At 44.6% G+C, this 234,027-nt stretch overlaps 8 protein-coding genes and 3 long non-coding RNA genes across 21 annotated transcripts; 6 read left to right on the forward strand and 5 right to left on the reverse strand.

Annotated features, from left to right (window-relative positions):
* Nucleotides 1–420: 420 nt before the first annotated feature.
* Nucleotides 421–24,894, forward strand: LOC106031003 (uncharacterized). Of its 3 annotated transcripts, none has more exons than XM_048079233.2 (19): nt 421–491; nt 2,286–2,389; nt 3,016–3,130; nt 4,350–4,524; nt 5,094–5,205; nt 6,212–6,318; nt 7,152–7,278; nt 7,570–7,690; nt 7,974–8,059; nt 9,120–9,244; nt 10,527–10,586; nt 14,700–14,766; nt 15,876–15,970; nt 17,613–17,741; nt 19,479–19,593; nt 20,380–20,517; nt 21,178–21,344; nt 21,836–21,924; nt 24,504–24,894. In XM_048079233.2, exons 2-19 carry the CDS (start codon nt 2,305–2,307, stop codon nt 24,697–24,699), a joined length of 2,109 nt encoding a protein of 702 aa, XP_047935190.2. In that variant the 5' UTR covers nt 421–491; nt 2,286–2,304; the 3' UTR covers nt 24,700–24,894. The 3 variants fall into 3 exon arrangements, with proteins under 3 accessions (XP_047935190.2, XP_066854177.1, XP_066854178.1); XM_066998076.1 differs by having other exon boundaries at nt 455–491; nt 2,286–2,370; nt 6,194–6,318; XM_066998077.1 differs by lacking the exons at nt 421–491; nt 2,286–2,389; nt 3,016–3,130; nt 4,350–4,524 and having other exon boundaries at nt 4,537–5,418; nt 5,516–6,318.
* An 894-nt stretch (nt 24,895–25,788) lies between these two features.
* On the forward strand, nt 25,789–27,702 carry LOC125184779 (uncharacterized). 2 transcript variants are annotated; one of them, XM_066998081.1, is made up of 3 exons: nt 25,789–26,850; nt 27,339–27,465; nt 27,559–27,702. In XM_066998081.1, exons 1-3 carry the CDS (start codon nt 26,476–26,478, stop codon nt 27,633–27,635), a joined length of 579 nt encoding a protein of 192 aa, XP_066854182.1. In that variant the 5' UTR covers nt 25,789–26,475; the 3' UTR covers nt 27,636–27,702. The 2 variants fall into 2 exon arrangements, with proteins under 2 accessions (XP_066854182.1, XP_066854181.1); XM_066998080.1 differs by having other exon boundaries at nt 27,339–27,702.
* A 1,551-nt stretch (nt 27,703–29,253) lies between these two features.
* On the reverse strand, nt 29,254–87,782 carry DENND2A (DENN domain containing 2A). Of its 3 annotated transcripts, none has more exons than XM_048078835.2 (20): nt 87,629–87,781; nt 65,381–65,479; nt 62,471–63,676; nt 61,299–61,426; nt 57,833–57,954; nt 54,777–54,974; nt 52,598–52,691; nt 51,290–51,340; nt 48,115–48,302; nt 47,294–47,403; nt 47,005–47,074; nt 46,378–46,455; nt 45,746–45,886; nt 42,187–42,335; nt 34,247–34,424; nt 33,551–33,592; nt 32,118–32,235; nt 31,231–31,470; nt 30,326–30,412; nt 29,254–29,969 (listed from the first exon to the last, which is right to left on the reverse strand). In XM_048078835.2, exons 2-20 carry the CDS (start codon nt 65,449–65,451, stop codon nt 29,938–29,940), a joined length of 3,303 nt encoding a protein of 1,100 aa, XP_047934792.2. In that variant the 5' UTR covers nt 65,452–65,479; nt 87,629–87,781; the 3' UTR covers nt 29,254–29,937. The 3 variants fall into 3 exon arrangements, 2 of the variants coding, with proteins under 2 accessions (XP_047934792.2, XP_047934848.2); XM_048078891.2 differs by lacking the exon at nt 87,629–87,781 and adding an exon at nt 83,326–83,800; XR_007169014.2 differs by lacking the exons at nt 29,254–29,969; nt 30,326–30,412; nt 42,187–42,335 and having other exon boundaries at nt 31,433–31,470; nt 87,629–87,782.
* Nucleotides 86,266–90,355, forward strand: LOC136790940 (uncharacterized). The gene is made up of 3 exons (XR_010831864.1): nt 86,266–86,687; nt 88,297–88,359; nt 89,514–90,355. It is a non-coding gene; the product is annotated as an uncharacterized lncRNA (long non-coding RNA).
* A 218-nt stretch (nt 90,356–90,573) lies between these two features.
* ADCK2 (aarF domain containing kinase 2) lies at nt 90,574–116,809 on the forward strand. 4 transcript variants are annotated; one of them, XR_010831868.1, is made up of 13 exons: nt 90,574–91,521; nt 92,251–92,397; nt 93,984–94,112; nt 94,772–94,867; nt 96,894–97,145; nt 98,586–98,714; nt 99,147–99,200; nt 100,458–100,675; nt 103,559–103,932; nt 104,688–104,834; nt 115,209–115,357; nt 116,213–116,357; nt 116,723–116,809. XR_010831868.1 is itself a non-coding variant. In XM_013173177.3 (8 exons), exons 1-8 carry the CDS (start codon nt 90,610–90,612, stop codon nt 100,599–100,601), a joined length of 1,863 nt encoding a protein of 620 aa, XP_013028631.3. In that variant the 5' UTR covers nt 90,574–90,609; the 3' UTR covers nt 100,602–101,200. The 4 variants fall into 4 exon arrangements, 1 of the variants encoding a protein (XP_013028631.3); XR_010831867.1 differs by having other exon boundaries at nt 103,559–104,834; XR_010831869.1 differs by lacking the exon at nt 104,688–104,834.
* LOC106030999 (trichohyalin-like) lies at nt 104,787–111,341 on the reverse strand. The gene is made up of 6 exons (XM_066998111.1): nt 111,224–111,341; nt 110,176–110,320; nt 108,699–108,943; nt 107,249–107,412; nt 106,306–106,555; nt 104,787–105,011 (listed from the first exon to the last, which is right to left on the reverse strand). Exons 2-6 carry the CDS (start codon nt 110,288–110,290, stop codon nt 104,787–104,789), a joined length of 999 nt encoding a protein of 332 aa, XP_066854212.1. The 5' UTR covers nt 110,291–110,320; nt 111,224–111,341.
* Nucleotides 112,597–115,236, reverse strand: LOC136790942 (uncharacterized). The gene is made up of 3 exons (XR_010831875.1): nt 114,600–115,236; nt 114,057–114,148; nt 112,597–113,874 (listed from the first exon to the last, which is right to left on the reverse strand). It is a non-coding gene; the product is annotated as an uncharacterized lncRNA (long non-coding RNA).
* Nucleotides 115,956–116,809, forward strand: NDUFB2 (NADH:ubiquinone oxidoreductase subunit B2). The gene is made up of 4 exons (XM_066998116.1): nt 115,956–116,116; nt 116,213–116,357; nt 116,456–116,547; nt 116,723–116,809. Exons 1-3 carry the CDS (start codon nt 116,022–116,024, stop codon nt 116,528–116,530), a joined length of 315 nt encoding a protein of 104 aa, XP_066854217.1. The 5' UTR covers nt 115,956–116,021; the 3' UTR covers nt 116,531–116,547; nt 116,723–116,809.
* Nucleotides 116,561–202,446, reverse strand: BRAF (B-Raf proto-oncogene, serine/threonine kinase). Of its 2 annotated transcripts, XM_066998095.1 has the most exons (20): nt 202,261–202,446; nt 187,162–187,263; nt 177,376–177,639; nt 160,625–160,728; nt 159,783–159,885; nt 158,394–158,542; nt 157,214–157,333; nt 149,076–149,235; nt 147,390–147,426; nt 145,863–145,982; nt 143,042–143,178; nt 142,211–142,328; nt 141,106–141,190; nt 138,649–138,825; nt 137,082–137,128; nt 136,379–136,497; nt 135,506–135,637; nt 132,627–132,761; nt 131,605–131,758; nt 116,561–125,393 (listed from the first exon to the last, which is right to left on the reverse strand). In XM_066998095.1, the coding sequence occupies exons 1-20, from the start codon at nt 202,417–202,419 to the stop codon at nt 125,371–125,373; spliced, it is 2,445 nt and encodes an 814-aa protein (XP_066854196.1). In that variant the 5' UTR covers nt 202,420–202,446; the 3' UTR covers nt 116,561–125,370. The 2 variants fall into 2 exon arrangements, with proteins under 2 accessions (XP_066854196.1, XP_066854189.1); XM_066998088.1 differs by lacking the exon at nt 145,863–145,982 and having other exon boundaries at nt 202,261–202,445.
* A 483-nt stretch (nt 202,447–202,929) lies between these two features.
* Nucleotides 202,930–218,913, forward strand: LOC106030998 (uncharacterized). Of its 2 annotated transcripts, XR_010831881.1 has the most exons (4): nt 202,930–203,753; nt 205,189–205,330; nt 218,522–218,678; nt 218,793–218,913. It is a non-coding gene; the product is annotated as an uncharacterized lncRNA (long non-coding RNA). The 2 variants fall into 2 exon arrangements; XR_001204055.3 differs by lacking the exons at nt 218,522–218,678; nt 218,793–218,913 and adding an exon at nt 208,235–209,017 and having other exon boundaries at nt 202,931–203,753.
* On the reverse strand, nt 216,305–219,101 carry MRPS33 (mitochondrial ribosomal protein S33). Its single transcript, XM_048057806.2, has 2 exons — nt 218,875–219,101; nt 216,305–217,166 (listed from the first exon to the last, which is right to left on the reverse strand). The coding sequence occupies exons 1-2, from the start codon at nt 219,087–219,089 to the stop codon at nt 217,061–217,063; spliced, it is 321 nt and encodes a 106-aa protein (XP_047913763.1). The 5' UTR covers nt 219,090–219,101; the 3' UTR covers nt 216,305–217,060.
* Between the last annotated feature and the right edge of the window lie 14,926 nt (nt 219,102–234,027).

A 234,027-nucleotide genomic window follows, 5' to 3' on the forward strand; every position in this document is an offset into this window, starting at 1 on the left:
ATGAGCTGGATAGGGCTCTCACCCTGAGAAGAAAGAGCTTAACAACTGCATTTGGCCAAGTTGCAGGGGGAGCATGAATGCAATGGCTGTGCTTTTTATGAATAGGTACAAAAGGAGCCCAATCTTCAGAGGCATTGTTTTAGTGAACCCTGAATTCACTGATTAAGAAAAAAAATAATAATAAAAACAGCAAAGGAATCTGAAAAAAAAAAAAAAAAAAGAAAGAAAAATCTTTTAAAGACTTGGGGGAAAATCTGGAACCCTGTGAACAAAAATAATCGCAGAAGCTTTCCTCGCCCTGCTGTGAAATCGCCCCGTTCGCCCTGGGCAGTGAGCAGTGGCAGAGCTCAGCTGTGCCTGTGGTTAATAATAAATGGACTCTCTCAGCCCCCCCATGCCACCGCCGGCCCCCTCGGCACGCCTTCTCCCGGGGCTGCCCCGGCACAGCTCCAGAACCCAGCCAGCCTCCCATGTGCCACGGCCGCCCGGAGGTAAGAGACGCGCCAGGCCACGGCTTCACCAAGCCAAACGTGCCCGACGGACGAGGAGGGGAGGCGAGCGGGGACGCTCGGAGGAGGGAGGCAAGCTCAATGCCAGAGCTGTGCGGAACTTGCACTGGGAACGTGCAAAGTTTTGTTACAAGGCGAAAGGTCGGGCAGGTCTCGCTGCTACGCTTGCCAAGCCCCAGAAACCTTTCAGGCTGCTCGGGCCGAGTGCTGGCTGACTTTCCGGAGAACATCAGCTAATTCGTGTCGGGTGTCAGGTGGTGACCAGCTGTGTTTTAGCCACAGGCCAGCTCGGCTTGGGCACTTCGGGCTGCTGTGCTTCAGATTACGGGGGGTTGTTAAAATTCAGAGCACAGCTCGAGCAGCCCAACTGATCCTAGCCGTAGTAACCTTGTTGGCTCAATGAATTTATTCCAAAGCTGACTTTGCCCCAGAGAGCAAGGGGTGTGTACGCACACACACAAGGAAACCAGAACATTTGCATGAACTTTTCAGGCTGTTGACTGCTGAATTTGGCACTGAACAAGAAGAGATTGTAAGCATGAATAGGAGCTTTTGCCACCTTTTTGTCATGATAGGATTTCATAAACTTTGTGGAGATTTTGGTCTTAAAAAGGATTTGGAAACTGGAAAAAAAGATCTCCTTGTTTCAGTCAGGTGTGTATTGCATTGCATAACAATCTCTCTCTTGGTGGCTTAAGAGATGTCTAGCAGAACCAGTCCATCTTTCCCTGTTACACAGACTAAGCTGTCCTATATAGGCAAAGTCTTCAGATTCCAGCAAAAAAACCCACAACTTTTCCTGGATATAATGTGTCTGTGTAGCTGTAGTGCCACAAATTGTACTGAGATCTGCTAAATGTAGCAGGAACACAGTACTGTTACTCTAATTTCCTATCTGAATTAACAATAAGCACAAAGGACTGAAGAGATAAATCTTTTCCTCCCAGTTAAGGGGTGAGGAATAGAAAGGCTTGAGGGATATGGCCAAATGCCCAGCAAAAATAAGTGAAGCAGCCAGGAACTGAGTGAAACTGCCCTGAGGCCCAGACCAGACCAGCCTCTTAACCTTTGCAACTCTCTCCCCCTCTTTCTCTGTTCTGCAATGAATTTAATTAAAGTGAATAGGAGTTGCTAAGAGACAAGAGGAGTTCTGGAGTTCTTGCCGGGGCTGAATTGTGCCTCTGCTTCCAACACTTTGTACTAAAAAAGACGATGTAACTTGAGCATGCATAAAGCACTCTCGGCTCTAGGAAGAGCTGCTCTTTCCTCTTGGTGGTTACAATCTGGCTTTCCACTCCTTAGCTTCTTTATTTTACTGAACTGCTTGTTTCCCTCAAAATACCTGCAGAGGCTCTTCTCTTTATAGTATTCCTCTGCCTGCATCTTCCTTGTAGTTTTCTCCTTGTAATCTTTCAGGTTGAAGGTGACAGCGGCTGAGCCTGAAATTTATCGTGAACAAGTAGCTTTGGAAATCAAAATGTTGTATACTTCTAAAGTCTCTCCAGTTTGTTACTCCTCATCCTTTCTTCTGCTCTGACATGATTTCAGCCCAGCATTGGCAATGGGCTAGGTGGACTCTTACAACTCTACTTCTACAGTTTAACATTTTGCTTTAACACCAGGGCTCATGCTTGAAACAACAGGACCCTCCACACAATCTCTTGGGCAAGCCCAGGATCGTTCACTTTCCAAAATCGGTGCAAGAGATGTTAGGTATACCGTCACATCATTGCTTAATTACTTCTTTAATTTTTTACCTGACTTTTGTAATCTCAGGACCATCCTTACGCACAAGATGATTACGAAGATAACCTGTAGATTGGGAAACTGTGTGTCCACTGTGGCATGTAGGACCACCCAGGTGAGAAGATTTCTGCATGGTGAGTAGTGTATTCTGAAATAGTCCCTGGGCAGAAAGCATCTTCCTCATCTGAATGCAGCATAAACCTTGCAGGCAGTGTTGTGGGAGAAAAGCAAAGAGCAGCATTTTCAGCTTTTGTAAGGATACTTCAAGTCTAAATGCGCAGGGAGTTTCTGTTTTTTGATAACGACATTAAAATTAGGAGAATTTTTGATGCACAATATTCTTATAATATACTGGGTTATTATGGTATCCTTGATGCTTCTGCTCTTTTAACACGTTATTCTTTGGGCATGATTGCAGGGCTCAGTTCATTCACAGTAACGTCCATTTAAGGTAATATTACTGGAGCCAGTAACAACACAGCTGCAACAGTGGTGGGAGAGGAACACTGAGTGATGGTGATGAGGATTATTATTTGTATTAATTGTAGCATTGTTTTTTGTTTGGTTGGGTTTTGCAAACATCTCAGTCACATAAAACACAGTTTTAGTCTCCATGGAGTCATTTCTGAATTCCCCCCAAAGATTAGCTGAAAAGGAGAATAAATTTATTGCGATGATGACAATTTGCCTTTTATAAAATAGATCAGTGTTTACTGCAAATATCCATGCAAATAACTGACTTTTCTATATTTATCCCCAGGTGCTTATTTCAGGATTCAGCCCTCCGTACAGGAAGCCCTGATGGAGGGGAGACCAGTTGTAGCCTTGGAAAGCACCATCATTACACATGGCATGGCCTACCCTCAGAGTCTAAGGTTGTGGATTTTGATGTTCCTCGTTCAACAAAGTTATAAGAACGAAGCAAAGGGAAATGTCAGGTTGCTAGGGATACAGAATATGAGCTCTGGTGTAAAACAGTTGCATTTGGACTTCTAAGGAGAGCAGAACCATATAACACATGTCCTTACTCAACACCTCACATTTCTGGCTTCCTTTAAAATCTGGCAGCAGATAATGTCATCATTTGCTCTAAGACTGATAAACCACACTTTGTGGCTGCATAATTCGTACAGACACTGAAAACACTTTGTGGTTTCTTTAGGTGTACCTTTTATAATACAAAAAGGATTGGAACACAATAGTGAAATCTACTCATTGGTGCCTCTCAGAGCAGCTGCTGTGAGAGCTGCTGGTCTCTCTGTGCCCTGCATAAGGGAAAAAAAAAGCCCACAAAAATCTCTACCTTTTATTTATTGACATCCTGTAGATTTGTGTTTCATTCTGTCTCCTCTCCATCCTAGCTTCCTGAAAGCACAGGAAGGTTTCAGTATTGACCTTGCCATTGTTTTGCCTGGCACTCCATCTTACAGTGAAGCTCAGTCAGGTTTTGGAGCAGGTAGTTTCAGAGTTAAAGATTGTCTAGTGTACGTACAGATAGCTCAGGAAGGGAGAAGAAGCTGCTCTTAAGACAGTAGCCTACAGATGATCAAATATAAAACCTGGAAAGCTTAGAAAAACCTAGTCTGAAACTCTAGAATATTCTCAGGCTGCAGCTTTTCTGCACTGTTGTTACCTTATATCTGACTGCTTAGATTGTGAAAAATATAGCCTGGTTGTTTGAATAGGACTTGAAGTATCTGGGATTTCTACGAAGGTTTATGTTCTCAGAAATAAAAGTAATAGATACTGAAAGGCTCTATTTTGAGAATATCTCTAATATTCAGTAGTGTATTGTACAAATAGGTTTGCTTGTAAAACAGGCTATTTTATAGATCCTGCCTCAGAAATGAAGTACAGAGCCTGTACATTGCTGTCCTGAAAATGGGAGCTCTCGATAGCTCTGCACTGCTGTAAAATCAAATGCAAAGCCTTCTGCCATTAGCAAGATACAGAAGAGGAACTGGACTTTGCTGAAATCCCAAAAACTGTACAGAACTGGAAATTGGGAATGTTGGCCATCAAACATGGCAGATTTCTTACCTGATTGTTCCCCTCACTAATTCTGTGATCGTTGTCTTGTCTATCTTATTCTAGCATGGCCAGAGAGGTAGAAAAAATTGTAACAACAAATGGAGCAGTTCCAGCCACTATAGGTATTTTAAGGGGTCAAATCCACGTGGGACTCACAGATGAGGAACTTCAGTTCTTGGCAAGCAGTAAAAACGTAGTTAAAGTGTCTCGGAGAGATCTTCCTTATGTCCTCAGCCAGGTATGGTAACGCAGGCTTCCTACTTTGATGTTTTCTATATAGCAATAGGGTGCTCTCCAGCTTCAAGCCAGGTAGCTCTAAACCTCTTTAAGACACCACATAACATGGTGTCTTATTGGTAAGTTGAAATATATTCCTATCCAGAGTCAAAATATATCAGTCAGGGAGTAGCAGACCTGGATTCAGACCATTCTGGATTGGCTGGCTAAGCTAAGAACATTCATATCGGCACGATAAGGCATCACCATGTTACATATTACCTATGTGACACACGAGCCACCCCAAGTTACGCACACAGTGCTTGAGGTGACATTGGTTGCCCATTAACCTTTCTGGTTGGAAAGCCCTGGAGAATAAAGGCTTTTGCTATTACAAGAACAATTTATGTAGCAGGGATGATGATTCCTCTGCATTTTTGCCTAGGAATATTTGTATCCGAATTTCACTTGCCAGCTGTGTCAGCAGGCTGTTGTGACATTGCTGTGTGTCGGACCACAACCATAGCTGCCTGCATGCAGTATTCTCTGGGTCTTGCTCCGTGCTGACTGTGACTGGTTGTCCCCTGACAGGGCTTGTCTGGTGGCACGACCGTGTCCGGAACAATGATTGCAGCACACAAGGCAGGAATTTGTGTGTTTGTGACAGGAGGCATCGGAGGCGTCCATCGGGGAGGAGAGAACAGTAAGAAAGTCAATACATTCTACTTTTCTTCTCGTTGCTGCAGTTTTATTTAATTCCATCTTTCTTCCTTTTTCTCAGTTTGCCCTACAGAAACTGTCTGCTCAGAAGAGTAAAGTTATCATTCTTCTCAACCATACTCTGGTTGTTTTCTCTCCAGTATCTCCTTTCCAGAAGCTTCAAAATATTCCTCTTGAGCACCGGCCAGATAAGAGTGTGGGAGTTTCTCTTTATCCTTTGTTTGCACAGGGTTATATGGATATTGTCTGATGGTGCAGCAGGAGCCGACTGTACTTTCCCCACTTTGTGCTAGCTGGATAACCTGATACTGGCTGTGAAGCACAGTGCTGTTATTGGCTCGCTGACAGCTAAGGAGGAGGAGGGTCTCGCCGCAAAAGAGATTTAGGCCCTGGTCCACGTTCCTCTCTGGAAACATGGGGACATGGCACAGCCTTGGCAGTGTAGTTTGTGACCTCTAAGTACATACTTTCTTTTTAGCCATGTATATTCCTAGCATAGCGTAAGCAAACCGCCCTGATGAATGCTGTCTCTTTCAGATGTGATGTAAATTCCAGACCAGGGGGTTTCCTGAGGTCATCAAAGCTCCTGTGGTGCTTTTCTGCCAGCTATGTCAACACCAAAATCAAAGTCTTCTTATATTCCATCTTCTTGAACTTTGTCCTTGTTTTATGACACCTTCTTTCTTTCCGACCAAATTTTTGCATGCTGTTTTCTGAGGTGAATAAACAGGTGAGACAGTCAGTGTAGGTCTGCATCTCTGCCCTAGGCCAAGTGACTTCGTAGTTTTCAGTCTCTCTTACCATCTCAGTCTCTCTTACAATCTCAACATCTAATAGCATGATCTAAACCTGTAATGTTTGTTTGTGGATCAAAATGGTTGCAAAAGCAGGCCCTGGCATCCCAGGCAGATATGGCTTTTTAAGAGGGCAGATAAGGTCAGCTTGGTGTACAACGCTATCACAAACAACAGCTGCTTGTCTCTTGACAGCTCTGGATGTGAGTGCTGACTTGACAGAGCTAGGACGAACTCCAGTTGCTGTTGTATCTGCAGGAGTCAAGTCTATCCTTGATATTGGCAGGACACTGGAATATCTGGTAGGTATAGTGGGCTGCTGAGCATGAAAGCAGGTGATGATATACTTTGTGTACCGAGTCCAGCAGTGACAAGAAGGCCCGGTGATGTTGGGGCAGTTATTAAGCCCAAGATTTTCACAAACAACTATTGAGAGAATGTGAGGCCCATATTTACCATTTTCTAGTTCTGGGGCTATTCAAGCACTGGGCTACCCCTAACACAAACCTATCCACATCCAGGAGGCTGTTCCAACAACCGTTCCAGCTGAGGCCAAAGGCACCCCAAGCCATGGCCTCTTTTATGGCTTTAGATTCACTTTACTATCTACTGAGAAAATGCTCCAGGACTGATGGATCACACAAGCTGGATCTGTCAGACATTAAACCAAAATCAGAATTACAAGGAGAAACGAGACGATTTTCAGTAGAGTCCATTTTTAAGGTTTGGTATGTTGGAAACCACCACAGCCAGTGCTTCAGGTGACAGCCAGTGTCAATACCTTTCAATCAGAAACATAACTCATTTAAATTCCTGTCAGCTCATGACATAACTTCAGATCCCAGCTTGTTACCTTGGACTCAGTATTGTGCTAGTGACAGCTGCCCTGCTTTTGATCAGCTCTGAGCAAAGCGCATGCGTCTCCTACGTTTCAATAATACGCTTTCTGTCTGACTAGTTACCGTGTCTGGCTGTTTGATTTGACAGAACAGAATAGAACAGGATGTATAAAAGTAACCAAATGCTGTGCTAAAGAAAGACATCTTCTAGCTGGTTAGAAGGGAAAAGTCAATCTCTTTCTGGGGGTCCCCTTTCCCTCCACTGATTACCGTCTTTTCTCACCTCCCTGCTGCAGGAAACCCAGGGAGTCTGTGTGGCTGCCTTTGGGGAGTCGAGGGAGTTCCCAGCCTTCTTCTCACGCCAGAGTGGCTTCAAGGCACCATATCACGTCCAGGATGAAGAGGAGGCAGCTAAACTCATCGGTGTGTTCCAGCAGGGAAAGGTTCACGTATGTCCCTGGAACAGAGGGTCACAAAAGTGGAATTTTTTTTGTTTTTAAAAGTCTTTGCCTCTTATCATACAAACAGACTGAAAAGAATCAGAAGGATATAAACCAATTATTAGCTGGAAAAGAAGCTGTCCTTGGGTCAGCCAAGGACAGGAGCTCCAGCCCTGTGCGTTCACACACCCTGCACCCACTCTCCTCTGCCCTTTTCCCTCAGCATTTCATGTGTCCGAGGAGAGCCGCTAACGATCTGCCTGTCCTCTCCCAGCCAGCGCTCTGGGGCTAGGCCTGAGCAGCGGGGTGCTGATAGCAGTGCCCTGTCCCCAGGAGCGAGCTGCCTCAGGCCAGGTTATCGAAGAAGCCATCCAGCAAGCTCTCGGCGAAGCCAGGTGAGAAGCAACCTAGGCCCTATCCTTTGCTCAGCCTGTGGGCTTGAGGAAATAAATGACTTCAGGGACACTGCCACAGGGATTGTAGCACAGCTTAACCTTGGGTGTGGATGAACCCACAACAAGGCTCTCGCTGTGGTTTTATGTAACCTGAAGCTTGTTTACAGGACTTTTTATGGCATGTGGTTATGGAGATAAATTGTCTGCTAGCAGCAGTGCTTCTCCTCTGATGCCGTTTCAGCTCAGTTTGTCTCATCTACAGTAATTTTCTTTATATTTGCAGGTCCAAAGGGATTACAGGCAAAGAACTGACCCCTTTTATGTTACAGAAGATCAATGAATTAACTGACGGGAAATCACTGGACTCAAGTATCCTTTTACTAAGTGGGGAGGTTGGGGGGGGAGGGGAGGAGGAGGAGTGTACTTCTCATTTCCTTCAATAATGTTTGCTGAAAAAAGCTGCCATTTTACTGACAGTCTAACGAGGGGCAAACACTTCATTATCTGCAAACAGCTGAAAGCTCAGCGATTGCATCCTGCTTCTTCAGCAGCACCCTTTCTGTCCTCACCCACTTTTGCGTTACAAATTGGAGGCCAGCACAGAGATCAGGTGGTCCAGAGTCCAAAGGGATCTACCCTCGCATCTGATCTTGCCTGCTCTATGATGGAGTCTGAGGACACCGTTGCACATGGTGGGGTTGTACGCTTGAAGATGCCTGGGCTGAACATGCTGCCTTATGCAATTCTTCATGCTAGTGCAGAGTAAGAGAAACTTGGAAGAAAAATACTCCTATGTAACGTGAATCCTCTTGCACAGGCAAGAGGAAGTCAGATCTACTGGCTGGGATGCTGATGGAGGATCTGGAAGAGCCAGGTTCACCTCCAGGCTCTGCTGCCAGCCCCCTGGGAAACCTCATGGTCAGTCAGGGCAGATAAGTAAAGGGGGTTTGGATATTAGATTTGTATGCTGCCACAAAATGGGGTTTTCAAAGCCTCTGATACTTTGCTCCCAGTGAAACTGATGAAAAAGGGGCATGTAGATGAGACTTGGCAAAAATCTCAGTAGGCGTCTAGTTCTGGAAAAGACGGCTGAGTTCCTTAATGGTTTTTAGACTCTTCAGTTTAGGCACTTCACCTCATCTTCTGGGAGGCCTTTGCTTCTATTCCCTATCTGTAAAATGGGGATGTTAGATTTACTCTCCACGGACACAGAGGGAGGAAGGTGAATACATTTAAAACTTCAGAGGGATCATGCAGTATTGTAACCCAGTAAATCTGCCCCCAATTAATTTTGGTGCAGAGCAATCAAATCTACCGAGTCTCACAGCATGCATTTCCTGTTGTCCCCCTCAAGGCAGATCCTACATAGAATTCAATAATGCCAATCTTGCTGGTATTTTTCCTTTTCCTCAAAAAAAATGCCATACAGACCTTGCTCTGATCAAGAACAATGCCAGAGTGGGCAGCTGCATTGCAGTGGCCCTGAGCAAGCTGCAGAAAGCCACAAGGAAGGGGAACCTGCCTCGGCAAGAGGACACAACCCCACCTCAGCCAGTGAGTCCCCTGCTGTCCTCCATTTAATGCCTATCTACTGACAGCACTGAAGATAAAAATTTATCTATTTCTAAAATAAGAGGTGACTCAGCCAGAGACCAATCTTTCTGCTTTATGCTGGCAGACATTCTTTCTTTAGTTTTCTTTATTGTTCTCTGATAAATATCGTCTCCCACTCTACTTACAGAGAATGAACACTGCTGATGGCCTAATCCCATTAAGTCTTAGACCATCAAATCCATTAAAACTTTAATCACCTTTTCGCCTTTTATTATGACCTTACATACAACTTCAATTGTATTCCTCTCAGTGCCAGGGAGCCCTTGTGACTACAGCAGTAGACCTGGAAGAGGGTGGCGGTAGGTGGATATTTTGAGCTGCTGAGTCACACACTTTTTATAAATATCTCCTTTTGTTGGCCTCCTGCTCATGACTGCCAAAATTACAAGAGGTGCAGCATATCCCAAACAAGATCCATTATAACTCATATTCCATTCACTATCTTGATTTTGTGTGTGCTACATGATTTACAGCAAATCTATTTTAGGTAGTCTTTAGAGAGCTGAAAAAGTTTCTAAAACCCATTTGCAGTAGGATTTTTTAACATAAAAGAACGCAGTGACTCCAGAGACAACAACCCAGCATTTGACAGAATGAGGAAAAAAAGAGCTCTACGTCTCCAAAGAATCTGGGAATTTCCCATTTGTGGCGCTACGCTGCTTTTTCTGGTTTTGTTGGACAATGAGACAATGATCGATAAAATTTCACTGGGCAGGGCAATGTCTTCTGGGAGCTTGCAAGAAATGACTGCATTTCTCTGCCCACTTTTTCCCCATTTTCTTTTCTCCATTCTTATCCCTTCTCCTCCCCTTTACACAGCAACGCCTGAATCCTTCTGAGGTTTGGTATGTCAAAAATTGTCCTAAGAGAGAAGGCCTCAAGGGCACTGACATAACCAGATCATGCAACTTCTTTCATTACTCTATGACCACTCAGTGAAACTGCCAGCACCCCTCTATGTACATAATAATGTCCTGCCATGCTGGAACTGGTTATCAGTAGGCACAAGTCAGAAAGAAACATTTAGAAGAGCTTTCCATTCTTTCTGATTAGAATTGTGCTGACCTGTGTATAGCCAGCCAAAACAAGCACAGGCCTTCACACTGTAAATGAGATAGCTTTCAAGAGGGTGGTAAAAGTGGGGAAAAAAAAGGCAATGGAAAATTGGAGCTTTTCTCTTGAGTCCTTCCAACCACTTTTTACCTCTTTCTTCCCTTTAAAGGTGGTGATTGGAGGTATCAACGTTGACTTTATAGCCAAGGCGCAGAACTCTGTCATTCTGGTATTGTATCTATAGTAGCTTTCTTAGCACCGCTGCCATTTCCAGCTACTTTTACAGGAATAACAAGCCAAATGAGGGGCTGGGGGTAGGAAGAGGTGGCATCAGTGCACATTATCTTTGCATCTGCATGAGCACACACGCACAAACACAGAAGGTGTAGTGCTGCACATTCGGTGTGTTGTCTGGGTCAGACCTGGGGTGATACACATTGACCTACTCCGTTCACATGCTGAAAGTCACTATCCCTACCACTCAAGACAAGATCAGAGCCATATGTCATCCTTACGAATTCCACATATCACTCTAGCCTTGACAATCAGTGTTAAGGTACCTCTGGGCTCTTCTCTGATGCTGCATGCCCAAAGAGCTGTTTCAGCAGAAGAGCTGCCCAGGTCACTCACAAAGCGCATAGAGCTAGAAGCCACGGGTGAAGACCCTCACTGTGCTAACCCATAATCAAGGGCAGACCCTATAGCGAGGAAATCCCCAGGTAAGAGGCAGTTCTGACTGCCTGGGGCTGTCTTAGCAATGGAAAGTGGCATGAACAGGAGCCAAAGACTCCACGCGGAGTACCCACGGTGGTAGTGGAAGCCTTTGAGAAAAGTAGTACTGACACAGTTACAGCTAAACAAGAGAGACAGCTTCTTCAGTCATACAGGGTTTGAGTCACACACACACAGATTGCTCTAAAAATATAGAACATTTTAAATGTCACCAGACCTTCTCTTTCTCACTGTGGTTTGACCACAAAACAACCAAGAGGCTAAAGCGGGACAGACTTGCAGGCATGGGACTTCCCCATCGCAAATGACAGCCATTACATGGCCTATACAATTTTTGTTGAGCTATAACATGAAATACCACAGGCTGAGGTGGTGGAGCTTGCTCACAATTTGTTTAGTGTCTCAAATTACTCTATGCTGATTGCTGAAGCAGAAACTTGTGGCCATCTTCTTCCTTCAAATGGGGCGGTCTGTGAAGACCTCTCAGTCAGATAGGGAGAGACCTGCTGAGGAAGCTGTCATTAAGGAAGCTGGCTGTTCAAGGATATGGAGGCAAAAGCCAAACAGTATTATAGGGGTCAAAGGTGACACATGCTAGAGCATTAACTATGCAGACTTGTAAAACCGAAAGCCCAACTGCTTCAGCTGTGATCTAACTGGTAGCATGCATGCCCCAAACTGTGACCAGGAGCAGGCAAGTCACCTCCTGGTGTGTCAGCGGTGACTGCAGACCCCTGGACCACCCATGGCATGGTGAGGGGCAAGGATGGCCACACATCCCAGTGGGAGCAGCTGGCAAGGGAAAAGGAAAAAAGGAGTTTTTTAATGTTGCATTCAAAGGTGAGGTATTACCTGCCTGTCTGCATAGCGGCGAGCCCTAGAGCTGAAGGCTCATCATGGCAGTGACCCAAATACCAAGCTGCAGGAGGATTTGGGAACTGACAGACAAAACGTTCCTGCTGACAGCCTCTGTGGTTATGCACAGAGGAAAAAGCAGTCTCAGCAGTATTGGTCTGCTTTGGCTCTTGAAGACGAATTTTTCCAAAGAGATCAGCACCCAGCAGGTCCCACCCTCATACATGCTGCATTCATTGCAGAGCATTAGGGTACCACTCGCACCTCGTGCTGTCCCAGTTAGCAAGAAAGCAGCTGTATTCTATACTGTTTTTAACTTCCACATAGCTTTCAAGGCTATCCAGAAGCAAAGTGCCCTATAAATAACTAGTTGGATGTAAGTAATCTGCAGGGAAAGACACATGGTCTCTTGCAGAGGGAAAGGTGTTGGATGAAGCATTATGGTTATAATGTTCTCAGGATATCCAGAAGTAGAGCAGAGTCTCACTTTTACATTAGGAATTCAAGTCTTTCAGGACACAGAAGAAGGTCCTAGACACTCTGTCAATTCCCTGAAACCTTGCCAGAAAGCATCAGCTCAGTCTTATCGCAAACCATCTCAGCAAGCCCATTTTCATCTAGTTTTTTCATCTCAGCCAAACCAACTTGAACACAGTGTAGAAGAGATACCCAAGACCTGCTCAGATTGAGTTACCAGCTGAGCTGGCAAGGTGTGACAAGAGCCAGTCATTTCTTTGTCTTTACAAGCAGGTTGCTAGTTCACCTCTCACTGCACCCACTTGCTACTTTAAGGAGATATAATCTTCATTTTTTTTGATGTCTTGTGGGGTTGTACATCAGAACGCACCCCTGGCTGGGTCCCTGAGTGGGAGGCTGGTACACCCACTGTTAGGGCAAAGCTTGGCTTAAAAAACCTGAAGCTCTGTCTTTGGAATGTGGGGGCGAACTGAAAGAGAAGATCAGCATGCCAGGCGAAGAAGGGAGCTCATAAGTATTTTCAACATTCCTGCTGGTATCAGCTTTGAAAACCAGATACTTGTACTGCACTGAGTGGAGTTTGTGCTCATTACCAATGGCAGTTAGCACCCTCTTTTAATAGGGGCCAGCGTTCAAAGCCATGTTGTTTGACTTGCCTAAACAAGCATCCTTGCTTTTTATTTGGGGTAGGTATTTCTCCCTTGGCTGCTTCTATTACGGGCAGTGAGTTCAGAGTTAAAATAGGCATCCTCACTGCTTTGGAAATCTGCAAAGCTCAGTAGGAGACAGTCACAGATGGAAATATCCTCAATTCTGGCAGTGCCAGTGGCAATTCGCAGAGAGCATAAGCAAATGATGGAGTGGCGTTTGGTTTAATGAGGAGTGGCGAGTAGTGGCAAGGTGGACAGAAGTGATAAGTTGTTTATATGCAGCTCTGCTCAGGTTGTCTGAGCAGTGCTGGGCCTGGAGAACTGCCAGGCAGAGGAACAAAGGGGTCAAGAATTAGCATCAAGTCTTACAGACTGCACAACTGGGGAGACTCACGGGAAACAAAAGCAGCCTGGGGGTAATAAAAGAGCATGTTTACATGGGAGAGCAGCTTCTCGCAGTCACAGGACTGGATGAAGAAGAAAGTATTGCCTACAAGGGACAGATGCACAGGTCCATGAGATCAAGGCTCAGAACAGTGTAAGAAGGGTCCCTAGAAAGCTTTGGTATGAGTTTTACTAACCCCCAAGAAACGTGAGGGGTTGGAGGAAGAGCATTTGTTACCCCAAGGTAAAATCCTTGTTTAGGATGGGTAGAAGTGTTTACAAGCAAGAAAAATGTGCATGTGCAGGGGTATTCTGGTGCACCTGAGCTGACTTGAGAGTCTGTGCCAGGAGCTGCTCTGCACAGGCATGCACACGCTTCAGCACTTGCCACCCAAACACTCAACATACTCTTGAAAGCTATGGATTATCCAGAGCTGTTAAGATTGTTACGAATGCCAGTGGCAAGCTCTCTTCAGAAATGGAAAATATGTTTCAGGGTTGTATGAAAAAGGAGCTTTAAAACCATTTGATAGTCAGTGATGACGCCCAAAGAGATTGGAGCATTTACTGAGGTAGTTCTTCTGGCAGGAAAATCAGGAGGAGATGGATGAGGGACTGCCTACCTTGTGACAGTTTGGTCGTCTGTGACACATTGACAGCTGGACAGAAAAACAGAAGGCAGAGGCAAGAGAAACTGGTAACCACACAGGTGGAAAAGGGGTGTTTCTAATGTTTCTAAGGAGGGAGATGTTTAGGAAGAGAAGGGAAAGTGAAAAAAAGTATTCAAACACTGAAATAGATCCTTCCATGAGTAAAGTATTGCCCACAGAGGACAGCACAGGCAAAGATGACAAAGCTTGTTTTATCTTTAAAATGTGAAAAAAAAAAATGGGACTCTGGAGTCCCAGTGCTGACATGAGCCAGTAAATTCAGAGGGCTGCTCATATTGACTGAAACACTCATTAGCATTATTCAAAAAGGTCTTAGCCAATAAGACCAATAAGCAATACATGGGGAGCCCAAACTGATCTCCCCTCCTAGAAGTGGGCCTTTGTCACCAGAGCTGAAGTCTGCAGATAAGCTGTGGGAGTTTGTGCTGCTCGCAAACCCATACCTAGATGGCTTCTGCCCCCTTAATTGCTGCCCTTTCAGCAGCATTAAGTTCACTTCAAGTATTAATGGAGACGTGGCATCTATGCCAAATGGCTCTCCCAGCTTTGCTGATTAATAATTTATTCCTCCAGGGTGGTGGGCAAACGAACGCTGGAAGAGTGAGAAGAACTTTCGGCGGCGTTGGAAGAAACTTGGCAGGTGCCTAGTGCTCGGGTTTGCCTGTGGGTGCGTGCCAGCTGTGATTTGTCCTTTCATGTTCCTTCAACAGCAGGAGCTCTTGAGAGCTGTTGAGATCTGGGATGCTTTAGGCAATATACCAGGGGACAGACTGCCTGGAAAAGGAAGCAGGCACTCCAAAAAATAAGAGGGGAGGGGGAGCTGGGCAGCGATCATGAAAAGGAAGGTCCTCAAATATGGAATTGACTAGTATATAGCACAGGGACCCCAAATCAAAGTTAAATCAACACCAGTGATCTCCAGTGACTGCTGAACAGCCTGGTCCTCGGTTTCTGAGTTAATGTCAGGTTGTAGTCACAATAAAGTATGTCCTGAGGAATGAATAGGCCTACACAAAGATAATCATCCATACACCATGGACAAGAGGAGCTGGGGCACAGGAATTACGGTAGGAGAGAAAGGGCTACAGTCACTGGCAACAGCAAAGGATCACAGTGTGCCTGGTGCTCCTCCACAAGCAGTAGCAGACCTGTGTTTGCGTACTGAAATTAGCAGCGGCACATTACAAAAAGATCTTAGGATTACTCTGGCTTGTTGGCCTTTCCCAACTCTTCTTAACATAAACCTACTGTCACTTCAGATCACAAATGGGGAAGCTCGAGGAGAGAAGATATGCCACCCATCTGCTGAGGTATAATCTGTGGTAACCTGAAGGGAGCAGAGGAAGGGTTTCCTGTGAGGCCATTCAGGTTCTAGTAAGGTAGCATGGTGAGAAAAGCAGGGTGGCAAGGCTGCGCACAGAAGTGATGCGGGCAAGCCCACATGCTTGTGATGGGTGAAGGAAATGATGCCAGGGAAATGCATAAGTTTCTTCCTCCTTCTTCTCTTTCCTCCACTCCCAGTGGTTCCAGAAGATTCAGAGCCGCAGTGTGGCAGGCAGCCATAGATCATCCCAGCCCAGCCGGTCTGGCAGCAGCTGCAGCCTTGAACATCCTGCTAGATGAGGATAGATGGGCATTAAGTTTTCCAGGAGAGGGCTTTCCTACAGACACTCAGCCTGCACAAGCTGTCATTGTTTTCACAGCACTCCGACAGATCTATTAACGTCTTTTGTTTCTGTTTGCTTTTAGACTGCTTAAGCCGCCTCGGGCTGACTCCTCTCTTTCTGTCTGCCATGGGGAAGGACGAACACTCAGAGTCCATCCTGCACTACTGTCACCACATGGTATGTTGCACTGTAGTGGCACTTGAGAAGCATGGAGGTGACGACATCACATAAAGGGAAAAATCCTTTTAACCCTGGCAGCCATAAGAGTCACCTTTCATCAGGCTAAGAGTGAGACCAGTTCAATGCTCCTTTAGTTACAGACAATTAAAAAGCGAGGAGCCACCCCCAGCACACAGGCTACACACATGCACGTATACACAGCTTGAAGTCTGAACTACGTGGTCTGAATTCAGCTCCAGGGACTGGTGTTTGAAGGACAAAGAGAGGTAAATCAGGAAAAACCACAAAAACGTCTAAGAAGGCCTAACTAAACACAGCCTAAAATATGTAAAGCCTGATCCTCAGGATAAACAAAGCAATGCCAAAACAGCCTGATTTAGGTAAAGCATAAGACAGAGAAAGCCCAGAACTGGGACACAAAGCCAGGCACCTCCCTGGTTCAGAGCAGGGTCCTCCACATCACAGCCCACAGCCCTCACCGTGCACCAGAGGAGTACCTGGCACTCAGCAGCCGCTTGTCCCCACAGGTCAGGGAGCCAGGAGCAGCTGGAGCTCCCCAGGGGTGTCAGGGCAGAGCCTGACCAGCCAGGGAGCAAAGTAGGCCCTGAGACCAACCCCAGCCCTCAGGCACCTCTGTGGAGAAAAGACAGAGCTGAGGGCAAGCCAGGGGTGTGGGTGGAGACCCCAGGTGAGGCTGGTCAGGGCCATTAAGGTCTGTTAGTGCTTTCGGGACCCTGGCGTCCAGACAGAAAGAGCACATAAGGCCTTACTTCTGGCTACCTGAGCAGCTCAATAAAAGCAGCAATAGGAACAAGAACTCCCATTTAGTATATAAAGGCTTCATAGCTGCAGACCTGTAATCTCTCCTCTACCCAAGCATGGCACAGTTTGAGCTATCAAAGTGAGCGCTCTCCCAAGGGAAGATGCAGCAGGACTAGCTGCCAAGCAATCCTGGCCTGCAAGAAACATTACCAGCAGTGCTGGAGATGACCTTGCCCTTGTGATGCCAACTTCCCTGTGAACTACTCAGCAGAAAGCACTTCTCCATCCACATGTGTATTCCAAGAAATGCCCCAAACTCTCTCAGCAGACTGCCCACAGAGGAAGGACACCTCACAGTTATGTCCATGACTGCTGCAAAAAGGGCTGCGAGGCTGCCATCAAAATCGGCCTCCCTGCCTGTGCAGTCAGTGAGGTCGCTAACGTCGTCGCTGGCTGGAGCGTGCCACCAAGGTGTGCCTGGCACGCCATCAGATGTGTCACATAAGCCACGGGAAAGGATGGCTGGGGCAGGCAGTGCTTCAGCCATTCTGCAGGACGCCCTTCCCTTACAGCAGGGACACCATCTATGGAACCGCGTGGCAGAGGCCTGTCGCGTTCATTTACTAAATCAGTTCTTTAATCTTTGCTGTGGCTTCTCTTGCATTACAAATATTAATAAGCAGCCATCTGCCAGCACTGCCTAGACCAAGATATCTCTGAAATGTCGCTTGTCGTAAGGGAGAAGGGAGGTTGAAGGGAGAACAACGAGCTGGGCTGCAGCTACAAATCAGGTGGGCACAGAGAAAGAATATTGACGTTGAGCCGAGTGAGAGGGAAGAGAAATGTGCTCCACTGGTAACTGTTCTCCTTGTTCCAGGACATGAGTGCCATCCTGCAGCTGGAGAGGAAGAGCACAGCCACTTACTGTGCTGTGATCACCAGTGCTGGGGAGCTGAGCGTTGGCTTGGGAGATATGGACATCCACCACCAGATAACAGAGCAATACGTATGCATGCCAGCTGATTTGTTACCTTCTGCTTAAGAGAAAGAGTGTGGAGGTGTGACAAAAAACAGCTAGAGAAGCTATACCAGGAGTGAGTGGGTGTGTGGAGCGAACATGGGAAATCCTAAAGTTAACCCCAGATATTGGCCACTGGAATTGCAGCATGGCAAGCTACCAGAGCTACCTGTTGCTTCTTACCCAGATGGAGCTTGACCTGTAAGCCAAAAGCCTCTTCAGCATCAAGTTCCAGTTAACCTGTCACTTGTGGTACCTTAAAGCCATCAGTAAATCCAGTCTACCTGCAGAAATGACATTTCCCCCTTTAGGGGAAAACCAAAAAACAAAAACCAGCCTTGGACAGAACACTGATTAAAGAAAGTTTTCCTACTCCACCCCCTCCCCGCCATCCCTTTTGTTTCTACATGCTGAGTTGTATAAACAGGTACTGCTTCTCAGCACATCCAAACCTTCAGAACATCAGGGCTAATGGAAGCATTAATTACAGACTGATTCAGTGAAACCCCCATCACTGCACCCTCCTTCCCTACTCATTCTGCTGTCAGCAGAACAAAAGCCCATACTTCATGACTGACAGCAACATGAAAGTTAAGTGCAATTTACTTACCGGTGGGCTCCCCGTGAGGTGGAGGCTTCGTAGGAAAAAATATGGTCATTGCTTCCACTTCCATCCCCACCCTGCCTCTCCCAAGCCTTGGCACACAAAACCATTACAAGACAGATTAATTCTGTGGAGCTTTATGAAACAGCTGTGGCCAGTGGAAACTCTGAACCAATCTTCTGCTGCGAAGTGCATTTTGGCAGTCCTTCTTTCAGCCAGGATTAGTGGAGACACAGGGGGGAGGCTGCACGAGCGCCTGCAGCACTGGCCTGGTGTTTGGGCAGTGGTCGTGCAGCCTCAGAGAGCCAAGGAGCAGCAGGTCCCCACTCTACCTGCTTCACAGACAGCAGCAACAGAGCGCTGTGCTGAGCAGTGCTGTAGCCACAGGGCTAAACCTAAGAGGTGGACAGTGCATGAACAGACAAAAGGAATTTTACTGTGATAAAACAGACAAACAAAAACCCCCACACAACAAAGAGCCAGTCTATGTGCCTCTTCAAAGGGTGATTTAAGTCATCTTCCTCCAGAAAGGGAGCTACAAGCCCAAAGCCTGCATCTCACTGGGCTGTTAGCACCAAGTTCAGAAAGAAAACCCACTTGCAGACATGGTGCTCTCTTTCACTTCTCCAAGACTGGTTTTGCTGCTGGCGTTATACTTCCCCTCTTCCCTCAGCCTGCCTGGTCATTGCAGGAGCTGTTGCAAAGCCCTCCTCAGGACATTTCAAGGACACAGGCAGCAAGCGAAGGAGTAGTCAAGCCAGGCAGAGCACAGGGAGTCCTACGGTGACCTGAAATAGCAGCATTCCCTCTCCCTGTAGGCCTCTGACTGAGCCAGGGGTATCAATGTGGTGTGGGGAGGACCAGCAACTATCTTTCTCTGCTGGAGGGGCCCTGCCCGTTGAGTCTGCTTCTTAATGATGGGGAGCAGGGAACAAGAAGGGGAAGAAGAGGGGTAAACAGAGAGATCCACTTTCCTTAGGGAATCACTCCTTTAGGTTCATGCCTGCACCTAAGAAGTGCACTACGAGTGAAAATCCTACATCCTCAGTGTGAATAGCAACCATTTTGTCCCTCTGCAATGACTCAGGCTGTCTCTGCTCTGTGTCCTGGATTCTCTCTAGGTGTCCCAGTTCAAGGAGAACCTGTGCCGGGCCCCGCTAGTCTGCGTTGATGGAAACGTGCCTCTGTCCACTATTCAGTACATCTGCCAACTAGCTAGGGAGCATCAGCTAGCAGGTGAGGAGAGCCTGCCCAGCCCTGGCCCCACAGCTCCTACCAGTGTGTGCGCCAGGACACTCCACACACCCCAAGCACCCTCCTCTGCTGCTTGATGGAGATACCCAGCTGTAGCCTGACATGCTGTGTTGCTCAGGGCTCCTTTCTATACGCTGCTGCTTTATTTCAAATGGTTGAAGCATTTCTACTTTCTCTGAGTTTGTCTCATCCTGCAGCTAAAGCGCATTTCCTGTAGCGTAGGAGCTACAGCCCTCCAGCACTGCCAGAAAAAGCTGCTCTCTTTGCCTTTAATCTCCAGGCTAGCACAGATGCGTGTGCTTCTGTAGTTTGCTTCTCAGAATAAGTGCTAAAGCATCATTTGAGAGGATTTCTCTCCCATTTCCAAAAAATATACATAGTCCCTCTCCTTGTATGCTGAGGACCCTTCACAAGGCTCCTGAACTTTTGGAGTTATGCCTTCATTTTAAAAAGCAAATCCTGAAGAAGGAGACAATGTTCTTAAAACCTGGCAGAGGCTCCAAAACCAGCTAAAAGGAGTAACAGACCTGAAGTCTGATTACATCATTCCAGAGCCAGAAGGAGCCATGTCATTGCTGAGCAACAGGAAGGAAAACTGGGGAGACCTGGTCTCCAGCATGGGGGAAATAATATTTAAGCTTCTGATACATTACACATATAACCCTGCTTGTGCAGACTTATTTAGCCTTCTGCACTGCATCCTGCTCTGATATAAAGATGAACCACTGGTTAAATAATTAACTAACCAATTGCAATGTTGTTTTTAAGTGTGCTATGAGCCAACAGATGAGAACAAGGCCTCTAAGCCATTCCTCTCAGACAGCTGGAAAGCACTCACGTACATTTCCCCCAACCTCCAAGAGCTAAGAGCAATAAATCGGACCCTTGGGAACCCTCTGCCAGCAGGTATTGAACACTCAGAAGAGTCAATCACATTTTCAGATAATCTAGACCCTGGAGAGAGTGTTTTCCTCCCCATCTCCCATTTCAATCAAATTGAGTTATAACACAGTGGGAATTCATAAGCAGTCTTGGCATCTTCCACCTTGCAGCTATCTCTGCAGGGGTTGTATGGCCCAGGCCAGACCGATGGTCTATTAAAGAGTGCAGTAGGCCCAGGGTGGCTCCTTGTCCATTTTCCTCGCTTCACCATCCAAAGAAGAATATAATTTTTAGTTTATAAATGTCTCAGTGAAGCATGATGCTCTGAGGGCCCCAAAGGTACCACCCCCTGGGGAAATGAAATACCCCACCACATGCAGGTGGAAGTCCAAAAGTATTAAAACAAGAAAGTCATGCTTTATTTTTGGACAGTTTTTTGGTCTCTACAGACACATCTGTAGTCCCGTGATGGTGGTTTCCTCAGCATAGGATAAATGGTATGGAAGTTTAATGTTGGAGAATTTCATGTTTCCTACAATTCAAAGAAAACAAACAAACCACATTTCATTACTGCTTATAACTAGTTGTGCTCATAAATAGGAGAAGTAGGGGTAGGAGCCCACAAAAGGGCCTGCTGAGAACCTTTAAAGTTATGCCACGCTTTTTCCTCCCTGCTGCCTACAGAGCTGCCGTCCAGGTTGGAGGACGTTATCAAGACGGCCATGGCCTTGGCCCGCCCTTTGCTGGCCCACCTGTGCTGCGTGGTGGTGACCCTGGGCGCTCACGGCGTCCTTCTCTGTGGCAAGAGCCTGGGAGGGAGCATCTCGCTTCATCCAGCAGCTCACGAGCAGGTAAGGGCACGGAAAACAAGCCCTGGGCTCTCGGCTGCTTCTGCCTGGGACCACGCAGCACCATTGCTATTTCTGGTGGCGAAGCAGCAGTGCTGGGAAACGTGGCATCACAGTTGGCAAGTGTTCATGTTTGGGGGTGGAATACACAGCTCTGAGGATTAGCGAAGAAAATCATGTTGTCTGTCCTTCTGGCTCCTAGCAGCAGTGCTTACAGCCAGCTCATTTTAAATAAGCTTGCCCTGAATATTCATGACTGCAAGCTTCATTTTCAGCAACTTGAATCACTGATCTCCTCCAAACCATGAAAAACAATTATTTAGATTATTGGCTTATGGCTTACGTTTATTCTTTTTTCCCCCCCTTTCTTTTTTTTATTTCTTTTTATTTTTATTTTTTATTTTTGGCTGCTGTGCAGGTCTGGATGACAGCAGCCACATCAGACCCTACCAGCTTGGGCAATTCCCACTAACGTCCCTTGTTTCCCCACACAGCCTGCTGCCGCCAGCCTCTGTGCCACCCACTACCCCGCCATCCACATCAGCAGGGAGGAGATAGTCAATGTCTCAGGAGCTGGTGACAGGTACGTTTCTAGCTACTCTATCTTCTCGAGCTAAATGTGGAACAGTCATAACGGGATTTCTTTCAAATTCTACTGCAAAGTCAAACTACATTCTGCTGCTTGAGGAACAGACACTAGAGACACAAGGCCAGGACAGGTTTCTGTGATTCCTTGCAACGCTTGCTAAAAATGTCCTGCTAAGCATCTTGAAGCCAGTCTTGCCATTATTAGCTTTGCTTTTCCTTAGGATCCAAGTCTTTCACGGCAATCCAGTAGTTCTGAATTACTCTAGGCTGAGCTGCTAAAAGCAAAGTAAACCACCTTACATTAAAGCTGACTTAACTAGCTAACTAATTTACTTTCACACTTCTCCAGTGGAAGAGGGACTGCCACTCAGTAGCTAGAATCGCCCTGTAAAAGCATCTCATCAGGTTCTGCATTAGCCTCTGGCAATAGCTTGTGCTTCAAAAGAGCCCGCTGTGTAATTCTAGCTGGTCACACAATGCTGTACATGGGAGTAGGAAGTGACACGTATTATTCCTACCCCCGGTGATCAATTCTCAGTCTGTCAGAGTAGTATTTTATTATGCTCCTCGTTAACTTGTCAAACTATATGTAGCAGTCATTTTATTTATTTTTTTTCCTGCGATAATCAATTCTCCCCTTTCATTGCCTTGGGCCAGACCAGAAGGCCATATGTGACAGATACTTCCTTTTATTTTTCTACTCTTACCTAGCAGTAACTCAACATAGCAACACTTCTCCTTTTGTCTTTGATGGGTAGGCAGAAAGAATAGTCATTTTTGTGATAACTTACAGAGTCCTCGATATTTTAGCTAGTATCAAGCAATAACTCTTGCCGAGCTAATTAATCCACTTAATGCCAGAGTCTCTGATTAATCCTAGTGTCCCAAGTCACCTCTCAGACGAGTTGGCTGCCACTGGCACCATGCCCTGAAGAAGACCACAGTGTTGTTGAGTGCAGTAGGTCTAACACAGCAACGGGGCCCAGGGGCAAGCTGCTGGGGTCACCCGTCCTAGGGCATCTCGGCTTTGCTCGCTGCCTCTAGCAGCTGTGCCAGCCTCTGGCAGCCCCGCCGGGGGTGCAGCCTCCTCCCTGCACCATCTGCTCGTACACGACCGCCCCGAACCAATTCGTTCTGGGGGCCAAAGGAAACCGAATGTCTTCTTTACAGTTTTCTCTCCCTTTCTGAAGGGTTAATGTAAGGGAAGAGCAAAGGCAAGGTAACGTGCGCCGCTGTCAAACACCTTCACCGAGTTACACGGGCGTACAACAGGCAGCCCAGCTGTTGGCTTCTCCAAGGGACCACGCAGTAGGGTACAGCTCAGGGCTACTGCACAGCTCGGCCCCACAAACCCTTCAGCTCCTAAAGCCCTGCTGGGCGATGCCGTGCACCCAGCAGCGCTCCCGAGGCTGCCCTACAACGCCGGGGCCGCTGCCCAAGGAGCTGCCGGGCCTGCGTGCGGGGAGCAGCGGCTGTTTGCTCCTCGCACCCAGCTGCTGTGGCAACAGCGTGCCCGCACTCGGCATCGCTAGGGGATGCTCCCCCAAATATTTACACTGAGCCTCGAGCTGTTGAGAGATTGAATGGTTTCCTGAAACCACAGTCTTCTGTGTCTTTGTTAAGAGAAAAAAAAACAGTTGAGGTAATTAGCCAGAGTGCAAAAAGGGAGTCATTTTCCCTTTCACACAGATTTGCTCATTAATCCTCCCTGTTGTCACATTTTCCTGCCCTTGCTTCTTCATCCTAAATGCCATTATCCTCTCCCTTCGCTTTCCCTTCTCCTTTGTCCTTCCCTAGCTTCCTAGCATCACTGTTGCATTTAGCTATGAATAAACACTGGCTGCTCCCAGCTGATCCCAAGCAGCACCCTGCACGTATCCATGCCTCGACGGAGCTGTCCCCTGCACAGCAGGCAGAAAAAGTCCCCCTCTTCTTCTGATGGCCTCCTTGTAAGGACCTGTGGGTCACAGCTGCTGCTCCAAGCGCTCCCATCATTTTTCCTGTGAAATCTCAAATGGAAAACCGCTGCTAAAATTTACAGAAATCTGAATCGGAAATCTCATTTCAGCTTTGGATTTTTTTTCTATTTGTGTCTGTTGTCCCTCTCACATTATACTTGGAAATTTACCTTTCTTCTCATCTGTATCATCCCAATGGGGGGAAGGAGGAAGTGTAACAAGGTACCAACAAGCAAAGAGAAGTGACAAAATAATTAAAGAGCAAGGGGAAAATAGCTTCTTCCCTTTCTAGACACACTTTCTTTTCTTCTGGCTCTCCTGCAAAACTGGGGAGAAAATAAAAATGTGGTGGAATGGGAAATGCCCTTGACTTCTCAGATGAGAAGCAAATAAAATGCAAATAAAATGCAACTAAATAGCACCACTTGTTCCTTCCAAATTTAAAAATAAAAACAAGAAGCACAAAATTCTCATTATCACCTCATCCCTCCTCTAAGACATACTCTGCTTCTGTAAGTGTTAATGTGGATCCAAATGAGTTCTCTTCCAAATGGCCATGTTCCCAGGGTCAGGGCTGTTCCCCAGCGCTCAAGGCTGCCTTTCTTTCTCTCCGCAGCTTAATGGCAGGAATCCTTGCAGGGATGCTCGCTAACCACGACACAGACACCTGTGTCCGGATGGGTCTGCTGGCTGCGAGCTTGTCCCTCCGCTCCTACGAGCCCATTTCTCCAGAAATCAGCACTGCCACAGTCAGCTGGCAACAAGTCCAGGGCAAGACCTGGCCAGCGGCGAAGGTATGGAAGATGGACTAGGTCACCACGGCCCTCTCATCCATCACCTCCTCACACGCCCAGCACTGCCATCTCCAGGAACTGGGCCGCGTTCTGAGCTTCAGGCTCAAAAGCTGGCTGCTGACAAGAGGACTTGAACTTCTGGGGCATGCTGCTTTTTGGGAGGTGTCAATGGAGTGCACCTGGTGACAACGTGTGACGCGCTGTTCACATTCATGTCTCTCTGCTGTTGTTTCCTCCCTCTCCCTCTCCTTGAGGTACAGCAACCACAGATCGGGTCTTCCGTGTACTGCCTGTCAGTAGTTTCTCACATTCCCCTCTAAAGGGAGCACTCACCTGTTTTGGTTCGGAGGTAACCCTCATGGAAGGAGGCCCCAGCTCAACAAACTTCTTTGTAAAGAGAAGCTGGTTTCTGATCTTTTAGACCTCCAGCTTCCCTGAGGCTCCAGTCCTCCTAGACTTTCTACTGAGGGAATTTCCCCTTCCTCTACCTCGTGCCACTGTTGTCCATTATCATGGTAGCTCCTCTGTCACTGACTCCCAGATTCCTGGGACCAGGTCTCCTCAGGCGGGCCCGGCAGCCACAGCCCCTCCTGCTGCTCACTCCTGGTTTCTGTGGCGGGCCGCAGCCTGCGTTGAGCCCCAGCTGGCAGGAGCGTAATTAAAGAGCAAGGGGAAAATAGCTTCTTCCCTTTCTAGACACACTTTCATTTCTCCTGGCTCTCCTGCAAAACTGGGGAGAAAATAACGTGCTGTAGGGCATCCTCATCGGCCTTCCCAAGCCAGCCAGCAAACGCCGCGCTTTCTTGCTCTTTATTAGCAAGGACATCTACATTTAGATCAGTTTTGTACAAATTTGGTCTGGACCACAGCCTTTAGACAAGCAGCTAGTGCAGCCTTACACCAGCTGCCACCAGCTGGTGTCCATGTTCATCATCCTAACAGCTGTGCGTGAAAATACCTGTGCTTTGTTCGTGTTTCTTCGTTGTCTGTAGGGAAATCAGCTCCCTGCCCTCCTGCTGGCTCCTGCCTCCCTTTTGTTCACACCTCGGGGTGGGCTGGCAGCTCCACAGAAGAGCCTGGTGCAGTAGATGGTTTTCTTTTTTAACTTACAAACCACGGTGGGCACACAGGGCTTTGGTGAATGCTGAAACTAATTACAGCTCATTTCCAGTGGAGCTGGGCCGCGGTGCTGGCTGGTTTTTGAAGCTGATGCGTAGCGAGCCTGCAGTGCAGACTCACCCCTCGCTCCATACCGAGGTCACCCCCCAGCGAGGACCAGGACGGAGGCGCAGGTCTCTGGTGGCCACCGGGGCACGAAAGCTGACGGACGCTTGTTCAGGGCAGCTCGAACACCGCTCTCCCGTGTGGGCTCTGCTGCTTATAAAGAAAGGAGCCCCACGGCAACGGGTGGAGGCACTCACTGGGTTTCTTTCCTCTCCCAGACCAGTTTCAGGAGGCTCGTAGCAGTTCATCCTCTGCGAGCCTGCCACCCTCCCGCGCAGGCACACGCGTGCCCACCACCGAGAGGCAACGGGTGGCCGTGGCAGGAGGGTGCCGGGGCGCTCGGGAGCACGGGGAGGGGGACAGCCCCCGCCAGCAGCCCGCTTCGCTCACGGGAGGGGAGGTGGGACACGGCAGGGGCGGGGGAACAGGGCCGTGCCCCGGGGCTGGGTCCCTGCTCTATAAAAGTGACTTCGGCAACCGGCCTGGGGAAGAGAAGCAGCCCCGACCTCTGCTCCTGCCTCCCGCAGCCTCACCCGGCTGGAGGACCCCGAGCCAAGCCAGGCCCCGAGGATGAAGGTCCAGGTGCTGACGGCCGCTGCCCTGCTGCTGGTGCAGCTCTCCTCGGCCCCAGCGCAGGCTGAGGCACAGGGGGGGAGCCTGGAGAGGCAGCCTGGAGCCGGGGGGCCCCCAGAAGCCCCTCGGCCAGCTGGGGATGGCAGGGACACCCTGCCTGGGCAGGGTGCAGAGGGCAGCCACCCCCTGGCTGGAGCATGGGAGGTGCTGGCTGAGCCCCCCCAGATCCCCGGGGCCCCCAGCAAGGCCACGGGCAGCGGGCAGCAGGACCCCCCCAGCGAGCTCCGCAGGCGCCCGCCGCAGCCCCCCCGCAGGAGGAGCCTGGGGCTGAGCCACCACCTGAAGGGCCACGGGAAGTTCAACGCCGACACGGTAAGTGCGGGTGGTCCTCGCCTCTCCGGCACGAGGAGCATCCTTTCCTCGCAGACAGAGCAGGGTGTCCCAGCATGGTGCTGGCTATAACCATTCCCAGCTCTTTTATCCCCCAAACGCCCGCAGAATGGGCGTACATCCATGCCCGACACCTCCTCCTGCAGAGGTCTGCAAGCCCAGAGACCAGTGCCCCCTTCCCCAGACAGCACAAGGCTCTGTGGAGTTTGTTGGAGCTCCCCACGTGCGGGGGGCTCGGGCGCAGCCACATCCCCTCAGCTGCCCCCGTGGCTGCAGGGAGCGGGTGGGCAGGAGATGGACTCCAAAGCGCCACTGAACCTCTCCTAGGCAGGCCAGGCCAAAGAGGCTCCTGTGGGACAGTAAAATGATGAAAAAAACAGCATTAATTGGGACAAGCCTTTCCCTGGGCTGTCGGCTTTAGTCTGAACACCACAGCGGGCACAGCCTCCACCTCCCTGCCTCCCCTGCAGCACTCGTGCCGCGGCATCCAGCGCCGGCCTTGCCAGAAGCCCTCGGACTGCGGCGGCTGCCTGGGGCTGTACACCTGCAAGCTGCCCGCGGGCACCTGCGGCCTGAAGGCCGTCTCCTGGCAGAGAGGTAGGCGGCAGCGCGCCCTGGCACCGCGTGCGGGCTCTGCGGGGCCCCGAGGCCGCAGCCGGCCCCGCCGCTCTCTGGGGTTTGTCTTCACAGGCGGGTTCCTGCGCAGCATCCAGAGCACCGGGCAGCACGCCGGCACGCTCCTCCCGGAGCCACACGGCTCGAAGTAAAGCTGGAGAGGCCGTCCTGCAGCTGAGACCGACATTTCCCACCCGAGTTTCATTTTAAATCCTTAATTATACAGCTGTAAATGTTTCTTTTGCTGTGCTTTTCATGCTGTTTGGTTTTTAACGCACCTGGATGCCGTACACTGGGTGGGTTTGAGCCCCACTCTCCTTAGCGCTGCCAACAAAATACCGAGTGGCTGCAGAGCGGCCCCCAAAAGGCACAAATGTGGCCATTTTATGGCTCGATTTATTCTGGGCTACTAGGATGTTGCAGGTAAAGCTGCTGGTGTTTGAGCCCAGTCACACAGATTTGAGTCCAAGGAGCCTGCTCGCATCGGGCACCCTGGGAAGCCTCCCAGCTCCCTGCCGCGGCACCCACGGAGCAGGGCAAACCCCACAGTAGTGGAAACGTCGCTTGGGCAGGGGCACATGGAGCTCCCAGGCCTGGTGACAGGGGACCACATCTGCTTTGAGAGGCCTGAATTAAGCCAAAAGCTCAGCTTTATCTACTGCTGCGCAAAGCTTTATGGGCACCCCGGCAGGCGTGGGTGCGTCTCAGCTTGGCTCTCATTAAAAGGAAACACATCTTTTAAAAAGAGAACGGGGACACAGAAGGTGACCAACCTCACACCACACCGCGGTTCCCTTGCCGGCACTGCACAGGGTGCTGATTTTCTGTGCTCGGTGCTGTGGCCTCCCGCACGGCCCATCAGGCTCACCTCCCGCTCGCCCTCCACCTCCGCAGGCCGGTGGCTGCTGCAGAGCCACCTCCAGGGCCTCCACAGCCCGGCCTTAAACCCTGCCGGCCTCTGCTCCTCGCACCGCCCCCACCCTCACACCGCACCCCTCCGCGTTTCTGCACGCTGCATGTGACGCAGCCGCTCCTGCCATCTCAGCACCCTCCCTGCCTCTCCTGCGCTTCACGGCCCGTCTGCGAGCAGCCAGCACCCGGCTCCTCTCAGTTCCTTTCTCCAAAGCTTTTTCGCTCTGTGAAGCCCTCAGAGACAGAGGTGCGGTATCGCGCGCGGCTCGGCGTGCCAAATTTGGCTGAGAGCAGCCACGACGTGGGATTGCCTGTGTCGGGGCACCAGCCCCGCGGCCCCTCCCCAGCAGCAGGGCCTGCTCCCCGCTCCAGCCGCCTGCGGGCTTTGCTCACCCTGCCCTGGCGCTGCTCGAGCTGCTCCCGTGCGGGCTGCCTGCAGCACGGGGCACCGGCACGCAGCCCTCCCCCTGCCACCCCCGGAGCTGAGGAGGAGCTCTCAGCCGCAGCAGGGCTGCCCTCCTTTCCTCTCTGGAGGAGACCCAAGGATGTTCCAGCTGCCCTTGACCGTGCCCCCACTTCCTAACGCTGCTGGAGATGTCACCAGCAGCAGGCAACGCCCGAGCCGATGCCAGCAAGACGCAGAGGTGGGAGAGGAGAACCTGTCTGACCCCTCCAGAGCGAGACCCCAAAGGTGAGCTCCCCTTTGAGCTCCCTCTGCAAGCAGCCTGGGCGAGGGGACAAGGCCACAGCTCCAGGGCGTGGGCTCAGCCGCTAGATGTCTCCTCCAGCCCACGCTCCACACCAGGCAGGCAGGTGGGCAGATGCAGCTCTCCCCCCAGAAACACCCCGGGGGCTGCATGCCTTTTACACCACTTGTTTTTAATTACATTGCATAAGGAAAGGCCTCTCCTCGCCAGGACCCCCTGGCACAGCCAGCCCGGTGGCTGGCTGGACGATCAAGTCCTCAGTAGGTTTAGTGGTTCCCCCTCACCCCTTCCGCTTGCTCAGAAGCTCCTCCTGGTCAGTCCACATCAGCCCTGCGGTCCTCAGTGTCCTCACTTTGCAGAGACCTACGTCCACGCTCCTCTGTTCCTCCCCTCCTCGGTGCTGGAGCTCTGCCAGCTCAGCCTCGCGGAGTCCCACTGCGGCCTCCTGCAGCACCACGCGGAGAGGAGGCAGGGCAAGAGGCATCGGTTAATATTCGTTCTAACCCCGATATAAATAGAAAAATACAACAAAACAAAAAATTGACTAGCTAAGAGATCCGATCCGCTGGGATGTCTGCAACGTGCTAGCGCAGAGTTCAGAGAGTGCTTGGTCCAGTGCACGGTACTGTGGATATCCAGAGACCTGTCCCGGCAGCCCCGCGGCCAGCGAATCCTCCCGTGGCACCGCACGTCTGCGCGCGCATCCCGGCCGTGGTCAGCTCGCCCGAGGCTGCTGGCCCCTGGGAACAGGCCGAACGGGAACGGTTGATACGTCTGATTGGTTGCTGGTGAATGGTAAAGCCACTCTTCTGCAGAACGAGGACGTGCTTCGCGCTTACTTTTTGTGGAGGAATTTCATTTTGCTACCTGAAGAGAAGGAGAAAGGAAAATGGGCTTCCCACAGCGACAGGCCAAACAGGCATCCCTCCATCATCTCCTCAGAGCCACCTGTATCCTTTGGGAGACACGGCTGGTGGCCCAGACTTTGGTTCCCCAAGAGCCTCCAGAAAAGAGGCAGACGGGGAGGCAGAGCCAACACGGTGCCAGAACAGGGTTACATGGCCAGGCACCAATCACTCCAGGCTAGCACAGCACTCTGCAGGAAGCCACACTCAGTCACTAGCAGAGTCCTGCCACCCTTCAGCAGCTTCCCTGCTGCCAAATCTCAAGGCAACAAGAATCCCAAGCTTTCTGAGCGGCCGGTGGTTTTGCCGGTCCCTTACCTAGTCCTTTCAGGAACCTATTGACTCCACTCTGCTCCCCGCTGGGAAGTGTTTCCAGGTACTCCTGAGCCCGTACCTCAAACAGACCTGCAGGAAGAAAGAGTCAACAACCCTTAATTTTGCCTTCCTATAAATAAAAGTTAGAACATGCATCTGACAACATGCTGTCACAGCTTACCAATAAACTTGCACGTGAGAGGGAAATCACCCAACCTCCTCCACCTGCTGAGTCCACATCTGGGACAGGAGCTTTGGTCCGTGTCCACAGGGTTCCCAGCAAATGAGCCCTGCTACCACCTCCTCCCCACCACTGCAAGGCTGACTGATCTTTTGTGCCTCACGCAAGGATGGACAAAACCTCTGCTCACTCTGCTACAAACATGGCCAAGTGCAGAAGGCGAGATCATCTGTGGAACTGGCATGCAGAAGCCACATTTTACCACACTGCGAGAACTCTTTTATTCAGGCACCTATTTAAGTGCCCGTTGCTCATTAGTGCTTTGGAGGAAACTGCTACTCTAGCACTGAGCAGCAGCACGGATGAGAAACTTTAGCTGTCAGTAGTCCTAGGGACAGTGGGGTAAGACACACAAAAAGCCCCTGTTCTCCAGCAGCTGGTTCCTCTGCACCACACAAACACTACATCTCACCACCCTTCTGTAAGGGGAAGACAAGGAAACAGAGACAAAAAATCCCCGAGCAATTTCCTGAAGGCTGCACAAGGCTGTCAGAAGATTCAAACCATCAGCCTGCACTGGCGCTTCCCTGCCACCTCCCTTGCAATGTCGCTGCACAGGCACTGAGCCTCCAGCCATGCTGCTGGAGAAGGAGCTGGTGGCATCTCCCGTCTCCTGGGAGCAACAGCAGGGCTTCCAGGACTGCAGAGCCCAGGCAGAGCCCCTCACCTCTGACCCCCTGCTTCCGCAGCTCCCGCTCCTGGATGAAGCCCCCGAACATCTGCGTCTCCATGAAGACCTCCAGGAAGCGGCGGAGGCTCTTGGAGGAGACGGCCTTGCGGAAGGCCTCGCGCTGCAGCGTCCGCTCCTCTCGCTCACTGGGGGTCAGGAAGAGGGAGTAGTGGCCCACGATCTCCACGAAGAAACGGACAAAGGCCTCGGACACCACCTCGTTCAGCGGGCTGGTCTCTGAGGAGAAGAGAAAGAGGCAGCAGTGAGGACAGCGCTGTAAGGGCGTGCTAGGAAAAAACACGTTCTCCTTTACTCATCTGTCCACGCAGGGCTATACCAGTCCTGGGTACAAACTATGCGGCTTTTTTTTCTTTCCAAGGCAAAGGACTGGGCTGCTGCTACTTTGAAAGTCACCCGGCTTTGTCTTGGCTCCTTTGCAACCAGGCTATGCCCACGCTGCCCCAAAAAGAGCTGTCTCAGCTCAGCCACTCGCAAGCTGCACCGCTGCCCCTGGGGCTAGCTGCGTGTGTGGACTGTCCACTGGAGAAGTCTGCATCCTTCACGCCACCAAGAGCAGAGAGCCTGTGTAAATCCACCAGAAAGGATTACAGTTGTTCCCTGGAGCCGTAAGGGAAGGAAGGACAAAGCCAGGAAGGGGATAAATGCTGCTTCTCTTCTCACAAAGAGAAATGGTTGTCAGTGCAATGGAATATTTAATAAAGCTTCAAGGAAAATACCTTTTTTAGACCTACTTCTAATTTAGACCTACCTCTAATTTCTGTGGTGCTTAATTCACTATGAACTTAGTTCTCCTCTAAGGAGGGACAGGAGGAAAAAGGGGCAGGAAGAGACACAGTTTTAAGCTGAACAGCACTGCGCTTTACCCTGCTTGCCATTCACGGCGCCCTCCTCCTTGTCACTCGCCAGCTCATTCCTCTGCTCCAAGATGTGCTCTAGGGCGGCCTGCAGCTTCCGGGGCAGGATGGAGTCCTCATCTTCCATCTGCAAAACAGAGACGGCCACCTCCTCAGGGCCTGTGGCCGGGGCACGGCCGGCTCCTGGTTCAGATCCTATCCAGCCCCTGACACGGCAGGGGGAGCACCAGAAACGAGCGGTGTGGAGAGGGAGAGGGAAAAGAAAACTCCTGATACACTTGGCACTTCACCAGCACCTCCCAGTCAGGGCTGTCAAGAGGCATGAGAGGAAAGAGAAAGGGGGGGGGGGGTCTCTCTTCCCAAACGCTGTCCTGTTCTGGGAGAATTTCAGGTGTCCGAGCCCAGCGGCTACCTGACAGGGCTCGCATCTGGCCACCCGGTCTGTGCGTGAGCACTCCCACCGCCACAACAACGGCTGATGTGAACAATGCTGGCACGCAGCCAGGCAGGCTCGCTCAGCTGCGCTCAGGCACCGCTCACGTTCTGGAGGCTCAACCACAGCCAGGAACTGCCCGCGACCGCGCGGGAGCCCTCACCGGCCCCCGGCTGAGGCGACACGGTGCAGCTCGAGCCTCCAGAAGAGAGGCGTGAGGCACAGCGTGAGGCCCCACGCCCGCTGCCCGCTCACAGGGTGCAAACGCTGGCGAGCCAGAAATGCGTTAAAGGAGTGGTCCTTGCCCACAGCACCCGAGGCACGGGACAGACCCACGCCGCCAGCACTGCTCAGCCGTCTGCAAAGAGCCCTGGGGCAGAAGTAGCTTCTAGGCCAGGAGCACGCTCTTTCATCTGGCCTCTCCCCTTAAACACCCGGCTCCTCCCCTCCATGACAGAGGGAAGCAAAAAATCAGCAGGCAGCCTTGTCTGCACAGCTAGATTCCCATTTACCGGCTTTCTGTTTGTGATCCCCCCAGTGCAGGGAACTGGAGCAAGAAATCACAAACTCTAGGCCAGGGAGCAATGCAAAGAAATCATCAAGGCCCCTGCTCAGGGCAGGGTGTGTGAGAGGAGAGGGGCTGACAGGCAGGGACTGGCAGAGCCACAGCTCTCTGGGAGTCACAGCTGCTCCCCATGACACTGCTCGGCTGAGGGTTTTCAGCTCTGCCCTCGGTCTTACAGGGTACCTCTGAAGGACCCGCAGTAGTCAGTGCTGTGTCTCCCCCTCATTAAAAAAAAAAAAAGAGAGAAATGATGCACGGTGATTCAGTCCTCAGCATCTCTGGTTTGGGTCTGCAGTATTATGCAAGGACACAGCAACCGCTCTAACGCTGCTAACCACAACTCCTGCCTCGGTTCGTGTGGGCAGTAAGCAATCCAGATGGAGGTAAGGTGCAGTGGGGGAGGAAGGGGACAGAAGATGCAGGATAGGGAATAGTTCTGCTCACCTGCCTCAGAAACCGGTTATTCACCAGGTCAACGACGAGGACCTGAGAATGAGAGAGCAAGAATGAAAATCGTTGTTTCCATCATCAGAGTTTATCTTGATCCACAGCCACTCTGGAGGAAACTCTGGAGCCCTGGCCCTGCTCCTCCTAACCACCGCGGCAGCTGGAGGAGGCCCCCGAGCGAGCCAAGAGCGGAGCCTTGTTGCGGCTTTCTCACGACGTCGCCACAAACCACAGAGCAGCCTGGACAAGCAGAGGCTGTTTTCCTGGCCCAGCCTGCCATTCCTTGCTGCCTCGGCTCTGCCAGTTCTGGCATCCCCAAGTCACTCCTGCAGACTCTGCGCTCAGCCCCGAGGCAATATCATCCGGAGACCAACAAACTTTAGGAAAATCACCTCCTACCAGCAGCAGCCCTGCTGCGGGAGATCCCAGCTCGCTGTTTGCAGGCTCTGGGGAAGGCAGAGCCCAGAACTCTGCCTCACGATGGGCCCTGAGGGTCTTTCTTCTGGCTGCAGGAGCCAGAGGCCGAGATCTCAGTTTTTCACACCATCAGCCACCATGCGGCAGCTGGCAGCTTTCTGTGGTGATACCACAACCTTGCCTTACAACAGCAGGGGCAAACGTGGCTCTCAATAGCAGCCTTTCTAGGCCAGAAGACAGCCTGCTGGAAGAAACGCCGTGAAGAGCATGGCTCACCTCCTCCACCGGGAGCTCCTTCAGGCGGGGCAGGGAGCTGGAGAGCAGGCCGATGAGGAAGGGGGTGGGCGAGCACACGATGTCGATCATGGAAGGCGGCAGCACGGGGATGTAGGTGTGCTGCCAGGTGAAGGGGTACAGGAGGGCCACCGTGGCGTGGCAACACTTGGAGAGCGTGCTGGAAGAAAAACCAAGGGAAATCTCTTCCAATTGTTCCGTGACTGAGCTCTGTTCCTAAATTTTTGCCCCTATTTTTCCCACGGGGAAGCCACAGGTTTGCACACACAGGCCCTACGCTGTCCAGCAGAGCATGCAGCCATGGGGCACCGCGCAAAGCCCTGGCCACAACCTGCAGCCACAAGGCCCCCAGGTGCTCGGGGCAGGCAGCATCCATCCCTGCCCCTCGGCTTGGGCAGCGCACCTGCTTTGTCTTTGGGCAACCCTCAGGTTTTCTACAGGTCCCAGGCACGCTGATGGCTCTTGGTGGCCAAGCTGGAGCACAAGGGACGAATGTGGGAGGCAGCAGTCGCCAGCCCGCAGCTGGCAGGGCATCCTGCGGGTGCTGGAGCCTGCTGAGATTACTCCGAGCCACAGGAAAGTGGGAAAGTGAAATGTGAGGACGGGAGCACACGGCCGGCCTCTGCATGGTGCTGCCCGCAGCTCACGGGACCACAGCCTTCCTTCTCCCCCCTTCAAACCCTGCCGGCAGCTCTGCTGTAAGCCCCTTTGCTGACAGCTTCCAAGAGGGTCCGTCCAGAAGCCCCCCGGGCTCCCTGCAGGGAGGCGGGCAGGGCCTGCAGCCCAACACGGGCCACGCGGAGCTCGCCGCAGGGCACCGGTGACTCATCTGGGTCTGGAAGCGCTTGTACGAGGCGAGGGAGGGGAAGGGCTTGCCACTATGAACTGCGTGTGTAACGTCATTTTGTTTCACCAGCATCCAGGTCCCGAAAGGCTGGAGGAGGGGAGGGAGGCCGGCGCGGCCTGGAGGGCCCGCGTGGCTGGGCAGCACGTGCAGCTGGCGTGCGTTCAGCTCCACGGGGGAATTTACGCCCAGCAACCCGGATCTCGCAGCTTACTGCTCAGGGGGAACGGGGGTGGTGGGTGTGGGCTTGAGCTCGCTCCAGCCAAACAAGCCTGCTCTCCCCCTTCCTCCTGCAAAGCCTGGTGAACGCAAAGCCCCTCACCACAGCGCTAACAGGAGCTGAGTGCTGAAGCACCGTGGCTGGCCGACAGCTGGCTGCCTCTCCTCAGGTAAATTCAGCCCAGCAGGACACGAGCACGGCTGCTGGGACAGCGGTGTGACCACACGCACAACGCAGGCAGTCACCATCGTTAACCACACGACGCTTTCCGGAGATAAGTAAATCCCCGGGGAGAGGCTGGAATCTGCTTGACGTGGGAATTTTATCTGGGACTGCGACAGGTTGGGGTCGGGTGCCTGGGAGGGACCCCAGGGACGTGTGTGCTGAGGGTGTCTCTTCATGAGATGGGCACAGTGTCCTCTGTGCGCAGAGGGGTTTACCTTTACGGGGATACTCTGCAAAAACAGAGGAGGACCCTTCAAAGGCTGTGTCACAGGACAGTACCTCTATGTCTTTAGAGAGGAGAAAGCCAGTTCCCCATCCTCATTCAGGAAGCTCTTACAGCATCCTCCTCCCCTCTCTGCATTCAGTCCTACTGCCACCCTGCTGCTGCTGCTCCCCAGCTGCGCCTGCCCTCATCACCCAGCCCTTGCTGAAAGCTGACCAGCACAGCTGACTACACCCCACATGTGCAAGGTAGATGAAGAATCAGAGGGAAACAATACAAATATAATGAGATAAGAAAACACAGAGCTAGTAATAAATGCTAACATTTCCAAAAACAAACAAACAAACAAAAAAAAAACCCCACACATAAAACCCAACCCAACTCCCACAGAAGAAATGTAGGACCAACATCAGAGCAAATTTCTTTTCACGTAACTTTCGTACATGCTTTATTTGAAAGGAAATGCAAGAAAAGTAGATGTATCTTCCTAGAAGTGCGCCCAAGCTAATGACATCCTTTAAAAACTGCCATCTACCAGGCGGCGTTACTTGCACACCCATAAATTTCAGGCCATGCTAGCAGGTGCAAAAGCAGGGCTTTTTTTCCCCTCCATTACTGCAGAGCGTATTTTCCACTCCCCAGTTTCTGACTCATAGCAGCCACAGCACAACAACGGCAGCGTTCCTGTGAAAGCTGCAGGAACTTCCCCTGCTTTCCCCACCTAGCGCGGTGGCACTGCTGTCACACTGCCCCCACTGGACACCCTCTCCTAAAGGTGAGGAACCGACTTCATAGATGGCACACGAAAGCCAACAGGAGGGGCCTTTGTGGCTCCAGACAGCTCCGTGGAAGAGCAGCGAGCTGCTGAAGGAGGTGGTTATTTATGGCACGGTGAGATGTTACGGCATGCTGTCTCCCAGTGTATTTATGGTGGCTTGCTCTTCCCCCAGCCCTGCTCTCAAGTCGCAGTGAGTACACATGGTACGTGAGAGCTTAAGTGGGAGGAAAGATGGCTGAGGTCCAGTTAGTGGAAGTCACAGAGCTGTTTAAGTCTCAAATTATACGCTCCATGCCGTGGGAAGCAAAACAGATAGCTTCCCCTTCTACCTTTCCATCTGCGAATGCCTCCTCACCTCCAGGAAAAATCCTACTGATCTCTGCTCTGAAACACTTCTCACCATGGAAGGAATTTCTGGAGAGTAAGGCTGTTGGGGCTGAGGTCTGTGAGCCTCCCTTGAAGGCAGAGCAGTTTTCAGAGAGGGACACAGATGAGGTACCACTGAAGCATCTCTTCTGTGTGTGATTCTGTCTGATGTCCCCTGCAGACAGCCTCAGGAGTTGCAGCTTGCAATGGTGTAAGAGCCCTGTCCTGAATCAGACAAGGTTACCGAGCCATGCAACGGAATCCAGCCTGAAAAATTCCCTTTGTGCAATCTGTGTAACTGTGTGCTCTTCAGCCATCAGCAGCAGTGGAGACTGAACTACACCACAGTGGCAACACAGCTCGTACCTGTCTGCGTAGCAGGTGAATGCAGCCACCAGGGTTGTGGACACTGCTCAGGAGGCTGGACGCCCGTTCCCGTGAGATGGGCTTGTCTCTCAGCACAGCTGGAGCAGTTCAAAGCACTCTCAAAGCACTGGTTGCTTCAGTGTCCACCAGGGATCTTACACCAAAAGGGCAAGTGATGCCTTTGGACAGCTACAGCCAATGTCCCTATTGAAATCCCTACTGAAAATCCTGAAAGCCCAGGATGTGCGCACCACAGCCACCACACTGACTGCTGCCATTTGAATAATACTGACCCAGGGTGCTGCGTATGGCTTGCTGTGCTCCAGGTGCCACCAGAAATTAAGGGGTCTGTCCCATGGGATCGCAGGGTGCTCTGGGGAGTGCCATGCACTAATATCAGGCCGAAGAAGTTCACTGTGGGAGGCAGATACTGTTTTTAAGGCTTTTGGTTCCAACAGCAAATCCTAAAATACTTTTAAGTCTCTAAAGCACACTTTCAAGATCCTGAGCACATCCCCATGGGTTCATTCAGCCTCCTGAAGAGAGATCACAGCTGAGCTGTACACCTGATGCTCCTTGCACAGGAGCTTGCAGGAGACAATGATTCCTATAGTATAGGGGCTAAAAAGTACCAAAGTACACAAAAAACCACGTCATATTCTTTCCCTAAAGGGCTGATTTGGATATTGGCTGATGTACAGATCTCCCTGGCTGGGCACTCCCTTGATCAGACCGAAGATAGCGTACCTATTTGTTTGCTTAAACAATAGCCTTTCCCCCACACAGCATCCTACACAAAGCATGTTTGCAAAAGCACAACATGCAGCAAAAGCTGCATGTTTGCAGCCGCAGCTTCTTGGTAGCACCTTACACAGAGGTGGTCAATGCAGAATCTGAACAAACCAGCTCCAGCTAAGTAGAAACTCTTCTTCCTCTCCAGGGAAAGCTTGCTCTGAGACGAGCTTGACTTGCTCTAAAAGACACTGACGATTTGCAACAGCTTCAGGGGAAGGATGCTGGAGGCTCAGTTTGGTTATTTTCTTCCCAAACTTCAGACTGACTACAGGTTTTCCCCCCTTCTGCTTCTAAGGAGAGCACATGTGCTAAAAAACCCACTAAACTGAATCTTTAGGTTTGGGAGACTTAAAAGATTTCTGAAAAATATTATTGATTCGATCAGCCTTCTGGAGCTTAATGCCAGTAAGCCCTTTGCTCCCTGCACCAACCAAAATGCTGAAAATATGTTAAATTGCAAAATGCCAGCATGGCTTGATTTTACTTCCTTTTTTTTTTTTTTTTTATATAAGCTCTGCTACAGTAGGATTTATTTTACAAACACCTTTGGGTTTCTGACACTGCTTAACATCTGGATTTACTTATGATGCATCACGGATTTGGTTTAGAGCATTTAATAGGCGCGGGGAGCTTCCAGACTCTGCACTGTGACTTGGCACACCCTGCCAGGATGCTGCCAGGCTCCACCAGCGGTGGGGACAGCCGCTGCCTCCCAGAGAGGCAAGCTGCTGCACGTGAAGAAGCAAGCATTAAGGGAATCTGAAGAAATGGTGCTATTATTTGACGTACATACCTCCTCCTTGGGTTTCTTCTCCCCAGCCACAACACAAAACCAAGAAATCTGTGAGGCTGAATTCACAGGCACAGACCAAGCTGCTTTTGTGGCGCACAGAAAGGGCTGCTTTTAATGATTAATTATCTTTTCCTGGGATGACCACATTTAAAGTGTCTACTCTTCTTCAGATCTGCCTTTGATAACAATGACCACTCTGTGCTGTTGACACAGCTGTGGTTTCTGGCGGGGCAGATGCAATTGCTTGAGTTGGTCAGACCCACAACAGGCTTTTGAGGAGAGCTGGAAAAACGGTGCCTTGATTTTAAGCCTGTGTAAATCTTCCAGTTTAAAAAGCCCTCTGAATCGAACACGTCTCACTCAGGCCAGCAAAAGCTGCCCGGCACTAGGCAGCTTGGGAAATCGGGCTGCTTTTATTTGGAAGATGCCTACTGAAACGTTGGCCTTGGATGCCTCGAGCTGCGTGCCAGGCGGTTTCAACTGGAAACGAACAGAGCTGCAGTGCCTAACCTGTGCCACTGCCTCCACTGCCCCAGGACTAAACTTTACAGTACAGGAGTGAATTAAGGTGGGGAAGACTGTAGAGACCTACACAGTTTTCACAAAGTCATCCTCCTGGCTTGCGAGGGGATGTATACTCCAGTTCCCATAGCGACAGAGAAAAACCAACAACTCATAAACCCAATTCTTTCCTTTTCCGCTGCCAAGCTTTGGATTGACGGGTCTTTAAAAAACACTCAATGTTCATTCTAAAGATGGAAAAGACAGTATTTCACTTGCTGTACACTTGTTAGATGCATTTTTTTTTGGCTCAGCTTGAAAACATTTCACAGTTCACACAGCACTTGGCAAAAGACCTTTCATCTTCCTTTCCCAGGGCCTGACTTTATAGCAATTAAGAGACAAAAATAAACTGCATACATCATTGTCTCCATCACTTACACCCATACGTACCTTACACACGTGTACAGATAGTTATTGATAGTGCCTGCATGAAGAACTGCAAATTACATTTATCACGCATCTTTCATCGTGTCACCTGCACTCTCCCCACTAATCCATCTCAGCTGGATTATTTCTAGCATTCCAAACCTCTGAGTAGTTTAGAACAGCTGCTTTTATCGTTTTTTCCTTCTCTTAAGCTACTGCCAAAAAAGGTTTCTTTTCTTTCCCCTGAAACTAGCATTTTCACCCTTGAAGTAAATACTATTTAGTATTCATTGAGTTCAGTGTGTTCCTGTCCCAGGAAAAGCACCATTTGGACAGAAGGCCTTGTACCTACAATACCATCAACATCCAGAACATGGAATCTCTACCAACAAATACAGTAGATTGCAGACCTCTCATTTATGAAAGCCTCACCAATCCAGTGCACTCAAGTCACTGGACTGGATTAAAAATAAAAGTTTACTTCATTTTGAGGGTTATTTCCTTTGTTTTCTCTTTTTCAAGCCTTTGCAGTCCTTTGGGGTCATTTTCAAGTTTTTTCTCTACAACAAGGAGAACCAGAGAAACTTCCTATCTTGTTCCAGGAAAATAAAATTAAGACTCTCCTGAAACTGCCTGACACTAGGAGCAAGGTCTTCTCACATACATCAAATGGTGAAAGCCTTGTAGATGGCTGGCAAGCGTACAATAAATATTTGAATCTGAGTCCTGTGGTCTAACAGACCTGGATCTTTAAAACATGACTCCCCCCCCCACCAAAGAAAGCAGTTTATGTTATATTTAGAAATTTCTAGAAAGTATGATCCTATAGCTCTCTTTTGTCTTTTACAGGCCTGGGCAGTTTGATTCATTCCTAAAGATTCTGGATATATTGACAGAAGATACAGGGGGAAAAAACACAAGTATCAACCCATGGAAGTGCTCTGAATTAGAGATATTCTGTAACACAGCATGCTCAGAATACACAGTGGTGTGCAGCCATAAAGATATTTGATAGGAAAAGATCTGGTAAGTAAAGGTTCATTCTGAAGAGATGCCTTAAAAATACAAAAAAGCCCCAAACCCTACCTCCCATTCTTACCACCCAGCCTCATGTAGAAATTAAGATATCAACTGTGTCCTTAACAGATTTTCCCAAAATGTAAAATTTATTCTATAGCAGGGAAGAAAAGCCTTCGAAAACAAAGCTTGTCATCATAAATTATCACATAAATCATATATGTAGAAATACAGAGTTTTGGATGAATTCTCTGCAAGTCTGAATGCTTTGCATTTCAAGTGTGGCTTAAATATCCAGAACACCAAACATCTATGCGTATAATGTATCACTGACTATAAAGAAGCGAACCTCCCCTCCCTGACCCAAGGCAGATGCCAAAAATTGCAAGCAGCCAGCGCTGCCAGGATACTACAGCTTCCCTCTCCCCAGCTTTCCTATTCTATGATAAGACCGCCTGAGCTCTGCCCTCAAGAGCCCTGGAGCCCTGCAGGATGAGTTTTTTCCCTTAGCTTTCCCGTAGAAGGGGCCTCCCCATCTTTTGCCCCTGCACTCAGTCCCAGGACTGCAGCCTGCTGGCTGGAAGTTGTGAGAACAGACAGCTTAGGGGCACTGTATGCTCCTGAAACCTGAGCACGCTCCTCGGTGTCATTACTCATCCAGGCAGCTTTTCCTTCCCCAGCCCTGGCGAACTCTCCTCCTTAAATCCTCAAGTGCTTCAAGGGCTGGAGAGCAGCCAGCCACCAGCTGCAGGAGATCTTAAAGAAACCTGGGCCCATTTTTCTAACTTTGGAGAGCAAATTAAAAAAAAAAAAAAAAAAAAAGGCAAATTGAGCATATTTAAAAATAGAAGAGGGAAGTCCTCTGTCCCCATCCCCCTCGCCGCATCCTTTACTTTCCTCCTCCACAAATCTTTAGGAAAGAACCAATATTAAAATTCAAGCTGAAGTTTTAAAGCTTTAAGAAACAAATTTTGTGACATCAGGGAACAATCCAGAAGGGACAGCTACCTCTGCCTGAGGTCTCACCTTCAGAACTTCAGCACGGCTCTGTGCAGCACCATGGACCAAGAGGTCCAAGAGTTGGCTCCTCAGTACCAGGGCTCTACTCTGAAACCTTTTAGAGGAAAGGGAATCTGGTTCTCTATGGGGATGGAAGCAGCTCGCTCTTTGCAAGCTGCCAAGTTAAAATATGGTGCATGGCTTGAGTTCCCCGCTCCTGGGAATTATGACAGCCCTACTTACATCAGATATGAGTTGGAAAAAAGCAGAAAAGAAAAAAAGAACAGGGCAAAGAGATCAGTCACTGCAGTCTCCTCAGCTTCCCCTCCAGAGCAGCGTTTTGTTTAAGGAAATGCAAGAGGGTACCTGAGCTTGTCTGCGATAAAGATCACCCTCCTTTCAAGAAGCAGGGAGGCGAAGACCCTGCTCAGGTGCCGCACGCTGAGGGATGTGAACAAGGACTCAAAATCAACATGCTCAAGCCTGGAGTCAAGAGGCCGCCGCAGCTCAATTACCTGTTGGAGAGGAAAAGACCACAGGTCAGCTCTCACCATCCGCTGACACCGAGGAAGCAAGGACCCGACGGATATTTTACAAGCTAACAAGCAGTACTGACTCCGCTGCCAGACACCACACGGCGTTCAGCCCTCCGACACAATCTTCCAAAGACCTCCCACAAGCCCTTCTTCCAGAGGAAGCTGAGGACCATCCAGAGTCCACCCCAATGGGCACAGCATGAGACCATTCACATGTTCACCCCACTGGACTGAGGACAGGGAGCTCTTCATAAGGAGGAAAACTAGTTTGTGTCCAGCTAAGAGTGGGTTCCAGGCTTTCTGACATTCAAGCAACAGAGTGGCACAGAACTGTTCTGATTTTCATTCTTATTTTCACAGATACGATTTACTTATTTTTTTTACTGCAAGAATCTCCATGTCTGATCTACTGACCATAAATTTTTATACCAGTTACAGAAAAGAGTTCCTTGTAGCCTGTGGGCATTTTCCCTTGCTCATATCTATTTAAATAATTTCTGTCACATCATCTTGGCACTTCATACTCCTTATCTTAGACAGATCTTACTAAATTGTTCTTGAAAACTTCCAAAGCCAGACTTTTCATAAACCCCACAATAAAATCTACTCTAGCTCTGAACTACCCTTAACAACACCAAGCCTACAGCTTAACTCTCTCAGTGGCAAATTGCCTCTCCGACTTGTTGTCTTACTCTCAGTATACAATCAGAACAACTGGACACTTTCTGCTCTGTAGGAAACTTCTTGTCTATTGGAAGGTCATTATCACCTGTCCCTCTTTGCCCTTTGTTTTCCGTATTAAGCAAACCATTCTCTCAAGCCTTGCCTGTGTTTTCTAAACCACTTAGTAAGTGGAACTACTTCTGTGGGGCTTTCTCCTGGTGTTTATTTACGTTTGTTTTGAAAGCGATACTCCGAATGAATCTCCACCAATGCTGGAGAGCAGGAAAATTGCCTTCCTTCATTATTCATCCTTTCACTTTCCTTCACAATGCCAGAGATCATCTTGATAACATCATATTGTTATTTCCACTCATTTTATGAGCCACTACACCACCAGATCATTTTCTGAAGTACCGCTGCTCATTCAGTTACTTCCATGTCGTATTAGACTGCTGATTTCTCCTTCACGGCATTTTGCTCTTATCCATGCTGAATTTCAGACCAAATCTTGAATTTAGTAAGGTCATTTTGAATTTTAATCCCTATCTCTCCGAAGTGCCTGCATCCCATCTCAGTGCTGTCATCTACCAATTGTACAAATGTGGATTTATGCCACCAACGAGATCACTACCGAGCACCACGGATCCTAGAAACAGACAGCCGAACCATTCTCACAGCCTGCCAAGCACACCACTGGGAATCTACTCCTCGAGTGCGGATTTTTAACCAGCTATGCATGTGCTTTGCAGAAATTTAATTTAGCCTGGCCTGTTGAGTTTGGTTAACGAGAATGTCAGCACGTAGTGCTATGCTGAAAGCCTTCCCACATTTCCCTAAAAAGCCTTCCACGTTTTCCTCTCTAGAGTTGGTACTTCAGAGAAGAAAACTACATGAGTTTAACACGACTCTTCACAAATCCAAGCTATTTCTCACTACTTTATGATCCTCTCGATTCATATAAGCTGATTATGTAGTTTGTTCCTACATACTTTGAGCAATCAGAGTTAGGCCGGTCCTGTTACATTCCCTTGTATCCTCCTCACTCTTCCTCTCCTTGAATGCAGACACTAGGCCTTCTCTTTTCTACTCCACTGGGACTTGATGTTCTCAAAGCTGCTTGCAAAACAGCTGCTTTTGCGAAACAGCAAAAAAGACAACACTGCAGTTGTTTTTCACAGAACTATATCCCAAATCTCCTCAGCTCCTGATTACCCCAATACTGCCTTCAGCAAACTCTTCCTACTCTGCCCTGTACCCTCACCCTCTCGTTGTTGCTGTTAATAGCATTAAGAGTCTGATTGTAAATAATCTTCCTTCTGAAGGCTAAAACCACATAGAATATGACAGCCTGTCTTCACTCTCTGTACATTAAAGGTTTCCTAATGCTAGAAGAAGAAATCAATCCAGTGTCGGCACTCAGTGTTTCTCTCTGTTTCATCCTTCTAACGTATTCACAGATCCTCCCTTACTAGTCCGGGTTTCCAAGGAAATTGGATTCGCAGTAGTCATGCTCCCACTTGGTGTCCTCCTCCTGCCTTAACTTTTGATTCCCCAGCTGGCCAGGTTCCCATTTCAATGAGCAGGGGTCCCAAGGACGATTAAATTCTGCAGGAAGCAGCCACCCATGGAGGAGAGGTGCGCTGCAACAGCGCAGTGTCCCTGCTGAGAGAGACGGGCAGTGCGGTGCACAGCCAGCACACATCCTGCTTTGCAACAGCTCCCCCGTGCACTGGCACAAAGGCACTGGCAGGGGCACGGAAACTGCTCCGTGCTCAGAGAAGAGGGAGAGCGAGGAAGCAGGTTTCACTAATTCCACTGTTTACAGACACACGTACTTTGTCCTCTACTGGCTGTAACTCATTTTAGCCTTCATTTTTTCTGTTTTGGTCCTTGTGTGACTTACACAGTTTTGACTTCAGCAATATGTATACTGATATTGCTAGATAAAATAGGGCCGGTTGGTTTTGTCTGCTCAAGCAGACTGCTGACCGTCTACACTTGGCATGCTCCCTATTAGAGAAAACCTCCATCAGCTCTGTCTCTTTCCCCTTGCTCACATTCAGGGTACGTCATGCCCAACAGGAAGCATGGCCAAGACCACATTCAATTTGGCTCCCTACTTCTGCCAACAGCCCTTCAACGCAATCCCCCAAAGCTCTGCTCTCTTAAACCCTCCCTCTGTCCTCACATCACGGTGGGGGAGATGCAAAACATACCCTCACCTCCTTGCTGTGAAAACAACGTTTTGAAAGGCTTTGCCCTTATGTGATTTCAGATATTTTTTAACCAGAACTCCCTCTTTTGTCCCACACAAACGGTGATTCTGCATTACAGATGCCAGAGCACATGCAATTAATCCTGAGTTCAGGGAATTAAGCGGGGAGGTCCTTGAGCAGATCCAAGGTCACGTGCTGGGTAGCATGGAGCCTGCCAGTCTGTGGCACCTGGCCACAGCACCAACGTCCTGCTTCATTCTGCCACGTGGCTAATGTGCCTCCACCTTTACTTTTACCGTGACTTCCTTTTTGATTCTGAGGTCACTGGAGAACTCTCCATGCCATCCCCTCTGCTCCCCTATCTTACTCCTTAGCTTCCTCCCTCGAAACTGCCAGACAATCCGTCCTTCTTGAACACCTCCAGTGCTACGCCACAGTCCCACCTTCCAGTTGTCAGTACTGCACCAGCTGCTGCCCTAACTCTCCCCCTCTCCAGGCTAGTGTTTTTACCTCTGTTCCTGAGCCCGGCAAGAAGTTCTTGACTGTAATTGTCCGGCCCAAGGCTGGGAAAGGTGCCTCCATGACACTCCTCATGAGAGGCTGCACCAAGGCTGGGGAAATGCCCCGTCTCTTCTCAACCTCATCCAAGATCTGAAATGAAACCATGAAACCGCAAAAACGTGTAAAGCAGGAGGAGGGAGGCAACACCAGTAAAAAAGTGCACCAGCATTCTCTCCTTAGCACAACACTGATGTGGAGCCCTGAATCACAAGGAAGAAAGTAACGTGGAACTGAAAGGCTTGCATTTTCTTCAGCACGAGAAACCCAGCTCCAGGGGGGTCAATGGAAGGCTTACACTTTGCAAGCTCCCCATGTTTCTCAGAATCAGGACTCCACCTTTTAATCTCTGAGCGCTTGTGTGCTGGTAGTTCTGCTGAAGGAGCAAGGCAACAGCTGACAATCTATTTTTTCCTTTTAACTGCACTTTTGCTAGGTTCTGGAATTAGCATGCAGTTGCCTTGCCAACACCATTTCAGGCCCTTTCTTCTGCCATCACCTTCCCTTATTTCCATTCTTCCGTTGACTTTATTTTTGGGTCCCTTTTGGCCTACTGCACAAATTCCCTCTCTCTCCCCTCTCACCTTAGAGAAGAGATTGAAGCATCCGAGGCGACTCACAATGCAGTAAACTTCTGGGAGACGCTTCCCTTTCCCACTGGGCTTTCAAGACAAACACAAATACACACACACACACAAAACAGCAAGAAAATATCAGAGTTGTAACTACTGCAGAGATAGAGTGACTGGTCTCTTAGTTCTACAGCTCACTAAAACAGGGCAGAAGTAGGTACACCCATGATATGACCCAAACCTTCCTAAGTCAAATGGCCAAGACATGGTAAACTGCTCTACAGAGACAACTCTGAGCCTACAGGACCAGGTTTAGTCAACTGTTTATTAGCAATGTAAACCTAAGGGAGAGAAACCCTATGTCCAGCTTAGTGGTGAAGCAACAGTCTGTGATCATAACGTTAAGCATTGGTGTAAGGAAAAGGCAAAAGAACCATGTCTGCGCTGGAGGGTGGCATTCAGAGAGGGACCTTAGCACTCACTGAGCAGAGTAGAAGAGAACAAAGCTGTTCTGCTACCATCCTTTCCACACCTGAAGAGAAGAGCAGCAGCTTTCTACTTTCCACAACAGGTAGCACTAACAACAACCCCACAGAAGGTTGCACCTCTTCTGCTAGAAGAAAAAGAAGGGGTAATTACCAGCAGCCTCCTACAGTATCCAAAACGCCTGCTTCCATCTTCCCCCGTCAGGACAAATGAGAACGTCTCACTGCAGAAAGAAAAACCAGAATGAAAAGAAACCAGAACGTCACCCACGTACAAAGCCTCTGACATACAGATGAACCCATTAAGCCCCCGATCTTTTTGCATTTCCAATACACCCCTCCCAGGGCTCTGCCCAACCTTCTACCATAACAGCCCTCATATTTAATTAGCTCGATACATAAATCCATCTCTCATGAGCCACAATACAAAGTACAGTACTTACCTGGCAAACTGATGGATGGGGGCCCAGTCCTTTGCATCAGGAAAGCAAAACTGGGGAATAGCTTTCAACTGATCTTCTGCCTCACGCATGAATTTGAACGAGCGTTCAAGCTAGCGGAGAACAGAGAGAAGGAATGTTTCCAATTAGTCATGTGGGGATGGAATGACTTCAAATATTTTTCCTGTGACAAATGAAGAGGTGATGACAGAGGCTAAGCTTCTGCCTGGAAGATATTAAAATTTCTGTGATTCTGGCTCACCTAATCTTTAGATATCTTAAAGCAACTTTGTACCCCCGATTCCACCAAGCCCTGTGTCTGCAACACCTGCCCCTGTGCTCAATTGTGCCTCCAGGCTGGGACACACCTTCCAGCAAGGGACAAGAGTACTGAAGTCTGGGGGAACTCTGGTTACACTGCATTTACAGACGTGCTGTCACATTGGCTCTCTGTTTCTCTCATTCCCTGTTTTCAGCTAAACTGTTGGTGAAAGCTGTGCCTTCCCTTTAAGAACACATCTTCTCCCAAGTGTCGGTTTTCCTTAAAGAAAAAATAAATGGGGGAGAAAGGAATAGCTACATAAAAGTCATAGCCAAGAGCAGCAAAAGATCTGAATCAGCTGCTCTTTCAACAGTGAGGAATGTCATAACAATTCTCCGGGGGTTGCTGCAGCCCCTCTGTCTTCGGTCTCACTGAACAATGCCACAGCAGAGGGGGTTCTGATACACGCAACTGGCGGAGAAGCTGTGGCTTCTCCTCCAGCAGCGCAATGCACCACGCGCTCTGAGACACAGCAGCCAGAGCTTCCCGACAGGCACCACACCTTCAGTGGGAACTGCTGGGTAACTTCAGGGACGTAGGTGGCTCCAGCCTGCTTCTTGTGCAACGACACCACAACAAAGTACTCGAACAGCTGCCTCTCTTGATACTCGATCAGGTCCCGTTCCAAGGTTTGGTACCGCGGGGTTTGTTTCAGGCGAGATTTCACATGGACCAGGCGCTGGCTGTGAGCTACAAAGAAAAAGATTAGAGTTTGTCACTTTGTCTAGCTCTTTGTAAAGAGCACCGACAGGGCTCTGCAGAGACTTACAGATAAACTCAAACCACCTCACTGTGTTTGTTTTGTCAGTGGCTGAGCAAGAGGCAAGCACCATTTGTAAGCTGCACTATAAATATTGACAGAGATGGGACATAATCTTGTTAGTATCACCACCCTGAAGAGCTCTGGCAGCACAAGTATTTCATAGATGGCTTTTGCAGCTGAAGACAAGCCAAACTGAGATCCATGCGGGACACAGCAGAACAGATAATATCTGGGCATTCATCCTAGCACTCATTTATGTGCCTTTTGAAGCCAGCACAGTTAGGTGATCGATCACCTTTGCTCAGAGGAGGCTGGGGGTAGCAATCTCCACAGTTTTACAAGACCAGCACGTGGGTCAGCCTAGGGCTCCGCCGGCTGAGTAATGCTGGGGACCCCCAGCTTTGGTAACATGTGCCGGGCTACAGGCCAGCAACAAAAAGCAAGAGAAGAGGTGCAAATGAAAAAGGCTGGCTCATGACAGACCTTCCTCTGCCTAAAGCGAATCTCTCAGGACTGTGTTTCTACAAGTTCTCCCAAGACAATAGGAAAACAAGAAAAACTGCCAAGCAAGCCGTAACTGCAACACATATGAGCTGTGGGACAATAAACATTCCAGCATGGAAAGTAATGAAAAGCTGCCTGCTGGGAAGAGACCAGATGAGATTCCCTAAGACCTCCCCCCTGCTTTGTTTTACAGCTGCATCTCAAATTAAATCTCCATGAGTCTCCCTTAGCCCTACTACAAAAGAAAGAGAGAATTAACTACAAGCAGAGGCTACAGCACATTCTCACAAAGTGCTTTTCGCTAATGCGGGTGGTAATGCAACATTTTTGACAGAAACAACAACCGCAGGGATACTGCAGAAACTCCAACTACACAACACATCTGCTTGGAGACAGAGCTTTCTGGGGGATGGTACATACTTCTTGACCTTTTGTCTGGTCAAGTAGTCACGGACTGTTCCAGACAATATAACTTAAAGCAATCCTAAGGTGCTTCTTAAATCAGAGTGACACAATTCCAGGACAGTTAAAGCCTTAGAAAAATGACTTAGACTCCTTTCTCTCATCAGCTATTACACCATTTGCTTTAAGGCTGTAATTCTTCAAAAGCTTCCAGAAGTGGCCTCTGTTTTACCAGGGACTTCAAAAGGAGCTGTGTCACAGTAATGCTGAGTGCTTCTGAAAATCTCACTCAAGCTCTGCATTGTTTATATTCCGTGCAACCTACACAAGATACCAGGATTGTACTGCTGTCATCATGGCAGAGTTTGTCTCTAAACACTTTTCCTTCCCAAGGGTCAGTACTTCTGGCTCTGACATGCAGTCTGATGACTGGTGCCTGATGATTTACTGTGTCTCAGCTCATGTACAGTGACTTGCTAAGCAGCGGTAACTGGCTGGTGTGTTTGGTCTGTTAAGTACAACATACAAAACTGAAAAGTCCCAAATAAAAGATACTTGCTAAATCATCTCCTTTTTCTATTCAAAAATAGGGAAGTCCACAGTTCAACAGGCAGAAAGAAAAATACAGGTTTAGCTAGAGCAAACAGCAAGTGCCAGAGCTCCTGTTCACACTTATCTAGACATGCAGGCCTTTTGCACCCTCAGATCCAGGTATGGATCTGGATATTGTCCAGAGTCCAGTGCTGTTTGATCTGAGGTGACCTCTGACCATCTGAATCATCCCCTCCACTGTAAGTTCCCAGCTGCAGTTAGACATCCTACACAGAAACAAGGTGATGGTGTTGCACATGATTCACTGTGGCAAGTGGGAACAGACAAGAGCTTGAGTCTTCTTGGCCACATCTACACTGTCTTTCTCAGCTACAACTGAACGTGCACTGTATTTCATAACATCATGTTTCAAAGCAATTGTGGATGCAATTCCTGTGCAATCTGGGCGCAAACCCTTTCTCTCTATCTCTAGGATAGCCTGAGAACCTGTCAAAAGGCAGGCAGGGGAAGCGATTTTCAGCTTGATCTTGCTAACACAGCAGTACAGACCAAAGATTTCCAGATTTTCCAGTAGTTCTTATGTGGGAAGTACAACCAAACATGAGAGGGAACTCAGGCTGAGGTGTCTGTTCTAAAAAACTGGAAGAGGGTAAGCATGAGCACTCCTAAGCACAATATGCTGTGGTGAACACAGAGTGGAAACTGCTGCTTTTAACTCTTTTCAGCTTGAGAACTGACCTGCTACCCCGATCAGGTGTGAATGTCAACCAGGAAACTGGATTGTGAAGGAGTTTCAGTTTTGTATTCCAACTTCATCAGGATTTTTAATTCACCATATAAATTCTCAAGAGATTGTAACGCCACCAGCATGTCACAAGGGTGACATCCAATTACCCATACAAGAAGTTTTGAGAAGAGAATTAAGGAGACCAGTATACCCTATATCAGTTCTACTGGAGCAAAACAAAGAATGCAGCACTTTATCTCAACTCAGCCAACGCAGAAGAGTTTAGTTAGCAATAAATCATACAGTGCAATTCCATTTCCCTAGCTAGCCAGTATGGCTGGTGGGTTTTCTCCCTTAATAAATGAGTAGTGGGGTTAGTGAACACCCTGTCCCACTGCAACACTGCCTCTGTCAGCCTGTTCACACATTTATGACTGTGCACTCAGAAAAACCTCGTTTTATTTCCACACCATACACGCCGTGGAAAGCTCCTATGAAAGGTAGTGCAAAGAGCTTTGATGGGAATTGGAGCAGATGTTTGTTTTGGATTCCTAAAGTCCTCTGCTCCTGGATTTTCTTCTGCAGTTTCCAGATCTTTGTCTTCTCACTGTGTTTTGAGTGGAAACAAGCTCTTACTCCAAAGGCAAAACACAGAGGAGAGAACTTGACCCAGGAACTCAAAGAAGAGTTTATCAGGAGCTATTTGCTCTCTTCACACATTTGCCTTACCTTTCAGTTTCTCTTCAGTATCACTGTCTGATTCACTGTTTTCATCTGTAACTAGAAAATAAGAAAGGGGAAAATGAAGTAAGTAAAGCCTATTTATAACTGCATTTCTTGTCGCTGACATGAGAAAGCCAGGCCTAACAATTTCAGGGAGAAGACAATACAGATCTCAAGAGCCTCATATGTTTCAAGGATGCATACACCCACAGACATTTAACTTACCAACCTCAGTATTTTCCCACTCATTCAGGGAACCCAAAAAAATGCAACAAAATCAATTTTGCACAGCCCTAAGTTGCATAAAGAATAAAATGACAGAGCAGTATTTCATCCACATCTGTAAAAGCACAACATGAAAGCAAAATACTGATTCATATGCAGTAGTCGAGGGGTAAAAACAAACAAACAAAAAGTAGGACAAGGGGCAAAAGCAAACAAACAAAAATCCCTACAACTGCTGGAATGAATCAGACTCAGGACCTATATCGTCCGATAGCCTGTTTTTGTCGATGCCTCAGATGCTTCAGAGAGGAGTATAAAAAATGGAGATGGTTCATATAAACACACCCACCCACCTGTTTTATGTATAAAACAGGACAAGCAGTAACAAGTAGTTGTGGGAAACAGAGCTGGAGGCCACCTTTCACTGGAAATTGGGGTGTTTTAGAAAAAAAACTACTATGTTGGAAAGACGTAATTTAAAGTTTTGCATAGATTAGATATTTATAAACAATTGCTTTGAAGTACCTGAACACTTTTGGTAAGCTGTTGATTGGCAGTGAGAAGCTGAAAGTCTTAATCTTGAGATGATGGAGATGGTCCTACAGTCAATAGTCTACAAACCCTGATTCCCAACTGAGGCTATTTATTTATTGGGATGTTGAAGAAAACAGGACTGTTTCAAAACTCTGCTATCTTCTGTTGGACAGTTCATTACAGTAACACATTCCCACAGAATATTTAGATCTCAACAAATCAGATTCTTTGGACAGAACATTCTTCTCAAAAGCTTCTAGCCAGTTCCAGAAATAAACATCAAAAAGTGGAGGCATTTTTGGTGCGACATATGAGGTTATCATATAAAGTCATGAAATGAAAATGAAGAGAGAAAAACGAAAAAAGTGCCTTGTCATGAAAGGCCCTTGGGCAGTGGAACAACCTTTATCTTTCCAAAAGAAGAGGTGGAAGCCCCAACTCAGTCTCACACTGGACTGGAAGAAGCACTGAAAAACATCACATGAACGACCAAGTCAGCCTAAAATCTAGGTCTTCAAAAAGTCTTAGACGTACGATGATTCAAAGTTCCTTTACCTTTCCCTGAATTGCTCTCTGTAGACTGCGATAGTCTCTTGACACGTTTCTTTCCCCTCCGTGCCTCATAAATGGCATTGATTTTCAACACAAGCTGCTCAGCAAACACACAAACAAAAAAAAAAAAAATGGTTATTTTCCTCGCCAGGCAAGAAAGAAGGTTAGAATTTCATGAAAAGAGCTCTGTTTCCCAATCCTGGCTATACTGAAACACTTCACCTGATGGTCTAGATACCTGTGTTACCAGTGGCCATGCTCACTCTGGCACAGATGCAGCACAGTCGTGCTGGCATGGCAGGAGCCCAAGGTAACAAGCCCCGATGAAAGGCCAGGCCTTAATGTGCTTCCACACTCTGTGGCTGTACGAGCTTGCTGGCACCCACCTGGGCCTCTCCTTACCATGGTCAACTCTCCAGGGAGCACCAGAGGGTAACCCTTGGGAACCTGCCTTGTTCTGCAGGCTTGAAAGCAGAAAACTGGCTGGAGGATGAGAGAAACCTTTAACATCTTTATGCCCTTAACATATGCACTGGGATGTGCCTGGGAAACCTCCACACCAGGCATGGGGAAACACAGGACACAGGGAAGGCTAAAGAATTTGAGATGGGTGGGGGGCAAAAACACTTTAGTATTTTATATTAGTGGTTTGGCTTTGCAAATCCTTTAATACCTGGTCTCCCAGCTGACCAGGAGAAAGGACATTTCAGTGTCAGGCACAGCTGAACTTAGCAGCTCACCCAGTGCCTCTGGGCTCCCTATTCCTTCCCGAAGGGTGAGGAGTTGTGAAGGACCATGCCAGGCTTCCCCAAGCCTCCTCAAGCTGAGCTGCCTCCTTGTCAAGGTCCCAGGCAGAGACAGCAGGATACAGCCACAGCATTCAGATTTATTCCAGAAAGCTTGGGACCCCTGCACACACGTTCTGAGAGATCATGGTAAGACCGGCAGTGTGGACAAGGTGTCAGGTGATCTACCACTTGGTCACGGGATCAATCAATTTTTTTTAAATAAGAGGGGGATGCTCTGATGTGGAAGTGTAGCTTCCATCCAGCTCCCCAGCTCAAGTCTCAGGTCAACCTTGCCACTGATACAGTGAATTTCTGTTCTGAGCTTGCTCTGCAATACTGCTCAGGGGCACTGCCCAGTAAATACGTACTCATAACCTTCCCTTGAGCTGACACAAATGTTTGTGTGAAAACACTGACAGAGCTCAAGCACATGCACAGAGGTGTAGAAATAATGAGAAAGAAAACCCGAAACATTTGTAGTCTTTGGCTCCTTCCTGGAGAGCTGAGGTATACAGAGAGGGCATTCAAAAACCATATATGCAAATATGAACACAGATCTGGCAACCAAGAAATAAAGAGGATAAACAAACACATCCCTTTTTCCCCAAATGAAAACTGTGGGTTCAGAAAAAAATCACCACAGACGGGCCCTGGTAGTCTCTGCTTGTCCTGCAAAGACTGGGACAAGCAACTTTGTTTTTATAACTGTGTTTTTGAAATGTTCAATAGATAGCCTGCTGCCAAACCTCCTTTGGACTGAATACACTTCCTGCTAGATCTGAAAGAAAACAGGATTAAAACAGAGTCATGCTGTATCAAAATACAAGGTAGAAGATGTCGCTCTAGAAAATGCCCTTCACTAATGACAACACTTCTTGTCACTCAAATGTCATTTTTTTCCATTATTCACTCACAACCACACCTTACATTGGATTAGAAACAGCCAATGCATGCATGAGAGCTAATGAAGAACAACAGGTTGCCAGGAGGGAGCAGCAAGATGACACATTTCTGACTGTCCCACCTTTCAAGCAAAGGAGGAACTAAGATGCGCTCTTTTTTTTTTTTTTCCAGAGACATTCCTTGCTTTTTCCCCCCCCAACAAGCATCAGCTTTTATCCAAAAATGAAACTGCATTTTTTCTTTCTTTTTTTTTTTTTTAATCTCTCCTGACAATCATGATATCTCAGATGGAAAAACTTGCAGAGATGTTTGTACACCTTCCCCTCCAGGCACAAAGGGAGTTAAACATAAGTCAGGTCAAGTGCCAGAACAAGGGTTATACTGCAGAGATGCTGCATTGGAAACCGTAGAAAATATTCTCTCATACTGAAAACATACTTCCATTCCTGCCTGGAAGAAGCTAAGCAAAAAAGAGAAAAGCCAAGATTTACCTTGGGAATCTTCCTTCTCCTCTTGCCATTCTGAGGGTCTCCCAAGGAGAAGAAGGTGTCGTCTGGACTGCTGGGGGTTGAGGGAGGGCTGATTTTGGATGGCGACCCAGTTCCATCGCGGCTCAGTTTCCGTATGTCTGGCAGTTTGAAACTCCGCCGCTCTGAGTTTTGTCGGAAAAAAATGGGCTTGGAAAGCAACTGGAAATGGAGGAGAAGGAACAAGTGAAGACAGCACCTCAAATGTACCTTTGCTTCATTGCTAACACTGTCATGGCAGTACAGCCAGTGGGGAAACCACACCACTCAGCTGGCAAAGCAGGCTAACTTCTGAGAAGGCTCACATATTCCTGCACACACAAGGAACGTGTCCAGCCGCCAGGATAGGCCAGAACTATTTTGACCAGCAATTTAACCAGCCCACACTCATTTCGGAACATAACACAAACCCAGGGTTTGGTCAAGAAGCCTTACTCCAGTGTGAAAATACTCCCAGGACTTGTGCAATCCAGAGGCTGGGCCTGTAAACAGGACAAGACTAACCAACCAGCCAGCCACAAACATTTGGGATAAGGAGCAGATGGCCAGGAGGAACAGAGAAGCAGTGAGGCCAGATGAAAAGCATGGTCAGTATTCTGTCTCTGACAGAGGCAAGAATTAAATATTTCAGAGGAGGGTACAAGAAAATTGTCACGATAGACAATTATGGAGACTGGTTTCCTCCTAAGCAAGTTCAGTGGGAGCACACCAGGAGATATTTAAGTACCAAAAAAAAAAAAGTTCTTAAAATCTCTGACCAAGGACAGCAGCAGAGAAGCAGAGAGCTCAGCTCTACGTAAAGGAGGGCAAACCACTTCTCACCACAAAGGTGCTCAGTAAGAACTTTTTTTTGTTTTCTCTGACAATTTCCCAGCAGTTACGATACGGTTAAGCTGCCCCTTTTCTGGGCACTGAGTATGCGCTCTCAAATGCTATCTCTACAGGGCACTAGGAACTGCAGGTGGGAGGTATCCAAGCTAATTCTGAACAAGTCACGCCAGTGCTGTAGCTGAGGTAGCACAATGGTCTGCCTACATCAGACATACCCAAAGAGGCATTAACCAGACTGATGCATCCATTCAGGCTAGCTCAGGTGCTGCTGGATGGCTTGGCAGAAGATGCACAACTCACAAAAATGCTTACCACCTACAGAGAAGTTGCACATTGAAACGAATCTTGGAAGAGTCTTCACGTTGAAGAATCTCATCCTGCACTAGTGATATAAGCCACTGCTGGAAGTCCGTCCCGACCCCAGCCTGGGCAGGCTCTCCAGTGTGATTCACACTGCCGTTGCAGACCAGTCAGCTGCCAAGAGAGCTGCAGAACTGCTCTGACTGAAGCAGATCACAGCTTTGGGATGTCAAAGCACCATAGCGTAACATAATGGCTCCCCTTCAACTCTCCACTAACTGTCCTGCTGGGAACTGTATCTAGGGTGAAAAATGTTTCTGTGTAACGCTGCAGTGCCACTTACACAGTATGATGCCAAGCGACTGAAAAGCTGTCTGAGCAAAATCAGCTTAATCCCAACACTCCCATACCGACTTACACTGCTCTAGAGCTCACTAGTAACAAGAATGGATTCAGAACTGCAGGACAATTTTCTCTTTGAAGCGCTGAATTATTTGGAAAAACCTCAGTTGCTGATTTAAGCTGGTTGGAAAAGAGCAACACATCAAGAAATGCATGTCAGACTTCTGAAAATGTTGGCTAACAACTCTAATAATAGCTGCAGCTTGGAGAGCATGGGAAAACCCTTCGGTCAGGAAAACCATGTTTAGATCCCTACTACCTGCTCTGCCAAGATGATTTGTGCTCTAACATTGCCCCTGCGGCTCCAGGCTTGGACTATCTAAAATAGAGAACAGGAACCGGCTGAAACGGCTCAGGAAACTGAGAGCAGGGCTGGCCTCAGTGAGCTCGGAGCAAGATGTGCTTCACCTCTTCTCTTGGTTTCACTGCCAAGGAGGAAAATGGAACAAATCTGTAAGCTGTCCTGCTGGTGGGGACATCCTTTTTGGACAGGCTCCCTGAACAGGGGAGTGGCATTACATTAGTTAGCAAAAGAGGCATCCTAAGGCAGTGGTCTGCAAATGCATCTTGGCATCAGCACAGACAGACTGCCTACAGCCCACAGACACTAAGCCAAGACAACTGCAGGGCTTGATTACCCAAGCACTTAAATGCCCTCTTTGAAGAAGGGGAGGAGGAGCTTTCCTGCCCTCATTGTTCAGTATCTGGAAGAAATTTAGCACTCTGCTTTTGTCCCAGTACAGGTATGGGGCCAAGACACAGCAGCTAGTTTTCACTCTCAGCTCTGCCAGTGCAGCCCCTCTGCCAGTGCTCTAGGCCGTTCACAAGAAGTGTACTGGGATTTTTCTGTGCATTCAGAGCTAATTCCTAAATCCAAACCACCTCATGTCACGAGCACACCCATTTCTGGATTCCCATTTTGTATCTGTTGCTGTCACTAACGTACTCCTCACATACATGAACATGCTAAAATTCAAAAGCTGCTCTTTTCTTGCTACACATCTGTTGCAGAAATTGCTCAGAGGACAGGGCCACGGTACAGTTTTGCTGAGGATACATCTGCATAAAAATGGATTGAGAAGAGGATTGCTTCCCATTTGTTTGTCACACCAGTCTTGTATTGCAGCTGCATAAAATCCCAGTGTAACGTCACATAATTTAGCCCCTTCCAATCCAATTGCTCCTTGCTGCACAGCAGATGCAAAGTACCAGGGGAAGGCAGCTCTGGTGTGAAAAAGAATGCAAGCCAAGAAACCATTTGTAGAAGGGAATACTGTTTTTACCTTGCTAAAGGGCAATACATCCTCTTCTATCACACCACACTCTGACCAGTGGTAAAGACAGAAAGGAAAAAAATCCTAATGGTATCCAAGTCAGTGGCGAAAAAAAACACCTAACAATATCAAAGTCAGTTGCAAAACTCCACTGCTCCACACAGGACCCAAAGACCTCTGGAGCAGGAGAGGTGGCCACTTGAATCGAAGTACCTTAGTGGGAGTCCCAGGTACTGAAGAGGTGGGGGATGCTGGGAAGGTCAGGACGCATTTCTTCCCCAAACAGCGGCTGTTGGTCTCAATGTCTTCATAAGGGTTTTCCTTTGATGGTGGATCTGCAGCAAAAAGCCACAAACAAGAGACTGTAAGTGCAGAAAATCCTTGAGGTTTGCCATAAAAATCTGTTTGGGGATCTGCTGGCCTTCTCCCACCTCCCACATCAGACATAAAGACCTGTTCTCAAGCATTCCTGCAATTGCTTCATTCTCTCCATAGCCCTTGAAGTCCAGCTGCTCACTGGCCAGTGTCCAAACCTTGACACTGATGTATGCAGCCATAGAAACATATCACAGAAACTACAGATGGAAAAGACACAGCAAGTCCTCGAGCTCACTTCCTTGTCTTCAGAGGAGCCGTGAGGTTCTCATGCACAGTGGTCCGTAATTGTATTTCCTTCTTTGCAGACTTCTGCTTAGAGTTATTTCTGAACGAAACTGTGAGCTAAAGGCTAGCATAGGGGTTCTCTATCCTCTATTTAACCCCATGTTTAGGGCAACGTCTGGTCATCGTTTAAGTGGAGTCAACACTGCTCTTGGGCTGACCCTGCAGAGGAATTTAATTCATTCTCTGAGCACGGATCTCTGTGACACAGAACAGGCTTTCAAACACACCTACCACTCATGAATGCCTCAGTTCCCCCATGTCCCACTTTAGAAAGAGGGAATGATTCGCTTTACTTAACCTAGACCATGCAAACTCAGGGTGCTTCCTGCCTGAAGAGAAAGAGTGAGGGAAGAAAAGAAGGAACATCTCTGAAAAAAGATTCAGCCCATTCTTACATGAGATCCCCTCAAAAAAATAAGGCTTCAATGACTACCCAGGGGTGTCCCTTTCATCCCACTGACTCTGGAGATGAGGTCCATGAGTAGTCTGAGTTTTAAACACCCAAAATTATGTATAATGAACTTCTTACATCCCATTCTTCAGCAGTGCTGGAAAATGCTAACGTAAGTGTCTTCAGAGAAAAGTACCCAACTCTGGAAAGGCAGGTTGCAGTAACTTCAACCAAGCATCTTAAAAATCAGTGACAAAGTCTCAGCCCAAGCACCTTCATGGGCATGCAACTTGTTATGAGACTTCTCTCTTTATCGCCACCCTTTCATGCCATCCCAACGGACAGCTGCGACTCAAAACAACTGCCTTTCTCCTATGTTCATGTAACGCCTGGCTGGGAGCTAAGACTGAAGGCCAGTGATGCTGCAGGCCTCTAGAAGCAAGGAGTGTGGATGGCTTTAGGATCCATCCACCCTGACCTGCTCTGACCTGACCGCCCTGCTGGGGCGGGGAACGCAGACCAAGTCTTCAAAGACAGAATCCCAATTCTCTTCCAACACTGACTTCTATCCATTGCTTAGAGATATTCACCACTGCAGTGGTGGACCTGAATTCACCAGGAAGGAAAAGGTATGCCTGTGTGACACTGGCAAAGCAAGTCTGCACAAACATTTTGTCAGGAACCATGCTCCAGTCCCTGAAAGTGGCTCCACCTTCTAATGCCAATTACATATTTCAGAATTAAATTTCAGCTGTCATATACTGGGTAGACTGAAGAAGGAAGTTAGGTTCTGTTGCACACCCCATACTCAAACTGCTCGGCAGCATGTCCAAATAGTGTAAAAGAAAGAAAAAAACATATTTTCCCTCTTTTTGACACACAAACCTTGACATCCATCTGCCCATTACAATTTCCAATATTCCAGGTAAGCAATGGCAAACAGGTAAAATGATGGTGGTACATGAAGGGAATCTGTGTGACTTGCTGGGAAAGGCAACAGTTCTCTCACCAGCAGTTGAACCCTCTCCAAGCCATGCAATGCACGTGGGGTGTACGTGTGTGCTTGCATGCCCTGATGGACACACGACCATCTGTGGGTCAGCTCTAGTGTCCTACGACTGAGGTCCCTGTTACCCCTCCATTGCTGTAGTTTACACATGTTTCTTTTTATTTTGTGGACTATAATTGCCTGCGGTCTTGTGAAAAATAAAACTGTGGCTTTTTTGAAGTTATCCCTGTCTACCCCTTTTCCCAAGCTCCCACGGAAACACCACCAGGACTGCAGGAACCAATTAAAGATCACTGACTCCAGGCAAAGCCTAAACATACAGCAAGAAAAACAAACAAACAAGCATGCTCCATTAGCTGACGATTAGCCACTACTTTGTTTTCTTCTAATCTTTGAAACAAAAGCTGGAGGGGAGAGAAATTTCAGGCTGGTCTTTGAGTTCTGTGCAAGCGTGGGACACACGGGTGTGCTTGTGTTTGGACGGATGGATTTGCTTATAAAGCCAACCTGTAACACTATCACTGTTATTCCAGTTGACAAGGTGACATTTACTCAGAGATTCCTGAGACCTCCCACCACGCCCCAAAACACACAAACACAAAAACCCCACCAGCTGTTCAGGCATTTCCCATCTCTTTCACCACCCCAAGTAAAGAAGGAAAAGGCAGACACGGGCCCGCAGCTCCACATGAGAATTCGACAGCTTCAAAAATGTCAAAAAAGGACAGGATGGCATCACCTTTTCTGTAACCAGTCCCAAAAGAATACCATTCTTTTCAGAGAAAAAAAAAAGATTTGATTTCTTTCTAATCAAATATGATGAGATTTTATTCATATCAAAACAATAATGCCCTCACTGCTCCTAAAAAGTGCAGCTGCCTCCCACACTGAATAACGCAGACCACCGTTGTAGGTAGCAACTGTGTGTAAGAGCTGCTGCAGCCCCTCTTTTCCTATTCCACTAAACTCAGCCTTACCCAACACCAGCCTACAGCTACTAAAACTTATTAAAGCTTGTTCAAGAGGGATGCTTCTATTCTACGTTCCACAAAAGCCCATCTAACTGACTGTATTAAAAAACACCACATAAATTGAGAATGTTGCAGGAAATAATCTTAAAAATGGCTCTGATCTGCCATCAAAGTTATAGAATGAAATACAACCCAGTTTCAAGGACTGTGGGACCTCTGGGTTTTTTTATTTAATTGATTAGCACCTGGAGCCATACTGTGAGCTTATTTCTGAACCGTGGAATTCCCTTCAAGGCTGGTTTCAGTACGTTCGCTTTATCTCAGCGGTGACAAGCTCACAACAATGGAGGTAGCAGAGCTGTGAGAGTTAGTCCACAGGACAAAAGGAAGACAGAGGACAGATGCCAGCAAAAAATAAAAGCTCATTCCCACATGCTTCAGGTTCATCTTTGAAGCCAGATGAATTTTGAAATATATTGTCCATTTTTTTACTACTTGCCAATAATCTGTGTAAACTACGTCCTGGCTTGCATTTGGATAATAAACATCCTTCACTCAGCACCTCTGCTGAGTGCTTGTTGACCTCAAGTCTTCTGAGTTATTCAGTGCTTGCAGTCAAACCCCTCCCTCGCCCAGAGCTCCTACCCAGTATGTCTTCATAGACGTTCTCCTCAGATAAAGTGCGTGTGAGGGCCAGCTTGGTCTGCGCGTACCAGTCCACCCTGCCGTTCTCAGATGATGACTGCAGCAAGTCTTCAAACTCATAGGACTTCCTGCACCGTTGATGGGAGGGGAAAGGAACAAAAGAGGAGAGTGATACAGCTAAACAGCTTTTACAACCACGTCGCAGCACTTCGTAATTCGCTTCACCACCGCACAACATACCCGCCAAAATGAGTTACCGAGAAGAGAACACTGCACAGTCCCATTCCACGTAGAGAATGAAACACAGATCTGTTATGTTTACCAGCCACACGACTGAAGGCATTTCAGGGATGCCACAGATTATCTGGGTTGTCATGGCAATAGCACGCTGCGAAGATGTGAGCGTGAGGTGGCGCATCCTGCAAGACTGCGTGGAACCTGAGGCCACGACAGGCTCCACTGACAACACAGACCCCACCCTCGGCAGGAGCAAGGGGACCCCAAAATCAACTTTCTGAGCAGTACAGGAGAGCAAAACTCATGTTCTGGATGGTAAAAAGAGATAAAACTCTATTAAGTGTCCTCCACCGACAAACCTGGTGAGTTTCTGTTTCCCTCCTGCAACCAAACCAGGAATTTTTAGGTGACTGTTTACGCAGCTGTGTATTCTATGCTTACCACCTCAAAAATGTGCTACAATCATGGGGGTAGGGGAAAAAAAAAACATAAGAAAGCACTCCAGGAAAATATATACACATCAGATTGTTAGGAGAACAGGTTTGCTATGAGCAGCGAAAATGCTGTGGCAGAGCCTAGAGATTATCATTCCAGACTTGGCTCCAGATCAGCAATATTCATTTTGTAAATTACATTTTCTGCTAAAAACAAAGCAAACAAAAATCCCCAACCCCTCTATCTTGGTCTTGAAGGCTGAGCAACGTAACACAGTGGCCTTTAAGCCCAGATCTGCCATGAGGTATCTCTTCACAGTTACTCTGCTGTTGTGCTGACTGCTCGGGAGTTCTCAGGGATATGACTTGGTTGTGGCCAGCAAGGCTCCCATTTACTGGGGATTACGTGTGACCCGGGAAGACCCAGCTCTCCCAGTGAGGTATGGGAAGGAGGAACTCCACCACCAAGACCACCACCTGTGTGATACACCACCCGAATACCTGTGGTCAGCGTTGTTCTTGTGCTTCCCACTCCAGAGCCTCCTGCTGACAGCTGACGGGGGAGGTGAGGAGGGGAGAGGAGGAGGAGGAATAGATGGCAGAGGGGGTAAGTTCCTTTTATTCCTAGCTGCTGGCACCCAGTCCTCTTCCCCCTCATGTTTGAAAGTCCGACGGGGCTTTGGCAGCGGGTTGATAAAGGGTTTCTTCTCTGGCACCCCTGGCTCTGTGTAGACATTTTCCACATTGCAGTCCTTGGATTTCGCATGAGAAGTTCTTACCTCTTCTAGAGTCCCAAAAATTGGCTCATTGATTTCAGAGTCCAAGCCAAGAAGTCTTTTGTTGAGCTCAGCCCCACATACGCTCTCATGGCCCTCTGGAGCAGCGTGTCCTTGCGCTGCCTTCTCCTGCAAGCACTGTGGGGAGTAGTAAGTACCAGGCAACTGCGGCTGCAGCTCTGCTGAGCCATCTTTCAAAGCCTGCTCTAGCTTCTTGACCTGACTAAGCACTGAAACGTTCTCCTTCTGGACCTCCCGCTTCCCACCTTTCACTTCCCTGCATTTTCCAATGCCGGATTCCACTTCCCCATCCTTCTCTGTTTCCCCCTTTCGCTCTGCTCCCTGCCCTTTTGGAGTTCCTGCTTTCCGCTCATTCTCTTTGCCTGCCCCTTTGCACTCCAGTTCCCAGCTCATAAGCCTCTTGGCCTCCACTTTCCGAGTCACCAGTGCTTCTCCACTCGTCTTCTCAACTACACAGGGTATTTTGTGCTCCTCTTTAGCTCCTTGCTCCTCCTCTCGGCGAGGAGCAGGCTGCGTTTCCTTTTTCCCTTCCCACTCTGAAATTTTGTCCTTAATGCTAAAGGACTTATTCCTCAAGCCAATTTTTCCAGGTGACCGTATATTCTGAGTACCTCCTATCTGCCTCCTGATGATTTTACTGTTTTCTTTAACGTTCAGATCCACAGACGGGTCGCTGATGATCATTTTGGGACTAAGCATGTTCTGCTGAAAGCAGTCTAGTTTTGGATCCAGCATCAAGTTCTCCAAGGCTCCAAGCGGGTTCTTCACCACACAAGAAACTGGTTCAGCTTCAGGCGTTAAACTCAGGGTGACAGAGGCACCTTCAGAACATCTCTCACTTGAAAACCCACATAAAAGTCTTTCTAATTTCTTCACAGCTGCTGTATTGTTTTTATCCGCAAGCTTGATCCTACGCACCAAAGAGAAAAAAATAAACATTCACTGCCATTGCTCACCCTTGCTTCAGTCCATCAGCTCCACAAGCTCTACCTCATAAATCTGGTAACAGCAGAGGATGCTCAAACCAAGCGCTTGAGAGACAGGCTTACGGGGGAGAATGCTAAGGGAATGGTCTTTGTAACGGGAACAGAATGTTCTCCTCTTGTTATGACTAACCGTATGAAATGAAATCTTTGTCTGTGGCAGAAGTAGGTGGCAGGTAATAATTTCTATACATCAGATGTGCTGATGCTAATGAGAGGTTCAACAGCATTTTCGTATGTGTGTTTAGATGTGCAGCCGTTTTGTACATCTTTGGGGCATTAAGCAGATCCATTGCAAACAAACACAAAACTGACCCTTTGCAAACAACAGCAAAATTGTTGCTGTTAAGAGGAGAAACCATGTGATACAGCTGGCATTCCTTTAGAGCCTGCTCAGAGGATCTGCCTGGATTCATCCAAATGTTCCCACATGCACATTAATGCATAAACCTTGCACTTTTATTACTACATTTCTGTGTCCTCACCATCCCAGGCTGCACGTGGGCTTGGGCTCCCATACATCCAGGCACACTCCCTTGACCCAGAGCATGTGACGTAGCACCCAGGCACTAGACTCAATGTTTTCATAGCAAGGGAGTAAACATTGTCATTGTTTGAGTCCTAACTGCATCAGAAATCCCTAATATCGTTAACCTGGGGATCTGCAAGTGCTTTTTTCAATACTGTGCTATTATATCAACACTGTGAAGTTCCAGCTGGACAAACAGTTTACTCCAACACAAAATGTTTTTGAACCAAAGTAATTTTCAGTGCTTAGCAATGCCTGGGCTTGGAAAGGAGCACCAGCACAACACAAGGTAGTTACTGAGATGCCAGCCCTTGTCATCGGTCCCATTTAACCACAGTTCCAACACTGGGGTTCAACCCAGTAAATTGCTGTTAATCTAAACGTATCAAGTGTGCCTCTTCCAGAACTTAGCACTTTTGTAAGAGCATTCACTTGGATACCCTGCATGCTGGCAGGCCTCAAGCTTTGTCCTGGAGTCAAGCAATGCTGGCAGCCATTGCAGACTGTTGTAGTACAAACTGAGTCTGGGATGGGTTTCTGAGCAGAAAGAGGACCTGAGCCAGATACTGTTCCTCCTTAGCCTCACAGAAATTTAACTCCTGGCTGTCTCAGTGACAACATTATGATTTGGTCAAGAACTGGCACTGTGAACACCATGGATCTTTAAGCCTAGAGAACTGGGCTTGGCAATGCAAATGGTGGCTGGACTGTGCAGTGGAAACCAAGGCTGGACACTGGGAGAAGCCTGTGGTGACAGACTTGTGTGAGGAAGTCATGGAATCTCCATTGCTGAAGATTTCAAGTGCAGGTAGGGCAAGCATTAACAGGGGTGTCATCAGTACAAATAGTCTTGTCTTGGGGCAGATCTCTTCTAGGACTGTGAGTCGAGGACTTTATTGCTCTGACAGGATGCTAAAAACACAGCGTGACAGCCCTGAAATGGCAATGAAGCCAGCTGAGACATACAGCGGCATGATTTAACATGTGAGGAGAGAGGGACAAGGCAGAGCAGAAAGAATGTTTTCTTCTTTTGGTTTTCTTTCTCTTCGGGATAACAAATGAAAGCAAAGTACCTTGGCACTGAGACATGGAAAGCTCTCACCTCTCAATGGACTTGCAGACACTGCTTTCAGTCTTGCTGCTCACATCGGCCGCCTTGCTAGCTGTCATCATGTCAGCACACAGCCGGGCAGCAGTTCACCTGCAGACAGACACAAGGAAGAGGCATTGCTCTGTGCTCAGCATCCTTCTCGCTTCTGCAAACACACACATGCATGTTTCTTCCTGAAATCCAGGAGAATGAGAGAAGCAAAATAAGGCAGCTCCCAGAGGACAGCCTCAGTCTCATCACCTGTAAAATGGGAAGAGGGGTGATAGTACCACCCTTTAGAAACCCAAGAAAGTGTTTACAGGTTTTGATGACAAAAACGATCTTTGCCTCAGTATCAACTGCTCTACCATGATCTGAACATGCAACACATTTTATGAATGCTTATTATCGTCAAATTCTCAAAAGATTTAGATTTTTTTCCTCACAGAAGACTAAAACAAAAATGATTTTAATAAGCATGGTGTTAAGGCCACACGACCTAAGCAGTTAGTGCTCCTGCAGTTGTCACAACGTCCAGGCAACAAGGCAACAGATTGGCAGAGAAAACGTTTTATGCTGACCAGACATTGCACTGAAGCAACTGGTTACCTGACACTATTCTCTTTGTGGGTCACATCAGGCTGCTAATGACCTGCTTTCAGAGGACAGCAGCTTGTGGGGCAAGATAAATCGGTCACAAAAACGAGTCATTCTGTTTGCCTCATGATTTCTAGTATTCATGGAGCAAGTCCATCCCTCTTTTTCCTCTGCATACTGCTGCTACATGGTCAATACAACAAGCTCCTTCCTCTTTTTATTGCCCCACAATACTCTTACTCCGTAGAAAAGAGGGCTGGTACTCTGCAGCACCATCTTCTTACTTCTCTAGGTAGTCTGCCTGCTCTGCAGCGTTTCCATGACAAGGAGGGGCTCACCATATAACACGCGCCACTTGGAAAATCTGAAGCCTCTCAAATCTATCCACTCAGCTGCTCTGCCAGATGCTACTCCGCCATGCCCAGTGTTTGGCAACAAGATTGAGTGCCCTGGGAAGTTTAGTAGGTTCTTGTAGTTAAAAAAAAAAAAAAAAAAAGAAAAAAGAAATCATACCAAAACACTGAAGAACAAAAGAATCTCTCATTTCCACTGTTCAAGTACTTTGGGCAGAGAGAAAGAATAAAAAAAATCTGTCTCGTTTGTTTCCAGTTTTCTCTCCCTCCTTTCATCCCCCACTGGCAACGCTCCTAAGACGAGGAGTGAACTCTGGGTCAACTCAGTGTGTACACATGCAGGGCAGTCCATGGCTAACCATTCAGCAGGCTCGCTCTCCCCAGACAATAAGCCCCCTTGGCTTCTCTTCCTCATTAGTAAGTGGAACAAATGCCCGTTTCACTTCTAGACACAGAGCAGCCTTGCAAAATTGTCAAGAAAATTTACCAGCCCGAGGAACAAAATCTATTCATCCATCCATTAACTGTTATGGACTGAGGATAATGAAAAACTAATGACCGCTCGTGTCCCCGTCCAAAGGATGACTCACCCAGGCAACCAGAGCACATTCCCGCAAAGCGGCAACAGAGGTTGTTTTGCACTTGGCTTACACCTTCCTCGGAGCAGGGATGGTCTTTACTTGAATAAGTAAAGACTAAACTGTGCTGCACAGCAGGGGCAGTGAGTTGTGCACCTCGGCACTGCCCTCAGTGGTAAGAAATCTGACAGCAGCAGGAGTCGACATACACACGGCCACTCTCATGTCGTCACCACACCGAGCTTTTGCTTGTGCTGAGCTCCTCTCCCTTGGTAAGACCACGTAACTTCTGATCCAGAAACTCCACCTCTCAGCCTTCACCTACAGCCCCCAAACAGAGCCTGGCCTGAAAACCCCCACGTGGCTATGAGCAAACGCGTGCTGCTGTACTTGCGGGCCGGGCCCGCAGCCGTTCCCAGAGCCTGACAGGAGGAAGCTGGGACAGCAGGGATGGCAAACCACCTCCAGCAGGGAAACAAAGGGTACAACTTCTCTGCCCAGGTCTGGCTCCACAAGGCACCCTGAGCTAACACGACTGCACGCTGCTAAGGGCAAGGGGAGCTCCTGTTCCTCCAGTCTGCCCACAGCTCTGCTCTGATCCATCACACCACCCTGACTGCGTGCTGCCTCTTTGGAGCCCCTTGGTGACCTGCTTTAACTAAACGATCAGTTTAGTCGAAGCAGCTCACGGACAGGATCCAACACACCTGACCTGGTACAAGGGAGGAGATGGGGGTGTGTGGACAGGAGAGAAAGAGGGAGGACAGTGGGGAAGAGAGAGCAGCTAGAAGCTCAGAAGTGTCACCTGCTTTCCTGCCCCATGGGCAGTGTGACCAGGGGACTGAAACTGCCTAGAGGAACGCAGGCAGGGCTGAGTCCAGCCTGCAGACGACCTGAGAAGGACAGATGTACACCAAGCAGGTCCTTTTTGACCTACTGCAGCTTTCTGCATGAGCCACACACGAACTCTCTGCTACGCAACATGAAGCAGAGCCGAGCCCAGAGCCACCGCTCCTGGCACGTACACCCGGAGCAGCAGGGCCGTAAAAGGGGAGAGAAGATGCCAAGCCCCATTTGAGGAGCCCCACCACTGCAATTTACTCTGTAATCCCTGCCATTGTCTGGGGGAACAAAGCAGTCATCTGATACCGTTTCAAAATTAAACTGGGAAAGGAAGGACAGGGGAGGAGGCGGGAGGGAAGAGGGAGGGGAGGGAGCTCTCGAACCTGCTGGCGGGGCTCTGGGAAGGATGTGAAGTCTCCCAGCAGAAGCCTCTCCTCGCACCCGGCCTCACGATTCCCAGGGCCATGTGATAGGGGCTTCCTGCCACCGAGCAGAGCGAGACCTACCCCGACCTCTCTCTTCCAAACAGAGTTCCTGCCTGCTTTGTGTTTGCAGAGAGGCGTTTGTTTACTGATCTATCATTGGCATGCAGGAAGCAGCCTTGAAATGAGCTGTAATCATCTGTCTCCAGCAATAGCTGTTTGACTTTCTGCTAATTTAAGTTTTCCTCCCACCCCCCCAGATGCCCTCTTCCCCACTTCCGATCGAAAGGCCGCCGGGAGTACGCACATCTGGTTCAGGGCACCGGACACTGCGCGATGTTTCCAAAGCTACTGGTGGATAAAACAGAGGCGCCGACAGTAGGCACGCTCCTAGATCCAGAGGACCAAGGGGTCTGCTAGAGGGCTATGAGAGAAACTTCTTCAGGGTGATAGAGAAACCAGCTTTGCCCGCTACCCAAATGAACTTGGTACAGCCACCAGCGATGACAAAAGCCAGGGGATCACCAAATATCCTGCAGCTTATACCACCAAAAATGTATACGGCCAGGTCACCCAGGCAGACTTGTCTCCAATAAGGTCAGGAGATGATCATGATGAGCCTTCCAGGCCACCCTTCTTTGCTATTTCATTTGTGGGGAATGAAACAAGTGTACCTCAATGGGATTGTGGTTTGGGGGTGGGTATTACCCTTGCTGTGCACTGGAGGCCACGTCTCAAGATCTTCTTTGCTTCGGTTACACTGCACCTCGCACAGAAATGGGATCCAAGTCTCTAACTGGGATCCCAGCCACCACGGTGGTGCATACAAACAATGAGGCTTCACATCACCAGAAGCGACCCGCAGCTGGTCAGACTCTCGTCCAAGAAGAATAAAGCCATGCTGCGCTTAAAGCCCACGCACACTTTCTTCTCCTTGGTGCTCACAGAAATATTCTCTCCAGTTACTTTCACAAATTTTGCATTCGAGCCAGTAAATCAGGGCTGCCAGACAAAGCCTGCAAGCAACACTTCTCAACTCCGGTGCTTTACAGAACAAAGGACGCAACATACATGGAGAAACAATGCAACAACAATATATAACGTATATACATAAAGAACAGGAAGGATGCCAAGAAGACAAAACACTAACAGGAAAATCGTGAGTAAGGCTACGCCAAGAGTTAAAGCCTTACACGCCCCCTCCCCCAGCCCTTACTTTGTTTGGAGCCTATTTCCCTTTGGGGGAAGGAGAAAGCATGGAGTCGCGCGCTGGTGCACGAACACAGGCACGCAGGGCCGCGGCGTGGGCCCCGCACACGGTCCCAGCACCAGGCAGCATGTCTGGGCTGCGCACAGGCCCATGCGAAGCCCCTGGAAGCAGCTCAGCCTCTGGGGGGAGAAGGGAGGGCATCGCCCCAGCAGACACAGGACCCAGAAGCAGCCTCCGTTCTTGAGCTGAGATGTTTGCAGTGGGGGAGTCGCTGCCTCAAGGTGCCCACCACACACCCTGCAGCAAGGCAAGGCCAGCCAGCACTAACCTGGCTGTCTCACGCCCCTGCGTGGTCCTCATGCTCCCCTGCCACAGCTCCTAACTGATCCGCTGAGATCAGTTGTGACAACGTCCTGAGAGAAGTGCTCTAGGTGACCCTGCTCGAGCAAGGGATTGGACTTGGCTATCTCCAGAGGTGTTTTCCCACCTCAGCTACACAGCCATCCTGTGCTGGGCACGGTTAGTTTGAGGCAAGGTGAGCTGTCACCTCTTCGCAGGCACTGCTGTCCTGGCCATGCAAGTCTCTCGTGTGGGCCATGGAGACTGAAGACACCAGCAGCAGGATCGTTCAGTTCATCACACACATGATGGGATCCTAACTGCGGGCTGCTAAGCCCAAGCCATTTATTGAAGGGGAAAAAAAAAAAAAAGAAAAGGAAAAGTTGGATAAACTTACATAAATATAAACATGAAGGGCCAATGACTGAAAAGTGATATGTTCCTATGGTACATTTTGGAGTACATTTTAGCGCTGGATCCCACACAGTCTCCTTCCCCTCTTGCCCCACTCTGCTCCCTTTGATCTGTGATATCTTACCACAGTGCTTACAAGGGGCTCAGGAGAATCCCATGTGTCAAAACAAACTGTATTTTCGAAAAACCCAAATGGAATCAAAGTACCACAACCTCTCTCTTGTGCCTGCACCCCCATGTCATAGGAACAATGCTGCAATTCAAGGAATGCAGAAGCTGACAGTGTCAGCATTCGGGCTGCCTGCAGGAAAGCTGTTGTGTTATGGTATTTCCTTAATTTTATCATACAATTCATTCCACTGATCTTCTTGCTCTCTAAGCCCACAGAGCAAATTGCCTGCTTGTATGTCACTAACCTGATTCAGTGGATTGCTACAGTTAAAGGGACCGTCCTGCTCCTCCCTTGGCGGCCAGAAATGTCATCTCCTCCCTGTCCTTGGCAAAGGACATGCCTGATCAGATCAATAGTTGCTACTGACTAAGGATGCATTGAGGAAAGGAGGCAGAGAAGAGATCCCACCACTCCCTAGGGCTACCTGAAAGGAGGCTGCAACAGGGAGGTGTCAGCCTCTTTTCTCAGGTGATCAGTGACAGGACGCGAAGAAATGGCCTCAAAATGCACCAAGGGAGGTTTAGACTGGATATCAGGAAGAATTTCTTCGCGGAAAGGGTGATTAGACATTGGAACAGGCTGCTCAGGGAAGTGGTGGAGTATCCATTCCTGGAGATATTTAAGAGACATGGATGTGGAGCTTAGGGACATGGCTTAGTGTTGTTACTGGTAGCATTAGGCTGATGATTGGACCTGATGGCCTTTCCAACCCAAACGATTCTATGATTCCATATTCCTTCCCTCTCACTCCTCACAATTAATCACAATGCTTGTAAAGCCCTTGCTGAGCTAGTTCAACTCAGTAATGCAAAGAAATTCAAGTGGGAAGAAAATGAAGTCTTCTGCTCAGGTAGTGACATCAGTCGCCTGTCATGGAAAACCTGATGAGCACTGAAGCACTTGGAAAGGAAGGGATGAAACCACCTTGCTGGGACAGATACACCAAATATTATGCTTTCTCCTCACTTCAAGGATACTTATTGTTTAATATATAAGGGTATAAATGGCAAACTGTTGCACAGATCATAGTCAAAACTATAATTTGTAGTTAGCTCAGAGAGAAGTAAGACCTGGTATTTCAGACTGCTACAATTACAACCCCCAGGACAGGGAACACACAGCTGCCTGGCAAAAACTCCTCGGTAAGGGTTTGTCTGACACTGTGTTGAGCCTGGGAAGGTCAGGTGAGGAGGTTTCTCAGCCACTTCTCCTCACTGCATGCTGAATTTAGCAAGGAGTCCCTGCAGGCACCAGTTTCACTCATTACATTACCCTGGTTCACCTTCAGAGCCAGCCCCTCCTGCTGCGCTGAACGAGGCTGCAGATGTGTCCAAGGACTGCTGTGAACGCCAACAAGTGCTGCGAAAGCCGGAGCGCTGAAGCCTCTGAGGGCCCAACTACAACTGCTCAGACAACTGCAAATGTGGCACTTCTTACTCCCTGAGTGCTCAGCTTCACACGGACAGAAACTGCTTTCAGAGACCACAAATGAGCTTTCAACTTCGGGTTTCTCTGTTTTAAAGGATGAGGAAAAAACAAACAAACAAACAAAAAAAAAACAACAAGAAAAACACTGAAGGCCCATGGTATGGCATCAGAACAGCACTGACATTACCTGTTACTGAGCTACCAAAACAGGTGGATGCTCTGGCCCACACAGCCCTCTGCCACTTGAGGCAGTAGAAGAGCTGGTGACAACAGCAGCTCCAGGAAGATGGTGGGACGGACACTGCCAGGGGGTTCATATGTACATACAGGGAGCTTCGGGAATCCCAGGCTTTGTTCCAGGCTTTGGTTGGAAGCAGCTATGGAGGACACTCCATTATCATGGGCACCCTGAGCTAGTGGGAAGCATCCCTGCCCATGGCAGGGAGGCTGGAACTAGGTGATCTTTAAGGTCCCTTCCAAGCCAAACCATTCTGTGATTCCATGATTCTTTCATTAAGCATCACTCCATCTTCCAAAAATCTTCTCTGGTCTGCCCCCACCTCAGTCTTCTCACCTCCTCCTGCTAGGCCCTTGTTCCACACCATCTTCCTCACCTACTCAACACCAGTCTCTGCTCCCCGGCTGTGCTCTTGCTCGCACAGCCCTGGTTTAACTCTCTGAGGTCGCTACCCAAGCCTCAGGTTCTGCTAATCTCATGTTCACCCCACTTGCTATCAGTTGTCTCAGCCAGGCCCTATCTGCTCCTCCCCATTCCCATTTCCCCATGACTAGTTCCCTATATTCCTCTCTTTCCAGGCTTGTCTGCTTAAATGCCTAGCCAGCCCTTCTGTATTCGTTCATCCAAATACCTTCCCTCCATCTCGAGGACTTTCTGCAATGGATCCCAGCTGCAGCCCTGCCCCAGTTTCCCTCGCCCACCCCCAGTCCCAGGAGGCCTCTACCACTCATTGGACCTAAAAAGCTGCTTCCCTTATAGCCTCCAGATTTATTTTTACCCGCCCCCAGGCCTCAGCTCACCAAAACAAAGGTACCTGACATCAGATTTGCTTCAACACCTCCTTTTTGCTCACCTAAATTTACAGGGCAAAATTTGAGGAGCCTGCATGTTTTTCCCAGGCTTTAGATCCTCTACAGCTCTCTCCTGGCTACCAAACATCCCAAACTCCTGGACGCAGCTTCTGCACGTGCACAGTGCTTGTCTGAGGCAATGCCTGCCCTACACAGACCATCTGCACCTACGCCTTCAAGACACTGCACTCGCTTGATACATGCATTTCCACTGGCAATACCCTGAGCAGGTCCTGTACTCTTCCCTCACTGCATACCCACACATGCACAGTGCAGCATGTACTTCTTCAGAAGTAGAACGATGACACTTTTTTGCCCAAATCATTGGCCTTGACTGGTATCAAGGCTCTTTTCTTTCCTTCCTAGCCCAGTCTTCACCTCTTCTAGATACAAGTAAAATAAGTAGTTTCCAACTCTTTTCTGCTATAGTCCCAGAGGGACCATTGGTGGCGCAGGAGAAACAAGCTCCTGCTACTCTAGTCCACCATTCTAGGGCTAGAATTTACAGGAAAGTCCTACTAAACCCCAGAAACGTATTTTGTACCTTTGTTTAGGAGGCCAACCTTTGCCTCTGTACTGCAGACACCATGTATGCATTCCCATACAACTCCCAGGCTGGGGCTTTATTACAGGACCAGTCCATCAACCTGACCTGCAGAGTCCTATCACTAAACCATGTCCCTCAGTGCCACGAGTGCAAGCTGAAATCTTCCCACAGAGCCTTGGAAAAGTTAAGTTGGAGATGACACAGGAATGGCAAAGGATGCACTCTTGATCCAAACGGTATCCCCCACCAACAGATAACATTTCTGTTCCAAAGCATAAGATTAGTCATAGCAAAAGAAAAGCCCGGTGTACTTTTTAAAGTAGGGGAAACAGCACATTTTTCTTCCTAGCTTCACTCCCTGCAACAGCTGAAACATTTTGGCTGAAGGCTTTCAAAAGTAATTCAGCCAGAGGCAAAGACTCAGCAGGGAAAACTGCAGACTGAAACAAAAAAAAATTGATCTGAAGACAGAAATTGAAAACAGTCTTACAATACAAATTGTGTTGTGTTAAAGGTGGGGCTAGTTGCACCCACTATTATTAAGCTCGTTCCACATTTCCCATTGTCTTATTTTCCCTTTGTTCCTCCCCCTAAACACATAACAAACAGAAGAAAAGCTCAACAGCTCAAAGGGATTCAACATCCCTCCAGCTTCCTTCAGACAACCACACCCTCAGCTCAAAACACAGCATTTCCAGGGTTAGTGGTAGGATGCAACATGACCGTGTCAAGCAAAACAGCAACACTCTTTCTAATTCATTGTTCACAAGCTCACATTTAATCAAGCCTTTCATGTATTGAAGGTAAACACTGTTATTCCTCCTGGTGGCAAGTATGGTTTGTGTTACTGCTTGGAGACACGATGCATTTCCACTCTTACAGGTAGCTTTCCTTCACATGGGAAGGAAGGGAAAGATTCAGTATTTCCCAATCTGGCTGCTAAAATGAATTCTAATTACAATGTTTAGTGGAATTACACTAAACAGCTCTCCTGTGCCAGTTCTTGGCAATACCAGGTCATCTCTGCGTGTTTCAGATCTTGCATGAGCGCATGTGCGCGCATGGTGGGACTGCTCAGCACCTCTCCAGGTGGGATAATACTTACTTTTGGTTTACAGCCTAATACATGAAAATTCAGGTACTCTAAATCAAGGCTGAATAAGACATTAGTGGTGAATCTGGTGTTCCTGAAGCAAACACGAGCTTGCTGGTGACATCAGTGGAGCCAGCATTTCATACCTGTTTTCTTTGGCTTTGGAATTCCCCACATACAAGACAACTGCAGTCAATATGGAATAAAACAACAGAAATATGGACCAGATTTACACAAGCAGACATGTGCCAGCAGAACGGTCCATCAGCCACACGGAGAGGCAGGATTCCTAACAGATGCAGCGGAACTGACTTAAATTTCCAACAGAGATGAAACTATACTGGCAAATAAGCATTTCTATCAGTGTAGCCAATTGGTGTAGCTACTTTAATTCCTTTGATAGGAATGCTACAAATGGTACAAATACACCAGTCCTACTACGACAGTAAATCACTTCTAGTGTAAAAAGAATTGGAAAGAATTCAGAGTTACTACTACGCTTATAAGAAACTCAAACATCTGACAGCATAGGAAACAACCTGCCACTAAAATACGGTGTTCAGACCATGAACCACAGTGGAATTAATTTTCGATGTGGTGAGATAACCTGTGCTATTCTACCACAAAGGAGACCCAAAGAGGTCCTTTCGAGGAGCAACTCTGCAAAGAGTTTCCTGGCAGGAAGACAAATCCTCTCGCATCGAGAAAGGAAATGAGAGCATTACAATGAAGAGCCTAAACTTCTTCCAAAATAAGTTATCACTGGGGAAGATAAACTGAGCCTCAGCAAATCTCTCCTGCGGTGGCCTTCACCCTGCAGGATGCTGACTCCTTCCCCCCAAGGACTTAGCACATGGCTTCCTGAGGTGTCCCTCGCCTCATCCTTGGGGCACCATTTCTAGTGCCCCGGTAGCTGCCTGCCCTGAGACCTTCCCGCAGCAGCGCCAAGCCCACGGCCTGCCGACGCTGAGCGCAGGCAAAGAGCTGCCTGCGGACTGCTTCTCGCTTCTCACTGTCCCACCTACCTCAGGCACTGCAAGTACAGGCCCTGCTCAGTGCAGATCCCATGTCCTACACTGCATTGTCCCAAGCGCGGGGCAGCACACGCCGCCCCCTCACTCGGCCTACCTCAGCGGGGACCAGGGCCAGGCAGCACGCAACCCGCCAAAGACTGACCCGTCACGAGGAGGAAACCTGCACAGCCCCGAAAAACCCCACCAAACCGTCCCACCTCTGCAGAGAGGGCCTGCATTTATTTATTTTTTCCAGGAGAAAAGCTGCCCTGTGTGTGCGTGTGTTTGTCAGGACAATAGGAAAAACGACCCTGTGGCGGAGCTGCCAGGAAACAGTCGGCCATCTGCCCGTGCGGAGAGCAGTTTTTCCTCTTCTTTTGTACTGAAAGGAATGTAGCCGAGAGCCGCCATCCCCATCCGCCCCGCGCTAGGGAGGAAATCTGAGCGCCTGGGCTCTGCCAGGGAGAGGAAGCGGGGGGAGGGAGCCGGCCCGGTCCGTGCGGTTGCGTGGGTCACTGCGCTCCCGGCCAACAGAGCGGGGAAAAGCCTAACACAAAACCCCAAACCCTGAGGAAAGCAGATCTCCCTCCTTGGCCCTTTCACTCTCACATGTGGTTCGCTACTCCCTCCCTCACTGGCCGCAGAGGCGATGCCGAGTGAAAGAGCCGCTGAAGGGCTTCGGCAGAGGAGTGCGCCATGAGGGCAGCAGCCCAGGAAGCATGAGGGTTTCCCCCTGCACTGATGGTGGCACCCCCGGACGAGAAAGCAAAACAGAGAGAGAATGAACTCGCCTCGCCGTGTTGCTCAGACACCATGCTGATCCTGGAACAGAGCCCTTCAGGAGCTGGGCGTTTAGCAAGTTGAGCACAGAATGGCTTAGGGACGGACCTGAGCTCTTTGGTACCTCGACGCCCAGGGCGAGGGCAGAGCCTAAGCGGCAAGTCTGCTGCTTCTGATTACCCATACATTTTCCCCCCACAGGCTTTGAGCTTCAGACTATAAAACCAGACTATGCAAGAGGAGGGAAAAAAGATACAATCTTCTCCTGGTACTGCCAGACTGAAATGCTGGCAAGGCACCACAACAGCTCGGTGGCACAATCTTCTGTCACCTTGGTGGCAGAAAAAACATAAGAAACAGGACAAGCAAAATTTTCAGAAGTGACTAAGTAAGGTTAAGACTCTTCTTCGAAGCCAATTGCTTGCACTTACATACCTGGAAAGCTCTGGCACTGAGCAGGCACACCTACGCAGCCAGGTGCCAGATGCAGCAGGCAGAACTTGCCGACATGGGAGATGTCTGAGATAACAGGTCCCAGTCCTGAAAAAGGCTCTCCCAGAAGAACCACTAGGTCAGACGTGGTCCGAAGAGCTTCCTCAGGCCCTGGCAGCTCAGCAGATGGACAGATCGACCCAGTGACTCTCTGCATTTGAGCGTGTCCAAGGGAGATTTGGACTGCCACCTGTGTGTCCCCGTCCCTTTCAAAAATGAGGTTCAGGTTCCCCCACTAATGACTTTGTGAACACGTTACTTGCTGTAAAACAAAACCATTGGTGTAGCACAGGGCACGATCTGAGGCCACTTTGGATGCTTCTCTCTCAGGCTGAACGAGAGACGAAGTGCCCAAGTGGAAACAAGGAAGAGATCTGATCTAATGAAAAGCTTTTTTCACCGAGAGCACAAGAAGGCACTAGAACAGCACTGCAGTCTGCATCTCTGGAGTTTTCTAAGGCCCAGACTGAGAAACATGGTCTGAGCTCAGACATAAGCCTGCCCCAAACACGAGGCTGGCATACAGATCTCCTGCAATCCCTTCCAACCTGGACTACCCTACAATAATCTGTCATGAATTACAGAAAAGTAGAGAATTCACTCTCGTGTTCTCTGTGAAAAATAAAACAACAAAAATAACTGCAAACCCCACTCCCTTTGAATACCCCTTTACTAGGTGCCTCTCCTTCCCCAAGAGGTTATTTTTTGCCTTTCATCTCTTAAAAGCTCTACAACCAACCAGCAAGTAAGCAGTAAAAAACGGCTGCTAAAACAAGATACAAAATGATGTTGTTCCTAGCATATTTGTACAGTCTTTAATCCCCAGTGATTCAGTAGTGCCTAATAAACTTCAACAGCGCAGTGAAAGGTATTAGGGAGGCCATGTAACCACCAGTAAAACTGCCTTGGCAAATACTGATGAGTGGTGTAAATTTTCACTACTTTATTAGAAAAAGAAAATATTTTCTTCCCAAATTCATTCCAATTTCAGACACATGAGGGTTCAGTGTTTTTTTTTTTTTTAAAGCTTTAAGTTATCTCATGACTACATTAAATCAATCAAGTAAACAAACAACAACAACAAAAAACACTGAAAAATACTGAAAGCATCTACTTGGGAAATCTCTTTTCTTTTTTTTTTCTTTTTCTTTTTTTTTTTTTTCCTGAAGCATTTCTTTGGGTTTCTCATGGCAGGAAACCTAGAAACTGGAGATTTACCAGAGGCACATATTGTTACTGCTCTCCTCGAAGGGATGTGCTAAAGGCAATACACGCTCCAGAGGACTTTGATTTCCATTGTTTACTTTCTTTCACATACATCGCACTGTTTGATAAGGGAGCAGAAGCAGGGAATCCATGTATAATTTCCTCCACTGAGCCCTTATCTCACAACCAAAGCAGAGCTATTCTTACAGAAGCTTCCAACGCAGAGAAAGTGCATCCAAGTTTTGTATTCCAGGGTAACCACAAGGGCATACTCCACCCAAGACGTTTGAATGTTGTCCTGGCCGGGGCCCCAATACTGTTTATTGTGCACAGGAAAGGCTCATTACTACAAAGCAGCCAGCACTGAATGCATTGCACAAGGGCGCATTTTACAGGACCCAAAACAAAATCTCAAAGTAGGAGTCTTCCGGAGTCAAACCCTTTGCGGAAGCCCCTATCCCCTGCACAATTCAACAAACATCATTGTCTTTCATCTTCAGACTCATAAACATCTGCTGCTCCAGTCCAACGTGAGGTGAAATCCTAGCCCTGCTGAAGGTATCGATGCGAAACCAGCGTGGCACAGCTTCGACTTCACCCAACCCTCTTCACCAGAGCCACCTTCTTTGTACAAAGGTAGAAGATGGACTGTGTTGCTTGAATTTTCTGTGGCTTAACATAACTGATCTCTTGATAGCAACCAGATTTTCCTTATTGAAAATAGCATGGCTACAGGCATTACTGGCAAACTAAACCTAAACTGGATCTTTTAGGGGAAATTCCCCAAACGTTTTCTTCAACTAGAAGAGGTGCAGTAAGAACTTATGTAATGCTATACTTGATTTACTTCTTGGCTGGTAAGAAAAATGTTCAGCATTCGAGTAGGGATTCTTCTTCCCATCCCTTCCACATGTAATAATTCAAACATTCACACTGGATAACATTTACTTAACAAAAATCTGCCATCTGCTTCTCCTAGTGGGTTCACTCCATTTGTATTAAAAAGAAAAATACGACAGAAGAGAAATTTCAGTGCTAAAAATAGACTAGCAAGGAGATAATTTTGTTTATACGCCTTCCCAAGCAAAATGTGTATGAGAGATGCACGTTACCGGTAAATACAATTATCGCATAAAACTAAGAATTCACACAAATCTGACCTTTGATGACAGGTAAAAATGATGACGGATAAGAAATTAGTGCTACCTCTGGTCTTAAGTTTGTCAGGAATGACTTTTGAAAATAATGTAAACTGAAATACAAGTAAGCAATTTATATGGCAAATATATTCCTGGATATCTCACAGTAACATAACATTCCGTGCAGGAATTATGGGCAGATCTGTCTCAACTAAATCTTGATGTCCATGTGTGAACTAATCCTTTAGGCTCTTTAATACTCCTGAGAGGTAATTCATGCTCCAGAAGTACTCCCTTTTCCCAAGGTAGGCACCTCACAGTCTGAATAGCACTGTAAAACTGCCTGTTCCTCTCACCTGAGCAGAAAGGGTCCAAAAACTAACTCATCTGGCCCACTCACGTATCTGAAATACAGCTGTGCAGCCTCAGCAATTCCTTGTGCATAAATCACAAACAGGTTTGAGTGTTGCTGGATGAAATAATTATTTATGGTTTCTGATCAACTGAAACCATTTCTGCCACGTTCAATATAATTACATACAGTGTGCCCAGACAAAGAAAGATTCAAGAAATGTTTTGATGTAATCTGGAGGAATCATACAAAAGCTAGATTCTTTATTTTGAAATGACATCTCCTAGCAAAATTTAGCTAAACTTTGAAGGACTTAAGCCTTCCCTTCAAAAGCACCTGAAACATTTTGTTTAGGCTTCCCTTCCTTCCATCTGTTTTTTTTTTTTTTGGAAGGGAAAGAGGAGGGAAGGGAAGAGATGGGGCTACCCTGCCACACGCCTCCAATTTTAGATATTTTTTATTCAACCACAAAACTGAAAAAAACACCACAAAAAGGAACAAAAGCGCCTGAACCTCACAGCCAGATCATTGCTCAGCTGAAGTTAATGGAGCACTGCCTGTTGACACCAGCGGAAGAACTGGCCTTGTTTGCCTGGTGACCTCATCCAGATCCATCTTGCTGTGCTTCATCAGCGTATCGCCAAGTTTTGCTGACACACTGAAGCAACTGCTAAAGAAAAGTTGCATTATACAATCTTCTGCTTAATTCCGCATTCAAGTATTTCATGGTAAAGCACACCAAAATCTCCTCTATTGCAAAATACTGTTCACAAGTTACAAAAGAATAAGTTATGTGTGCAACAGAAACAGCAAGACAGCCGAAATACTTAAATTCTCTGGGAAAAAAGAACGTGTTGGTGATGATCTGTTTTCAAGCTTTTCTGAAAAATTCTTTTAACTTAAAATTAATAAGAAAAAAGTCAATGTAGTCCAAGATCAGGCTTGATTAAAAAAAAAAATCTTTACACATTGTTAGGAGCCTAAAGTTTTTTTTTCCTTTAAATAAGCGGAAGGCTGCCTTGAGCGCAAATTAGCGGAGGGACTGGGATTATCAACATATGTGAATAGTTTGGTCTGAAGACCAGAAAAGCTGGAATTTGTATTCCTGCAGTGAATGTCAGCTGGAGTTGAAGTACTTCACCACTCCTGTAGGGCGAGTCCTGTTTCTGATAATGCTTCCAGATTCCTTTGGATGAGAAAAATAATTTTGCCCTGTGCAAGCAAATATGAAGCAAGTAGGACATTAAACAGTATATTACATGTCAATTATTAAGTTATAAGTTATTTAAAAGTAACCTCCCTCATCAAATCCTGACAATGTTTTATGAAATTTGTGGCTATTAGAGGCAATCCTGTTTTTCCTTGAAACACACCCAAAAGTGTCTTTCTCCGACTAATGGAGAAATGTAGGAATTTAACAGGTGAAACCTTTGTTTCCCACTGAATTTGTGTACACTAAAGCATCCTACAAGGAAAGTTTCCTACTGTGTGAACAAAGGGATACCGATGGGGCAAATCTTAGCGCAGACTAAGTGGCGGTATCTTTCACCAACACAAGTGCAGGACTGTTTCACGTGAGAGGTGACACCATGGCAAAACTTCAGCTTGGAGTCACTCAGAGTAATCTTGGGGGAAAGAGAAATCTGATGCAAAAAACAGTCAGTGCGTGTTGATTTCCCAGTAGGAAACCTTTCCCCGAGTTTGACATAGCTGAAAAATGGCAGCCAGCGAGATCAGGGTTTCTTACATCGTCTGGAAAAAGCTCAACGCCTTACACATCTCTTTTCAGTACGCTTGCAGAATTCGGCCACAAATTGCTACACCCACGGGCTAACAAGTCAAGGCAGGGAAAAACAGATTCCCAGTTACGGCCTGATCCCAAGCTCACTGAAATCATGGAAAAGATCCCATTGACTTCATAGACTGTGGGTGATGCCTCAGGCCTGGTTTTGACCAGATGCTGATTTCTGAAATGCTGCACGTGCTGGAGAAGACACCCTACTCGATTTTAGTAAGAGGTATTTATTTCCCATCGCCACTATGAGCTCTGGATAATGCCACATACCACTACGAGCTCAGGATAATCCAAGACTCAACTCTCACCTAGAAGGAAACATAAAGCCTATATTCACAGCATGCTTTGCAGCTGAAACATGTATTTTTGTTTTTATCTTCAGGGGCTTAACATTCTTAAAGAAAAAGCTCCAATAGTCGGAAAAGTCTTTGGGAATTCCTTTCTTTTTAATTTAGTAAGGTGTTGCTTGGCTGACACTGGCAAGTGAACTCATATTTATGAGGTGCCCCTACGGTGCCCTGTGAAATTCGCCATTCCCCTCCATGAAAATTGGCACTATCTATCATGAGAACATAATCCCCCAGGACAGGAGAACTAAGCCTCTTCCCCGCTCTCCTCTGCGAGCAGATGTGTGCATGTTCCCCAGCTCTGTAAGTCACGGCTGCCTTTTGGCAAGGAACCTCCGCAGCTGCACATCTGCAGAGGGGAAAAGCTTTCAGCAGAAAATACAGAGGGGGATCTTATCCTCCCCCCTGCCTGCAAAGCAAGCTCAGCATTTGTTCCTCTCCAGATGACACCCTGATGGGTTGATTTAATCACTCACAGATGCGTGCCTATTCACAGCACTAGCAAAATACCAGGGCTGTGACTGCATCTCACCTGAGCCGCTCGCAGTAACATGGCTTGTCAGCAAGACCTTGGTAAGAAGTCTCACGGGATATTATGAGGAAAGCACTGCTCCAGGACATCACTAATATAAAATGATCCCACAGAACTCATCTGAGTGTGCAAGACCACTTGCGACTAGGAAAACACCTAAGCAGGTGTTTAATTTTAAGCATACGCTCAAAGCCCACTGTCATCAATTAGGTTTAAGCTTGTGTCACACAAGTCCAGTCCAAACTTCCCCGAGTGGAAATGATGTACTGCACTGGGAGCTGGAGCGCTCTGCTGGGCGGATTTAAGCATGCGCTGAGACCTACACGTCTGCTTAAATGATCTGCCAAGCTGGGGGCACCGCACAGAATACTTAAACACAGAAGGATCACAGAAACACTTCACCACATTTATTCCCAAAGGGAAATTTAATTAAAACACGGAGTATCTAGCCACTTACAGTGATTCCGGCTACAAACAGCGGTAAGCCCTCGCCCCCTGAAACGCAGTCTCTCTAGTGGCTTGCCAGAGTTCCCAGAAAGTTTTTGGAAACATAACTTATGCGTTTGAATTTGGTCAGGAGCCATCTGCTTTCAGGGATCGGCAGGATCAGGAGTCTCGGTGCCTGGCAGGGTCCCCACACACAACTCTTTCGTCCACTTCCAAGCGAGGCGGCACCTTTCCCCGCTCGAGCTGCCCCCAACCATCGCTGCCTCTCGACACGCTCAAATGTCTGGGCCAGATTTTCAAGTGAGCTCAGAGCCAAGCTTTGCTGACTGCTTCTCCAAGAGCAGATTTTCTACCAGGCATAGTCTTCTGCACGGACATCGAACCAAGACAAGGCCCTTCCAAGCAAGGTCGGCACCTTGAACCGATCTGATTAGTTACTGCGATGCCTAACGAGGACCTGGGCACAGGAAAACACGGCTGCCAGTGTCTACAGACAGAGCCTAGCCCGCCACCAGAGATATACCGCCCAAACCAGATGTGCCGTGCGTGCTGGAAGGAACAAGACCTCCAAACAAACCTCCATCAGCACCAGCGAGACTGGTTTGCAGAGCCCAGACCTGCCATAGTTAGAGGACGACAAGTTAAAAACACATCAATGCCCCTCCAGCTGCCCACGCAGCAGCACCTGCCTTACCGCTGCCGGCGCACAGCCCCAGCAGCAACACACAGATCCCGCCTCAGGAACGGCAGAGCCCAACAGCTAACTTACTGGTCTAGCGTCCTTCCTCCTGCCTTTCACTCTGCTCCCCCATCGCGCATCTTGAAACGAGCTGTGCCCCCTGCCCACGCTCCTACACGAGACCCCGCCAGCGGTGCACGCGAAGCCGGCTGCCTGGAGAACCCGGAGGGACGTGCGGGCCCATCTGCTGCAGGCTTTTCTCCGCGCGGGTCGGTGTTTTTATTTTAACTCCCTCTGCCTCGGGGCCCCTCTGTCTCTCGCCCCTCCCCGCTCCCTCTCTGCTCATGAGGACAGAGTTTCCATCCTGGCTCCGAGCCAGCACATGCACGGGCAAAGGCAGCGCTCGGGAAAAGCCATCTTCTGCTCCCCTTCACCGCACAAACACCGCCGGTTCCCAGCCCGGGAGGACCGACAAGGGCTTTTCCTGCAGCACAGAGGGCCGGGGGCCCGGCCGGGCTCAGCCTGGGCAGGCAGTCGCCTCCGCTCCCGGTCCCAGCCCTGGTTGTGCCCGGTGAGCGACCCGTGGCTCCGTCCGTCCATCCATCCATCCATCTGCCCACGAGTTACTCATCGGACGGCTGACACGGATGTGTCTCACGTTCAGCATCCAGCCAGGACAGTGAATAACAGGACACAAAGAAGACAGGTAACGCTCGAGCCAAATTCTCACTGACGCACATGACTTCGAAGAGCCCCCAGGCAAACCTGGCAGCATCCCAGCAGCGGGACAGTGACCTCACGCTACGTGTAAAAGAAGGCCTCGGCGACGTACTAGCTCTTAACAAGTTTAATTAGGGAAAACCTTTAATCATCACTGTTACTATTGCCATCTGCCCTGCCAAATCCCAGGAATTAACATCACGCCAGCTTCAGCTGGTTTCCCTGATCTGGGGAGGTGAAGCAATACTGACACAGAAGGTGATTATATTAAAACTCACAGCGTTCATTCCAGCAGGACATAATTCTTTCAAACTTCTGTCTTCCCTACTACGCTTGACTTCCCCTCAGCTTTACTGTGGGATAGCAACATTTGCAGAAAACGCAGAAATAAGGTTATCGATACACATTATCTACACCGACAACCGCAGCGGTGATGGGTGGACTCACGCTGCACGGCTCAGAGCTGCTCAGAGCAGCCTCAGCACGGCAGGGACACGACCATCGGGAGAGCAGAGCCCCGAAGGTGTTGCACGGCAGACTCTGTGCCGTGGGTTCGCACCGAGCTCCTGGCTTGGCGGGCAAGTAACTATCTGTTGCTCTGCTCAGGAACCTGACTGGGGACTTTTGACATTCACCTCATCAGTCCTACACCTACAGACGCGGAATATATTGACCCATGAATATAGCCAGTGAAACGTGAAGGTTGGGAAAGACCTTGAATTGGACCAGCCTACGGGATCTCAAGTATTTACTTATTTAACATAGTGATGGCGCCTTTCAGTGCCATCCCACCAACAAAAACCTTCAACTGGCCCAAATTCAGGATCACACACAGCCCCTGCTGAAGCCAACTCTTCAAAAGCACGTCCTGAAGCCAGGAGCCTGGACTTCGGTCCCCTGGTAGGCTAGGCTGACCAAGGACTCTGGGAATAAAAGCAGTCCCATTTGCTCTTCGCTAAAGCCCAGGCTGAAACCACAGAGAAATGACATGCATGTTCACACATTTTAACCTTTGCTTTTATTTGCAGTAGTTTGTAAAGCTGTTTCGAGGTGAAAAACAGAAAAATCCCATAAGCAAGGTAAGCATGCTATTGTTTTCTTTTCCATTGTACCTCACAGATACAACCAAAAAAACACTGCCCCTTCTACAGCCTCATGTGGGTAAAGCAATGCCTACAGCTTGGTACCCTCGGATGCAATGTTATTTGAGCCATATTGAGATAAGACCACTCACTCATCTACTTTTAGAGCTCAAGTGCAACAAGGAATTTCCTCCTAGCTACATCCCACTCCCTTCTTCCCTGTGGAGTCTTCTCAGCCCTTAAGGAACTGCTATGCAAGTTAATTAAAAGTCTTATTTCAGCATTTCCTTCACAGTAGAGGCCTCTTCCAGCCAGCTCTTGGGATCCTGCCAACAGACATATCAGCCACTAGTACTTAAATCCTTCCGCTAAAAAATGCTTCCCTGAAGAGCTTATACCCCAGTTCTGGACGCCTAAGAGAGCCGATCATCAAACCAAACAGCTCCAACAAGAGCTTAAGAGCAGTTCTTCTCCGTTCTCACAAACTTAAGTGCCCTAAAGAGCCTTTGCTCCCCTTGGTCTGGCCCCCACTTAGAAAGGAGCGGCTTCTGCACAGGAAATAACGTCAGGTGCTACAAAGGGAAGAGAGCATGAACTGCTTTGGTTGATACATTCAGAGTAGTCCAGAAGAACATGGCCCTCACCTGGCACTTCTGAAATGCCCAGCATCAACCCGTGTTTAATAGTCTGGCTCTGTTGCGTGAAAATCTGATTGGAGAATTTGTTAAACTTGGGGCAAGGATCACATTTGCCTCTGCGTTCCCAGAGCACCCAGCACAACTGATGTTTATTTACAGTCTGTATAAATTGGTTATTATGTCTGATATTCAAAATAATTCAGTCGCAAAGCTTCTACTGAATTTAGAGCACCTCTAAAAACCACAGCCTTGCAGTTGACATGGTCTTCTTTATCGTCTCCTTGTCAAAATGAAAATTTCTAACACATCAATATGACAGACACGGGAGAAAGACAACCACACCATAAGCACTTGACAAAGGATCTAAATGCCCTTCCTGGTTTTGGAGAACAGTGAGTATCACGTGGTTCCCTCTATAGACAAAATGTCCTAAAAGATTTCCCAAGGCAGCGAGCTAGAGACACTACCAAAAGCAGCACTTTAGGACACGCAACTTGCGCTCGTCTACAAGGGGGATTGTGCACAGGGGACGTGCCAAAGGGCTACCCAAGCTCCAGCACGCAACCTTCTAACCCAGAGGCAAAGCGTGGTCCCAGCTGAGCTATAAATCTTCAGCCTGCTTTTTACATCCCGAATCTCTCCAGCACCCTTTGTTTTCAGTGCATTCTCTTCAGTTCCTCAATGAGGCACTGTATTATCCTGGGAAATCTTGTGGCTTTCCTCTCATTTCCATCCGTACAGTCATCAGTTTTGTCCAAGTCTATCCCAAGGTGGTAAATATCCGGTCTCACACGCTGAAGCACTGTTTGGATTACTTAAAAACAACAACAACCCAAATCCACAAACACTACCACGGTGACAACAATCCAGAACACAGCGTAAGGGGCGAGGAAACGCATTCCTTCTCTCTGGCAGGATGCAGTAACGACTCCCTTTCTGGTGGTTCAGAAACGGGGCCAGCACGCTTTATAGGACTTCACTACCACACATCAAGAAATAACCGTTCAATAAGGTAACAGCCAATGCAGAAAACAGCTTTTTAATCCACCAGCAGCTCCCCTCCCAGCAATATCTGTACAGCTCTAGATAAAGCTCCAAGGCAATCCCTCTGCTCCTCTCTACCCTCCCAGCTGAGCTCCGAACAAGAGACACCTCTCTCTGACCACACAACTTGCTGCCCCATCCCGGAAATAAACTGTGCCCTACTAAAACACCAGCGCAGGATTAAGCGCCCCATGCTTGGGAGTTACCTGCTCCTGGGGGGATCACGTGCAACCCCGAGGCCTCACTCCCCAGGACAGCCTCTTCTCCAGCACCAAGCGCCAGGCTCCTCGGAGACTCGTGGGACCTCTCAAAGCATCCCCAACGCACCTCGCACACCTTGCCCCCAGCTCGCACGCACGCCCTGAGACCAGGGCAGCGCACAGCTCCAAGTGCTGTGCCCTGCCCTTCCCAGCCGCTGTCCCCCCCAGACCCCGTGCCCAGCCCGTTAGCGCCCACCGCCCCGCTATCCCAGCGGGAACACGAGCAGACTGCGGGACAGGCGATAGTGCCACGGATGCCAAGCGGGACAACAGCAAATACCACCCCGTTAGGCTACGGGCTGCGCCCCAGTGCAGCCGCTCCCCTCCAAGGGGGGCACAGCGAGAGGAAAGCAGGCTGTCCTGGGCGGAGAGAGAGCCCAGAGGACGGAGGGGATCGGGACTCTGCTCAGGTACGGGGCGTGCTGCCCTCGCTCAGCCGAGCGGGAGCCGGGTCTCCCCCACCACAGGCTCCGCCGACGCCTGCCCCTCGCCTCCCCAGCCCCAGCCGCGGCCGGGCAGAGCCCCCCGGGAGCCCCGCACCGCTGCCCAGCCGGGGCAGCCGCTAAGATGGAGGAGGGCTCCGGCCTGCCGGGGGGCGAGGCAGAACCCCCCGAAGCCCACCGCCGCCCGGCCGCCCCCAGCCCCCTACCTTCCTCGGCGGCGGCGGGGGGCCGCGCCCCGGCATGGCGGCGGCGCCCGGCGCCCTGCTGGCGGCCTGCGGACGCGCGGCTGGGGGCTCCCCGCCATGCAGCGCCGAGCCGCTGCCGCTGCCCCCCCCCCGGCGGCACCAGCCCCGGCCCCGGCCCCGGCCCCGGCCCCGCGGCCGCCCGCCCTCCGCCGGCAGCACCGCCCCGGCCCGCCCCCGGCCCCGGGCCCGGCCCTCCCGGCCCGCGCCGCCGCTCTGAGGGGAGGCGGCCGGGAGAGCCCCGCAGCCCAGTGACGGCCCCAGCGCTCCAGCAACTTTTAAACGCTGCAGGAGGGTTCCTTCAGCTCACGGGTGCTTCACCGGGAAGCAGGCAGTCAGCGAAGCCTCAGCCCTGCCCAGCAGTTCCCACAAGTAGATCTGTTCACCTGCACGGGGCTGTGATGCAGCTGCCTGGCGGCACGCAGTTGTGCTTGCTCTGCTCGGAGCCACACGCTACAGCGAGGGAGGGATGTGGGCTGGGAAGTGAATTGAGTTTTCCTACAGGTTCTCAGGTCCCACAGTACATTAAAACTGATGGACAGAGGATTTTTTTCCTCTAAGTGGTAGCGAGCAGTTACTAACATACATCCAAAACTGGGAACCAACTGAACTCCATCTTCAAAATGCCACAGCTTCCAGTCCAAAGCCTCCCTGCGTAAGACAGCAGCTCGTTGGTGAACAGCCGTGATCCCAAGGCAAGTTTCAGCATCACGTGTGTGACAGCTCTCCCCTAAAACACTCATTGACGGGTTACTGTCACTTACACGAGAGTTCCCCAAACAGAAAAAGACGATTTCATCATCAGCTGTATCCTTGGCAGCAGGTTCATTAGTTTTGGTTTATAAAAGGCACATGTCCTTTGCTAGGGAAATGAGCAATCCTGTGTAACCATGTCATTATGCACAAGGTTAACGCATTGCCAGCTGACTCGGGAATAAGTAAGGCCCAACAGAGCCATCAGCAGCCCCCTGCAGAGCAGAAAAGCCCAGCATTCAGAGCCAACATGGAAGATAAAACAATTCACCATCTCTACCAAACAATCACTGTCACCTCAGCAGACTTGTTCTTTTTGTTTTGGGTTCCCGTTTTTTGTTGTTGTCATTTTTTCTTTAACTAGCAGTTGTGTGCTGTCATGTGCCCACATCTACTTTCATTAGGAAGCTCATCGAAGCATTGATTGTTTCATTACTGTCTTATTAAGGGAATCACTAATAATCATAACACTTCAACTACGTGGGTCAGGCTATCATTAGAATCACAGAATCATTAAAGCTGGAAAAGACCTCCAAGATCATCCGGTCCAACCATCCCGCTACCACCAACATCACCCACTAAACCATGTCCCAAATTACCACATCCAACCTTTTCTTAAACACCTCCACCACCTCTCTGGGCAACCCGTTTCAATGATTAGAAAGTCTCAGCTTTTAGTTAAAAATAAAAAAGGGCATTAGCAGTGTTACTTGTCCTGAAAAAAAGCTTTAAAATGCCCTTATGCAGAAGGCAATAAAAACAGCCCGACCATTAGCATTTTTAAATCTCTGGTTACTTTAACATAAAATCTCAAGGTTTTTAAAAGTAAGCTCAAATTTTTTCCATATGTGAAGGTAGAAATGCTGAAAAAGGGAAAAGTGTGACAGGACAAATTGTTTATAAGATACTTCATAAAGCCATATATGAAATCACGTGAAGGACTCGAACTGTACCCAGGTACTCAGTGCAAGCCAGCACAGACTGCCATGCACATGCCCCTTGCTCCAGAAAAGCCAGGTACCATTTGCAGCAGCTGAAGCACCCCTGCGTGTCTGAGCCATGTAATGTAACCTATCACCCACCACCTCATCCACAGCTGCCCAGGACTCGGACATCCACAGCAACACGCCAGTCCGAAGGCTGCTTTTGCCTTGGGTGAAAGATTTTCATCTCCTGACCATCAAAACCAAGCCAACAGGAGCCTACGCAGGCCGCGCATCTGACTGCCGACGGGCACTCGAGCGCTCCAAGCAGACCCACTGCTCAGCTAACCCTTGTTGTCACCCTGACATATGCCATCCCCGTGAGACAAGGATACTGGGGCATCCAGGGACCACCACGGTTTCCAACATGGCCAGACCTCTGCCAGACTAGCAGGGAATGTTTGAGGAAGAAGGTCTGTGCCCAACCAAGGCCCAGGACTTATTTCCACTTAAGATACCACTAGAATAAATTTGGGACAGTTTTAAAGCTTCTGTGGCTCGGCTTTCATCCATGAGCCATGAACAGCCATCCGGCTTTCTTTCAGTCCTCCTCAGACCACGCTTACCAGGGATGACAGCAGCAGCATTACCAGTTGCCTTACATCCCCATTGCACACAGCAAGAGCGTGGCTTTGTTGCTTTAGCCAGGCCACGGCTCCTTTGCGTGCTTCCATTTCCCATAGCCGCATGCCTGGTATTTTAAAAATACACCTCAGAAACAAGTGGCACAACAAACACACATCTGGAAGGATACAACGGCCCAAGACCTCATGGGGATTGTAAAGGAAGCAGCTTCACCCCATGGCCTTGGCTGCGGAGGTCCCACGAAGCGTTTTGGTGGCCAAACCCCCCAGTAGGTGCAGCTACCCCAAGGCAAGCACACTGGGGCAGACCCAAACCACCAACGCCCACGCGTGCTTGTGCTACTGGGGTCGGGCGCCATTTGGGGGGGAGGCACCGCCATTTGGGGGGGGACACCGCCATTTGGGGGGGGCGCCGCCATTTGGGGGGGGCGCCGCCATTTGGGGGGGACGCCGCCATTTGGGGGGGGAGCCGCCATTTGGGGGCGCCGCCTGGCGGGCGGGCGCGGAGCCGCAGCCGTGCGGCCCCGCCGTGTCCCTTTAACGGGCGGTCCGTCCCCGCCCGCCGCCCGCGGCCCGCCCGCTCCCCCCGCCGCCCCGCGCCGCGGCCGGTAGCGGCGGGCGGGCGATGGCGGCGGGCGGCGCCGCGCGGCTGCTGCCGCTGCCCCGCCTGGGCCGCGCCGCCGGGGCGCGGGGGGCGCTGCCCGGCTGGACGGCGTTGGGGCGCGGCGGGCTGCGGGGCGGCCGCTGGGCCGCCGTGGCCTTGGCGGTGCCGGCCGCGTCCGCGTCGGTGCCCGGGCAGCGCCGCCCGGCCGGCCGGCCGCTGTGGGCGGCGGAGCGGGAGCGGGCGCCCCGGGGGCTGGTGCTGCGGCTGGGGCTGGTGCTGCGGCTGGGGCTGCGGGCCTGCGGGCTGCTGCTGCGCTTCGGGCCGCTGCTGCTGCTGTACCCGCTGAGCCGCCTGCGGCCCGGCCTGGGCGCCCTGTGGCTGCGGCTGCTGCGGAGGGCGGCCGAGGCCGCGGGCCCGACGTGCGTCAAGCTGGGCCAGTGGGCCAGCACCCGCAGGGACCTCTTCTCCGAGGCCTTCTGCGACGAGTTCTCCAAGCTGCACGTCGAGGTGAGCCCGCACCCCTGGGCCCACACCGACGAGCTGCTGAGGAAGGCCTTCGGCGAGGACTGGAGGCGCGTCCTCAAGTTCCAAAGCCAGGAGCCGGTGGGCTCGGGCTGCGTGGCGCAGGTGTATAAAGCCTACGCCGACCTCGCGGCTGTCGCTGGCGGCCAGGCCAAGGAGCCGGCGCAGTGCTCAGAGTTACGGTCCGCTTCTGAAGCGTGGGAGGCATCAGGCTTCAGAGGCCTCTTCAGGTGGCTGAGGAAGAGGAAGAGTGAGGGGAGGTGGGAAGAGAGGAGCAAGGAGGAGCTGAGCCCGGTGGGCTGCTCCCCCGAAAGTCCCGTGAGCGGAACACGGCGTGTGGAGCAGATGGCCAAACCGCCCCTGAATGCAAACCCTTCACCAGCCAGACATCTCACGCCTGTAGCCATTAAAGTAAGTCATACATCGTACTGGCAGACGTCTCAAAGTGGAGTGCACTGAACAGTGCTAAGGAGACTTTGGTTCCCATGGAGATGAGTAGGCTGGCTAGGGCTAGGTGGAGCAGCAGAAGTGACACTCGTCTCCCTGCCTAACTTTCCTCAGTGCTTGGGTTCTGGCCAGCTGTAATCTAGACAGCAGTGGCCCCAACTCTTGCCAACCTGGAGAACCCAAGTACACATCCTGCCTGTGGCACCATTTGGCATGGCGCCTGGGTACCAGAAATGCCTGCAAAGGCCCAATTCATATAAAAAGAATGAATATTAATCTTGTTGTCACCTTTCAGAAAATGAGTCTTCTTTTCACATGAAGAAATCTGGAACAGATCGGTTCTTTCCAGCAAAGTTTATTTGAAGAAATTTTACATTTGAGCTGTTACAAATGCTAGCCTGTAATACATAGCAGGAAGAGGGCAGGCGAATGAAAGCAATGGAAAATGGTATGGGATGAAATTGTAGGCTTCAGCTGAGAAGTGTTCCATCTGAAAAATCATAAAGTGTTTCTTTATGACCTAAGCCATGGCAAAGTAAGAATTCTGAGAACTAGCTGGTGAAGCCTTGTTAGCACCTAGTTTTAAAGACCAGATCCTGTCTTTCTGGAATATATCGTTTTAGCTGATCGAAATAGACTATCGTTTTTACAGTGTTCTGAGAGTTGATCTCGCCACCATTTTTTCTTGTGCAGGTCCTGCATCCTGGGCTAGTTCACCAAGTCCAGATGGATCTGTTTATCATGAAGATGGGTAGCCACATCCTTGGACTTCTCCCTGGATTCAAGTGGCTCAGTTTGACAGAGATTGTGGAGGAATTTGAGAAGCTTATGATTCAGCAGGTATGTACAGTGCCGTGGTCTTTGCATACTGAAGTAAAACTGACCATTTCCTTCCTTCTGACTGGCTCTAACTCCATCTGTACAGCTTCTTTTTAAAGGGCTAGATGAAGGCTTGCTTATTTTTTAATTAATCACTCACATAAAGTTACTGTAGGAAACCTGACATGCTCACAGTATAAAAAAGCAAAGCAACAGATAAGTTTAACAATCTTTATTAGATTTAAAAATCTGTTTCAAGACTGAGTATATTTCCTAGGAAGCAACCTGAACAGCTGATGAACATAGCTGCAGTCCTTTTTGCAGGACTGTGAAGGACAAGTGAACAGTGGTGAAAGGCCTCTCTGTAGGAAAAGAATCTCTCTGAACAAGTGCTCAGACGTTTTTTTTCTCTTTAGTCCTATGTACATATTTATAATCTGTACTCACTGGTTGTGTTTCTTAGCCTTGAGGTATATACATATTAGCATAATTAATATAGTTTTAAATGAGTTAATAACAGTCTATATTGTATCATCATCAGACTCATAGTGTTGGTAAAGTTAAACTTTACAATAGCTTTGAAAACGTGTCCTGATTCACTAATGTCTTATAAAGACGCAGTGCTGAAACGTCCTTACTACCATATTGACAAAGGTTTTCCTACAGAGTTCATTACTGTTATATTTCTGTTAAAATGAACCGTTACCTGCTAATTTCATTTTTTGTGTCTAGATTGCAGAGTCTGAAGTTTCTTTTAAACCTTTGAAAACCTTAACTCTTTTTTTTTTCTATTGCAAGAAATATACTCAAGCAAACCCATGCTGTAAGCTTTTGACTGTATTCAGATATGACTTAAGGTCATTAGGACCAGTCAAGCGGTGCAGAGCTTTTTCTGGATGCTCTGAAGACTCAGGAGTAGGAGGTGCTCAGGAGAGCATCTCATAGGCCTGTTGTCATTTTTCACTTCTCTTTGAAAGAACAAGAAATATTCCTATGATGCTTCCCATTGCCGGGTGAGGGAGGTGAGGCAAGGTTATCTTCCCTCCCACGTCCTTGTGCAGCAGCAGTGGATGGCAGAAGGTACAAGAATGTTGTTGGAGGGAGAGGTGGCCTTGGGTTGAGGCACTGGATCACTGAAAAGCTGGGGCTATGGCTTCTCATAGCGGATTATTTTGTGTGTCTTAGAGTAAATTTCTTCCTGCTATGTCTGCCTGTCTGTCTGTAAAGTGAGGCTAGGGCTGCAGTTCTCCCACCCTGTCTGCCTGCCTTGCTATTTGGACAGTTAGCTTTGGTTCAGGATCCATCTCAACCTGGAAAATAGTGCAGTCCTGGTCTTTTTTTGGGGACACCCTGCCTGTATAGTAAGAGTAACTTGTATTTCTGAGGTGCTGGGTTCTGGGCCATTCATTACCGAGCCTTACTCTGCTCTTCCATCAGGAAAGTTATAAGCATGTGAGAAGCACCACTCCTTGTTCTGTTTCGATTCTGGCTTTTTTAACAGGTTTGCTGGTACTGTGCATTGCACTGCACAGTAACATCCTCATTGAGGATCCTGAAGATCTACTTGCATCTCTTTCCCAACCTGCTTTTTCTTTTTCTCCCTTGAGATCGACTTACGCTACGAAGCCAGAAATCTGGAGCGCTTCCGGCAAAATTTCCTGCATGTTGATTTCGTGAAGTTCCCAACTCCCATCCGCCCTTTGGTAACAACCGATGTTCTAGTGGAAACATTTGAGGTGAGAATTGCACAGCCTGGGAACAGTGATAGCAGAGAGAAGGCCCTTAGGAGAACACTAAAGAGGCGTCTTTTGAGAACGAGCACTCACGGGCGGAAGGATGCTTTTCTCATACTTGCTTGAAGAGATCGGTGTCCTTCCTTCAGTGTCTCTTCCACTAGGGTTTGTTTGTAAACAGTGCGTCCCAGAAGACAGGTGGCAGACAGCTCCGTGTAGAAGTGAACACTTGGCTCAAAACCAAGCAGACTAGCCGCGTGTGCAGCCACCGTGTGCTTGCCTGTGCTTTGCAAACCAACACCACGCTCCAGCTGCCCTCTGTGGTGGGTCAAAGCAAGGAGCTCAGCAATCTGACACATTTTTTGATGCTTGTCCCACTTCCTTTGTGTATGTTTGAATCACAGACCAAAGCTACTCTCAGCCGTAGGTTTTGTGCATGCAATCCTGGCAAGGGTATTTCTGCCCCAGGCTGCATCACATTCTTCTTCTAAAGCACAAACCGTTGCTTCTCTCATGTTCTCCATCACAGTAGGTACTGTCTCCACTGAGCTGGTCCCTTCTAAAGTATTCTTACTGCATTTCCTCAACTCAGCACCTATGTAAACATATGGGTCAAAGTGGGACACGGGGTGTATTTGACTCCAGCTCTGTCCTTATTTCAGGAGAGTGAGCCCATTTCGCGCTACCTGCATGCAGAGGTTGCCACAGAACTGAGGCAGAGACTTGCAAAGATGGGCATGGACATGCTGCTAAAGATGGTACGCACTTGGCTGAGGCTGGAAGTGAAGGTGCTTTTCCCACAGAAGCTATTCAGTTGGGGTAATAAGGCACTGTGGCTAAAGAGAGAACAGAACCTATTTGCTTCCCACGTCTTCTACCCTTCTCCCCATGGACTCAAAGACACAGCTGTGCCTTTTGGAGCCAGCCCATGGACGCCAGGTATTGTGGTAACCCAGGACGTGGGCTGCTAGGGCGCTGCAGCTCCTGAAATGACAGAGGGAGTGTCTACTTCATGTGCAGTGTAACAAGGGCTGAGTAAAGCCCGGACTAGACACGTCACCACTGTAGGCTTTGATGCAGAGCTTCTTTAGCTGCAGAAGGGAGATCTGCTTGCACACGGTAGGGTCCTGCTGTGCAATTTGATCAGAGCATTGCTTACAAAACCCACTGACCGATTTAATGAATATTCATGTACTGCCTAAGTGCTGTAAAGTGTAATATAGTTAGCAAATATCAGGCTCTGTGCAGATACTGTGGATGTGACTCACAGGGAAAACAGCTAGCTATTATTTATTTACTGACCCCTCCAAAACTACCTTCTTTAAGGCAGAACTAAATGTGGAGTACAGAAAAACCCAGCCAGGCTTAGCTTACAATTTAACTTCTGGCTGTCTAGTTCTTGTATTGCCAAAATAATCAAAAGTGATTTGGAAAGGAGTGCTGAGAGGTGACACAACTGGCTTCTGAGAAGCCATGAGAACTAGCAGGGAAGAGCTGCAAAAGAACCTCCCAGTGCTGAGCAAGCGGGCAGCGAGGGTCAGGTGGGATTCAGCTGATAACTGCAACCTTGTGCGAAGGCAGTGGGGAGGCTGCAGCTACAACTTCATATGCGATGGCAGACACTGAAATGGCTTTTACCACTCAGAAGAACAATGGTGGAACCACAATAGATAGTTTTATGCTGACATTAGATGTAATGGTTAGGAGCAAAACAAATCCTCCAGATTCTAGGAATAGAAAAGACTTAAAGAGCAGAGAAGAAACATTAAGGCCATATATAAACCAAATACCTGTCTAGAATATTCTACATTTCTAGTCCCTCGCCGTCCATGATCTTCCATTTCAAGGGCTGTAATGGAACTAAGAAGGGTGCAGAGGAAGGCAGCCAGGACAATTACCAGTGTGGAATGGCTTCTCTGCAGGAATGATGAAATAACTGGGACTCTCAACTCTGAAAAGTAGAGAAATTGGAGTAGTTTATAATGCAGATATATGGAGTCATGGGTGTGAGAGAATAAATATGGATCTACTCTTTATGGTTTCTTAGAATAGTAAGGAGGACATAAAAAATAACAGAGGTCACTTTTTCAGGCAGTGCCCAAAACCCCTTCTATTTTCACATTGCCATAATTATTTACATGACAACTAGACAAATTCATAGGTGGAGAAATCCATCAGATACAGAGAGAATCTCCTTTGGGTAGGAAGTCCTGCAGCCTCAGTTTGCCAAGAATGTTGGTGGAGAAGTATTACCTTGTGCTTGCCCTCTTGTTAGTCCTTTCTGCTGCTAGCTGCTAGCAGAGATGGAGAAGCACTACATGCATTTGTTTCCTCTTCTAAGTTTTCATTACTTTTCAATACAGCTGTATTGATGTGCTGGACTAGACAAACCTATGCATGCACTAAACCCCATACCAGTGAGTGGCAAATGGTCTGTTCTTACTGGTTCTCTTTGGCAAGGCCCTCCAGGCTGTGTTGGGCATAGGGTTAATGGTCAGGGAGAGGTACCGTTCCCTGCTGGGACTCCTTGCTGTTTTACCTGACCTCTAGCAGATGGCAGGGTTGCTTCACGCGGCTCTGCTGACTCACTCGGAGCGAGCAGTACCCGCCCTGTTTCAGCAGGGTTGATCTGCAGCAGAAGCCATTTACTGTGTTGCCGCCTGAGGTGATGTGTGTCAATAAGGGCAGGGAACAGTCCGGGAACAAACCCACGCTGTTTGCCTGGGGTTTGGCGTGGGCAGGCTTGGTTGGAATCGGCTGCTCTGAGGCCTGCCTGTCTTCCAGGTCTTTGTTGACAACTTTGTGCACGCTGACCTGCACCCCGGGAACATCCTGGTGCAAGGCACGGCCCAGGCCAGCACCGGCGGCGGGGAGCGGACGGCCATCGTGGACCTGTGCGACACGCTGGTGGTGGAGGTGCAGCCGCCCCTCCGGCGGCTCTGCCTGGTGCTGCTGGACGCGGGGATCGTGGCGGAGCTGCAGAGCGCTGACATGCAGAACTTCCGCGCGGTTTTCACGGCTGTGGTCCAGGGCCAGGTGAGGCTGGGGAAGGGAGAGCGCCGCGGAGCCTGGTGGGTAAAGCATAGTGCTCTTTGTGTCCCCTTACAATCCTCCTCAGGAGGGGAGAGGAGACTTGCCAGCTGGGAAGCTATACCAGACACGGGGATGAGATGCTCAGCTAAAGCAAGGAGGCTGTGGGAGTGGAGCGATTTCAGTGGCCGAGGAGACTGAAGGTGTCTAACAGGAAGTGGTGGCTGCGCCTCCCTGCTTTGGAGTGCTTCTGCTGCAAGTTGGGACTGCCTGGGGGCTGCTCCTTTCAGAGGCTGTTGCAGGATTGGCCAGGTTTTGCTACAGAAGAGGAGGGAGTGGATTAAGATCTCAATCTTCCACACGTTTCCTTCTGCACCTTCATCCTCCATATTGTTGTTATGTCAGTGTATAGAGAGGAGAGACAGCTAAACAGGCGGGGGTGTGTGTGGGGGGGGTCTGACATCTGCCAGGCTCCTCTTTCTCCTCCTTCCCACTTTAAAATATATTCTCAGATGGGCTAGAGAATCCAGTGCTGATGTGTCCTGTTCATTTTGAGAACAGCATCTGTAATCACACTGGCGTGTTGCTGTTTCTCAGCTGTGGGTTGGATGGCTCATCAGCATATAGGAGGGACACATTTTACTTTGGTCCAATCTGATGAAGCATACCCAGAAGTCAGTGCTAAAATCAATGTATTCAGGCCCATTCTGTACTGCCAGACTTACTTCTAAGTTGATAAGCAAAAACTCTGAATGTTTTCTTGCAAGGCCTTCATGGTTGAGTTAATTTGTGATCTACAGGTGAAAAACTTTACCCCAAATGTCTTTGCCATACCCGGGGCCTCTGGCTCTGTGCATCACTGTCAGACACATCATCCAAGAGGAGCTGTAATGTCACTCATTACACTCAAACTTGTAATACACTCAAAGTGTAGCGTGGATACGGTTCTTCCCTGCTGCCTCCTCCTTTTCTTGCCAAATGTCCTGGTATAGAATCATCTCGCTCTTCCCTCCATGGTTTGCAAACGGAAGGTTGGACTTAGCCTGTAGGGAAGGGTTATTAGATGCCCTTCTTTGCACCATCTCCTCCTCTATTGAGAAGAAAATGTTAATCCTGTGGATTTATTCCCCCGTGCCCCAAAACTTTTATCTGAGAGACGATCTTTGTTACATCCTCCCCTAGAAGACCTGCAAGAACAGAGCAGGTCTTTGCCAGATACTGGCTAGGAGTTTTAGATCAGTTCTGCTTTTCCTGCACCCGCTTCTGTTGATTGCTTGTGTCTCTGTTGCTGGAAATGGGAAGTGTGGCCCTGGGAGTTCTCCCTGCAGTATGCTTCCTCCAGGAATCTGCAGCAGAGGCCTTGCAGGGTTAACAGCGTGCAGCTCCCCGCAGGCCTGGTACCAGTGATCTAGTTCTGCTGATTTTTCTTTTCCGCTTGTTTCCCAGGGGGAGAGGGTGGCAGAACTGATCCTTCATCATGCCCGTGCTAACCAGTGCCAGGATATTGAGCGATTCAAAGCCGAAATGGCAGAACTAGTGACCAAAGTCCGGGGGAACACCATCGCCCTGGGAAAGGCAAGTCCACATACAGTGTCCCACCCTCACGTACCCATAATTCAGCGCAGCTTCACTTTCAAAATGGTCTGGGTGGAAAGGCCAGCTGTGATCCCCTCAGCACCACCAACCAGTACTTGGAGCTTTTAGTTCCTCAGATGGTGCAAAAGTCCCTGAAATCCTTTCTTACTTCCTTCTAACTACAACAAAAAACATGTGTTTAGTTTTGTTTTTTTAAATTTCTAACAAGAAACGTGGGTCACAGCTGAACTCTTAGTCTTGGGCAGGGTGGAGAGGATCATACTTTGATGCTGGCTGTTGTCAACCCAGTGATCTTGTCCCACTGCCAGGACTAAATGCTAACAAACATTTAGAATCCTACCTGTCACGCATGTGACTGTCTTGACCACAGGTTTTTTTGATCAGCTGCTAATGTCTCCTTTTCTATTCCAGCTTCAGGTGGCAGATCTCCTCTCGAATGTCTTTAAATTATTGATGACCCATAAGGTGAGGTCCTCTCACTGTCTGCCTTCACTAGCTGGGAGTTCATTTGGGGAGGTAGAAGTACTGGGATCATGAAGGGCTGTCAAAGTGGGGGCCCGTGACTCCTGAAATGAACGTCAAGGAGGGGGACTGACAGAAGGCATGGAAGGGTTGTAGGCATGCTATTTCCCAGGCCCTGATACACATCCTACCAAGACCATTTCTATTTTGTTGGATTTTGTCTTAATACTACGTTTAATGGTTGATATTATTTACTAAAAGGAATTTTATATTATACATTAGGAAAATATTTAGTAAAGTGTTGCTGTAGGATGTAGTTTTTCTTATCTTTTTTATATTCCCTTAGAAGCAGAAAAGGAACTCTAACATAGGCGCCATTTGTATATCACTGCACGCTTTCTTCCCTGAACTTTTCTTGACGTATTTTTATGTAACAGCACTAGGCCATTTTACTGGTACGTTAGAGCCCTCAAAGTGAGGATTTGCTCCCAGAAAGGAGATTCTTTCTTGTAACTTTCTGGAAAAAAGCTCCTATGGCCGGAAACAACCTTGGAAATCAATAGCTATGGTGAGCTGAACTGGAGAGGAGAAGGTTGTCAGCCATAAGCGTACCCAGCCTGCAAAGGGTCCCTCTAAACGTTCCTTCCTTAGAGCTCTCAGTCAGTAAGACTCATTAAGCTGGTCTCCAGTAACATGAAATGTAGTTTAGGCCCTTACAAAGGGCCTACTCACAACTCCGTGAATTCTTGGTGCCCTGGTATGCCTTGAAACAATCATAGGACTGGGAACTGGGGGCTAGTTTGTTTCCATGTGTAACAGAGGGCTTTTTGTCTGTGATATGGGGAGCTCTTTTGTGGCCCTTCACAAAGTGAGCTGCCCCTTACACAACCACACGCCTCCAGGTAGGTTGGATCCTACTGCAGGTTATAGCCATGTTAGCAGTGGTCAGGAATCCTAAACTTCTGCTACTCCAGTGTGGGAAAAAAACACCAAAAACTATCACCCTACTTGGAACTGAAAAGTCAACTCTTGGGTTCCCTTAGGACACTTCCCCTGAAACTGTTATTTTTTGGACCTGCTGCTGGATCTCAGAGTGTTCTGAAACTCCAAATGATGAAGTTGCAGCATGGTTTCAGATGTACTTACAAGCTCTCTCCTGCTTTTCCCCTTCCCTCTCTGCTTAGCCAGAAGTGGCACCTCTGTGAAATGGGCTCGGAAGAAAAAGGTCCACTGAGTTCATTCAGTCTCTTGTGGTTCTAGGTGAAGCTTGAGAGCAATTTTGCTTCCATCATCTTTGCCATTATGGTTCTGGAAGGTCTTGGTCGTTCACTGGACCCTGAACTGGACATCCTAGAGGCAGCTAAACCACTGCTCATCAAAACTGCAGCTTCTGTCCTTGAATAGACTCCAGCGGCTGCTGCCCTCTCACCGTGCAGGGTTACCTGTGGTGCCTGCGAGCTGACAGAAAGAAGCTGAAGGTGAGGACACTCACATGTCTCGGGGAAATGCCATGTGGTGATTACTCTCCAGTCATGTCAGCCAAGCACCAGACATGGGATGGTTGTAAGGCCTTCATTTTCCAGGAAGATTTTTCACAGATGGAGAGTTCTGACTCTTACGATTACCTGGTTCTATGCTCTGGTAGTTTTTAGCTGACATATCATGTAGTTCAGGTGTACAAGACCACTGCAGCCTGACGAGGAAAGCAGTCTTACTGGTCTAAAAGTCTTTAAAAAGATGTTCAGTGATCAAGCTTGTTTTGAAATAAATCAGGTTAAGTATTTTAAGTTAATTTACTGACTCATCTGTCACTGTGGTATGAGAAATGATGTTCCGACACCTAAGCAAGCAATTCGGGATGAAAAAGCCAGTAAGTCTCTTTGTCTTTTGTACTTTAACTTCTACTTTTATTGTAGAAGTGTCCTGAGATCCTGCATGGAGTGGTCTGTTCTTGGTCACTTTGGATGATAAAAACAGACCAGTCGATTATTTTTTTTTTCAAACTCCCATACTCTAGCACAATACTGTAGGAGTTTGGATTATGAACAGCAAAAGAAAGTATTTGACTTAACAGAAAAACTAATTCCATAATAAAAATATTTTTTTGGAATATTTGTACTGGTCTTGGTTTTTGTTGAAGCCTAAAAAAAGTCTGTCCTCTCCCTGTGCTGCTGGCCCTTCCCTACCCCTGACACCGTCCTCCCCCCCCAACTCTCACCATAGGCAACTCAAAACCTGAACTAATATGCAGATGCTTTTTTTTTCTTTGTTCCCCCAGCGTAGTTTGCAAAACAAAGAGTCCAAGGGTTTTCCTGATGGACTGAAAACATGAATGTTTAAATTGGATAATTACAGTCATCAACAAATGAGCTAAGTCATACGTGGCTTTTAAAGTCAATTATTTTAATAGTACTCTTAAAATTATTTTATGGCCTTATTCTTATGGTAAGAAACACAAGTCTATGAATGATTAGAAATACCATAATACTAAATATTTTCCCAGATACGCTTTACATGAAATTGCAGGCATGCAGGGTAGCTGCAGTAGTCTGTTTTCAGAGGGCTAGGCAAAGAAGAGAAAGTACGTACGCAGATGATTGGTTGTTTAATGGTGATTATAAAATAATGATTAATGATACATAATTGAAGTCTGAAAAATAAGTTTAGAGTTCTGTTCAGTGTATTTCATTTACTTTAATTAGGAACTGCTCCATTTCCAAATGATTGAGTATAAAAAGCAGCAGCGGAGTTTAATAGTAACGTTTAAGATCTAGGCTTGTGTTTGTAAGTCCAGGCAGACTTAAACTCATAACTGGGTACGTTATTGTCCTAACCACTACATGATTTTGAGTAAGACAACTGTCTTAATTTAAAAAAAAGGGGGAGGGGGGGGGAGGCAAGCAACCCCTGAACGTCACATTAAAGAAAACCTCCTTGTGCTGCCACCGGGACCCCCTCTCACCCAGCAGTGTGCATACCTCCCATACCCCCCTACCTGTTCCCACCCAGCCGGCACCAGCGCTAGGCACAGCGCCCTGCAGTGCTGTGCTCTCAGCGGTTATGCAGGTCTTAGGCACAGCCACCAACACTTTCACCAACAGCATGTTTCATCCAACTTCATCTAGAGGCTAAACGGAGCTTAAACCAACTGGTAGGCTTCGGTGTCTAAAAGGCAGAGCTGTGCTTCACATGGAGCTTGCAAATATGCAGCAAGATGTAATTTTTTTCAGACCTTAATGAAAAAAAACACAATAAGAAACAACCCTCAAAGCCTGTACTTTATACTCAGGTTCCTCTTTGTTTCCTTTCCCTTCCTTTTTTTTTTTTTGTAATAAAAACCTCAGAATGGTTCATGCATATTATGGATCCTAAAGTTAAAGATAGCCCTTTTAGCCATTAAGACCTTAGAACAGTTTGTAAACATTGGGATGACAGACCTAGCTTTAACCTTAATTTTTCGGGGGAAATCTAAAGGCATAACCTCTCCGTTATTGCTGGAGGAACACAGTCTGAGACTTACTGCTAAGAAACTGTTGGCCATTCAAAAGATTAAGCAGAATTTCAGAGAAATTCCCTTTTGCATTTTTTTTCTTTTAATTTTTAGAATCTTTTATCACTGGTGATGTGTTCCTGTAAAAAGCACGAGCTTTCATAATACCTGCACTCTTTGCTGAGTGATAGTCCAGAAGATGCGTTACATGTTTCTATGTGTACGCAGAACGTCAGGCAACAGCATTTAAATTTTGTATCCAGTTTGGTTCTGGGTATTACTTAAAATTTAATTTGTATTATTTTATATCCTAGCACACTTCCTTGAAAAACAAAAAAACTCCCTTCAATATAGCTTTGAGTGCTCCAGCAAACTGTGTCATGTCCATTCTCATTTCCTAAATACCCATGTGCATTACATTTTTTGCTACCCAAAGCTGATAAAGGCATTCTCTGTGACACTGCCGCTGTATTTTGTATCTGTGATGATATGAGGAAGAGGGAAAGCATTTCAGGATGTGACAATAACCTCCTCCTCCCCTCTGTGAACAAAGGCACTGCCACTAATCTGCGTACAGTGTATTAGAAACGCATCTCTTCTCCCCTTTCCTGTTGTGTAAAAGCATCTCTTGGTGCGTCTTAATGTTTCTTTTCTGTGGAGGGGAAAAAGTGGTAGCATGTCCCTGGGAGTGGCTGATGCCACACTTCACTAAGGAAAGCGAGTCATGCACTTCAAATAGGGGAGTGAGGAGCCAGCTGCATCCTGAACTCTGGTTGGTAACTAGGTTTTCACCTAGTTCCCCCCCCCCCCCCCCAAAAAAAGGAAGTTTCTTTTATGCATTTTGGTTTTCTATAAGTCATTCTTCCTCTAGGGAAATGGCCTGCGTTTTATGAAGAATACTGACAGTGGAGGGATCTACACTCACCTGCAGCCCAAGCTGGATGGTTCCAAGCCGTCCTACCAGGTTTTCTGAAGGACCTCTCCTCTTACTGGATTCCTGCCCTGCCACCTACAGCAGCTCTGGACCCACAGCGCTTCTGGCAGGAGGTAGCACAACTTTTTCATACGTACGGACTTCTTTCCTACGGATCTCTGCAACTCAAGTGCGATGGGACACTTGCAAGAGTCAGTTGTTAATGATGGACATTGCAGTGGATAATTTCTACTGTATGCATGTACATTTTTTTCATCCAGCTGGTCTCCAGCTCTCCTTCCCCGTATTTCATGTGATGTTAACGTAGCAAGGTAAGTCATAGGCCAGCATCACATAGCTTTACTTTCTATTTTATGTTGTCCTTGACCTTTAAGAAATGTGCTCTTCTGGCCCTGTTCTGGAAGAAACACAGCAGGGCAGAAAGCTCCCAGGATTCAGCAGCAGAAGTCTTTTCAGGCCTGTATTTAATTCCCCTGCCATCTTGTACAGTGGGACGTAATCTGTGCCGATGGCCATGCTACTTTACAGTAGCTGTGAGAGAGCTTGAGAGACTCGTTCCCGGGGAGTTTCTTTTGACCTTCATTCTTGTTCTTCACTTAGTACTGTAAATTGTGTGGCCTACGCCACTTAACTCATTCCTTTCTCTGTCACTTGTTATCTTGAAAGTAATTAAAACGTGTCACCCGCTGCTGCGTTCAGGATTGCCCCACGACTCTTTCACCAGTCCCAGACTACAACACTGAACTCTACAGGTGCTGACTGCTGTGGAAACGGCTGGCCCCCTTCAGCTGCCTGTGGGGCAGGACGGCAGCACTACGCTTGTGTTTCATGTTAAGTACCAGCGTAGCTCTGGGTTGCAGACTTGGGCCTGTCAGCGGGGTTGCTGCGTAAGCCTAAGACCGAAGAACAGTTTGACAGGGGTGGGGGTCCACTCAGTGGCCAGGTGGGACAGAACAGTAACCCCAGGAAAAAAAAAAAAAAGGGACAGAGCAGTGAAAATGCATGCTGGCTGCAATGAAAGGGAGATAAAAGATTTCTCCACGAGTCCTAATTCCATTTGTCACAGCTGCGCTCAGGCACCCAGACTGCAGCACAGTGCCGTACATTGAGGTGCAGAATGGGTTTGTGGACTGATCGGCACCTGCTTACCCACGCTGCCGTTTCCTTACGCGAGCAGCGATGCCCGGAGCATCAAAAGATTCTGTTCCCTGAGGTACTGCTGAAGGTCACAGTGTTTCTGGTCTTCTTTTTGCGCCTTCTCCTGTGAATGGTTTCTGTTCTGGAACACTTTCCTTTTGGCAGCCTGGTGCTGCTTTTGTTGCCTGTCCTGCTCCTGGGAGTCTTGCTTCAGCATTTGCTGCTGTGACTGCATTCTGCTCTTCAGAAAATCCTATGTAAAAATAATGACGTGCAATTGCAAAGCTTTTAGACAGAATATCATCTACAGTTATCACTGGCATAGCTCAGAAATAGGTGTATTTCATTAATTTGTTAATATTTATCTATTTATTAATGACATATATGGTGGGATTGAGTGCACCCTTAGCAAGCTTGCAGATGACACCTAGGTGTGGTGCAGTTGATATGCTAGTGGGAAAGGACGCCATCCAGAGAGACCTGGACAGGCTGGAGAAGTGGGCCCACATGAAACTCCTGCAGTTCAACAAGGCCAAGTGCGAGGTGCTGCCTCTGGGTCTTGGCATTCCCAAACATCAGTACAGACTGGGGGTTAAACGGATTGAGAGCAGCTCTGCAGAGGAGCCAGTTCACATCCAATTTTTCATCCACCAATGTGCACTTGCAGCCCAGAAAACTACCTGTACCCCGGGCCAGCAGGGCGAGGGAGGTGATTCTGCCCCTCTGCTCCATTGAGACCCCTCCTGGAGCCCTGCGCTCAGCTCTGGGGCCCCAGTAGGAGGACATGGAGCTGTCGGAGTGAGTCCAGAGGAGGACCACAACGCTGATCAGAGGGCTGGAGCACCTCTCCTCTGAAAAGAGGCTGAGAAAAGTTGTTCAGCCTGGGGAGGAAAAAGCTCCGCGGGGACCTTATTGCAACCTTTCAGTACTTAAAGGGGACTTACCAGAAAGACAGAGAGAGACTTTGTTTTCATAAGGGCATGTAGTGACAGGGCAGGGGGTAATGGTTTTAAACTGAAAGAGGGTAGGTTTCGATTACATGTAAGGAAGAAATTCTCTGCTATGAGGTTGCTGAGGCACTGGAACAGGTGGCCCAGAGAACCTGTGGATGCCCCATCTCTGGAGAGGTTCAGCGTCAGGTTGGATGGGGCACTGGGCAACGTGATCTAGTGAGATGTCCCTGCCCATGGCAGGGGATTTGATCTGGATGATCTTTAAGATCCCTTCCAACCCAAACCATTCTATGACTCTATAATAATCTGTGGAAATTCATTCCTTGCAGAAGACTATTTATAGAAGACTGTTCCTTGCAGAAGACTATTCCGTGCAGAAAGACTATTTCTATGACAGATAGAGCAAAATTCACTTCCCATCTTTGATCTGTATGCGTGTTAAAGAAAAGTTAACATTTGAAAGTTGCATTTATGTATCTCCAAATGATGTAATTATATTGGATATAAAACAGGTGAACGACAAATACTCTAGATGGCGCTACAGTTGGAAACACAGTAGTAGTACAGGCAAAACTTTTCTGAAATGTCCCTTACCAGCCTTTCTTTTTCCTGTTCAAAGCTCCTTTCACTGCGTTCTGCAAGCAAATTGTCTCTCTGCAATCGCCGTGTCTGTAAGAACTGCAGCCTCTGACTTGCCTTTCTGTTCTCCTCCTCTGACAAGAAGGATTCCTTCCTGCTCCTCTCTGACCACGCTGCTTGAAGCAATGCCATGTGCTGCAAAGCTCTGTCTTTGTGCTCCAGCTGTTTCTCCAACCCTTGCAACATTCTCTGATGCAATCGCTGCCTGTTTCCAAAACAAATTTTCTCAAATTTCTCAGAAAATAAAAGCAATTAAAAAAAAAGTGTGTAAGATGAAAAGCAGATATTATGGCAATCTGGGCTCAGTTAATATTACAGGACTCTGTTACATTATGAAGATTAAGCCTGTATCCTAAACAGAGGTGGCAAACCCCCCAAATGGGCTGGTGCCTGGTGTGAGCTAAGTGCAGCCATATGCTCACCTGACTACAGAACCTGGCGTGGCTCTGTGTTCTTGGGCCTGAAGACCAGGAGCCAAGGAAATGGATTGTAGGACAAATCCAGGCAACTTGGGGGCTCTGTGTATTCATGGTGGTGGTGCCACAGGGGCAAGAGAAGAGATGGAAAGAGGAAGGTTGTGGGGGAAAGGACCTGCAAAGTGTAAGTGGACTGTGGGGCAGGTGAGGGAGGCAAAAGGACTCTGGCTCTGGGGATGAGATTGAAGGGAATTTGCCCTCGAGCTAATGCTGAAGGCTATGGGTCCATTGGCACCTCCTTACTCATACCTCAAGCACCAATTTTATTCCCATTACTGAGCCATCGTGACTCTGCAGACACTAGTATAATGTGCAACGTGTGATGTTCGGAGACTGAATGACAGCACCGATGAGTGGAGATTTCTAATAAATGTCGGATGGTTGGAAAAAGCAAACAAAATAAAACAGCTCCTAGGTATTACCTCTGGTTGTTCCGGCGTAGCTGGCGTCGGAGAGCTTCTGCCTCTTGCTGCTGTTGCCTCTTCCGCTGCCTCTCTTCCTCTTGTCCCCTTCTGTGCTCAATCTTGGCTCTGCTGAGGTCCATCTCTTTCCATCTCTCCTGAGATGCACTGTTAAGGACTGATTTCTAAGCAAAAAACAAATCCTGTAGGTACTACGGATTCCTTATCAGACATTAGAAAAAGAAATATCTGCCTCCCTCTGGAGAAACAGAACATCTTCCTGGATTTCTATGCAGTTATGCTAACTCACTTCCTGTTGTCCAAGACTTCTACCCATAGTCAAGAAGTCTTCATGTTTTCTTCAGTAGTAACTGCATTTCAGTGCTGGGCAGTGTTTCTAACATGCATTTTTAAACACACTGTGCTGTGAGAGGAAGCACCTACAAGGCTTCTCTTCACAGCCGTAGTGCGATAGTTCAGCTGGTTCCTCTGTACTCCTCACAGTGCCCTACATGAGGGAAGGAGCATGGAAACATCACCAGTACTTAGACATGCATTCTAGTTATGTTGCTAGAGATGTTTAAAGGTAAAACAGAGTTTCCACACAATATTTTGCTCTCTCAGATGCATTCTCCTTTCTGCTCCCAGCAACAACTAGCACGTTCTTGCCATTAGCCACTCTTCTGAAAACATAACATCTCCTTCCAGGTCTTTCTGGAGGACATCTCCAATATCATGAGCTGGGAAACCCTACAGGGCCTTCAAACAATGCCCACTGCCTCCTTATTATCACAGTTCCTGACAGACTCGCGTAGTATTTTGACAGAGATCAGCTTGTTAAGAGAAATCAGCGACTTCCTAGGCATAATAAGAACCTTTGTTCTTCAGTGTATTACCGTCCTTTGCAAAATTGCACCCTGTGAGTGGTTTGTGATTAATGACTTGTGGAGGGAAAGATCAAAGAAAAAAATCCAAGGTGTTTCATAGGTGGGAGATGAACAAATAGCGTTATCTAGCAGGTAAGGACTGGCCTAAGGATCAGGAGACTCGAGGTTCCACCCCAGCCCTGATGTGCATTCCCTGCCACGAAATTCAGCTGGCTAGCTAGACTTTCTCTTTTTGCTCTCAGGATCTGTAAGAGATGAATAATTCTCTCCTATCCAGCAGAGTTGGTTGGAAGGATAATTTAGGAAAGATTACATCTAAAATAAAATAATAATAATAAAAAAGAACTATCAGAAGTGCAGAGCACAAATACCAGAAGTGCCCTGTTCCTGTACATCACTGACTCCCAAGTGGAAACTTTATGTTTCTATTTATGCATTATAGCCATTATTTTACATGTGCATATATATATATATTTTTTTTATGTAAAAGCCTTTAAGAAACATCAAACGAGAGTATATTCTCACTTGACATAAACAAATCACTCAATCCTAATAGCTAAAAACTAGTCTGGCCAAGTACTTACTGCAATGCTTTTGTCTTTTAGAAGATGCAGGAGGTTTGTGGATCTCCCAGCCTGCGCACTGGAGGTGCTGTGTGGCCTCTGTACACGCAGAGCTGACTCAATGGCCAGCCTGTCTTTCTCCAGTGATTGATTCACTCGGTCAAAGAAGCTTTGTCGCCTGAAGGGATCCAAAGCACTGGTTCCCAGGGAAGGGCTCCTTTGGGAAGGCCGGATTGGAGCTTCTGCCACTCTGGACTCAAAAAGGCCTTTTAGATAAATTAGAGCAGGGACATATGAAGTTATAGGTAACTTATAAAAAGAAAGCAGATTATAAAAAAAAAAAAAAGTCTTTTCACATAAAATATGTTCAAGCAAGACTTTTATAACTAAGTATCAACATTTTCCTCTGATGGAGTGAGGCGTTTCTTAGTCTCCCCAGATCAGGTCTCAGTGTTCAAAAAAGAAGTTTACCTTTGCCATCAACCAAGAATTTTTTTTACAATACTACTTTAACACAAGACCATTGACTACACTTACAGCTACTCAGTTTAAGGGTTTGTTTATGTCGTATTTTGCAAACAGGCATGAGCATCTTCTGCCGGTGCTCTGAGACAACCAACACTGATACGTTTCTGCAAAGCCTGACCTATAAATCCTGCTGCAAGACAGGAGAAATTAGCTTGGGTACAACACTGAGCTAACAGTTACCTAGCTTTTGGGTGACTGAGAACACGGGCAGAGTTTGCTTGCACCTTTCTGCTAAGGACAGCATGGACTTGAGCAGCAGTTACTGCACAGAATGATGGCGGAACGCCCCCGGGAGGAAACATGCCTTTCTGTGACTCACTCCCTCTAACAGCACTGTCACAGAGCACTACAGAAGCTATAATACTTGGAGAAAACTCTGGGCTTCCAGAATCCTTACTGCAATGCTTACATTTGTCACAAAGCTAGCTTAAATGGGAACGGCACCAACTTGATTAAAAGCATGATCCAAACCCTTTGGAGTGACAGGGGAACAGAAGTTTAATCAACGACATTATAAAGCAATCACTTAATAAGAGCAGGAGTGTTTCCTGCTGAACTGTCCTGGTGAAATCATTTTGTTATCTGTAATCATAGCTAACATTACAGATGAATTTTTAAAGTAAGGTATTTATAAAAAAAATAATAACAGAGTGAGCATTATGATAAAAATTAAGAGAACTCAGCTCAAAAGCTGCTGCTGTAGTAGCTGTAAATGCCAGAAAAAGAAACACCCCAACTTCCATCTGAAAAAGAGTTCCATCCTGAGAAAAAGACGAACAGCTTCCCAACCCAAGCTGCCATTAATACCTGCGTACTGCATGATGCTGGCTGTACGCAGCATGGCATTATGACGTTCTCTTTCGATGCATCAAGAACTATGGCTATAGAACATGCTGGCCCACTGCAATGATTTTTTTTTTTTATTTTTAGCAATTTTTATATTTGGATAAAATAGCTACGATTTCAGTACCGTGTTTGTGTTTAAAATGAGCGTCAGTTTCAGCACCCTGCTGCCTGCTGCCTGCTTCCTCCTTGCGGACTGCCTCCATTAGCCAGCTGTCCGTGCTGACTGCAGCATCGACCATGGTAGCATGAGCCGGCTCCCTCTGGGGACTCTAGAAACAAGGAGAAATGCAATCATGATCCAGACCTGATACGGAAAAAGTTGGCTTCATGAACTTGCAGTGTGAGATGTTATGCTGCAACTCGAGTTTGAGGAAGAAAAAAAAGCGCATGGGAGTTCTTTACCGAAGAAATAAAAAACTCTTAAGTAGAGTACTTTCTGATAACTTTTTGGTTTCCTCCTCATCTTAAAATGACCTAAAAAAAATGACAGTACTACTGCCTGGAAGGGTCTAAAGTGGCACAGAGAGATCAGGCCAGAGGAGCTCTGGCAGGAAGACAGCGTTCCTGGCACATGCCAAAAATCCACATTCTAACCCTTGCAGAGCAATGGAAAAAAGCTTGGCAGTAGTTGGTGCACGTGAACCTCCTCCTTGCTGACCCTCGCCCAGTACCCTGCTCACAAGCACCAGAACAACTACGAAGGATCACAAAAGGCCTTTGATTCACAGGAGTGATGCCTCTGCCATGGTTGAGAAATATTTTAACAGAGTTATGCCAGGGACTGCCCTGGTGTTGAGGGATCCTTATTGTAATCCTTATTCAGCGTGAAGTGTTTTGTCTGACACTTTTTCTGCCTTTACACAGAGGCAGGATGTAGAGGATCTGGGCTAAGCAACGCTTCTCAGATGCTGCAAATGTGGAAGAGGTTTTAGGAGTCCGCTCCAGCCAGTGACAAAGAATGACAGCTTCTAGCTCTTCCCCACATCAAAGGATTAGGAAGACAAGGGGGAGTGAAGTCAGACAGTCCCCATTCTTTAGCAGGCATACACGAGGGTCACACCCAAAACCTTCTGTAATTTTTCGGTACCAAGAGCAGAAAAGGTAAGGTAACACACCAGAAATTACACAAATAGCAGACTACGTGTTAAGAGACAGTATGAAGCACTTCTTACCTTCTTAGGATCTAAAACCTCCTTGTCCTCTTCCAAACAAGACTCAGCATCTTTTGGAGCATTTCCTGCCTTCAATCTCTTCTCTTCCTTCTCTTTCCTCTCTGGAAACACTTTCTGAAGAGGAAATCCTCACTTCAGACAGTTGCTCTTCTATTTTCTTGCTGAGCTCTTCTGTAGCGACGCTTGCTCCTGGCACGAAGGCATCTTCTTGCTGCACTTTGTGCCCTGTGGGCTGAGGGTGTTCGCAGGCTGCCCGGCAGCAGCGGGGAAGCAAGGTGCACCTGCAGCTGCACGTAGCACAGGGCTGAACTGAACGCAGGCCCCTTGGCCAGCACTCCAGAGCTGAGCGCCCCTGTCTGCGATGCCCTGAAGGTCTGTAACCCGGTGTCACCACGTACGGGTAATCTGAGCTGGACTCCACCACCATCTGCCTGGCCGCCAGAGGCATCTGCAGTTCCAGGATGATGCGCTCGCTGAGGGGCAGGGGGATGCGCAGGGCTCGGTCAGCAGGTACCTCCTTGGTCTGCCCGTTCCAGAAACTGACAAGCACTCCCTTTCGGTTTTGTGCTGAGCATATTAGTAAAAAGAAAAAGGTATTAGAAAGAGGGTAACCTGTGTGATGTATCTCCTATAAACTAGCAATTAAAGTAATAGCATGAGTTACAGATGATTTTGTAGCACCTTACGTGATTTTTTCTTTAAAGGTTTAGAATTTGTCCTTTTGAGTTTCCTATGAAGAGGCAAAAGACAACAAAGCTCTTGCTAGCCAGAGCGAGCCAGGATTTTATCCTGCCAAAGCTGGAAACTAGACTAAGAGATTATTAGGTGAAACTCATGAGGGCCAGGAGCATTTATCTCCTTGTGTTGGTGGGATAGCCCCACCCCTCCCAACAAGCCCACCTTGGTTTTTTAGGACATTTCCACGCACAGAAAAAAACAAAGGCTAATTCTGGGGGCGGTGTTAATTCTAACACTGAAAAGGAACAGGATGCACAGGGCCAACAACAACAACAAAAAGACAAGGAAGAGAAAACAAGCGGCAAGTGGTGAATTCTCCATGGCTGAGACTGTTCTCTGTGTCGTGGCCAGCAGCTGTGGCGAGTTTAGCGCTGATTAGGAAGCCAATACCTCGTACCTAAGTGTGCCTCCTCGTTCTCCACAACCTTTAGCACAGTGCCTGGGCCAAAGCGCTCAGCTTTAGCCTCCCACGGTGCCAGGACCCTGTCTCCTGGAGCGAGTGGCTGTCGCCTGGCATCTTCGTAGTGGAGGATGTCGTAGAGAGGCGTTTCCTGCATGCGAAGTCCAACCTTGCCTTTCAGAGCGCGACTTTTGTCAAACTCGATTACAAAGCGTTCCCTTGAGCCCTACAGGAGTAAAGCACGCAGTTTGCAAGACAGACATCTGGGTCCAACTAACACCCAAACACAAGTGCTAAGAAGGAAATGGCAGAAATCCCAGTTCCCAGGAACGTGATCTGTGAACGCAGTTGTCCTCCTCCACCAAGTTTTTCACTGTACTGTGTCCGTGTCGGACTTTAAAGTAATTAAAAAGCTGGGGCTTAAGGGGCTTGATAGCCATGCTCTTCCTTGCCTTTTGGACTTGGAATTTAGTAGGCTTACCTGGCTCAGACGAGCACAGTCAGCATCCTAAGAAAGAGCCTTGCCGGGAAAACCATCCACCCAAGTAGCCAAAGAAACTGCTGCATATGATGCAGCTAGCTACATCGTAACCAAAAGGACAGGAAACCTTTAAAAAGTCAGTAAAAAGCCATAGCCGCCACAAATTTGAGTACTTTAATTTAAGCCTCCAGCAATGGGTGTGGGGCAGATTCTACTGTGAAAATCTCAGCCTTCTCTGCAGGTCCGTGAGAGCCCTTACACAAATAACGCTGTTGGCCAACACCTGTTCACCCCATACTGGCTCCCACAGCTTTACTGCCATCACCATTTATTTAACTAGCCCCTGAGCTGGAAAATGGACTGGATTTTTAAAGAAAGACCGCAGGGGAGTATTTCTGTCTGGCATCCTAAGTTACACCACAGATTCCAGAAACACAGAAGGAAGAGAACAAGGAAAGCTCTCGGCTCAGTGAGGAGGAAGTGGCTCCTGCAGGGGGACATTCGGGATCGCTATTACTATGACTGTTTACTCAATTGACTGTGCTGCTAGGCTGCACAGTGAAAGTAGACAAGAGGGATATAAAGGACCTGCTTAGTTTGTCTGGTAACCCCTGAGCCTGATTGATTTCCAGGCTGCTTCTGCATGCAGAACTCTTCACAGCAAACAGCCAGTGATGATCACAAAGACAAGATGAAGGTAGGGTGTGGGGAGAGAACTGTGGTCACAAAGTGTGCAGGCTCACAGGAGAGCCACCCTACAGCAGTGCCATGGTGAGGCACGGGAAGGACAGGAAAAAAGAGACACGGAGCCCAGGGAGAGCGCTTTACAAGCACGGTTCCGAGCGAATAGCTACCTTCACCTCTTGTGCAACGTGGCCCAGGTAATAATAGCCATCAGCCTCTCTCCTTGCCAGCACACGAGCTCCCCTCAGGAAACTGGATGCCTCTGAGGATGAATGAATGAAATTCCTTTTTTCTGAGGATACCATGGGCATGCAGAGGGAATCTGGGTTCCATGCGCAAACAGGAAAGCTGTAGGAAACAAATCCAAGAAGTAAAGACCGTGGTCACAGAACTTCTGTAGCTTGCTGCAATGGAAACAAACTAAACCCACATGGGATCCCGCCAGCCCTACCCTGCCCTGCACAACTGTCTTTGTTTCCTAGCTTTTCTTCTTCTCTTATCAGTGACCCATCTATAGCTTTTGAACTTACTGTGTCAGTGAACATCCTGGCAGCACAGAGCCAAAGGGATCTTTATTAGCCGTGTGACAACACCGGACGTGTGAGATGGGCATGGAGCTTGTCTGAAGGGGGAAGGAGATGGAAGCAGAATATGAGCAGGACTTTTGAACACTCAAATCCCTAAACAGGAGTATTACTTTTAAAATGGAAGTTTACTTTCCAGTATGATACTTCTCTCTGATTTAATTTTTACATCATATATTTCACTGTACTGTGCTCTTCATCTGTAAGCTTATCACAAATCATCTTAATTCCTTAAAATCGAGAGAAAAAACTATCTAAAAAAAAATGCTACAGCATATAACCATTAGAGCCTATCAGCATTCTATTCTACCGTGAAGGAAGCACTAAGGATGTGGTTTTTAAATCAGAATAGTTTTACTTTCTCATTATTATGACATTTGGTTAATCAATCTTAGCCCCCACAGCTTCCTCCCTGTCGGTCTGTCCCTGCCTCTCAAACAGCAGCTTGCAGACAAGCAGTGGTCGCTCCTCTTGCAATCTGCTTCTTACCCAGAGAGCAGAACTCTTCCAGCAAGCGTGAGCTGCAAGGTCAATGAAGGGAGCAGAAGCCAGGTAAGAATGGAGTCAGGGACTGAGTCTCGGAAGACAACGTTGCCCTTGCAGGTCAGAGCCAGCACCGGAGCCAGGTGGCCTGGGCAGGAGAACGGCAAGGGGACCTGACAGATGAGCAGCATGCGAAACGTTTGAGAGAGATGAGAAAGGCAACGGTGTGCCAGGGTCTGAGAGAAGAGAGAAAGACAAAATGCAAGGGGGTAGGGAGGCTGAGGTGACAACCAGACTACGAATCCTATATTAAAGCACTCAGATTTTAATGAAAAAAAAAAAAAGGAAAAGATATACTAACGTTGCATTAATCAATTAATCAGGTATTAAATAAAAACAATGGTTGAATAGTTTGCCACTATTCTCTGTAATGCTGTTTCAGCAACAGTTTATGTCTATTGCAAGACAGAAGAGCGGGGAACTTAAAATTTGTTAACTACAAAGAGGACCAAAGGGCGGGCATAAAAAACCCGTGCTATGTCAGCTGAGCACTGTTAGGGGTAGGAGTTTGGGACGTTAACTGGTTTAGATGAAACTGGTTTTTATTTATTTCAGAGACCCAGCAAAGAAAACGTAAACCCAGGGCAAGACAAGGCGAGGGTTCCTTCCCTCGGGACCTCCACCTGTCAGCGACGCCTCTTTCCGAGTGCTGCCCTGCACGGTTCCGTGGAATCGCTTTACGGACCAAATCTCGCCCTGTAAAAGTAAGCTTTGCCTGACCGAGCTGTACCCGCACTTGTCCGCAGGCGCTGCCGGTGACGCCGTTGCTCAGGGCCACGCAGGGCGCTGCCTTTCCTCACACGGCGATTCACGGACGGGCCGGGCGCAGGGCTCGGTCCGGCACCCACCCGCTCCCAACCCGCGCAGCGGAGCCTGGCCCCGCTGGGCGAGACGCCGCCCGGGGGGGGACCAGCCCGGGGGGGACCCGTTACCGAGCGCCGGTCCCTGCCAGGGCCGCGCCTCCTCAGCGGCACCCGGCGGCCCCGGAGCGCTGCCCCGGCTCCCCCCGGCTCCCCTCAGCGCCTCGGCTCCCCCGGCTCCCCTCGGCTCCCCTCCGCGCCCTCACCGTTGCTACGCGACCGGGCACCTCGGGCTGAACCAACTGCGGCGCCCCGGGGGGGAGGAGCGGCTGTTCCCTCAGCCCGTTCCCTAACGGCGAGCAGCTGCGCCCCTCTCTGCCGCTATCCACAGACAGTATTTGGCCTGCGGAGGTGGCTTCGCTCCTTTCTCTGCGCCCTCCGTGCGCCAAGTCAGCCCCGAGGAGCAGGAGCCTCCTCCCCCCCCCCCCCCGGCGGCGCGTTGGTGCCGGCCGCCGCCGAGGCGCCTTGCGATGACCTTGCGGGCGCGGGGCTGCGCTGCGCCGCCGCCATGTTGGCGTCGCTGGGGCGCTGCGCGGGGCGGCTGCTGCGGGCCGGCGGCACCGGGATCGGCACCGGGATCGGCACCGGCACCGGGCGGCGGCAGTGAGTGGGCAGCGGGGCCGCGGTGGGACGGGCCGGGAGGGTCGGTCCGGGTCCGGGGGTCCGGGTCCGGGTCCGTCAGCGAGGCGCTCGTTGCAGTGCGGGCGGCGGGGCGCACATCGAGCCGCGGTACCGGCAGTTCCCGGAGCTGACGCGGACGCAGGCGGTGCGGAGCGAGATCCTCAGCGGCTTCATGTGGTTCTGGATCCTGTGGCACCTGTGGCACAGCTCCGACATGGTGCTGGTGGGTGAGCCGCGGCCGCGCTGCGACGGAGGGACGGGGGGGGGGGGGGGGGATCGGGCCCGGCCGTGTGGTGACAGCGCCTCACGACATGGCTGCAGGGCCACTTCGCCTACCCCGACCCCGCGGCGTGGACGGACGAGGAGCTCGGCATCCCCCCGGACGACGCGGAGTAGGCGCCGGCAGCAGCGCGGTGCGGCCCCCCCCCCCGTACCCCCCGCCCGCCCCCGGAGGGTGGCGTTTGGCTTCGTGGCCCCCTGCAGCTAACGGCTGAAGGCAGCGGGGGCTCCAGCCAGGGGGTCTCCCCCTGCCTCTGCCGTGGGAAGACGGGGAAAAAGGTTCTCAGGAGCCTCTTCTCTTGCTCGCAGGTCTGCGGAACCGAAGCGGTCCCTGGAGTGAAGTCTTTGGCTCTTCTGTCCCGATTTCAATAAAAGAAACCCTTAAGTTAAAGCGTACTTTGTTTGTGAGTGCTGTGGAACTTCTGGAGAGCTTCCCTACAGCTCTAGAGGTGGGGTACTTGGACCTGAATGAGCCTATGTGATCTTCGCGTAATAAATAACACGCTCCCCTGGGGGCTGAGGTGATAAATCTCCACAGCTGGAGAGCGAGGTAGAACTTGCACAAATGCGCAGTCGGTACAAATCCTGCCACTAAATGTCTGCCAGCCACTAAAAGGTGTGTGCAGGTAAAAATCCTGTTAGAACAGCAGAGGAACGAATTTAAATGACCTTTTGCTGAAATTTCATCAACAAAAGCTGCCTTGAGGCTCTTCCCAGCTTGGAGTAACAGTTCCTATAGGAGCAGAAGCAGCTACCTTAAAGGGAGGCCAACTTGTGCCAAGCTTCCCTCGGGGTGAGAGGGAATCTCCCCTCAGAGTTCAGAATAAGCGTTGTGAAGAGAAACCCTCTCTGAAGGTAAAAGCGTTGAGCACACCTTTCAAGGAAGAAACAGTCCAGTGTAAGAAAGGCAAAGGCAGGCGAGTTATTCTCTGTGCACAGAGTTCTAAACTAACTGTTAGTTTGTCTAAAAGTTAATTCTGAAGTTAACTTTTCACTCCCACTGAGTGACCCTGGCTGCACCTCTGGAACTTCACTGAGAGGACAAGTTGTGAATTACATGACAAACGATCTCCTTCAGACTTCTCCATGCAGTCAATCTTTATTATAGCAGTATTCTCATATTCACATCAAGTACATAGAACTTTTTGCCTTTTATATAATACAGAGTTCTTTAAATAACTTTACACAGAAATAGTTTTCTTCAATCTGAATTCAGCTATCAAATTTTATTATGTTTTAAGTCTCCATGCTCTCTAACCAAACTGGACAATATTTCCCATTGTACAAATTTACATGAGAAAAACTCCAAAATACAAATGAAGGGACAACAAAAGTAAAGGGGGGAAGGAACAAACAAGAAAAGTAAGTTGTATTGGCAATTACAGGGGAAACATGAGAGGGAAAGAAGGGGAGTTGCCATGACCTATACGTAACAGAAAACTGAAAATAAACATTTTGTTATGAATTAAAAAATAAATACAAGTTTCAAAACAATTACTCCATTGTAAGATTTTAAAAAGCAGCTATGGAAATCTACTAACACAATTTTTATTTTTATTTTTTAAGTAATCAGACTGGACCTTCTACTTTGCAGTCGTAAGCCCCTTGCAAACCTCTGGTGGTCAAAAAGAATACAGCTGAAAGGAATGTTGTGTTAGCACAGAGTTTAAATTGTTGGGACATATACATCATTGCACTAAGAAACAAAAAAAAAAGAAATCAAATCTGTATATAAATTTCCCTTTCCTCTCCTTACTACTTTGCCTCTCATAAACGAGCCTCTGTATTATGAGGTAATGCCATTGTCTTGACTATATATAAAAATAATCAAGTTTAAAGGATATAGATCAGTTTATCTATAAACTTTAAACGAGCCAGTCCTTTCTTACGCCCCCATGGGGTCCGACGACCGAGTGCTACACCTTCCATCGCTTGTCAATGAAACGTATGCGTTAAGCCTCCCGTGGAAACCCCTCCGAGACTGGTGCACCTTTCCTAACCTAGGAAAAGCTGCGTGCGCTCAAGTAAGAGAGAGAGAGAGTGCAACTTCTGCACGGCTGATTACAAACAGGTACACCTGCTCCTTCAAAACAAGGCAGTCACAGAAGGCAACAGTGGCCAGTCTGCATGTGTGTTTTGACAGGGAGGAAAAAAAAAAGGGACCCAGCGGGGCAGCTGATGGCTGATTACTTTTTGCAATTGCTTAAGAAAAACGTGTCATCCGCCCAGCCCCGGGAGACCCTCGGGAGGTCGGACACGGGGTGGGGAGTTGCGGCTGGGGGGTGAAGAGCTCGCAGTGGGGATGGCATGGAGCCGATGGGCTGGCTCCCGCAGCCCGTGTCCGACAGAGCCTGCTCCAGCAGCACAGGTCAGCGCCGGCTCCCAGGGGAGTTTCGAGGGCAGCGAGAAGCAGGGGCAGGACTTTTCCCCGGTCCCAACAGGTGAGAGCGGAAGAAAAGCCGTGGTGTGATTTGGGTCGCCAACACATGCAAGTCGGCCACTGGCAGGTTTCTGTCAGTTGAGGAGTGCGGAGAGCGGGGAGGAAGGGGAGGCAGGTAGGACACAAGGCTCATGAAGGAATGATGTGCATTTTTTTCTTTCCTTTTTTCCCCCCCCCCAAAGGTTCACAGCTTTGAATAAAAAAGCACATTTATTGCACTTACGTTTTATTTTAGACAGAGTTAATTTAAATTATGCCCTCACAATCTCCCACCGTCCCAAAATAACCCGACACCCAAGTTTGGTCCATTTCGCCCCCCAGACCCAACATTTGTGCCCTGGTGGTGGGCTTCATTTCTCCTAAAACGTTCCATGAAACTCCCAAACACACAGATTTTCTTTTCAACTAAGGTGATTACACAAATGCAACACAGAATGACATTTAGCAAACCAAAAACGAACCATTTTTCAAACCCAAACAAAAAAGAACACATAATCCTTTGCTTTTCTGTTTTACTCAAAAGTCAATGTCACACAGGGCTTGCTCTCAAGTACAGCTGCTGCCAATGCGGTACGCGGGACAAAATGTCTGGGTGCGCCACGGCTCCTCTTAAGGAGACGGGATGAGCTGAACACGCTGCTGCTGCGATGCTCTAAAGCAAACGCCTAGGTAGTTTAGCAGTTCCAAAACGCTCCCATCAGCTCCCTTCTCTTGGCAAAACAGGGAAATGACTTTTGTGATTTTGTATGCAAAAAAAGACAATCCCCCAATTCTTTATGTATACTTTTAGTGCAGAATTTGCGGTCGGTAAAAGGATTCCAGATAGTTCCTGCAATGCTAGTAAAACCTTTTTTTTTTTTTTTAATTATACTTTGATTTCTAAAAGGGTCAAAACCAAATTAAAATCAGCCTAATATTTGCATGAACTGTCCATTTAGACATAACTCTGTGATTTACAATTATGTCCAAAGTCTCGCACCAAAAAAGAAAAGGGAAAGATCTGCGAAAGAAAAAGCACTAACACCGAAAGCCATTCTTTCGTCCTTCTGGACAAATAGGTTAAAACTGACACTAGTGTGTAGGTACTGCCAGAAGCCTGTCTAACCAGACTGAAACTTGAGCAACTCAAACTGGAACACGCTGGCTGTCCCTGCGCTGACATGATACCTATCGTCTCCCAGGGTTAACGTGCAGTAACAGTGTGCATTCCTGGGGAACTGCAAGAGGCCCGAGGAAGAGCTAAGGAAGCCTGCTGATATTCCATAAAACAAAATTAACTGCACTTTCCGGGCCAGGGAATTCATTGTATAATCTGATATATGTGGACTTTGATTACAGGAGTACTAGCCATCAATTTCTCCCAATCTAGTTCTCATTTTTCATCTACCATCTCGTTCCAAGACGTCATGACAGTGTAACTCAAAGCTTTACATTATCTTTTTTTGACACCATCTTGGTGTCTTTGGAGGGGGAGGAGGGTTTATTTATTTAGATTAAGTGAACCTCATTCAATTTTCAGTAGAGCAGATTTCAAGTAGCAGGTTTACTGTAACTGAATCAGTATCCTTCAATTCCTAGCTCTGAAATGATTGCAGGTGTTTTGGGGAATGCTCTCTGCTCTCCTTGCTCCTTTACAGAAGTTTACCAACTCCAAAATGCCTACCTATATTAACAGCTATATACAAAACTACTGCATCAGAAGTAAACCAAAGCCACTGCTCTAGTTAGAAAGCACCTGGTTTACATTCTGTTGTACTTTGTAGGTTGTGAAGGCACATGATCATTTGGCAAACTGCAAGACTCTTTTGGGGGGATTCCTATGTAAACCATTTCACAGAGGGTCTCGGTAGCTCTCTGAAGAAAAGATGCATGCGAGTTTTCACTTGAATTCATTCTTGGTATCCTCTATATTCTGCAATTTTTAAACAGTTTCCTCCCTCCACAATTTTGTCATTATTTACTGCTGACTTAGTAGCTTCTACATTAGCATCCTCGAAACTTAAATTCTCTGCTCTTTTGATGATTTTCACTTGGTAAGAAGTAATGAAGCAATGACGAAAGATACTTAAAAATGCATGCCAGAACAGACACGAAGTGCAAATGCATATTAACAGGGCTGCAGTAAACAGTTTGTTTCATAAACTCCTATGTAAAATGAGTAAGAGAAAAACAGAACACCCAGCACCTTCGAAGCGATGCCATAACAGTCCGTTCATGCAACTGGTTTTTAACTGAGCTTGACTGTACCTAGAAGCTTTGCCTGTCATATTGTGCTACTGGTGAAAGGTTTTTTCAACAGACAGAAGACATTGCCTACAGTACTATGAATAATTTGTGCTACACATGCTGTACTCACAGTTAAGAAGGGAATTCAATTTATAGTCTGTAAAGGTGTGAAATGTCTACATGCTTCTTCCCTAAATTTAGCCCCTTCAGTTATCAAATCCTCCACTTAACTTACACGTGATTGTAAGGTTTCTGAGGACCTGGCTTCCCCAGATATTCTGCAAAATTCTGGATGCGTTCACATCACCAGGCAAACACAGAAGCAAACTTATTTATACACGACCTTCAGTGTCTTTTCCCCCCCGTTGGGGCATTTGTGGAAGGACATGGTATTTATCAACAGCCAGCATTTCATTCATTTTAGATCATAACGGCCAAATCCTGCCTCTGATGAGTACGTACTAGTCCAGTTGATGCTGAGAGGCCACAGTAAGATGGCAGTACATGGCCTCAATCATTCTGCATCATCATCAGCTGCTAAAGCATTCCAGTACAAGAAAAGATGATTTTAGGTAAGCATAAACGGCAGAAGTGGATTCATTTAATGACTTGCATGAGTTCAGGGAAAACAACAACAACAACAAAACCCTACTGAGCTAATTGTATCTGGGGCCATATAGGATTTAATTCATGCAGAAATTACTTTCAAAATAAGCAGGCCTCTGTGCCCACACCATTTGGTTTAAGCTCCCCTACAACGTTCCAGTTCCAGCAAATATGCCATAGGGAACAATCACATACTGAACAGGGAAGATGTAACGGGTAACAGCTCTCTTCCAACTGTACGGAAAAGGCAAGGCAGAGGGGAAGATACGTGCGTGGTAGTAAGGACATCATGAAGAGCTGGGCCTGGATACAGGTTGTTTTGAAAGCAGTTATTAGATACTAGACAAGCGACGTGACTGCCTAGATGTTTGTCCCAACACACACACACGCACAAAACATGTACTAGCATTTCCATCCTATGGCACGTGCTTGTGGTTGGGACATCATAGAGAAGCTTAAGAAGTTTGGTGCAATGAACATGAATGTATTTGTTATTTCATTTTACTTCTTTCATTGCAATGCTATAACAGGGTATTTAATTCTTGTCTACTCATCTCCCCATTCCCTAAACATCAACAGGGCACCTTTAAGACTAATTCTGATGGCATGCAAGACATCCAGAAACATTCTTGAAGGAAAAGATATATAAAAAAAAATAATCCCAGTTATTTACAAACCAAATTTCTTCCAAAGTTTTCCATGAGTATTACGTGGGACCTCTTATAGACAAACATGTTACTACAGCTATCCAAAGGGAAAAGAACAAACATGGAAACCAGTAGAAATGCATCCTGAAAGGATTTCTCTAAACAGCAGCCAAACAACTTGCACATTCCTCAGGGAAAAAAAAAAAGACACAAAACAGAAAAATGAAACAAAACAAACAAACCCCAATTAAAAAAAAAAAAAAGAAAACACAACATAAAGATCATGTGTTACTTATAAAGTGCTTTGCATGGACAAGGATAGCAATTTTCCTTGTGCTTTTCCTATGGGCTCAAGAAGCATATCGTAGACTAATGGGTAATGAATCTTCACAAAAATAAGTTCGTTTTAAGCAAAGGAATTCCTAACAGTTATATTTTAGCAGACAGTTTTCTGCTAGCATGACCTTGTGGAAGGAAACTAGGGCTTTTATCAAGCTCTGTGAAACCAACGACTCTTGAACCACCTGTACGTACTCGCTCCGGTAACAGTTTCTTTCAAGAGCATATTAATTTCCAGTATGCCCTACATTTACAAATTAGGCCACAGCCCATCCAAGGGCTGAAACGACGCGTGGGGTGGAAGGAGAATGAGCAGCGAGGGGGCCCTCTTGGAGCTGATCTCTGTGAATATCTCACCGGCCTGCCGACCGCACCGGCCCCGCCGCCTGCCACCCGGGTCACGTCCGCGCCTCCGACCACCGCTCGCTTCAGCAGCTTCTCCACACTGGGAAGTGGCTATTGCTACTAGTGAAATTCCTGCCAATCTCAGTGAGGAGAAAAAGCCTTACAGCATCTGAAGACCCACAGCAGACGAGAAAAAATTGTGCTTTTTTTTTTTTTTAAATGCATCCTGTACACAAAGTCAATTCTATTCATGTACCAACATGAATCACTTCATTCTTGTAGTGACTATTAAGTCATTCACTATTGCTGTCTTGCTAATGTTTGTGGAATTAATATGAATACACAGTATTTCAGTTATAATTCCCACTTCAGATTAGTCCGGTTCCTATAAGCCCAGTAAATATTTACTGACGACCATCACAGACTACCAGCAACGCCGCACAACTCCGGGGTTTTAACACCGCGTCCCGCTACTGACGTGTGTTTCTCCCTTAGCCCGAGAGCAGCCTTCTGCAGACAGAAACACGGACGGTCCCCTCGCCCAATACACACGTTTAGTAGGGACACCGCATGTACACACACTTAACTCCTTCATTTATTTGTCACGGTTTTGTCTAACACCTCCCTCCCCCCCAGACCTCCCAGCCAGAGGTGGGTCAGCTCTCCTGCCTCACGTGGAGTGGTACAGGGCAGATACGGATCAAATTCTGAAAACTTCTGTCTGAGCTTGAATTTCTTTCTAATGTGGTCTGACTTGCCTCTGTACAAATAATTTACATTTAATACCACATGCCAGAGAACTCTGCAAACAGATCACATCACAAGATATTCTACTAGAGGTAAACAATGTGCAGAACTTGATGAGCTTTTTTTTTTTTCCTTTTTTTTTTTTTTTTTTTTTTCCCTGACTGGGTAACTTGTCAAAAAGCTACCAACCATTTGAAAACCAGGACTGGAGGACAGGAAAACAAAGCACTCTGAAGTAGATACCGCCACCTTCATCCCAGGTTGCAAAGTGTACAAAAGGGAAAGACAAACGGAAGGGAAGGAGATCACAGGGAAGAAAGCGATGAGAGAAGTAGTCAGCGTGGATCCAGCAAGTACCGTTTTGTTTTGATCTAACAACTTGCCATTAGGACAAGATGCTCCACATTTACACACACACGTATCAGAGGACATTTAGTTAACAGGATAAAAATCATTAAAAAAAAAAAAAAAAGCTGTTGAAAGTACCAAAACAATTTTCGGAATGTCTAATTCTAGGGGGTTTTGTATTTGTATTCAATTCAACCTGAGAACTTTTTTTCCCATTTATGACAACATTACATATTGGTAAGGTACCTGGCATTAACCTGCACCCTCGTTTAAAATAAAACTTTTAAAGTAGGTACATACACCGTTCACAGTCTGTATCAGGAATTCTACAGACTTCAGATGCTGCGGTAGCATCTTTGATAAATACACTGTATCATATGATACCAAAAAAAAAAAAGAAAAAAAAAAGGACAATCTCGCTACATTTTTTTTTAAAACTTGTTTGTTGCTGGACCAACAAAAGAAGGATCTACTTAACCCTTCTAAAAGATGTTGTATATGCACACACCAAGAAAATACTGGAAAAGGAAAAGGTTAAGGTTGGTGGTTGTCATTTGTTTTTTGAGGAAGTGATAAAGTAAATCTGAAAAAAAGTGCAGCAGCATCCCCTTTTCCTTCAGATTAACATCTTCACCTTTAGAGTAACATCTTCTCCAGCTTCCACCACCCCACGCTTTTTAATTTTACTGGAATAAAACCCCCCAATTTAGACAGAATTAAGTGTTTGACATTGTAACACAGTGAAAAGGGGATACTGCGTTGTCCACAAACCAGTGAGTACACCAGGAAGAGAGATCAGAACGGAGGATGATTCTTTTAATTAGCACTCATCAGATATTCAGCCTCTGATGATACGTTGTTAGAGGGAGAAAGCCGGCCGGCAGACCATCCAAAGCAAGTCTCCTAAGTTGCAGCAGCAGTTCCATCCCCTCATGCCTGAGCACCAAAGTCAAACCACGAGCGCCCTCTCCTCTCTCCTGGGAATGATGCCAACGGCACAGGCAGCCACTGCGGGTCTCCGAATGCACATGGTGTTTTGTGTTGAAGGAGAAACACTGGCAGCAGAGTATTCTGGTTCCTAAAAAGGTACTTTTTCCCATTGTGTTGGACTGGCAGTTCCATTCTGCTCCACTTTTAAGCTTATGGATATCTTTTCTAAATTACTTTAGGCTTGGCGGAGCAGAATAGAGTTTTGATGTTAAGAAACTGTAGGAACACAAGACTTAAATAACAGAGTGGGTGCTGCCATGGTGCTGTGGCTACTTGAACGCTGCAAATTCTCCTGTAGAGGGAGGACAAGAGCTTGGTTTAAAAAGGTGATTTCAGTTACGAGGCGGTCAGAGATTTTCTCCAGACTAGCTGAACATTAGGTTGGATATCAAAGATGTTAAAAAATGCAAACTGTTAAAATTAAAGCATAAAAGAAACACAGCAAACGAACACTGAATACAGACCCAGCATATTTTACTGAAAAAGAATTTCTTGAAAGCAAGTTATACCCACTCTTCCCAGGACAGAGGTCTGCAGGTTCAAGCAAAGTCTAATCATCATGCATTTAAAATAAAATCTGTCAGGTAAATTTCACTTTAAACTCCCTATTTATTGCATGTACATCCTCCTCAAAAACAGTAATTGCAGTAAGTGTGTCAGACTGCAAACTAATTTCTATCCTGGTATAAAACTGGTTTAATAGCAAATGTGACACACCCGTTAACCTTTAAATACTATATACAGTAAAGTGCCTGAGTATTAAACTAGTACTAAAGAATGCCATAATCTGGTTTAGAGACAAACATAGAAACCTACCGTGAGAAAACAAAGACTGATGAGATTGTCTGCTTAGGCCCAGACCAGAAATTAGGCCTCAGTAACAGGGAGCACAAGAAATAAAGCAACCCTATGTTCCCTAAGAATTATTGAACAAACAGACGTTCTACACAGTGCTTTCACGTGCAACCATCTCATGAAACTCTACATAGTTTATTTAGTCTCAGCACACCGTAGGACAGCCTGATAGCAGTTCAGAGATGAAGAAACCATGGCACCTTGGAGTAAAATTGATGCCCAAGGTCTTAAGTTTGCCAGCACCTTGAAGCTGAAACTAAGATATTCATCCTCATCCTCTTAATCCTATGCTTTAGCTAAAAAAAAAAAATCCCTGCCACCCACAGAAATTGTATTCTTTAGGATTTTGATGGAGGGGTGTGCAAATATGCTTAACCCAAAGGACTCTGGAGTGGAAGAAAAAGAAATGTACATATAACTTCCCATTGTTGGGTTCCACGTTTATTTTGGGTTCGTTTATGCCATTTTGTGACAGGACTTCTCAGAGCTTTCCTAGTAATGAAGGAATGAAATACACAGAAGAGACCCTCTGCCCCAACAGTAGGGTGTGAATGCTGTCACATCTGAACAACTATTCCCTATCGTAGTGTCCTTCCATCTTTTCAGGAGCAAGTGTTTTGTTGGTTTCCACTTTTCTTAAGATTTTTATTCTGAATATTGGAAACAAACTGGAAATATCCCTAAGAACAGAATTTTAGACTGACAGCATTAATTCAATTGAATGTCTTGCTTTATAAAGAAGGGAACCAAGAAAATGACCAGCAGCCTGCATGGGGGAGGCGGAAGAAAGGGCATCCATAGGCCTGGAAGAAACAGCTGATATAGCTGATTTATAACAGAAAGAAAGCAGGGAAAGAGAAGAGGACCCTATACCTCATGGGAGATGAGAAGGGAGGGCACCCAAGGTCTAAAGTAAGAGTGGTAGGTATGGGGGGCTGCGAAACACCCCGAGCTCTATGTGTCCTGATAGTCTATGGCGGTAGCTATAACATTAAAAACAAAATAAACCAAACACCTTCATGATGAGACTAATTGCCTTTTTTACTAGTTCTACTAACAGATAAAGCCCTTGCTCTAAAATACCCTATTTGATAATTTTTCTTGCTTCTCTCTAGCACATTTCACCAATCTCCCAACTCTCTTCATAACATCTTCTAGTAGCACCTCAATTTTTGTACTTTTCTCCCCCTCCTTTTTTTCCTTTTACGAGAAGGACAAGAAAAGTGATCAAGTATTGCCTGTGAAGCTAATTTTTAAGAATGACATTCATGCTTAGCTACACTTTCAAAACATGCTATACTTATTTTTTTCCGTCTGCTTTCCTAAATTGCTGATTAAAGATCAATTTATAAACAAGAGATTGCTCTCTCATTACTCATCTTGTCCTTCTGCCCATTTCTGCTAATAATTCAGCTTCCAGTAGTCATACAGGGATTTCAGATGATAAAAGACGAACCATTAATTAGGAAAGGGCAATGGAAAAACAGGAGCAGAAGTCAGGAAGTATTTCAGATAGGATAGTAGCTTTAAGCATTGATTTTCAGACTTTTCCTCCACTTAAATAAAACCTTAGCAAAGATGTTTATTTGTTTATTTATTTATTTATTTATTTATTTGGTGACAAGCTAATGGTAAATCTCCCCTTTCAAAACTGAGGTGCTAATCTGCTCTCAAATCAATAAGTGACCAAATAGGTAACATGTTCATCTAATAGTGGGATTATGTTGATTGAACACGTATAACATGTGGTTACCAGTGCAAGCTTTCCCTAGATGAAGAATGTAGATGGCATTATCTATCTACATTGCAGGAATTCTCTGTCATGTTAGGTGAAAACAGAACTTTCTGAGGAGTAGCTAAAATGCTTTATGTCACCCTTTCTACTCTGACAATCTAAAATATCTGTAGCTGGTTCTTTTATCTTCCCAAATAAATCCCACCCGTAGAAGGGGGAGAGAGCACAGGCAACCCCTTCCTGAGACTCAGGATGCGTGCAGGTAAATGAAATAACCTGGACTATGAATTCACTCTCCTGTTCAAAGGACAGGAACGTCTGGCTTGAGAGCAATGAATGGGTGAAGTGAAGACAGCTTTAGGAACGTGTTCTGATATGCTCTGTCCTGCAGGAACAGGATCCCCCTTGTGGAACACACAGAGTATTTGCCAGTGAAAGGGTAAGAAGCTGGGCCATGGCTGCTCCAAGTGAGGTCAGTTTACTCTGAAGCTATGAAACCACATAATTTGTGATTTGGGATGTGATAAAAACAACATTTTTATATTTTTATTTGTTGTGAGACAGACATCTGATGTGTGCTTTTTACCAAGAAGAGCTTTGGATACTTGCTTTGACTGGTAACAGAGAAAGGCCTTTCTTTCTAAAGGGTGCATAGCATTTGAAAAGCTGCACTACCTACAGAGCCCTTTTGAGTTAGTTGCTACTGGTCTTTTCACACTTGTCACGTTTTATATGCACTATTTTAAATGCACCTCCAAAATATCTGTGCGAAAAAGATGACCACGTTATTTCTTATTGTGTCCAAAGAACATATTATAAGGGCATTTTCTAAGCAAACCAACTGCCCCTTATTTCTGGAAGGATTTAGCATGTAGTTGCCAAAATGTATGCTCACAAATTTAAAAGTAAGCTGGATTTCTGAGGTCACTAAGGTATGTACCTGGCATCCTAACTATTCTACTTATCCCAGGGTAGATGCCACTTTTCTTAGAAGAATCGGAAAGAGAAGCATGGTTCCCTTCCAGGCCCATGCCAGCTGAAGATGAGAATAACTGGCTTATCAAAGGGAAAGTATTTCTACACCAAATACACCTACTTGCCTGGATTACATTTACAGACACAGGAAAAAAAAAAGTGAGAAAGAGGCAGTTTTCTGTCACATCTTGCACTGATCTTCTAATATGGATACCATCCGCTGGCTAAATAAGATATTTGGAACAGGGCCTGATGTTGATAATTAATATCCTCAGAAGAATATGCAGCAGTATTTAAGAGGATCTGGTCCTTCTAGAAGGTACCAAGAGAGATTTTGTTTCTATACTCAGACGTAGAGAGGTAAAGAAAAAAGGAATCACACAGTATAAATTACCTACCCAAGAAAGCCTGGGTTGTTACAGACCTGTTTTCAGTACCTATAGATATCTGTTGCTAAAAAATATAACTGAGTCGCATCTGTGAAAACACTGATCAAAATCCATGGGTAAATTTAGGCCTTTCCATCCTACATATGTTTCAGAATTCCATTGAAGATGCAATTATAAGCTACAGAAGTTAAACCCCTAAATGCCTTTTATGCCAGATCAAGGCAATGATCAACAAAAAACTGTTCTTTTTGGCTTCATAAAATGCTTAGTAAGAAGCTAAGATCATGTTATGGTCGTGGATCCCAAATCATGCCTGATGTGTAGGAACAGTAAATGACACAGGAAGAATTCTAGTGCACTGACCATACAGCAGGCAATGGGGCCAAACACATCTAAGGATAGCAGCATTTTTTCCCCCACAAATTGTAGTTCCTACAGCAATGAAGGACAATCTTAACAACCACAACCAAGACTACTACAACGAACAACTTGCTTGAACTGATCTGGCAGACCCAAGAAAGAGTAAGACTAGGTAAGGCAGTGATGGAGGCTCTGCACTCTCCATTACTCTCAGTGTGGTGAAGCCTTTTCTGTGTGGGATGATGCACTTCTAGACTCTGCAGAATGCCCAGCAGCCCTCCTCTTGCTATTTACTGACACAGGCATTGCAGCCTGCACTGAATAACATATCCCAAAGGTTAAGAGGCATTCCTCCTGACTTTCTAAAATAAAAAAAAAATGAGTAAGAAGAAAAAAAATTTTAATCCTGTTTTCATTTTAAGATAGGCCTGCCAAAATGAGGCAAAACTACCAGAAAGACAGGAAACAGATTTTCTGAAAAAATAACTTTCATCAATAACTATTTCCATAAGAGCTAGGTTTCAACAGCTGAGTTTTCTTAACTAACAGAAAGAGAAAAGTTAGTTCCAAAACTGTTCCAACAGTAGAAGCCAAAAAGACCATTAGAATCTGGCCAGTAAATGTAGAAATTGCTTACATCTCTTCAAACTCTCTAACTTCCCTGTTTTAAAAGGCTCAGTTGCCAGCAAGACAGCAGAAAGGAAAACCTTTGTGGAATTTCTTCATCTATTTCAAAAACATATTGCTAACAATATGCACACCTCTCTATAAGTACCTTTCTGGCCCTTTAAGTCTTAACAAGAGTAGAAATAGCTTGTTTCCATTGCAGAAATATCTGTGAAAATGAACAGCTTAACAGCCTAAAACAAACAAAACTATATAATTAATTTCAAAATATGCAAGAACACAGTTGTTAATAATATTACTGTTTGTTTTCATATCTGACATCAAAGACTGATGTAACCTGAACCAGTACTCTGATTCATCTGTTCCACAGGAATGGTCCAGAGAAAAATAAAATCTTTCAAGTGAGCTGACAGGATCGTGATAAGGTTTCTCACTTTGTCAGTGAGATATCTAGCCTGATTCTATTCTAGTCAAACTAGCAGCTTCATATGGAAGTGAAAAAAACAATCCCTCACTGAGCAGAAGCGTGTTCTGTAGTATTATTAACAATATTAAAGTAATTAAAGTATTTTACCTTAACAAAATTCATGGTATAATACTGATTTCCACGCAAACAACTGCTTTTTCAAATCCTCTTTTCCTATTACGGATGTTAGCAGCTTTTTTCTCTTATTTAGTTATGTTCCAAGCTTTTTATTTATTTATTTATTATAAAGTTCTTGCTAACTGAAGGCTACAGAAACCAATACCAGTCAGCAAAAGCAGAGATAGAGAATTTCTTTTGTTGCATTGTAATAGAACATTTTGAGATGGTCTAAACTATAGCACATCAGAGCATTTAGGCAAAAATGAAAACTAACAGAAACGAAACAAAACAAAATGAACAAACAAAAATAAGCCACCGCTCCTCTGCAGGACGAGATGTTCTCTAAACAGCACTATTTTAAAACCTTAACTTTTTTTAAAAGTGTCAGACATCACTAAGGTCTTTCTTTGGATTACGTGTTGCTTCTGCTTACTTCTGCTGACCACAAGCAGTTCTGACTGCACTCAGCCTTGCAGCTAAGTTCGTGTTGCCCATTGTTTCCCACGTATGAGTAGCATTACTAACTGAAGGATCTAAAGCCTTAACCTCATAAATAATGACCTCAACTGGAAGAAAAAAAAAAAAAAAACACAAAACAAAACTTTGTTTGAGTTGATTAAAAATAAATACACTCCTGAGTAACTAATTCAAATCAATAAACTAGGCAAAAATGACGCCCAATGACCTTTAGAGGAGTTTTACTCACTTTGAAGCGACTTTTCCCATTTCTCTTAAGTGACCTTATAAATCTTCTTGTGCCAGCTGTTCCCAAGGCACTCCTTACCAACACAGACTTGTACCCAGGACATTCAATGCCCAGAGTTAGGAAGTGAGTCTTCATTCCCCCGATAAACTTTAAAAAAGTAGCTGGTAGGAACTGAGAACGTACAAATGTGTTGCACACATCGGAACACACCAGCACACAGACACACAGGCACATGCTTTCACATGTCTTTTCAGTGTACTGGAAACCCACCGTATCCCCCTGCTTGGATGGGTGTTTTTGGAGAAGCACAAGCATACAGACTAAAATCCTCTGTCTGGAAGCCAGCCCGGTTTAATGACGGCTCAGATGCACTGCGGTGAATTTTTGGCAATGACCGGGCCAGAAGCTCAATGGAGGCAAGAATCTAAAACAAGCAGAAAGTAAGTGATCAGATCTGTTGTTCTCAAGTTTCAACAATCTCTTAAAACCAAAGGCAGAACATCAATGAACTACAAAAAAAGATATTTATACACACATTGAAACAGAAACTTAAAAAAACAATTACTGCACCGCACTCTTGTGCTTACATCTTCACAAGCCAAGAAGGACATTTTGTGAAGAAACCGTCTCATTTTCCCCTTTAAAAGGGCATGCTGATTTCCCTGTGTAAGCGTAAGGCAAACAGTTGCTTTTTATTTGCTTCCTTGTTTATGCACTGTTACCTATACCTATTACTGCCGTAAACAAACAGTTTCTCTGGAAGCTGTCTCCCTAATACCATCTACCAAAAAGCCAGCAGGGGGAGCTCAATTTATTTTTGAAAATGCTTTGGTACGTTCAAAACAAACTAAGGTTTCCCCCTTCAAGCTTTTAGAATCCAAACCTCCCCCTGCAGGCATGATAAATAAAGTTTTGTCTCCAAACTATCGGTCTCCCCTCATAAAGCCTGAGGGAGAGGAAGGAGCAGAGCATAAAGATTTCTGAGAACGTACACAACAAGCTCTAATTCATGTGTTTAATTGCAATCATTAATTTCACTATTGCCATGGAAACCTTCTCCAACAAATAAATGATTTTCCAAATACACAAGTCATTTGAATATCTGCTTTTTGAATTGAAAATTAACATTTCTAATTAAACAATAACCAGGTCTAATCCAGGACTCTTATGAAGTCCTGCTGTAGGACTAATCAAAAAAAATCTTGAACTAGCAAGTGAGTTCATAAGTGATCTTTATTTTTCATTTTTAAATTGTGAAGTCTACTGAGAACTAAAGAAAAAACACTCCTCACCTGTGGAAAAAGGGGTCTCTCGTCTCTTTTCTTTTTTAAGCATTCTGCCATTAATCTCTTCATAGCTTTTGGACAGTTGCTCCGTACTTTGCTGAGGTCTGGCGATAGATATCCTCGTCCCACCATAAAAATTATCTTTATTTTAGGAAAAAAAGATGAAGAGGAAGAAGATGAGTTCATAAAATAAACAGTAAAAAAAAAACAACAACAAAAAAAAGATGGATGTTTTGCTAAACTATTTTAGTTCCAGAGCAAATTTTCTGCTCCCAAAGAACAGTATCTGGAAGTGAAATTGCCAAGTTTGTTAAGAGTAATGTTTGTTAGCTTGTTCAGTAAAGACAAGAAATTAGACTTTTCTTCCTCCTTCTCTTCTAAGAGAGATTTAGGAGAAACACGATGCTAGTAAATGGTTATCATTTATAGCAATGACCATCTAAAGAACAGTTCTTTGGTGTCAAAAACTGTTACAAAAACAAGAATAAGCAACTGTGGTAGGAATACAGTTCCTAAAAATAAATATTCTGTTTCATAATACAAAAGTCAACAGAAAGCTCACACTGAAAGGCATTTTAGGAAACACGCGGACTTCAGATATTAAAAGAAACCTTACCTTTTGAGAATAAATTCTTTCATTTGCTTTTCTACCATTAAAACTTATTATTGACATGTGACCATCCTTCCACCTCCACACCCCCCTACCCCCAAGAAAACCACATACAAAAATGAAACTGCCTTTCCTCTGTAGAAACTGAGTATTACATGCCTATTTTGATATTCACCTAGAGACAGACAGGCTTTGAATTTTTACAGTAATTTGTTTCGCATGGAAGGTTTAGATTTCACCTAAGGATAAAACTTAAGTATAAAACAAAGTAAATTAATAGAAAGCAGGAAAACAGAGTATGAATCTGGTTCATGTGCTCCTGGATATATTAAAAAAAAACACAAAAACAAACATCAAACAGCATCACATCAAGCCAAGGTCAAATGTAATGCAGTTTGAGTACTGCAGTTATGCTGCCACTAAAAAGTCCTTTCAAACTAGCTAATCAAAGATCCATTCATGCTGCAGCAGATAATCACTATCTTTTCTGAACAGTCAGACAGCCCCAGCAGATGTATCATCTTTATATTTAATGTAGTATAACTATTTCAATATCTTGACACTGTCAAAAAACTAAAACCACAACCTGCCAGAAAATCAAAAACAAAAAACCAAAACACACAACTCAAGCAAACTATCTATGCTATTTGCACTAACACTATCACAGTCCTTTTCCAACTTTCAACTTGCATCTGTGTTTGCATCAAGCGGGAGAGCAGATCTCCCAAATGGTTTCTTTAGAAATTCCCAAGTGCCAGAGCAGCATTTCACAGTACGGACTTGCCTACACCATCCCTAACCTCTGCTGCAAAGAGAATTATCACCTTCTAGCAGTTATTTTTTCCTAAATAATTACACTACTTAACTTGAAAACATTCAAAATTCATCATTATTTTTGTTTCTGATACACTGTTTGTATATAATATAGGGATTCATATTTTGATTAGAAGTTAGAAAAAGATTATCACTATAAGAAGAGTCCTAGTCTGTCTATAAAAATCTGTTAAAGTCAGAAAAACTCTTAGAGGTGTAACAAGAATGATGTTTTGCTCACTAAAAATGTCAGTTGTGACATATTATCTGATGTAGAAGCATCGATACAGAGTAGGCAATATTTCCATCTTTTTCAAACAACAGAGGATGAAAAAAAAATCGAGAAATCACATCACATTTTATATGTTGGGTTAACTTGCAATTTGAAATTTGTTTCAGCACTCAAATGTGAGCACCCATTTCACAGGGTTTCTGATTCAAAACTTAAAAGGTGAAAACAACAACGTCTGAATGCTGCTTTTAGAAGGCTAAAACCATCTGGTCAGGAATCTAGACACTTCCCTTTGTTTAAAGGACAGAAAAAATACAAAAAGAGGAGTCACTCCAAATCTGATGAATTGGAATGAAGTGTTCCGACAAATATGGAAGCAGCCTTATAAAATGGCATTCACAGATGAACGTTGCTATGGTTGCAATTCTCAAGTACTGACAGTGAAAAAAAACAAGGGATGCAGACACAGATACAACATAAATATATCACCAGCCAGATAAGGAATAGTTTACACCAAAGGTCTTGATGCATAGATCCTATTTCCAGATTTGACAGAGAGATGATAAATCAGACAAGCTTTCCTGAACATGCCTATCCTGTGGAGACATATTATGGGCGTGGGGTATCATTAGACTTATGGAATATTTGTTCACAATTAAGTAATCTTACAGGATTCACACGCTCTGGAAAGTCATATGCTCCATCAAGCAGAATTTGAGAAATGCTGATATCCTGAAACTCCATTAGATGGTGCATGCATTTCTCAACACGGCAATGAATATGAAACATTCGCTGAGATGATTGCCATTCCATTTTGTCAGTCCTGTTCCTGAGCTATTATTCAAGGCAGTTCAGGAGGTGGAAAAAAAGAGGAGTAACTGAACATACAGAGAATCATTTCTCCTTTGCAGAACTATTCTAAACTAGATTACTATTAAGTAACCTGCTCTCTCCTTAATAAGTATCCTGGCAACGAGCTCAGAATCTGAAAATCTATACTTCAAGTAAAAAAAGGAACAAAAGAAGAAGCAAAAAAAACCTCGAGAGAAGTAAGTAAATTGGTGCTATGTGGCTGAGGCAGATCTAAATGTAGAAACGTCATCTCAGAACATCAGAAACACAAATGGAACGCACAAAACAACAGAATAGGCACTTCACAGGACTACATCACTCTTCTTCAGGCCACAGCTGACTGAAGTCAACCCCTTCTCCAGCCCATGCTCTTTTTACCTGGTCCCTGTTGTTGATGTTTGAGTATGGTAACTGTCCAGTCATCAACTCATAAAGAACAATCCCAAACGCATACACATCCGACTGAAAACTGTATGGGTTTTTGTCTTGCATCCTTATAACTTCTGGTGCCTGTACCACAAAAGGAAACAATTAGGAAGGAACAAAAGGAAATATTTCACCACGTCAGGCTGCACCTTGCATACCAGAAACAAAATATGGACTTGTCCAGAGTATAACAGGTGCAAGGCCCACTCTTGGCTTCATGTGTTACTGAGTTCTAATATAGAGGGGATAATGACACAAATCTCAAAATCCGTGTCAATAATTGGTTCTATTTAGCTTGGTGATCCCTTTAGTGATTTATGACAGAACAAAATGACCCTGTCCAGGCTAAGACGGTATTTTGAAGGTAGAATTACAGCAACACTGAAAATAATGTCAACTAACAGAACCTTCAGTTTCTTCAAGTAGAAAAGAAGAAAGACGAGTTGCAACAGAGGTCATAACCGTACTTCTTAGGAAGATTTAAGTAGTTTGCATGACATCTTCAGAGTAACCATGTGTGAATCCTTAAAACTCAACCCTGAATTGATCACATCCTTTTTCCTTAGGCAAATTTTTTTCCTGTCAGTTTAACCCTCAGCACAGGGGAAGAAGACTGAAGTTTTTTTGTTTGTTTGTTTGTTTTGTGACTATTGGAAAATGTGCTTAAAGAAAAACTGAAATTCACTTAGAACTTCTAATTACTGCTTGGTCTTTCCAGCTTCAGACAGCTTTCATGTGTCCATGTGCTGGAAGGATAGTCTGAGAAAGCTTGGTCAAATGTCCTTAAATCAGTTAAAATAGACACACCACTTCCCCTTTACTTACCATCCATAGAATAGATCCAGACAACTGTTCAAATTGATGAGATCCACTCCATCGTGATTTCACTGTAGCTAGACCAAAGTCACCTATTTTTACTGTGAGGTCTTCATGAAGAAAAATATCTAAGTGGGAAATGTTAAGGGAAAACAAACAGTACTGGTTCTGTCCTCCAAGAACAATAAACAGCTAAAACCTTGCAACTTTAGACATAACAGTTTTAATCGTTCACTACCATTAAAGAAAGTTATATAATACAGATTCTAAGCAGCCAGCATGATGAATTATGGTACTTGAGGGTTACATATTTAATGACTAGGCCAGTGCTGAACAGCCTACAGCCCAGGTGACTTTCTTGAAATGCCAAGTACTCAACCACTAGAAGCTGAATATAGTCCATGAGTGAAATGGAAAAATCTTTCATTACAAGTAGAAACCCAACAATGTGAAATTCTTTGTTAAACTGCAACAAAATGTGCTATGTTATTGGAATCACAGCAATAGACATAATAAGTATTCATTACTTTTCTACTGATTATATAATGCCTTCTCAACCAAATTTCAACTCAACAAATAATCACACATGAAGAGGTCTTCACTTCAGTAAGGTCATTTCTGGCAGGAAAAACAAAACAAAACAAAAAAAAAAAAAAAAAAAAAAAAAAAGAATGCCGTCATATTCCAGAATCACATCTCTAGGAAAGGATACTATTACTCTTGAGGTCTCTGTGGATGATTGACTTGGCATGCAAATAACTGAAAAGGAACATCATAGATTAGATTGGTTAGATGTTATTCCACTAATGAACAGCTCAAAGTTCACTGTATTACTGAAACACAAACTCGGTAGATATTCAAACTGCACACGTCTGTTAAAGCACTAAAACATCAGTAATCCATGAAAGATCTTGCAACAGTCACAGGAGAAAACAAAAAACAAAATAAAGCTTGGATTTCCACCTCCAGCCTGTTGTTACTGAAGAATAAAACAGCAATTACATGTCATCTTCTGCTTTTCAGTTGCCTAAGTCAATATTCAGAATCAGAACTAAAGAATGTCAGTAGTTTTTGACATGCCATTCAGTGCTGAAGGCTCTGCCTCCCAGCCTTGATGGTGACTATCATGACACTTTGTGGGGTAATTCACAGCTTTAGGCCAGGTGTTTCCAAATTGTGGGACTTAAAAGTGCTTCCCAGTCTCTATGTGTATCCCATGACACAAGCCGACTGTTTTTTAGTGTGGGACTGGAAAAGAGATCCCCAAATTGCAGTCTGGATAAATACACTACAGGGAGGCCAGAGGAGAGTACTTGCCCCACAGCATAGATATAGCCTAAATTAGGCAACAAAGCTCTTTGGTTAATCTATTGGGCAACATGGCTCTTTGTTTAATCACTTAAGAGTGGCACAAACCTTTCAGAAAAGCCCCATTTTATGTTCCTGCTTTGAATTGTGCTCAAAGAGCAGTTTCTGTATCTCCACTACCTACAGAGGGAGCCTGGGGATATCAGCAGGCTAATAGAGGGTTGAGGCTGGTTGTTGCAAACACCTCCCCACCTCTTGACTGAAAATATAATCGAATGCTTAGTGGAAAAAGTACATGATTAACTGCAATCATCATAGTAGTTTTCCAGCTGAAGTGTGATTTCTCTGATCTTACATCGGTGTTCTGATTTTGACATACAATATTGGGCTAGTTTTCTAATTCACTCCATTGCTGTCTATGGGAGTAAGGATTACTTTACATGTAATCCTTAGAACAAAATAGTTATGTTTTCTTCAAATGCTGAAATCTAGTACTTTGTTTAGAGAGCTACAACACTTATGAGAAATGTGGAAGAAATTGCATTCTTTTCACTAACAGGGCTGTCTGCATTCTGGGTTATCTTACAGGATTCTGTCCTTTCATTTGCAGGATGTTTCTCTTAAAACTCTTACCCTAAGACTATCTGCACTGTGAAGATCATAAAGCCTTGAACAGAAATCTTTTCTCACAAGATTAAAGATAATTACAGTGTGGTTAAACTTGCATTCTGCTTTCAGAGACCATATTCTTTGATTATGTGTACTTCCCTATGTTCCAGGAAAAGACCATGAAGTCTATTTTACTGATCAAAATAATAAACACTTCACCAAATACTTTGATTAAGGCAGGGCTTTGGGCTTGGCAAACCGAGCTGACAGCTAGACTAATTTGCCAATGTCAGTCACAGTGTGAAAGAGATACACAAACATTGTCACAATGCTCGTTTGCAAACAGATAATAAGAGACTTACTCCATGCCTTGTGCAGTCTGTCGTGCAATATCAATTAGTTTAATCATTTCAAATTTGGTCTCAATGATGTGTAGATGGTGATATAAACTTGACCCCTCACACCATTGGGTAACAATAGCCAACTGAGGCTTTGTTGAATAACCCATAAAAAGAAGGATATTCACATGCCGTGTTTTCCTGTTGGGGGGAAAAAAAAAAGTATATCAGGAGGAAACTGATGAGGGAAAAAACAACAACAACAAAACAACAAGAGGCAGAACCAAATGCATCTTTCCAAACGGAAGTCCTTGGGTCAATCTCAGCTTCCCCTAAGATAATCCATTCCTAGATTCAGTCTAATGAATTATTCCAGCCTTTAACCTTTACTGTTGTATTAACATGGAACAGGTATTCTGGAGCAAGCACTGCTTTCTCTTGATTTTGCAAAAAAATAAAACAGCACAGGAATGCTCAGAAGATGTTGTTACCACTAAGTCTACAAGGGACACTGACAGTTCGAAGGCAGGCCTGGTTTTGCGTAACCCTAGTCCAGCTATACATGTTGCTGCCCATCAGGAGGACATCCCAAATGAAGTTCTAGTCTCAGTGACTTCTGGGAAATACAACCCTTTCCTTCAGAAACCATCAACATGCTTCCTTTACGAGGCTTCACTTCTTTTTAGTACTTAGATAAAAACTGTTTACTCTCTGTGGAGCCAGTACATGCAAAAGGATGGAAACAGGTATGAAAACTGTACCTCTGTAAAGTTATGATATTCTCTATGAATTTGTTTCCAAAAAGTACTGGGATAGACTGTGGTTCACCACAGAGATTTGGCCATATCAAATCAAACCTCTTCCAAAGAAGAAGCAACTCGAGACATAAAAGCTTCTCAAAGGATAATCCCCAAAAGATTATCTCAGCAGATATCCCAGTAGAATCAAGGCCTCAAAGAGTCTACTGATACATTGTAAAATCTGAAAGATTTCTCCTAATTCCCCAGGAAAAGTCAATCACATTCTTAGTGTCATCAAATGGACATGATGAAGAACTAGATACTACCAAACACACCAACTAGAGGTCACAAAGATGAGGCACCTAAGGATTATGGAGCCTTTCCCAGGTTTCCCAGAGGCTGAAGAAGAAGAAAGGCAATCTTCCTTCTACACAGCTCAGTATTGAAGGCAGCCTACTCACTGCTTGACGAAACCTAACAGACCAAGCTTAAAACCTGTGGCAACTTCTTAAATCTGTATTCTGTGCTGTTGATAGCTCTTTATGTTTTCTTAAATTAAAAAACTAACATGAGAGCCTTCACTGTGAACCTGTTTGTCCTCTCAGCAATGCAGGCTAGGACAGTTCTAGACGATGTGACTGTGCCTTTTTCAGGTTTTAGGATTTGTCATGTGATACTGCGAGTAACTGCTGAGTAAACAAAAATCCACATTTTCTTGCAAATCCTACCTCAAGAAAGTACTGATGAAGCATAATGGGAAAGGCATGATGATGGGTATATCTGGCCCGTCTGGGTCAAAGGATAGGACAACTGACCACTTACTCTAAGTGCCGAAAGGATCAACAGAGAATGGCTAGACTCTAGCTACGGGACTGCCACAAGAAATCTGGACTAGGTATGAAATACAAGATTTTTGATGCTAGGCTTTGGGTTCCGCTAAGTTCTCCTGAACAGATATGCCACAAGGCCTCTACTTCCACAGCTATGGACTTAGGAGTTTCACCATGCATTTTACTGGGGACCCACCTCCAACACAGGCACCCAGCTCAACACATCAATTTTCCAGAGCCAAGAAGCTTCTATTTTGTTTCATAAAACATAATTATGCTTAAGATTGTAATTGGATGCTAGTGGTATTCCACCAGAAATGTTGTATGGTATCACATTGATAGGTCCTCTAGTAAGAACTGAACCCAAGACAAATACTTTATTTGAAAAAGTACAAGCAGCAGACAGGAGAAGAGAAAATCAAGAAATGACTACGAAAAAAATATTAATTTTTTTTTTGAGGAGTCAGTGCTACTGAATAGAAACTACTGAACAACTGAAAACTTGGTCAGTAGTGTAGCTGAAAAACAGCAATTAGTTACACTCTCCTTCAATCTCAGAACATGGATGAGAGTAAAGGTCCCACAGTTCACCTATAGGCTTGACTGTCCTGTGGGTACTACAACAGCAAAAAACAGTCCATTTTGAGTGTTTGGATATAGATATACTCAACAACATCAGTCTACACATGTTATTGAGTATATCTATACCCAAACAGAATGTATGTATATATGAGGGAAGGACAAATTAGCAGTGGATACAAAGAAATGTTTTAAATGGGAAGTCATACTTTCTACCCCAATTATCATCATGAAGGAATATGACCAATGCAGTCTAGTAGAAATATGAAATTCAATGATTACAGAAGCATAAATCTACACAAATGATTTTATACCATTAAAAATATTCTTACCTGAGCACTCCTACTTCATTTTTGAAAGCCTGTAACTGTTGAGGTGTGGGTGCTGTAACATTCAACATTTTCACTGCCACATCCCCTTTAAAACAAGTATTTTTAATAAGTACCATCGACATAGATTCCACAATTAAGAAAATGCTGTACAGAAAATCGGAAATATTATCTATTTTCTAGCTTGGTGAAATAAATCACTAAAATATTAAAAGTAGTAAATATTCTGTAAAAATACTTGGATATTTCAATGTTTCTAGTAACTACGTTTCATCTTTACCCTAATAATTACGTAATTGAGAAGAACATGCAAGAGTCAAGTTTCTAAACTGTTTGAAGTTCTAATATTACTTACTTAACACATTACTTTTGAAATTTAAAAAATATTCACAGGTCATAGAAAGGTTGGAAGGGACCTCTGGAGGCAACCCTGTTGCTTAAGCAGGGCCACCTAGAGCCTTTCACCCAGGGCTACATCCAGACAGCTTTTGAGCATCTCCAAGGAGGGAGACTCCACAACCTCTCTGGGCAGCCTGTTTCAGTGCTTGGTCACCCTCACTGTAAAGAAGTGCTTCCTGATTATTCGACAGAGCCTCCTGTGTTTCACTTTGCAGCCATTACCTCATCATGCTCCATCATCTTTCCACCCTCCCTTCAAGTATTTCTGTAGAGAGAGAGACAAGATCTCCCTCTGAGCCTTCTCTTCTCCAGGCTGCATCATCCCGGCTCTCTCAGCCTTTCCTTATAGCAGAGATGCTCCAGTTCTTTAATCAACTTTGTGGCGCCTTGCTGGGGTCTCTCCAGTATCTCCATGTCTTTCTTGTACTGGGGAGTTCAGACTCTGACCCAACACTCCAGGTGTAGTCTCACCAGTGATGAGGTAGAGGGGAAGGATCACCTCCCTCAGCCTGCTAGCAATGCTTCACCTGAAGCAGCCCAGGATACCGTTAGCCTTCTTTGTGACAAGGCCACATTGCTGGCTCATGTTCAACTTGGTGTCCAGCAGGACCCCCAGACCTTTTCCTGTAAAGCTGCTTTCCAGCTGGGTGGCCCCCAGCAGGCAATGTCATTTGCTTAAGAATAATTGTTTGCTGCGACGGCCACATACCATGCCACTTTCCTTTGTAGACTGTTCCAAATGATCCAGATCCTATCCTTTGTCCAACTGTGATCTGTCCATCTGGTATCTCCCAATCATCACTTGAATCCCGTCGACCAAGGGTTTTCTTTACATAAATGCACAAATAATAAAAAAGAAAGTTAAGTGCATTAACACCTGTGAAAATAGGTCCTTTGTTAAAGATTTGATATCAGATTATAATATAATTAAGATTCTAAAATATTTTTTCCCCAAATACTGCATTTGACTTTTCAAGCTAGGCATATACAAACTCTCAGCATACGGGTATCCTAAATAATTTCCTGATATGAAATATTTGCCACAGATTTTGGGCAATGTTAAAATCAGTGAAAATTGAGCTTTTTTTTTTTTTTTTTTTTTTTTTACTAAAAGGAAAGTCTCACTTATTTTACAATTCTTACTCAGTTGTAAGCTTAAATTGTGAATTAAATAAATTCAGTAATTTTATGTACTGTTATATTTGAGATTCATTAAAGAACGTTCACGGTTCATGAAACATGGTGGGGAAAATTAAGCTGTTCTTTGAATGGGAACTGGCATTATAACATAAAGCACGCCAAGACTTCTGGGTGCAATGGAGGAAAAGCGAATACAGTCAATGATTTAAATTATTTATATATCAGTCCCATGATTTCAATATTCCATTGTCTATTGGCTTAAAGTCCTCAATAATCATAATACCTTCCAAATAATTCAGATGACTATGATGAAAGAAAAGTAAGAAGAACATGGATACGTAATATTCTTATACTACGAGTATACCACACTATGAGTGAAAATAGCTGATTTTTCTCTTACCATTCTATTTCTGTCTTCTGAGGATGAGGATGATTTCCTTTCTCGTTGGGGTCCTGGTGATTTCTGTAACGCTTTCACATTAGTGAGTGACCCAGGCAAAGAGGCAGGAGGTGTTGCAGACAAACCTGCAGTTGAACCTAAATTTCAGAAACAGGATCACTTTTATCTTTAAGAAGCCAGCTTACAAGAATGTAGATACTAGGTGCGAGGATGTTTTTCAAGATGCAGTATCTCCAAACATCAATGTAAATGTTAAGAGGGAACAAATATGTTCTTTGGAAATATTGTACTAATACTAGATTAGTGCTCAAGTCTTAGGTAACAGGAAGAGACAAGTCAAACATCCCTGTATCCCTGATAGTCCTCAGTCTCTTCGTCATGAATTAGAGGGACAATGTCTCTTTATATAGAAAAAATACGTATGTTTGCTTTGAATTCCACCAGTTTCTTTGACAAGAAAAGTAGTAGCATTTTAGTTAGCAGCAGCTGCCTCTCAGACTTCTTGTAGCTAGCCTTTTAGGGACCCAATAAACAACTGAGACGCTGTACTTTGGAATCAAAATAGACTAAATGCAAAAAATTGGAATGTTTTCTAGCTGAGTCTCCAAGTGCCACCTCAAAACCATTTGGCTGTTTTAAAGCTCTCTCTTAGTAGGGAGCTCTTATTTAAAAGTAAATATAAGACTGTAGAAAGGATGTCAAAGGAACAAATACTTTACTTAGCTATTTGAAACATATTCTATTAAGTACAAACTAGAACTGTACATCTCTATCACATATGCTGTCTAACCAAAGCTATGTAGGAAAATGTCACTAACGGAGCTCTGTTTCAGAGCCCCAATGGCTCTTTACAAATAGAACACTTTAACTAGACACTGCTTTTTAAAATACACCATAATTATTAGTAACAAGGTTATGCTGACTCTCCCAATGCAAAGGACATAAAATAGGGTCAACTGTTAATTAAGTTCATGCTGCTCTGCTAAACAATGCATGTCATTGTACCAGACCTCCAACATTCCAGGGCTTTCTCTTACATCAGTGGTGGAGGACAATACTCCTCCTCATGTTCCTTCAGAAGCCCCTTTCTTACCAAAAAAGTCTAATGCCAACTGGAATTCAAAATCCACTTTGTAACTTTTGTAACTGGTGCTTGAGTTCAGCCACTCCGTGTGCTATTTATCACACTGTATGTATCCATCACTCCTTTCTCTCATTGAGCTCAAATCCATACGTTTAAAAGTGGAAGAGCACAATAATGGCATAGCAACATATCAAAAATGGGATACAGCACCCATGAACTCTGTCCCACGTGGTAAAGCAACAATAATGCTTAATTGGGCATCCTAACTACATTTACAAGCAGTTGGAAAACAGTGACCTAAAGGATGGGTTTTTGTTCATATTCTCTGCTCATATTTACTTTATGGTTACTATACTGTTAATCTTTAGTACATTACTTGTCTGAAATCAAACATATGTCGAATTAAATCTATGATGCTTCCAGAACATGAGCTATTTTCCAAAATTTTACTGGCTTAGAGATTTTCTCTTTAAAATCAAAGCTGTACTTTAAGATGTTAAAGAAAACACATTCTGTTTTCTTTAGAAGTTAACTGGAGTCTCCTACTTAAATTTTAATACCAAGATATAGAAACACTAACACAGTATCCACCCTCCTGTGGAAATAGTTACAGCACATGGTGGAACACGATAGTTAATCTGTTCGTAATAATACCAGAGGGCTTATTTTCTAAGTTATTGGAAGTACTGTGAAATACTTCAGATAACGTTGGACTTAAGTTATTAGCTTGGACTCTGAAGCTATATTTAGCATATTCCATTCTGCAGTCAGTTTGCTTGTCTTCTTACATCTGTCTTCTTACAAAGATTTCTGGAACCATTTTACAAGTCAGTTCATATGGTGAACTCCTCCTGATATATTCTGCAACAAAAGTCTTTGAAACAGCCAAGATGGTAGCATTTGAAAACCACACTACATGCACTTAACTACCCGTATCTACATTTATAGACAAAATATTTATATTTCATGCTATTACTTAATAGTTGGTTTCTCCAGCATATGAAATCCTTTGTTTTTTGGGGGGATTTTGTGCAATACAACAGATCCATTGACAGCTTTAGGCCTGGATTACCCGAGTCAATAACTTGAGAATGGAAGACTATTATTTTATGCAGTTCAGGACACAAACAAATACTGTTTCATTGGAAATTTACCAAATAAAAATTACATAGCCTAAACGATCCAGGGCCCCAAAGTGGTATCAATAAAACATTCTCAAAATGCAGTATTTGTTGAAAGTTGCCATGCTTGAAAAGCTTGAGACCTGGCAAGATATCAATGGAAATGTTTGTAATTCACATTTGATTTCCTAGATTATGTTTCAAAATAAAGATTATTAAACATGGAAACTGCTAAAGCACTGAACTGACTTAAACTGAACAGTCAAGGAAATTCTAAGTTAAGGACACCACGTTGTCTTTGAAACTTTAATGCAATCCAAAGACCTCTGTTTCGAAAAAATATGTCAAGGTCCATATAAAAACCTCAACTATGAAATTCCTTGCTTTAGAAGATTTAAGTCAGGCTTTATTTATAGTAATTTCCAAGCGTGTAAAGGTGAAAGTGAGTATGTGTGGAAAGCACATTCAAAGCATTCCAGCCAGGCCAAGCAAAAAACAGAGGTGTTTTGATAAACTCACACACTTACATACACACGGTGTGAGGGTGAGGCACAAACAGCATCTGTGGTTTTACTTATTTTGTTTGGGTGAAAACAAGAAAGAAGAGCCCAACTACCTCTGAACACTGGGCCAGGCTCAAAATCAAACACTATTTCACTGGGGACAGAATGAAGGAGGGGACTGGGAGTCCGGGATTGGTATTTCCGAAGACAGCGCATCAGCTGGTTCAAAGGGGCTGTTAGAGAGAAAGAGACGGGCAGGCAGAGACAGAAAGACAGACACATAGAAGAAATGAAAGAAGTCATGGGAAATAACTAGGATGCTTTGACTCCTATTCATAGATCGCTTCTGTACTTTGAAGGACAAAAAGGTCAATTACTAAAACCTCTGTTTCAGGAGTGGGAATGGCCAATTGTTTTCAGATGCCAAGCAGACAGTTTATGATCAAAAGTTAAAACCAACATGATAGCACAACATTTAAATGCTGGACAAAATGGGCAAAACTGTGGAAAGCCACACCTATCAAGACATACAAAAATAGCCAAAACTGGAAACTTTAAATTAGTATGCTTGCAGACTAAAGGAAATTTCATTTCAAAAAGTGTTCTATTGCTGGCATAAGAAAAAGCAGCTCCCTCAAATACAAAGCGGGAGGTAGGCACCATCCTAAAAAGGAACACGTTTGGATGGGAGAAACAAAATTAGTGATAGTCCACGGTACAAAACCTTGGGGATCAGGATGGAGTGCACTGAGATAATTCAGAATTTTCTTATGGCTTAAACAAGTTACAATTAATAGTAGATGGCTGTGTTAATAATCTGGAGTTAGAAAAAACTGTCATATGCCTACCCTATTATTATTTCATTATTATTTCTGTATTAGGATTATATTCATAGGAATAAATATGGCATATAAGAAGCCCTCTCAGGACCTTGACAGCCAGTGAGAGAAGTGACTTAACAGGCCCATGTGTAACATGTCAAGAAAAATAAATCTATTTTCTGGCCTAATTGTCAATTGCGGCTGGGTGTTACTAAAGGAAACAGAGACCTGGCTTTAACTTAAGGTCCTAACAACTTGGTTCCGAGATTAGCACAGGCATGCAGTACAGCAAAGCAGCATCTTCAGCAGGGGTAGAGGGGGAGAAGAACCGGAGCACTTCATGTTGCTTTAGGATGCAGCAGTTTGTATGGAAAGTCCATCTACTGTGCTGATGGTCTTCAAAGACTGTTGTTTCCATGGGTGGAAAGGTTAACAACAGGTATAAAAATCTTTGAGAGAGGGTTTGGAAGTTGTAGCATATCTGTGTGCAGCCATGTGAGTGAATTAGTGTGTGTGTCTGTGTGTGTGGGTATGTGTATGTGTATGTAAAAACAAGAGTGCAAGAAAATTTTAAAGCTAAAAAACTAGGTAGCACTTCAAAACTTTTTCTCCTTCCGTCTCCCCCACTCCCAGAATGACTGGCAAATGACTCAAACCTTTGTCAGACAAATACTAAGTTCATGGACAAGCAAATGCAAATTCATTTTTTATTCTAGTCATATTCTCATTTGTGCCTGTGTTTTATAGAAGGAAGTAGAACAAAGGGAAAGGACAGCAATTGTGTAATATAGCACCCTAGCTAGTTTAAACATTACTTACCTCCCTCTCCTCGTACACCCTGGTCTCTAATCAAGTCCTATAAATTAAAAAAAAAAAAATTGTATTTAAGTATTATCACATTTATATTCCGGAATCAATTGAGAGTGATCAAACTGAGAATCCTTGACTTTATACGCTGGCCATGAAATAGAATTTGTTTCCTATCCTGGCTTACTAACAGGAGTGACTCTGAAGAACTATTTATAACAACCATTAAACTTTTAAAAATGATTTACTTTAAAAAAGCATCTCCCAGTAGTAAACTGAAATGCACAGCCCTGAAAATAGATGCTGACATGAAAATATTGATTTAAACATGCAGTTATCCAAAATGCACAAAGAAATATTGAACCAAGCATTCTGGTTACAGTGTTTGCGACACAAATTGTTTGAACTGTCTTATCAGAAGCTGGGACACCAATTTCCTGTACTGAGGTAAGTCAGTCAAATGAGTTCTGCTTAGTTCTTGTCTCGTAACAAGGCACCTCGTTTGCATACCCAGATGCACTCCGCTCTCTGCAGAAATGACCGACTGTGAAAGATTTCCTTCACTTGCAATCCACTATCCACTGTTAACTGAGAGTACCTTTTATGGCGTATCCAAACGATAAGGAACCTACACTAATGATTTTCTTAACACAAGAAAATTTTAGTAGCTTCCCTCCGTAAGTTCATTTGCACCATCAAACCATTTTTTTTTAGTGGTTACACAATTAGTTCATTCTGTTATACATTTGCACTGCTGCTGAAGACATCGGTCCTGCCTCTCAGCTGCACCACTGCCGTATGTCACGTAGCAATTTTAAGCCACCTTCTTAAAACTCAGTTAACATTCAATTTTTTGCTCAGCTCACATGCAAAACAGATTTTGTGCCTTGACGCCGAGGCAGACTTCAAGACTGATCACCTGACAAATAATGAATTTCTAAAGACTGGACTGGTAAAATACGAGCTGTATACATTAGCAATATTAGAAATGTTGTGACCAACATTTTGAAAGAACCTAGCTAGCCTTACTCTTAGTATCAACTATTATTATTATTACAATTCAGCATCCAAAATTTTCAAAAAAATAGAAAACAAGTTAAGTGTAGCAGTTTCTTAACACTCCAAGAGAATACTTAGAATACAGGAGCCCAGAATATAGGGGTATATACTGGTATCCTGAAATCCTAAGCAACACTCAGTAAATCTCTACTCAGATTACTGCAATAATTTAATTTTATTCAATGCCAGGAAGGGCACTTACTTGCAAACAGTAGAAAAAACAAACCAAACCAAACAAAAACACACACACAAAAAAACAGAACTATCCTGCACATAAATAAATACGCTTAATTCATATAATAGTTTGCAAGAGTGGTTGCTGGCTTTTATACTCTTAATGGTGTGGTACAGCTAGCAGTATAAGCCTTACGACTAATAAAAAAAAGAGTAGTGGTTTGTGGTAAAATACTTTGAACTGTCAAAAGGCAGCTTCTGCTTGTCGAGAATGGGTTATCTGTATTTATACATCTCACAATAGCAAAAACTTATTTCTTGGGAATTATGAAGATTCTGACAGATGACCAAGGATTAGATTAGAACTATAGTCCTCATGTATACAGATGATAAATTTAACACCCTGATATTCATAAGGGAAACATCAAATCTGCTGTTTCTGATTGAAATGTTATTAATACTTACATCAATATTGACTGGCTCGATTGTATTGATGTGAACATTGGGAGCTGAAGAGGATCGGTCGCGTTGCCCAAACTGATTCCGATGGTCTTCATCTGCTGGTCGGAAGGGCTGTGGGATTGGAATGGATTTTGAAGGAGAAGGACTAGGGAGAATTGATGGTCTGAGAAACAAAGTCAAGGAAAAAGAGGATTTAGGTCTACAAATGGCTTCAAATACTGCATAGTGGGTGTGGTAAATCCTTTTCAACTATAATAATACATACATAAAAACCAGCTGGTCTAAAGGCCTGCATAAAAACAATTTATAATGAATGATCTCTACTCCCCTAGGATCAATTGCAACAACTCTCTGCTGCAGAGACTACCTAATTACGTGGCAATGAAGTTTTCTGAGTTTAAAAAAAATCACACATACAAAACAAACCCTAGCATGCCATATAATAACTAGTAATACTAAATTCTGATCTGAAACAATTCATGTAGCTCAACATGCACTGAAGATACTGACATGTTGTGCAGTTTCTTAACTTCAGAATTAATGCAGTATGCTCTTTTTAATGGCCACCTATTAAGAACTAAAAAATGCTTAACACCTCACATCAACATAACGGTCAAAAATGTCACAAAAAATTGTATGGATAGGATTATTGTGCAGTGAAGAAAGACTGAAAATTAAATAGCAGTCACCCACCATAAGTAGTACTATGGCCAATGTAATACGAATTATTGATATTGAAAATAAATATATCAACTTTTTACCCCACCTTTTAGGAAATAACTGTGAATAGTGCAACATTTCAAACATTAGTTACTCTGCTACAGTAAGGCAATGCAACAGATCTGACTTTAAAGATAAGTGTTCAGAATATACAGAGAAGTTTTCTGAAGAAATACAATTGCTGCCAGTCAACGTAGATAAAAATCTTTAATTTACAGTATCATGAATCAAATTTTTAAAAAACAAAACATTACACACTTGCTTTTTTTGTTAGAAGGCAGGATGTCTCTTATTTGGTTATCCCGCTATTTTGGTAAAGTACAATAAACAGGCATTTCTCTCTCACTCAAGTCAAGGTCAATCACTGTTAAGTCTAATGATTCAATTTAATGGATATAAGAAGTTCAATGAGAAATACTTGTTGCATTCTGAGTTAAAAACAAAACAAAACATCTTTTTATGTTTAATAAAGTTTAAAAGTGTAAGAAAATGATATTCTTAAAATACACTCGGTAGCTGACAACAAGGTTTTAGAACTTACAGAAAACACAACTCCTAGCAGAAGAGGATAGTCCTCCAGCTATTAAATTACTCATGAGTTACCATGCCCACAAAGGCAATGCCCACAGGGAGAAGCTTCAGAAATAAATCATACAACAGCCCACAGCAGCAACAGGTCCTGGTGCTGTCTCCTGTAAGTAAATGCTCCTTGGTCTCTCCAAAGATCTTTTGGATACATGTTAGCTTTCAAAAGCATCTCTGATGTTTATTCGGAAATGGGTCTGCTTTAAAGGAGACTGTTACCCTACCTGCAGTTACAGTTCTTAATACAGTTTGGAATGGATCCCAGAACTCAGTGCTACCAGTACCCTAAGTATCTGATGTCCTTTCCCTCCTGGCCAAGTCTCGTCATCAAGAATGGGCAAACACGGCACTTGCCAATGAATTCCAACAACAGCGTAGTAAGTCTTATAATAAAATACCTAGATTACGTCTAGGGAACAGGAAGGGGGGGGAGAAGGAAGAATAGGTTTTTTTTTTTTTTAATCATTTAAAAAATGTGATTACCTATTGTCATATGACAGAATATGAATATTGGGAAGACAATGGGAAGCAACAAAGTGTCTTCAATAGCTCAGCATTTCTGAAGATGCTCAGAAGCACAGCTAGTTAAAATCATTTCTATTGCAGATGAGGAAGTTTGGAACTCTCGAACATTTTGTAAGAAAATTATGCAACTAGAACACACATCAGGAGATGGGGCACTGCAGATGCATGCACAGGATGTGGCTGACATTCCAAGATACTAAATTTTAATGTCAAGGCAAGTGTGTCTGATGGTGCATAGAAAGACTTCAGAAAAGTAAAAAAAAAATAAATAAAAATCAGGCTAGTACTGCCATTGTTGGGACAGCTAACTCCTGCTCAAACTTCCTGAGAGTTCCTTGAAATAATGAAATCAAGGGAAATGTGTAACAACAAGCACCAGATCATTGCATCAGGGATGACCATGAGAGAGCATTTAAGCTCTGCCACACAACTTGAACAGAAGCAATTAGAGCTTCTGTGATTGTGAGTAAGCTGAGGGAGAGAAAACCCAACTGCAGAAATATTGTTTCAATTATATCCTCTTTTGAGTCATCTACTAAGGGAATCTGCAAATACTTCTGTATTTCTGGTCATGGGTCATCAAGCCTTTCATTTTGCTAGCACAGATAACGTGCTATGTCACATCATGTTTTAAAAACAACGTGAATAGATCTTTCTACTCATGGAATTGTGGGGGCAGTTGAGATCTCTAGGAAAAAAAAAACACACCTACGGCTTGATAAAGAACTCTTTTTTTGCTAAACTTACCGGGAGTATCTCTGGGTTTTAGACACCAAAGAATCCAGAGATAGAGATCTCATAAGCAGTTATTCACTTTTTGTAGCTATACATTCAGGATTTCGTTTACGAGTATTCTTGGGACACTCACCACAAGGTGGGTTATTTTTGCTAAACGTGAACTTTGCTTGAAAAGCAAAGAGAAAGACACAAGGGGTTTACTAGCCAGGGTGGCCTACTGGGATCACAAGCTCTGGAGAGATTACCAGCAGCCTCTACTTGTCTGCAGCAAAGACTGTATCTTAATCTGCATCTTCTCTACAGAAGACACATCATCACAAAGCGTACAGCAATCCTTGCCCATTCTTAAGAGTATTCTGAAGTTTCATCTGCCCCAGGAAGATGGAAGGGACACTGGAGCAAAAAGGACCAGCTATCATCATTTGGAAGAGGGCGACGTTGTCTGTTCCGGGCAAGTTACAAAACTGGATCTGCAGGCTATGCTGGAGGAGTAAATGCCAGCAAAGAAATTGCCAAAAAAAAAAAAAAAAAGAAAAAAGGACCAGAGCACAACGGCTGCCAAGAACTGTTTACTGTGGCATACATGTAGGCAGGCTGCAGCTTAGAGGAGAAAAGTTTAAATTCAAAGATCTCAGTATCTGTTGCTCCTGTGGACTTTGTAAGCGGTTGGCGTACAACCTCCTCGCTGGAAGAGACCTTCTGCAAATGAGAAGGTCAACGTCCTGACATCCTAGAGAGGTTGTACCACATTTTCTTCCAGCCTCCTAAGTGTGGGCATTCCTTTACCAAAAGATTCTCAGCTTCCCAGGCAACAAGCTGATAGAGTTGTCAAATCTAGATTTTTTAAAAAAATAAATTATAACCTTTCTTGGTGGTATAACAGAACGTGCTATTTCCTTAAGCTGTGGATTTGGGATAAGCACATTGTTCCCTCTGTTTTTATGAAAAGAGAAGGAGGTTTTGTCAGGAGACAGAAGTAAGCCTAAATTACCTAACTCAGGCAATAACTAAGTTAGTTAACTAAATGAACTGCAGATAGGTGTAGTTGTTTTACACTTTGTCAACCATAGCAAATGCCAATGTGTCCATAGACTTACTATTCTGCAAAACTAGGTCCACTGGAAAATGGATGGTAACTCAAAAGTGCCCACACACTACTTCATGTATAACATCTTTATAGTGTCACATACAGTACCCCCCCCCCCCCCGTATTTCAGAACTTGCAATGATACAACTACAGGCTAGTATGCTTTACAAATACGAAAAAAATATAAGTTAGCAATTTCCTTCAAATATATGAAAAGTCATATTGGTGAGTTAAGAGCTGGTCTACTCAGGAAAGATTTTTTTTCGAAAGAGGTTTGTTTGGGCTTCAAGATTGTTGTTAGAATTTTTGTTTTGCTGTAGTTAGGCAAAGACCTAAGCAGAAAATTCACATTTGTACAGTTATAGTGTATATGCCACTTAAGAGTAAAAGTATATCTCAGTTAGCCACAGGGCTCAGCACCCTGTTCACCTGGTAGACTGCATACTCATCAGAATCTATCACAAGCCAAAATGCATGTCAGACTACAACAGCTTTTTTTTCTCCTTTTTGCACATATACCACAGTACAATTGGGTTTGTTTTTTTTTACTACTACTGTTATTGAGGAGCACAGTACACTTCCATTTTCAGACAATTTCTAAGAACTGTTAAGGATCTGGGATAAAATGTTATTTCAGCTGCATTAGCAACTAGTCATCCCAAAAGCACCATAGGACAGATCTTCAACACACACAACTTCATATGGATTAGTGTATTTTTTCTACCATGGTAAATGTTCTCCTGCATGTCAGTTTGTAGGTGTAAAAGAAGATTATCACAATAGTATGCATTCATACTTGTCTTTTGGCCCTGATGAGAGCTTTGCAATGCTTTTGTAAAGCTTCTGACAGCTTCATATATGAGGGGCTACTGAGAGGACCCCTATGGCTGTCATTACTCCTCCCAGTCAGGTCTCAGTGCACTGCCATGTTTTTGCAAATCAAGTTTAGGGGAACAATAGGTTTCCCCCACCTTTTGTACAGAATAAAGAGGAATTGTCTAAGGATGCTGATACCAGGCCTTTTTTGCTCATCAAGATGGCATACCAAAATGGGTATCATAAGAAGTCTGTTAACGTTTGTAGGCAGTGGCTTGGAAAAGGTCTGGTGCCAGAATTTTTAGGAAAAAAGTTAATCATTGTTTTATGCAATAAAACAAGTATATTTAAAATGGTGTTGTAGCACTAAATGCAACCTTGTAAGAATGCATCTTTGTTTCATCAGCTATTCAGAACCTTTTCTAGACATTTAAATGTCTTCAGCTGAGGCAGAACGATCAGTGAACATTTGGAAGACAGAAAGGAAAGCAGAGGTGTTTAATCATAGGTTAGAGCCTGCTCTAAGGCAGGGGCTGGCAAGCTTCCAAGAATGGTGCACCAGACAGTCCCTCTTCCTTCCTCAAATGTAGAAGATCAAGCATGAAATCTTGTTTTTTAATAAGCCAAGATGTTGCTAATTGCTTGCTAGCAGTATCCTACCTCAAGCAAAGCAGAGGCTTCCAGCTTTTATCAAGTCCCATCTGTCTCTGTGCTACTCAAGTCTGACCCTATTCCACCCCCATCCCCAGGGTGCTCACCCTGACATAATATCTACCTCATGAGTTTGCTGAGTTTTGCCCAATATCTGAGAGAATAGATGGAAGCAGAAAAAGAAAACTTCATAATATTCTGAAGAACTACTCTCTCCTTTTCATATATCTGTAAGATCCGGTGAACTGTGTTCAAAGAAATGTGGTACTCATGTTTTACAAGCACAGATGCATAAGAAATTTTATAATAGTGCAATGAATGAAATGAATACAATGTATTATATACAGTTTATGTACTTCAATTTTATTACAAATGACTACTAGAAGGGAGACCTACACTTTAATAATTCTTTCCAGTTAAGTCCAGACTACAACTGACAACTTTTGCACAACATGATGGTGCAAACTGAGAGAACTAAACTGGGACCGAGAGCTAATGTGAAAGCTGGACACATTTTAATAAGGGGTTCAGAAATGTGTAAGTCAAGACCACATACGCTTCCCTTGGGGTGGAACATCTGGACGAACTGCCTCTTCCTTACAGTTGAAAGAACGCAAGGCTACAGGACTGGATTGCTTTAGGATGTTACACGTGAGCAAAGTGCAACAAAGTTTTTCAGCACGTTTATCAGCTTTTGCACCATGTCCAATGCTCTCTTTCCGTCCCTTTCTCTTTGCAACTTCATCTGATCCCTTGACCATTTATTTCTCAGCATGTCATACACGCCTTTGCTCTTGAGCTTGTCTTGCAACACGAACTCTTCCTTTCTTTGGACACTTTGCCTGCAGCTGGCATCCCTTCACAAGGCTAAAGATGAAGAAGGATGTTTGCCTTCTCTTTCCTCAGGTTTACCAAAGAATTAGTAACATCCCTTCCTCTGTGGGCTGTGCCATGCAAGATGCTAGGAGAACAGAGAAATTAAAGGAGTAGTTATTAAACTAGTAACAGTGTTAATAAAGCACTAGTTTTTCATATTTTCAATCCCATTGCCCAACTCTAAATAACTTCATTCCTTTACTCTCCTCTCAGTCAAAATAACCTGAAATGTCAGACTTTTTGATTCTAGTTGGGCTGCTGCCCCATATTGTAGCAATACCCTTTAACAAAACCATGTCTAAATACATGACTGCACAGCTTCGTAACATGCATACTGCTTATTAACACCAGCTCATAATCATAAAACATTTTCAAAATAAACAGACCTCTGAAGGCATGCAGCATGCCTTTTTGTTCACTTATTTAACAATGAAGTATGCAGCAAGGGAAAAAAGCAAAAAGGTAGAAAAGCTAGAAACGTTTTACATCTCCTGTAACCACAACTATTTATGGATGCAACATTTAGAAGAAGCTCTTTAACCTCAACTGGCAAGTATATTTAACTTCACATGTATAAAAATAACATTATAAACCTTAAGGCATTAACCAGCTTTTGTTTCATAGTTTTTCCTTTCAGTATTCATTTCACAAAACTACGATTGCCTGAAGTACTACTGTGTGTATCAATTAATATAATTCATCCTGTTGTGTCCTCATGAACTGGTAACAAGTCATGATTGTGAGGGCAGAGGCAACTGAGAAGTAGGAAAATACATAAAACATATTAGGATCAGGGATATAGGGCCTTTTGGCCTTCACAGGTATTTAACACATTTGTTATGAACAAGCTTCATCACAGACTAATAATTCTGGCTTGGTTTTAGTTTCAACTCTATCATGATGGCACCAGAGCCTGCTTAGCTCACAAGGCTACAGCAGCAGGCTTGTCCACAATCTGCTGCACTAACATCTACAGCATTGGAAGGCAATATCCCTTACCTGGAAAAGGCACTTCCAAAACTTGGCTCAAACTGCACAGATTAAAGCCAGTAAGAATATTGTCTCTCTTTGTACTTACCAAATGAGGTTCCCTCTGCAGCACTGTCAATCTGTTTCCTGGGAGGTATCATATTTGATCTTTCAAAAATAGTCTTGGTTGTTCAGGGAATTTTTCTTCCAATCAAAGTCCACAGGTGCCAGTGTAGCTTTCTGCTGTGTTCTTTAGTCTGGGCAAAATGCTCAGTATTCCAAGACAGCCTCTGCCAAATTCAGTTCATCTCCACACAGTATGCACATGTCCTAGGAGCATTTTCCTGAAGGCTTTTGTCATTGGTGTTTTAACAAATTTGCATCAGGATACTTGACTTTGATGCACATCCTTGAACTATTCTTTCCTGGAGATTTATTCAGCTATCTAGTGTTGGTTGTCTGATCTCTTAGTTAGTAGGAACAATCTAAACATGGTCCATTATCTCTTCACAGAGAAAGATCCAGAATCTTTGTTGGAAATACAGGGGATGAGGGCCACAGTCAATTTTTAAGAAGTCTAATTTTACAAAAGCTGGATTGGCAACAGGTGTTCTTGGTATATCCCAACATCTAAATAGGAGGAAGAGAGCTCATCCGGAGGACACTAAAGTCATGTGTGAGTGAAAAAGCTCCTAAAGCAGTATTATGAACCTGGAATTGCCACCTATTCACACCAATCTTATACTGTGAATAAACTTATTCTGTATGGCTTACTCTGAAACAGAAGTATGTCACTGCAACGCAAATACATCATGGCTTGATAACACAAACTAAAATAACTTGTGATGAGGTAACTGTGGTTTGCTTTGACTTTAAGTATAAAATCTTTCCAGTTTAGACCAGGTCTGAACTACCATAAAGAAGAAATCAGTTTAACAGGTAAAGCCCCAATTCTAGAGACACTTCTGCACATGCTTAACTTAGACTCATTATTAATGTATGCCATTCATGTGAATGGAAACATTCACTTCTTTGAAGTTAAGCACATGTGGATATATTTGCATGACAAGCCAAATTACAAAAATGTAGAGAGGGTTGCAGAGTAGTACTTTGAGTGTTTCTAAACATACAGTACTGAAATATATGTTATTAAACAGCAGGAATAAGGTCATACCCAACAGAATCTGAGGGGGGCACTGAAGGGTACGATCCAGATGCTGGGGTGGTCTCTCCTAAGGAGGCCTCCTCCTGCGGTATGGGGTGATGTTCAAAGAACTTGGAGACAAACAGCAAACTGTGAGGCAAGAACAAAACAAAAACAACCTAACTCGTGCAAAACCCAGAAGCTTCACAACACTCAGATTAAAAAAAACAAAAACACATACAAACCCAGCACTGATTAATTTATAAGTTTTAAAATAAAGCCTATGCTAACACATTAACCTGTAAGATTTGTTAGAAGTATTATTTACTTGAGAAGGGATCAAAAGATCATGCCTTAAACATACCTTTGCAGAAGATAACCTTTTAGTCTGTTATTTGAAATTTTAAACATCTGGTCCCTCAAGAATACACAACAAATACCTATACATTGAGTACAGGAACTTATTTGAATATTTGCACTGATGTAATGCCAAAATCAAATGACAAATAGGTAAAAGTTATCCATAAGCCTTGAGCACATCTTCTAAAGGTGCCCAAGGCAACTGCTATAAATACCAATGTAAGCAAGAGTTAAATTCATTCTTGCAGAAAAAACTAGCATTAAGTGATTCCTTATATAAAAGCCTACTTAAGAGACTTAATAGCCTATGCTGAAACTTCTTTGTGTTGTGTGATCAAACTCACTACAGATTCTTAACCTCGAGGCTTACACAAATCAACAGTTAAATTCAAGAACACACGAATATCTGAGGCATGTTCTTTTATGTTTCTTATTCATTAGTGGATTTATTTTCAAAACCAACTGCAGTTTGACCATATCAAACTAGTGTCTCTTAACATTTTTTCAGGATGAAGAGAGATCTACATCTAAACATTTAAACAAGGCCCTAGCCATCACATAATGAAGAACCAGTTTTGATTAAGAATTACATCTGTGAACAATGAGAAGTCTGTCTCATGCCGTCAAGTGCTCAGCCACCCTATTCATGCTTCAAAGAAAGGATTTCATAGTCCAGTAAAAAATAAAAAAAACTGGAACTGGTTGTCTGAACCCTCACAGACAGAATATGAATTAAGGAGTCTCAGAAGAACAGTTGAGCTCCTACATTTTTTTCAGGCAACAACTCTGACTACCTGAACTGAAGATTTAACATAAGAAATCAACTTTAAAACAAACTGTGATTACTTACTCAAGTTGGTCATAGTTAACACACATCAGTGGCACTTCTGTACTACAGCGCTGGTGAAATTTATAGCCACACGTCTGACATCGGAATCCCTGGAAAAGCAGCTTTCGACAAAAGTCGCAGAATGCTAACGTGAAGAATGTTTTTCGTACCTAAATTGTAAAAAATAATCATAATTAAAGTCCTCCTGTAAGCCTAAGAAAGGCTATTTGCTTTCACCTCCCACAAATACACTTATAAGATTTTTTTTGATGCTGGAGCTACGGTTTTATATATTGAACAGATTCATTAAAAATGTCTTTTTTGAAATAGCCTTCAGGCATTATCTTTCAACTACTTATTTGAATTAGTACTTCAATAGCAGCAAAAAACCAGCAGCGAATCTGAAGCAAAACAGCATGTTATGCTAGAGACGAATATTCAGAACATAGTTCGGATGCAACCTGTGACAACAAAAACTGCTGAAAGATTCTCTCATCTCATTTTTCCAGGAGCCAAATTATATTTCTATCCAACACTCACAGGACTGGAAATACAAAATTGGCATGTATCTATGGCCCATTATTGAAAATAATTTAAAATTGCAAGAGGGTGAACATATAGTATCCCCACGTTATAAGGGAAAAATCTTTAGTTTCATTTTCAAACTTAGCAATACTTGGCATAAAAATACATATTCTAGTTACATTACTACATGTAATAATCAAAATTTTACAAGGATACACAAAAATGTTAAGCCTACTATACTTTCATCTAACTAGCCACAGCCAAACTAACTTGAGTAAAACAGCTTAAGAAGCTCGCGAATAGTTTTGCTTATCCATTGATTTACTTATTTAAATAAAAGGTGTTTCTTCTCAATATGACAAACATTATTTCCAGGATTCTGTGTGGAGCTGGAACAGGGTAGATGGATTCTGTTTAGCAGCTTCCATGTACTTTGTGCCTTATCAGGTCAAAACATATTTGTGCACTAGCATCACTGATGATGTCAGCACCGCTCTGGGAATAGTTAGTTCATTAGTTAATTGCTGCTGCAGAGCCAGCAGGGAGGCCCAGAATACATTTTATAGATACAGCAATACAAAAATAGTAGATTATTATTACAGCTCTGCAATGCAGTGCTGTTTTAAAACCACTACATTTATAGATTTTAGAGGGTATATTCCATCCAAATGTGAAAGTTTTAAGGGGGATCAAGTATCCTTTAACATCATTTATTTAAACTACAATTACACGTAATTAATCTAAGCTATTGTGATTAAAAATGTCTTTTGTAACCCCCCCACCACATCCCACAGATACAAAATATTATTCAAAGTCATTAATTTGAATTTGAAAGCACAATGTCAACTTAACCCTACTCAGCATTTCACAAAAAACAGTACATACAAAATTGTGTGTTGTGAGTGGCACATTCTCCAAGACTTCCACGTGCAACTCCTCTCCTGTGAGCCAGGAAATGTCAGTGTCCCAGCCAATTGGCTTCTTCTCTCTGAAGTGTAAATAAGCCTCTCGTTAGCACCAGCACACAAGCCCTTGCACGTCTCCTGCTGAAGATGTGAGATCAGGTAGATCTCTACACTGTGGAGACTTGCTACCTAGCCTCTAACTGCAGAGAACTTCAAAGGCAAGACACTAAGCTCAGCACACACCAAGGACAGCACTTCTTCCCTGGACAAACGGCATGAAAGAAATGCACTTCTTTCCCAACCAGCTTCAATAGTGGCCAACTCCTTGATTTCAGGGAGACATATATACTTTTCTGATCAAATAAAGTGTCTGTGAAACTACCTGTTCCATAAAAGTTCCAAAGAGACTGCTAATTTTGTGCAGTAAGATAATTTACCAACTTTTTAGCGTCAGAAACTCAATGTAAATTTTTTCACAGGAACTCTATATTCAATTAATATTGCATATAACCAGGTCAAATAAAACCAAAAAGGTTAAGAAACCCATTTAATACTTGTTTAGTTACCAGAAATTTCAACAGAGTTTTGACAGCTTATAAGGACATACTATTCTGGAAAACAATTTAATCACTACAAGAACAGGCACAATACAGAAGTTTGCCATTCTTTTTAGACACATCCACAAGGCACAAATTGTCTTAGCATAAAGTATCATATCGTTCTAAACTCTGAAAACAACTTCTGTAATACTGGATAGAATTGGCCAAGCTGGGTAACCCCAAGAAGAAATTCTAAGAGTAAAAACCATCATGCAAACCATACCCATCTTGTATTCTGTAAACAGCACAGCATTCCGGAATAAGACCTCGCATCATCAGAGCTTTCTTTAGGCTGTCTCGGACTGTCACCCCGCATCTTGCCGGAACCTAGATGTCAAATATAAAAGAAAGGGATTAAAACAAGTTCCAATTCATCTCCTCAAACTGATGCAAACATTTTGACCCGTAAGTGCTAAAACCTACTTCTGTGACCCTTTACAGAACACTCAGTAAGAGTTTCTCAATTTTTTTTTGTCCTGTAAAAAAATTAAACTGGTGAATAGTATATAAGCAATCTAGCTCAACTAGAAATGAGAACAAGCTCTACATTTCTACTAGTGTTTTGAATCAAATCTTCACACAACTCTGAGAGGTGACCTTCCAACTCTCCTCACCTTGAAGAAAGTGGAGACATAGCACACAGATAGCTAATAACTATGTATATCTATAAAAAAAAAATTCAGGCCGGGCTGTAAGATTAAGTAGGGCAACATGCCAACTGAAATTCAAGTAGAAAAACTAACAGCTTGGACCACCCTCAAAAAAAATCATAATAAAATGTAACCATTTTATTTTTAAGATAGAAGATAAGCATGAAAACAAGATCAAGCAATCACCTGGGTCAGGTAGACCATTTCTGACTAAGCTATATTTGCAACTCTACAGATATTTCCTACTTAAAAAACGTATTCCTCTCTTCTGTTTCACTATTTCAAAATATCTGACAGGACTGAATGGAGATGCATACTAAAGCTAACCAAACAAAGAACTGGAAACTATGCAAAGTAAAGATACTTTTCTTGCTTCTACTCTATTCCTAGCTGCAGTTATCTTGTATAGGAATAGGTACATCACCTCTAAGCATACCTGTGATTTAACAATATTGAATCAAACCACAGAAAACAGAACAATACATAATCTGGTGATATAGTTGAATATTACCCACTACTCCTAGAGCTACATACTGAAGATATGTAACGCTTCAATTGGTATATGCACTAGGATGTTTCCTATACTCATGCAGAGCACCTCATCCCAAGCACAACAAACCTGAATCAAAGGAGAACCCACAGACCTGACTAACCAAAAAAGCCTGTCTGAACACCTGAGACTCAATTATAGCTTATGAGAAGCCTAAGCCAGAGCCCTCAGTAGCCAAAAGAAGGCTCTTAATCAGCTTCAGCTGGCTTTGGATCAGAGCCTAGTTTTTGCTCCTTGCACTTAAATTTCCATGGGTATTTAGGTGCCCTATGTCCCACTTAAGGTTGACAGTGAAAAGTAGCAGCCTATTTCGAGTAACTTTGTGAATACCATTTGAGGTTATGCTATATATACCACATTTCTAGAATTCAGGCATATGCTTTCTCAGAACAGACACATTAAAGGAGTATTTTGCTTCACAAGCTTCCTCCCATTAATACGAAAACACTCCTTACAGGGTGTTTGGGCATTCCATCTGATCAACACGTAAACTTTTAAAAGAGAACTTCTATTAATCCCTTGGAAAAACTGTCCTTTAACTTACTGCTTTATGATCTTCATATTCAACCTCAACTGACTGTGCTTTATGCATGTGATTAATAAAAAAATGTATTATGAAGTAACCTAAGTAACTTCTTCCCATCCTCAAAGTTAACGTTGTGGCTTTCAATCACTTGTAGAAGTAGGTCACCCCTCCAGCATAAAACATCCGTAGCAGTTACTAAGTCCCGGTGTAACAGGGAGCCTGGGAGCACCTATTACTGTCAATACTGTCAACAAATTTTCCATTTTAAGCAACAGAGGACTAGGTTTTATGTCTCTACCAACCTAACCGTTCACACTGAAATTGTTTGTAACATATTTCTCCCTGCCTCCAACGTACATATTTACAAATACAGAATAAATATTTTTCACTAAAATCTCTAAGGATTTCAGATGTGTACTCCAGCCTCCCACATGACAGGTCCAACCATGAACCATCTCTAAAAAACAAATAAATGAGCGTTCTGCAGCTCAAGGCTGTTTTCCCTGTAAGTACATCAGGTGCTGGATCAAGGTAGAAGCCCCACAGGAACGTCAGGTCTAACTTTCCAGCAACATCAAACACTTCAGTACCCATAGGTGGTGGGAGATGAAATACCGGGAGGGTGATAGACCAACTAGGGGAAAAAGGGGACTGAACATATAGGAAAGTGGCTGATCATGAAAGAGAAATGGAAGATGGAGGCAGGACAAAGTTGAACTGGCCAGGAAAAGCACGTGTACATTGGGAGATGGGATTGCCATCAGTAGGTTGGTGGGAAAAAACAAATATGAAGGAGGAAAGGCTGACTGAACAGCTAAATCTGAAAGGGTTGTTAGGCATTGGACTGGGCTGCCCAGGGAGGTGGTTGAGTCACCATCCCTGGAGGTCTTTAAAAGACGTTTAGATGTCGAGCTTGGTGATATGGTTTAGTGGAGGACTTGTTAGTGTTAGGTCAGAGGTTGGACTAGGTGATCTTGGAGGTCTCTTCCAACCTAGACGATTCTGTGAAATGAAGCAGAGGACAGGAAACAAAGATGAGATGACCTACCAAATAGGGGAGAACTGGTTGAAACAGCTGGGGAAACACAGAGCACTACAGCAAAAGCAGTTTTCATGCTGTGATTAAAAGAAAAGACAACTCAGTCCGGATAAGGAGCATCAAGTGGAAAAAGGACTGCCTAAGAGAGGTATTAGAAATGAGTGTAGAGATGGGAAAGAGATTCCAGCTGAGGCAGAAAACCTCAAGGCAGTATTAGAAAAAAACAGGCTAGTAAAATCTAGACTGGGTAAGGAGACGGGGCAGCACAAAGAGGAAAAGCCAAGCAGTGGGAAGGTGACTAACATTTAAAGAAGAGATGATGAAGAGAAAATGGGAAGGAGTCTTCTGCTTTTTGGAAGACATTTTCTTCCTCTGGCACTGATCTTACATCAAGGACAACAGCATGCTTCAGCACCTTATGAAGCAAAGGACTGCACTGGGAACCTAAAGGTTCCACTGCTATCAATAGATTACACTGATGCCACTTCATGTAATTTTTTTTTTTTTTAATTCAGTTGAAAACAAGATCTATGAAGTTACAGACTTACTTTTAAGAGATCACTAAAGTCAGAAAAGCAAGCTCTCAAAATTTAGGAAATATCAGAACGAAGGTTACCTACAGCCAAATAAGTGCAATAGGATTATCAAAAAAATGTGCATTAAGTATCTCCCTCACCTATCTTTCACTGTTCCTCAGCATTACTGCCCCAAGTTCCTTTCATTAACTTCTGAACCATATTTATGCAACTTGTAATCAGAAACACGGCCAGAACATTTGTTCTCTTCACTGCCATTTGCAACAAGCTCCAGCTAACAAACAGCGAAGTGTTTTGATTCCTCTTAAACCCATCAGGATCCTGAATCAGCATAACATTTAGAACATTCTCTAACAGAACTCACGAGCAAAGAAACAGAAGGCTGAAGAACTAGAATAAATTCCTCTGGTATTGATTAATCACTTTCCCAGATTGGTACAGTGCGGTCCATCACCATCTGTGCATGGAGCCCTTCAGCCCCCTCCTCCAGTCCATGCTAGAGCTTGTTGTAAAGGAGAAATCTCTCCCTGCAAAAAAATCACATCTAAGCCTCTCTTTCTCCCCCATTCTCTTCTCACACCCAAACTGTGGCAAAGGTGAAGAAAAATCTCGCTCCAAGAACGTGATTTGGAAAGTGACTCAATTTTAAGAAAGCAACAAAAAGGATTTCTTCAGCTGATGGATGGGCTCCCCAGAGCAGCTTCTGAGCTGCCCCACAGCCAGGGGGTTGCCCCATGCCAACAGCAACCAAAGGGGTTTCATTAGTTCTGCCGAGAGATTTGACAGGCTTCCCACAGAGCGCTTTAACCAAATCACATCCACATTTTTTGACCAAGATGGTTCCCCATGAGAGTTTCTGATCTGCTCCAATATATATTGCCTTATTACCGTAATCCAGTAAATCAAGCATTGTACTTTATTGCATCAACAAATGTTCAATATTATTACGTCCATCCATTATATTTTTATCCCTTTATTTTGTAACTAGGAGAAGCTAAACATTTCACAGTAGTTACCACTTACAAAAATTCACACTACTAATTGGGGGATCTGCTTCCAAATTCTAACTGCTGAGGGTTTTCTAAGTTACTCACACACCTAGCACTTGTAAATCAGAAAAGGTTTAGTTTTTTAGAAAAGTTTGAATAGTTGATCCAGCAAACAACTTTCAAAAAGAAAAACAAGAAGAGGATGGGCTACACAAAACTAAGAAATGGCACAGCAGCTGCCCATGTAGACTGCAAGATGTGTTAAGCAGATAGCTTAATAATATAGCAGAGAGAGTAACCTACTTGTGCACCTTGCATCAGGCGAGCAGTGATTCACGAAGACACCAAAACACACGCTCGACTTTGCAAACGTGAAATCCCAAGGAAACGAATGAAAATTATTCCAGTGCCTCCAAAAATTCTCAAGCCAGTCTTACCATCTAAACAGTCTAAAAATAACTATCGCACCATTTCCTCATTTCTTTTACCCATGTAAGCCATTTCTATGGACAGAAAAGTATTTATAGAATCATAGAATAGTTTGGGTTGGAAAGGACCTTCAAGCCCATCCAATTCCATCCCCGCTGCCATGGGCAGGGACACCTCCCACCAGCCCAGGCTGCCCAAAGCCCCATCCAGCCTGGCCTCGAACACCTTCAGAACATTTCCCCCTTGTCCCACCGCTACACTCCCTGACCAGGAGTCCCTCCCCAGCTTTCCTGCAGGCCCCTTTAGGCACTGGCAGACCGCTGTCAGGTCTCCCCGGGGCCTTCTCTTCTCCAGGCTGAACAACCCCAACTCCCTCAGCCTGTCTTCGTAAGAGAGGTGCTCCAGCCCCTTGACTGTCTGTCTTTGTGGCCCCCCCCGGACTTGTTCTTCCACATCCCTCTTGTGCTGGGGGTCCCAGAGCTGATACACGTTTAAGACTGCAGCCACAAGCATTTAAGCAATGCCTAATTTATTTCTGTAAATCGGGTCATTCCCGATTCAGTAAGAAATTCAGGCCTGCATCCTTAAATAACTCTTACATCACTTTTCTAACATCAGAGCGCAAACTCACGGCAAAATCTCAGTAAGTTAAAAATGCTTCCTTACACTAGTGCAGTTTCCAATGTTTTACAGCAATAGAGACCGAAGGGGCTGACAAGCACTTCAAAATCAATGTAAAAGTATTCTCCTAAAGTGGGGAAGCCGGACAGCTCTGAATATCTAGCATTACAATTCTCATAACCAGTTAGCCAATTCAATTTTTTTTCCTCTCAGCCTAGCACTGTAGTTCAGTTCACTCTTGTCAAGTGTTATGTATTAATTTACCTTAGAGCTTCAGAAAAATTCTCAATAATCAGGCACAATAGCTAGAATATTTCATGCATGGTTTTGAAATATCACCTCAAAGTACTTGTTTACTTCACCTTAAAGGATCATGCTTTATTTTCCCTGGTGCCCATCTATATGACTAAAAATGCCAACCATGTGCTCACAGAATTCAACTGTGCTGGGGGAGAAATAAACCAAACTGTTTTTCTGTCAAATAAATAAGAAATCCAAGCTTGAGATCCCCATTTATTTTCTCATCTTACATACGATGATACTGAACATGACAACATCTATAAAATGAAAAATATGGCTTTCAGGCAGCTGTCCTGGATTTCAGGGCATGATGCTCTGACCAACTTCTATAGAAAAAACAGTTTTTATTCTTAAATGTATTAAGTAGATGAGACGAATGGGAGACAACTGCATTGCACTGAAGGCTGTTTCCAAGGCAAATTGAACAGAACTTACCCGTTTTACAAAGCTGTTACCATTCCATCAAACATCCCATTTAACTTGGAGACATCTGTTACCAGCACCCGCATTGCTAATGCCATTAAAAAGTACTCATTTGTAGAACACAGTGGACTGATACATATCACAGAAATATTTGAACTGGAGTACACCGTCCCTGGACCACACTGGAGCAAACCTAGTATGTTTACTCAACAGCAGCCTTCAACAATCAATTGTTAAAGCTTTTGAAGGGTAGATCCCAAACCGTGTTCAGAGGAACACTTGCTATAAGATCACAGCAGATTCATAGCAGACAGCTGGATCACCATCTTAAAAGCTAGGGCTGGATGCCAATGCCAGACGTTGTGAAGGCTGACAGTGACCCACTAATAAAGAAGTTTGGAAAATAGGGGGGTTAGACTTCAGACAAGAGAAATGCTCATCTAGGAAAATATCCATAGCTGCAGTATGAGAATCAAACTCATAGAATTTGAGGTTTCTGTTGATGAAGTGATGAAAAAAATCAGCTCAAACCCCAAACTTCTAATGCATCTCTGTTTAAGTTACAAAATAGTTTAATTAAATCTTTCTGACAGGTCAGGCCCTGAGTCTGCTTGGCATAATACCCTGTCTCAGACAATCACACCCTAAATACTTTAAAGATAACGGCAAGAAATTGTACCATGAAAGGCTTAGAATTCACATCCTTTTCTAAAAGGATTGTAAGTGATCCTAAAAACAAGTATATTCACATCCAAGTAGTATACGCTTTCTCTAGAAATATTAAAGCTTTGGTTGATTAGTTTGCTTAGATGACACAAGAGGCCATGTGTCTAAGCATGATTTACCAGACATGGAACTGAAATATTTGTGATTATTTTCAGATTTGTGATCTTCATTCCATTTCGCTAAGTCCCTGCCTACTACATTATAAGCTGAGATAAACATTCCAAACAGTATTTTCTGTATCATTGACTTACTTTGTACAGACAGACTTCCCATCTCTTAAAGTATGAAATCTTAATTCCATAACTGGCCTTTCATTCAACAGTCACTGCACTCGCTAAGCGATCCATACTTGAGGAACACCCTTAAAAAGCCACGATCAATGTTGCATAAGGCACTTCAGATGACAAGCCATCGATTTTATAATGGCAAACTTTCCATATCGTTTGTCTTTGCAATCTAAGACTGCTTGTCAATAAAATTGAAATTATTCGCCTCCTAACACATACTACTTTGAATTTATCCAACAGTTTGTTTTATTTGGTGGGTTAAGCCCAGCAGGCAGCCAAGTAACACAGCTGCTTGCTCACCGATACCAGGTGGGATGGGGGAACAGAACTGGAAGGGTAAAAGCGAGAAAACTCATGGGTCAAGATAAAGACAGTTTAACTGAAGTGAAAGAAATAAAACAACCAACTTTTCCCCCAAATGATACAGAAGCAATCACCCACCATAAGCAGATCGATACCTAGTCAGTCCCTGAGCAACAGCCACTTTGGAAAAACTCCTCCCAGTTCTATTGCAGAGCATATTATATGGCATGGAACATCTCTTCCGTCAGTTTGCGTCAGCTGTCCCAGCCATGTCCTCTTCCAGGCTCTTGCCGACCCCCAGCCTACTTGCCATGGGGGCAGAGCAGGAAACAGGGAAGATGGCCTGAGCACTGCGCAAGCACTACTCAGCAATAGCTGAAGCATCCATGTGTTCCCAATGGTGTTTTGGCCACCAGCATCAAGCACAGCACTGTATAGGCTGCTGTGAAGAAGATCAACTCCATCCCAGCTAGACCAAGTGAAGCCTGCTATTGTACCTTGCTTCCTTGCACACCCTGAAGGTGCATTCTTCAGGCTTTCTTAGATATGAAGGACTTACTCATGCTGTCTGTGAAGTCCATTTCATTGTACAACTTCTCTTTTGCAATAAAAAATTTGTTTGCTTATTAACACTCTGAAGGAGAAATCTTCCATGGTTAAATTTCTTCCCAATGAAAATTGCCTACTTAGCCTCTCATTTGATTTTGCCTTTCAGCAATAGGATAGGTAGGACAGTAGTACTCCCTGATGATACAACAATTAAAGAGGAAAAAAAACCAAATCAGTAAAGTTTACTGGAAAGTCAGTAATTCATTCTACTAGTTACTTCATATAACGTATAAAATGCCAAAGTGTTCAGATACATTCAGAAAGCACTCATTGGCATAGGCTACATAAACTCCATTTTTGGAGCATTTGATATGGCATGGGAATTTGTTTTTGATTAGAAGAACCTAATCACATTAAACCAGGTGTGTAATTAAAAGGAAGAAACTAGTTATTCAGCTGCCTGAACATCCCCCCTCTGAATTTTCCTTATACTTGACAGGTGAAACTGGTAGGACAGCTTGAATGCCTCTAGAAACCCAGTGCTTACAACTCTGTAAGCTTGAGGCACAAACTCATGGTATGAACTGCAGAAAGTAAGATGAAAATCTTAAGTCAAAAGAAGCATACTGAATAGCAGATTTACAAACATAACATTTGAAGGAATCCAGTTGTGCATGCATGATGAATTAATTTATGCTAAGAATTTAGGTAGGGTAAAAATATCTGATTCTTCCAGTCTTCATGACTGCAGAGACCACCACATGATTGCTTTTCTAATTAAAAGGAAGATGTACTAATTAACAAAGGCGTGACAGGAGTAAGAAACCTGAATTGTCCCCATGTACAGCATACAGAAGCTAAACAGGGTTGTGAAAGTCTTAAAAATACAGATTTCCCCTTTTAAAAATACTCTTAAAAATACTTCTAACAATACACATTTACATTTTAAGAACTTTCATCAACTTCCAAATACATATATACCTGTGAGCCTTATATAAAGCATGCCAACGCATGATAAAGTGGAATCAACTGTAATGGCCCAGATTTATGCTGAGTTTTTACACCGTCTCTAATTACTGTTAACAACAACAAAAAACATTCTTCTATAGTTGAACATAGCAGAAAAGGAAATTTCTTTGGACTGAAGTAATAATGTTTAGAAACTGCCATGGCATGTTTTTAGACCTCACAGTTTAAAAACAAACAAATAAATATAAAAATAATAATAATAAATAAAATAATAATAAACAAACCACTAGACACTGACTTGATTCTATCCAGGATGGGCAGGCAGCTGAGGGAGGCTTCTTTCTGGAAGCAGCAGCAGCGTCTGCTACTCTCTTTCCGTAGTTTCACTGTCACTACTCAGACCACTCCAGGCAGAAACGAAATTCAGAACAACCAAACCCACTCCTTGCTCATACTCACAGAAAAAGGGCAGGCACTGTAGAAAAGGCCAGCTCTAAACTCGGAGCCAAGCAGCAGAGCTTCCTCACCACACTAAGGACAACTCCACCAAGAAGGTCGGAGGACACAAAGCAGGCATCTCCTCTGGGAGCTAGTAGGGTGCAGCAGGCAGCAACAGGCCACATACAGGTTAAGAGCAAGAACCATCATCACCTGATGTCTTTCAACTGCCCATCATTTCTCACACCTAAATACCAATTTTTCTGACTTTCTGTAGTCCAGCATTCCGGTGTTCAGGACTTCTCTTTTACTTTCAGACAGTGTCTTCACACACCAGAAGTACTTAGCTGGAAAAGATCTCTTGGGTAATCAGGATCTGTCAGGAGTGCTAAGATACAAGCAAGTTCAATCTTTTGACTGAACATACAACCAAGCACAAGTGTTTAATTCAACATACAAACTTTTTCATAAAGTACTTGCATTTGAAGTCCCTCCAATGGTGTTCCCTTCTTCCCTATTGGACTTCACTACATTGCCAGATACCCCCTAATATTGTTCCTAACTGCAGTTATGACTAGTTTTAGCCCTTTGTTGTTGTACCAAGGCCTTGTATTAACCAGCTCTTCTCAGAAGCTTTTATCTCCTCCAGTATGAATTACAAAAGCTAGAGAGCTAGCGTTCAGCATGTTGAAAGACCAAGACTAAATATGGTTGTTCACACAATGTACAGTCGTGCCCACAGAATTCCTTACCATAAGACAAACTTCTAGTATCCACAGCAAGGGTTTAATGGAGACTGGACTGAAGGTTAGCAAGTAGAAAAAAACTCAAAATTCCTGAGTGACAAATAGTTCAAATTCAGAAGGACACTGGAAGATTAAATGCGCCTGTTCTGTTCTTGTATTCTTCTATCGGCATCTACCTGTGACCATGGAAAGAGGAAACTGTGCTGGACAGACCTCAGGTCTGCCCCATGGTTCCTACATATTCCAAAAGACTCTGTAATGACATATTCTGTTAGACTGAAGGAGCCACAAGGAAGTAACAAAAAGCAGTGTGTAGGCCAGAGAAAACAAGAATTGTCTACGTGTCCATTCTTCCTTGCAGAACAATGCAAAACTAAGCACACAGCTACGTCCTAGCCCAACCTGGATTTTCTTCCTCTAGAGCCCTTTACAGCATGCTTCCTGCCCCAGCCAGCGATACGACATACTTGCCAAGCTCACGTCTGCACAGCTGTAATACTGACCACATGCCATAAGCCTGACACACAAGCTAAGCCAAACTTGAGAACCACAGATCCTTCTTCCAGATTTAATACTGCCCTGAATACTGCAGTAGCTCCTCTACGGCCCTTCACAGAAACACGCTTTGGCCATCCCTTCAGGGCTGCCAAGCACTCCAGATACATCCAGAAAGTGTTCAGTCCAAAGTCTCAGAACACGTTCCTGCAAGCCAGAACTGACGGGTCACAGAAAACCTATCTAGAGTCTCACTAATACCTTAAAAGTCTACAGTAACCAAGCAATCCACAGAGTGAAATTCCTAAGTAATTTTAGCTTTACATTGTCAGCTTTTACAGAAGGCGGCAAAACACGCAACAGCCCTAGCAACCGGGAACTGGGATTTCGTCCTTATCCCAGGTTTATCTGCTTAAAATCGGCAGTCCCAAAGACATGCAAAAGATACATTACCCAGGTGCTCAAAAAACACCAAACAAAACAAAAGCCCCTGAGGTCAAGGTCAGCATTCTTACTACTCCTTCTCCCCCACAACAGCTCTCCCCTAACTGGCAGCTTTGTTACTACGCACCTAATACCCATTTAGATTCCTGACCCAAATAAACTCATTTTCCCTAAATTCTCCCATCCATAGTCTGGGTAAGCCTGAAATTTGTTCTACAAAATAACTGATTATTGCAGGTAATACTCATACCATCTTGCACTTGTATCATTTCAAAATCCTTCTCTCTGGCCTAGAAAACAAACAAGAAACCCGCAGAGACCTATCGTGGTCACACCCCTGCAGAACACTTCTCCAGAAAACATTTAACATGCCAAGTTGAACCACGCCACTAAGAACATAGAAGTATGCATATTTCTTTGAGGGACTTGAATTCAGACATTTATCTCTCTACATTATAGGGGATGGACATTTCTTTTCCCCCGAGAACAGCAATCTGTTGACTTTTCTGGGAGGTTGTTCAAAGAAGAAAACTTCATCTCCTCCCAAGATGACTACACAGGAAAACAATCTTACTTCTGACACTCGCGTATGCATTGATTCCCCTCCAACTAACCAACCCAGCGACTTGTTTTTACTTTCAAAGAAGTTCTAGTTCTGCTGTGTTTCCAGCTGAATCAAGATGCTAACTTGATCTGTTAGTTAATCAGCAGCAGTAGGCTCCACCACTTACCAGCTAGGCTTTCAATGAAGCACCTTCATGGTTCCTACATTACAAAAACCTTTCTGTCAAACACCCTGATTTATCATGACACAAAGAAACTTTACGTCAGATGCACAGCCTACTTACACTGGTCAACATGGTCTTGTTTCTCTGTACACCATCATTTTTCTCTTGTTATGGTTTTGGCTGGAATAGAGTTAATTTTCTTCACAGAGGCTCATAAGATGCTACATTTTGGATTTTGATGGAGATAGTGGTGATAACACACCTATCTTTCAGCAGTTGCAGGGCAGTGCTCACCCACAGCCAAGGACTCATCAGCTCCTCGTGCTGCCCCACCAGCGAAGGGGGCTGGGGGTGCACCAGGAGCTGGGAGGGGACACAGCCAGGACAAGTGACCCAGACTGGCCAGAGGGATGTCCCATGCCATGTGGCGTCATGCTCAGCAACAAAAGCTGGGGTAAAGAAGGGGGAAGGGGGGACATTTGGGGTGACGGCGTTTGTCTTCCCAAGAAACCATCCCATGTGCTGAGCCCTGCTTTCCTGGCAGTGGCTCAACTCCTGCCTGCGGATGGGAAGCAGCAACTGAACTCCTTGGTTTGCTTTGCTTGTGCACGCGGCTTTTGCTTTACCTAGTAAACTGTCCTTATCTCAGCCCATGAGTTCTTGCACTTTTACCTTTCCAGCTCTCTCCCCCATCCCACCTGGGGAGAGCGAGCAGCTGTGTGGTGCTCAGCTGCCTGCCGGGGTTAAACCACAACACCTCTCATTATACTTCTAGCTGGAGCCAAGTGAAACAGATATATTTACTTGATCCTCCACATAAACAGTACTACTAATAAACAAAAAACACAAACATTTTAAGTATCGAGGCATTCGCTGGTCAGAAATGTAAGCAGCTTGCCCCACTATTTCCTGCACTTCTAGCAGCTCCAAACGAACAGCAGAAGGCTGCTGCAGTAGTTGGGACTGTTTCAGAACATGATCAAAGATGAATAACAAAGTTGGCTCTCCATTACCAACCAGTCAGGTTTTATAAAGTCAGTTTAAGCAGCATCATTGTATGCCCCGGTAAAAGAAAACAAGCCTCTCTTGTATCTGACAAAATCTCTCAACTCCTGAAGTGGGTCCCCAACCCTACAATTAGGTATGTGACTGGTGGCAGAGTCTGAAAATACTATTGTGATGTTAAAAGAAGATTCCCTTCTGAAGTGGATATTGGCTGAAAGTAATTCATGTGGGGGGAGCCCATGGCAACACTGCACCTCTCCTCTCCCCCCTACGCCCACTTGGTTGTAGGACATTTCATACTTTGCTAGCCATATGGAATTGGGATTGGGGTGGGGGCACACTAACAGTAGGTACCGTATGTTTTCCCAAGGAATCACCTTCCTACTTCAATCCAGCACACCTGAAGCTGTTCTGTACATCTGAAAACCCCGAACATCACGGTTACATAAGCAAATGGCTCAGTTAATAGGCACAAGGAAGACAAGAGAGGTCTGTTTTTAAAGCCAGAGGTCCTAATTAAGGTTGTGTGTTAGGAAGGAAGATCAAGATGTGTGCGCTGCTTCTTTAGCCATTCAGAGAAAGAAGGAAGTACTACAGCAAGTCATCCCAGTGTTCACAGAAAATGGCCGGATGGTTTTTAGGCCAGTAGTCTATCATCCAGCTACCTGCAGTTCCAACCGCACTGCAAACTGCAATTACTTCTGAACTGGGTTTGCTTAGGGAATTTCCTGAGTTTCCAGCAGACTAAGGGTAGGATCATTGTAGTTGCTCCGTTTTCAATATTTACTAAGAGTTGTCACACAAGATATTCCTAACTTTCTCAGTAACGTAAGCATTGTTTCAAGTTTCAGATACATGAACTTCAACTCCAAGGCCAATAACCCCCAACGCTCAGTTCCTATAAGCACCAATTCCCAGCTCTTACACAGAGGCAATTTACTATGTCTATTAAATAAAAGCTCAACTTAGTAATGTAACTAGATCCAAGCAGTGTGTAAAACTGAATTATAGTCATTTCTCTATCTGAAACAAAGCTGAATCATTAATTTGCAGTATTTGCTGATCAGACCTGAGCATACATTTCCAATTGCTTATTTAGAATAACAATTTAAAGCAAAAATGGGTTGCTCCGAGCAGAATGGGAGCTGTCCTCCCCCTTGCTATACAGCATATAAAGCAGGATTAAGCCTCTCCACTGCAAACACCTGGTAGGAAACAACACAGCCCAAAATCTGTTCCACCACCCAAGGAGGACTTACTGAGGCTGCTCTGAGCACACAAAGCCTGGTTACGTGTCTCAGGTCTAGCCGCCTTTTGCTAATAGTGTCCTACAAGTATCTGCAGAATTGTCTGCTCATCCCTATCTGCTTCTGCACACATCTGTTTGTGCATGCACACCTGCAGACACACACCAGATTTGAGCCTAAGGAGACTTGCACTTTCCCCTACCACTTACCTGCCTCCTCTTCTTTAGTCGGTACAGCTTTTTTTTTTTTTTTTAAATCCTACCACAGCACAAGACCACAGATTTTCCTGAAGTTCTGCGCTTAGTGTCTCACATTTAGCAAGCTGAAACCAAGCTGCAGGCCTACCCTGGGACAGCAAATGGTGATTAGACTCCAGTAGAGCACAGGAGATAAGAGCAAGAGCCTCTCCCTGAGAATACACCCAACTTAAACCTCATTTGCCTCCCATAACCAGGAAAAGCATCTACATTCAGTGTCGGAAGAACTCCTTTTCCCCTGCTGTCAAGCACTGACCTTCACTACCAAGTTCTGGTCAGAACTCCTTCAAACGACAGCACATCCTCAAGCTAGGAAGTTACCTCTTAGTCAAGACACTGGACAAGTGATCAAGTTCAAGAACACCAGCTTGTCTGTGATGGAGTGATTAAGTCTGCAAGCTCCTAATGAGCATGACTAATACTGCAGAATCACAACATCCACCAAAATCTCAAAGCTTAAAGATAAAAATGAGAAGAAATAATGGTCTGGGGAAGCAGAGTCTCACACATGTTTTAGAGCATACCAAGCTAATCCATTACTATTACTTAAACCAATGCATCTTCAAGTTCTTTAGGCAGCCCTTTTTACTTCAATGAGACTGGGGTAGCAACACACACAAAACCTTATCTCAGATGAGGCAAGACAGTTCTGTACTGGCCCCAAATTACCTCTTGTATCACATGGTTCACACTGAAATTCAGTTACATCTTCTTCCTAAACTGTAATCGGATTTACATACGCAGAAATAACTTTTCTTTTAGGTGCCCTGGTTGCGCAGCCAAGTAAAGTCAAACGTATTTTCTCTGGTGATCCTACTTGTAGCCTAACTTAAACCTGGTGAAGCACACATTTATAAACATCAAAACAATCATGCTTGCCTTCAAGTTTGTTGTAGTGTATTGCATAATCATAAGCTCTTCTTTATACAAAATGATTCTTTTAAATGCAAAACAGAGGTCAGGCTTGCTAAAAGCCTTAAAAACACCTCTAATAAAAGGATTGAAGAGGAAGTTAAGGGGGGGGGGGAAGGAGCAGCAGAAGCATATTGCAGCAAGGAGGAAAAGTAAGAGTGGAAACACATACTATATGGCTTAGAGAAGAGGAAGAGATAACATGGAGCAACAAGAAATGCACAGAACAATGCAGGAAGTGATATACTGTGACCTACTGCAGGAAAGAGAAAGAACTTGTGGACAGCTTGATCACAGGAGCTGAGGCTACAATAGCTAGACTGACTGGGACAGAACACATGAAGAAGAAAGCAGGGTGCCTCTCTGAAATCCAGTACTCTTCTCTCCAAATTTCAAACGTAGGCTGCACTAGGTGCCAAGCCATATCTCACAAGCAGGCAACAAAATCACCTTGCTTAACACTGTGCATCTGCACAGTGCTACAAAGAGGTTGTAATTTACATTAAAACATCACTCTCCAGGTTGAAAATCAAAGCCTACTTTCACTCTTCAGCAACATTCTGAACTATTAAGCTATGATTAAAAAAATCAGATGAAAACAACTGCCCTTTAACCTGTTGTTCCCACTATAAGTTTTATGATCTCTTATTTCACGGGATGGAGGGAAGTAAAGTGGCAGGAGAAGGGAGAGGACATGCTTCCCATGTCCAGTACTACTCAGTTTGTGCCTTCTCCTCTTTGCTAGTAACACAAATTCCCCAGGTTGTCACACTTCAGTGATGGCCAATACCTGACTGACTGCTACGAAAAGCACTGGTTTCACACAGACATTGGCTGTGCTATCCATTCAATTCCCACTTCCACTGAGAACACAGATCCTCTTTTAAGTGAGAAGACTTCCAAAAAAAACAACAAAAAAAGCCTAGCAATTGCCGACAAGCCACAGTCATGTATCACAGGTCAGTGTATTATTCAAAAGCACATATTGAGGCTCTTCAGTAGACAGCTTATAGCAAAAAAAAAAAAAACAACAACAAAAAGAAACAAACATGCCTCTAAAGGACAGCTAGATAGTCTGCAAAAAGTTAACCTCTTCTTCCATGATCCCAGGAATCACAATAACATTGCCAAAATTGATAAACACCAGGTTTTGAGCAGTATGCAGGCAATGCTACCACAGCAATACTTGCTGGCTCCTGCTAATAGCAGCAACGTCCCTCCCGTATTCAGTTCTATATACGGCACCCGATAGCATCAGGGTCCCAACACGAAGCACTCACCACAGCGAGTGGGGAGGTAAACAACAAAAAACCAAGTGATTCTACACAGCCCTCCTTAGCTGCAGGAGCTTGGTGCTTGCTGTACAGCATTCACTGCTGCTAGTAACTTCAACAAGATGGAAAACATTTATTTTCCCCAATCTTGCCCTGTTAAATTAATCAATAATTTTACACAGTACGGGAAATAGAGCTTTCTGCCCCATCTTAACCATCGTAAAACAGTAGAGTATGCTGTGTATCTAAAAAAGCTGGTTTTAGGAAAATATTTGAGTTATTTCTATTCTTAGAGAACTCCTGGAAGTGTTGTCTGCTATAGCAGTAATATAGAACACATATTGGTGTTAATGCTGTAGAAAATATCCAACACATCAAAAGGACGGAGTTTTGCAGAGCGCAAACAGATTTGCCACCTCTTTGACTTCCACATGGGTTATTTTTTCAGGTCCTAAATTAACTTTTGGATGAAAGCAAACAGAAATACAGGAAATACTGAGGTTCTAAGTATGTACAAAGAAATTGACTTACCACAGTCCTTTGCTTGTTGGGCAGGAAGACTCTAACAATAGGCTTCTGTGGAGACTTAGGGTTATTCCGTGACATATCAGTAGGGTTTTGATAAACTGAAAGGGATGAAGTTGCTACTGAGAGGCTAGAGGAGGAAGATGATGCAACTGTGTCTGTTGAAGCTGAACTGGAGACAGAGAAATCAGTTCCATTCCCCATGGATTCCAGTAACTGCTGTTCTCTCTGCTGTAGAGCATCTAGTTTGCTGGTGTACTCTTCATAGGCCTGTGAAGGAAAAACAGCTATTTTAATGATGTAGTAGCCTCAGACAAAAAGAAAAGTCTAAATTCAGAATGAATGTGAAACAAAGAGCATTCTAAACTAGTTCAAGTTCCCCAGGAAAACACAAAATGGTCTGGTCAAAGTTTTTAATAGGAAACGAAGCAGTGGCTTTAAACTCACATTACACTTTCTGAAACAACTAATTTTTAAATCGATAAAATGGATAAGTGGATAAAAGAAATCATAGCTCATAGTTTCAAAGCACCTCTACTATGTGGTACAATTCAGAACTCCTTTAAAGGACAGCAATCTTTAACAAGTGTTGTCAGGTACATTTTCAAATTATTGTGCTACAGCTAAATGCATCATTCTCTTGGAATGACAGAAAAATACATCTCATGCAATAATTAAGAGAAAGCAGAAACCTGCTTTTTACTACCTGAATCTGACCACTCACTCAGCTCACTGTTCACCATTCTTCACCTCTGGTACTATCCTTTCATTCCAGATGGTAAAAACATTTGTTTCTTTTAGAACACAACCAACTTTGTCCTGTTACAAAGTCACCCAAAAACCACATAAAAGCAATCGTTTGAAATATATATATTTTTGATTAAACCGTATGAGATTAATTTGATTTTCCACCAAGTGAAGGTCATGCAAATCCTGATTCCACACTGGCCAAATTCCTTTAAAAAGAAGTCTGCAGCATTAAATTTGTCCATAAAGTTTTTAAAATAAATATAGCCAAACATTACTGATAAGTTTTAGAATACAAATATGCAACTGTATATATTGTGATTTAAAATTGGTTTCCATCAAGTTTATTTGTAAAAAGAAAATCACAATCTACATCCCATTATCAGTGTTATTTCTTCAGTACACAGGGTAGTAGATTTCTTCAAAATTCTGAATCAAACAATTTTAACCAGTTAAGGAACTTGTGTTTCATGCTATATAAACAATTGGTGTTAAACAAAGATGTGTTAGACCTTTGCAGAGAATAAGAAACAAAGATCTTACAAACTAAACATCTAAACAGTAATGAAGAGAAATTTTATCTCTCCAGCGAGATTGATAACCGTGTCAGGCTGCGTATATTTTCAACATGAAAAAAGATATTTACTTTAGGGAAAGATACATCTGTATTTGCTTTTCTCTAGTTCTCTGTGCATAACTTGCTTCTTTTTAGATTTATAGGAGAACTGGACTGACCAAAAACCTGCAGGGTGCATATTTGGAAAAAACATTGATTTTAAGAGAAAAATAACCATGCTTATAGATTCAGTGATGCAAACACACCCTACATTTCACAATTCCATTTAAATCATACAGGTTCCATCTTTTAATAAATGGACATAAGCTGCAGGAAACTGACAACTGCTTGCTATTTCTTTTAAGAACTGAAAGTATCTAGTGTTTCATGATTAGACCACAAACTTGATGACTTTAGGCCAGAACATTTTCACTCTACTGTCAAAAGTAAATTGAAAGTTACACAATTATAAATAATGGCATTTTTGGCTGTACAGTACCATAAGCATCTCACTCTTACTTCCAGGAACAACTTTTCATGTAAATTCCAGTAAAAGTTCCATGTGTCAAGAATTATTTTCAGTAAACAAAAATTAAGAATCATAAACTGTTACCATTTCACCAATACTTTTCTAAATACTTACTTCCTTTTCTCATGAACATTGCAAAATATTATTTGCACTAACATATGCAACGTTACATTGCTTCCGGATACTTGTGGGCTTAGTTCCTTCACAAAACTACACATCTTTCAAAATACTCAATCCTACAGTGTTTACACTGGCAGCTTAATCTGTCACTAATGCAAACTCAGAAGTCAAATGATTTATCTTACAAGCATAAACACTGAGCATGAAAAACTGGGAACTCTTGCAGGCTTCAGATTCTATACTATTAAACTCTGCATGAAAAGATCTATTTTTTTTATGGACGCAAAAGCTCTCAAATATTATACTGTTATTCAGTGTCAGAGCAGAACATCCCATTATAGAACACTATGGAAGCAAAAATTTACCATTAGACTTTATATATGCTTTTCCTCTTAAAGAAATATTTTTATATAGAAGCTGCAATAGCATATGCAGCAGAAACAGAACAGCTCCAATGAAATCTCATTTTCACAAAGATTAAGTCCATCAGTCTCAGCTGATGACTAACACCCACACACCTTACACAGACAACAGCACCAAGTCAAAGCCTAGAATTATCTCACAGAGTTAAATTTAAGGAGTGTTATGACAGCAGAAGTGGACTTCGGTAAGGTATTTCTATCTAGGAGAAGATTATGCCATAGAGCATGGCCACATTAGCTGACAGACATCAACAGCTACAAAAACCTTCAAATCAGACAAGGACCTATCGGTCAACCGTAAGGCTGATTTCTAACATCATTAGTGTTTGAAATATAAACTTACAAAAAAAAGCATATCGTATCTACCCGAGAAAAAAAAGATTATGCTGAACATTGTAGTAATTTATGAAATGAAGGATTTTAAAGGCCTTTCAGAAGTGAAGTTGCTATCCAGCCATCCTGTCCCAGGCGCAAAACTCCGCATTTATCTTTCCTGCTGTGCTTGTTGCTACCATTGGGCTTCCGTGGTCCACTCCTCCAGTGGGTTTATCAATTGCCGAAACCAAAGTGTCTTTAATAACGTATATTATCCACAACAACTTTGTTTGTCCGCTCTGTCACTAGAAGGCTGCCAATTTTGGGTCAATTTGCAGCATTCCCCAAAGTTAAGGAAAAATTTATTCAAAAAGTTGAATGCTAGGTTCAAACTGGCACATCTTTTCCATCTGCAAATAACTCTATGGCTATCTAAACTAGAAGGAAAAGTTAACTGTAACTATATTGCATATCAGTACATATGCATATCGTGCACTCTCATACATATGAGAAAACTCCCGAAGCTTTAACTGTGAGTAAAATATACAAAGGCCTGGTAAGCTGCCAAGTCCATTTAAAGCATTACAAGTTGGCGTGCTTATATACAACGTACAGACATGCTACACTACGTCGCTGCTCACTCACAGGCAGCAGAGTAAAAAAGTTACTCCTTAAGTGTTGCAACCTATTGACAAAATTAGTGGTGACCTCAGAAGTGAACAGAATCGCATTAGGTACACAGCTGTCCCACCACAGTCCTGTCATCATCATCTTGCCAGCAAGGGATTTCCCCAAAGGCACGCATGTTTTTCTATTACATATTACTCATATTATATTTGAAATTTGCTTTCTTGGGCCATAACCTGACTATACATTCCATTAAAAACATCTAAATAAAATAGAAATAATAAGTGGATTTTTTTTTTTTGTTTTTCAGAATTAACCTGGGACAAAACCAAATTATGGTTTCTCCTTCTCCCTGTCCCCCACCGCATCTGGCTAGAAACCCAGCCTAAACTCAAGTGGACCAAGTGTTTTTTATCATTCTCTCTCCCTTCCTCATTCAAATTTTAGGTACCACCCCTATTTTGCAAGGCTCTTAAAAGCCCAAATTACAGCTTCCATGTCTCTGAAACCCAGATTGTGTTGCTATTTAAAAGATGTCTGACCTTTTAGACTGTTGATCAAATGCAAATCCCACTAAGTTAAATGGGAGCTGAAGATAGACAGTAATGTAAATCAGGATTTCTTCATTTAGTAAGACTCCTAAATCTGTACTCAGTCTAACTTTAGACACCCCAGTTTTGGTCCACCACGTTTGATCCACATCAGTTAGGAGCCTGGTGAAAGTTAACCTGAATCTCTCCAGGGACCGCCAAGTTTCCCAGTGACTGTACCCAGCATCAGCGTTTTCTTGAAATACCACAGTCTGAACCAAGCTGAGATTCATCATTCTGATCCATTTCAGACCGTATGCGCCTGCTGTTGTAAAACATGCTTTAGGTCAGCAAAGAGGTAATCTTCTTTAATTAATTAGACTTCCTGCATGGATTCTCCAGTTGTACAGGAATAAGGAATGAAATACTCTCCAGAAATTCAATAGCTGAACTCTCAAAAATGGCAACAGCAAGACCTCTGAATAAAATTCTGTTTTCCTGGACTATTAGGTGTAAAGTAGAAAAATCACAGCAGTTAGGGACAAACATATCTCTACCCACATCATTCTCATTTTAATTAGCATCCAACAGTGAGACTATGAAAGAGGAGGATTCCTGCAATACCAAAAAGCTGACTGAGTTTTGAAACTTGATTTGATATTATCATTCCAGCCATGCACTTGTACACTGTTTTATTTTGCATGGAGTCTGAATTAAAAAAAGCAGGCAGCTTGCTCTTGTACTGTTAACTGAAGGAAAGTGCAGGTGCAAGATGCAGCCTCACCCTACGTGAAGAACTCTGGGCTACGCAACAGAACTAAGGGGCTAATAGTGCTAAATGAAATTCTCAGCTAAATCCGTCAGATTACACTGTACACGCGACTGCTAGGCAAGAAGGACACAACACGTTCTGGAATTTTAAATAAGGCCTCTTGAACAGTCATTAAGAGTCTATAATGGCTAATAAATCTGATTAAGTTATTTAAGTATGATCTCTCCTTTATAAATTTAAGCTGACCGCTTTTGGCCAGTTTTGATCTGTACAACCCGGTCGAGTTCGCAAACAGCATTTATTGCCAGCATTGCACTGAAATACACAGACCTTTATCCTTCTTTCCCTAACTTGTGTTATCCTTGTCATCAGTACTTTGTTGGTAGAGATAAGAAGGTTTAATTTTCATGGCCATTATAGAACAATATGCAAGGACTTATTTTAACAGTTTTTATTTTAACAGTTTTTGTTAACTGAATCCCAGGATTTCCCAGTATCATAGTACTTGACTTTTTTTGCAGTAAAGTTTTCCACTATTTACAATGCTCTAACAAATCTTTAGAAAAAGGGTTTTTCCACAGTGAATCACAAACTGTGTATTTTGGGAAACAGCACTTCAAGTACAGATATAACACAGCGAGAAATTATGTGGGAAGACAAAAATCATTGATGTTTTCAGCTGCTGTGATACAGAGTGCTTCCAAAAATGTAGTAAAACCTACCAAGGAGCCCCTGCAGCCTCTTCTCCAGATTAAAAGAGAAGTGCTATTAATACTATTTCTACATCTACCGAGTCAAACAGTTATTTCAAATATTTAACAGTGATTTCCAGGGGTCTGTTAGAACCGAGATGCATGCTCATACACAGATGTAGGAAGAAGTTAAGAGCCAGGATTACCTAAGAAAGGATTTTAGCTACAATACAGAAGCCATGCTTAGATTTGAACACAGCCAATGCTTACTACATTAATTATTTCTTCCATCCAGAACAAACAGAGAGGTTTTTCTTGTAATCATTTTAGAGAGCCTTGATAAGAGTCCCAAAGCTATTACTAATTACAGCAATTAGAAGAAAATTGTATGGTTAATGATGAGTGTTCTTTTCTTTCTTCTGTTCACTTAGTTTCCTACCCCTGCATCTTTCACGCATGCTCAGGAGCATCTCAGCAGTTTCATTCTCCTTCCTCAGCCCCTCCTTTCCTGTCCCGACAGGAGGGAGACAGGTGAGATGCTATCCTAGAGCTTCACATTACTTTTTCCACTTCGAGGCAGCTGGAAATGGTAACACATACAGGCTTGAAGGCCCTACACCACCTGCCTAAGCGTCACCTTTTTAAGGCCATTGCTGAGGAGTGACAGATCAAGGCAGGGAGATGTCCCTGAATCTGAGTAACTTCTCTTGCACGAATAATTAAACATACGCTGAACTCAATGTAGCACATGTCAATTACCTGCAATATTTCAAGTCATCTGCTCTTCTTTCACAGTAAATTGATGAATCCTGAAGCGATGGTTGCAACAATAGCTGTCAGTTTTAAAATTCTTCTCATGTAAGACATGTTGAACCCCACCCTCAGAATTAAAAAAAAAACTGCCACACAATTTTGTCTTCGCTCTTTGAGATGAGCACAGAAGCAAAAGCTTGTTAGCTCATATTTTCTTAAGCAACTGTAACTAAGGCATAAATTCATTTTTATTTTTAAATGAGGTGTAGGTTTTATATTCAATGCAAAAATAAGTCTCCTAATCTTCTGAATGCTCAATTTTCGGGTTTATTTTTTTTTGTCCAGTTCTTCAGCTTTCATATGGAGGCTTCCATCTCTTTTATTCCTTTTAATTGAAATGCTATTTTGTTGCCAGGTTCAACCACAACTTTACTTGACAAATCCAGATGCGGTTGTAACACAGAATACCAGCCAGTATACCAGGTGTTCCGAGTCCTTCCTGTGAACTTCAGCAGTTGGTAAGAGGCATAAGAAGCAAGGTATAAAGCCGTAAGAGAGTACAAAAGAACTGAACAAATCCTATGGTACTGGAACTCTTCACACCAGAAGATGGATAGCTGTCAAGCTTTCAGCAGATATCAAAAAGCCACGGTTTTGCAGAAAGCAATACAGCAACAAACTAGATGTTTGCAACAGTGAAAGGCAATAGCAGTGAAAGCAGAAGTGTTCATCTGCAGGTACTTATCTAGCAATTAGCCTTGGATAATTCCATCTTTTGCCAAGAGAAGCAGACAACATGCTTGCTGATAGCCCTCAAGAGATGATCAACAGGCAGAGTCCACAGAAGTCCTTCAGTGTTGCTCAGTTTTTATGGAAGATGCAAGAGATATCAGAGCAGTGGAAAGAAGGAAAGCGAAGGCTGACACCATCACCGTAACAGGCTAACAAATTTACCTGCAAAGACTCTGGCAAAAACAGGGCGATAATTTACATCTAGAAATGAGACTTCAGCAAAACAATTAAAATACAAGAAGTCAGAGGAGGCTGGGCAGAGTTTGAAGTTACACAGCCTTCCTCTTCAAGCATATACTGGAGATACCACACAGACCATAGCAGCAAGGCCTTGGTTGAAACCCTGGGAAAAGGCAGAAGTCACACACAGAAGACATGAAGATGCCCAGGCATGGAAAGTGAGCAAGAGGCCCAACAGCATACAGTGGCTCCGAACACAGGGAGCTTGCTATTTCTAACGGATGTCAGAAGGATGAGTTATCTACTGAACTGCTTAAGCTACCCACACGTACTCTGCATAATTTCCTGTTCTTTTTATGCGTATCAAAACTACTGCATTTTCTTAGTTCTGCATTTTCTAGAAGCAAACATGTTCTTCCCCACTTTATCACGCTACATTCACAGCTTGTTGCATATAGCTTTGTCCTTTCATGCTGCGGGCAGGGCTGCCCTAGCGCTTCTTCTGATAAACGGAGGAATACAGAAAGTTAAAACATCAGCTCCAGTAGTGACAAACTACATCCAGATAAATGTCTGCAAAGTAAATTCTGACAATGGAAAGCAGCCCTTGTTATTGGCCAAGCCAAAAACAGCCAAAAAGATTGGAAAGGCGCAGAAAGTTCGCACCAGATAACTGTTGCTGCATTGAAATGAATCATCAAGGGAAGACAGTAACCTTGCTTCTCACTGTATCAGGTACGTCGTAATATATTTCCTTCTTTTCTTTCCCTCACGCTTCAGTTCTACTGCAGGAAATCTACACACTAAACAAGTGACTGGCTTGCAGCATATAATCCTATTCACTTCCATTAATCCATCCAAGTGTGATCTAATCCAAGTTGATGACCATGCAAAGAGGAGGTTTCCCTCTCTCTCACCTCTCTCTCACCCCATTTTCTAGGTTCTTGACTCGCAGCTGCAACCTCTTCCCCTTCCCTAACACTAACCACAGCTCTGGGACTCATGGGACTCCATCATAACCACATTCAGTCTACTAGCTGGATGGCAAACTAATCCAGCAAAACCAGAATATTATCCTCTTGGGTTAATGACTCCAAGTGGCTTAGCCACTACTGGTACTGCTAATACCTGAACCAAGGAAGGAGAGGAAACTCTTAGAAAAGAGTTGGCGAAAAAAAAAACAAGGCTCTTCATTTCAATGCAGGTGGGCTTTTTTCCCACAGGACTTGCTCCTTTATGGGATAATTTACCTGAAAGGGTACCAGCATTACTTGTCATGAGAATCTCTTCATGACCCAGTACAACTCGGTGTGGCAAAAGAATACCCTGCCCTGTCCAGCAGGGCTTGCATAGCACACAGATAAGTCTGAGTTACTGTTTCGTCTCAGCTGCACATGGAACCATCGAATTCAAAAACCTACTTTAAGGTTGATGTTTCGTAGTCACCAAGCATCCCAGACTTACCATAGTTTTTACACTACTGCAATATTTTTGGGTAAACATTTACTCCTGTGTATGGCCTCTTCCCTATCAATGAACTATAGAATAATTTAAAAGCTTCCAGTGTAAGGATCTCACTTTTAATTTACATAAAAGCAAGTGACAAATGGCCGTACCAAACTAAACAGTTCACGACCTGAAATCCAGACTTAGTAGACATTAGGCTTATTATTATTGCAATCTGATTCATCATTTAATAAAACCAACATACATTCAGCAATATTAAATACTGAGATCTGGAATGAACCGGTTCAAGTTTATATAAACACTGGACTGTTTATATACCACTGAGTGGTTAAAATAGTGATTAACACTCATTCAATCCTTACATTTCATATTAACAATAAAGGAACTACAGAGGGCCTCATTTGACCTTAACAGTTAAGGACATTATGTCAACACTTGTACAATCAGGCTACCGCCCTGCTCTGACATAGTAAGATAAAAGCTAGAAATACCTGAAATAATGAGATCTTTATTTTTAATTACCCAGTGCCATTAGGCAGCAAGCACAATTAAAAAGACTACAAAAGAAAACTGGTTGAGCTCCAGTTATTTCAATACTTGAAAGACCCAAGAAAAGGACAGGGTTTAGAGCAAATGATACCTATTCAATTCCTAATAGATGCAACTGATGCACGTGGTCCTTTTATAGTTTCTTAATGGTCCTGCATCCATGCAATTTCATGAATCAGGAGTAATGAAAGAATAAAGAGATTTAATTTTTAATTAGCTTACAAATTAAACGCAGCTTCAAAATATTACTCCACCCTACAATTCCTTGCATTTCTGTAAGAAAGATCCCTTCGACTAATAACAGTTTTTGTATTCCACATGACTATATTTCAAAGGGGAAAAGAAGTGGAATTCAACTGCTTTAAAGGCAAAGCTAGTCTTGTGTGTCCATGTGCATATATCCACTTAAAAATGCATTCTTTGTTATATTTTTTATTTTCATTATTATTATTACTATTATTCTTTTAAAACTACGTACACAATTTTTCCCCCTGCACCAAAAAGGATGCCTTACATTTCAATTGCACCAGCATTAACTGTTAAAAAACGCCACTGATCCTCCCTTACTGATGTGTATGAGGAATTCCACGCAGCTCCCTTCCATCTCCAAAGAAAAAAAGTTAGGTTTCTAGTCCACAAGGGAGATACACTCTTACTACAGGTATTCTTACTTTTAACACGAGATACTTCATAAGACAGATAACGTACTAGTGACCTAACCACATTTGTCCACAAACTTACCTCTAAATATATTGATGGTGGGTTATGCTCTCCTCCAAACTTGTCTAGCAATGCTTCTATATGTTCTTGTGTTAATTTAATCATCTGTTTGATATTCCACACCTAAAATAGAAAATGAAATATTTTAACTTAATTAAATCCTTGAGAGCCTATAGAATCAGCCCTAAACCATAACAAATTACATTTTATAGATATTTAATAACAGAAGTCCATAATAAAAATATTTTAATATCAGTAAGTGCACAAAGCTATCCTGCCCATTCATGGTCAGTAAGACACATCTTACTTCCCAGATAAACAGAGAAAGAGTAAATTTGGTTTCAAAATTCAGGAACGACGGTATAACCAACTTTTTAGAATATTTTGGTTTTTATGTTTATCAAAACCGTATTTAGTATTTTTCCTGCAAGTCTCTGTAACCCAGTTTCTACAGCACTACCAAGTTTAGTGGAGTTCTATCAAGCCATAAGTAACCTGTGTCAACACATTCACATAATCCAGACTTAATTCTATTTGCATGGTAATACAATGTCTCGATCTTAAGTACTTTCTAAACTGTGAATTCTACATTCCCGTGCCTTACAAGTTTTATTACAGGCCTTGGATGTGATCTGAAAGAAACCTTTACCTTTAGTGCACAGAGAAGACTTACGGCACTGTACTGTGAAACAACTCAGGTTGTTAGTTATTCGTCACAACATCCTGAAAGAGCCAATTTCACGACTTTGAGATTACTGTAGGGAAATGGTATTACGAATCCTAATGCTAACACCTAAGGCGGCACCAAACCACTAACCCGAGTCATTTCAAACAATAATGCTACACTGATTTAAGAACCTACTTAAACCCAACAAAAATCAGAAATTTATAGAGCGGAGAGGGAAGAAAGAGGAGAATCTCTTCTTCACAGGTACTGCTGCTCAGACAATTTACCAGAAAAAAAAAGTCAGAGTTATTAGACCCAGAATGGGGAAAAAAAAACCCACACATTGCTTCTTCCAAAGGGATTATAAGGACTTCTGTTACATTTTTCAGTTTAACTCTTATCTATTTCATGGATTATTATAACATACACAACCTCAAGACTGGGTCTGGACCTATAAGTTATCACAACTTCTCTCTTTAAAAAGAAGATGCAACTAACATAGTATTCTATAGCATATACCAAGAACAGGATCCAACCCAAGCTGGATCAAAACAAGTCTTACCAGTCTTGAGATACTCACAAAGAAACTCTAAAATATAGTTCACATTTTGTGCATCACCTTAATTAGCCCACTCACTTAAGACACTGGTTATCCGCCAGTAAACATTAAGATTAAAGATTAAAAGCCATTCCCTAAAAAAACTAATAATTGATTCCTATCTAGCTCCAGTTTCAGAACAAATAGGAGAACGAAGATTTCGTCACGAAGCTACATTCAAGCAAAAACAGTTTGCTGAGGAACAAGTAATCTGAACTACCAAGGGTGGGGGGACACCAAATAAAGAGTGCAATATTCAAATATTCTGTATGCAAACTCACTTAAGGCAATTGGGGAAGTCAACTTGCTTCTCAACTTACAACCACTTTATCATGTTGAGTTAGGAATGCTAACCAGCAACCAGGAAGATTTCTGCATTTCGCTAACGTTTTTCCAAAGTTGGCAAGAGGTAGCCACATCCTTGGTGAAGGGAACAAGCTTGAATCAACACCCTATGTCAATTAACCTGTTCAATATAAGAGTTTTAGATGTTTAGTTGCTGTACAAATGGTAACGTGCTATTAACCTGCCCGCGTACACAGAAAATTCATGGCAAACTAAGGAAGCACGCCTCACGATTGCTTTCAGAAAACAAGTTTCATTACTATTTAATGCTACTTTTATTATTCATTCTGGCAGTTCTACCTACAGAAGTCGTCCTCAGCATTTACTATACCTTAACCAGCATCAACAGCTTACTACACTTGAATGCCTGCCAACGGTGGGGAGGGAAGGTGCTTTGCCAACAAAGTAACCTGTTGGATGAGGTTTTTCAAATACTTTTTTGAAGATTGATAATAAGCAACTTCATTGCTCATAGATTGTTTTCTATTTTGTGTCCATGACAGCAACCTTGCTTTCTTTCAGAGAAGCTATAGAATTAAAAAAAAGTAACAAAGCAACAACATGCGCATAGGAAGCATGTAATTTAGAAGATGGCGGCAACAAAATCTAACAACAGCCTTGAACAGTTCAGAGGACAGAAATCTTCTGGTCATGTTAATATCATGACAAGAGCAAAAACCTCAATGACTAATGAAAAAATACAGAAATTTGAGACTTACTGCCAGTTGCTGGATTATGGCAAAATTTTCTCTACCTGAAGAAGCTGAAGTCAAATCTAGTGGAAGACAACATTGCTCAGAGTGGCTGGAAATGATGCCCTGAATTACTTTCCGTATACCTGAGCACTAAAGAAAGAACCTGTCTGTAAGAGAATCTTGCAGGGAAACTTCACATGGATTTCTATTACCTTAGAAAGGCTACTCACACAGTTAAAAGTACACTGAAGGCAGAAGGAAATTTATCAACGTCAGCCACAGCACTGAGTCATTACTTGTTGCTCACAGAAATGGAAAACCTATTTCGTGTGCCATATTCATCAAAAGTCTTCTGACAAGCTGAAAAAAACTCTCACAAATCCAGTATTGACTAGCATACTCTCTCCGTAATCAAGTATGCACCAGAACACGACATGGCACGTTTCCAAGCTTCACAATTTCTCTTTAAGTAGCAACTCTTACTACTTCCATGAAGCTACCTTCTGCTGTTCCCTATCAGTGAAAATAGTTAAACAGGGTCACTTGTGGTCCTGAGCATCTCTTATCTAGGTAGCTGGTGCCCCTTGATACGCAACCCCCATGAGAGTATACAGCATCCTATTATGCAGGATCTATGACTACTGCAATTTAATTGAAGGGACTTAAGCCTTTTCCTAATTGGAGTTCAGAAGCGGTGCTCTGTGCAAGTTACCTCGTGTGACCTGAAAACGCCTGCTTCTGCACACCGCAGCGCCCATAGCTTCCTCCTCACAAGAACTGTGCTGCATGTGCTGCACTTGCACAGCCAGCAGTCCCAGCCTGCCTTTTTTCCTCTCAAACCTGCATATTCTGATAACTCACCTCACCCACGTTTGCATCCTGTGCACCAGCCCAGCTTTAAAGACCTTAGGCCAGGAGAGTCTCTCAACACCATATCCCTATCACACAGGTGTGGAATTTCATTGGAGTAATGGAGTGCTCATAAACATGCTCATAAAAAAAAAATGGGACTGTTCTTTCTTAGTGACCAGCAGGCTTCTCCAGTTTTCTTTTAGTTCTAGTGAAAGCACGAATAAAATGTGGATAAAAGGATTTCTGCGAGAAAATTACTGCCAAATATCTCACAGAAGTGCAAAAACCGATGCCAGCCTAAGAGACGGTTGCTAGAAACATTGATGCATTCTCAAGTACATCTGCAACGATTGCAGCATTGTCCACAGGCAAGTCCAGCCACTTTCCACGGGAAGCAGCATGGTTATTTGAGACAGTGCTTCATTGTAGTTCCACAAAAAAAAAAAAGTAATGAATCGTTTATATCTGGGATAACCTTATTTTTTCCTAAAAAGCCTCAAATAAGTTTTTCCGCCTTATCTGGTAGCATTAGGTTAAGGTTATTCTTTATCACAAGAGATTAGATTTGATTCTCCTTTTAGTGCTGCTGACAGAAAGAAGCTGACACAGGCTAAAATGGATACAGACAGACAGAAGACTGGAGATATTCCAGATATTCTGGAATATATCAGCTCATATCTGCCCGTTGTGGATAACCATGCATTAATTTTGCAAATAAGCACTCCCTTGCAACGTAATGAAAAGATGATAACCTATTTCAAGCCAGAGGCAAGTCAGATAGAGGAGGCCAAATCCACTGTATTCAGCGAAGACCAGCTCTGCAACATGTGAGGCTATAAGCCATGAAGTTATTTTTGCCTCCCATGCTGCTTGTCAAGAAATGCACTGCCTGAGACAGCACAAAGCACACTGTCTTTTATACTTCTTGCACCTGGCACCAGTACCCAAGCCTTGCAGCACATCCCAGCTCTAAGCTCCATGATTCACACTTTGTAGAAGACACCTGAATGTTTGAATCTGTTCCGTAAAGAAAAGTAAGTCATTCTTTGCACAGACATGGTGTATCCTGCATTTGGATTATCACACTCAGTGATGACGGAGAATACTTTAATTGAACAAACGAGGTGAAGTCATTTAAGAATTGATTTGAAAACTGTTCTACAAGCAGGACAGAATCATTGATACCTATCCAATACTACTCTTATCAGCCCCTTCAGGCTTGTTTCTTAGAGAATGAATTTGATGGTTTGGCCCACTGAACGAGTATCCACATTGTCAGAAAATGCTTTAGAAAGCCGTCATGTATGAGCTCATTCTTAGCTGAACAAATGCCTTCATGAACTTGAAAGTGAAGTGTCAGAGTGTAAGAGGTGAGAGGACACATGACTGGGGTTAGTAACTCAGCACCCCACCTCAGGGCTTGTACATCAAGATGCAAAGCTTGCATTTTCCCTGTGTCTTTGCCAAAAATCACCATTACAGCTTTCTCACATTTTGGTATCTTCCCTGAGATATTTTCTCCCCTCATCAACCTGGAGTGGTGCTAGCACTCTTCCTGCCTCTAACAAAGCTTTCTCCCCATTTAATGGTGTCATACACTGGAACATGACAGGTACCTAGAGTGGGAAGGACGGTCCTTTCCTTCTTCCTTTGCTTCAGGCTCCAGCTTTGCTCTGTCTCTCAATGGAAGCTTCTCTCCATTTGCACATCCCCTGTGCTCATTTTTTGCATTTTTCCTACTCTCCTAGCTCTTTAAGCTTATTATATTTTCAGCAGTGTAGTATTTTTCAGGATACTTATTTAAAAAATACTAAGAGCTGAAAAACTTTACTGAATTGAAAACCAGCTTGCAATGAGTTTCACATAAGGGTTTAGAGAAGTGACATAAATGCCAACATTGAGACTGCCCTTGCTACTTGATCTTCCCCAACTTTTTATTCGTGTTGGCAGATCATTTTATTGCAGCTCCTGTCTGAGATACCAACGTTGACACTGTATTTTCATTGTTGGCTAGCTAGACGGTTCAGAACAAGTCTGTTAAAATTTACCCTCATAGGACAGTAAACAAGTTACAGACATTACTATCCACAGACATTACCGTAACCACGGGAAAGAAGTGTCTTTTTCCACAAAAGTTTAAAATCTCTGAACATATCTTTCTACACTGATGAAGAATGGCCTTGGTGAAGATGTACGATAGCGTGCTCAAGAAGTGAAGGTCTCAAGAAAAGTTGCAGCATTTTTCTGTACCATCCTGTCTGATTATACCTAGGTAAGCTAATACAGTAAATATGGTCAGCTGGCACCTGCTGTAAGCATGGCAATTAGTGAAATATTAAAAACATTTCAAGATTAAAACTTTTTTCCATTTATCAGGTAACATTTTTAGGAAGGAGAAGGCTTATTCTTATCCCCCTGTAACCAGTAATGCAGGTTTTCAGCTGTGTTTGTTGTGAAACTGTTTCTGTTGAGCAAAAAATGACTAAGACCAGACAGCCAACAATTCCCTCCCTACCCCAAAAAACTAGGAAACATCTGACCACATTCATGCTCAAGTATCTGAATTATCATCATAGAATTTCTGCTGTTAATTCTTCAATCAGAATGAGAACTGCAGAGTAACTCTTCTGCAATAGACAGACGTATTCGATAAAGACTTGCTTTCTTTACCAGGAGACTTTTACCACACAACCATCTTCATACTACAACCACTTAGTTTTTACTTAACATCCTTGCATCTCTCATTTACTTGCAATCCATCAGTTGCAAGTGATAGCAATCCGTGTCTTTTCCTTCGTTTAATTCTAAAGGCAAATTGGATTGCTCCTCACTGAGCTCCACTTTTAAAGCAGAATAAACAGCTTCTCAATCTGTCAGCCTTTGCCTTTCAGGTTGCCGCCTCTTAAACAAAAGGAATTTGGACTTCAAGTGTTCCTTATTTACGGCGAGCATTTAAAAATATTTTTTGAGATACAGTGACAAATTGTAAAGGATAAAGTTTGATAGTCTGCTCTCAAAAGGTAGCTAAGAAGTTTCTCGCTACGCACAGTCACCGGGAGCCAGCGGGTGCAGTTACCGGACTGCTCGCGCCCATCGATCTCCCCCTGCTCCCTTCCCTCCTCTCCCTCTGGAACCTAAACCTCTGCCTGAATCCTATCAGTAAGGTAAACAAGCAAAGTATTTTTTCTCTCTGTTGAGGTTAGTTTTCTGCCAGTCTGGTGTGCTAAAAGAGCTTGGCAAGGACCCGGTGACCACCGGAGCTGGTGCAAAAAGCCACCTTTCCTCTCTGCAGCCCACAGGCCGGCGATTCAGGCCACCAGGAAGCAGCAGCCTTCCTGTTCAGCTTCAGTCTGCTTGCAGGCCCCCACTTTTCCAACACCTGCCATCTTTGCTGCTTGCTGCTAAGTACATTTTGCCTCCAAGCAGCACGAAAAGGAAAGTTAACAAAAGCTTTCTACCACAGCAGAACACGAGAGTGTGAAAAATGAGAGGTGTTTGCATCCGTCCTTTAAGTCACTAACCGCCAGCTGCATGGCTTTCTGCGATCTAACGAAGTCTCCTACTCCACATTCCTCAAGGCTTTTGTCTTGCATTGCTATTAGTCCATTAGTCCCGTTTATTCACTTTGGAAGTGGTTCAGTAGCCAAGAGTATCTCACACAGATCATGTTCTGGTACAATTCACTGTATTTATGTTTACCATCTAAAAAAAAAATCTCCCTAGATTATCAAAGGTTAAAAAAAAAGGAGATAGGAGGAAAGAATGATCCTGATTTCCTAGCCTAAGGACACAGTTTTGTGCCTGAGAGGTAACTACCGTTGACTCTCAGCGAGTGTTAAGCCCATCCAGCAGCGAGCTGACAAAGGAGCCACTGCTGTGTACACATCAGGCTGTCTCTCCACACACGTTACACTGAGGACAAGTCGTATCAGTGACGGAAAGCAAGCAGCCAACCAGCTAATTACAATAATTGTCTATAAGCAGCAAATGCGAGTCGAGCAGAGCTCTGACACAGGTTGGGTCACATTAATTAAAATGAGAAAACAAAGTCTCCCCTGAACTGCACAACCTTTTCTGCTCACTCCTTGCCAGAGCACACAACTAATTAGACTACCCAGAGAAGATAAACAGCGCCTATTTAAAAGTTCACGTTATCAATCCATAAGATAATTTTCCATACGCTTTACAATATTCAACAACTAAACTGTTACTACACGGTGCGTGTGTTTTCTACTAACCAGTTAGAAATACATTCTTATTATATAAGAAAATATTTGTATTTCAATAATAAGCATCAAATACAAATATATCCTGTTAGTTTAAGTGGAGCTGTGATCCAACAAAGCAACTAAGGCATCTCATTTTTATCGCAAACAGATCTCCAAACCCTCAAAAGGGCAAGTGTGTTTTATAAAGTAAAAAAAAAAATCATAATAAGCCAGGTACAAGTAATTTGCCCACAATCTCAGAAAACAGTCACAAATAGAAACTGCCATAGAAACCACATTTTCCTAGATGGCATTTCTGTTCAGCTCAGCAGACCAGGCTGCCTACTACCTCTAACAGCACCGTGAAAAACGAAATAATTTAAAAGGCAGAACTGGCTCCTTGCCATTCATTGTACAAAGAGCTAGGAGGGTCTTTAAAAAAAATAAATTAATCAAAACAAGACACAGCACATATCATGGTAGGGTGGTGAAAAGAACCATCTATTCCAGAGAAAAATGGAAAAAACGCTGAAAGACCTTGTAGGTTGGTTCAGTCAGACCTGAACCGATCAAACTGGAGAACTATTTATCACATAAAGGCTGCTGCAAGACCCATAATCTGTGACGACTGAATCTGGGGACCGGGAAAATTTTCAACTACCAACACAAGCTTCAGAAAAGTCACAAGAATTTATTCTCACTAACCAACAGCATTCTAGAAAAAAATATGAAGATACTGAAAGAAATCCCTTCTGAAAGCTACCTCAGATGATGCTAAAGACATGCATTTAAATCTACATTACTTACAAGTAGAGAGAATGTTTGACCTATTAAGATTTAATGAATAAATTTACAAAACCATTTCAAAGGCTGAGGTGTTAACATACAACCACCGAGATTTTCCAAACACCTAGATGCTACGAACTTCTTAAAGTCATAACGTTTTATTTCATGTTGATTTTACAGTGCTTTTGAAGCACTATTAATAAGTACCTAACAATAGAGAGAGAAGAAACTAGGTGTGCTACTCACACTTCAGACACATCTACATTCAAAATGTGTTCCTTTTATCTGAGATGCACAATGGAAGTTAGGGGTTACCAAACCTGTGCTCCAAATGGTCAGAAAACATTGACTAAACACAGTGTAAGTGCATTTGAGATGTATTTACTACTTATCAGTACATTTAACAACAGCTTTACTAATAACTGTACTGTTTAAGAGGCTTCACTGCACAACAGTGAGGATATTACTGCTGGTATTCCCCTTCTTGCGGGGAAAAAAAAAATCCTAGCAACCTCATAATGCAGCACAGTTTTAATCAGTAAGTACATTTTGTTCACTAACAAACTCGATTGCCTCCCAGACATGAGATTTTGAAAGAAAATTGGTACCCTGCAAGCAGAAATGTAATCTCCCTCTCATACTACATTTTGTGCAGGTATATTGGGAGAATCACAAAACTATTTTGTTTGGTCAGAAGCTCAGAAGGACAAATGCTTCGTCCAGTGCACACAGACACTCCTACCATCTCCTGACTACAGTACTGATAGGGTGGAGAGCTCACTTGCCACTGAGCACTACACCTGCAGCGCACAACAAACCCCATTTTGGAAAGAGCACGGGCTCTGGTTTGGGACCCTTACTGTTGATGTGGGTCTGAATTCCCCAGGTGGGATGACAGCTGCAGCACCACTCCCTGAGAGCTCCCGCCTGAACAGACAGCACCTTTGGACAACGGGGATGGTTAAAAACTATACCTTCAGCCTTTTCACCTCTTTTTGCAAGGGGCCACAAGCATAAACTCATCAGAAACAGAATAAAGAAAGGCACTGCTGCTCCTCCAAAAAAAAAAAAGTTAAAAAGGTGGAGTAACAAGTCAAACACTTGCGGCAAGGAGCTTAAACAGGAAAAAAAAGGCATGTAATTCTGCTTCAAGCAGCCTTGTATAACTTTAGAACTGGACACAGAAGAGGAAATCAGTTGCATAAATACGTATTTCATCATTTTAGAAAGAAGCTGTGCACAGGAGAACAGATTAAGAGGATTGCATTGCGCACCCCAAAAGCTCAAGAGCAATTGGTAGAAAGAAACTAAAGCAAAGAAAGACACATATTGTATGCTTCGGTATTCTGTACTAGCCATGAGAACGTAGCTGTGTACACACACAGATGTGTGAACAGATGAAAATCATGAAAACCATCTCACACCTCAGAAAACCGAACATTGTACCCAGCAGTCTCACATGGTGCAAGCAGCTGGGAAAGTATGCCTGCTACACAAGAAGCCCATAGAGGGCCTTGGCGTCCCTGGCACGCTGGCAAAACGATGGCATGCAGTCATAGCCCACGGCATGAAAGGTGCACTCAGAAGCTATCCAGAAAAACCAAGCGTGATTGCTACAGCCTAGCAGAGGAAACTCAAGACCACAAAGACCTAACGTGTCAGGATCAGAGCCTGACAAGTCCAGCAAAGAAAACTTCAGCCACACAAGAGCTCTCGTTCAAGCATACAAAAGAAAAACGAAGGCCAATGTAACAGGACAGCAGTGACCTTAAAAAAAGGCAAAAGGGTGTGTATGTGTGTCAAACCCACCACGCTAGCACTGCTCTCCCTAACCACATTCTTCTTGTCACCTACTGCATGAGAGCTTTGGAGCTCACCAGCAGCCTCGCTGAGGAGATTCAGCCCGCTACTCTTGCGGAAAACCTGACAAAAGCGACACCAATTTCCTTCAGCATCAGTGGGTTGAATCAACTCGGGAGAGGATCTAAGTGGCACTCAGCTGGCGCGGCGTGGAGCTGGCCGGGTATGCGGGTGCAGGTACACGAGACGGCAGAAGCGGCCCCTCTCGGTGGCGGGGCACCCTTTGATCAGCTTCAGCCTGACTGCAGCGACGGGAGCAGCATTAATCATCAGCCACTACGGTTATGACGGGGCATTTCTGCTGTACGGTGCGCTACGCTGCCCTTCAAACGGGGGTTGCTCAAACTGAAACATACTGCAGAAAACTTAGGCTCAGCAGAGAAGCGTCTCCAAACAACTGTTAAACCTGCAGCTTCTGCACAAGGCTCAGCAGGAAGATGATTATCAACTTCACGCTAATTCGAAGCCTCCTTTTATTTCTTTTCCAGGTACAAATAAGATCCTATTTCTTCTTTTGCAAAATTCACCCTAAAATCCTTCATGCACATTTTCTATAGGTACAGTAATTGATTAAACTATAGATTTGTTATGAAATAACAAAGCTAAGTAGAATACTGGAGCTTTAGGGATTTTTTTTTTGTGATTAAAAAATATCTCCATTAAAAAAAGAAAAAACCAAAACCAAAAACCGCATCTCATCTCGTCTATGGTACTTTTAACTGCATGCAACAAAAGAACTGCCTTTCCTAGCTAAAACAAGTGTCAAGAAAGATATTATTAGAACAGCTTTAAAAATAAGACATCTTTAACAACTACAACAAAGTACAAGTAGAAATAGCACTAGCAGCTGAAGTACCAACATAAATTCACAACAGAACTCAGCACCAAACGCTTTGTATCCAAGCTGTGGATATCCACACAGACTGAAGGCAAATCCCCTGAGACGGCCGAACTTTTCAGAACCTAGTGGTCTATTAAGCAAGTTTTGTGTAATCAAAAGAGCTACTACAGAACACAGCTGTTAATCCCATCGCCTTTTGGGTAAAACATCATAAGCAGAAGTCTTTTTTAACACCCCCACTAAACTCAAGTCCTTTAAGGTTGCCTTCTAATGGCCAATCTACCTTGTCAAGAATAAATCACAAAAAGCCTACGGAAAAAAAGACAAAAGGTTCTCAAAATCATTGTCTTTTCTACACCCAGCTCAACTCTCCCCCATCATTCCTGACATATGTTCGTCTGTGGAGGTGACAGAATCTGTTAACAGGCATTTTTCAAATAATCTGAGTCAAATAATTTCCTGCTTCACTATCCCTAGCCATAAAGGAAAAGGACTGACAGTAACCTGAAACAATCTCCTCTACTACCATTTAAACTCTCTACTCCCAGCAATCATAACCACCAACCGGGAGAACAAGTTATTTGTGCTCTTCTTGGCATCTTCGACAGTTTCCATTTCTATTTTTAAACAACCTCAGTTTTTTCAGTCTTTCCTCAAAGGTCTGATCTGGACTCTCGTTACTTTTCTCTAGACCCTCCCCGGCTGGACCACGTATTGCTTGAAGCTGCAGCCCAAAGCCCGACCAAGTCCTCAGCAAAGGCCTTCTTCTGCTGTGCTGTCTTTTGAGATACACTCCTGCAGAACACTGGCTACGAGATGCTTCATCTCCAGCCAAAGCGTAACTCGTCCTCACGGCTAAATAGGATGGCATTCCTGTACTGTAAACTTAGCTCAGTCACTGAACACAAATGCAATGAAACTTAACTGCAATTTTGGGAATGTGTTTCATGTTTAATTTCAAAAGCAACGAAGTAAAAAAAAAAAAAAAGCTTCTCTTTTCAACTTTCCAAAGAAGCAGCACATTTAATTGTAAACTCTTCAGTGAAACATATTAAAAGTTATTCTAATTCCCTGCACAATAGGTTCCCTAAACGCTACTGCAACAAAAATAAAGCCGACTTTTATCATACCAACACTACTTCATGAGATCCCACCAGTTATTTCATTTAAGTTTAGAGACATCTTTTCATTCTATTTTTTCTTCTTCTTCTTAAAACTGTTTTGTAGGATTAAGGTTTCTAAATATATAACTAATATTTATGCAGGATAAACTCCAGCATTGCCACCTAGGAAGAGATCAGCTCAGGGCCTCAGTTCAGAACTTCCAGTCATTTTTGTCTTCCAAAGAGCACTTCAGGGCACAAAGTTCTGAGTACAGAAAATCCCACTTGAATTATTTAATATTGGTGTAAATAATCTCTAGCAACAAGATCAGAGCCTTTCCTCCCAGCTGTCACACACACTTTACTATATCAACAAGCCCACAACACTCTGAAAACCTTCCATCCAAACTGTCTCTAGTCCTGAGAACTCATCGTGCGGTAAAAGCTGGCCTCCAAGCCTCTGGATGCCAGCACTCATCCCAGGCCTCCTAATACCAGAAGCAGAAAGATGAAGGGAAGATAAAATTTCCTCCTTGACTCGCTTGCCCCTACTTTTTTCAGGTACTTCTTGGTGGCACAAGGATTTATTTCCTAAGTGTTCCATTCTTGTAAGCGCATATGCAACCATTCTTCCTAATCTTCAATCATAGAAATTGTAGAAAAAAATGCTTTAGCAATTATTATACTCTTATGTAACGACTTGATTATTTGAAGATTGTTAGTATCAGCTCTCAGGATACAAAAGGCAACTTCTGAAGCACTAATTACTTGACTAAAAATCGGCCATGATTTGAATGTTATGGCGTAAACTTGTTCTGCAAAGCCCCAAGCCTTGAGTTCGTAAATAATGCTGCTGTAGTTTCAACCAACACTTGATTATGATCTTGATACATAACACCTCCTTTACCAGAGGACTTCAACTGACAAGTTTGTGTCAGCTTACTTCAAGGGCTGTCGAAGATTATTCTTGTTTACCCACCTCTTAAAACGAGAAACTCAGTGCAGATCTGAAGGTTTTCCTCCCAGAAGCCAGGAGGGCGTTTCCTGAAAGACTGTAGAACTAAAACCTTTCTAGGCATCTCCTCAGAATAAGTGGAGTTATGCTCCTTGATGGACTTCCACAGCAAGGTTACTTTTAAAGCCTAGACTTACATTCTCTTGAAGAAACAAAACAAAACACTAAAACAGGCACTTATATTAGAGCCATGAGTCAGTTATAAGCACTTCAGTATTTTTCTGACTTACGTTACCTCAAATTTGCATTAGAGTTTACGCCAGCTTGTTTTTGTATTAAGGATAGTTTCTATTTTAACCTTATCAGCAAGTTTTTGGTCTTGAGTTTTATTAAAACTAGTTTTAGATGATGTAATACGTGTACTTAAGCCATAAACAAACGTTAATTACCTACGACTTAAGAAAGGACTAGTTACCTGAAGAACAAAACCACTTCAAAAAATAAAAGTTCTAGCACCAGCTCTGCCTTAGACCTGTGTGTTTCATTATTTCCAATGTATAAAGAGTTTGCTTGTAAATAATACAACAATACCACACGCTTCTTAACCATGCACACATGAACCCATACTTGAGACGCAGCAACCCCTCAGCCAGCAGGTGTTCCAGGTACCAGACTGCTTCTCCTTCTCTCTCACACAGGGACGTAAGATATTCAAGGGAAAAAAAAATAAGAGGACAAAACCCTACACTATGTAATTTACCATTTGGAGTCAAACCTAACAACCTACGCACGCTAAAACATTTTTGAAGTGACACCTCCTTTGGTACGAAAACTTATTTAAATAACTCTTATCTCCTGCCACGGCTTTCTTCTCTCCCCTCCCTTGCACTGCAGTTTATTTACCCCACTCAGCTGTATTGATATTACTGTTTCCAGGGCCACAAAATAAACCAGTTACTGAAATGATTCCACAGAGATTTGTGTTATTTTTTTATGGCAGAATTAGCAGGGCAATTCACTTTCACGTAGGGTTGCACCAGCGCAATCAGGGCGATACAAGTCAGCGAGCTGCTCTGTAACCTCACTTTGCTGCTGAAAGAAAGCATTTGTTAAACTCCGCTCTTTAGATATTTAGATTTCTCAACCAGTTAAGAGTTTCTCCTTACTCAGGAAAGTTAAGACTGGACTGGCGTTACTCAAAGCGTTTAATCACCCCGCTGCTTAGGTGTCAAACACGCGTACGCTGCTGAGTTTTGCCTTCTTTCAGCGAGGCGAGCAGGTAGCTCCTTCAGACGGGCCAACCAACCTAACGCGTCTCAAGAGCGTCAACATGGGAAGTCTCCTTCCCCATTCCTCCTCTCGGCCGCCTGCCCAGCAGGAGCTCTAATACTCGCCAAACTTCTCGGCTCACGAATTCAGCTAGGTTCCGCCGTGCTGTTAAACACACAGAAGGGACAAAACCTGGTCTTTTCCGGTGAGATGGCGTCAAACGGGACCCCTGCGCGAGCTGACGAGCAAAGCCCGCTCGCCTCGCGTCCAGGCGGCAGGGTCGGAGCAGGGCCTCCCGAGGGCAGCGAGCAGCCGCTGCCCGGCGGGCTCAGCGCCTCGCAGGGCCGCAGGGCTCCGCTCGCAGAGGGGAGGCCCCGGGCGGAGCGCACGGACCCGCTCAGGAGGGATGAGCCGACCTCGCCTGCCGCAGCCGAGGCGCTGGCCGAGCAGGCAGGGTTCCTGGCACCGGTACTGACCCCTGGAGCGGCCCCGCGCGGCCCCCGCTGCCCACCGCGCCCAGACCCTGCGTCTCCCCCCGCCTCGCCGGGCGCTGCGGCGCCGCTCCCAACTTCAGCTTCCCCCCCCCGGGCAGCGCTGCCCGCCGCGGGGCCGGGCCGCCGGCTCGCCCTCCCCGAGCCCCCACCGCCTCCTCACCCTCCCCGCGCGCAAGGCACGGAGCGGGCTGAAACGCACGGAGCGGCGGCCCCGAGCCGAGCCCCGCTCCCCTCGCACCTCCCCAGGCCGCCGGACACCGAAGAGCCCGGGGCTGGGGGGCACGACGGCGGCCCCGGGGCGCTGTGGCCGAGCACCGGGGCTGGCCCCGCCGCCTGCCCCCCCCCCCCCCGCGGTCCCGGGGCCGCAGGGCGAGCCGAGGCCGCAGCCGAGCTCCCCGCACCTCGCCCCTCTCGGAGGGGCTCCGCGGTGCCTCCCCGCGGCCTCACCTCCTCCGGGATGGCCGGGTCGCCGCCGCCGCCGCCGCCGCCACCACCCGCGGCGTAGCAGGCGGCGAGCGCGGCCGCGGGCGGCTCGGTCTCGGCGTCGCCGTTGAAGAGCGAGGCCCCCTCGGCGCTGCCGCCGCCGCCGCCGCTCAGCGCCGCCATCTTGGCTCGCAGCGCCGCGCCGGGGGGGGCGGGGGCGGCGGCGGGGGCGGGGGCGGGGCGGGCGGGGGGAGCCGCGGCCGCGCCGCCGGGACGGGCCCAGCCGCGACCCGTAGCGGGGGGGGGCGGGGGAGGAGGGGAGGAGGAGGAGAAGGAGGAGGAGGGGGGGGGAGGGGAGGGGGCCGAGCGCGGACCCCGGCCAGCTCCCGGCGGCCCGCGCCACCGGCACGGCGCGGCACGGCACGGCACGGCACGGCACGCCCGGGCCCGTGACGTCACCCAGAGTCGCCGCCGCCGCCGCGCGCGCGCGCCCCGCGCCTGCGCCCGCCCCGGCGTCACCGGGAAACACCCTGACGTCACGGCGCGACCACCCGTCGCCCTGGGAACCCGCGCGGCGGCCGGCCGGGGCCACGCCCACGCCCCCCCTCCCGCGAGGCCACGCCCCGCGCCCCCCGCGCCGCAGCGCCCCCTGGCGGCCGCCCCCTCTTCCCCCCCCCCGGCCCCGCCGCGCTATGGCGGCGGTGGCTGAGGCGGGCGGGAGGGCCCGCGGCGGGGTGCCGGGGGAGCGGCCCTGACGGCCCAGCTGTTGCCTTTGGGTCTGATTCGCGTCTCGGATCGGACCTAAAGCCCCCAGCTGAGGTGCTGGCGGGGCTGGAGCTGGGGACGCGCACAGCCTGGCGCGCTGCGTGGGGCAATAACAATACGGAAGCGTCTGAGAGGCGAGGGGTCCCTCGGCGTGACCGGGGTGTTAGCAGCCCCCGCGTGTGTGTAAGCGTGGTCAGGCGTCACCTCACAAATCACGTTGCTGTGGGCTCGAGGGAGGTTTCTGCGTGCGAAGCTACAGCTGTGGGGGTGCACCCAACTGGGATAAATGTCGCGTTTTCATCTGAAAAAGTTTCGCCTGCTCCAGTTAAAATAATCGACTGCTAACAGCATCTTTGTTTTTCCCACTGACATTCGGGCCTTGACCTGCCACAGCCTGGTGCTTTATTTACATCCGGTGCTTTAAGGGTCTGGCTGCAAGAGCAGCAGAAGCCGAGACCCCTTACTTCTCCCAGGCAGAATCAGGGAATCACAGAATATCCCGAGTTGGCAGGGACCCACGAGGATCATCGAGTCCAACTCCTGGCACCGCACACGTCAACCCAAAAATTCAGACCATGTGCCTAAGTGCACAGTCCTAACGCTTCTGCACATCTCTCCTGTCATCCAGCCAGCTTTGTCTAATCTGGGGGCTTGGAAGCAAATCCCGCTTTCCAAATGAGCGTCCACGCTGCACCCATCTCGTCCGCACGAGAGGACGTGTGGTTTCTTCATAGACAGCCCGGTGAAAAAAGGTGAGCTGCCAGAGCGGGAGCTGCAAGGTGCTGCCATCCTCTGCTAGGAATGGGGGTGCTAGTGCTGGGGGAGCACGGGGGGGCAGCTGCCCCGCTGTGTTCTTGCAGGCATGGCCAGCACGGCCCTGACCCCCCAAAGTGGCAGTGCACGGCTATTTAAAGTGAAAAAACCTGACCTGTGTCTATTCACTGTATGCCACGCCCACCGAAATGCTGCTAACGCGCACAGTGCATCCGCTCGGTCAGGTGTTTTAAGTTGCTTGCTTGCTGAAAACGTTTTTATGAGAAACGCTAAATTGGTAACTATACTTTAATGGGTTGCAAAGAAGAGCTAACACATCAGAACAACAACGATCTCAGAGCATATAAAGGCTGTTGTATCACAACCTGATGTATTTTATAGTAGTCAATTAAAACACTAACTTGAAACATGCAAGTGCAAACATTCTTATCTTTGTTTTGCTTCGGTTGTGAACACTTAACCATACAACCGCTTAGGGTAATAACCCTGATGACAGACTTGAGATTTATATTTCCCCTTTCACACAGGGGCCACTAGTGTGTAAAAGCATTTAGAACTCAGTTCGATAATGGTAGTGGTGCGAACTGGTAAATAAATGCAACATTTATTTACAGTATGGACACAGCAAAAACACTGTGGAGTCTACAATATGAGATCCCATAATATGAGGGAAGAAACTTTGGGCGTGAATTTAGCAGTGGGTCTTTTCCACACAAAGCTACACAGAATTAAACACCTGAACACAAATGGGAAATAACCAAAATAATCTCATTAACATTTAAAGGGATTTTATCTGACAGGTTACACCTTCCTTATATAGAAGTCCAGGATTTCTTATGACAGGTGGCCTGCAGTGCAGTCACCAAAAAGGTTGCACAAATGTAAGAATCAAATGCACAATATTAGCAGCTCGCCAAGTTGAGAGATTTCTCTCTAATAGCCACTTTGCTGAAGAGGATAATTATCAGCAAATCCTGCTATGAGATGAGAATTTGTAATGGTAGTGGAAAATGTGCACAGACTCTGGAAAATAACATACGTGCTGAGGTCAAATTTCCCTGGGACACATTTCCCTGAACTTCTCAGGGAAAGAAGGCAAAGGTAATCTGAAGTGGCTCTCCCCGTACACATCTTGTCGATGTTAATGGCAAAGCTAACAGAGTAATATGTGTCAACCAACAGATTAAGTGCCATCATGTCAAAGAAATTTACACCAAGGGATAATTTAGTCACAATGTACAGAACATACACATAGCCCTTGTTTTATTCCTCAAGCAATTTATCTCCAGGACATAGGTAACAGTAGAATTAGTAGGCTACTATCAATCTGTAACTTACAATATGTTTCCTAGTGCTTTTAATAACCTTGCATCCCTTCATTCCTGAGCTTCTGATTTTATTTTTTTTTTTCAGATTTGTGTTCAGGTAAAACACATTTGCTAAATTTTGTTGTTACATTTGATGTTCCACATGAAGAGCTGCAATTCTAAACCCTAATGACAATTGGTGATCAAAACTAGGAACACAGCAACGAGTTACCATCAAGATACATGAGGTAAGTGGAACATGTTTTATTTTTTAATTTTTAATAAAGAACAGAAAACTATTTTAAAATTAGGTTGTGTAGGAAGGAGGCAGAAATCTGCCACTTATGCTATACTTTCCTTTGTTTGGGGGAACGCACAGCTGATGGTAAATGGAATTTCTTACACTTCTACCTGGTGGAACCTTTGGTCTCTATGCTTATTCCATCACGATGAAAGATAAATTGATTTTGAACTGTGACTTTCTTGGCGATAGGAAATCCTATCTGGTGAAAATTGATACCATCGAAGTCTTTTCATAGACTAGTTTTCATTATCCGGGCAGGTCAAAATCAAACTTAATATAGATCTGAAAGATTGTTTTCTTCTATCAAATGCACGGGCGACTCGGGGCACTGTCTAGTTGATTCCTGCAATGCAGTATAGCCTGTTTGTCTGGTATTGCAGCAAGTAATTTATACTTGCAAATACAAAACCTGCCACCTCCCATCAATCTCGTAGTTATGCATTGACATTTAATCATCTTCAGAATTATTTGATTCAGATGAGAGAAAAAGTTTGCTTGTTAAAAGACACAGACTTTTCAGCTGGCTTGCCCACCAGAACATTTTTCTGATCTAATCAACACCTGAACCTCAAGAGAACAATGTTTCAATGAATCAGTAAAAAAATCAGACAGTTATCTGACAGCAACCTTCTCATTGCGAGCGTTTGAATACATCTTTATCCTTTCCCTCAAAAAGGCATTGGTCTTAATGAGATGCTCCGAAACGAGAATATCCAAAAAGGCTACTAGATGAAACCTAGAATTGGTCTCATTTTTGATTTGCTTTCCATAGAGAACATTATCTCAAAACAAACAAACAAACGGAAAAAAAAAAGCCTTCGTAGTTTACTGGTGTAACAAAAACTTCCAGTTTCTTAACCAAAAAAAAAGCACAGATAATTTGCATATTATGATAATAGAAATAGCTTTCTTAAAGTGCTGTGAAAATTCTACATAAACTCTGGATCTCAACGGTGCCCTTAAAATTTGTACTGATTTTCAAAAAACACTTTTCCTTTTCACCCCCCCAAAAATGTGTTTTTCCCACACATGGTAGCATTTGCGCTCGTCCCACATATGTTTGAAAATGCTGTTAAGTTCTGCACCATGAGAAAATAATGGCAGATATTCTAAAGTGTATTAAAATATACCACTTTTAAATGCTGCAGTATGAAGTGAAAGTGCACAGTTTTATGCATTTCAGGTGAGAGTACTGTTTATAGATCAGATTAAGTCTTAGTCTTAGCAGGAGAAATACAGATGTTGATAGAACACAGACAGTAATGACAACAGTCATGTTTCCTGTAATCTGGGCCAGAAAATATGAAGCAGGTCAAAAATTATGCTGTTGTCCACAGTTCAGTTGTTTTCTGATTACTAGTGAGAGTAATACATACGTTAGAAAGTTACTTTGCTGTCCAGGAACAGCATGTTGAAAACACCTTTTGGGGAAAGAACCCAGATTTTTTTTTTTCACTTTTCTTTAGCACCTATGTAGGCATATTATCCCACTGTTACATTTTAAGATATACTGTACATCTTTTGATATTTCTAGGAATCACTGTCTGATTGCTGCAAGGATAGACAATAGAGAAAACAAGGCTGCTTTTTGTTACTATCCCTGTACAGATCATATGTTTTTTTTTCTCTTCTTTTGGTAGCTTCTTAGAAAATTCTAGTCCAGGTTTACCTCTGTGCGACACTGCTGAACCTCAAACATTCATACCTTCAGTGAGAAATCAGGCTATATTCAGGTGGTGATTTAAGTTGGGCAGCTGAATAATCTCATCGGTATCTTTTTTTTTTTTTTGTTCATGGAGACTTCAAATTCTTTGCTTTTGAACTAAATAAAAGAGCAGAAGTGATGAGTGGAAACTAAGAGAAAAAGGAGGGAGGAAGAAGAAAATATGAATCGTTCTACCATTAAACACAATGCTTATAGCAAACTGCTATAAAATATTTCAGATTTTCTTGTAATGATATTGGACATTTTTACATAGTTTTCATTTGACTCTAGCATAACTTATTTTAGAGTCATTTTTTGTAGAACTGTTGCTTTTCTGTTTCCTTAAATCATAGCCTAGACCTTCAGAAGGTAAAAAGGAAAACATCTTCCCTTGGAGCTGATGGATGGGAGGGTCCAGGGAACAGGACAGGTGCAGGAACTGGGACAAGGGAGTGACTTTGCATATAGGTCGCTGTCATACCCTGCACGTTGTTCAGCATCACAAGGACAAGTATCCTGCTTCCTGCCTTATCTTCGTACCGACTTCAGGGTCCAGAAACGTGTGTGCTGTATCACAGTGCTCTGCCTCTCTCTCTGCTGGCTTCCTGCCCTCGCTTGCATGTGTGCACGAGAAGCTGAGAAAACCGCACATTTTGCTCAACAGCAGCATCAATACTGACAGGTGTGGCTCAAGAGAGAACATGAGCCCTGAAGTCACTATTAGGAGAACAGAAGTAGCAGACAGTGAAAATGGAGAGGGAGGGACGGGACAAATGGTTAGACAGAGAGAGAATGCAGTTGAAATAGTCACTGGAGAGAAGATGCTACTCTCCTAGGAAACAAGAAGCAGATGAAAAGAGGGAAACAAAGGAACGGGGAGCACTGATTTTCCTGCCTGACAGACGTTACTGAACGCAGGACTAAAACTTATGTTCGAGAGAATTAGTCAAGACCCTCCCATTAACTTGGAACATCTCATCATTACTTTAATGTATTCAGCTCATTCAGATATCTGATTTCTGAGTCCTTTGTGTTGGACAGTGATAAGCTGATCGGCTTTAAGTACTAAATAGTTTTAGATGCCTAGCATTATTATTCCAGTGTGAACAATCACATTTCATAACTTCAAACCATCCCATTTAGGCACAAAAGAAGCTAATGTGATTGAGTGAGTTCCAAGAAAGAGAAGAAAGAGAAGGATCCATACCAAGCAAGTTATTTTGCTGTTCAGAAAATGACTGTTCAACCATGTTCCAGTCTTAGGATTTTCCTTCACAATGCCCAGGCTAGCTGAGCATCCCCAGCCCGAATACCTGCTGTAATTTGATTCTCCAGCATTTTACAGGTAAGTTGGTAACTCTACATCCCTTATCAGTTTAGTTAGTACACCCACCTGCTCACAGTTTATTCTTGTGGTGTCTAGCCTCTTCACTGAGCAGAAAAAAGTCCATTAGGGTTGGTATTGGCCTGGAGTAAGGGAACTCTGAGAGTCTGAAAAGGCCGAATCAATCATTTGAATCAAATATAGAAACCACAGCTCTGGTCAACACGTTCTCACAGTCCCCCATCAATCAGTGGGAATTTCTGTGAGAGTGCTGTAGCAGATAGTGGGAATGTGGTTTTTCTAATGAGCTTTGCTAGCTCAGTTTGAAAGGGGAGATTTTTCTGTGGCCACTGTGATTGTTAAAGCAACAGTTCAGATACTGCCCTTACTATTTCTGTGGGAGGCGAGGTGGCATTTCTCTTCCACTTCACCATCTCTTCTTGATGGCTCACTGACCCTCTCTCCACATCTCGTTTTATCATCAGACTTTTCTGGAGTAACAAGCTATTACATAAAAACTTACCAAATCAAGGAGACTCTTCCATCTGTCACAGAGCAAATATAGTGTTTTACTAGAAAAAACAATGCTAACATGAAGTTCGTTATTTCTTTCTATTTTTTTTTTTTAAATAGTGCATTGCTGAACTTTTTTTCCATGTTGTCTCTCCTCGCCTGCCCAATTTTGAGCTACAGATTTAAAAAAGCAGTACAGGCACCCTCAAAGGGAGACTTCCAGGGAAATGCTCACTTTCTTTGACAAGCCCTAAATTTCAGAGGCTGAACATTAAGTGCAGTGGGGGGCAGATCCATGTAACATAAGCAGATTGTTTCTTGTGCTGCAGAATCCCTCTCTCATCCCCGCAGAAACCCAGGGGTACAGGACATGTTTTGTGCCAGAACATGCTACCACAAGATGAGATTTCCTCGAAACATGGCAAGCCCTTTACTAGAAAGGCACAGCCAGTCAAAATTAATGATGTTCTACCATTGCTGTTCCTTGTCCTGGCCTCACGGTTTCATGTTTTTTCAGGGCAATACCCCACATTGCTGGAGTTCTAATTATTGTTCATCAGTGACAGGACAAATTGGATGGCTAGTGCTTTTAAACAAATGCTTATATTGCAATATACATGTATACATCTTATTTAGATATTTAAACATACATTTCTTTTGTGGCAGAGTCAATATCACAGTTAGTAATCCATCCTTGTCTTCTAATTCTCACTACCACCAAAACACTACAAGCCTCACAGACATTTAGGCCCTCCTAAAGAGGGCAAGCTGCCTGCCAAACATGTGGGAATTAGGACAGTCTGAACCACATTGCTGTATTCTCATCATTCCTGTCAGTATGCACTTGACCAAAGGCAAAATTCCTGGTGCAGCATTCAATGACCCCTCTAAGCTTTTGATGCCATGGACGGCTTAAAGCCTGTGGTTATGCTAAAGGCCATTGGACGTGGTTATTACTTTTTAATATGATATGACCTCTCTCTCCAGAAGACACATTTGTTTTGGTGTATGAACACAATTTATGTTACCCCTGTCTGGGGGAATTCTGCAAGACTCCAGCTTAGAGCTTCTTTTTATTTTTAAGTGGTTTGCATGCCTAATCAATACCCTACTCTCTGTCCTCAGAGGGCATTAATATTTATTAACAAACTCAATGATACTATCAAACAATTTGAGTTTGTGAATACGGAGACATCATTGTTGGCTGTATTGGTGTCAGGCAAACAAAGCAGTATTTTGGCAAACATCACAGCATATAAGCAGAACGACTAAGTGCAAAAGCAGAAAAATAAAGAGGCACTGGAGTGCTACCTTCTAGCTTTCAATAGTAACTGTGACGTTTCCTAGCCTAATTAATACTTTGCAGTACATGCTTTTAGTTTTAAAAATGTTTGTGAAGCTTAGAGCTTGCGAACGATGCCTACCTGCACATCAGTTGCACCAAAACAGACACAGGACCGCCAGCCAAGAAATAACACGTACTGCCTCACACACAGCCTGTGCATCAATAGCCTCCCATCCACTCACCCAGGAAACGTTGTCTGTCAGGATGGCGTCTGCACCACCTCAGTCACTGCCTGCTCTTCGGTACAAATGTGCCAGTTCTGACAAGCCAGCCGAATGCTGCTTCAGGTTCGTGTCTTCATACAGATGCTCCTGTGCCTCCAAACTAAAGGTAGTGCTAAGTAACATCCGCCGAAACAGCAGCCGTATCTCCTTTACTTAAATAGAAAGCCAGCATAAACTCCGGTATCTCAGAAATATCTATTTGTGTATGTAAGCCATCCAGTCCCATACTGAATGCATACCCTCACGCTGCCCGGATCGGTCACTGTTTACTGCTTCCCCCCCCCAAATATTCTGAGCAACAGGTTGATGGTGCTTGTCACACACAGCCTCCTTCTCATGCAGTTACAGAAACCAGAAGTGCCGGACGTTACCTATAACAGTTGCTGGTTGCAAATAAGACAGCATCACCCAGGTATCAGTGTAGGACTTGAACTGTACTCGTCCAGACTTGGAGCAGATAAGGTTTTCTTTAAGCCACCTGTGGTTCTCTTCTCTGTGGAATCCAGCACTTGGTACCCAGACAGTCTGATGTGCTTCTGATCAATGCTGAATACCACTGGGAAGCAGCTACTGCACAAGTAGGCATGACAGACGCTTTAAAGAGATGTTGTTTCATCAGTCCTGTTCTGAAGAGACCACTAGCAGTCAAAGGGGACTACGACTCTGTAATGGGATTTACCTAGCAGTTTTTCAGAACTGAGCGTCTCTGATGCTGAATGTTCACACAACTTCTAACGTTAGACGACATCTTTTGGTCTGGAGTCTGGAATAAAATTTTAGTCGTCCACTGCTGAGTTTGGGCCCAAGTAACCTCATTTATTTTCATCCAGGCAAAACTGTAACGAAAATTCAGGAATGCTATACATTTATAATTACGTATTTGCAGTGACACACCATTGCATGTGGCAGTACCATTTTTTTTTTTTTTTTTTTAGACTTTCTGGAGCTCAGGTGTTTTTTTTCCCCTAATACCAATAGAAGAGCTATTTGCTGAAAAAGCCTATAAGGCAAACATCAGCCTTGCGGAAACAACTGAAGGGGAAGAGACCCCCCTGAACTCTATGAAATATTTACAAACCGCTTTAGGAGCCCTGGGATGAAGTAAAGTACTTTCAAGTGTAGGCAGAAAACATAATGGATATAAAAAACCTTTCTTAGCCCTTGGTGAGATTTGTTTTTGTAGACCTAGCTATGATATGAGAAAATGCATGAGGTCATCCAGTCTGCTGCCTCCTCTTCCCAGAGAGAAGTGGTCCCTGTGCTGTGTTTTATAACTCTTCACTCAGGCTAGCTCTGGCTGGCTCTGACTAAGAGAGCCATAACACACCTCCTGGGAGTATTCGCAGTTTTTCTAAATATTTTACCTTGTGGAGTTTTCCCCAGTATTCCACCCAGAACAATTTAATGTGGTACTTATAAAGGTACTTCAGTGTAACGATCATGATCCTGTTGATTTCCTGTCTATTGCCTTAGACAACCCTCAATAATTTCTCAACCAGTATGGTGGTTATAGCCCTCAAATATCTGTCTACCATCATGCTCCTCACCATTTAAGCACACTATAGCTGTGCTTTGCTCTTACTGAGCCTTCACAAGCAAATTTTTTCAGATGCTTTCATGTCTATTCCTTCTTCTATGTACTCAAGACATGTTATTACCCTTGAGGAAAAGGACAAGGAAAAGTGAAGAGAAAGACTACAACATCTGCTTCCATGCTATCCCAGCATTGTAGGCATGGAAAAAGACATTCTAGATACCTCACCCACACACAGCATTTAATTCTTACGCCAGGGTTTATGATAAGGTGTTTTTTTTCCCCCACTTCTGCTTCCTCTTACATCCTTAATAAACCCTTTCTTCTTATTAGAACTCTAGGGTTTCCAATTGTTGGTTGGACAGTTCAGAGTAATGAAGCTGCCTCTGGAAGAGGTTAGATAGGAGGAGTTCCTGCACTCACATCTCAGTGTTGAGAGTACAGAAAGCATCCTTGAAGGGTTTTGTTTCCACGATCTACTCCCAAGGGACTGCACAAGAGTCACTATCGAACAGCTATGCAGGAGAACTGAGTTTGAAGGAACTAATCTGGCATCCCTGTAGTGCTCGTTTTCCTTGCATATTATCCTTCGTGCTTTAAGAAATAAATAAAAAAGCCTTTCCCCATCAAAGCAGTCTTTAAGAGTCATGAAGCTTTTCTAAAACATATAGACTGATGATTGTTGTTTTTTCATTTTGTTTTAAAAATGATGCTAAAATGGCCTTTGAACTCTAAATGGTAGAGGATTATGTACACACATACTTTAAAAATTAAAAAAATACAATTTAATAATAAAACAGATTTCTTATTACATACGTATTTTTACTGTGTGAACACAGTAGCTTGCCACAGCTTATTTCAAGTGTTAATGTCATCAACTGTCTCATGAAAGCAGCTCTCTGAAATAAAGCTCTGAAATGCACAGAGGTGCAAGTCCTCCTACAGCCAAACTCAGCTGCTCTTCACATGAGGTTCTCCTGGGGGTAAACTACCATCCTAAAAGTAGCTTACTATCATGACACATTGACTAAGTGATTGTTATTCTAATTTTACTGAAGGAAATGCAGACAAGATGAAACATTTGCCAAAAACCATAGCACAACTCAGTAACAGGTGCGTTTCACACACTGCTGTGAACTCAGTGCATTGGTTTATTAAGCAGAATAAACTTTGCATCAGGAGAAACTTTTTTCAAGTTAAATACTTCCCTGAGCAGAGCACATAAACCTGTATCATAGCACACTAGTAAATTAAGCAGCAAACTACACTGCTTTTCTTCCTTCCACCGTTACAAAACACGGCCTTATGCAAGTTGGCTTCTGTCTGTCTGCAAGACTTCCTTCCAGTAATACGGTCTAGCACTAGCTGCACTCCCTGTAGGATACGTGGCAACTGGGTCAGCCTGTTCACAAAATAAGTTGTGATTATCAGGGTAGTTCTCAGCAGTTACAACTATATTATACCAGAATATAATTAAATACAGACATATTAGCACTATAAAATAAGGAAGTACAAAACCAACTGTCATGGTCAGTAATTCCTTCAGCGTTTCCCTGCATGACGCAAAGAGGAGTACACGTTAGGAGTTGGGGACCTTATTTTCTAATGCCAATACCTGCTTAAACTCAGGAGTGCTATTCCTGTCGCAATCCAAATGCAGCCAGGGCACCTAGGCTGGTCTGCGGGATACAGCACGCAACACAGGCTTCACTTACACTGCAGTTGACTTCACATTACATTTCCTCTGCCTGCTTTTGCTCACCTTTAATAGAGGGCAGCAGCAGCAGCACTTAATTAACCTGTTCAGGATTCAGAAGAGGTTAGGGGGTTGACTCTCAGTTACTCCCTCAGAGATCACTTAACTGGATTTATTCCGATCAAGAATTAAAACATCCACCTAAACATACGTCAGTCAGCTCATAACCACAGGAAAAAAAGATTTTTCTAACGAAACACAGCAGTTTGAATGGTGAAAAGAATCATTATAAAGGGAAAGGAAAAACTAAGATGGAGCTTTATTATTTGTGCATAAAATGGATATGACACTATACTGGTAGCTGTAAAAAGTTGCATTTTCTTCCTTACTCCTCCAAATACAGTTGAAACTCTACTCCCCTTTCTAAATACATACACTGTGTTAATACTTGGCATAACGTTTGAAGACTGAATTCTTATTTGTGAAGGTCCTGATACTCACAAAATTAACTCTTCTTCAGGGCAACATCAATCACTAAATGATAGAGCATCTGTTAGAAGCTAAGCAGCAGAGTGCCTGTTTCTATCCCTCCTGGAGTGGAGGGAGCTGTATTTTCTGGAACAGAAGAGTTACGCTCCCAGCAAGCAATGGATTATCTTAATATTGTGATAAACTCCAAAAAAATGCTGAAACATCATTATTTTAAGGCAGTCTCAGAGGAAGGGAAACAACCATTTTTGAAAACGTAGTTCTAGAGAATTAATACCCCAGAAGAAAAAACTTGAACAATTAGGCAGGGGAGCTATTTTTGTACTCATACTTTTTTTTTTAAAGTTATGGTTTCTTTAAAATAACTTCATTCCACCCACTTTGCTCTTGTTAACACTGCAAAGTCATTGTCCACATTTGTTTCACAGCTACTACTCCGAGTTTCTTTCTCTTCTTGGATACGCTGCTGTCAGTGTCTTCCCAAAATACGTTCCCAGTGTGATGCTTTGATTCTAAGAGTGTGTTTGCTCTGTCGGGTTGCAGAGGGGACCTATAATCTATAATATAGATGACCAGCCAAAGAAGCCTTTCACTTTGGTGTGCATGACAAGACCTTCTCCCAGTCCATAAAGAGCCAGGTGACTTGAGTGGACAAGGAACAGATCTGATCCCCATGCTTAACTAACATTACACTGCCGAGCCCACACCTGCATCTAGCACGGTGGCACATGAAGACACAGAACGCCTGTAGCATCCACTGCTCTCCCTGTAGATGCTCAGTCCTTAAGCAGGCTAAATGTGGATTCAGAAGGATAAGCGTGGCTCATCTATCAGGCTGTGTCAGTATTTTATAAACCATTATGCATACCCACATGCACAGGTCTCCCTGCACCCTCAGAGTTTAAGGTTGTATATACTCGCTGTAGCAAGACTATAAACCATTTTTTGATGCATTTGCTCTTCCTCTTGCACACCGATACTATTAAAGCTTTAAGTGTTTCACATGAACACTTTACTACAGGTACCAGCAGTCCATGGCTGCTGCAAGAATTCAGCTGTGGAGCCTGAGAACTAGTCCCTCTAACCAAACAAACCAACAGAGCAGCTCCACCCACTCACAGCCACAGCAAGAAACAAAGCATCATGAAGCAACCATACTTTCTCCTCAGGAGATTCCCTCTCCCACCTAACACCTCCCTTCATGATGTGCTCTCCTTCCTGAACAGGAATTGCGGGCAACCAGACCGCTTCCCCTCAGCTGCATGCCTGCGAGCTGGGAACAAAGCACTTCTCCAAGGGCCCATCACAGGCTCTGCCGGCTTCAGTACCAGGTAAATCACAAGGCACCACATGTACAACATTAGAATGCCACAGGCACATTAGAGCTGAGCAAAAGGAGTAAGTTATTAATTTAGAGTAAGACAAATTTGCCACTACAGTACATATATTTGTATCTTACTCATTTCTGTAGCGTTTTGTTGATTGTAGTAAGAACCCAGGCTCTTCACCCACACCACAGCCTTCAAGAGCTTAGAAAACCAGCTAACACTTCAGTACGGGTACTGAACAAGAGCTACACAGCTCACCAAAACCACCTCTAGCACAACTGGCACTACGTGGATTAATAACCTTGGTGAAGTAAAAGTGTCGAGCTGGTACAAATTTATGTAGATTCATCAGTTTCAATGATCAGGCAGATCCCTCTAAAATACACTTAAATTTCAACAAGCTTGCTTTAAAAATGTCCCCAGGTCAGTAGCTACCTACTTTAGAATGCCTCTGTATGCAAAATCAAGCACACCCCAAGCTAATTGTGCAAACGCTTTCTGCTCCAATCACTCAACACTTTGAATCGCTCCCCTTTAATACCTCAAGGCTGTTTCTCTAAGTTTATGTGGCCTGGAAATTAAATATACAGTTTCAAGGCACACCCAGGCAAGAGGCACACATGGCCAGGCAGAGCAGCTCGCTTACATTCTATACTTTGTTCCCTGACAGGCACCGACAGCTAAAAATGGTAATTTATGTAAGCATTAATATTAGTGACAAAGGAGCCTAGCTATAAAAAAAACACTTACTGCATACCCATAAAATTGTTTTGTACTTTATAAAGTACTTCACCTCAGTCCTCTGGGCAAACTCCATTCAAAATCCTCTTATTACAGTACGCTTAAATATTGTATTTTAATTAGTAGGGGGTCTTGAAAGCAGTTTGAACCCTCGTTTCTCAGCCTCTTCTGTAGCAGTCTCTAAATATTCAGGGTATTCATGAGAGTGCAGTGGTCAAGCAATGGAACATAAATAATTATCCAGTGTAAAACACAACCATAGATTTAACAGCAATTTCAGAAAAATTATCAACAGTTATTTACCTGGAGCAAAACTCATCATTATAGGCAAGGTGACAAGCAGCAGTAGGACTAGGAAATATTTTTTGTGGCCACATGCAAAACTGCATCAATATTAATGCAAGAAAGTAAAATGGACAATAAAGAAAATAAACAATTTTCCAAATCCAGAAAAGCTGGAACAGGGCTGCGGATGTATGCAAGAACCAAGAGCCTTTTTTTTTTTTTAAACTATTGTTGTTAACTGCTTGGGTTGGAGAGTGCTCTCATGACAAACTCATGTGCTAAAATATACAGAATATTTCAACTACAGAAATTAAGAAATAAAACCACAAAGACCGAAGTGCACTTGCAAGGTAGATTCCAGTATTTCACAGTATGTTTCCTGTGCCCCAAACACAGCTTGCATGCCAAGCCCTCTCCACCCTGGGAACAGAAAGCATTACAGCTGTTCTACAGCACTTCCAGAGTAGTCCATTGTATTATCGAAGTGGCACTATTTCTTCTTGAGAGCTCTCTTTCCTTCTCCCTTCTTTGGTTTTTCCTTCCCACGGAGCTTTTTCAACCGCCTCATCTCCTCTTTAAAGTCTTGATGCTCATCCCTAAACAGGGGAGAAAAAGCGAAAAAGAAGTTTGGTCTATTGCTGGGAATATCTAGATCTAGATGGGAAAGGCCCTCAGCACTATATGGTAACAAAAGAAAACAACCTTCTTAAACAGCAAAGCCCATGCTGAAACTCACTGCAACGTATTTAGTGCTACCGCTAGCAATAATTTTTGTGATTTGCTCTGGTACTTTCAGAACTAACAAGGTTGCCCTTTTCAGCAAGAAGTCTGCGTGTGTGTGTGTAATTCTTACATTGTATTTATTGATATTGCTCATCTAAACACAACGGAAAACAAACAAAAAAAATCGTCGAGAATGAGAATTTCTCCCTTGGCACCTAACTCAGCAGTAGCAATAGCACATTGCTTTCCTATGCTACACAGAAAGTTCAGGTCATTAGCTTCTAAGAAGAGAGGGGCATGCTGAGCAGTAATTAGTACATGACACTGCTCTCAGGTGACTCCAGCAATGAGTTATGAAGAAAGCTACTGTAGAGTCTTAACACAGGAATAAAACAGGAAAGAGGAGGAAAGGGCTGGCAGAGATAATTAATCCTCAATTATGTTCTAATAAATTCTATTTTATCTGTCCCCCTATTTTTCAGTGCAAAGGTATTTTTCAAAAGTCACAACTGCATCCAAAGTGGCTTAAGATCGCTGTACCGCTATTTTTAAATGCAAATTTTCTTAAAACAAAACAAAAAAACAAAAAAAAAAACACCAAAAAACAACACAAAAGGCTTGCAAGTTATTATCAGACCCTTTTAGCCTACATCCCTTCGTTATGTATTTTGAAGCAGCAAACCTAATTCTCTACAAGCTCTCTGTACATACAGCATCTAGAGAAGGAACCTTGAGATCAAGAAGAGAAGGCAAAAGAACATTATCACGTCATTGAGGCTTTCTGTGTCAAAACACAGCTATTTTGGAAAGACTTCACATGTCCACCTAAACCAAGAGTATTCTGGATGCAGTCCTTGATGACCAGAATTGCAACGCTAGCAATAGAAATTAATCTGTCTTGACTTTACAGGGTTAGCAACTTTGCTTTTATGGGATTTCTACAGTGCTACTTGACTGAAGCCAGAGGATTGCATCTGACACCTGCTCGTGTTCTTTAGAAGTGCATTTTTTTTTCATTTAGAAATTACACAACTGGTTGAAGCTGAAATTAATAAGGCTACTTAAGCCATATTTTAATTTAATTTGCTTTAGTTTATTTTTAAGGATAAAAAGCCCCTCTGGCCTAACACACTTCTCTTCTGAATTTCACATTTTAAATGAGTCATTAATATAGCGTGACACAGAAATTGCACTGAGACAGCGTTAAGACAATGTCACCTTTTTGCAGCACATCGGTTTGGTGTACCCTCAACTACAGACCTATCTCTGTGAAAAAGCTGCCGTCCCTTTCGCACAAGGTCAGAGTAAGAACTATTTCTAAATAACCAGTTGCTGAGAACTACATCTGAACTATTTCTCACAGAAAGCTGTAATCATTCAGACAGGTAAAGTTACTTAGCAGTCATTTGTTTTACTCTTCTTGTCTTCAGTGCAACAATCGAGCACCTACTTCCATATGCACCGTTTTCTAAACTGAACCTTTTTCTCTTCTTTTCCAGAAAGAAAAAAACTGTAACAAAGCTCGCAGCCACCCCTTTCCCACCTCCAGTCCTGCTCCCATCCCATAAGCTGAGAGATTACCTGTAGAGACCAAAGTAGCGGAGTTTCTTCATGAGGGCATAGTAGGTGTTGTGAGGAGGATACCAGCTGTAGACCTCCTTCCTTTTGGCTAAAGGCTGCTCACTGAATAACTTCACTACTTTCATGGATTTTGCGTCAGTTGGCCTGACAACTTCTCCAAATATCTGAGCACTCAGACGGGCCATTCGAAGGGCGTAATTGGAAACGCTGGACATTTCCGGACAACGAGGGGGCACACATAGGCAGGTGGACCTTCCTGCAAAGGGAAAGACCCACATCTCTAAGATGATTGAGTACTGCAGGCTATCCCATAATTAAGGCAATCAAAACAACTCATCGTACACTGATCACATTTGAAGTCATTTCATTCCTTCTGTGAAATCTATCTAATATTTAACACACAATCCTGCATATAAAGCATATGTCTACACTAATTCAGGTAGAATTAGCAGCCTAACTAGAACACTACAGAAATCAGTACAGACTACAAAAGTACCTACACTGAAACACATTTTTCCATGGCTAGTTTATTAGCAATTTTCACTTGGCTTGCTTAAGTCTGCCTTTAAACTCCAGTCACAGGAACAATTACAGAGTGAACTCTGCCAAAAATGCTGCCCCGCTGTGATACCTCTGACTTCTACACAAGCATAAGACACCACAAAAATATACTGAGGAAGCAACCTGGAAATTTTGCTCTTAAGTATTTCTCACCCAACTTAAAGCACTGCATGAACTTTGTTAGAGCCAACTAGCCAAAATGACCTATTAACTGTATAGAGAAATAAATCATGTTTCCCTATGTGAATCATGCCTATCTCTCCCATCTCAATTCCCTTCTCTAAATTACCTCCACCAGCTTTTTCCTCCATTCTCTTTGCAAATCTCCTCGTACCTATTCTTTTCAAGAAAGGAATCACTTCCCCATACCAGATTCTTCTTCCAAGAAAGTCCCAAACCAGCAGCCTCCCATTCTCTTTCAGCTGCCTCCCACCTAAAGACACCTCCACAACAGAAATGCTCTGAGGGCACAACAGCCACTGTTACTAGACCACAAGAGACAACATCCAGTCACTTAAAGGGGTGCGAAGAAGGGTTTTCTCAGCTAGATAGCTCCCCTGTGAAAGGTGATGTAAGGCACAAAGTGTAATCTCTTTCTGCAAGAGATTCTTGCACGGAGTTTCAGAAACATCCATCTTATGGATGTAATGGACGGGAATAAGACTCCCATGATCCTGCATTTGAAGCTGTACGTTGTCTGTACTGTGTCTGTGAATAAATGATGGCTCAAGTCTCCAGAGAAATAAAGCAGCATTCATTCATCTGCAGTACGTTTCCTTTAGAGTTTAAAATTCTTGTTTTAAGAAGTATTGCACAGCTGATTCCAGAAGATGAGCATAAAAAAATGAACGAGCGCAGAGCAGAGACAAGAGCAATCAGCAGGCCAGGGCCTAGTCAATTTTAGTAGGGTAACAGCGATCTGTTGTTTAATAACACGGATCTGAAGTATTCATAACCTCGCTTCTACCCTCCGGAGGACTGACGTACAGCTGTCTGCTTTGATTTACTCCTGTTAGCACAGCACCACAGAAGAAGCAAGAGGAAAATCAAGCATGAAAATAACACAAGTATTCCGAGTCAGAGAGATTAATGGAAAGAGCAACAACAGGCAAGGCAAAGCGTCAGAGGCTTCAAATGAAGGCAACAGGCCTGCTGTGAGAGAAGATGGAAGCTCTCAAGTGATGGCAGGGCGGCACTTCAGCCTCAGCATCTATCACGTAAAGTAATGATCACTAGGGCTTGCTAAATCATCTATTTCAACACTGCCAGCCCTAACTCCTACTGGCAGATACAGCAGCAAGTTGTCCCAAAACCTCTTCATCATATCAGCATCTTGAAAGTACACCAGATCTAAGCCAAACACAACGCTTGCTTCATCTCCTCCAACTGCAGCCTAAAGCTGAAAATACCTGTAGCTCCTAAACGACGCAGGGCAGTGGTTTGTGGGACCTGCTTACCCCTTCAGAATCTGTAAAGGAACCAAACAACCTCACCCACGGTTGGAGACCCCAGCTAACCCTTGCCAGCCTAAGGACACCTGAGAGATCAGAAAGGTGAACGCTAACCCCCAGGTGGCAAAGCTACCCAAGCCCAGACCAGTTTTGGGGTGCCCTCGGAGGCTCTGTGCTCGCCACCCGCAGCTTTCCAGGAGCACACACCCGCTAGCACCGTGCACACCCCAACCAAAACCACCCCCCCCCCCCCCCCCCCCCACGCCCTGCTCGCTCCCCACAGCCTCGTGTTCTCCCCCGTTCGCCCTTCCCAGCCCTCCGCCCGGCCCGGCCCGTCTCCCCGTGGCTCAGCGCACGCCAGAGCCGTGCCCCCCTCCCACCACCTCCAAGGCCCCGGAGCTCGCCCCGGCCGCCGCAGCCGAGCCCAGCGCCCCCCCCCCCTCAGGGCACCCGGGGCTCCGCCCGCCCCCGGCCCCCATCCCCTGCACCCCGGCCCCGAGCTGACCCGCCACGGCGCTCCGCAGGGCGCATGCGCTGCGGCTGCCTCGGCACGGCGCCTGCGCGGGGGGGGAGGGCCGCTGTGGCGGCTGCGCCGTGCGGTGGTTGGGTTATAAACGTGACGGGGGGTGGTGCCGGCCGGTCCGCGGGGGGGCGGGAGTGCTGACGGGCGTGCGGCGCGGCCTTAGTGCCTCCTCGGTTCCGTTTTAGGGCGCCTTCTCGGTTCTTGCCCGGCTGGTCAGCCTCCTGACCTCCACACCCGCACAGCTCTCTTGCCGTTGTTGAGCGTGGTGTCATTTCTGTAATCTCCTTCGTGTTCCAGGATTTATTAAATTTCGGCATTCCTGTGATTGCCTCAGCCAGCTCTGCGAGGATTGTTACACGGAAAACCTCGTAGAATTGCAGAATCATTGAGGTTGGAAAAGACCTCCAAGACCATCTGGTCCAACCGCCCCCCTACCACCAGTGTCACCCAGTAACCATGTCCCCAAGCACCATGTCCAACCTTTTATTGAACGCCCCCAGGAACAAGTGCTTATTCTAGTAGATGTTTACCATCTTCCATCAGTTAGTAATGGACTGAAAAGTGCATCATTCCTACTAGATAACCAAGTACTTCCTCTTTCATCTTTCTAAATACAGAAGTTTTTATCACCTGCCCATTATGTACCATTTTACCATCTCTAGGCATACATCAGTCATTACTGCTGGGATGTTTTCTATCCTCACTATACTTGCACTCTACTTAAACTCACCACTTACTATTTTTTTAAAACCTCATAACACTTTTCCCTATATTTTTGCTTTTCTGCATTGCTGTATCCTATGTTTTTAACTTCTGAGTGTTTCCTTCACCTTGCTGCTGAGCCAGGATTGCCCTCCAGCCAAAATTGTCCCTTTTTGTTAATTATGCAGTCACAGCTTGTGGACTGTGGAGTAAAATCATAAGAATTCTCATTTAAATTTCTATCTGCATTTCTGAGCCATTTTTCTCATCACTTCTGTCAACTTGATGGAGACAGTCTTTCTAAAGCATCTGTATATGTGCCTGAGAACATTTTATTGCTAAGGACTATCCCTTTTCTCTTATTATGATCACGTCATGATTATTGGCTCGTAAGCAAGTACCATTTTCTTGTCCCATGATTAAATTGGTTTAATGTTATGAATTCAAAAATATTTATTCTGTATACACTGCAATAACTTCTGTCATAGAAAATAACTCTAGAAACTCTAATGAGATGCTGCTGCTGCCTATTTGGGGCTTTTCTCAGACAGGTCCGAAGTGAGCACACGTTTTGTATGTTAGCAGAATAAGAAGTCTGATTCTCTGTAGTCATCCCCACACCACTACACCCCTCTTCTGTAGGGTGGATTGGGACAAGTTACTGTCTCTGCAGCTCTAAAACAATGATGGTGGTTTCATGTGTAATGTTACCTTCTCACATCTTCAAATTGCTTTATTTTTCTTAAAAGAATCATGGCAAAATATTTTAATATTGCAATTTACTGAATTATCCTCTCTCAGTAATATCAGTCTGATCTCATTTCTCCTCGTCAGTGAAAATATCCAGTTCATCTTGCATGCTACCCAAACTCAAGGAGCGGGCATATAGACAATTAAAAAACATCTTCCTGTTTCCTTCAAAGTATTGATTTACCTAAACACAGATCCATTATCATGGTTCTGGTTCCCTTTCTGTTTTCCTGCACCATTATCACCCTGGTGTCTGATTGTCTAAAGTTCTTCTGCTGAGCTTCAATTCAGAGAGATTTAAAGGATTCATCTAAGGTGAGAATGATGTCTGTCCACAATAGGGCAGCAGACAAACTGGCTTTCTATTCCTAGTTACCCATCACAGCCCTGGATTGCTAGAAAGCAGTTACAAAGATTATCTCCTTAGAGATCCAGTGTTGTTGTACCACTGCACATGTGAGGTGCTCCAGCATGGTTTTTTTTAGTGCCATGGAAGCACATTTTTATGTACAGGTCTGCATTAGTTCATTTATTCTGCTTTTTTCCTTTAAAATCAGTTGTTCCTCTAGTCAGCAATGCAAAAACATGCAAATATTATTAAATCTTATGTTTAAATAAAAATGTTCAGTCACAGGGATGTATGTTCTTTATGACATCAGTGTTAATACCGGGGTTACGAGGAGGACTGAATGCAGAGCACCCAGCCAGGAGTAGCGTGCTAGCCGGGAGGGCAGCATACGTATACTTGGGAAGGCATATCAAGCTCACAGCAGTCAGCAAAGTCACAACTCAACACGTCTGCAAATTTACAGGGGTGGATCATGGTCTGGTTTGCAACCTACATAGCCAAATATGTGCTTGGGCACCTGATCTGAGACATTTATGTTGCACTCCTTCAACCCTGTGCAGCTGATCCACCATCATGCTAGAGGAGACCAATGAGGTGGTCATGGAAATGGGGCGTGCAAGAGCTAGACATCCATTTCCTGAAGCTGGTGTTGTACAGGCTGCTGCACAGAGCCACCTGGCTAATCAGACTAGGGTAAGGTTACCTATGTAGCACTGGAAATGTGTCCGGAGTCTTTTGGACACATAGAATGAACATAGTCACTCTGAGGTTTTCACAGTCCAAATTAGACTTGACACGGTAAGGGATGGTAGTAACAGGGAATGGAAGGAAGCATCAGAGGCTGCCAACAGGAAAGGCCTTGTGATAAGCTGAATCTTATGGACGTGTTGTTAGAGCCTCCTGAGGTTTTTGTTGTAAATAGAGCAGTGTTTGGACTTGTCAGCAATTATTTAGAAGCAAATCAGTGGCAGACAGGTGAGCAAAAAAATTGAAACCCTAGAAAGGAGTTAAAAGAGAGTGAGTTGACATGGGACTCAGAGACAAAATGGGCACTGCGTGCATGGGGACTGTTGTGAAGGAAAGAAATCAAGGGAGGGAAGAGATGTATGGAGCACAGCAGAGCTGTGAAAAGAAGGAAGAGGCCTCATGGTAAGCACCGAGAAAACCTCTTTACAAACAGGTGAGAATAGTTTGGTCTGGAATTATTTTATTTGATCAATAATTATCTGGAACTACTTATCTGGTTAATTCCTCCTGTGTATATATTTTAATTAGAATTGAACATTCAAGAGCCTTAAGGTAGGATTTTGACAAAATGCAACATGAGCCAGTGTGAGTTTGTCCTGAGAAGGAAGAAAAGATGAGGATAGCAGTTTGCCCATTGGCACTTGTTTATTGACACTTTCAAGGAGAGTCTGAACTTGCTTCATTTGATCTTGGAAATGAGACGTCGGAGTGGTTCCTGTAAGGCACAGTAATGAACTTCTCTCCGAAATCTTGTGCTTGAAACTAACATCTCATGCTGTAAGACAATCTCTAACATCATCTTGTTATAAATATTGATACGAGGGAGCAAAACAGTCTTCATCTGAGTCAAGCAGAAGGACCCTTTGAGCATTTGGTAAAACTGCATTGACTACATATGTGTTTATTCATTTTTTATGTGTTCATGATTAATTTGTGAACTTCAATTGTATTTTGTTGCACAGCGATTCACGCTGAGCCACAGAGATGTCTAACAGTGCAAATCCCTCTGAAAAGAATGTGTTGTATGAAGAGGCTGACAGACTTTGGGTGGGCATTTGAAGGGTATTTTGACTTTAAAGGAGATCATCAAACTAGTGCTTCAGAGAGAAATCTGCAAAGATGCAGCTCTTAAATGCTGCCACTCCATCTATCTAACACTGGAAACACTTGGGAAGGAGATGCAGTGTAAAAGAAAAATAGAAATTATTTTTCAAAGCCAGTTTGCATCTCGAGCTTATTGCTTCCCCAGGCAGCCGGGCTGTTGTGGCAGCCTTCTTGCCTCCTGGGGAAAGACAGCAAGTGCTCTTCTCCTCTGCCTTTTGCGATGCCTTCGGACTGATGCCTGAAGTGGTGTTAACAGTTCTCCAGAGGAGCCGCAGCACGTCCATTTTAATGGAAGATGAGCTCTCAGCATAGCAGGGGGTGCAGGAAGCTGAACAGGCAAGCGAGGGGTGGATGCTGCAGATCTCCACACATCTACATATTTGTCATTTAGACTGACTAATTTGTAGTTCAACAGTACGTCAGAATAAATGATCGGTGATAGATGTAAATGAAGTATTTAAGACTGAAGAGAAGTTTTTCTTTGCTGTTGTATCTAGGGACTGGGAATGAGAATTGCTCAATCTTGCTTTAGTCGTAACTCCATTACTAACTCACTGGATGACCTTAAGCAAGTTAATTAACCTATCTGCCATTTTATTCCTCTGTAAACTGGGGATAATAATGTCTGCTTCAGAAATGGCTTGTGAAGAATAATTGATTCTTAGAAAATGCTTCACCTTCCCCTAGTGGAAAACATACTACACAAGTAAAGTATTATAGTTACTTTACTAACAACAGACATCATATGCAAGAAAAATATTAAAGGCAACAGTAACAAAGGCACATCTTCTTGGCTGGAACAAAGTATTCAAGGGGGGAGGAAAAGAAGGGAAAAAATTAAAATGATGGAGTCAGCTGAAAAGAGAAGAAATAATGCAGACATCTGGCTCACTGCTGATAAAAGCTCTTGTAGTTTCTCTCCCACCATCCCTTGCAGAACTCATCTGAAAGGATATCCATCAAGGTTTTCAAACAAGAGAAAACCAGCTGTCCATCTCTTAACTCTGTTTGACCAAGTGTAAAAAAGAAGAGCGAATAAAAATATTCCAGCAATAAAATTCTCAGGAAGGCATCCATCTCTTAAACAGAAAATCCAGAGAGATTGGTTGGGTCTGTTTGAGTTCATATTTCTGTTTCTACATGCTGAGATGGCCTGCTCTTGTCAAGATGCTGTCTTGGATCTAGACCTCTTGGGTTTGTGGGCTGGGGATTCCCTTGAGCTTTGGCAGACTTTGTATTTTATATCCCCGCTGACCTCTATGGTGCATTCTAGCAGAGATTTATCTCCTGGTTTAGGTCCCTTCCTGTATTAGGGTATCCCGACCAATGTTCCCTGGGATACGTCACTGACCCTTTGGGAGCACTCTAGATACCCACTCCCTGACTGCCTCTACCTGCAAGCCAGCAGGTTTGCCAAGACCTGGTTGGACCCACAGGTATGCAGTCATCTCAGCAGCATTCTTTGCAGTCCTAAATGTCATCGAGCAGCCTTTCCCTCTTCTACAGTCCTCTAGAGGCAGAGCCATGGAAACAGATACTCCCTTTGACGATCTTCAGTTTTAGTTTGGAGTCCTTCACTCCAGACCTGGTGGGTGACACGAAGCTGCTCTTTATTTTGCCAGATGACCTTGCACAGCACTCGTAACCAGCATTGCTCTTCGCTTCAGGATCTGCCTGTTCAGAGAAAAACAACTAAACTCGCCTGCACTTCCCAGCCTCAGTTTCTGCAACCTGTGGGAGCATTCTTTAGTGCAGCAGCCAGGTTTTTTTAAGTATTCAGGATATTTATTCTTGCAGTGTGTGGCTTGTCTTTTCGGTTGCAGAGTATTTTTTTTTTTCCCTACTCAGATCATTCTCTTAGACTTTGCCAGTACCCAAGTTGAACAAGACCTGCTCCTACAACAACTCTTTGCATTATTTGTTCCCCTTTTTCCTGCAAAGGATTCCTTCTTCATATTTTATGGCTGTGAATCCCAAGGTTTCTTTATTTCCTTGTTGTCCTTGGGAAATTTAGTTCCTCAGTCTGCTTCTCTGGAAACAAGAGAATTAGCTTTTTGCAGGCCAACCTCTTTAACATACTTGTTGGGCAGTCAGAGTACAGTCAGTAGAGTCTACTACTCTCCATTGTTTCTTGTTTGGTGGATATTTTCTAGCTGCCTTTACAGCACAGGTGAATAAATAAACTGCTGTCACGGCACAGCAGTTCTCACTGGAACAACTTCAGATTGTGAGCCATAATGACTACGTTGCACATGACTGAACACCCCGAAATAATTGTCAGAAGTATTTTAAACTCCACATTTTCCCCTTCTGTGTTAGGTAGTCTGCACAAACTACTCCCTGGAGGCATTAAGATCTTTTGTTGTCATTTTGCTTGCCCTAAGTGGTTGAGGCTCAGTCCTGCTCTATGAATTGCCCTTCAGCACAGTATTCAAAGCGGGGATAAGTTTGCTGCCTTGGTCTTAGAGATGCCATCCTGCTGAGCCATCATTACACGGAGCTTCCTGGAAGTGCGGGAGATGATTTGGAGAGATCTTCCATCTTACTAATGAGCTTCAAAGTTCAAGTGTATCCAGCCTGGCTGCGGCGGTCCCAGTCTGCCCTAGTAATGGGTCAGTTCTGCTGTGCACAGGATTTCTGAAAATGCTGACCAGATGCCTACAGATCTGAGCTTTCCATGGGTTCTTCACAATTGTAGCTGCTGCTGGGATGCCAGTTGCTGGCAGATGGTCAGCTGCTGTGTGGGTTCTCCAACCATTAATCCTCTTGAATACACGACTGCAAAGATCACTCTGGCCCTAAGCCAGGTTTGTCTGGAGGAAATCGAATTCACTATCCTGGCCGGACACTCCAAACAAGCATTTCCCTGAAACAATTTGTACCTACAGTTTGCATCCGTTCACTGCACTTTAAGAACTACATTGTTGCTGTAAAGCACTTTAAGATGCCCAGCTTCTGAAAGATGCTTTAGAAGAGAGGCATCAAGCTGTAGGTTTCTGTAAATGCTTCATTTTGTATATTAGATGTAGTGGCATAATCTATTGGATTGCAATATTCGATGAAAAATAACAATGGCATGTGAAACTAACTACTGTTGTGATTTCAATTCGGTGTTGACAGAAGAAGAGTAGTCATTAAGGAGCTGCTGCCACCTCTTAGAAAATGAGCACTGGTAGCAATTCTGCTGAAATATATAGATTTTCTTCCCCCTTCTTTCCTTTATTCTTTGTAAAGACTAACAAACCAATGGCACTTGCATGGAAACTAGGTCTTCTTGCTTAGGAATTCATCTTTTCCTGCTGCATGTTTCCCACCTGGAGCTATAATCCTCTAATATGTGATCTAATCAATTCCTCAACAACTAATTGTGATATTTCAGTGCTAAAGTTTCAGGTGGGAAAATAAACTGCAGAAGCAGATGAAGTCTGAAGAACCAAGTACTTTATTTTCATGCAAATATCATTTGAATAACAATAGATGAGAGCTAAATGCAAAGCTGTTTAAAAGAGCATCATACATGTGTCTAAACTGAGTGCTTATCATCATAGATGTCAGCTCTTTTTATTTAGACACACAATGTATATATATTGCATATACATTTATGTGTATATACATTCTTCTATTTTTTGATTTTAAGTGAGTCTACTCAGCTAGGACTTTCAAAGCCACATGAAATACATGAAGATTGAGGTCTTACTTCTGAGTCATGTTCCAAAATGGAGGAGTGTTTTTAAAGAATAGGATTTTTTCCAATTTAGGTGCTATTTATGGTTTTGATTACTGTTTTTCTTTCCAGTCTGGACTGTGATGATTTTTTATGATCTATAAATTCTGATTTTTTAACTAATCCTTGTTCTTCTTTTGTGATTAAAAGTAGCAACAAATTGAATTGGCAGCTGGGAGCAAATCACAGATGTGGTATTCATTACCAAAGACCGTGTTAGACTAGATCTCTGTCTTCTGGTGGATTAGTTCACAAAACACTGCTGATATAACCCATGTCCAGAAAGCTCTCTGGGAAGGCACAAAGAGTTGTGAAATCTGGCAGAAACTTCGGGAATGTTGTGCAGCATGACTTGCCACCTCAAGCAAACTAACAGTACTGCAGGTGCACCCTCGCATAAGACTGGGTGTATGAAGTAAATGTTGACGCGCTACTGTAAAATCAGAGTTATTCAAGCTTTAATGTATTGGAGATCAACGTGTTAGATGTAGCTTTAAGAATAACAGTCACTTCTTACAAAATAAGCTTATTATTAGAAGCCAACGTCTGAGTTTTTGCTCTGAGTCGGTATTCTTTGGTCCTAATATCTCATCTCTGCCACCCCAAATTCTTGCTGTTTCAATAAAAATCACAAGATTCATGAATTATAATGAAAAATAGTATCGCCTGTTTTCAGCTGAGCCCAACGATGGTGGTGTCGGAGAGCCCTTTTCCTTTGGTAGCTGGCTTTAGGCAGCAAGTAGTCATGCTATTCAACTCCTGCAATGTCCCCTCCATCGCTGCAGTGGGCAATGGCTTTTTCCTGCAGCAGGCTTTAGGAGAGGAGGCCAGGCTTGCAATGTGTCTGTGAGGTAAATGCGGGGAAGCACAGTGTGGCTTGTATGAAACAGTAGTCCTCCTAGCAAGGCATTTGGGGAAAGAAGGTCTGGGGAGGAGAGTTCGTGTGAAACTTATTCCAATTCAGAGGAGAAGCAGCTGTAGAATATGAAGGTGTTGACTACAAAGTTGGCAAGACATTAAGCAGGAGGCATAACAGTGTGCTATAATAGCGTGCTAAGATCACAGGGCTCACCAGAGTGAAGCTGAATCTCTCCTTGTGAAGGCAAGGTCTACGATGTATTTTCTGTTGTATGGAGATGAATTTCAGAGAGCCCTGAAGGCCAAAGGTTGCCTGCGTGCTTTGGCTGAGTTGTCTCGTAGCCCGGGAGAACTCATTGTTTCAACAGAATTTTATACATGTGCAATTTAGGCCTTTCCTTTTTCTTCAAACTTGTCCTGATGCCCCTCTGACTGAGTGGAAGAACTCAACAGAGACAGGGACAAGGCTGTTCCTTGAGTCGCTTTAGTGTTCACCTGTGAGCGTGGTGCCCCTTCAGGTACTACCACCTGTTTGAAAAAGATAAAATATGTGGGCCCACCTTTAAAGGTGGAACAACAGGCTCCAAATTATTCTGCAGTTTACCACAATGCCCTTGATCATTCCATCGGTGTGTAGGCAGTACAGGGATAACGTCTTCAGCAGACTGACTGCCAGGCCCTATTTTCAGCAACTTACAGCTTTGCTAAACTTCAACAGCTTGGGCTAACGTTTTCCAAGTAGTGGTGTCTGCCTTGGGCAGTGTTGGGGAAAGTTTAATTATTACTTACTTTAAAAAGTTGATCCTTGTCTTGCCTGAGTTTAAAAATACTCCTGGAGACGTTCAGATGAGAAGCAGTGGTTATCATACACGGTTAGCTGTGTCTGCAGGGTAGCCTCAGGTAGTTCACAGTTATGTGGCTTTGACAGTTGACAGCTAAATAATAAAGAGTAAGTTTTCACAAGAGGAAGCAATTTCAGCAGAAAACTACCAGTGTTCCTTTTTTTATTATTTTTTATTTTTATTTGTGTGTGTGTGTGTGTTTTGATTTGTTTTGGTTTTGTCTTTGGAAAAATAACGTTATACTGGGGTTCTTTTTTACCTGGGTACTGTCTTTTACCTGTCTCGTGTGAAGCAATTTAGTGTTGGCCATTTCCTCAGTTTTATTGAAAAACATGATGCAGAACTACTCTCCTGCATGTCTTCCTGCTTTCTGCTCAGCAGTTCATTTTGCTTCCACCTAAACCAAATCCGCTCTTCCTTTGCTACAGCCCATTCAACTCCTGACCCCCTGATTAGCGCTCTCAGCTCATGCATGCTTCTCTTCTTCACAACTTCAGGTCACTAAGTGACCCTAGGAAAACACCAGAATAAAAATTTCCTATGAATTGCCATTCGTTTGTGTCTTGCGTTCATAAAGTAAGATACCTGACCAGATCCTGCTTTTTACACATTTGCCATTCATGGTAGACAATGATGAGCTACAGCTCTGCAGCCCTGAGATGGTGGCTGTTCGGTGGGGTGTTTGGAAGCTGTGTAGTGATCCTTGCAGAGAAACGCACCTAGGAAAAACCATGGTCACAGCATTAAGGCAGTTGAACTGAAATTGAAACTTGGGTTTTATATTTCCCTTTGCTAGGGTTGCTGGTATGAAGCGGGGTGAGCCAAATAATTGTCAGTCTTCACAACTGGTGTCCACATGGTCCCTGTTTTGTGGGTATCCTGCTGCAGTTAGCCACAAACTGATTTGTAGAGATACTGACCACTGTGTGCAGAGTCAAGGTGACTGGGAGCTGTTCACTGAAGAAGGAAAATACCAAGTACTTTGAAAGTTTTGGTTCTAAGCTTCTTTAACTGAGCACCCAAAATGCACTGACATGTTTGAAAATATTGGCTTTTATCTCTGTTCCTCAGCAGGGAGCTGTGAAGATAAGTTCATTGATGTTTGTTAAAAACAAACAAACAAACAAACAAACAAAACCACCCTCAAACATTACAATGAGAACACCACTAGAGAAAACCCATGAGGACATTAATCATTCTGCACTCAATGCAAGATCGGGATGCTCTGCAGTAAATAGTCCATGCACCACACATTGGATGATATGGACAGCGGAAAATTTGAACAGCATTCACTAAGTGAGCAACGTCCATCCTTTGCACTGAAAAAGGCAGGAAACACGTGAAAAAAAAAAAAAGTACTTAAAGATTGCATCATAATGTGCATGCATGGGTGAGCTTAAATCTGGAGTGCACTAACTTGCTTAACTTGGGAATCCTAATGCTTTTTGTAGAGATATAGCAAAGCAGAAACCTTTGGGGAGTTGGCAGGGGGAGGACAGGAGACATCCAGATAGGTGGTAGCGCGAGTGCAGCTGGACACTAGCGTGTACATAGCTGCCTCCCTAATTTGGGTGTACGTGTGTGTGTGTGTATGGCCAGCTTGTGCTTATGTAGCCGGCTGGTGTTTCCTTCCAAAAATGCCTTGCTCTACTAAAAGTAGAAGGAGCGTCAACAACTGTTTTAGGTGCCTGAGTTTTAGATGGCAACTTTTATGTGCAGTTTTGAGGTCCGTATCTTCCTTTTCGTTACCTCTGCTTGGTTCTGAATCACCCCAAAATCAGCTGGACTGTTTGTGGGAATTGCCCTAAGTTGTTTCTAGGACAGAGGCAACATCTTTCATGTCTGTGTTACTTGAACAGCTGGCATAATGGGGATTCACCCACACCGGTATCCAAGGTGCATTTGGATGATAAAAAACATTAGTAGCTATAATTTGTTGTATCTGTGTTTGGTTTGATTACTGTCTTGTATTTGAGATCCTGTAATTAGAGAGGCGAAGTGCCTCCAGGGTCAGCACTGCTCCAAGTAACGCAACGCTGGCGCGAGTTCCTTTGCCTTCAGTAGGAGGTTCATTACAAAGAATGAAGGATGGAGCCCACGGAAATTAAACATCACCTCTTGGGAAATGCACAGCACAAAGAGAGAAGGGAAATACCAAGGATCATCTCTCCCTGTTGAATAAATGGAGTTAGCGGCACAGAGCCTGAGAAATGGGAAGCACATTGACTTGCTCTGTCCCCTCCCCCACTAGATGGCACTGAACTCTTTTTCTTTAAAAGAAAAAAAAAAAGAGGAGGGAGAAGAAAAATATGGTGGAGGTCATCTTGATGAAAAAAAAAAAAAAACAAAAACCTACTAAGAAAAGCAAATTGCAATTGGTTCTCCATTGGCTGCCCTCCCCCTTCCAGCCGGCACCCTGCCCATGTGCCCCTTGGTGCGGGCACTCCTGGCTTTTGTGTCTGGGCTTTTGTCTCTCTTGGAGGGAGGTGGGCGAGGGCAGCTGGAGGATGCTAAGCAGAGCTGTAGCAATCTGGGGGGCAGTGGGCAAGAGGCTGGCCTTAGCTGTAAGATAGCATCAGCAGCGAGGTCTAAGAGGCAGCGCACGGGGCTTGTCACAAGGAATTTGCTCTGAGCAGTCTCGCCAGGCTCCGCTTCTCTGTCCCGTGCCTCCAGACATTTTATCTGTGCACCCATGTGCGTTACCTTCCCCTCCGTACCGCTGAACCTGCAAGAGAGCTTCCATGTTAACCATTTACTAAAACTGCATATTCACACCCCGAGTCACGCAAGGCGGATGAATTAACTCCTGTTGCCAAGATATCCTTCATTCACTGCAGGGTGAGGTTTCGGTGTAGCACGCCCAAGTGCATGTGGACTTCTTTTTAAAATGTCTTTCCCCCAGTTTACGCTCATCTGAAGATCGACAAGGATTGTTTTTTTCCCCCCCGTGGCGAGGCGGGGGTGGGGTGGGAGGAAGAGAATTTAATAATGATCTGTTTGTGCTGAGAAGGGGCTGTCTGTAATAATCCCGAGAAGAGACAGAGGCAAGGTTGGTAATGCCTGCAGCACGCAGCGTTCTGCCCCTCTTGGAGAGAAGGAGATAATGATGAGCAGAGAGAAAAATGCTTAATTCTAGGAGTTAAAGTGGAGCTCATCTGAAACCCAACGCTTTCTCCGACATTTATATATTTAAGGTGACTTGCATGAGGATATAGATTGCCATCTGATGTAGCTACAAATACGAGCAAAAAAAAAGTATATGCATGAAGACTGCCACTGAAATGCCTTTTCAGAGAAAAAGATAAAACCTGGAACCGCACGGCAATTTTTGGCTCTCAACCCTGTGTTTAAGAACAAGAAAAGGGAACAAGTCTGGTTCCTCCCCCTGCAAAAATCCCCCTGTCCCAAACTCTCTTTCTTCCCTGGAGTGGGACAGAGACACCTGGCACCTGAATCTTACTGGGTCCAACCAAATTCTGGTTCTTTGGATGGTAATCCTAGTATCTAACTGGAAATCAAATGTTGGCATTATAAGGTTACGT

This window comes from Anser cygnoides, chromosome 1, assembly GCF_040182565.1.
Source record: "Anser cygnoides isolate HZ-2024a breed goose chromosome 1, Taihu_goose_T2T_genome, whole genome shotgun sequence".
NCBI lineage: Eukaryota > Metazoa > Chordata > Aves > Anseriformes > Anatidae > Anser > Anser cygnoides.

Excerpts from the sequence above, each read along its gene's own strand:
- DENND2A (XM_048078835.2), bottom strand. The coding sequence starts at position 65,451 with ATGATGACAGCTAGCAAGGCGGCCGATGTGAGCAGCAAGACTGAAAGC. Across the intron at positions 46,456-47,004 it reads GATACTGTAGGAGGCTGCTG|CCCAGTGGGAAAGGGAAGCG; the intron begins GTAATTACCCCT and ends TTGTCTTGAAAG. Across the intron at positions 32,236-33,550 it reads ATAACCGGTTTCTGAGGCAG|ATGGAAGATGAGGACTCCAT; the intron begins GTGAGCAGAACT and ends TCTGTTTTGCAG.
- NDUFB2 (XM_066998116.1), top strand. The coding sequence starts at position 116,022 with ATGTTGGCGTCGCTGGGGCGCTGCGCGGGGCGGCTGCTGCGGGCCGGC. Across the intron at positions 116,117-116,212 it reads ACCGGCACCGGGCGGCGGCA|TGCGGGCGGCGGGGCGCACA; the intron begins GTGAGTGGGCAG and ends CGCTCGTTGCAG. Across the intron at positions 116,358-116,455 it reads ACAGCTCCGACATGGTGCTG|GGCCACTTCGCCTACCCCGA; the intron begins GTGGGTGAGCCG and ends ACATGGCTGCAG.
- LOC106031003 (XM_048079233.2), top strand. The coding sequence starts at position 2,305 with ATGATTACGAAGATAACCTGTAGATTGGGAAACTGTGTGTCCACTGTG. Across the intron at positions 6,319-7,151 it reads GCAGGACACTGGAATATCTG|GAAACCCAGGGAGTCTGTGT; the intron begins GTAGGTATAGTG and ends TCCCTGCTGCAG. Across the intron at positions 17,742-19,478 it reads ACCAGATAACAGAGCAATAC|GTGTCCCAGTTCAAGGAGAA; the intron begins GTATGCATGCCA and ends GATTCTCTCTAG.
- BRAF (XM_066998095.1), bottom strand. The coding sequence starts at position 202,419 with ATGGCGGCGCTGAGCGGCGGCGGCGGCGGCAGCGCCGAGGGGGCCTCG. Across the intron at positions 141,191-142,210 it reads CTACAAAGGAAAGTGGCATG|GGGATGTGGCAGTGAAAATG; the intron begins GTATGTGGCCGT and ends CTTGTTTTAAAG. Across the intron at positions 135,638-136,378 it reads CTGGATCTATTCTATGGATG|GCACCAGAAGTTATAAGGAT; the intron begins GTAAGTAAAGGG and ends TTTGTGGTACAG.
- LOC125184779 (XM_066998080.1), top strand. The coding sequence starts at position 26,476 with ATGAAGGTCCAGGTGCTGACGGCCGCTGCCCTGCTGCTGGTGCAGCTC. Across the intron at positions 26,851-27,338 it reads GGAAGTTCAACGCCGACACG|CACTCGTGCCGCGGCATCCA; the intron begins GTAAGTGCGGGT and ends CCTCCCCTGCAG.
- MRPS33 (XM_048057806.2), bottom strand. The coding sequence starts at position 219,089 with ATGTCCAGCGTTTCCAATTACGCCCTTCGAATGGCCCGTCTGAGTGCT. Across the intron at positions 217,167-218,874 it reads CGCTACTTTGGTCTCTACAG|GGATGAGCATCAAGACTTTA; the intron begins GTAATCTCTCAG and ends TCCCCTGTTTAG.
- ADCK2 (XM_013173177.3), top strand. The coding sequence starts at position 90,610 with ATGGCGGCGGGCGGCGCCGCGCGGCTGCTGCCGCTGCCCCGCCTGGGC. Across the intron at positions 94,113-94,771 it reads TTCTAGTGGAAACATTTGAG|GAGAGTGAGCCCATTTCGCG; the intron begins GTGAGAATTGCA and ends TCCTTATTTCAG. Across the intron at positions 98,715-99,146 it reads ACACCATCGCCCTGGGAAAG|CTTCAGGTGGCAGATCTCCT; the intron begins GCAAGTCCACAT and ends TTTCTATTCCAG.
- LOC106030999 (XM_066998111.1), bottom strand. The coding sequence starts at position 110,290 with ATGGTCGATGCTGCAGTCAGCACGGACAGCTGGCTAATGGAGGCAGTC. Across the intron at positions 108,944-110,175 it reads TCATTTTAAACACAAACACG|GCCTTTTTGAGTCCAGAGTG; the intron begins GTACTGAAATCG and ends TTTATCTAAAAG. Across the intron at positions 106,556-107,248 it reads CTACGCCGGAACAACCAGAG|GCAGCGATTGCATCAGAGAA; the intron begins GTAATACCTAGG and ends TTTTGGAAACAG.